Here is a 246,188-nt window from a genome sequence, read left to right on the forward strand (position 1 = left end):
TTCTTTTAATTTTACAAATGAGACACTGTCAGAGACTTATGGACAGGTTAGGTTGAAACGTTCGTAGCTTTGTTGAGGTTGTCATGTAATAATTATGTACGAAATAAAAAATAAATCTGTTTTTATAGAGAATGTTTATGCTTATTTCGATCATACCAATGATAACTGTACCAAAATCTATGAATACCTGTAGAAAAAATAATACAACTGTCTAGTCTCTGTGGTAAATATCTTCACAGATGTAAACTTAAAATCATTTAACACGCGCGCGCGCGCGCTCGCACGCACGCACACATATTGCACGATGTTGTGAAACTTATTTGTAACTATCACTATCACATATTCGTTCTGTATATTATAATAACAACTATACAATTACAAATGATGCGTTGAACAAATTTTAACTAATAGTCATAAACAATAAGGGGGAAACAAGACTAAGAATACTGAACAAGTTCATTTCTAGATAAGCAATGTCGTGTTTGATAATGGACGTGTCCACTCATGTGATTTTATTAAGTGTACTTGAAGCCTATCTCTAAATCACTCTAGTGTCAGGTTTAATTAGGCTATGCCACTTGTGAAGAACAAACTAAAAAGAGAAATCTAAACAATCAAACAAAATAAAGGTTTTGAATAAACCATATGTGGTGACACAATACGGTTTTAAGAATTTCATCTAAAATTAACCATTAAAAAGTTCTACCCACATTTCTGATTTTCCGCTTTTGTGCACATCACTCCTTGTGACCAAGCCGTGACTCTCTGCGGTTATTTTACAATATATCAGGTTTTTATAAATGAAAAGTGAACAAATTTACAGTATATTAGTTGATTTTTAACTAAGGTTTACAGTGGGCTTTGATATTTTTTGAAAAATTGAGTGAAAAATGCCGAACTAAGTTGATCTTATACCTACCCCCGAAATTTTCAAGGATACGCTACTGAAAGTCAAAGTCAAGTCTTTTATTGCCGTTGATAATAATACAATTATGTGGCAAAGGTCATCATACCGAATAAATCTAAAATTTGTACATTCGTTCACAATACCACATTCAGACATACAATCGTTACATTCATCCATCCATACCACTTACTCGCCAATTCTCTCCACCGCCAACGCCAGTGTCAGTCTTCTAGATTGGAGGTCTCCCAACTATAATTCAAAAACTCGTCGACGCTATAGAATGCTTTAGATGCTAAAAAGCGCTTCAGACGAGTTTTTAACGCCTTGGGCGTTTGTACGTTTTTCATGGAATCAGGCAAACTGTTGATGAAACGGACACCTGCCTGCGAGGGCAGGTGTTCATAAACCACCGTTCTGTGTCGCCCAGTACGGTAGTTGTCTCTGCCTCTCGTTTCATATTCATGCACGTCACGGCCCCTAGTCAGGGCACATTTTGACTTACAGAATAAAACTGCCTCCAAGATATAGAGACATGGCAGAGTCAACAGCTGCAATTTTTTGAAAGCAGGTGTTTACTCAATTACTTGAGTACCGCAGGTGTACTCAGGACTAAGATGCTCTTGCTGAAGCGACTACAGTCTTTCACTGTAGACTCTACAATTAAGCGTTCTATTGAAAGTTAGACAATATTTCTCTGCTGTTAGTTTCTTTCATATTAGTATTTTATGTGAAATATCCGTTGTAATCATTATGTGTATGCTGTAGGTATAAGGAGTATTTTATAAGTTTCAGGTTCCAAGCGTATAGCAAGGGGCAGTGGGGCAGAACCCTGAAATCGGAAAACGGTTTCTAGGACATATTCTAATTTATTCCTACCTCACGTAACTTTATTCTATTAACACTGTTCATAACACAATGTCTTATTTTATTGTGTGTCTACTAAAGCATGGTTAGATTTAAGAACAGGTACCCTTTGTTACCCGTTTGTATTTTTCTATTGGTAAATAGATTATTCCGACTTTTTTACTTTCAGTCCACACTTTTAATCGCTTTAGAATTACTAATTTTTATCCATCTTGTCATCTTATATACTTATGTTTAAGTATTACGTTTTATTAATTTAAGGTGAAATTAAAAACTCGAGTGTTCTGTTGCATGCAACTAACTTTCATTTGAAGAAGAAATCAAAAATCTGTTTCTTTTTTTCAGGATTCACATGAAATAAAATTAGTTACTTTTAAAGTGTCAGATAATAAACTAAATCCTATTATGAAAACAACACCTATATGTGTATGTATGTTTTTGAATATAGCAACATTTATTGAAATGTATAATGCGTAAGATTTCCAAAAATAAGATTATACCCCTGTTAAGATTTTATATGCTTATCATACTTTGGAAATATGAGATTTTTATATATCGTTGAAGATTAATACATCTGTAAAAATCGTGAGATCGTTTCAGTTAGATATTTTTTCATCGTTTTAATTAAATCTTCTATTAGATCGGTCGTATTCTAGAACTAAGTGAAAAACTATTCTAAATACTTTAATATTTACAGCAATAAATGTAACCCTCAGGAAATATATTTTCTATATTTTCAAAAACATGTTCGCTTGAAAAACAATACTATAAGGCGATTTATGGAACTCTGTGAGTTAAAAAAACTCCATCTCGTCTGTACCGGAAAGTATTGAAAAAATATGCAAGCTATTTACTCGTATAAAATTATTTTATGATACAAAAGAGAGGAAAGTTTAGTATGTGTTATTATAGTGTTCCTTCCTAACTCGACGCGTTACTGAAATTTTCATTTTTAGAGGGAACAGTTTAGAGGGAAACCAGAGCGACTGAAGCCGACGGGCGACGCACGCTAATGAAGAAAATGATTTATGCATAAGCGAGAGCCCTAAATACATCACATTCACCAAGTTAATAATAAGACTGCTTTTGTGCGTAGATTGTACATTAGAACTTCATAAACACGTTTCTGTTCAGGTAATTGGGAAAGTAGCGAGTATTTAAGGAATAAATGTAATTCAATGTAAATGTTGTGAAACAATAATAAAGTAATAAATATTATAAAATATAAAGATCATTAAAAATGTAATATAAAAAAAGATTATAGCGTTTTCTTTCACTATAAAGAATTTTACTATGTATCGTACAAATCAATTCTACAGTCCTCGAAGAAATGTCTACTACATCTACTTATTTACTCAGCCTACAACACCCCAGTAGCAAATGTCTTGTAACAAAGACATTATCGAGAACCATTACCTGGTTGTTTATGGGATTCATCAATTTCCTCATACTTTACTACCACGGTAGCAAATGGCTTTGAACAAATACGTTATCGAAAACCAGTACCTGGTTGTATTATCAGATTCCTCATTTTCCTCATCCTTTACTACCACGGTAGCAAATGGCTTTCACCAAATACGTTATCGAAAACCAGTACCTGGTTGTATTATCGGATTCCTCATTTTCCTCATCTTTTACTACCTCGGTAGCAAATGGCTTTGAACAAATATGTTATCGAAAACCAGTACTTGGTTGTATTATCGGATTCCTCATTTTCCTCATCATTTACTACCTCGGTAGCAAATGGCTTTGAACAAATATGTTATCGAAAACCAGTACCTGGTTGTATTATCAGATTCCTCATTTTCCTCATCCTTTACTACCTCGGTAGCAAATGGCTTTGAACAAATATGTTATCGAAAACCAGCACCTGGTTGTATTATCAGATTCCTCATTTTCCTCATCCTTTACTACCTCGGTAGTAAATGGCTTCTAACAAAAACACTATCTAGAACCAATATCTGGTTGTATTATGAGATCTCTTACTTTGTCTCAGTGTACCCCTACCTCATTGCAGTATGTAGAATTAATAAAAGTACAATCACATTTCATATATTACGACTACTCACTTCTATTTCCATAAAAGCAGTTCTATATGGCCTTGTAAAAAGCCATATTGTATGAGAGTTGAATATAAATTATTTATGCAACATAAAATCTACCAACAGAAATCTAGCAATAACATTCCCAAAAACATTAAACACCCTTTAATTAAAACTGCTAACAGCTCTTTAATCATGTCCAGACCAAAAATACAACTTTCTTCACCAGTGCTTTTCAGGTAGAACACGAGGAAAGAAATGCTCGAGAGGAATTCTAGTGACGTCACCGTTATTGGAGGAATGTATTGGTATTTGGTGCCTCCAGCATACCTGGACTAAACAATGTACCCCGCATAGCTCATGTTACGTATATTGGTAACCTATAATGTATGTTGGACGCATGCAATATTACATCGCAAATATATCCCGTACATATTATATTGCTAAATAATTCTCAATGCATATTTGAACTTGTGAAATGTGAATATTAAAAACCATAAACAATTGTATCATAAATATATTATTCTCAAAAAATATATTATTTTAATTCAGATAACTAAATTAGAAATTAATAACATATTATTTTTCTAAATGTAACTAATACTATTTTTATGTACATAATATGGCCATGTGTGTAAATTACGAGAATATATTTTTTAAGGATAACATATTCATTCTACAATTGTTTACAGATAAAAAATTTTTTCTTATATATATATATATAAAATCTTCAAAAATACAAAACGGAATATTCATGGAAGCTTGTACACAAATGTAACTTACTTCTTAGGTGCTTCCTTAGAATCGGTTTTGAAAAACTCGCAGTCTTTATATAATTTACCTTCAATAAACATTGAACCACAAAAAAAGTACTTGCTCCGCCGAGACTCGAACCCGGATCTCTACTTGCCGGGCGAATGTGCTACCATTACACCACAGAGCCCTTACTTTTTACGATTGCATTATTTTGCATTCGGCTTTTTCTTTCACACACACACATATGACTTACTTACTTCTATAAAAAAGTAAGTCACCTAAGAATTAAGTCATATTTGTGTACAAGGTTCCATGAAAATTATGTTTAGTGTTTTTGAAGATTTCTTAATGAGTCATTTGAGAATCGCCTTTGATATATATATATATATATGAGCAAGATTATTATTTTAAAGAAAGAAACTGGTTACATTTTATTCAGCAGTATTTGGTTCAAAAGAAAGGTTAATTATTAAATTCATATTATCACTGAAATACAGAGAAGCAGAAGATAGACATTGGGTGAGAAAATTCCTTTTAAATTTAACAGTGATCCATTGGAAGAACATAAAACCCAGGAAAATTCGATTTGGCTAACAATTCAAAATTAATATAATTAAAATTTAACAAAATTATTTTTCAAAATTACAACATCTTTTATTAAAAACAATACCTAATATTTCTATTTCATTAAGCCTGCACGACCACCCTGCCCTAAAATTTAAGAACTGTATTAAAAAAAAATTACCATTATTGTATCCTCTATCTTGTTTCAAAATTCAAACCTGTATGTCAATTTATCATCATTAAAGTTCACATTTGTATCATACTGAGTTATTTATTATTTCTAGCTATAATCATCAGAATACAAATTAAGTTTAACCATTTATTTAAAGTGTATACACGGATTATTTAACGTTGAAGGTTAATTACTATGTTGAGAAGTTGCATTGGTAGCAGTAAAGGTTTAAAAGTATTACATTCAAATATTAAATTCTGAGTTCCTACGTTAATTGAAATAAAATATCAAAATATACTAAATACATACAATATGTATTTAAATACTCCTTATCTCCTTCGTTAAATAGTTTTCATGTAACAAGAAGAGCAACATTTAATACGATCAGGAATATACGAGAGTTTCCTTGTCGGATAGTTCGTTTGTTTCATTTTCCCTATGTTCATGATTTTTTAAGTTAGAGCACTGAAATTTTAATTAAATGTTTCTCTTATTATGAACTCGTTATGATAACAAACATATTTCCTTAAGAACCCGCTGTAGAGAAATACCTTGAGTTTTACTATATAAGAACAATACTACATTTTAAACAGTTTTACGCTTCACATAACGTAGCTATGGTGGGATTGGTGGATTCAATGACAATTTTAAATTCAGCTCCAGTTCACCTTCCTCTTAGTGCAGCGTTTGGAATCTGACTGTCAAAGACTCGACTCCTGGAATCTGGAGTCATGTACGTCTGAAGAGATCCAGAAAAGTCAGCGACGAATAAGCTCAAAACGAACTCTTTGCACCGTTTCAACATCAAAGACACTTAGACTACAAAATATAGTATAATCTATGTGAATAGGTCTTCTCGTTGTCTCATCATGTGTACGACTGAGTGGACTACGATGTTTTAGACACGATCTCTAAGTACAGTGGAGCAACCACGTTTCTACACATAACACAGCTATGGCGGGTTTAATTCTATGTGAATAGGTCTTCTCGTTGTCTCATCATGTGTACGACTGAGTGGACTACGATGTTTTAGACACGATCTCTAAGTACAGTGGAGCAACCACGTTTCTACACATAACACAGCTATAGCGGGGTTAATTCTATGTGAATAGGTCTTCTCGTTGTCTCATCATGTGTACGACTGAGTGGATTACGATGTTTTAGACACAATCTCTAAGTACAGTGGAGCAACCACGTTTCTACACATAACACAGCTATAGCGGGGTTAATTCTATGTGAATAGGTCTTCTCGTTGTCTCATCATGTGTACGACTGAGTGGATTACGATGTTTTAGACACAATCTCTAAGTACAGTGGAGCAACCACGTTTCTACACATAACACAGCTATGGCGGGTTTAATTCTATGTGAATAGGTCTTCTCGTTGTCTCATCATGTGTACGACTGAGTGGACTACGATGTTTTAGACACGATCTCTAAGTACAGTGGAGCAACCACGTTTCTACACATAACACAGCTATAGCGGGGTTAATTCTATGTGAATAGGTCTTCTCGTTGTCTCATCATGTGTACGACTGAGTGGACTACGATGTTTTAGACACGATCTCTAAGTACAGTGGAGCAACCACGTTTTCTACACATAACACAGCTATGGCGGGGTTAATTCTATGTGAATAGGTCTTCTCGTTGTCTCATCATGTGTACGACTGAGTGGACTACGATGTTTTAGACACGATCTCTAAGTACAGTGGAGCAACCACGTTTTCTACACATAACACAGCTATGGCGGGGTTAATTCTATGTGAATAGGTCTTCTCGTTGTCTCATCATGTGTACGACTGAGTGGACTACGATGTTTTAGACACGATCTCTAAGTACAGTGGAGCAACCACGTTTTCTACACATAACACAGCTATGGCGGGGTTAATTCTATGTGAATAGGTCTTCTCGTTGTCTCATCATGTGTACGACTGAGTGGACTACGATGTTTTAGACACGATCTCTAAGTACAGTGGAGCAACCACGTTTTCTACACATAACACAGCTATGGCGGGGTTAATTCTATGTGAATAGGTCTTCTCGTTGTCTCATCATGTGTACGACTGAGTGGACTATGATGTTTTAGACACGATCTCTAAGTACAGTGGAGCAACCACGTTTTCTACACATAACACAGCTATGGCGGGGTTAATTCTATGTGAATAGGTCTTCTCGTTGTCTCATCATGTGTACGACTGAGTGGACTACGATGTTTTAGACACGATATCTAAGTACTGTAGAGCAACCACGTTTCTACACATAACACAGCTATGGCGGGGTTAATTCTATGTGAATGTTGAATTTAGCTCCAGTTCACCTTCCGCTTAGCGCGGGACGGCGGCATCTTACATTTGACTTGCACCTCGGTTGTTCATACGCTAAAGAATCATCTTTAAAATTAGACATCTTCCATAATTCCCAGGTTTAAAATACGGCGGCAAATGTGAAGATTAACATTATTCATTAGTGGCTAAAATCAAAATGGCCGCTAGTACAACCGATTTTAATCAAATTTAGTGACTATTTTAAAGGTTTGTCTTCACATTACTCTTAAAATAATTACATTTATGCATTTATTTGCCACTGTTTTTAAAGAACTAAATTTTTTCTTATTTTGTGAATCATGATTGTTGTATTTTTAAAAGTTTTATAACTAAAAGAAATATAAATATATGGAAGATAATACGAGACAGACTCATGTTCGTAAGTCAAGGCTAAGGTTTTGTATTTTTTACTTGATAAACTACCGAAGTTTGTTAATATTATATAAAAATAAAACCTTTAACTCTGTTCGATCGAAAATATTTTGTACACACAAAATGTGTTCTTTCTTGGATTGCTAAGACTCGACAATAGATTAGTACGTCATCTTACTTCAGACTACGCACCGAGCATCTGGGGTGACAAGCTGAGATATCAATCATTCAGCTACAAAAATAAATGTACAGCTTCGCTATATTGAATACGCGACACTAAATCTTCATTTAAACTAGAAAATATGATATAAGCTTTTTATAGATGATTTCGTTTTTTGTCTATTATTATTTCTGATATTGTGACTTCTAATACGTTACTTTAAAAAAAAAAACTTTAGTTCTTGAAGGAACACTGCACTATTTGTCAAAGCCTGTTTTCATGCAGTATGCGTCAACTGGTTTAATTTCATTGGAACTCGTTCCAGTAAATCAGCCATTTAAATGCATTGCCTCTAATCAAACACTTGTACACCTTTACAAGTATAGAAGATTGTTTCCCAGCTTGCACAATAGAAACTGAGTAGAAATGTAATATTGTACCATTTAAATGCATTGCCTCTAATCAAACACTTGTACACCTTTACAAGTATAGAAGATTGTTTCCCAGCTTGCACAATAGAAACTGAGTAGAAATGTAATATTGTACCATTTAAATGCATTGCCTCTAATCAAACACTTGTACACCTTTACAAGTATAGAAGATTGTTTCCCAGCTTGCACAATAGAAACTGAGTAGAAATGTAATATTGTACCATTTAAATGCATTGCCTCTAATCAAACACTTGTACACCTTTACAAGTATAGAAGATTGTTTCCCAGCTTGCACAATAGAAACTGAGGAGAAATGTAATATTGTACCATTTAAATGCATTGCCTCTAATCAAACACTTGTACACCTTTACAAGTATAGAAGATTGTTTCCCAGCTTGCACAATAGAAACTGAGTAGAAATGTAATATTGTACCATTTAAATGCATTGCCTCTAATCAAACACTTGTACACCTTTACAAGTATAGAAGATTGTTTCCCAGCTTGCACAATAGAAACTGAGGAGAAATGTAATATTGTACCATTTAAATGCATTGCCTCTAATCAAACACTTGTACACCTTTACAAGTATAGAAGATTGTTTCCCAGCTTGCACAATAGAAACTGAGTAGAAATGTAATATTGTACCATTTAAATGCATTGCCTCTAATCAAACACTTGTACACCTTTACAAGTATAGAAGATTGTTTCCCAGCTTGCACAATAGAAACTGAGGAGAAATGTAATATTGTACCATTTAAATGCATTGCCTCTAATCAAACACTTGTACACCTTTACAAGTATAGAAGATTGTTTCCCAGCTTGCACAATAGAAACTGAGTAGAAATGTAATATTGTACCATTTTTTTTAAATTCTATATCAGATATTTAACTTATAAAATCAAAGTAAAAAGGTTGGATGGTATAGGCTACATAGTATCTATAAATACTTTTATAGAGAAACTTATATATTAAACTTATGAATTAGCTGCTCATATTCGGCAAGAAATTATTTATTGAGCTTTTGATAACAGAAGAAGTCTTAAATGTTATCTTTCAGATTATAATAGTCAAAATATTTATACATTTGATTGACTTGACGTGTTTAATTTTACTTCACTGTACTTGTTGTAATATCAAATATACGTTCCCCATTACATTTATGTGTATTTAAATGTTTATAAACGTTATACATGAAACAACAAAATTGGCTAGTATATAGCGCACAAAAATTAAAAATAAATAAACTGTCAAGTAAAAGTAAACTATATCTATCATATTTTTAATCACGGTGGATTAATCAATCAAAAAGTAATAATATTTATATTTTATATTAATAAGTAACCATTCCATAATTTTTAAACATTTCATAAATTTACTACATTACGTTCCACACTAAATCATGCTCTTATAGAATGCCTAAGTAAAAATGCTGTTGTCGTTAACTGTTTTTTTTTTTTTTTTTTTTTTTTTTTTTTTTTTTTTTTTTTTTTTTTTTTGTTCCATCTCAAATTATCTAGACTTTAAAAGTAGTTAATTAGCGTAATTCAATGAAAATAATTGAAATATGTGATCCAAATGGCAGAATCATAATTTTATTTTTAAAAGCCTATGAAAACGTTAGCAAATTTCCCTAAGGAAAATTTGTGTATCAATATAAGAATTTTATATTCCATCTTTGTTTTTCCAGTGGCTTTAATGTTAGTGTAAAAAGTGCATAGAGAGTCATAATTACTTAAGTGATTATAGAGAATTATATTTAAGAAAGTGTCTGGAAACGAATTTAAACTAAGAAACTATACCGTCGTTCTACATAAATCGACCTGAAATTATGAAACTAAGATATTTTCCACAATAGATATTGCAGCATATTTGACATTCCAGTTTTGCAATATTTCAATGTGATGAAATCCAACCGAGGTGTGATATGTCAGAGAGTGATGTCATGTAGATAGACAGAATAGTGATGAGGAACACGAGAGAATGGACGATCCGTAACGTGAAAGGCGATTACCATTAAATTAAATTAAATTAGAAATGTCTTTATTGGAAGAGAATGTAAGTTGTGCGTTAAAGGCAATTACTTTTTTGTTAGAGGGACTATTTTCGCCTTTAAAAAGGTTGATTCAGCTCAGCTATTTGATTTGCAGCCCGTCAACATAAATTCAGTGTGGTTAGGCATCTTAATAAGACATAGGCTCAGGAAACTTAAACGATTTATGACAGCGTTGTTTAACGATGTCCGCGTTTTGAAATATCGTAGTTCCTAGTGCATGTTCACTTGGAGCGGGCTTTTATCGTCAGAGGTTGATATACCAAAACAGAAATTTTCATTAAAAATCGACATTATTCTATTTTAATACGAAGACATCGCAATGCTCTACATTGTTTTATGGAGTTATGAGAGGAAGACTAAGTAAACATTCGGCGTGGGTACTAAATTAAAGCTTTTTGGTTTAATTGAAAAATAAAACTAAATTTAAATCCTACAATTTAAATCTACAACTACTGCTATAAATTAGTTTTATAAGGAACATATAAGTCCTAAGAATAACATTGCTACAACTTTACATAGTGTGGACAGAATAAAGGTTTCTTAGTATTTCAAATGTATCATGATACTGCACTTAAAGCATTTTAAATGAAAAATTTGGAACATTAGTTTTAGTTCTTTGTTTGAAATTTGTTTTTGACGATGGAAGGATTGTGAAGGAAACCAACGTCAGTTGTAAGTGGTTGTTCGGCGAACGTAAACCTATTGTGACATGTATTCTGTAGTTCAGTTTTAACAATAAGTATTGTGTTCAGTTTGTACCGAATGAAGATAACTAACGATACAAGTTTTTTATTAAGCACATGTTTTAGAGTTATTGAAGTTGACACACAACATGGTGGTTGTAATTCCTAATACTTCTGCGTGTCACAACGTTCTGGTATGATTTGTTTATTTTAACCTAGTTTGTAATTATGTGTTAGGTTAGTTATTTACCTGAAGAAGAGATCAGATTGCAGATCTCGAAACGTAGTGGTACTTATTTTTTTGTATCACTGAACGATTGCAAATGTCCGAAAAAAATCCTGTTTCTTTTATTAATTTTCTCAGTGTCAGATATCCAATGTAGTGTAAGGAAACAAGATGGAGTACACCACACCGCGTGTCGCGTAACAGGCTACGCTCAGGTTGCAAGTCTCAAAGTTTCAAATCTATACCTCATTTTATTCACGGGATGTCTTGCCAACAGGGAAACATTCAAAAAGTCATACAGAAAAAAATATTTTTACATCACCTGTTAGGCAAAGGAAACGTAGTGTCAGAATCCTGAATGATACGCTTCAACGACGTGGCGTTAAGCTGAATTCCATACCTGTATATGCACCATCATAGAACTCACTTCTGTCTATGTAGAAATTAAGTTTCATGCAAAATTACAGTTTTAGATTAAATATTTCTCGAGATATCTTGTCACATGACACATATTCATATTTTTTCGTTAAGTTAGGTTGTATAGCAGTTTTCAGATAATAAACTTTACTGTAGATATGGAGGGTACCACAAGGCAAGAGTGCGCTAAAATCAAATATTGTCATAAACTTTTAATATTTATTTTCCTTCTATTATTTTTCTCTTTTAACTCAATGAATAACAATGTTACATGATGAAATCTTCTATGGTTATATTCAGTTTGCTTGTTTATTCTGCTATTTTCTCGCTGCCATAATTACTACCCATAACACCAACGTAAAACTTTCCTCTATCGCTCAGCCAAATCACTTGGATTGATATTCACCATCATCTAACTTAGTTTTGCCCATATAATAATGAAGCTTCGTGCAAATTTTCAAGTCTAAAGGTGAATTCGTTTTTTAAAATATCGCTTGGAGGTAGACAGATATTAAATTTGTCCAGCCTTTCGAGTGACCTCCAGTTACAGTTTACAGAATACAGTTTTAAAGCTGCGTTTAGAAAAGATACCTATATATGTATATCTCTTTTTATCGCATATTTTGTGTAATCAATAAATTTATTACTTATTGTTACTTGAATGGATGTTTTGTCTAGAGTTGTCACCCAACACACATTTTGGACATCTTTCATAAATACCTGGCATATCACTCATCCATACAAACCGAAAACGCATACATATGAGCCCCCTAGTATAGTAAAATAGTATCCTATTGAACTTTCAACATTGGAACACGGTATGGTGTAGAAAGCCGGTGACAAAACACTGCAGCAGACTGTATATCAGTTAAGGCCGGATTCAGCCGGGGTATTTGCGAGCTGCTACAGACATATATTACACAACACCTTCAGGGACAACGGGTTTGTTACGTTTTCAACACAATACATGTACTTATACTAGGCTCAAAATTAATCCTCTGTCATCTTCCTGTTTTTGTAAAGTGTTATGAACACTTCGTACCAATCACTTTTAATTAAACAATGACACATTGATTATTTAGTATTATTTGAAAGGCCAGATTTCATTAATAGTATCAAATAATCAATCAATAAATAATTTTAACAATACGTTTTTCAAAGATTTGTAACCGGGATTTCAAATACATAAAACCATTTTGTTGACAAAATAAGTGAAGATTCCACATTATAATTACAAGGTATAATTACATTATAATCCTTCGCTGAGGATGCATGGAACATTTCAAATCTATAGCTCTTTTTATTCTCAAGATGTCTTGCGGCAGATAGATAGGGAGGCAATCGTTTAATAAAAGAAGTTGACAGGAAAATTACTCATCATAGATCTCATTCTTGTAGGAAGGAAGTAGGTATCATGCAAAATTTAATCTACATATGAAATCTTTCTCGCCATATATTTCCACATGATATATTAAGATTTTTGTTCATTAAATTTGTTTACTTCAATGTTTAAATAATAAAACTGTACAGTCAGTATAAAATTATGACGTATGTGTTAGGACATTTGGCTATATCTGTCAATATATCACATGTTTCAATATCTTATGGGTATATTGAGTTTTTTTCCAAATTTATTTATTCTACTATTTTCTCGTTGCCATCATGTTTATCCATAAGACCAATATAAAATATTTGATAACGCTCAGCCAAATCCCATGGAGTGACATGGTCCATCAAGTGTACCTCAAATTGATCATAAAGCTTCATTTTTGGCTTCGCTTAAGCTCAACTGATCAAATGAAATCCCAATTATAAAACATTGGAAACCGGTGAAACTTAAATGAAACGTGTTAATTTACTGATATTTTATATTACATTTTATTCTTATACGATATTAAAATTAAGGAATTTAAACTTCTAATTCAAGAATTCTTTGGGCACCCATGTTATAAAGCACAATGTCTTACTTGCACTTCTTTTAAACGCATTATATTTTAAAACTCACGTAACAGATTTTTAAGTGGAATCTTATTCCATTTTTCTTCTTTTTTTAACAGTAGTATTATGCGTAGAAAGACATTGTCGTTGTAATAATTTTCGAATTAATAAGAGTTATAAGTGGCCTACTCTGAGTTAGTTTACAAATTTATTTGTTCTGCTATTTTCTCGTCGCCATCATGACCCACATCGTTACCCATAAGATCAATGTACACATATTGCTTAACCAGATCCTATGATCCTATGGTGATGATGCACCGTGTTCAAAGTCAGTGTTTCTCATACCAAAATGAAGCGTCGTGCATAATACAAGTGGTCAGTTCCTTTTCGAGATATCGCGAAGATATATAAACAAATAGACAGACACACAGACAGCAGAATTTTTAAATTGCTCTGTTGAATAAATAGAAATTATGAAACACAGTTAAATAGATACTAAATTATAAGAAAATCTTATGTCAGTCCTTACATATATTGGATTTAAAAAAGCTAACATTTTTAGACAGCGAAGTCTAAAAAAATTATACAAAATGGAAGTTGGAAAAATTTAATAATTTGGTACTCGCAATAGCTTTCAAGTCAAGCAAAACTTCTTACTGAACCTAAATTATTTACGAGATCATAAAACACACTATGTAATCCATTTTCTGAAAAAGTGTAATGTTTTTAAGCTAAAGTTTTTAAGTGTTTTAATAAAAAGCGGGGGTTATTGCCAAGATTGGTTGAATAGTTCTTAGTTATATTAGAAATGTAATTCATATAAAATAATTGATTCCTACAAAATGACCCGTATAATTGCACATTAAAACTTCACAAACATAACAGGTCATTAATTTCTAATCATTTACTACTTCTACAAAGTATTCACCAGTAAAAGATAGTATGAGCGAAAAACTAAACTATTTAAAAATATACGAATTATTTTTGTGTCCTTTATTCGTAAAAGGTGAATTCACGGCACGCCCCATGAGTTCATAAGTTGAACAGTATTCGTAAATAATTATTTATCGACTGAAATTTACTCGCGAAATTAATACACTAAGAAAGAGTTAAACGATTATTATTTTCATATAGAAGAGACATCGAATAAGCGAATACTTTTAAATAGAAATATCCAATTTTGAGCCAACCTTACGATTACCACTCGGTACTACAGTAAACTGATTTGTACTACGTTTATCCGTTACAAAAACAAATCACTGTACGAAGAGGGAACACTTGAGCCAGGAAAGATCACCTGAAGGAAGGATGTGGCGGCTCTGGAGGGATGCCAAACTGCTAAGTATTCATGGACACCTCCAGGCTCTGTGCCTTGTAATATGAGTTATCGGTACATTAGACCCACCTCTTGTTGGCAGTGCTGAACGAGGTCGTTTTGTGGTGTAACATTTAAAATTGTTTTAAATAAATCATTCCATCTGGAAAATTTTCTACACTAGCGTTCTATACGACATTACGGTTAATAGACCACGAGTAACTATTGCCATGCAGCATGAGCCATTGAGATGGATGTTGATTACGATTTACTCATAAGTATAACGGATAAGGTAGAACTACGCTCAATTCACTCTTGAGATATGCTAAGTACATACAGACCAGTGGACATTGATACAGAAACAAACTTACCCCTTCCCTCCCCCGGCATACAAAAGAGGAATTGTGCCAACCTACTGAGTGGTAGGCTTCAGTAACGTTCTGCCAAATCTCATGGATGGACATGCATTATCACATTCCCCATTATTTTCTATGTAGAAATGAAGTTCCATGCCAAATGTTGAGTTTATAGACGATACATTTCTCAAGACATCTTGCAGATAATTAGGCTACACGTGTTACCATGTCACAATTTAAAATATCACATGGTTGTACTCAGATTGTTTATAGATTTATTAATTCTGCAATATTGGTTTATTGCTATAATTGATACAAATAGGATCAATTGTTACAAATGTTCGCTAACGCTCTATATAATTTGCATGGAATCACATGCACCATCATCGCTTTACATCTATTTTGGATTTTCCTCATTATTGATCGGCGCGGCAGCATACTTGTGGGAGCAGTTGGATGGCCCGAGCACAAAAACTTATTGATAACAGAATTCAATCCTCTTTTACAAGAATACACTTTAACTCTAGTACTATTACTCCAAATAAGGTAATGTTATTGCGCATAATAGTATACTGAGTGCAAATAACCCATGACTTTGCTCAATTTAAACATAGTACCAAAGAGTTTTCGATTCATATTTGTTAAAAGGCAGAGGAATAGTATCTAGCTGAAACTTGTATGTAGTGATGGGCAACCTGCTATTTTCCAGATAAAAATAATTAAATAAGAACTAGGGCTACACGTAGTTTTTTGTAAACTGTATTTGTGTTTGATTGTGATGCAAACTGATGAAAACGTGTTTAATGAACAGTAATTTGTATTACATTTAAAATGGTTAGCCTAGCAATACACAGCAAAAACTCAAAGCTGATTTTGTAGCTACTAAGTTAACTATATGGGTAATTTCATAAAATAACTACCACAGAACAGTTAATTCTACGCTTTCCTTACATTTTTCGACAAATGTTTGAATTATAGACTCAAAACTAATTCCATCACTCAGCTTGGATTCTGTTGATAAAATTCCGGTCAACCTTAGCGAGGGGTCCGTTTTTATCTCACCGTGGACTTTGTACAAAGAATAAAATCACTCATCAATGCCTTAATAGAAAACTTGAAATTTTAATTCTTCATTTTACATTATATATTTGTTTTATACTATAGATGAGTACCTTAGCTTTGACCGATAGAATAATTGTCTTGGTGTAAGTATAATCGTGGAATACCCCTAAAAATGACATACCCTCGTCAACAAAACAATACCAGTTGCTGTAATGAAGGCTATCAACCCAAGCCAATTTCGTATAAAGGCTTAGCTGATCTCAACTTAGTTATTTACATGTAATAATTGAAAATCAAAACAAATCATTCGATAACATGATTTGGGGTCAAGGTCCCTAAAACACTTTTGTAGAATTATCAACGTTACAAAGCCAAGTTGGACCCCGTATAATATGTTACACAAATGGTGTCTTTAGTAAAGTGGAGGTTTTGCAGAAGTTATGTGGCACGACTTGTGTCGTTGGACTGAAATCTCAAGGTTGTGCACGTCTATATTACACTGAGAAGCAGGTCCAAAACTCGAGAAATGTGCTATGCAGGCGAGACAAAATAAAAAGAGAAGACTTCTTGCAAATGAAGAAGTCTCTGATGACCCATATTATGGCCCTGGAGCACCTTAAATATGTTATAAATTATCAATGTATCATAAACAAAGTATTTTAATTTTAAATTCGTTTTTCCATTGATTTAATTTGACATGGGCGGTATAGGAAGGTCCCTGTCCTCTTAAATGCAAAGAAATAAATTTCCCACCACATTGTCCTTTGTAGTAATTACTAAATCAAAGTGTATCGTGTATTACACAAACTTGTATATGTTTTTGAACTGAGGCTTTCACTTTTGTAAGTTGAAATATTTGTACTAAACAGTCCAAAGTATTATATTTGTTTATTAAAGAGGAATGTGTAAATAATTAGACGTATATATTTCCTTATTTTTAAACAAAATGATAATTTATGCCAAGTTCCAGTACCCGATTTCGAACACTGGGTCCATTAGTATCATTTAATTGAATATACCGCTAATTCAAAATATGGACTATCTGAAAAGGCTTATTCCTATCCAGAGTAGATAATCACAACCCCAGCATACATCGTAATTTCGCTACCTACGTGTGTACTTCTCAACTGTTTCTGGATTTTCTCGCCATTTAAATCACTTATTCAGTGCAACGTCTTCTTTTGTAGTAAATACTCTGAAAATCTTATTACCAATACACACTAATGATTTATTGAGTATAAAACCCCATTGTGAAATTAAGTTTACGACACTTTCCTTTAATTGGTAAAACTAAATTAAGCCCATCCTAGATGTCACGTCACGTCCCCAATCTGGACGTGACCTCTTAACGACATTGGTCTCTCCTATCCCTTTATTGCACCCTTTTCCCTCTCTCTCTTTGCGTTAGAGACACTTTATAAATTAAAAACCCCTCTCAGTCCGGACATTTCTTCCCTGGCGTAGAATCTTAATTTAATAAGAAAACTTTGTATTGTAACCTTCAGGTTGGGCTTATAAATGTGCAGATACATTTGTTTTAATGCATTATAAGAAGAACAAATGTATAGGCATAATACTTAGTGGTATTTCTCAAGCCCAGAATTTAATTATATAGATATATAATTATGGTTTGTCTAGTTCAGGATATTCTCACCATTAGAGTAAACAGACTGAGAATTTTCAAAATCAAAAATATACAAAACTTTTTAACACACCAAGTCTAATTCAAATTTTGCATGCCCGTAAAAGATGTAACAAAGAAATTAATGTATCCGTGATCTTATGTTATGATTGTAATTTAAATATTTTAGATAATATTTTGCAAAATAGGGTTTTATAAATTTCTTTGAGTTTTAACTTGAGGAGTTATGTGTGTGAAATAAATTGTTCTAGTATATATGTTAATAATAATGGTACTGCATTAACAACACTGCCCTATCTGTGAACCCTAATCGAATTGATTCCGCTTTTATGGAACCAATGGTTATATCTGACCACTATGAGTGGTTTTCAAGGAACAGTTAAACGCTAATTCCAACGTTTTGAGTTTTTCTTTAGTAAATTTCTAGAATTAGTAGATATAGCCATTCACATTAGATCTAAGAGTTCTGTTAAAATAGGCCTAAAAAGCCAAAATGGCAGAGTGAACAACATTGGGGTTGATGAAACAATTACTTATGAATTGTTAAGAATAGGCTACTGAATCCTACAGAGTTCTGAGGTCCAGATATAAACATGAGGTAAGGCAAGCTAAACTAGCTTACAATGGTAAAAAGATTATGAACGCTATAGTAACAATGAAGTTAAATTTATGGGCGTGTTGTTACAATTAAATATTAAATGGGATTTCCATATTAGATTTTTTGTGGTGGGGATTTTTCATATCATAAGTAAAAAGATTTCAAAAAGCATCTTTATGATTAGAAGATTAAAATTAGGTATCTGTTGGTTTAGATGTATTAATGGCAGTTTATTATGAATAACGTATGTATTCATACAAGGCTATTTATAAAATGGTATAACTGTCTGAAGCTGTGATACTAATGTAAGAAAGTTTTTAATTGTACAAGAGTGATTTTTAAGAATTATTTCCAATGTTAGTTGTAGAACTCGTAAACCTTTATTTAAAAGTCTTTGTGTTCTGACTGTTCCTTCATTGTATGTAATGTAGCTGCTATTATACGAGGTCCAATCAAAAAGTATCCTACCTTTTGGTGCAACGTAAAACTGAAGTTACCTGAAAAAAGCTGGCGTTAATTTTCTTCAAAATAAGCATCCTGAGAAGCAACACAACGATTCCAGCGACGTTTCCACTTCTGGAAGCAGTCTTGAAAATCACTTTTCGGCATCGCCATGAGATCAGCCGTCGTTTTTTTTCATAATTGCTTCTCGAATTTCAAATCTGGTGCCTTTCAATGGTTTTTTGAGGTGGGGGAAGAGCCAAAAATCGCATGGAGCCATATCTGGAGAGTACGGAGGCTGAGGAACTTGCGGAGTGCCGTGTTTCGCCAAAAAAGTTTGAATGAGCTGGGAAGAATGAGCTGGCGCATTGTCGTGGTGTAGCCGCCAATTTTGAGACGCCCACAAGTCAGGTCTTTTGCGGCGAATCGCATCTCGGAGACGACGTTGGACACTTAAATAGTACTGTGCATTCACAGTTTGACCCTCAGGGGCATATTCATGGTACACAACTCCACGGTGGTCGAAAAAAAACAGTAAGCATCACTTTGACATTGCTTCGAACTTGCCTTGCTTTTTTTGGCCGAGGATCCTGGGGAGACTGCCATTGTGATGACTGAAATTTGGTCTGAGGGTCATATCCATAGACCCAACTTTCGTCTCCAGTTATTATCGATGTCAAAAAGTCCGCATCATCCTCACAACATTGCATGTCCTCGGCAACATCCAATCGCCGTTGCTTCTGCTCGTCTGTCAGCAATTTTGGCACAAATTTTGCGGCTACCCGGCGCAATCCCAAGTCATCCGTTAAAATTGCTTCAGCTAATCCGAAACTGACATCTAACTCAGTACTTCCTTCCTCCACAGTCATTCGACGATTTTCACAGATCAAAACTTTTGCTTTCTCGATGATTTCCGGAGTTCGGCTTGTTTTTGGTCGGCCCGAACGCGCGTCACTTTCTGCCGAGGTTCGACCACTTTTGAAACGGTTATACCACTCTTTAATCTGCGTAACACTCATTGCCTCATTTTCGAATGCTAGCTGAATTTTCCGAATGGTCTCACTTTGTTTTTCTCCGAGTTTCACGCAAAATTTAATGCAATAACGTTGTTCCACTTTTTCCGTCATCTTCACAGTTAGAGAAAACCGATACGCGCACTTGACTTATCAGTACATACTGACCCGTCTCCGGCGAACCAGTCGGGGGATCAAGATAAGACTTTGTACCTTTCCTTATCATAGTAGGAACTATTGTCGCAACAAATCTTATCTCATTATTGGCAGCAGAAGCCGCGATACACGACGAGGTCGGATACTTTTTGATTGGACCTCGTACATAAGGGAAAGATTAGATTTTGTAATAGCTCAGTTCATGACTATTTTACCAGACAGAGTAAATTTTGAAGAGTTAGGCAATTTATCAAACAACAATTAAATCAACTTGTGAATTGAGTAATAAGTGTATACCTTGTTACCTGAAGAAATAAAATGTCAGGATGACAAGAAATTTAAAAATAAGATAAATCAGTGCTGATAGATCTAGGTAAATATGATACTAAGAAATGTATAATATATTACAACCGCCATCAAACTCCAATGTTATAGCCTAGTTATGTAGCGTATATCAGATGATGTGTCTTAACCTGTGAATTTAACAATGCTTTGAATGTAAATATGTGTTAACAGTGATAAAGTTTGATTTTATTTGATTCATGACGGGTAGGGTACCCTATCGTATTCAAATTTTATTTTTTAAGGTACCACTTATCACTGTAAACTATAAATGACGACAACAGTGGTCGTTTTTTTGGTCCAGCCAGATTTGAAGAGTAACTACCCAGCTTCGGATGATAGTATACGATATCCATGAAGAAAATATATAGATCATAGTGCATGACATATATTGACAAGTTATACTCGTAGACGTGAAGTATTGTAGGCAGGTTTTACGTCAATGCAATGTTGAGTTGCACCATCTGGAAATTGCTTTCCAAGCCGCACTCTATCTCATTAAAATAAAAAAGTATTTGCCTCTTGATTACCCATTAACAAAAGGTATTTTAATTCTTCTGTTGTTTCAGTCGATACTACAAAATCGGTAATACACTGTTATACTCATCAAGAGGATCAATGCTTATAGATCATCTAGAATTAAGTAACGCACCTGGAATTGGTAAATAATAACCTGATTTGCAGCAAGAGAGCTGCTTGCAATAACACGAGAAAAGAAAAAAACCAAAAGACTATCAAAGCCCAAAAGTCTAGTAACTAGTTGTTTTTTTCCTTAGGACAAGAAGCTGAAAACTTTCACTTAGCCCTACAAGGACATTTGCACTGCTTCCAGAGTAACAAGATATTTTGGACGGGCAAGTTTTGGGTGTTGGTACCATCTCCTGTCAAGTACCATAAGCATGATTTTGGGCATTAATCTCAGGCATGTCACCTTGGAAGAAGGTGAAGCCAGTGCTCTACTCTGTACAAGCCACCCTGTCCCTTATGTATAGGATAGCAACAGTCCTTAACACTTAGGGAGCCCCACCAACTCCAAGTCATCTCCAACAGTACACTAGACCTATACATCTACTCTTGCACTCCAATATCTCAATATTTGCAGTTAGTGATGTGCTTCTGGACATTCATAAGGTTCCCAGATTTAAGTGACTCTTAAGTATTGCTGTACCTAGTGTAGGTTAAACTGGAAGGTATTAACCAGTCAGAAGAGAAACCTACTGGGAGGTTGCCTGAGAGTTAGTGTATCCTGTAACTGAGGGAGATATCTTGAAAACTAATTGAATTTATTGTAATATTGCTAGTACCTTAATAGGCAACATCGAGTTTTATTATAGTGCTTGTCCCTCCTTCAGATTTGTCTGAGAGTTAGTGTAGCCTAATTATCTGCAGGATATCTTGAGAACGATTAATTCATATGTATATGTTACATTTTGCATTTAAATTCGTTTCTACATAGAAAAGAGAGTTCAATAAGGGTGCATGTCCGTCAATAGTATTTAGCTATACGTCTATGAAGGCTACCACTCAGGGTGCTGACAAAACCCCTCTTCTGTCTGATCCTTTTCCAAAGGATATCTTGAGAACAATTTGAACTAGATATGCAATTTTGTAAGCAACTTAATTTCCACATAGGCACCATTGTGTTTGGTAATGACGTGTATCGTTCTAGATTTGGATAACCCTTAGCATGAACTAACCGCAAGATATCTTGAGAATGATTACATCTAAATTTGAGATGATTTCATCATGATTTGAGACTAAATTTCGCATGTAACCATTTCTACATAGAAACTATTGAGTTAGACGATTGTACAAATCCGTCCATGAGATGTCTTTGAAGGGTTTTAATTTCTGGCTGTCTGGGAAAATTTGATTTCTGGCTGTCTGAGAAAATTTGATTTCTGTCCCAAAATGTTAACAGACAATAATTATTGTTACCTGGAAGCCTGTTACTGTCTCAATTAATGACCAATATTTGCCACAAAAACAATATTTGTACTAACTAAAATAGATATTTGGTAAAATAAAAACTAAAACCATTGTTTATTAAGTATTTTGTATCTCGTATTAGTTAATACTCAGTGACCATTTCAGTTTAATGACAGGTTCAAAAGCTACTTTGGTAAAGACTAGAATGCAAGTAATTGACATTAAAATAATTCTGACAGGTTTAATCCCGATGTTCATGATGTGCTTAATTTAGGCTGATCAGCTAAAACAACTAAAACAGAAAGCATTTCTTTCAAGAACTAACAGTATGGAGGATGACTCAGAATTTATAACAAAACTGATTTACAGGTTCACTCAAACTGGATTTAAAATACATTTATAATGAATGTCCAAACTACCCCGTCTTAAGAGATTCTTCTATACTTTCTCACTCCTCCTATGTCATTTCCTTTAATGTCTATCTGTCCATATGCTTTTTAAAAAAAATTCATCTCAGAACTCATTGAAGCAAATAACATAAAACTTGGCTTTTACGTTAAGCTAATTAAAGGGACAATAACAAATTTAAATACCTATTATCACTTTTTATTTCAAAATGGTGGCATTTTCAAGTTTTCAAACGTATGTTCATATGAACGCTTTTGTGTCTTACGTCTTGTGTGCGTGCGTGCGTGCGTGCGTGCGTGCGTGCGTGCGTGCGTGCGTGCGTGCGTGCGTGCGTGCGTGCGTGCGTGTGTGTGTGTGTGTGTGTGTGTGTGTGTGTGTGTGTGTGTGTGTGTGTGTGTGTGTGTGTGTGTGTGTGTGTGTGTGTGTGTGTGTGACACATTGTCAAATCAAATCAAACCTGTGTATATATTATTATATGACAGGTATTTGGTCTTCCGATCATGTCATTTTTATTATTTAAACACATATGTGACAGATACGGCCAAATACAAAAAATTGAATTGTTAAACGTAAGGGCTCTGTGGTGTGGTAGTAGCACATTCACTCGGTACATAAGAGATCCGGGTTCGAGTCCCAGCGGAGCAAGTACTTTTTGTGATTCAATGTTTATTGAAATTAAATTCAGCTATTGACATTTTTACAATTTAATTAATGTGTGTGTTGAAAATAATTAAATGTCTGGAAACCTCAATATCTTATGTTAACTGGCAATACTATAAGGGCAGATGGTAGTTATTGAAAATTATAAAGTCCATTCTCCTTTCCAGCTGTCACTTAAAAGATCAAACAGACTTGGTCACAATCAGATATGTTCAGCTGTCAACAGAAGATAGCACCCTGTCAGACTTTTGTTGAAATAGTTTCTCCTGCCAGGTTCCTCATCCCCCCCCCTCACTATGCATCTACAATACTGAGAGCACACAACTCCTAAAGACAGAGAACAGTTTTATTGCACACATACAACATAAAAAACTAAGTGTCGTAGGCCTAATATTTATAATGATTAATGAAACAATCATTATTCTCCTTTCCTGTGTACATTCCTACCTTCATTGTTGTTATGTTCTAGTCTTTCATGGGTGAAATGCAGCTTATTATAAATAACCAAAGCTATTTATTTGACATACTGCCATATACAGGGTGCGGCAGCTTAACTTCCTTTTTTAAAATGTGCGCCATTCAGTTAGTTGATGTCATAGCGGAGCGCTAGTGGTCTCATTCAAGAGGGAGTACTGTAAAGTTTTGTCCCGACATGGTTCAGTCGCCATCATGCGTTGGAATAGTGAGGAGCGTGCCTTTGCCGTTGAGGCCTACTTTTCAAGCGGATGTTCGGTTATTGCAACACAGCATGCATTTCGGAATTGCTTTAATTTAGCCCCGTTGGCTCCCGTTCCACACCGCAAATCAATTGTTACATGGGTCACTACATTCAGACAAACTGCAAGTGCGACAAAACGAAGAACTGGAGTCCCTCGGCCCGTTAGATCACCTGAGAACATTGAAGCAGTGAGAGCGTCAATGTTGCGCCTTATCTCAATTAGAGGCGATTTGGAATGGTCGGCTCTTCCGATCTGTCACCTTGTGATTTTTTTCTATGGGGTTTTTTGAAATCCCGTGTTTATGTGAACCGTCCAAGAACCCTACAAGATTTGAAGACCAACATCCGAGAAGAAATTGCCAACATAACACCTGCTACGCTAACAACAGTCATGACAAACGCCAGAAATCGGCTTACGCAATGTATGGAGAATGGGGGACGTCACCTAACAGATTTGATCTTCAAAACAATGTAAATAAAAACTTTAGACATGTACCTACATTATAAAAAATAAATAAATATTTTCTGATGCATACAATAGTTTTTATTGAGTTTTGAAAAAAGGAAGTTATGCTGCCGCACCCTGTACAACTACCTAACCTCACTTTTTATTTATTTAAGCACTGGTTCACCTGCTGTATCCCACCATTCACCAGTGACTGTTAATTATTTCAACAATAAAATAGTTTGCCTTTTCTGAAATACCCAGTGAATAATTTTTTTTAACTTAAATTGTTTTGTTGTGTACTAATTATAACTTTAAATTGAGACACCTCTCACAATGTTAAAACTAAAAATTAGGTAAAAAAAACTTTAATATTTTTTTATGGAAGTATAATATCAAGAGCTACTTATACAGCCATTTTTAGTTACTATGTATTTAGGAGTTATGAGTAACTAACATACAATTTAGCTTAACCTTACTTATTGGCTAAAGAGTATGGATGGGAAAATAAAAATATTTATATAAATTGTTATATAACTTATATTACAAATATATTGGAATGTACTAATTACAAAAATAACACTACAAATTAATCACACAACCGCAATCAAAATCTACTTATTGTAACTATTTAAGAACCAAAAAACCAAAGCAAAAATTTAATGAATCCCATAATACAATGGATTTTCTGCGAAATGACATATTGCAGATCAAAGTAGAAAATAGATCTAGACAGAGCCTCTAACATTTTTCCAGCTAATTATATTAAAAACTTATTAATAAAAAATAAAATTGAATGAATGAAAATTTTTATTACCTTTTATAAAAGTCATTATTCACTGATCGGGTTAGTAACAAACATAATTTCCATTCACTACTTTAAACAAATACTATTATCATGATTTATCAATAAATAACTTATGCAAGTTGCATTCACTGCATTTTGACTTGTACATTTGAGATTTTCAAGATTTGAAAATAGAATACTGTTTTTGAAACTCCTAGCAACTTTAATAAGTTTAAAATGCATTTAAACAATTAATATTGTTAAAACAAATAACAAATAATTTTAACAAATGTTTTAGGAAAAACATATTTAAACCAACATTTAAACCTATTGACAGCAAGACATTTGAGGTGGGTGTTCAGAAACATCATGCGTATCTAATGAAATTAATATGTAACCTAATCAAAATATTCAGTGACTTGCCGTCAATAACATGGTATTCCTTTAAAGAATCATGTGAAAAATAACCACTATCATATTATTAAAAGTACCATGAGTTACATGACTATAAAACTATTGTAAAATAATTTTGGTTACCACAAAGCCAACAATGTACTATTCATATTTAACCCTAGTTAACCCTAGGATTGGCATGGACTAGCAACGTACTGAGTGTTTTAAGGTACCTATAAGTGTGTTTTTCTAATTTTTGTAACTACAATTGATTAACTCTAAATAAATCATATTACACATAATCTTTCTCAGTACAGAACAAAGAAACATGTTTTACTGAATTATTTTTGTTTACTTTTAATTTAATTTCTTAATGCTTCAATAACTATCTGATACTTGTTTTGTTATTCATCCCTGGAAGTTTGTTGAAAACTATGAGAAAAAAAATATATATATACATATATCCAACTCCAAATGTTGTCGTTTTCAGAAATGTATATTTTATATGATTTAACCTTACATTCTCATTTTACTTAACTAATAAAATAAATAAACAATGCTGGTCACCAGCTGTTGCTTTGTAAACAAGCTGTGTAATACAGCATGACATGCGTTCTAGTAGTAGTAAAAACATAATAGATGTCAAATTACGTAATACATGATTATGGGATAGAATTAGCTAGAATGACATAATACGCTAAAATAAAAAATGATTCCATAAAATTACAATAGCACATTCTCTGGAAGTTTCAGCAATCTGTACATCTACTGGATTTAAATAGTGTTAAACCTAATATTTTAAAAGTTTAGTTCTTCCTCTTCACAACCATATACATTTGATGGTGATCAGATAATATTTACTACTTCAACAGTTACATAATATCAAAACATGTTAATGTGCCTGCCGCATATGTGCGGTGTTGGCACTTAAGACGACGATCTAATACAGCACATATGTGGGACATGCCACTTCTAGAGTCCAAATATTTTGATGAGGCCAAGTCTGTTTTAATAAAAGTTACAAAAGATAACTTAATGTAGACCAATTAAAAGGTTTGTTTGACATTTTTTTCATTGATTAGATTTTTTCAATGATTTCAGTGTAACTTGTTCAATTACTACAGGATGTTTATTCCAGTTCCGGAGGGATGGGGATATTCCTCAATAGAGCAAACTTCTTCAGAGCTGAGTAACGAGCCTGCAGATCCTGTAGCTGGAGTCTCATGGTAGTGTTGTCATCCTCCATCATCTCCATATCTCTATACTCCTGGGACTTCTCTGATTCCAGTTCGTCTATCTGCTCAATTCTCTTGATGCGGCAGCTGTCAACATAAGGAATAATTAACCATTATATGGTGCTGAGTAGCAAGCATGTAGATCCTGTAGCTTGAGTCTCATTGTAGTTATGTCGTCCTCCATCATCTCCATATCTCTATACTCCTGGGACTTCTCTGATTCCAGTTAGTCTATCTGCTCAATTCTCTTGATGCGGTAGCTGTCAACATAAGGAATAATTAACCATTATATGGTGCTGAGTAGCAAGCATGTAGATCCTGTAGCTTGAGTCTCATGGTAGTTATGTCGTCCTCCATCATCTCCATATCTCTATACTCCTGGGACTTCTTTGATTCCAGCCCGTGTATATGCTCAATTCCCTTGATTAGGTAGCTGTCAATAGAAAGTATATTAATTATTGTTAGATTAAAAAGACCACTGCATTGTTTATTCAGCTTAAAACCCTCACTGATGAATCTCAACTTTGGGTCTCCTGAAATTTATAATTAAAAATGATTTATAATTTTTAAATGAATTCATCGAAATACTGACATTTGAATTTATTTCAGATAGGCACCAGGTTTGTTCTAGGCTTTCCAAAAAAAGTAGTGGGTGGTCTAATAAGGAGAGGTAATGATTACTACTATTGGGTCTGGGCATCAGATGGTACTGCTTGTACAGAGCTAGATTATTTGTGTAATAAATTATACCTAGAATACAATAGAATGCCATATTCTTGTTTCAGTTATTTACATTATTTTTTTCTAGTGCTGTTGGTAGTATTATGTTTAAGAAAATTATGAACAAGATGGACCTAACAATAGAGTTTTAGGAAAAATGATACAATCATATCATAATTATTTTGTTTATTATTTTATCATCTCTTTGTTTCTAACTCTCCTTATTGGTGTGCTTACTACCCTCCTTCCCCTCGCTTTTACTCAGTGCAGATGCAAGGAATGCAGGCAGTCTCAATTCTGTGGCCAGACATGCATGTAACTGGCTTTTTAACGTTGTCTTATTGGGCACAAGTATGATTATACTTTCAATAGTTCAAGATCAACTATGATCAACAATAGTTCAATAGCATACATGATCGGGCAATGGTAAACCTCTAATTATTTAGTAAGATCTTCAGTTTAGTTTAAAGTACACACGACATTGGACCTAACACCAAACTCTGAAATATGCAATAGTCATGTTACTATACCTCAATATGTTGTACAACATTTTACCTGTATTGGCAAGACTTTTACAGCACAAAATTTAGATAATTTAAGTGACAAGAATGGTTTTGTCCAACATTGAGATCAAGAAAGCTATGGTGACATGACTGGGCACTGTCCAACATGTGGATAGTCCAAGCCATAGTGGCAAGACTGGTACAGTACAACATGTAGATAGTTCAGGCTATACTAACACAAATGGTCTTTTTAACATGGGAGTAATTCAAATTGAAATGACAAAGACGGTTTGTTTGAACATGTGGACCATTTCAGCTATAAAGGAAAGACTGGTAGTCCAATCTGTTTACCACTTGAGCTTCAGTTGCAAAGCTGAAGTAGTCAAACATGTGAACCATTCAATCTGTGAGAACAACACATGTGGAAATTCAATCAGACTAATAGGCATTATTAAATTAAGACATAATATGAATTAAATTAAATTAAACCTCTCCCTTAGCAATACAGGTGGTTGAACCATAAGACATTGGGACATGCTAACACAGTCACATAACATTTCTTTGTAACCTATTACAATTTATTTCAATAATATACTAAACAACTTAACACTTTAAAATTTACTAAATGTTTTTATTAATAATTTAATGTTGAATTTCAATTTCTCCTTACACTGTGTAATGAATATTGTTGGAAGCTGACAATTATTTATAATTTAATAAATTTCTAACCTGTGATTAATGAAAGGCCCATTACATAGTAACCATCAGTTCGTGTGGCAATGGAATGTTCCTTGACAATGCAAATGCTTTGAATGCAGAGAACTGCGCTCGAAGTGCGTCAAGCTCATCTCGCATCACATCGTTCTCATGAGCCATCACCTCTAAATCTTGGTACTCCTGTGATTTCTCTATTTCTAGCTCATCTTTCTGTTCAATCCTTTTTTCACGGCAACTGAAAGCATAATAACAGAATAGTTTCAAAATCGATGTGTTAAAAGTTTTTGATTTAGGTCTATTTTATGTATAAATTATATTTTTCTTCTGATACGCTAAATGTTACATCTCAACATTTTTAATGAATACTAAACATAAATAATGAAAATGAAAATAAAAGAAAATGCTAATGTCACAGGAAGAAACTGTCTGTATACATTAATCTGCTCCCAGGTTTCCAACTTAGCTCTAGGTTTGCACTTATTCTATGGTAGGATTATAATGCTGCAATTTATCATTTCTAAACTCTTCCTAGTTATTATCCCTCCCTTTTTCTATCCTAACATTTTACACAATATTGCATAAAAGCAAAAGCTATCAATTAACTAAGAAAACTTGGAACCACAAACCTTAATTTGAAATTAAAAACTTCTGGATATTCCATATGAATCAGAGATTTAAATTTTGTATAAATCAAATTGGCTCGTATACTTTGAACAATGCACATTGAGTATTAAAAATTATATTATTTAATTTAATTTAATATTTTAAATTAAATTAAATTAAATAATTTAATTTAAAATATTTAATTTCAAAATTAAATTATTTTCTGAAATATTAGATTTATTCAGTTTCTAATTAGTACACAATTTAATTTACTATTAACAACATTGTATATCTAAAAATCATCTACTGGTTAGCTAACACAATGCAATAAATAAGGTTTGTTTTTTACATCAATATATTAATTGGCCAGGTAACTCGTAGTAATGACGGCCCCAACCATGATAATGGTTGTGGAAAGAAGGTTGTTAAGTTAAAAGTAAATATGAGTGGAGCCAAAATAAACTGTCACTTTGGATTCCAAAGAAGAAGAACAAGTGAAAACATTAACTGTTTATCCACTAATTATTGAGAGCTTTGATCATCTATAAACCATAATAAACTTAAGCTGATAGACTATTTTTGACAAGTCATATTATTTGACAACAATCCAATAGCTATTCAAAACTGAAGACTCCTACATGCCCCATTACAGCATACGGCTGATTGGGAAAAGTTATCAAATGCAACATGCAAGACGAATGCTGTCAAAGCTTCAGGAGGGCCCAATAGAAGACTATCCATTCTATTATTGAAATTAGTAATAATATTCACATTATTCATATTAAACCACTAATAACTATTGATATCTCTAATTAACTGAATACAGAACTGGGCTGAACTAGGTGGTTCACATGTTGTTCATTGTAGTTTGCAGTTAGCCTTAACTCTATAAATTACTCTTTTAACCCTCGAAGTGGCAGAGATAAAATGTGCCAGTGGCAAACAGATTTTGGCAAATCCACAGTATCAATCCAGGAAACCAACAAAAACAATAAAATATCATTCATTGATTGTTTATCATTTGTAAATTGAAAAAGAGGATAGTTCAGTCCTCAAAACGTAGTTTTCCATTTATATAAAATTTAATGATAGCAAATGTTTAAAATTCTGTTAACTATTCAAATCACCCACATCAAAAATAGATTTTAAACAAAGCATTGATACAGTATTCATATTTTAGGTAAACTACAATCTGACAATAAGTTACACCAAAAGGTCCTTACCACTCTGAGGGTTAAAAATAAAATAATGACTATACATAATTTCACTTTGCATTTTACTTTATAACGATGAAACTTAATTCTGATTTCAGTTTATCTAAATTACACAAAGTATTTGGGGATTATTTTACTCCAAATTACATATAGGCTATTCATATTGTATCTTTCTATCACTTCCAACAATATTCATTCTGGAAATGCACAGTTGAGTGAAATACTATCTTACTATCAGAAATATATGCTTTTAAGTTCTATAGAAAAATCTCATTCTATACAAGGACAGAATGAGATAAAACAATTTTGTTTGAAAATTAGTCTTAGAAGTGGAATTATTCATATTTAGATTTGAACCGTCTCAAGTACAAAATATTCACAGTTGATTTAAAAACACCTTCAAATTTCCTTTTACTAATTAGGGCAAGAAATAAATTAAAATGCTACCTCGCAGCATAACCCCTGTTCTTGAGTGTACGACGTCGCTGCTTCATACGAACGATCTCATCGCGAGTAAGGCCACGCAGTTTCAGCTGTCGGTTGAGGTCACGCACAGAGATTGTCACCAGCTCATCATCGCTGATGTCCACCACTGGCCCAGGAGATAGAGGGGCCTAAAATTTCATATATTTATCATTTATATATTTCCTTACTTAAAGGAAATAAAACGAAACAAGATGTAAAAACTGTCAGCCATATCGTAAAAGTAGGTATGTAACACATTTGACACCCTATGACCATTGTTTTGACAGTGGTACAACCCTTGCCTAAACTGTGTTGCACTGTCCATACAGTGAGGTTACCAAAGTTACAGTGCTCATTTGTTTGTTTCTAAGTGCTACATTCTTACATTAGATCACTGAAACTTCTAAACAGTGTTCTAACTTTGTGACACTTTAGTTTGGCCTGGAAATGTGGGGCAACTAAGAAAAGCCCAACTGCTGGGTTTCTGTCCACTTTATACTATTGAAGAGACAAAAGAATAATTAATAGCATAGATATTAATTGATTTTTGTTTTGTCAAGCCGAAATGGTTGCTGCATAGAAAGTTATTTTTATCACTGAAGGATAGCAGTCTTGTCATGGATATTCTTCCAAAAACTTTCGGGATGAGAGCGATTTGTCTGTAATTGCCAGTAACCCTCTTGTAAACTCAAACCTGTTTTATAGTTATTACCTACTGCAGGGCATCTTATCTTATAGTTTTATAGTTATCTTATAGTATCATGTTCAGTTTCTGGTTGGAATTAACAAAGTTAAAACATGTTTTTGTGATACTTTACGTTGAAATGGAGTAGTCTTTAAGTGAACAAGAGCATATTATAATCCTGATGATGAGAGGCTACGGAGACCAGGCAAGATCTTATGATGAAGTAAGGAATTTTTTTTTAATGACACTTATCCCAATCGCAACCCTGTATCGTAATCAGGAGTTCCAAAGACAATTCAACGATTCCATGAAACAGGTAGTGTTAAAGACCGCCCCAAACCTCGACGACAAAAACCAGCTACAAACGAAGCATTGTCACTTGACGTTTTACAGTCTGTTGTAGAAGATCCTCATGTCTCAACAAGAAATGTTTTTCAAATATTAGGTATATCTCAGACATCAATTTGTAAGATTTTACATGACAGTGGTTATAAAACGTACAAAATTCATTCAGTTCAAGAGCTAAGTGAGGAAGATTCTTATTGTCGAGTAGAATTTTGTGAAATAATAATGCGGAACTTTAATAAGGATTTTTTTTTGTTCATTGCAAAAAATTAAAAAATAATTCTTTGCTGTAAATAATTCTTTTAGACAAAGGTATAAACAAGCTAAATTTTAATCTAACTCCCGTAATTTTAGCTCTATTAATAAGTTTAACATTCAAACTCGGGCATCTGTATTTTTTGATCCGAGAATAAGCAGGTGTTTTGCAACAGGAGAGTTTGTTGACCAGCAGCACGATACGTTATCTAATATTTAATATATCGTACATGAAATTAAATATGATGACAAAGTAGGGCCTACATGATAAAGTATTATTAAAAAACATTTATGGAAAGGAATTTTTATGCTGTAAATTTCTTTTCAAAATACTTTTTGCGGCTTGTTGTTTTTTCTCACTTTTGTCACAATTTTGCGAGAGTTTTTCTCAATATCGTCATATTTTCTCAGCTTGTTTAACAAAATGTGACAAAAGCGATTGCAGCTTAAACCGTGCACTAGGTAGATTTTTATTAGATTTTTTGAAATATGTTACATTTAGTCTATGTTTTTACTTATTAGCGAATAAAACTGAACATTATTTAGATTGTTGAAAAATAGCTGTTTGAATTGAATGACTTTAATAAATACAAAAATAAGCACTGAACATTCAGGTGTTTTAATCCTGATCTGTAGCATCAATAGCAATACAATATTTGGATATAGTGTCAAGTTTTTGTTTTTCAGCTAAAGGTCAATGGACCTGAGAATGGTTAGGTGAGTTTATAATATTATTAGATAATGTTTGTGTTACCCACACTACTTAACACCAGTTCTAACAATTTCTTAAAATAGTATATACTTTCATTTCCATAAAGAATTTTCAGGTGGTCACAAAACATATATTGCACAAAGATCTAGGGGACTGAGAGGAATTGCTATTTCTGGATGGGGGAGGATAACAAACTGAGGCATAGGTTTCAGGGGAGAGGTTATCAAGTTTATCAACATTCATGTGAGAATTTGAGCTGGAAGAATAGGTATACCATCTGCATTTTAAGGTGATTTAAGAATTTTCCAGTATTTATTTCTGTTTAAGTCATGTTGGTCTCAGTTTCTACCATCATGGTACATGGTGTACATATTGAGCTCGTCTGTTAGAAACTAAGCTTAGTAATTTTCGTTACAAGAAACTTATCAAAGTATGCTGATACCAGAGTTACCTTGGCTGCTTACTATGGGCTCATCTACCCCTTTCTCAGAAACGCGCGGTAGTGGTTTGGGGATGTGAAAGTGTATGCACAAAATTCGTTTTCAAACTCCAGAAAAGGTCGTTGACAGTGGTTTTTGGGAATCCTTGTAGAGCTTCATTAGATCACTTTTTAAGAAGTGCAGTTCTCACATTCCCTTCGGTTTGTGATAGGAATCATCTTGAACTGCATAACATTTGTTCACCAAAATCTCCACCTTTTCAAATCACATAATACCCAACATCGCCACAATCTCCGTCACTCTAATACAATTACCATTCTTACCAATAGAACTAGTTTTTTTTTTTTTAAGACATTTATTAGTCGGTGGCATTAAACTCTATGATGCTCTCCCAAACTCTATGAAAATAAAAAGTCCATTTTTGAGAGGGAGGTCAAGCGGCATTTGGTACAGTGGACTTATTACAGTGTCAGGGTCATTCCACACCAATTCAACCAAAGAAAAATCACTTTCTCACCCACCATCTCAGATTTTGATGAAACTTGGCTTGTTTGTTCTACCCATGAAGATAAGTCACCATGCCAAAATTTAACACTCTACCTCTTACCGTTTCCTTTTTATAGCCTTTTAAAGTTTTGCATTTCTGCAAATTCTAAGCTATGGATATCGCAAAATGAAGGATGCTTACGTTTCGAAAATAATTTGTAACTTTTTTATTTACCATTAAATCTCCATGAAAATTTATAGGCTTATTCTTAAAACAATGAAGATTCTAGAAAAAAATACCTTAAACCTCTAAGTTAACCTACTAGGGCTGAAAAAAATATTTTGTTTGCATCTTTGTATTTTTTTTTTAACTAAGACATAGTTTAGCGTTACATTAAATATCATCAAAAGGGTATGTGATAATCACAAAAACTTTTTTTTCTAAATAATCCTTACTAAAAACAATAAAAACCCAATTAAATGTGTTATTATCAAATCTTTTACTGTTTTAAAGTTAAACCTTGGTTTAATAGAATGTCTGGTTATTTATCAAATTCCAGTAAAAAAAAAAAAAAAATACTTCTAGGACATGGTAAAATCGGTAAAACCGAAATGTTACAACTTATATTTAACATAATAAAACACAACAAAGGTGTCAAAACCCCATTAATATTTTTTCATCATTTGATAGCCCATTTAGTAATGATTATTTAGAAAAAAAGTTTTAGTGATTATCACATACCCTTTCGATGATATTTAATGTAACACTAAACTACGTCTTAGTTTTTAAAAAATACAAAGGTTGAGGTTGAATCATGGTCACAAAAGGTCACATGACGCCTGATGTGGATGTAGAACATGGAAATATTGCTCCGAGCTTGAACAGTTGTTCCATTTTTTATGTTCTAGAACTTCATTATTTCTCATTTCCACCCGTCAAACCTTTGTTTTGTTCTGTAGGACGATTCTAATAAGTTAATTACGCGAAACTCGTATTTTGCCGCTCCGGCCTTTAGTGACAATTACCTATAAAACCTAGTAGGTTGTTTGGTCCATATTTTGGGTTCAGTATTTTCAGATGGTCATAATATCAAGAATTGAATACTCTTGTGGTTGTAAACCCTTATTATACTGCAGCTATTGAATTAATCTTCAACAATATTATTATTCTGGTATGTAAAAACAGCTGACAATGATTAATTATGAATATTAATAGGTCAAATGTTTTTATATTCAATACTGTAGTTTAGATATGCTTTTTCTAATCCATTGTTGATTGTGTTGCTAGCAGCTTATTGTACTGCAGCCAAACTTTAATACTACAGTGAATGTGTCAAAACTGGACTATCTATGGTTAAATCATCAAATTAAAAGTAACGGGGACTATATCAGAAAATTAAAATTACATTTAAATAAATTTAGACCTAGATATTACTATTATAAGCTTAAATCTTTAAGCTTATAATTCAATATTGAATGCAATGGAAGAATCACTAGGCCCGTTATAGTAGCCTTGGTCTACCACAGATATTATACTGTTCTTACTATATTACGTGTAACAGCTTTATAACCTATGTATCTGAAGATGTAAGTACATACCAGTGAATGTTTTCTCTCCCCACGTTTGGATTCTGGGGCCATATGCGAAATCTACCGATGTAGTTTGTAATAAATAGACTTAAAAGAATCAGACAAAGGCGTCATCCGCCGACTAGTTGAAATATAAAATTGCAAGTCATCTTGCAACGTCATTTCAGGACAGTTTTCTATCAGGTTCGTCTGTTTGAGACTTCGCTTCAGCAGACGACAAGCGCGCAATCTTTGGAGGAAAATGTACAACTACTGAGTGCACTTTCGAGACACAGCTGTAAATAGAAGCTGGGTGTTTTTGTTTTGTGGCCTACTTCTTCCTCTCATCTCAAAGTCAAAGGCGACAAGCTCAGGGGTTCTAACTTACAAAGAGGATCTACTCATCTTCTTATAAATAAAAATGATTGGCGAAATGTGTTGGTAAGCGCTAATCTCGATAATGGCTGGACCAATTCGGTTAATTCTTTTTGTAAAATGTCCATTGAAATCCGAGGAAGGTTTTTCTGAATAAAATATTAAGAAAAGTTACCTGTAATATTTTGTAATTCAGAAAAAATTGTAGTTTTTACGTTTCATAATCCAAATTAAACTGGCACTAAACAGCTGTTGACAGCTATAGTTCGAAAAACTTACTGAAACATCTGTTTACATTTAAATTTTATCAATAATACGTAAACCGTGCTTGATCGGTAGTCATGCAGATAGTAAATAAAGCATTAAGGTATAAATTTTACTCCAGATTGCGCCAGGGACGAACTAAAATCATCTAATTCATTAAATGTTGTTATAAAACTAACCTTAATGAACAAAGTTATGAATGTTTTCACATAAGTTACTTTAAACTGGTGGGCTTCCTTGACATTGTGATATTACATTTTAACAATGGCTTCTGGAAAAACAGAGAAATGATTACTAACATGCCTCAACGATTTATTCTTTCCCTGGCTACAGTCCAAAAAACAAGTGTAACGCAAAAGTGTAATAACGATTATTTTTTAATGTTGCATAACTATTTCTTTTTTGTGTCTTCTCTTTTTGGCCTCAGCTTTAGCTAACTCTTCTTGTTTCTTCTTTGCTGTCTTCTCTTCAAAAATGTAATTCCATTTCTCCGAAGTCACAACAAAAAATACCCTTTCTATCACTCTGGTTCCTTTTCGTTTATGTGTCTGGCCATGTGAGGAAATCGACCAATACTGAGCATTCGTCTTTGTTTTGGTTCCAGACATAGTCGCTACTTAAACTGGGTTTTCATGTGTTGTTGGCTTTGTTTGTTTCCTGGAATTATGTTCCGTGTGAAGTTTTTGAATAATTGAAATTACATTGACGGGTTGGACATATTTCACTACCATGTTATGTTTGCGTTCCTTTTCTATAATCGTGGCCTCTGCAGAATGTAATTTTCTTTGAAATTTCTCCCACTATCTGTAAAAACTCGTAGGAATAGCGTTTACTTTCAATAACAGTTTATATGTTATTGAATTTAGTGACCATCTCATCTCTATTATAGATTCAAATGAACTCTTTCTAATTGTCCAATCAGGTTTATCATCAGAACTTTGGGGTTTTATGTGTATTGTATCTTTACCGATGTACTTGGAAAAATCAACACTATTAACATTCTACGGATAAATTCCACAAACTTTGAAGCCATTTTTCAGAGCACTACATTTCAGTTTCTCTACTACATATTTCAAGATTGAGGCTACATTTTCTTTAGTAATGGCTTCATTGGGATTAGTTATTCGCCATTCCATGATACCCTGCTTCCAATTGATGTTTGATTGACCTAAAGGCAGTATCATTTACAGGTTGCTGGGTTTTAGTAGCATTAGGATACAGGGCAATAAAAATAATTTGTAATTCTGAGCAAAGTATACTTGATTGGTAGGTCAGGTGTGTTTTATGACCACCCACAAATAAAATCACAGGAAGGGTCACTTCTTGTTGAATGAAATACTGGTTGAATACATTTCCTACATATTCATAAAATACTGTCACTATGACCTATTTCCCAGTAGTTAGGAACAAATATATTTATATCAGCAGGTATTCTTTTATAGGAAAGGTCCTATATTCATGGGAGGTACATGTTTGCCCACAGCAGAGAATGTAAACATTCGGTGACAGCAACTCTAGATTTGCCTTGTTCAACTTTATATACACACGGTACATTGACGAAGGTGAGGATTTTTTAAACAAAACAGGTGATGAAAGTTGGGTCTGTCATGTCACACCGGAATCCAAAAGCAGTCAATGGAGTTGTGACACACCCCCAAAGGAACAAAAATTCAAGACGACAATATCTGCACAAAAAATGATGTGCACTGTCATTTGAGATCGGAAAGATGTTTTGCTGATTGATTTTCTTCCAAGAGGTGAAACCATTAATTGCTGTATTGCGAAACCTTAATAAAACTAAGGCGGGCAATTCACAACAAAGTAACGGAATTGTGTTGCTCCATGACAATGCTCGACCCCATACCGCTGGTGACACTCAAACATTGGTTCGACAATTTCATTGGGAGCAGTTCGATCACTCGCCCTGAGCCCAGACTTGGCACCGTCTGACTGACTACCACTTGTTCCTGCACATGAAGCGCGAGAAGCGCGGCGGCCAACGCTTTAAAACCGACGATGAAGTAAAAACTGCCGTGGAATCGTAGCTACCTTCATTAGCGGGAACCTTCTGCGAAGACGGTATAAAGAAATTGATCACCCGGCAAGACAAGTGTTTGAACATCGGTGGAAACTATCTCGAAAAATAGTTTAAAGTTTGGGTTTTTATGTAGAAATAAAATTGTGTTGAAAAAAAATGTTTTACTTCTTTTTTAACTGTACTTACTTTATGAACACGCCTCTTATATGATTAAACTTTATTTCAGTTAACATTTTTATGCAATGTAAACTTTAAGCTTTAATTGTTTAATGAAGTTTTGTTTATGTGAGTATGTGTGTTGTCAGTCTAAGAATAACTATATTACCATAAAATAACAACACTATGACAATAAAGATTAATTTCTCAATTCAAATATTAGATTCACAGAATTAACATGCCGCAAAATAAAATTCTTGTTCTTATTTTTATTAAACAAGTATACGCTCGGGAGTTATTCCGACTAGGAATTACGCTGTACACTTAAAATTATACATGTTACAAACAGAATTGAACGCTTAATTTATACATACACATATTTGAGTTAAATGAGATGAATTTATACGATTTGGCTGAACGTAAGCGAAGCCTATTACTCAGGAGGATATCTTGAGAAGAAATGTAGCTATAGATTTAAAATTTTGTCTAAAACTTCATTTCTACATAACCAAAATCGAGTTGGGCCTTAGCGCCCTTAATGGGATTTTAATATGGACGTCCTAATTGTTTACAATAACTGAGAGACATATTTAATTGTATAATCTGTTTATGTACAACACACAGTGTACTGTTTTTTAGTTTTCTTATTACTTTTATTGTGGTCACTTGTCCTGTTACGGGAATAATGAGCAAATTCCAAGTAAACCATTTGCTTGCCTTACTATCATGTTTTCACATAAATATTACAGCATTGTTAAAAGTATATTCTATTATATGTAAGTAAATGACAGTTCCATCTGCACCGATCTGAAATCTTTTCGTTTTTATAAAAATACAGCGGTCATTCAAAGGCAGCGGAGATATGTCAAAACCACCTAGATTGTTAAGTAGTGACTCGATTATGTGTAAGTGGGGGAGATTGATTTTGCGTATCGCTATAATGTCATGTGGGACGATAAAAACATAAGATCTTGTTATAGCTATGAGCTGACTGTTCGATAACAACTTGTTAACTTCAATTTCATGACGGGATTTCCAACAATTACAAGAAAGGTGTTATGTAAAGTCGGTAAATTATTGTATATCATCATTACTTCTTCTATACGGCGGCCGGTACTTTTCCGTAGTTTTCACCAAAGACAATACAACCCAGACATGTCATTGCAGTTAATAACTAGCACCATTCAACATAATAATTAATGTTAATTCTGAGTTCTTGACATCGAATCACGCTGCAAACCGAGCTTCAGTCTTGTATTTTATCTGTTCGGTGGTGTCATTGTTAAAGTCTAGTTTGGTAATATCAATCGCTACATTGCATGCGGTACAGTACGTATTCGGTAATACGCAACTATTTTCAAGCATAACTGGCTAAATAAATTCCAATCCTAGACGTCTTACTGAAGCTAAAAGAGAATTAAGCTAGACGTGTCTGCCGGAGCATATTGATTCCAGTGCGAGTTCTGTGTTTCGGCGCTATTGACCTACCTATTTTCACACAAAGGAACAATATTATAATAAACTTTAACAACAATTTACTGAACAGTTTACATATCTTATTAATTCTACATATATTAATAGATTTTACAGCTACGGAAAGATTACTGCGAAATGATTTCAATGTTAGAAATATGGTAACGTTCCGGGCACTCGACAGTGTAACAGAAAATTGGTATAACGTATTGTCAAGTACAACACATACTGCAACAAATAAACTTTATAGAAACGTAACACGAGACTCACTCAATTGTAGAGTAAAAATGTTCAGAACGATTATTTATTATCTGTAGCCTATATTGTGTAAACTCGAGCGTTTTACAGCTACAGATACAAAGTATTGATATTGAAGAAGTTTAGTTTCTAATATATTAAAATCACCAGTGAAAATAATGAAAACAATATGATAAAACTGTAATTATTTGTTATCCCAAAGTGTTCTGTATGCATGTGTTATATTATACAAAATGTTTCAGCTATAGCATTGAATTTTGATACAGATATTTGGAGTATTATTAGATATAATAGAAACAGACACATATAATATAATAGAAGGTGTAATATGTACAACGAGGTTTTCAACAGGGTTTACAACCGTTAAATTGTTTTCCACGATTTTTGTTTTTGAAATTGGTTTTAACATACTTTAATGAATTTTGGTCTTCTAAATATTAACCTAGGTGGTTTTGAAAATTAAATGGTCTTTATATTCTGATGATGATTGTAGAATATGAAAAGCAGTTGTGATTGTAGGATTTATTTTTTTAAGTCCAGGGTAGAATATGGTAATAAATTTAGGTTCTAGAGGAAAAGACTTGTTATAATTGAAATTTCTCGACATATGAATTTGAATTATTACAAGTTTTTAAGGGTAATTTAACTTTTTGAATGTGTTGATGTATTTGTTGATTTTGAAAGTTAATTGTTTAATATAATTAGTGAAATCTGACTCTTTGCTACATAAACTTTTTGCTCAAGTAGCTAAACTTTTTGGAATATTCTTTTTTACACGTGTTGGGTGGCAGATTGTATAATTTAAGTATTAAATGAGCCCATAAGAATATTTTCAAAAGAGCATAAATATGTCCTCTTTCACTATATTGGGAAAACAATTTAACTTGTCTATACTATCTTTTCAATAATTTTTAAACTGTGTTTTTTTTTCATCACTGTGTAGAATAAAGATTTTTTTATCAGTTTTACGAGAATATTCTTTTGAAAATAATAAAATACATTATTTAGTAGATAGTAATATTGAATTTATAGAATACTTTTGGAGCCGACAGTAAATCAATGTAAATTACTGTAAAAAACCATAAATAATTCAAGAACAATGTGTGTGTGTGTGTGTGTGTGTGTGTGTGTGTGTGTGTGTGTGTGTGTGTGTGTGTGTGTGTGTGTGGTGTGTGTGTGTGTGTGGTGTGTGTGTGTGTGTGTGTGTGTGTGTGTGTGTGTGAGTGTGTGTGTGTTTTAAAATTGTTATGTTTGATTTGTTATGTATCCTAAAAGACAAATGATTGATTTTTCTTAAGATTGTTTATGACAATATTGGAGATTTGAAGATGATGATATTAAAGCTCATTGAAGGAGTATTTCGGAAAATTACTTTGTTTTGTTTAATGTTACATACTACGGGTTCAAAACCCACGAAAGACTATATTTTTATGCTGTTTATAAATTAAAATAGATATCATACATTTTTATTTGTCAAACATTTTCAGAGAGAATAGACTTTAAAATTAGGTATAGCGCAAAAATTGTTTTTCATTTTTAATATTTCATTTCAAAAGTAAAATCCTGGATATAACGTTTTTAGTGTAGTATTTATTAAAGTCCAATTGAATTATTCTTAGAAGGATTATCTGTTTTCTATTTTGTTAGGAATAAAATTAAAACAAGGTAATCTGTTCAACCTATTTTTCACTAGACGTACGCAGGCACACGAGTTTCTAGTACACCTTACATAGTGTTATTCAGAGTCAGTATGATGCAAAGGGTTATGCAAGACGTAGAAGAACCCAACAATAGTAAAAACTGCACCTTTCCAAGAGTACTGGGAGATGACTTTCTCTGAGTCCACACTCACTGGTCCGTAGAAGAGACCAGTATTCACTTGAGGATTACAGGAGCTCTGAATGTGACTATTTCCTTAAAATACTTGTTTCCTGATCTACCAATCCCTTCCTAAACTAGGATATGAATTATTTTTTTGAGTAATCATTTATCACCAACTATCAAAGATATAGATAAAAGAATCTAAAATGTCGACCTACAAAAATGTCGCCCAGTTAAACTTTGATCCCACCACAGTATGACTGGAAGAAGATAGAGATCTCTGCATAATCGTTCAACGATATAGCTTAGCCGACATAACACCTTTGAGAATTCTACTGATAATAAGAGTTAAAATACCATAAAATGTGTGATTTCTTCTTTTAGCTCAATAATATCAACCTTAAAATTGTTATAACTTTTCCAATACAACTATGGGTACGCTATCCAAAATGTCCTCTGGACTTTATTTTTAAAATCACATTATTCTTCCAGTCATATTTTATACATTCGGCAAAAACTAAATTGTTATCTTTACCAGTTTTTCTGTAAACCAGATTTCAAGATGGCTAACTGTACATTTTATTCTGAAATGCCTATAGTTTTTTTGTCGAACTAAAAAGAAAAGATTTATTTTTTTCTTTTCTTTAGAAAAGACATATTAAACTGTCATGACTGTAAAATATTTTTTTTATATCAGTCGATACGCAATTGAAAATAAATCGATTGCACAATCTACCTTAAGAGGCAGCAAGAGCTGGTCTGTGGTGATGCTAAAGGCTTAGTTATAGTTGGACATTAGGATAACTATGGAAAATTTAATTCTTTTACAAATTGGATTTTTATTTAAGCAGATATTATAAATGTAAGTACACTGTAGGTATTATATAGCATGGCCAGGAATAACTGTTCAGAAAATCAGTTGAATAATTGATATTTCATAAACTTATGTGGCCAAGTCTATGGCCACATTTTAAGTTTTACTCGTATTTCCTACCTACGGTTCAGATCAGCATTTCTTTACTGAGTAGGCCAACATCAAGGCCAATATATTTACTGTTTCAGCACTGTCTTCATTCTGGTGAGACGGAAAACTTTCAAGGAAGTTATATTGTTATACGACTCGCTGCACGGGCCTGTTTATGGCCTCTTAGTGGGAGGGCCTCTAATCTGAGATCTGCGAGGTCGTTTTTTGCAATTGCGAGGTCACCTCATCGTGTCGGCCATCAGGATAGAACCTGAATCTTTTCAACTCATCAAGGGTTTTTACAACATGAAGCCATCTTGTCAGAATATAATACGTAGTTTTTATATTCCGAAAGTTGAAGAAGTCACATTTTTTATCATTTTTGTCAGTGTTATCATATTGATTGCTCGTTTAAAACTGTTAAATTTCATGACTATGTTGCCTTAGAGAACCAGTTCGAATACAAGGAAGGTCGTTCACATCAGGTTATGTGACAGATTTAAAGACCTTGATAACAATTTCGTAACATTTAAATTTCTTTATAGTTCAGGGCCCGAGAGCCGAGATCTAATTTATAATATACATGCACACAAATTGTATAAGCACACAGCTTAGTTTTTCATTAAATCGATAGAACAATTTTACCAGAATGAAACATTGATCGTGAACCACGTTATTAAAGTTCAGGGCGAAATAGAAGACTATTTAAAGGATTTAAAATCCAGATATTCTCCACTAGTTATACAATGTTTAGCCTAACACACTTAAAACCAAACGTTAAACGTAGCCTCATAAGTTTAAATTAAATCCATATCGGTCAATGAGATAAAGACCTACGGTACTAGTTAAAAACTCGACTTTTAGCTTCTTTTATGTCGTCAATTGACGCTGATACGATTATTTAGGAATCTGACGACCTGTTAAGTGAGTAAAACTAAAAAATATTATATATGAACGAACTTATAATTTCATATATTATTTAATCCGTTTTATACTCTACCAGTGTCTGATTATCGCTGGAAATTCCTCTGCAAATTTCATAAAAACTATATTCTACGTAACTTATATTCTTATTACGCAAATTGCACCGTGCCACTCAGATTATTATTAAATCTCTTAATGTAACTCTCAATATCGGAGTTTGAAGTTTCAAAAATATGATTCATATATTATGCTTTAGGTGAACATATCTATAAGAAAAAGAAAGAACGGTCATCAATGATTATAAATAAGCACGTGAATGTGAAGGATTGGCTAAAGCAGGTTTATTTTGTAGTGGGCTATATGTTCAGTTTTTAACCGTCCTTAAAATTATCTGTGTTTATATGTTTTTGCTAAGCCAATTTAAACTTTTCAACAATATAAAATCTTCTTGTAGATTATGCATTTTTTAAGTGGACTAGTTGCATAGTGGGCGGAAACATATTGCATTTAAAATCATTATATTTTTAAATTCCCACTAAGATTGTAATAAAAGTGTATGGCAATGAATTTTAACAGATACAAAAATACTTGTAAAATTCTAACTAAAACATGGAGCGTAAGAAATGGATAATTGAAATATACGTAATCACTAACCATGCGTCCTAAAGTAGTCCTATTGGCTGCACCAATGCACTACGATTATTGGTGCATATGCGTGCACTAATAATAAATTGCTTTGTTACTAATTGTGAGCTATGATCAAATTTTCAAGTCTTTGCGACTTTAGTTTAAAATCTATTACAAATCTTTTACTTATCAGAGACACAAAAAAGTTACACACATTTTAAAATACACACGTTTATAGTACATTTAATCACAACAGGATCAAATCCAGGTCATGTGAAAATTTAACGTTTCGTAAGGTAATTAAGTTAAACTTAAAAAAAAAAACTGAAAACATTAAGTTTATTTTAATTTACAAAACGAAGTTCGAACTGTAAAATAATGTTTTTATTTATTGTGAACAAGCTCTCTTAATTTTTTTCTTTAGAATATTCATATTCTATCACATATACTGAATAATACAGGTTATTCTTGTAATATGTAGCAACAAACTATTGCCTTCAATCTTGTGTAATAATAAAAGCAAACTAATATATATATATATATATATATATATATATATATATATATATATATATATATATATATATATATATATATATATATATATATATATATATTATTACCAAGTGAGTCTAAACACTAATGATTTATATTATCCTACAGTTTTTATCCAAAAGTGATTATTAAAACAAATAGTTTTTAGTTGATTTTGTTTAAATTATTAACTGACAAGTGGCGATACGAAAATAAAGAAATTTCACATTATTGCAATTAAAAATAAAAATAAATTTGAAGGGCAATTTATTAAGTACGTAGGAAATACCGACAGAGAGAGTTTATTAAGCACTCGACGGTTCTATACACTCATTCAATATTTGTATAGACATTTACTTCTTAAATACAGCTTCAGATATGTTAAATATTGGTGACGCTCAAATACTGTATCGAACTATACTGTATAGTATTTGAATACTGTAGTACGTATGTAACAGTTACAGCCGCATTTACAGGCTGTAAACACAAAAGGGCTGCATATACTCTTAACTTTAATACTCAGCATTCCGATCAGTCCTATTCACTAACAATGTTGTACTCATTTCTCAACACATAAGGAAAACTATGCAACAGCTTCGTACTTGGTAAAGTGACGTTGGGAAAGACGAGATTGCTTGATCACACTTTACGTGCGTTGTATGCTGCAGCTGCCTGAAGAAGCTTAGGGGAGGTTCCATAGACATCAGCCGATGGTGAAGAAGGTTTCATCCTACCTTGGGTTCTCACCAGTTCCGCGTTACTTTTGAAGTTTCAAAGCGTGTACAAACAAGTCGCCATTTCCAGTCGTAACAATTACGTCTGAGTGGGACGACAAGTATTAGGATTTAAATACTGTTATTATTTTTATTCAATTAGGATGAGAAGCTGAGTAAACATCTTACTATCCTTGTTCATATAAGAACTTCTGCGCAGTTTTCGACGAGAAGATATTCAGGGCGGGTAAGACTGAGGTTTGGGCCGCCTCCTGCCGAGGTCTCATGATACCACCATAAGAAAGGATATAGGGCTATTTTCTATGTCACCTTGAAATTATTTTTTTCAGATTCTATTAGCCAAAATTGCCAGGGGACCCCTTTACGTTTATGCTTGAATAAACCTTTAACACCAAGGGAGTCTCCAATCGCTGTTAGTGATTTGCTGTTCCTCAGTATGAACATGTATTGAGTTTCGCAGGTAACACGTTGAGTCGTTGCATGTTGCTATAGTCAATGTAGGCTGTTCTACTGGCAGGTATAAACCTAGTACATTCCACTTGATGTGAAGTGGCTAGAACGATGAACGGTTTGGGGATTTTTTTTAACTGAGGGAAAATCTGGATCTAGATTTGAGTTCCACGCCACGGTTACTTCAAAGAATTCACAGAGTTTTTCAATGTAGCCATATCATTTTTATCTGGATGACACAGAAGACGACCACAGCTGTGGGGATGTATGGGGTCAGTCAGTCTGATCACCCGTCCCAAATGTTACAGCTGGGTAAATTTAAATGAGTCAGAGTTTTTGGTGCTAATATCCTTTCTATCACTCCTTTCCTCTTTTTGGTATTGCAAACCCTGCTCTTGTTTGTATCCGTTTATTTGGTTAATAGTATAAAAAGTCACACTCTATTTTCAGAGAGTTTTTTACCGTCAGTGGCATTAATTTATAAAAGGGCGTATCAAACTTATCGAACCAGTGACCTCTCTTCATTTACCGTAGGACTACTGAAATCTATTTTTAATACTAGGAAATTCGAGCTAACAGGTTATAGTAAGTGAGCCAGAAGGTCTTGTTCTAAATTATATTCATGAACCCACAATGTATTTTAACAAGTGGGATATCAAAGCATTTTCCAAACACTTTCTTTCCGTACACGCTCCCATATATCTAACGATGATTACGAGCAGTGTAAAATGCAGCGTAGTAGCACCAGGAAAAGTCGTCCACCGTGAAATAGTTATGGAATAGCGTGTTGTGAAGCAGCAGAGGAAGAGGAGATGGTGAAGAGAGGGGATCGCCACAACAATGGTCTAGTAGAGAAGAGAGGGGGAAGAGGAACGGAGGTAGTCTTCCAGTCTCCTTCACTCTTCCGACCGGACCTGGTATGTACAACTTTGCCCAAATACAAATCACACGTTATTCTTAATAACTATAAGTATTATAGATTTTGACATTGAACCCATAAGATAGCTAAATCAATTCTGTCTTAACCTTCACATATTTGCATCAAAAACATAAATATTTTCATTACTTATAGAACAGTTGGAATTGTTTTCAGACGATCCAAATATATATATTAACATTTTAATTATAATGACAATGATGTACGTACTATATTCGCACATTTATAAGCGAAGAATTAAAAGAACTACGAATGTCACTGTACAACTAAGAATATTTATTTAAATTTTCCCTTGTTGCGAGATTTTGGTTCTAAATGTACAAAAATTACAAAGTAATATTTATTACACCTTGTTACTTAAACACCAAAACATCTAATCTGGCGGACAACAGTTTTTTCAGTGTTTAAAATCAATGTCAAGTTTAGTTATTTTAAATATTGTCAACGATTATTTTGTGAATACAAATTAGAAACAGTTTTTTCTACAAATTAAAGCCAGTTACCATATTATCTTTGAATACATACTCCCCTTATTAATGTCTAATTTCATAATCAATTCTGGCACGAAATGCATGCAAAAACTTTGTATTGAAATAGCCTCTTATCCCTATACGTCAACAATACTCAATACCCTTTTAACTCATTATTGTATAGGTAGAATTTGAATAACGTTCTATTGGTACAACACATGGATGATGTTAAAATGTTAAACCTTATCTCTATAGTTCCAAACTTTGTATAATTGTCTTAATCCCGTTTAAGGTGGCGCAATCGTCATTCGGGTGGTTGATTTTTTTATTTCAATTTTGTACCCACGATAAAGTGTTGGTATTTAAGGTAAGGGGCATTTTGTATTCTGAGCTACAGAAAAATGTTAAAGACAAGGATGAGTGTTTTACAGTATTCTACATGAAAGATAGCTGAAAACAATAGCATGTTTCTTGTAGCTAAAACTTTCATTTTTTTGAGGACGATTGTATTTATTTAAGAGGTAAGGTAATGAAATATTTTATGTGTGTGTGTGTGTGTGTGTGTGTGTGTGTGTGTGTGTGTGTGTGTGTGTGTGTGTGTTTGTGTGTACAATAAATAAAATTATAATTTCCTGATGTCATGGCACTCATTGTACACTATTAAATACATACTGTACAAAATCCACATTCTTATCTTCAGCCAGTCTTCCTTGGGCCTGATTACACAATTTCTCTGAATGTCTTCTTTAAATGCTCATAAATCCTCAAGGTGTGTTTACTTTTTTATTTTTGTCGTCTTTAGAAAAGGTATTCCGAGCAATGTACAAATTCTATATCTAGGCGTAAATAGCCGTCGAATATTTACAAACAGTCAGTGTTTTAAGTATCGTGCTATACGAGCCGTATGTAAATATATCAGAGTTATAACTGACAAATGGAACCATCAAAATCCAAATAAACTTAACGAAACAAAATGGAATCTGTCAAGATGAATAAATAGGGAAATAAAGGAGAGCATGAAGAGGCTTCAAGATTTCTATCATGTATAGACTGGCGGACCCACAAAATTGAAGGATAAATATATAAAAAAATGAAAAAATAAAAACAATTAATATTGAAAACTAAGTCTAATCATGCCAGAAAATCGATAGCCACGGCAATCCTATGGTGGGAACCTGAAGGATTATCAATAGTTAGTAGTCCTTGTTATTTGATATGGAAGTGCGAGAGATAGGGTTCAGTGGCAAAACGATTTAATATAATTGCAAACACTTTAAATGATTCCATTCAATTTCAATCTAGCATCTAATAAAAGCTGAAAATTCCCGTCTTCCACCATTTTCACTTTATGAGCCTGTGGAAGACTGCTAAGTAGATGCATTTTTTAAACAATGAATGCAATTAAGTCACTAAAAATAGTAAGTTTACTTTTATATAACATTAGTAATCGTCATTTTTCAAAGATTTTGCACTTTAACTTTCTACACACAACGTAGCTATGGTAGGAAGAGCTGAATGTGGGAATTTAAGAAATGAAGCAATAAAAGGAAGGTGAACTGCAGCTAAATTCAACATTCAAACTCCAATTTTCTCCCATTTTAAAATTTCTTTTAAATTCTTTCATATACCAAGGTTTATTTCCGACTGATCTTAAAACATCTATAACTATTTCTATTTCGAAGACAAAAAGTCCCAATTTTTTAGATTTCAGACAAATTTTAATAACCCCTACATTCGCTAAGATGTTAGACAAAAATATCATGCACAACCGATTATACAGCTTTCTAGAACAAAAGAAAGTGATTTTTCCTTCGCAGTCTAGTTTCCTATTCAATTTCGCTACAATTATGGCCACTTCGTCTTTTCTTAGAAAAATTATAACTGTCGCTGAATTTGAAGACCTCAGTGAAGGCCTCTTCTACGATCTGACAAAAGCTTTCGACGTTGTCAACCACAAGATCTTATTGTACAAACTTCATAATTATGGTATCAATGGGATCATATTAGATTGGCTTCAATCTTATTTAATAAATCGAATCCAATGCGTCTAAATCATTAAAAATGGCCAACCCCACAGGTCGTAAATTTTCAACATTAAAACTCGGAGCACCGCAGGGTTCCATTTTAGGTCCCCTCCTCTTTACTCTTTACATCAATGACTTGTCTGCTCTTCTTCTGTCCTCAGGCGGCACATTCCAAAATTAGTTATCAATAACCCTTTACCCACATGATACTAACTTGTTATTTGGCTAAATCATATATAGCCATAAGGTTTGCGAAATGACTCATCAATTGCATCGAATAACTTTGATTCCACAGTTCAATTTTAACCAGACTGGATCGAAGAAAGTAAGCTTACATTGATTATGACTAAAACCGAAGCTTATATTTTATCAGAATCACAATACATTTGTCAATTTATTTTCCTCGCTATTACAATTTATCTCGCATACTAAATTTATAGTAATAAATCAGCCCCGAACGTTGTAGTTTTCGGCAAACACCTGAAATGCCGCCTGGCTGAAAAGCTTTATCATAGTATACAAGATGCTCTTGAGGAGACCACCAATCTAGTTCCCAGCATTTAGTAATGCCCAATTATAATGTATTATCTATGTACGGATCTGTTGATTTTATTATTGTAAAAATTATTGATGTCGGGTACAGAATATATTTTTAGTTGCCATTGTGTGAATAAGCGAATTTGAAGTTATATGAAAAGGCTGTGAGTAATTATTTCATTTCTCTAACTAAAGACTGATTGCACCTCCTTAATTCAAGTGATTACGTTCTTACTCATTACATCATTTCTGAAGTTTTGGGTAACATTCTGCATGGACCTGGATGAATACAAATCATTACAGTGCCCAATGAAAGTCTATTTTTATAACAAATCTTGTTTTAAATTACTTGATTTCTCGAGTCTAAATCCCGTGCGGATGTAGCTCGACAGTCGAAACAAACCGGTCTGCTATAGGATCACATCTGGAAGATACCATTCTACCCACCCACACCTACTACTAGACATGCATGTCCTTGAAATATTGACTGTAATGCCGACACTATATTTTCGACTTATCGCACACAAGATTTAAAGATATTAATCGTATATTCAGCTTGTTATATTTCGGAAGATATTTCAACGATAGAAAACAATATACATTTCAATATGGACGCATAGTAAAATGTAATATTTATTTTGTGAACATTTTTATTTATTTTTAATTGTTTTATTTTTGTTTTGGTTTGATTCATTATAAAATAAATTAACGAAATACATTACATTCCAATTGATATTTGTGGATAAACTAGGCTTACATATACGTTAGCTAATTATCATAATTGTGAAAGAAATTAAGGCTGTGTACTGGCGTCCACGTTGAGTTTTGTCCAGAGAATATTGTTAAACTATAAAACTTTTTTTAATCGTAAACTATTTTTTTTCCGTATTGTTTTGTATTGCAGCTTTTCCCCCAAATGCTTTCGGATTACTTGATTTTTTTATTAGTTATTCAACAAAAATCTCATAAGTTTTAAAATTAAACACTAGGTAGTGATAAAACTTCAAAAGGAATTTTATGGGGTACGTACAAAATCTTTACCATTATTTAACAAAAGAGATCTTGTGAAAGTCTGCGTTCAAAACAAAAGAAAAATAGTTCGTGATTTAAAATTCTTCTTATGATCCATAAATAATAGATAGTTTCAGTATAACCCGCTTCTCAATTTCACAGTGCTTCAGTTCTATTTTTGTCAATAATCTATTTATATTTACGTATATTAGAGCCAAATTCCCTCAGTAAATATATTTTATTATCAAAACACCTATCATCAATAACGTTCGTAAACAAACGAATCGTGCTTTGGTGACTTTGGAGAAAGAATGTCAAGAGAACGTGACTACAATTATTTAGACTAAACTAACAGATACCCGCCGCTTCGCACACGGATTCCTGTAGAATAGTGGAAACGTCATAGACATATCCTTTTTAAATGGCAATCCAAACATTTCTTAGATATGTAATGGGCACTGGAAGATATTCCAATTTCTTTATCCATTTTAGAGTTGTAATTCAAGAACAGGATTTCGGAGTGCTAAAATCGGAGAGTAAAACAGGTGTTACACACCCACAATATACGGGTAACTTGAATTATTGTGAAACATTCCATGATATTAGACAGAATAGCTTCACCGATCTCAGTAACACTTGAACTATTTTAGAGCAGTGTAGAGTAATCATAAAAATAGAGTCTGTAGCTTTCTTAATCAAAGCATATATAATGTATGGTGTACTAATATTATAGAGCTCTATGATAATTGTGAAACACCCTTTTTAGGGTACCCACATTGCATAAGCATAACACTTTGGAAGCCCTTTAGACAAAGCCTTATAATCGGATGTATTTCAAAACCACAAAAGGCACACCTAGAGTGTAGATATTAAACACGTATATAAAATAATAGTTTTAAATATCTGAAATCACTGTACAAAAGGCACTCTAAAAACAATGATTACGTAATACCCAGTAAAATTTAATTTTTTAACAGTCATTGCTATGCCCCTGTGGAAAGCTCGTTAGCCTAAATGATTAGTTTCCCAATTTGTTAATAAACATACATAGTACGATGTATGTAAACCGGATTATTACTGTTTTAATGAACTAAGATCCTTTAGTTAGTGTAAATTTCAAATGCGCACTAATGATATTTTGATTACACTAAAACAGCTTGGTTTGATCCCAACAGAATTCTTTCACGTCCACCGGAAGAAGAAAGTCTGTGTTGTAATGACCGTCTGAATAGAAGCAGGTCGACACGAAGTCTATTGTTCCGAAATCGACTTAGAAACGCTGTTCTCAGATCGTAACCAAGACTGATCTCTCAGTAAATAGCTACCTCAAGGAAACAATGAATAGCCATCCATTCATCATTCATACTTGAAGGCTCAACTCATCCGTGTGTTTGTACTCGTCTGCATATTTACCGATGTTAAACGTTTCAAGGTTTGAAAGACGATTAGGTTTGAAACCCTAAATTGACAAAACGAATTTTTTTTTTTTTTACATTGTAAATTATTAAAATTATCAAACCGAGTTGATTCTTTGAAACCTTTTGTATAGTTTCATGGAAATTGAATTGTAATTAGTTATTAAATAAGGTTCTCGGGCCTAAACAACAACAGCAATCAGTTTCCAAGGCACATTTTCTTTGTCTACTCTTAATCATCAATGGCACATCTCAAGATCGAATCACGACAATGATAAACCCCTTCCGCCTAACTTCATCTATTGCGGAGGACAAGTAACTCGAGAGTAGAAATATAATCACAGTAATGAATTAACTTTAAATAGGCTGAAGAAGGCTATAGTGAAACAGCTGTACATCTATTCAACCTGGTATATTTGTACTGGAAGGTTTCTTGAGAGCACGATACCACAGTGAGTGAAGAGTGAAAATATGAATCAGGTCGGAGTTGGAGAGATTGACGGAAGGAAGGTCGGAGTGCGTTCGAAAGCCGTGATGGGTCACCACTAGCGGTCTTGCACAGTGAATGTTGGTCCAGCCAAACTTTCACTCAGCCTTACATTGGCTGTGTGTACTGAATGTTTCGATGCGATATCGTAATACAGGCCCCGGAACATTGTATGTCTCTAGCAAGCTTTTTAGCAATTTCAAACATAAAATATAACAAAAATGCTCACTTTTTATACCCTACAGTAAACAATTGTTCTTAGCCGAACTTCTACAAAATTCTTCTGAAACCCCTACATTAACAGAGACTTATGGAAATTCCCAGATAGTCCGACCTTCATAATTCCAACTCACTTTTGGACTTTGCGCCACTGTTTAAACTATACAATTTTTTAATCTAACCTTAGGTGAGAGTGTTCTTTTATATAAATTGATGTTTTACCAAAAAGTTACCTCTTTATTCCAATTTTTTCATATTTAAGGCCACCAAATCACTGATTAAACTATGATAAGAAGGTTAATCCAGATTAAATTACATAAAGGTCAAATGATCTAAAGCGACCGTTCTGACTAAAGGTTCCAGTTGATGTCTGTGTTATTGTGTAATTTCCTACACACTTGGGGTTTGTTATCCGTAAATTTTAATTTTTTTTTAACCCGAGTGCAATTTTAGATCTAGAAATACTATTTTTAATTTAATACAGCCTTTAGTTACACAATAAAGTACATTAAAATCCGTTCGTATTCCAAAAACAAAACCTTGGGATAATTTAATTAATGCTAGCCTTATTTGCTTCCTCCTGGAAAAATATTGAAACTCTATGCTCTTTCTTCATCCCCATCCACAAAACTGCTATATATACAAATATGGGCAAGCTAAGGGTTTTTTCCAATTTTTAGAGTATAAGTTTATGTCATTTTTATGTAAGAAGTAAATTTCATGTTTATAGTGCCCACTACTTTGTTTCAGTGGATTAATTCATAAATCACTAATGTAGCACCTAATGTTGATATTCAATAAACTCAGTATTATAGTAATGAGAAAATGTGAATCCTCAATATTTACATTAAACATGGTGTAATAAATCTGTAATTATCAATTGTCAGAAATACCTGATAAATATTTTGCTTCGACATAATCATTGCTTTGATTACAATCCAGTGCACTTGTAACTATAATTGCGTAGACTCCTTGAGTAAGAAATAAATTTGATATAGGCTAATTAAGGTTAGTGATAGCAATTTGCCAGGTGGTTACAATTTGTGGTGGAGTCGGTTACAAACAGTAGTTGCCTCACTGCTCGCCAGAGTGTGCTGGGATCGTTGCGATACCGCGGACATGCCGGGTTATATACACTTTAGGTGATATAACGGACCCTGCTCTCCAGCTACGGGCGCTGACTCGCTTGCGCAACCATTGTTGATAAGATCAGCTGATACCTGACAACAATAGTGTAGAACTCAGATCTCTGTCAGGTCATGTATCAAGTGTGAAGTTATAACAATATATGACTTCTTATGTAGAGGGATTATGTTGATGTTACGAAAGGACAAAGCAATCAACTATGCTCTTATTCCTCCAAGATCAGTGGCTTATATTTTGTTTAATAAAATTACTTGGAGCCAAATTTTATTCTATTACTATTATTATTGAGATGAGACGCAAACGTATCTACAAAAATACGTTATGATAATTTTATAACTTTAATAAAGGAAGAGTGTAGGTAGCCAGCCTTGTTACCAGCTAAAAAAAGGCTGTTTTTAATCACGTATAACAATTTAATACACAATTCAAACCAAATAATCCGTTCCCAATAGAATTTTCATTTATTTGCACTTCAGTGTCATTTACATAGTTTCATATCGTCGAAGGGTTTAGATAAACTTCCGATGACATAATAATAGTTTTCATCACTAGGAGTAAAAGTGGTTGTTTGTGGTACGTAATCATTTGTTACAAATACGGTAAATAGCCGAAAGAAACTTTTGCTCCGTGGTCAAACTAAACTTATACATTATTTTAGTCATAATCATAACCTTGATTATTCATAATCAACGGTCATACTGGCAAATTAAAAAAGTTGTTTTGTACAGTAACTTCTACTGAAACTAAGACAAAACTTGAGGACAGGTCACTGAAAAAATTTAAACTGTGCCCCAGCTTATTTTTAAGATCCTTGTTAAAAGGTTACGAAAAACGTTCAGTTCATGAACTAAGTTGAGGTATCAAAAACAGCTGTTATTTACACAGTATTATTTAAAACAAATTGAAAATTCAAGAAGTCAGTTGAATTACAAGAATATCACCGATGACAGATACTATCTAGTTATATATTTTCTTTCCTCCTGAATCCTTTTATATTTTTAATGTGAACAAAAAATATTAAAAACTTGTCATATCAGGGCTAGCTATACCAGAACAACATTAACAGCCTTGACCAGATATTTAGCCTTGAATTCCCTTGGACTTGTTTCATAAGGAAAATACGCAAATATTCAGTTATAAACTTGATAACTAGTATTAGTATGCCATCATTTAAATGCTTATACTAATTATCAATGATTGTGGTGTTTATTATTATCGTGTGTTATTAATGTTGTTCTACATTATACGCTAAGTAATGGTGTAGATTGAAGAAGAAGGTATTTAAAAGTCTTCAGTTTCTCATCGCATCTTCAAGGTGCTGCAATCTGTTTTGGTTGAGTTAATTTTTATGTTGTCAAATTTTCAGAAGACAATAAATAGGCTATATGTTAGTTTGTCGAATACTCCCCGATAATCTATAGATATTTGACGTGTACAGTTTGTCAATGTTTCTAATCAAACACAAGGAAATTTGCATGATTTAATTAGAACATGATTTTACAGTAATAATTTACATTTACATTTTAATAAAATACGACTTCAGAAAGTTATATATTTCATAGATAAACACCTGTAACTCAATCATATTTGACATAGCCTAAATATTACTTCCAGCCCACATCGTTATCTTCAGCCATTGTGGTCAGCCTGATTATCACATAGTCATATAAACCAAGCGCTATTTTATATGCCTACAGTTTCTATGGGATTATCAAACAGTTTTTCCTTAATTTTTATCTTTAGAACGGGTATCCGATTCCGCTAAAAAAATTTTAGGTGGTAGGTTTTAGGTGATATTTAAACATCGTTTTGCCATATTTTCTTATGCCAGCAATAAATCACATCTACATCATTTCTAATGTTTTGTATAAAATCCTTTCAAACACGTAAGATCAGAAACATATTTTTATATCAATACCCTATATTGTAAAATATTACGTGTTTAATTACTGGATTATGAAATGTTTTCTAATATATTATTCAGTGGTGTAATTAACCAGTAGTGTATTAATTTGGCGGCTAATTCAATATAATCTTATTTTATTGACAACGTTTTTACGTGAAAGCTATGTAAGAATGGAAACATTTTCCACAATATGCAATTAAAGTTACACAAATTACGTTGAAGGTAAGATAATTATTACACTATTGTATAGATTGGGCTGTTGAATTTGATATGTCTATAATTTTGTAGGAATAACAAGTTTCAAGTATCTAGGAATTTCTATCTAGAATTATCGTACAGACGGACAGACAACGACACGATTTTAAGAAGGATACGTCGGATCCTTGATAATCACTATAAGACGAATATTGATTGAATAGATTAAAAGTAGGTTTATATAATATAAAATTCGTCAAAAGACAATAAATTACAGCCAAGCTACGCATCAGTGTTGGAAAGTATTGAAAATAGTTTTAGATACATTTACTTTAAAGATAGAATAACTTACATGTATTATTTCATTTTTAGTCTTGGATTATTAAATGGTGGTGCATTTATAAATGTAAATATATTATTTCATGTACATATAGTAGTATGAAAAATTAAACTCTAGTAGTGTATTTACGTTGTTGGTTGGTACGTAACATTGTAATTCCGCACTATGGTGATTACAACTCTGTGGTTAGCAATTGTCGTTTCTCGTTGCCGAGTCCATTTACCTGAATGATCTACTATTGTGATTATATGCCTGCAAACCGCATTAGTCTCAGAGGGCCCGCGGATCAAGAGGACGCACTACTACCAACCCTTCCCAGTACCAAAGAACTTCTGCAATAGTTAACACATACTCAATTGGCGTCAACAACCCATGTATTCCGTTAATGCTGAGGTGGGGGACGAGGCACTATCAAACCCCTTCTAGCTGTTACTCTTTCAAAACAATCCGACTGATTGTTAATGTTGTCAATTGCCCAATGAGATAAGTTAAAGGGTGACGACTATGACAGTGTATCTGGGGAAACAGTGTATCGACTGTATCTGAATCATTGGAAAGCGCCGTATCAAACCTTGCTGTAGGAAAATCTATGAACTCTAAATACACTCGACTGTGTTCTTCGATGTACTATTAAACGGTAAACGCCAAGCATTGAGTATTGTTATAAGATTTAAGCGAGAAAGTTACGCAGTAAGGCAGCATTTACGTCCAGTCATTCCACTATTATAAGCGAGCTTTCTCCCACCGCGGAGGGAGGGTTAAATGCAAGCCAATGGCCTTTTGTGTTTATGCGAAGTCAGTGTTTTGCAATGCTACAGGCTGACTGGCTTCTTGGTCTGGCGCTTATAAACAACGGACAAGCTTTGAAATCAGTTATCAAATTTTGAATAGTACTTGGAGATAGAATCTAGTTAAGATTTAACGTTCTTCAAGTACTATATAAATATATAATATCCATAACAGTTTTTTTTAATATGATCAGAAGCTTCAAGAGCATTAGTGTATTATACATCTCGAGTTTTTGTAAGAAAATTTATTTGCTCTATGCCCGAGATGAACAACTCAAAATTATCATATTGCAATCTTATCTTATGGTACTTGAAATCACATGTAACGAACCCATATCAACTAAGTCCAACGTATTTTACAAAAAATATATATCGGCATTATAAAACAACGGCGTGTTTTCTTATTTTAGGACTCATATTTTGTTTTTAATAATAGTCTAAACCATCTTCTTCCACGCATAACAACTAACATTACAGTCAGCCTAAATATATCTGGAAACTATCACCATAGGTCTTCCAAATATTAATAAATTTCCTTTTCAATTGAAGCTTTCTATTTGTTTTGACAAAACACAGGGTGAGTGGTTACCGTCTCAGCTTATTGCCCCAGGATCCGGATTCAAATCCTAATTCGGACATAGCATTTGTACAAGCTAACTATAATAATCTGAGCGTATGTTTAAAACTATTCCAGCTAGAGATTTGTGTATGTACTATGGGAAATTCAATGTACCAAATCTTTCTAGAACAGATGAAATAATAGGTTTCGAAATTTTTAAATAAAAACTCAGAGAATAAATTACACCTAATTTTTGATGAGATAAGGTATCTTGGGTACAAAATCAACAAAACTGGCATCTTTCCCAAAAACGAACGAGTATAAGCTATTCGAGATCAACCCATTCCAAAATTTTATAAAATTGCGCTCAAGGTTAAGCAGGTGGTGCATAGCTTTATTGCTTTTGATTACGATACTAAGTGTATTCCAGGAGCTGTAATTTAGGAGCAGACGCGCTGTCCGTTCCTGTAACTACATCTGAAAACATCAGCTTTGAACAAGAGGATGCCAACATGATATGTCAGATATTAAACTTGAATCTAGATGAACTGCTGGTAATAAGAAACATTCTAAAAAAACCTAACTAGACCTATACATGAATTAACGACAAAAAAAATATTGTCACTGGTTTAGAGAGGGGATGGCCTAAAAAAGATACATTTATCTGAAGATTGGATAAATTTCTATGACAAATTATTTGGATTATAATTTTAAAATGGAATTTTAATGTGACATAACCCAACCGTGTAATCGTTTCATCTAATTTGAGGAAACAAATACTACAAAGCACTCACGAAGGACATTACGGAGTAGTAGCAATAAAATCATATGCAAGACATTCCATATAGTGGTTAAACATAGATAGTGACATAGAGAAGAAAATGAAAACTTATATTGTATACCTTGTCAAACATAAAAAAATTAAAATCAGAAACACACCTAACTTATGGAATACCCAATAGTCCGTGGGATCGGGCCAGTTAGACTTTTTGGGTTCATTTGGAAATAAAATGTGGATTATCGTTATTGATGCATATTTAAGAGGGTTGAACGTGTTTCTAATGACAGAAAAAAATCATTCAGAATCCAGGATTACCTATCTCAAACTACTGAATATTGTAAATTGGTAATGGGCAATGGATAGTGATTTACTTCAAATGAATTTAAGAAGCTTATCAAAGATAACATCACGCACGTTCGAGATTCCCCTTATCAAGGCCACATTAATGGAATGACCGAAAGTGTTATACAAACTTTTCAAATATAATAGTTCTCAGCAAAACACGATGTTTACAATTCAACTCATAGATTGAAATCGTTTCTTTTTGTTTATTGTACAAGATTACACTCATAAACTATGCGTGCACCGGCCGCAATCAAATTAGGATCTGCTGAAACCGAGCTTTGAATCAAGAATAGAATGTATCAATTCAGATAATAGTCATACCATGATCTACATTCAAGGGAAAGAAGTTTTGGACAATTGGAGACTGTATGGATCAAAATACATCCAAAATCGAATTGGATACAAGGTACAATCACGAACAAAACTGGACCATTACGATATATAGTTATCATTAATGAACCGAACCACCGTCAACATGTGGTGATCCGGGGTATAAACTATGAAGACAAAACCACAAATTCTAATGGCTAAAAATCTGGTAACCCTGAACAGCATAACATGAATACAAGAACAAGAAGGAACTTACAACATCCAAGACACATAATGAGAGATCAATTTGTACAATAAAAATGAAATACATTTGGTGGGGGAGATGTAAGTTACTATTCAAATAATCATATTGACTAGTTCTTATTCAGTATAACATAAGTTGTACTTGAAATGTTGATATGTTGTGGTTAGAAAAACATTACTGTAGGTTTTATGTATATGAAATAAAACTAGTTTCATTTGATTTGTTACTCTTGAATATTTTATAACATATTACTAACCCACGTATACCCAGTTCATTGATCAAATCGAGCATTTAGTTAACATGTTGTTTAACTTTTACGTGGTAAATACTGACTTTTGGACATATGCGGGCTAAAGTGATAATGTACTAGCACACAGTGTCAAATTCAATCAATATCGGACAGTCCACGAAATACGTTTTGTTAGTGGTGGAGATTTAAATGGAAACACTCCATACCACCACCAACCTCCTACCTGGGTATCGAACCAGTGAGCTCTCAGAGAGCTACAAAGGAAGTTACGTTTAGGCTTAACTATGAAAATATCGTTATCGGATGTCTGGGTCGTTAACTTATAATTATGGGACGGACAGATAAAATGTTAAAAGTGATTTAAAAGTATATTTCGTTTTGCTAGGTAAATTAACCAACAAAACGTAGAAAATAACCGGACGTTTCTTGTAGTAACATCGACAAGATAGAAATTGATGCAGTATGCTACAAAACAATTCAGAGTACAAACAATCGAACTTCCACTATCAACGAGATCACGGTCAACATCATTAACGTGTTTGTTAGATCCCACAGTTGTTCAGACTATTGTATGTGTTCTCAGACGGATATCTGCGCTAGAGGGCTGCCATCAGACGCGACGGTGACGGCCAGGATGGTGTCTAAAGATGACGTCATAACTATAAGGAGCTGGCTCTCCAAGCAAACTCACTTGCCACAAACAATAGGTAACATTAACTTTTTAATTTTTTACTTTTTTTAATGTTGTTTCTGTGTTAGGATACTTATGAAAATCGCCATAGGGCAAATAATGCAAATATACCTTAATTATATCACTTCTTATCTTTCCGTTTTTATTTTTGATTTCAATTTTTATTGATTTTTATTAATAGTTGTTGGGATTGTATATGGGTAATATAACTCAAATAATTGTTTTTGCCACTGTTTTACTCAAACTATACGTTGCTGTGATCAAAATAGAATTAATATTATAGCATAAATAGTACATTAGAGTTTCATTGTATTATTTATTAAGATGTTTAAAACACATGAATTGAAGTAAAAATTTGTGGTGTACACTCGTATTTACAAGAAATAACATCTTCTAAATCTTTTCCGTTTTGGTGTTAAAAAAATGAACCTATTTAACTTTTAAAATGTCAAACCTAAAAAAATTAAACATAACATTATGTACTTTAAAATATATTAACAAAATATTATATTATTCGGCAAAATAAAATAAAAATATTATTTATTAGTATTTTATGGAATGTAAATCGTATATTAAACCTAACATATTCTAATTTCTTATTTTTGTATGTTTTTCATTATCCAATGTATTTGTGTAAACAATCATTAATAAAATTCTACTTCGTAACAAGTATGAGAATCAGACACGGCTCGGCCGGTCTATGAGCACTTCTAGCTTTACTAGTTCAAGAACCATGCAGAGGTTTATTGTATAACTCACTGATTATTGTATTGGGTCTGTATATATTGTTTTGTTTTATTATACAGGGTGTCCAAAAAGTCCCGGGTCAGTTAAATATTTTTCAAAATATTTAAAATAGAGCTACAAAACCTTACACAAAGTTACTGGACATAAAAATCTATTTTATCACATATTCAGTGTTCCGCTACTTCCTCAGCGGGGGGCCCGCTAGCAGTCAGAAGAAAATCTTAAATGTAAGCACAGGTTGATATGCATATCAAATAAAAGGTCTTTATTAGTAGAGTACAGAGCCGCAAACTCGATCTCAAACGGATAACCGAGTCAAAAATGACAGCCGTTCAAAGATGGCTTGAGTTTGCAACTTTGGTTAATGTAAAAAATAAACTGATGAGCTTTTTGATTTTGACTTAACTAACCCAAAACTGTTTACAATTAATTGTTGTTGTAGAATAATAAGTTTCGTTATTTCTGAGAGGGATCGGAGTTTTGGGTTAGTAAAGTTAAAATCAAAAAGCTCACCAGTTTATTTTTTACATTAACCTAAGTTGCAAACTCAAGCCATCTTTGAAGGGCTGTCATTTTTGATTCGGTTATCCGTTTGAGGTCGAGTTTGCGGCTCTGTACTCTACTAATAAAGACCTTTTATTTGATATGCATATCAACCTATGCTTACATTTAAGATTTTCTTCTGACTCCTGGCGGCCCGCCCCCCTGAGGAAGTAGCGGATCACTGAATATGTGATAAAATTAATTTTTATGTCCAGTAACTTTGTGTAAGGTTTTGTAGCTCTATTTTAAATATTTTGAAAAATATTTAACCGACCCGGGACTTTTTGGACACCCTGTATACATGTAAGCGTGTTATACTTTTCGACCACTACAAAACTTTCTCTTTCGATTTCTATTAACACCAAGTAATAAATTACCAATTAGAATAGTATATTTTCAGTTCATAATTCATTATGCTAAATTGTGTTTTTACAGTTCTCTTGGGATTGAACGAGTGTTTTTATTTACAGTAAAACTCCAAATAAAAAAGTGTAGAGCATAATTCACTCAAGAAATATCACACACCTTCGGGGACTATTATCACGATGCCATGGAAGATATTACGATATAAAAGAAAATATCTAGTCTGTCCCATCATATCATGTTCTTACTGGATTTATCATTCTCGGCCGGGAACTATCATGCTTACACGGAAAGTCGCCCGGAAGACACTGGCAAACTTCTCGGTTTTGTAGCTTCTTAGACTTATTATATGCAGTAATACATCACTTTCACTCTATTGCTAAGCAGTAGAACGATTATCAATCTCTTAAAGATTCTCATCCCAGAATATTGGAACTGTAAGAGATAAATCTCTCAAAAGTTAGGTTTACAAGTTTTAGTTTAAAATTCAATTTTGTAATATATAATAAGTCAGTTTAAATTGCAACAAACAGAATTCTAAATAATAATAATAATGAAACGTGTAACAGACGATGGGCTACTACGAAGGTTTGTGCACTGTTGTGACGGAAGTCTCGAACGCACCAAGACTGCTTTGGAGTTGTTCTTCTGTCTCAGAGCAGATGCGCCGGAGTTCTTCAAGGACAGGGATCCCGCAATGCCTAGGGTCCAGAACGTCTTCAACCTCATGTGAGTGTCCTGTAGTAAGAGGGAAAAGACATCTAAAAAGAAGTATATGATTTTGCCTTTAGTAACCTATGTGTAATGTTACCAATAAGCATAGAAACATTTAGAGGAGACTTTTTCATCTATCCTATACGAGAAGAGAATATGAGATCCTATCAACGAATGAATTGGATTAAACCATTTCTAATACTTAAAAGTTCAATTCTAATTTACCGCCATCTCTAAGTTAGCGACATATGTTTTCTATTAATTTATGGTTAAATGATGTTTTCATTATAGAAAATTTTTATAATATTCAGTTTCATTTTTTTATTTGATAAAATATGAGTATTGTAGTAAGAATCATGTTTTACACTCTTTTGTATTATCTCACTGGCTTGGCGCTTTCAAGACGATCAATAATGTTAAAATATAATAATTAGCTCTACTTATGGGTTTTGGTACATGAATTAAAAGAGACTTAGCTTCTTTCAAGTTAAATTATATAATTTATTACTATACTAAGAATGACAAATTATTTCAAAACTATTATAAAATACAAATACGACATCTTTTTTTTACGTAAAAAAGATGTATTTTGGTGTTTTTTTTTAGTCAGCACAAATGCAGCTGTTGTCTTCTGTGTTGTTTTTAAGTGTTTTTTCAAGTGATGGATATCCCACACGGGCCTTGCCTTTGGGATATACCTAATTTATTTCACTACAAAATTATGTTATTTTATTGTTAATTATTCTAGTTTTTTTTTAGGATATTGTACTTAATTGTTTAGAATAATTATACTGTGCTTAATTTTCTTTTAGTATTAGTACTTTACTGTTATTTGTATGTATTATGTAAAAAAAGTGAAATAAATTTCTTTTTGAATTGAATTGAAATACGATACCACAGCAAAATATTATTCACTATACAATACGGCATGATCATAAAATAACGGGATCATTAAACGTTGTTTGTATTGGTAATTGTGAGGATGCAGTGCCGAAATTCACCTCACAGAAATTTGTTTATATTTGGGGTTGATTAAAATCACAGAATTAATATTGATTTTATAGACAATTCGTTCAAAAATTAAATGTCTACACGTCAACAATTTTTTTTAAAATTGTATATTCATTATAAAGTAAAAGTATAACAGATATATGTAACTGTCATACTATACATACCGTATAAGCTTACGTAACATGTCAGGAACAACATTCAATGTTCTTTTCTATTTATATAAGTACCAAAAAAGAATGAAAAACTACCGCGTCTCTTTATCTCACTGTTAAAAAATTAATTAGATTACGCTAACTACTATGCATTTAGCTTTGTGTCTTCAACACAATCTTTCTGATGATTAAAAAATAAATCAGATTCTTTAAAACAAAAAACAAAAAAAATAATAGGAGAGAAGGAGTGCAGATTTTACATACACACATTTTCATTCCATTTTTTGCCCTTAGAGATCTCCTGCCGCTGCCTAAAGTGACCCCGGAGGGTTACCGCTGTTTTCTCTACCGTTTGGCTGATCCGGACCCTGACAAATTCCACTTCGTGGACTACGTCAAAACTTTTTTCATGGTAGGAGACACGCGCATACGCTCAGAGACTGAACTGGTGGCAGGAGAAGTTCCTATCTTCGATATGACGGGGTACACACTCAGACACCTCACCAGGTTACCGTTGCCTGCGCTGAGGAAGTACATGCAGTATACACAGGTCAGTTGGTAAACATACTTAAATGGTTAAGATTTGAATTTCCATTGTCTACGCCAGTTATGTAATATATACTGTTCTATGGTGTAGGAGGCTCACCCAGTGAAGTTGAGACAGATCCACATCATCAACGCCGTTCCCTTGCTGGACAAGGTCCTCACTTTCATCCGACCCTTCATGAAGAGTGAGGTGGCCGCCATGGTGCGTGATAAACATATATCCACCTCTACCTTCATTCCTTTATTTTTATCTTATATAGACTCGTCCTTATCTTATTCAGGAAAGTTGCAAATAAAAATTATTGATTGAGACGAACATGTTTTACTGACAGTTTTTTTGTTTTTACTTTTCCGACAGATTCACGTACATCCCGTGGGCTCTGATAGTTTGTACAAGTTCGTTCCGAGAGAGATACTGCCCGACGAGTACGGCGGAATAGCTGGTCCTGCCAAGGAAATAAAAGGTGATTATGATGATATTGCAAGTTAAGCTCTTATTTTGTGCAGATTGCATAAATTTAAGTGGTGAACATAATTATCAATAAGCCTTTAAATAATTAATGCAGCTTATTGTGTACATTTTTCAATCATAAAGGGACTCCGAAAACAACTTTGAACGCACACTGTCTATTAACATGTTTTTAAATCTTACAACATTCCAACTCGTCAGTTGTGAGTCGAGTCTGAGACTTTCAATAGGGGTGGCAAACACAAACGTGTTGACCAGTAAAGTTGAAGTGTTTGTAGTTAGACGTAGCGGTTCAACAATATGTTCATGTTCTTAATTCGTTTTCTTAAAATACACTACTTCTACTCTGTGCTGGATTGTGACCAAATAGATTCAAATATTATCAACAACATAGTTTATAATGCCTATGTGCCTATTCTCTGAGATGAGAGTCGGTGCTCAAGTATCAAAATCGACTTCGTGGCAGTTCAATGGACATTTTGTTAAGTTTTTACAGTTTTTACAGTTTTTTTTTTTTTTTTTTTTTTTTGAAAAGGGAAAGAACTGGTGTGATGAACAGATCACGTTAGTCATTTAATGTCAAAGCACATTTCATTATAAAATATTGGATTATATCAGATGTTTGGTTCGTTATGTACGTCGCATTTTATGCTCTAATAGTATTTAAAGAAAACAAATTAAGATCTTATACGTTTCTGTATATAAAACTCTTCTGAAGGAAATGTATATTGTACTTTGTAAACCAGTATAAAAGGATTTTTCGCTTTACACAGTGAAAGTTGTTTGCATTGGCCTTAGCTTGAAAATAAAACACAGCTTGGTTGTGGAGCACAGTAATTGATAACTTTAAGTTTAAATAACTGCTCCTATTCCTTAGTCCAATGAAAATTTCGAGAAAACAATACACCGTAAAATGTTTAAGAATTAGCTACAATTATACAAACGAATTTCAGTATGTTTAAATCATGCCTTGTCATAAACAGAAAAGAAAATTATTCCTTGTACGTTAATCAAATAAACTTAAATCAAACACATGTGGTCGAAAATCTTAGAGTAAACCTAACCATACATATACACTAACCTCAAAAGTCAACGCATGAAGGTAAATAGATACATTGCGAAGATTTACCTTTAAGCATTAGAGCACCATGAGAACCAAAATAAACTATATCAAGAATTTCTTTAACGTCAACTTTATCTTAATCTAAGGAAATTTATTATTTTTGCAGCCAATAGGTGGACGCGTTGTTAGGCTTTTACAAATTTAAATAATTTAACAAGGATTCTGAGTATTTCTCAATATACAAGTATATTAGTTATTAAAATCCTAGCCATCTCAAATGTTTTAAAAAAGCATTTTAAAATATTTTTGAAGACAGAGTATACTATATATCTTTTTATAACGTGATATATTCTTGTTTTGACATAGAGCGATGGAAGAAGAAAGTGGAAGCAGAAAGAGACTGGTTTGCATTGAACGAGTGGATGGCAGACGAAAGTAAAAGGGTTGGCAAGAGGAATGCAGATCTTCGCCCGCCAATGGAAGGTTCCTTTCGGTCTCTGTCCATCGATTGACTCTGTTAGAAGCCTTGTGTGAACTCTATGTCTGAGACTGATTAAAATTGGTCTCATTGTAAATAATATTTGCTGATATACTCGTTTGTTAGTGTTTTCTTTTATATTCTCTACAACGAGCTACATAGCTTCTATATTTTAAGAAAGGTTATTATGAAACACAGATCCTAAACCTTAATGGTTGCAAATTTATCATATGTTATAATAATAAAGGGATCATCATGCACGCCTACAAAATTAACATTTTTATAACATGAAACTGCAATTAAACTCTCGGAAAATTTAAACATTACGTATGCAAGTCTTTTCAATTTTTAAAATACTGTATATATATATATAATATATATATATATATATATATATATATATATATATATATATATATATATATAAGACTTTATATATATTATCATCAATATAAATTATTCATCAAACATATTATAATCTACGCCATCATACACATATTATAAACATTACGCACAGAACCAGTCAATATGAAAACATCTAATCTACATAAGGATGAATTAATTAATTAAACAATAACATTCCTGATACAATAGAAACAGAAAGCAAGTTGAGTAAATTGAAAACATTATTTATTAAAGCGAATAATATACAACACTGAACATTTTATATCAGAATCGACATTTTATATCTAGTATAGCTTTAGAATATAGTATTTATAAATTTAAAAATTAATAATATATTTAATATTTATAAGCCCATTTAATTGTACATTGTCGTAACGATAGATTTTATTGATTTATAGCCGGACAAGGTGACTGTTTCAACATGTAAACAATGGGTACAAACGTTTTATAATGTATAATTAAGAGTTATACTAACAATATATTAGTGCATACCATAATCTTGGTTCATAGGCTTACGGGCTTCATGGGCTTTTTACTAATTACAAATTACTTAAAGAGTTAATTTATTTAATCTTTCCTGAATGTATTTAAGATTTTAACAACATTTCAGGGAACTTTTATGAGATCAACTTAAACCTTCTGATTATTTTCAGACTTTTAAATACATTTTAGTCATAAATTTAACAAATTCCTACATTAAAACAATTCGAGGATTCTACTTACTTACTTGAAAATATACATAAAACCATAAACGATTGAATGATTGTATCTAGTTAACTGACGAGTCACGTTGTGTACAAGCTCTCCCTTCAGCTTCCTTCCTCTTGGCATATCTCTTGCTTAATATAAATTCTATCATTAAGTAAATTTATTGTACATCTTGTCACTGTCTTCTAAACTACTTACTTTGGTTTTCAAATATTTCAAACATGAAGAATCTATACCAGAGATGCCTGTTCCTATATTACTAGTAAAATTTTTTGGAATATCTCGTATGTAAAAGTCAAAACTTTGGATTTCCTAATATCGTTATAAGCGACTAGAAAAGGGGGAAATATGCCAAACCAAATTGTAGTTGTTGTGCGATACTTATATTTTTCTCCATCGCTAAATGTATTTGCTCCATACAAAATTATAATTCAGCTGTTTTAAGAGTTATCGGCGCTATCTTGAACTAGTCCTTCAATGATATTGTTATGGAATTATAATAGCTACAAATCAACAATTCAAAAATTTGTCTAACCATTTATACATTTTTGAACGTCTCAAAAATCGTTGAATATAATGTTGTATTTTCCTGAAGTAAAAGCATTGTATAAGAAATTACCATATAATCAATTTCATAATCACATTTACAGATTACAAAGATATTGATTGTTTATTTTATGTAATTCCTCTTGTCTTATAATTGCTTGGCATGAGTTACTAATTATCGTGTTTATCCACCACACTCTAATGAGAGTAGGTATTGTTTGTGATGAATTAGTGAATAGGTTTTCAAACATAGTTGGAACAGCATTTAAATTATCTTGTTTTATAGCCAACTAGTGAATCGTAAGATCCCTTACATAACAGTGCTTTTTGTATGGCAGTGAGAGATGCAAATAACATAGTGATATTAATTGTACTATATTATATATAATAAATATAAAATGGACATCATCAAATTCATGTTGCAACTTATTGTTATTTTGAGGGTGTGGTATTTCTACGCCATTGTGGCAGCAATAATTGTATGTCTATTAGTTGATTCATCAATGAAGTACAATCCATCGCACAATGCATGCACTCATCGTTTATCGGTCCTGGGTTGCAGAGGCGGCTTTAGATCCGGTTGTAGGGGGCGCCATTTAGGGAAGGGCGCCTATTTAAAATAAATATACAAAATATACGCTACGAAGAATTATGTTATCTTAAAATTACTTCTGTAAGGAAATTTGATATTGTTCCATAGTATCATTAACCTAACGAATTTCAGAAAGCTTCTGCATCATTACAGGCACTACTTTCCCCCGCGTTCTTCTAAGAATTGAAAACAACCGCCCCACTCTCTTTCTGCTTGCTTAGTGTCCGTGATTTCTAAGATGAGTGAATTTAAAAACCAACAAATAAAATCAAACTATCAATAGCTGTGTAATTTTAACGGTATTTTCAAGGGACCCGAGAAATCGTCCTATCCAAATTTTTTGAAAATAGATCGATCCAATTAATATCGAAGAACCCAACAGAACAGAAAGTAACCAACGAATTATAAATAGACGGACGATCTTTTCATCTGCTAACCACAAACTCTAAAGAGTTCTTCCATGGACCAAGGTGTACCACATTTCAAGTCCTTAGGACCCTCATATCAAGAGTTATTTACCCTCCTTTCTGTTTTCTATCACATATAGACGGACAGACTGCCCTTTCACCTTGTGACCCCAAAAATTAATAGGGTTTTTCGTTTGTACCAAAATTAAAATCTCTAGGACCTTTCTGTCAAGGTTTATCGTACAGATAGACGGTCAACATCACGATTTTTAGAAGGGGCTTTAACAATACCATCTTCTAACAAGGAGATAATTCTACGTAAGTGTATAACTTTTTCACAAAATAAAATTGAACATTTTCTGAATATTAAAATTTAAGATTTACAATGTATGTACACTGTCTTAGAAGTAATAAATTGTTATTAGTTACTTCCGTTCGACAACCCTAAGGTCTGACCAAACTCCACTCGCTTCAGCGGCGACACTGACATGGCGACCGAGCTCGTACTTGGACGCTCAACATGGTCAGTAATGTTATAGGGCTCTTAGATTTACTTATTTACTTAGAATCCAGTTTAATTTCTTCATAAACGTGTTTGCTAATTCTATAAAATTAGTTGTATGGTTGTGCCCCTATATAGGATTTGGCTTAGTGTCAGCAAAGCCTATCACTTATGGGGCTGGCAAAATACGCACTTGCTTTGTTTGCCTTTATGTCTGTCTGTCCACTGGTTATCTAGAGAATTAGCCTAATTATAAATTTGCCATTTTGCATGAGACTTTACTGAACCATTTTACGCGACTTGAGGGTTGGTATACTACTACTAGGGTTGGTATAATATTAGGAAAATAAATATCTTTCTTAGTTCTCATAATCCACCGCTACATAGTAGATAGGGATATACGAGATTTATAGTCATGTTGAGTATATACAGTTGTTGAAGAAGCTGTTTTGTTTCTGTAGTGATAATAACATTATACCGGTATACAGATACAGTACAGTATGTAATATGGTACTCGAATTCGTAGGGAATCGGTCCACGCTTTCCTGGCATCCTACATTTTAATTGATAATATAAAAAGTCAATAATCAACTCCTTCCTCATAAAATATGAATTAATGTTTTTGGCTTTATCGTCAATACTGCTGTCTGTCGGTGGCGTAACTAACGCCAATGCAACCAATGCGGTGCATTGGGGCGCAGGCCTTCAGGCCGGGGCGCCAGGCCCTAGAAGGGCGCAAAAGTGTTTTTTTTTTTTTAATTGAAGCTAAATTTGTGGGTAACAAAACATTTGACCACCGAGTTGTATTCGTTATTCTAACAGTACAATAGTATGAACTATTAATACACTATTTAAAAATATTCTCATGATGAGTATATTTTGAAATGAAATATGATAACTAGTCCACTCAAGTCTAGGTTTATCTGCGATGTTACTATGCCGGACTGATACGTTCAGTTTGAATGTTGGGACACTACTGAGCCGCGCGCTGATCCCCACAACTCAGTTTTTACTCCGTAACTGCTGCGCATCTCAAGGTTCATGCGGCATGTAGTAGGCCGCCGCCCCTCCCCTCTCGAGTGCCGGGTGCCTGGGCGAGTCCAAGTCTCGGCGGGGGAGGGGTGGCCGCTGCGCACTCACAGACTAGTCCCCACCCTGTCCTGTCAGTCGGTCCCTTGTTAGTACGATTGTGCGGTTCAGTAGTGTGAGTTTTTATTACAAAAACAATTTTGTCTGTGTATTTTGTTATACAATTTAAATCAGTGGACCGTTTTTTCCCGTATAAATTTGTGCGTTTTTAATGGATTTCGTTATGATTGTTTGTGATTGAACGAAATGGACGGAAACAAAAGACCTAGTGGTGCCGAGTTCCGAAAAAGGAAAAAACAAGAAGAAGAAAAAGTGAAGAAACTACCAAAGATTAACACGTTTTTTAAAAAAACGGGATTTTGCTGATACCTCTTCAAAGTCAATCAGGTGACGATGGTGTTGGTGAGAATGAATGTGGGCTTGGGGGTAAAATATCCACGTCAGAAGATATCGTCGAATTGAATGTTCTTGCCGATCACCAAACTTCAGAAGTCCACCAAAATGTGAGTAAGTCTGCTGAATTAAATATTACATATACTGCTCCTTCTACATCAGCAACTGGCGGAAGTATTTCAGTACAAGAAAATACTGATGTCTTTGGTATAATCTGCAATGATGGTGGAGTAGAGAGTACAGACATAGCTCTTTTCTCAGAAGATATTAACAATGATGAATTGAAATCTCGGATTTTGAACTCCGAACCGTGTAAGACCTCAAGGGCCATTCCCTAAAGACATTAAAACAAATAGATCCTTTTCGAAAGATTATTATTTTTCCGAAACGAAAACTGGTCAAAAAATTGAGCGCTTTTGGCTTTGTTACTCTCCGTCTTTAAATGGCGTGTATTGTGAACACCATGTTGGCTGTTTGCTAACAGACTTGATAAAAACTTTAACAATGCATGGTCTACTGGGAAAATTAATGATTGGAGAGAAATCTGTCAACAAAAATTAAAGACCAACGAATTGAGTAAGTGCCATATTAAATGCATGTAACGCATATGGAATAAGAAAAAATAATAGAGATATCAAAACTCTTTTCTATGACAAAGAAGATAAACTGGTTGAAGTAATAAAAGAGAATTTTGGATGTTATCATAACAATGTCAACCTGTAATCTTAGCTCTTAGAGGTCATCGATCTGAGAGCATAAAAAATGTTAAGAGTGAGTCAGGAAATTTTCTGAATATTAATTGATCTCCTTTCTAGATACGACCCTAATTTTAAAGAATCACCTGGAAAACGAAGATAGTAGGGTAAAATACTTAAGCCCTTCAATTCAAAACGAGCTTATTCATTTGACATCTCATCAGATTTTGAGTGAAATATTGACTGATGTTCAACAGTCTCCATTTTTTTTCTCGTCATTTTAGATACTACACAAGACATTTCGAAAATTGATCAGTTATCAATAATCTTAAGATATGTTTTATACAAACCAGGCCTAAATCAGCTTGAGATAATGGAATCCTTTTTTAGGCTTTGTGCAAGTACTAGACCAGCCAGCCGAAGGACTAGAGGATCTTGTAGTTAAATTTATAGAAGAACAAGAAAATATCTTTTGATAAGTGCCGAGGTCAAGGATATGATGGCGCTTCTGTCATGAATGGAATTTACACAGGACTGCAGACCAGAATAAAAATCAAAGTCTCCTAACGCTGAGTATGTCCATTGTGCTAGTCACAATTTAAATTTAGTTTTAAACGACAGTGGTGAAATCGATTTCAGAGATTTCATCATTCTATGATACAATAAACAGTATTTATGTAATTTTTCGGCCAAAGCCTACCAAGATGGCAATGTTTAAAAGAGTTGACAGACTCCTGTGTTATCAAGTTAACCTTGAAAAAAAACTCTGTCCTACTAGGTGGTCGTCAAGGTACGACGCTTTACTATCAATCAATGTAAATTTTGGTCGCTGTGCTGAAGTGTCTATCGAAAATAATTTTGACATTCAAGCAAGAACAATGAAGTCGCAGAAGCAACTGGTCTTATAAAGGAAATGTCTTCTTTTGAGTTTGTTTTGATGTTAGTGTTTCAAAGTCGAATTTTAGAAAGAATCCCCAGATCACGTCCGAAACCCTACAGAGGTCCGACGTTAATCTAGACGATGCAAAGAATCTCCTTCAGAAGTGTTTAAATACTGTGAGCCAACTGCGAGGAGAATTCGACGATGTCCTAGATCAAGCCAGGAGGTTAGCTGCTAAGTGGAATATTGATTCGTCAATGACCTCCAAACGTAAAAGAAAAGTAAAGACTTTTTTTTGACGAACTTTCTAGTGACTATGAGTTTTAGTGATCCTGTGCATTGCTTTAAAGTTAGGGTATTTGTGAGAGCTGTTGATATTTTAATTTCACAGTTAAACGAAAGGTTTAAATCTATGTTATGCATAACTGACACGTTCAGTTTTTTTAAACCCAGATAATTTGTTACGGTTTTTCTGACGAACAACTCGTACAGTCAGCCTCTGAACTTTTGTAAAAAATATGGAATCTGATGTGACTCATGCTTTAGTTAAACGAAGTCATTTGCTTTAGAAATATAGTCAAAGACGACATCAGAAGTAATAAAATAAGCAAAATCAGCCAGCTGGCTGATTATTTTAATTGATTGAAAATAAGTTTATTTCATCAAGTGTGCCAAACGTATGTACTGCATTCATAATGTTTCTTACATTACCCGTGACTGTGGCAAGTAGTGAAAGGTCTTTTTCCAAACTAAAAATAATTAAGAACTACTTAAGAAAATTCTATGTCCAATACTAGACTGTGTGACCTTAGTGTAATTAGTATTGAACATGAGAGAGCTCGGTCTTTAGATGTAAAAAGGTTAGCCTAGACGGTTCCTAGAAACAAAGAGCCGTAGGGGCTTTGTCAGGGAGTGGGAGTAGGAATTAAAACCCTCAATTAAAATGTCTAATGTTTTCATGTTTTAGCATAAAATTAACATTAAGATAATGTTGGAGCTTCTTACATCATTTATATGTCACTGAATAAATGTAAAATAAATGTAAATAGTAAAAGAAGTAGTCTTATTTTATCGTCCTAAAAAGTACAATAATTAATTGAAAGTATGTAATGTGATCCTAGTCTTGTAGTTAGCCCTAATTGAAATGTTTTGTACATAATCTTTGACAATCAAAACATGTAAATGTAAACAAAAGATTCATCATTGGTGTTAACATTTACCAGGTGTTTTGCCAAATTTAACATTAGTGTTTACGTTTACCAATTACCAGGTGATTGAATGATTGATTTAAATTTTACTAAGTTTGAAACTAATATGACCAAGAAATACAAACAGTAAAAAGTCATAACATCATAAGTTTTAATAATCCATTGATTATAAAACATTAAAAAATTAGAAATACCGTCATTTTTGACAGGATGATAAACCTAAATAACCTAGTATATCATATATCTTTCTCTAATTGGATAGAGATTGTACAATGCCGTATGTTAGCGAAGCAGTATCCGTCAGGAAGACTTGCATTGGGGCGCAATCAAACTAGTTACGCCACTGCTGTCTGTCTGCATTCCCTATAAAAATTCCCTCTCTACTTTTTACTCTTAATACCTAGAATTTCCCAAGCTATTTAAATAGAAATTATGTTATTCTGTAACACATTTTTTGTGCATAGATTGAGAAAAAAAAATCATAATTTCCCTCCAAAATGTCATGCGCAGGCATTTAAAATGAGGCCACCCTAGTATTTTACGACCTCCCATTCGTACACAATTCCATTGTCAAATTTGAGTTTGCAGAATTAGATATATAGATTAGTGATCTATAAGGACAGTTTTCAAGCAGAATATTCCGTCTCTAGAAGTATTTTATTAAAATGTTTATTTGATCATTGAACAAGTATAAACCATCAAAATAGGTTAAATGTATTATATATTATATTAGTATGTAACGTAAATGCTTAAAATATCACACCATTCACATCAATAAAATAAAATCTATATATATATATATATATATATATATATATATATATATATAGATTTTATTTTATTGATGTGAATGGTGTGATATTTTAAGCATTTACGTTACCTTCTTCGTGGAAAAATACATATACATACAAATTTTCGTAATGATCGGTCAAATAGTTTACGATTCCATAAAAGACAAACACACAAACATTCATATATATATAATATATATATATATATATATATATATATATATATATAAATGAATGTTTGTGTGTTTGTCCTTTATAGACTCAGAAACTATTTGACCGATCATTATGAAAATTTGTATGTATTTTTTCGATGAGAAGGTTTATATGCTATACCCGTTGATGTAACTCACCATCAAGCGGCGCTGCAAAAGAAAAAAAAGTTTTCAAATCGCCTGCACACTATAAACTGCAATTGCAAGGCAGTTCCGTATATTTAACTGCCAAATACTATTTTCGCTAAGTTATGATGTATATTTGTCTTTAAAATAAATTTCCGGTTGAACTTAAAAGTTGAGTGTTAGACCACTTTATAATAAAGTACATGTACGTGTACAATACACTTTTGATAGATTTTCATGATCGTGACATCAAGGCAAACTCTACATTGACGATGGAAATATAATTTACTTGAACCAGAAATGCTCTTACACGGGCACAGCTTACTAAAAGCGTGCGAAGCCGCGGGAAACAGCTAGTCTATATATATAAAAATGAATGTTTGTATGTTTGTCCTTTATGGAATCGTGAACTATTGGACCGATCATGATGAAAATTTGTACGTATATGTATTTTTCCACGGAGAAGGTTTATAAGCTATGCCCATCCCTTTCCCGATTCAGGATTCCGCCCCACTGGTTACAGAAATACCCATAAGAAATGCATTGCAGCAAACATATGTTAACGTTTTTTCAAATTTTTAATCAGCTGTTCTTTGTAAACATATATTACACTTATAGTTTTAAAGCATAGAGTAAGCTTAAGAGAAACGACAAATTTTGTTTAAACTGTTTTTGCAATCACTGTTAAACATAGACTTTACTATCCAGATAATACAATTCAAATTTGACGTAAAAATTCACCTTTAACTGCAATATTTATTTAATATAAACCATGCTCATGCTTGATCAGAAGAGTAATGCAGATATCATAATTACTATCTTACGTTGGCTACAAATATAAAGAATGTTATAAAATCAACCTTAGTTGTTTTTTTTGACAGAAGTATGGTTCTCAAAACTCCGTGTGTACATATTCTCTCGATCGAGACAACAAAGCAAGCTCAATCGTGGCATCGGAGATATAACTAATTTAATCTAAAATTTATTATAGTAAAAAAAAAATTTACTAAGTAATATAAGGACTTCGGTTCTTAAGATTTGCGTGCGAAGCCGTGGGTAACAGCTAGATAGAGGCAGGAATATGGTACATACCTTCATAATACGCCCAAGAGGCTCACGATGGAACGACTATCAATTATCTCAGCAATGTTTAGAATGTGATAGAAAAAGAATAAGTGAATATAGTGTACTGTTTTCAACGGGAAATTGCGTGCGAAGCCGCGGGCAACTTTTGCAAAAAATTATTGAAATGCGCAGCAAAGCGCGCCGGGCCCGCTAGTGTATATATATATATATATATATATATATATATATATATATATATATATATATACATATATATATATATATGAATGTTTGTGTGTTTGTCTTTTATGGAATCGTAAATTATTTGACCGATCATTACGAAAATTTGTATGTATATGTATTTTTCCACGAAGAAGGTTTCTATGGTATGTCTATTGATGTAACTCGCCTCCAGGTGGCGTTGCCAAAGATAATAGTTTTCAAAGCGCCTGCACATTATAAACTGCAATTACGTGACAATTACGAATATTAATATCGAAACACTATTTGAAGGCGCTAAGTTATGATGTATATTTGTCTTGAAGATAAATTTCTGGTTGAACTTAAAGCTTGAGTGTTAGACCACTTTATAATACAACACATGTACGTGTACAATGGCTATAAACATATACAGATTTTCTTGATCCTGGCAACAAAGCAAACTCTACATCGGCGTTGGAAATATAATTTACTTGAGCCAGAAGTACACATACACGGGTAACGCTTACGAAAAGCGTACGAAGCCGCGGGAAACAGCTAGTAATATATAAATAAGATAATAATATTTGTGCAGTAAATAAAATGATCTATTAAGCTATCTCATTCCCTCATTAAAGTTTAAACTTCTCAATTAAGGTTCCAGAGAGTTTGTAGAATAAGGACTACCCAACTAACGCATAGAAATACTTTGAACCTACTTAACCTTAAACATATAATAAATGGATATTATTCTTTGCTCTAGTATTATGTTCATGTACATGCTTATTTAATAACAAGTTAGGTAAATTTTACATCGGTTAGATTAAATATTCAAATACACATTTATAATGACAAAGGATACTTCTGTAAGAATGCGTCCTCTAATAAACAAAGGTACTCTCTCTATCTATATTTGAGAAATTTCCCAATAGTAACATATCATAAGAAAACAGACAATGGGAAAGACCATAATATAGGTTCTTTAAATACTCCCAAGGTAAGCAGTTTCAGAAAGGCACCTAAATTAACTGGACAGCGTTTTGTAAAGTTCAACATAATAATTGCGTGAGAGTTTCCTGTCTATAGCAAATCCCAACAACTTAGTATTATTTACAGAGCCTGCAATGTTATTAAATGCTAGATTCTTAACTGAAATAATAATATAGATATTGAGCTAAATGAACAGTCAAGCTGTGTCTTGTCCAAGTATGATTAAAACATAGTGGAGCTATATTATAATGCAGCTTGCTCTACAGTAACAATTGAAAGATGTTTTTCTACGGATGTATTAACAATAATGGTCAATAATATTAACAATACATATCTTAAAAACACTGTCAGAATTCTTTTAAAACTAAACCCAAATAGCTGTCCAAAGAGGTATTTTCGATTACTGACTTTACCCTGTTTTACATTCGAGATCGTTCTGTTCTGTCGATACAAATGTGAGTTGGTACAAGACTGGGATCAGCACAGAATAAGAAGAAGGGACAGCTTTCAAATCGAACATAAGAACGACAGCTTTTGAACGCTTGCCATCTGAAGTTGGTATCAGATTAATCAATAGTTCCCTGATGATATCAAACAACTTACAACCAAAAAATGCAAAGCTCGTATGAAGCACCTCGTGATACCATAGGCGTTTTACTCTGTTGGTGCGTTTATGAAGAACCGCTGCTGGTGTGAAAATTCTTGAGTAACATTAATGGTAGTTTAGACCCTTTGTCATAACAAGAAATAGAAAGAACCAAGCACTGATCATTGCGATACCCTGTATAGAACTTTAATCTCTTTTGGATACTCCTCATTAATAACAATTTGTCTGCCGATGTGTGAGATAAGATTTAAATAATTGGTTTTCGATGCTAACCACCACATTGTTTCATAGTGCTCTATATACAAAATAGAAATTTTCCTCGGAGAAAGAGAAAACATTAACACCATTACAAGGGTTACACTTAATTTCACAATTAAACACGCAACATTTTCAAGCGTTATTATTTCAAGAATATATAGTACGAATGTAAACTATGTTTCTATGTATTCTTTGTTTTATGAACAAAGCTAAATTACTTTGTAATGCTCTACTATACTCAAGCGATTATTTTCAACGCCTGTCACTGGCCCATTTAATAGTCTGAACTGATTTCATCAGTTTTAGAATAGACAATTCGTTGTCGATCAAACTAACTTGTGTAGCGATGTGACGAGTCGAATGCTCTTTCGACTCGAGTACTAGTATTCGAATACTTAACAGCTGACTAGTGACTAGTGATGCGCGATTGCGAGAGGTTAATACAATCGAAATGTTCCTTCTCGAGAGGTTCTGCTTAACGATTGTTTCGATTGCTTAGCGAGAGGTCTTTACAATCGAAAGGTTTCTCTCGATTGTTGCATTCGTTAAGCCAATTTGTTATTGCTTACTCTTCACGAGCCTGTCTCAACCTGTTTTTCATACTTCCGTTCCATACATTGGTTTGCACCACTCTCCTCTCCATTAATTCCAGTAGTTTACTTTATAGTGTCTAGTTAAAATGTAAATTATAATTCTTCAAGCATTAACATTGAGTATATTATCTTAGATTATAATAAATAGCTTTTCTTGGTTATTATTTTAAATTATTAAATGTTTTTATTTTGTACCATGTTAATTTTTTAAAGTTTTACTGTTCATACGTCATTATTGTAACGTGAATAAGCGTTTAATGTAGTATAATGTTAAATGTAGCTACTAAATATAGTAATTCATTAAAACAACTCAAAAGTCAAGTCAGTAAAAAAAGTAACTAAATTAATTTATATTTCAGTTAAATCCTTCTGTCGATCGGCAAACAAATCTCACTTAGAATTTCGATTCCCTAGTAAAAGAATAGAATAGATCGTACACGTAAACGAAACAATCTCTATAAACCTCTCGTCAAGCGTTTATGGTGTATCGCAAAAACAAAGTTGTGGATGATGGAATCAAACATTTCGTTTTCATCATTTCGTCAAACACTTCGATTGCCCGGTACGAGAAGAGATGTCGTGTTGCAATGAAACAATCGCTAGGAACATCTCGGCAAAAACCTCTCGGTAAGAACCTCTCGTTAAGGGAATCACAATCGAAATGTCTCGAGAGGTCCAAACAATCGAAACGTTTCGATTGTAACATCTCGTAATCGCGCATCACTACTAGTGACTGTCCTCCTCCGTAGACTAATGGACATCATGGACATAGTCTCGGCTCTCTATCTGAGAGATCACGGGTTCAAATCCCGGGAGATTCCATCATGTATAGACATGATAATTTGTGTACTATGCTGATAAAAACAGTGTACATCGAAGCCAGCATAGATAACGCTGAGGCTTAAAAGAGAGAGAAACAGCTGACTCGGATTCACTACCCGCAAATCGCATTTGAGGACCTACCTTACAGCAGACCAGTATCGTATTTATTCTACTCCTACAAATCGCTGAACTGCACGGTTGAATACGAGTAAAGTCGGAACTAAGTCGCAATATTGCTGTTTTTTTTTTTAATTATTATTATCATTCCGTTTGTTACAATTTATTCTAGTTTGTACTTTATTTGACACTGTAGGTGTTTGTAAACAATAAAAATTCTTCAGGTTGACCCTTGTATGTAATTGCTATAAAATAAATACTTCATACATACTACACCTTGTATTACATGTATACATACTATAAAATACAAGTGACTAAAGATCACTTTTTAAACACAACACTTATTAGTTAAGAACAGATTGACTAATTCTGACAAAAGATGTGTCGCGCAAATAGTTCGAATTTCAGAGCGAATCAGACGAGTAAAGTTGGTAACAAGTAGAATGAATTCGGATCGAGTCGTCAGAGCTCGGGTTCCCTTACATTATTATTATTATTAGTAAACAAATAGAATAAGATAATTATACAATATACATACAAGTCGACTTGACTCACGTAGAAACTTTTGTTACTCGAGTTGACCGAGTAAAAGTATTCGAGTCGTCTTGTCACATCACTACTTGTGTTGTCCTTTACTTTCTGACTGTTAATGTTTCTGTTGTGCTATAAACAAAAACTGTAGGAAGGAAGAGAAGGTTATAACCTCTCATTCGTCATAGCAATATCATGGTAAACCATAAATGTATAGGTTATGCATTCATCAATAAAATAATCATTTAATAGTAACTCAAATCATCATCCTAATGGTAACTTCTTAAATTATGTTATAATAATTTCTGTATGCCACGACTAAAATGATTGTAATTACCCCTCTACTGTATTGTAGTCGAGAAAAAATGGGCAGGTAGCGGTTATGAAATGAACTCAAGGAACTTATAAAATAATCTAATTAATTATAATAGTTACTTTACTTTTATAAGGCTTACTGTACAGTCTCATTCAGTGTAGAAATCTAAAGCACAAACATTTTAATCTTTGTCATGTATTTGGCATCTTGTCACACTAGAGTAATTTTGTGAAATGTTCATGTTAAGAGTTCATTAGTAGCCTATTCGAGATTGCAGTGTGTTGCTGTTGAGGGTGAGAGATATCTTGGCAAGATGCATTATGGTTGGTTTATCTACAGTTTATGCTTTTATTTGGTACTTGTATCTTAAATAGGTATATATTGGGGAGGAATCCGTTTCTTAGTGAAAGCTCTTATTATAATATGATGGAGCTTCATAGTTTTGAAACATAAGTAGGCATATTTTGTAACACGTTTTATATATGTATTCATGCAAAACTTAAACACAACAGTACATTTTAATGGCATTTGCCTAACAGAACCATAAACATTCAAACAATCACATCATCAGTTAAATCTGGAAGAAAATCCTAGCTTCGCAAGCCACGACAGCTCGCTGTCCTGTTTGTAATCTCAGTTTTCATTCTTGAAGTTAAGTATTATTTGTCTGTAAATCTGATACAATACACTCTAGCTGTTTGATCTCTTGCTAGCCTATATAATCCAAATTTCCTTGGTTTTCCCTAAGAATTATATAAATTTTAATATAGCCTATACTGTATCCCTGTATACTATTATATATTATACTATAATATAATCAGTATTGTATCCATTGCAAATAAGTACAACCCCTACTCGCTACCTCTCAATGGTTTCCCAGCACTAAAAAATTATACTTTGTGTCTGGTACCTAGCCTACATTGTTTTCTGATTTCATTTGCAATAGTCATACAGAACTGAATTGCTTCTTTGATTTATAGTCATGGGAATGGATCATTGATTCACATGAGTAACTTGTTCCCTCAGATTTTATTCCTTCAATTATTGTAAATATACCATGCCATAATGTCAAGGGAAGCCAATATTTGGTATCTTATGGGTATATATTTACAATCCATCAAATTGAATTTTATATCAGTTTTTAAAAAATGTACAGAAATTGTCAATAATGTATCTATTAAAAGTTAGATAATACTGCTGTCATAGCTGTTTGCAGTACACTGCCTGTACTACCTACAAAACCCATAGAATATCCGTCTCGACAGGAACTGTAAAATTATACATATTTCCAACTTTTTTAAATTTTTCTTTATAAATATTTTTTTTTATTATTACAAACAATATATCAAATATCGGTTCAGCCGTTCTCAAATGGTGCAATTACCAATGAACAGCATTTCATTTTTATTTATTAGATTATGCCTATACAGAGAATTCCTAAAACTAGCTCTTCGTAGATAGTAGTTTTGAGAATTTTACTCATGTCACTGGGCAACAGTTGGTTCATATATCAAGGCTTCAAAATAATTCTCTGTTGAACACTAGTAGAAAAGTCATTTATTAACAAGGTGATGCCATTTTTGTGGTAATTTTTAAGGATCCCAGCAAGAAGGTCCAGACAAGTAAAGCCCTATCTTGGTTGCTGAGGCATGGAGCTGTACAAGAACGCTTGCAAATAGGATCTGATGGGTTTGTATCCATTGAGCAGATTCTTCAACATCAACGCTTTAGAGGGAAGTGCACCTTGATGGACATAGAAGATATTGTGAGAACTGATAAAAAAATTAGATTTACTCTTCAAACTAATAAAGAAACTGGAAAACTCGAGATTAGAGCTAATCAAGGCCATTCTATTACTGTGAGTTTTATTAATAAGTTAAAGTTCTAAAATTTATTTAAACAAATTACTCATATTTTCATGTAAAATTGGCTGTTAAATGTTTAAAAATCTAAGTATTTTATGGTTAGACATATAACCAAATAGTTTCATTAGTTCAGGTTCTATTACACAAATGATAATAGTTTTGGTTTTGGTGGTAGCCAAAAACTTATTTGCACATGTATGTATTTATAAGCACTCAACCTGATTTTTCTTGAAATCAATAGAGGAATTTTTGCTAGGAAAGAAATCATCAACTGTGGTAATTTTGGTGGAGGCCGAAATGAGAGGGGATAAAAAAAAAAAAAATAAATGATAATCTCAGATAATATATTTCCTAGCTTGGTACACTTAAAACCAACCTTCAGACTCATAAATAATAGTTATTTCATCGTCAGACTACTAGATAGAGTCTGAGAGTTGCCATTTTAAGAGTCTGCATATGGTTAGTTGATGCTGATTAAAAATATGTTTGCATATCTTACGGTTGGTTGATCTTAAATGTATTTAACTGAAAAAAACTGTCTGAGAAAAAATTATATCACATTTTTAATCTTTTTGATACCTTCCAATTTCAACTTCCACTAAATTGTATGTGGTTGACAATCAATTTTATTTATATGAAAAATTCCTTTATAAATTTCAAGAAAAACTATATTGTGAGCTTATACAATGCAAATTGGCTCTGGACTATGACCTTGGCTGTGAGATAAGTATGTCATAAAATGTCTCTATGGAAAATAACTATCATGTCAGTCTTCCGGTTCATACCACATAGAAATTCTGCTAATACTAAGATTTTAAATCTTGATATATTTTGGTGTTGCTGCAGAGATATCTTTAGTCCATAGATGATAAACCAAGACATCTAAAAAGAGTGTCTCCAATGTGAAACTTAAAATGACAGTCATATACTGACCACCTGCCTCTGAACTAAGAATACTACTACCTATACTACAAAATTTAAACATGTTCATCGTTAGTAATATGTATTCATTACAAATAAAAAAAGTACATTAAAAATGCATTACCAAAAATTCAAAATTGTGTAGTATGCAGTAATTAAGGGCAAGGAGTTACATAATTGTGTAATAAATAATTTTTAAAGATACAAAAATCTATGGAGCCTGAATAATAGCAGACTTTTAAAATATTTTGACATACAGCTTTTGAACAAAATGTTAAACCTAGATTCAAATTGATTAGTTCATTCAGCTTGTATTTTTTTGAATGTACAGACAATAATTAATTAATATTTTGGTATATTCAGTTTTATTACAGTCAAATGAAAAAATAATTTCTAAATTAAGGCTATTGTTTATTTTACTGAATACTAAGATAAATTACATTCCAGTAAATAGTTTGAGATATATTATTCAAAACACTGTTTACAGAGGGTCAAAAAACTATTTCTGTTTCAAAAAACCAGGAATCAGAAATATTTCATGCTGTGATGAGGCAAGATTGATATTATTAATTGGACATTAAAAACATAATTGGTGATAGATAAAAAATGTAGGCTGTAATTAAAATTAGATGAAAGGTGAGGTTATACTGATATTTAAGTACTGTACATAACACATATTAAATATTAATAAATGCATATTAAAAAGTTGAAATAGAATAACTGGAAGTAATAACAGAGAAAATTTTAAAATTAAATTATTGATATAAATTAAACGTCCCACAATTCTGTGAAAGTCAAATAGTAATTAACACATCTCACAAAGTATATGAGGGAAAATGTATTGCTCTCTTCTCCACTAGTTTAAATGTAACAGTTCATTCTCTACAAAGTCACTGCACTTTATCCAAAATTCAAGTTAAATATCATTTAGTTAAGTACAGTATTATATTCATAATCCATAAATCAGTTTATATTAAGTATTATTAAAAACTGTAATTCAGATTGTTGTCTTAGTTAGTTAGATTAGTCGTAGTTAGTTCCCTTTGTTGCCTGAAGTGTGATCTAATATCTGAATGCTCAAGATATTATTTACATTTAAAGTTATTCAGATTTTTAGTCTTAATTAATGAATAAAAGTACTTAGTATAATGAAGAAAAAGTACTATACACAATCTAATTTTCTACAGTACGGTATAAGCTTTTCTGGCATGGATGCAAATTAGACATGATGTTTTGTGAACTAATCTGAAATATTTGTGATGGACTAATTTAAATATAACTTGGGTTCTCGTTTTTTTAGTCACCACCCACAATTTTGCACATTTTTTAATATATGTTAAGGCCATATGGTTTCCAGAAAAAATGTATGCCAGTACATTGTGTATAAGTTTGTTAGTATATATAGATTAATCATATATGAATGAATCATTTCTTTTTCCAGAACCTGGATGGGCTAGAACTAGAGCCTATCAGAAGCTCCGCTGAGCTGCCAAACGGTTGGGCGGTTCATGGAACCTACCACTCTGTTCTACCAAATATCAGGTTACAGGGCCTCAGTCGCATGTCTAGGGTCCACATCCACCTCTCCCCTCATGAGCCCGGAGATCACAGAATCATCAGTGGCCTTAGACCCAATGTCCAGGTCCTGGTCTACGTTGACGTAGACAAAGCTATTTTAGGTCACTAAACATTCCTATTCATTTATAATTTAAATAGATACAAGGGTTTTTAAAAATCCTAAATTCAGATCTCACCAAACTTTCAAAGAAGTATCAACCGAAATTTTCTTATAAAGTAAGATGATTAACCTGACACTTTTGTGGAGGTAATTTTTCACTTTAACTGCCAAACGTTTTCATACATACTTCCTTATTAGGCCATTGTGTTTTACATTAACTATTTCACCAGGCCATATGTATCATTTTGATACATTGCCAGGCTAACCCCTAGGCCGTGTGTATCATATTGATGCACACATCATTCCAGTGTTCCTTGCCTTGTGTATCAAACTGCTGCATATTTACCATAAGAAACCATGCATAATTGAATTCACTTGGCCTGGTAGAAGAGGCATACACAATTGGTTTGCAAAAATTCATGCATAAGTTGGCAGAACTGTTAAATCATATGACAACTAATTTTTCTCCCTGTCAACTGTTATAAATTATTGTTTGCATTTTGATTTAGAAGCAAGACATTCAGGTTAGGTTAGGTTAGTCCACATTGTCTTTACTTCCATAATGGCTAACTCGGACCAGATCAGGGAATTGTTTGATCAATTAGAGGAAAATTACAGTGAAAGTGATAAAAGTAGTGAACTTAGTTTCTTTCGGGATATGAGTGATCCAGATGATCCTGAATATGTCATTTCCAGTGAGATTAGTGATAGTGAATTGGATAGTCGTCCTGCGATGAGAAAATGTGTGAGTAGGCCTATAACAGATCATAACTACACAAGACATGATGATTTCGATCAACAACCTTCCACATGCCAACCTGTACCACCACGCGCTACCAAAGTGAACGAGCTTGATGCTATATGCGACTCAAATCCTACAACCCGTCATGTTGGAACTCGTACAAGACCACCTAATAAGATGAATGTTTTGTGGAATGATGTATCAGGTAATCTAAATGAATTTCCTTGTACTGTTTCTGGCGGCATATAAGATCACATTATCGAACAGCTGCAGGAAGTCCCAAGTGAGTTCGATTGCTACAATATCTTTGTAGATGATTCAGTTATTGAACTTATAGTTTTAGAAACAAACCGATATGCTGATCAATCAATTGTAAAGGTTATTTTAGAAGAATCTTTTAGTCGACATTCAAGACTACAAGTTTGGGAAAATACAAATAGGAGGAAATCCGTACATTTCTGGGTTTACTCTTATGGTTTGGACTGGACAAAAAACCGTCACTGCAAAAGTATTGGTCAAGAAACCCATTGTATGAGAATAAAATTAGTAAAATTATGTCCCGAAATCGTTTTGAGCTGCTGCTACGTAATTTTCACTTATCAGATAATGAATCTTCTGAAACTAATTTGCCTAAGTTGTACAAAATTCAAGTCCTTATTGATAAATTGAACAGTACATTTCAAAATCCATACACTCCCCATGAGAATGTTTGTATCGATGAAACAATGATTCCATACCGAGGCAGATTGGGGTTTAGACAATATATTCCTGGCAAAAGACATAAGTGCGGTTTTAAAATTGTTCAAACTTTGCTTACAAGGTGGGTATACGTGGAATGTAAAACTGTACGCTGGTAAGGAAAACTCCACTTCAGGGAAACTGTCTACTAATATTGTCATGGAATTAATGGCACCATTACTTAACTCGGGAAGAACTCTTGTGACTGATAACTTTTACACAAGTGTAAAATTGGCTCACCAGCTAAATAAAAAAGAAACCCACCTTATAGGCACCTTGAACTAAAAAAGGAAATACAACCCTCAACCGATTGTGTGTCTGCTAAGCTCTCAAGAGGAGAAATGGTTACACTGCAGAGTGATAAGAATTGTATTGTAGGCAAATGGAAAGATAAGAGAGATGTGCTATTTCTTACAACAAAGGCTGTCCCTATCTTGATTGAAGTGCCATCTCGACGGGGGTCCCATCAAGAAACCATCAACGATATTGGAGTATAACACTGTCAAGTCTTACATTGATGTTTCAGACCAATTAGCGTCCTATGCCACAACAGTTCGCAAAGGTGTGGAGTGGTATCGAAAAGTGGCAATAGAACTCCTTACTAATACTGCAGTAGTGAATGCCCATGCGTTGTACAAGATAATAACTAACAACTCTAAAGTTCAAATCACAGAATTTCGCGAGAAGTTAGCAACATCGATGATTTTTGGAGAGGCAGTACAAACTGGTCATAATACTCCGAGAAATCCCAATGTTCGTAAGCATGAGTTACTGAAACCTGAAGAACGTAAAAGCCGTCAGTGTACTTTGTGTTACACTAAACTGACGGAACGCTTTGGCAGAGCAACTGCGGCTAAACAAGCAAAACAAGTGTACACTATGTGTGGTGGTTGTCCTGGAATTACTTTATGTGTTTAGCATGTTTTTATGATAAACATAAATCGACTCTGAAAAGCTAAGATCCATCGAAAACACTTGACAAGTTTATAACATGATTATTATAAATATTTCAGAGTGACATTCTCAATATTACTTTTGGAAGCTTATTTTTTAATTCCTAAACAAGTATTTCCTAAAGAAACTTTTCGACAAAATGTTATTTTAACGTTCTTAATTATTACACATTATAATTTTACAATCTGATAATTGAAATATTTTGTCATCCTAACTAATAATTAGCATTTCTTTATGTTCCTTCCATTTCCTTACATATGTTTTTATGTACAGGGCCATGTGTATCACTTCGATAAACATTGTAGTACAAATACGAGGGTCTTCCAGAAAGTAAAGAACGATTGCGCATCACGGGCGGCGCAGTTCCCCCACCACCGCGGTAGATAGCTTGTTCGTTAGCCACACCTTCTGCCTCAGTGTGAGCTGAGTACCGTGAGGTCACGTTTGCGTCTCCTGTGAAAGTTTAAAATGGCGGCGTTAATTGAAAATCCCGCCAAGTGTGAACTGCGTAGTGTGATACGGTTTCTGAATGCACAGAATGTTCGACATATTGAAATTTATAGGCAAATTAAGGCAGTTTACGGTGACAATGCGATGAACGAGTCATCAGTGAGAAAATGGTGCATTCAATTTAAGGAAGGTCGAACTAATGTGCACGACGAGGAACGAAGTGGAAGGCCGTCACTCGTTACTGACGAGTTGGCAGCGAAAGTTGATGGAAAAATTCAACAAAACCGTCGTTTCACTTTGAGTGGTCTAGTGGAATTTTTTCCACAAATTTCAAGGTCGCTTTTGCACGAAATAGTGACTGAACGTCTTGGTTATCAGAAAATGTGTGCTCGTTGGGTGCCTAAGATTCTTACTGATGTCCACAAGACTAAACGGATGGGAGCAGCTCTTGAGTTTTTGACTCAGTATGACGAAGAAGGTGATGCGTTTCTAGACCGCATCGTAACGGGTGACGAAGCTTGGGTTTCCTATCGAACCCCGGAAACAAAGCTCCAGTCAATGGAATGGCATCACTCGAATTCACCAACAAAAAACAGGAAAGAAAAACCAAATTTGAACACCAGGAAATTGATGGCAACAGTTTTTTGGGACTGAAAAGGCCTAATCCATGTGGAGTTCATGCCGAGAGGCGAAACAATCAACTCAGAGGCCTACATCGAGACCTTGCATCGGCTTTGCCGCGCTATTCAGAACAAACGACGCGGAATGCTGTCGTCGAAAGTGGTGCTGATCCACGACAATGCTCGGCCTCATTGCAGTGCACGAACCAAAGCAGAACTCAATTCTTTCAAATGGCAAATCTTCGGACACCCTCCGTATAGTCCAGATCTGGCTCCGAGTGACTATCACTTGTTTCCAAAGTTGAAAGTGTTTTAAGGCGGAAAAAAACTTTTTGGGTGACGAAGACCTCAAAGAAGGAGTAAAAACGTGGCTTCATTCCTTGGCGGCAGAACAGTATAACGTCGGTATAGAAAAACTGGTGCCACGCTACAACAAGTGCCTTGACAGTTCCGGCGATTTTGTAGAAAAATAGAGTAAGTTTATAAGTATTTATAAATAAATTTTCATGCTCTTATCTTTTGTTTTTATTGACTTATAACAAAACGTTCTTTACTTTCTGGAAGACCCTCGTAACTTATTTATACAATTTGAGCCAGCTTTTCAGCTATCTACTAAATTAGAGGGGATGTTCTTATGTTTTATTCATAAAAACAGTAATGGCCTGGTGTGATGTTCATAGCAGTTTACCTTGGCCAGAGAGGGAAAATTTCTTTGTGTATCAGACTGATACACATGGCTTGAGAGGAAATCGTTGTGTGTATATATTAATACACATGGCAGCTAAAGTGTTAAAACCCACAGGATCACAGAGTTTTTTTTTAGTACATTTAAATACGACAGAAATCTTATTGTATTGAAATGTTTGAATTCATGTACCTGGTTTATTAAATTGAACAATATCCAAATAATATGTAATGTAAATTCCTCACAATTAATAGGATGAAAACTTAAAAATATAATTTGGAGTTTGCATGAATTTTGTCCATATTAGCTTTTATTCCAATTAACGTTAACAGGTGGAGATTTATATGACTGTATCAAAATGTTTCAAGCTGAAATAAAACAACATAATAATAATAAATGCACTATAAATTGAAAATGTAATTTAGTAGACAATCTATTCAAGGTGCATGTTTATGAAAAGTGTAAAAATTATTAAAATAACAGGCTATATTACGAGGGTTGTCCACAAAGATACCTCCATTTTGAAATAAAAAATAAACTAGTTGAGATACAAAAATTTGATTATATAAATGTTAAAACTGCAGCTTTTCTCTACTTTTCTACATATTCACCATACAAATTCAAGCACTTATCATATCTTTTAACAGTTTTTTAAATTCCGTCTTTAAAAAAATCTGCCGCCTGAGAACGTAGCCAACATGTTACAGCGTTTTGAAGCTCTTCATCACTCGCAAACCTCTGAGATGCAAGCCACCGCTTCATGTACGGGAAAAGATGGAAATCACTGGGAGCCAAATCCGGGCTGTAGGGGGGGGGGGGGGGTGGTCAAAAACGTCCCATTTGAACTTTTTCAAAAGTTCTGTCGTTCTTTGAGCTGTATGAGGGCAGGCGTTGTCATGGACAAACACAACACCAGATGTCAGAAGACCACAACGCTTGTTTTGATTCGCTCGTCGTAGCCGTTTTAAGGTTTCACAGTAAGCTGCAGCTGTAATGGTCGTACCACGCTCCATAAATTCAACGAGCAAGATGCCCTTAGCATCCCAAAAAACTGTAGCCATCAATTTTCTCGCTGAAAAAGATTGGCGAGCTTTCTTCGGCTTGCTTGGCAAAGCGGTATGACCCCATTGCATTGACGGACTACACCTTCGCTCATAATTTTTGGGCCATACACCGCACTCAATTCACGATGAATTTCAGCTGCTGTGTAACTTTTCGACCACAGAAATCTTATTACACCACGCACTTCACACGTGGCGGGATTTTCTATCACGGCGCTCATGTTTTTACGTTGTACCAAAAGAACGCGCGATCGCACGATACTCTCCCTTGCACAGCTAGAAGCGTACTGAACGGCTACGCACACCGATGTGAGAATGGCGGTGCTACCCCCACTACTTATCACGCCACGCCCAAACGGCGGTTACTTTATGGATGACCCTCGTATAATCTACCTGTACTACCATGTTAGGCATATTATATTCGTAGTAAGGCACTTGGTACAATTAAAAATGACGCTAGTGGCCTTTATAATAATTCAATATAATAATTTTAAGTTTTTTTACTTTTTGCTGTTAAATTAATAATAAAAATTATTTTTTTCCATTGATTATCAACAGATTTTATTTGTCAACAGACCATGACTAAATATGAGGATTATCTGCGGTACAAATCTCTTGCATGAAAGTAAGCAACTTTCCATCAAAGTTATTGTTCTACTTCAAAGTAAAATCTGTAAGCTCGTCTGTTTACTTTTTAAAATAACACTGTTGTGATTTGCTCTTATCCTTTGTTTTCTAATCCTTTTCTCAGGAATAATAACTGGTTAGAGTTAATACGGCAGAGCTATGATATCGGAACCAAGTTAAATAAAAATCTGCTGAGTTCCTTTACATTACATTTCACTAATAAGAGCCAAATAATTCAATTACTTTAGGTAGCAGACTCTCTGAAGTGACAGTTACTAGAGAGAGATGATTTTCCAACATGTGTGTAACTCTCTTTCTATTTTTGGCCTTAAAAGCTATAATTGTCTGACCGAGTCAGTTGAACTGAGTTTTTTCAGATGAACTCTTACACCTTTGGTAATGAAAAGTAACCATATTCATTATATAAGTCTATTTTGTTGATTATTTTATTGTATATTTTGATTTTAATCTGTACAAAATCTTTGAAAGTATATTTGCCTATTTTGATTAGGATATAAATAAGAGTTTGTTCCTCAGTTGTCTTACTAAATAACTATATTAATGTAACAAAAACAATAATTTGTTTTAGTCGTATATACATTTATTATAAAATATAAACTTCTGTAAAATATACATTTAAAAAAATAATTCTAGAAGTTTTTTAGTTCATGGTATTCTACAAAACACAGCACTATACACATGTACCAGATCATATCAAGGTGTTTCCCTTACCAAGTGAACTCATGTTGCCCTATCCCTCGACAAACTGGAAACTATGTGAGACAACTGAATGCCACAGCTAGATAGCCCAAGTGACTTTCACCAGAGTACCAATGGCGCAGTGTGAAAATACTTAACAGTAGCAGTAATGGCAATTAGTCTGCTTGCGAATATACTCAGCTACAACAGTTAAAGGCTTAACAAATTCATTCTCACGTATTTTAGATTTTATCAAATTTCTGCACCATTAAATTTGTTTATAAACTAGTTAGGCTAATTTATGTAATTATCTTATTTTTCAGGTGGCATCAGTTTCTTCAAATCTGCAAATGATGTAATATTAAGTGAAGGCAATTCTTCAGGATTAATTGAACCAAAATATTTCTTAAAAATAAAGGATATAAGAACAGGTAACAATACTTAACAAATTATTATGCATTGTAATGAGTTCTAGGATTATGTTGATATTAATTCATTTGACTTTTTGACAGTCTTTTCTATTCAGCGAAAGGCTATTATACTGTTCCCAAAACTAAATACATTTTAAGTGTTTGTTTTAAGTGTTTACATTAGACAATATATCTACGCCAGTAAATTGAGATTAAACATATTCATTACTAGAGGTAGAATAGGAACCCATAAGATTGTTCTCAAGAATAAAACTGCTCCATATAATAGCCAAAATGTTAATATGGGTTATTGTTGCTAGATTACGATTTGACATTTAGAAAGTTCTCAAACAGAGATTATAGAAGCTGTTGTGGAGAACAAAATCAAAATATTTTTAATGCACACTCTTCATGAACTACAATATGTCAACTTAAACATTTTTTATTTTTCCCTTTGTTGAAGTCTTCTGTCTTTTAAAAATTTGTATATGCTATTGCATGGTTGCCTTATTAACCATGTCCTCAACCCTCTCTAATAAATGCAGAATGCAGTTTGATTGTGTTAAAGCTTGTAGCCCCCACCAAAATAGTTGGATGACATTTCAGACTTTGTTGTCATATCACTGCTATCAGTTGCTCTGTAATGTTGAGACCAATCAGTTTTTTTTTTTTTTTTTTTTTTCATACAAATAAAACTAGCAACAGTGTTGGGTGCAATGTGTAGAGGGAAGATTAAATCACAATAGCCACCATGTGACTATTTTGGTGTGGGCTGCTTTAAGTTAGAATCACTTTTTAATTTGAAAAATAATCTGTAATTACTAAACACTCAAATCACCCATAATTTATTGATGTGTATTTATCATAATGTCATTACAATTATTGATTCATTCCATTTAATTTTAACTCTAGTAAATTCAAAACCAAGCCTATAGCATCACAATCAGCAGACTTATCACATGAAACAGTAGAACATTTTATTACTATAGAATTTAATGAGGTGTTTATAAAGAACACAAGTTTTCTCTGGTGCCAGGCACTTTTATTTCCAAATATAATACTAATTCACTAACCTGAGTCATGACACATAGTGTCTCGTACAAAATGTATCCAAATATTTAATAAATTACCTTACCCAAACTTAGAGATAATCTTATACACCAAACGAGAAAATAACAAACACAAAATATTCTTAGAGAAATTATATAACAAATAAATAAAATTATTTACATAATTGGATTAATTATGATACTTTTTTACATTTATAATTCAAAAACAGTGCTAGATTAATTATTGACAAATAATTCTTAATTTCCTTTAAACAATTTTGAGAGATATTGAATTTGTAATAAGATTCCTCTTTAAACATATTAATATAACATTTTGCAAAGTGATTTTGATAAAATAAGGCTGATGAGAATTAGTATAAAATACAATTATTTAGGGCAGCAAAGTAATATGAATACAGTGTTAATTATTATTAGGACGAGCAAGGAGAGGTGTTGGCAAGGTCTAGGGCTGACCGATTGATGATTTATTTCTAGGGTTGATTTATGATCAAACAGTAATATAATATTTTCTGGAAAGATCAGGAGTAGACAGGTCAAGTGTCGATTAGGATTGGACTAATTAATTTAATCGAACAATGGTAATTGTAATTTATAGTATTTAATTGTGGAAGTAACTGTGCCTGCGTCAAACTGAGTAATATTATTTAATTTGTATTTGTACAATTTAACTAAACATTAAAGCTGGCTGTATTAGGAACAAGGCCACTCAGATAGTTAGACAATCGTCACCTTAATAACCGCAGTTCCAAGACCTATTTTACGAACCTCAGGGGTTGACCACGTAGCTTGGACAAGTTTATCATCACATATTTCTTTTTTAGAATGCTAACCACATGCGTTATGGTTTTTTGAGACCTGAAAAGAATAGATTACAATCCTCTAAATGTAGTGTTTTATTTTTGTTACATGAACAAGTATCAACTCAACAATTGTTAGGCCTTTTTTTGTTTTAAAACTAGAGAACATACTGTGATTTACCCTAATGAGATTCCAAGATTTCAAAAGATAGAAAACCCTAGTAAGTATTTTTTGTACAGAAATTTATATTTATATGTTTTGCATAAAATGAAATGTCCATCTGATCTGTAGTATTATTGTACATGCATATGGAGGATTATGCAAGATCTTATTAACAGAACAAGAAGGAAAGTCAGTACAGCACAAGGTAAAAGGTGCTATGATCAATTACATTGCAAACAATTAATAGCGGTCAATTGTTCTAGGTTACATGATCATAGTATTCCTTTGTTTAGTGTTTTTAACAATAGAAGGATTGTGAACATAACTGGAATTTTTCAGTTATTTGCCATTGTTCAGTGATACAAGATATCAATAACACTAAATTTAGAGATGTTCACTCTGATCTGTTCCACAGGTGGATAACCAAGCCTAACGTGCAAACCTATTATGACCTATATTTTTTAGTTCAGTTTTTAATAGTTGGTTTTTGTTTTATTTTAGAGATAGTGTGCACACACAACACGGTTTGTGTGATTCTTGACTAATGTGTGTAAGAATGCTTTAGTATGATTTGTTTACATTACCCAAGATTCTACTTATATGTTAGGCTAGTTAACCACCAGAGAAGTAGATCAAAATGCAGATTTCTAAACACAGTTTTACTGATTTCTTGTATCTCTGAAGAATGACAAATGTTGTCCTATTGTATTCATATCATTCCTATAAGGAAAAGAAATATTAGTGCTGGCCTCGTGACAGTTGTTCCACCTAGACCAGAGTCACAGTTTGCTCTCTTCAATTACATAGTGCGCAAGGATGCCATCGCCTGTATCAACCGCTGCAGCTCGCCTCTGCTGACTATCAGCTTCTCATGGTTAGCAGCCCTCACATCTTCAGGCACCTTGTTCTCATAGTCTACCATTGCCATGGACTGTTCCAGTTTGGTTATTGTCTGCTGGAGAAACTCTTCTTTCTTACCTAACTTAATAAGCTCTTTTTCTGGGTCAATGAGGCCCTGCAATAATTCATTTTAGTTAATCTTCCGTTTAACAAATATATTAGTCACTTCTACTCACTAATATTCTTTCCTTTGAAGAAAGTTTGTATGGTACAAGACTGTTTAATTATTGTAAATGGCTTTTTGGTTGATAATAATGGAGAATGTGTTATTTTAATGTTGAGAGAAATATTAAACGAAACAGGATCGGTCAGTAGTTTCTTTTAACCCTTTGGATGCCAGCCCATTTTCCAAAAGTACTACCCAGAAACGCCAAGGGCATTTACAGCAGTTTTGCAAGCTTTCACTAAATGTATCATAACTTTTTTATTTTTTAACAGATATTGATGATTTTTTACCATTATTTTGCTTATGAAATGCCCTTGTTCTGTTGGTAAATTTTAGTTGCATAAATGTAATTTAAACTTATAAAAAAGTTAAAAATTAAGAAAAAAAAATTAAAATTTCCAAAAAACATTTTTTTAGCACAAATAAGTGGTTTAAAAGAAAATGTATGCTGATTTCCTGTTATATCCTAGTAAACTATATCTAACCCTTAACCTAATTACAAAATTTCAAAAGTCTACCTTATATAGAAGTCCAGTTATGATTTTTTTCACTAAATGTGACACGGGCACAGTTTTTGTAATTTGCATGGACGTTGTATGTAATGTTACACTATATTCACAAATCAATATTTGACACTATACAAATTGGTACTTTGGGATTATACCAACCACACCACTATGAAAAACACAAATGTATAAATTTATAGATATATTATAAACAAACATTGTAGAACGAAAAAACAACTTTTTAATTACAAAATTACAAACTTACAAAGATTATCAATTGTTAATGAGGTCAGATTCGCTTAAACTTTTTTCAATGAACTTAGAACATTATAAAACGATGTATTTGAGTAACAGAACTAACATTCCATCAATCAACAAGCATTTCCAGGTATTGTGGTCGCTGTTATCTTATCTTTCTCGAGAATCTCGATTACGGCAGGCCCGCGCGGCATCACATGATTATTTAAGTTTTTTGCACGGTACATAATTGCCTTTCCATTACAATTCAATTTATATTTCTGATCAGCCCCTCTAGAATTATATTTACTGATAGATACTATCTCGAGGGATGTTTTTCTTTCGTTGACATCAGCGCGAGCTTCGGAAGCACCTTCGGCCGGAGGCACTCGCATTTTGGGTGGCGGAGTTTGATCAAGAATAATGACAAGTTTTGTGTGTTTTTTTTTTTCAATCAAGAGTTTAGTTTTTGTTTGGTAATGTTTGTTTTTGTTGAATTTTTGTGTTTGGAGAAATGTAGGGGTAAAATACGAAAGTACAACAAAGCGAACGGGCGGCGAGACTCTGCAATCACGTTATCTACTACACCGCTCGACTTTGACCTCTGTCTGAGGATGGGGAGGGGTTTGCGATAAGACAATTACTGTTTTATACTGACGGAATATTGTTCTACGCTAATCTAGTAATCAGTAGAAGTTAAATGTCAACTGTCTGAGGATGGGAAGGGGTTTGCGATAAGACAATTCCTGTTTTATATCGACGAAATATTGTTCTACGCTAATCTATTAATCAGTTGAAGCTAAATGTCAAAAAACGATTCTGGGTGTGGTCTGTATAATCCCAAAGTACCAATGAATCTAATAAAAGGGGCATAGTAAAAATGCCCTAACAACAAAAGTAATGAGAGAATTACAAACGTAAACAACGCATAGCAACACGAACGTAACCTCAATCTCGACCAAACAATTCAACAGCTGCGAAGCTCAAATACGACCAAACAAACAGTCCATAAACGAATTAACTACTTTGTGGTTGCAAAGCAACTAATCGACTATCGATTAGTCAAAATTTCGCGGCAATAAGATGAACTATAAGAAAATTACAGGTGAAAAACGTGACGTACCTATATTACGGCCGTTGGCGATTTTCAGTTGAGTAGCCGACGGCCGTAATACCGGTACGTTGGCATCCAAAGGGTTAAGTTAAGGGTTGCACAGAAATTATTGTTTTTCCAGAATTTTCTCGAATATAAACAAGAAGGATTTTTACTTCACATTTATTAAAACTATTCTTCCTTAACACTTTTATAGTTTCGGAATTTCTGATTTCTCATGCCTCATGGACAATCTAGTTTAGCAAAAATTGTAATGGTTTATGGGAGGAACACAATGCTTGTACCTTCTGAACTAATAAAGATAATCAATATAATTTGTTTATGTTTTCTTAATATAAAGTTAGGGACTTAATAAATATATACTTTCCTTTGCACAGTGAAATAATAATGATAACAATAATTATGATTCAATAAAGAAAATGATGATCTTTTGTGTTCTTGGGAACCTAGTTATTCCCAGTTTTTAGTCAATATATGGGACTTGGAAAAATTAGATAGTTAATATCATTCAATAACAAAGTTTTTCTTCAATTTTCCATTTTTAATCTTGACTAATGGTCAGAGATGAGGTAAAATTTTCAACATCCTGGCTCAATTGAGTGGTAAGACCTTCAGACTTGATTGCAGGATTATTCTGGCACATTATCCAGTCGTTGCAAGAACTCTCTTGGAAAGAGATTAAATTCCTCATATAGAATGCATCCTACCATTATTTTAATAACAATTTTAATATGTTTAAATTATAACTATACTCTTTCTCCTCAGCTTTTCTGTCCCGCTCATGGCTTGCATTTCATGATAAAGTTTCTTTATATATTACTTTGTATAAAAAAACAAACAGAAACCTCTGATGCACATTCCATCAGAGAATATAAAAATTATGTAATGGTTTAAATTTCACTGCATAATTCCACAATAGTAATCCTGAAACACGTTTAAATATTTAGACAGTTATTTAACTCAGTTGGTTTTGAAACTTTCCCCCACTGTTGCTTAAGGTGAGAACTTACTTTGAAGTTGATGTGGACCTCGCACTTCTCGGATATTGTGAGTATAGCACAACCTGCTGGGGGAGTAGTAGCAGTGAGGTTGAGCTGGCTGCAGTACGCTAAGGTCGTGATCGCTAGTGAGAAGCGTACTAGTGTGTCCTTCACAATCTCATCATTGCACTTGACATATGCTATAACAACATTGTCATCATTATGATTTACAAAAATAATAAAATGTTTATGAACATGTTAATGTTTTTCCCCTAACCTCTCTGTATATCTTGTTTATTACCACTGTAATTGATAAATTAGTTCTGATTTTTTTAGTATTGAAAGTTATATGGACTGAGGAAGTTCCAAATCAACAAGTTTATTTTAGTGGCTTAAAATATTTTCTTCATAATAAGATAATCATATTGCCTTGTTTATAAAAGCAAACAACAAACAATTTGGTGTTTGTACTGCCTTTTTGGATGTGGAAAGGCAAACACCATATATTTTGAGAGAGGAACTGATTCTTAATAGCATTCTCAATATTTTGAGAAGAATTCCTTACACATACAAGACATTATCAACAAATTCACTGCTACAAGATTAACGTTCCAGTTCGAATACTGGCGGGAAACCACAGAGTATATAGTCCGAAGGTCTCCAATCTGAGACAGCAGTACCTAGTAGTGAGTTTGTGCGTCTCAGATCAGAGAAGTTTGTATAAAATATGTTAAGGGAATCCCACCACTCTATTTTGCAATTTTACATTTTTTGACAATTTTTTTTTTTTTTTTTATTTTTTTTCTTGCAGTTTAGGTTATTCTAAAAATGTGTACTAAGTTTCAAGTTAATCTGAGTACTATTTCATTAGGGGGAAAAATCGTAAGCGCTCACTGAACCAGTCATTTCGGAATAACCCTAGGGGTTTTGAGACATTCTAATTGTTCATTATTCCTGTATGCATAATGGGATAATTATTATACATACAGATATGTAGTACATATCTCTAAAATGTGCTTTATAAAAAAAATTATATGCACAGGCGTTTTTATGTAATACCAATACAATACGTAATATTGTTTTCTCCAGATTCTATGTAAAAGTAAATAATCTTTTAACTTTTAATTATACTTTTTGGTCATGGAGGAGTGCTATATTGTATTTGTAAGCAGCTGTCTCTTTGAAAATTTATGTTATTCTTACTCTGAACTCATTTCTTGTTGAGGTTATTTGTGGTGTTGACTGCTGGTTGTTTATGGTTGAGCCTTAGATTATGTTTGCTTTTCATTTTAGGTTAGTATGTACAAATAAAGTGATGTACTATAAACATTTTGTTTTGGTAATTATATTGTGTTTATTATTATAAATAACAGTATGGGAAGAGTAAAGAAACCTTACAAAAGAACTGTTAAACAAAATAAAATCTGGATTATGGAGAGAACTAATGAAAATGGTAGACCAGGTTGATGTATGAGGCACATCCAGAAAGTAAGTGTGCTGGTACTCTCCCAGCTGTAGGAAATACTTTTTCGACATGTTGGCAACACTACCGTGTAGCCTGACTCCTCCCCTTCAAAACGAGACCAATCCGAGGTTAGTGTGTTGAAAACTCTTGACGCAGTAGCATCTCTCGTGAAAAATGTTGATCTATCTCCTGCCAAGTGCAAAATTAGTGCTGTCATTTGCTACCTCGTGAAGGGAAAAGTAATTTAAAAACTAAAAAACAGAAAACATATATTATCTAATTAGTATCCTATTAACATATTATAATTATCAGAATCAAAATTGGCAAAAAATAAAAAAGTTAAAGATAAAAGTGGATTCCCTTAAGCAAGTGTCCTTTAAAAATTCGGCTGTTGAAGTCAGCATTTGTCATATGCTTAATGTGTAGTTACTAGTGCCAGTCAAATATCAAAAGAAAATGTTTTGTATTGATTTATGATTACTCCCTTGTTGAGGTTTTAAAGTAGTTAATAGGTTATATTAATTAAGATTATGTAATGTTATTAATTTTCAACAGCCAAACAAATATTTTTAGTACTTTTTTAATTTAATTTTTTACATAATATTTCATGTTTTTTACTTCATTTCAACAAGTTAAGTGTGTAAGAAGGAGCCTCATCGACCTGTCATTTAATTTCATAAGTTTTAATTCTTACGCTATAGGACTCACCATCAGTCTTTGTATTTTTTGGCAAGGTGTAGTCAGACCTGGCTGAGCGGATACTGTGGACCACCTTCTGTACAAACTCCATCTCTTGCTCCAGTTCCAGGTTCCTCCACCGATAAATACTCTGCCAAAAGTAAACATATATACATCTTTTTAGAAACAAATTTATAAATCAAAAGTATTAATTGAAATCTCACAGTGTGCAGAGTTGATCCACATACATTTTAGAAATTAACCCTCTTTTTGTTAATCAATGTTTAACCATCTATAGTGAAGACCGTTTCGTTTTGTTAATCAATGTTAGGAGATCCTAACTTTAGCTATATTTTTCTTCTCTGCTGGTTTCATACCCTGAGATCATTCATTAACTGTTGAAATACAACTTTTTTTTAAGGCCATTTTGACTAGTTTGTTTACTTGGCTAGCAAATGTAAAATGCATTGTTTATTTGGTAATTTATAGTGTAATATCTTAATTAAGTATTGTGATTTTAGTTAGTTCTACAGTGCCTATAATATAAATTTTAGTACAACAAAAAAATCTTTTTATTGAAAGTTGAGCTATAAATGTTTGGTTTTACTCTCTGTCTAAACTGTTCTTTTCATTCAAAATCTAATATCTGCCCTCTTCTTCAGAAGTCAAATTCTAACACATATTCAGATTCAGATTCCTTTATTTGTCATTACACATTACAGAATGCAGGACAAGTGTCAACAACAACAACAACAATAAATTAATAAGTTACAACAATTAATAACAGTCAATAATTAAGAAAGTTTATGTCATAATACTCTTGAACACTGTACAGACATTCATCCAATAAAATATGCTTAATACTATTCTTAAATTTATTTACAGGCAGCACCTTAAGATGTTGTGATAAACAATTGTACATTTTAATCCCTTATTTTGAGTGAGAGTATAACAACACCTCTTTGTCACCAAATGTTGCCTGTATCTTGTGTTGTGTTCATGTACTGAGGTGTAATCCTCAAGAGTAGACAAATTGTTTCTTATGTACATTAAAACAGACAATACATAAATAGATGGCAGGGAAAGAATTCTTGATTTTATGAAGAGAGGTTTACAATGTGTTCTAGCTGATACCCCACATATTAATCTGATAGACCTTTTTTGCAACACAAAAAGTCTCTGAGCTCCATGATATTGTGAGAGTAAACGATCAAAAATGTACAGTGATTGAAGTACCTGATTAAAATTGAAAAAAAATTTAACATCAAAGATACAAACTTATAATAGAGACCTAACACCAAAGTCTGAACAAAAACAGACGACAAAAATCAGAAATACTGCTGCAAGAACCACGGCAGGTAACTTCAGACTGAACAGGAAATTCATTCACAAGTCTCACATGATGACGGACCAGATTACAACCTCAAGCATTAACTTTGTGTTTGGAATTGACACTAGGAGATGATGATAGATCAAACATCAGGTGTCAGTTGTTGATAACATAACGATAGCTTATGTTATAGCTAGTTCATTATCGTGCTATACTTTAAATAGATATGTATTACGTTCAAAGGATAGAGCAAAAGACTTGTACAATCAGAATATAAATTCATATAGGTTGACCATGTTATGATCTGTGGGTGCTTTGCATCAGTGAAAAAGTGTCTTACACCATTACTTGAGAAATTTTACTTCTTATGAAATATACTTATATATTTTAAATAGTACTAAAACACTTGGATTCAAACAAATAACAAAAACACGCAGGTAACATGATTTCATACTTCCCATCCATCAACTGGCTCTCTTTAATAAACAACCCACATATGCTGGTGCAAAATTTTTTAACATCTTGCCACAAGAAATAAAGAACAACACCACAGGGTAGCAGAAACAACAAACAAAAATTAATCAACTGGCTTCCCGACCGCCCTTTCTACACTATAGAGGAATTTTTCAACTGGAGGGATAATGACTTGACCACATCTCTTGGACCACTGCGATTCATCTTAACTTCTTTAACTATATTTTGATTGTAATGACACCATTCTAATCGAGCAATGATTATGAATAAAGTATAGTGCCTATTGTCTATTGATAACAATGTGGACATCAATGTACTGTTGGATTCAAGCACAAAGTTAATCCACAAGAGTTGAAATTTGTCCAAACCTATATTTTTACTGGCTTGTCCTATTTATAAGAATTGTAGCAGACCTGCTCGGGGAAGGGAGCCACAGCTATGCTGACAGCCCGGGGCACAGAGGGAGGATGGGGCAGACGTTGATACAGCTCCTCCGTGATAAAGGGCATGAAAGGAGCCAACAGCCTTAGACCACAGTCCAACACACGGTACAGTGTGTGTCTAGCCGCAGCTACCGCCTTCGTCTCTCCACTAGCAAAGACTGGCTTCAGGCATTCCTGAAACATGAAATAACATTGAACTCAAACCAAATATTTGGATGTCCTACACATTAACAACAGTTTCACACTTTTCATCATTGTTGGTCTTCCCCTACAGTGAACCATAAAAATCTTAATTGTAAGCTTAAAATAATACCTGTTAGAAAGCATTGGTTGTAGAACACATCAAATGACGTGAACTTGGCTAATGAAAAATTACCCTATCTAAAATGGTAGCCCTTAAAAAACTAAAAACTTGAAAATTAAATGTAAAATGAAATTAATATTTAAATAAATCCTATCCGAAGTCTGGGTAAAGTAGTATTTAAATGATGTTTCCATTTTTAAATTAAAAGTTAGTGCAAGCCAACATATTTAGATAAATTGATGTTTTTTTTTTCATTTTCTATGTAGAATTAAGGCGTATAGTGACTTCCCTCTTATTCGACTACCTCAGGACTGAAGGCCCAACCAGATAATAATTTGATTAAATAAACCGGTATTTTCTAATTCTCATTATATTTCCTGAATGCTAAATTTATATATATATATGTGTGTGTGTGTGTGTGTGTGTGTGTGTGTGTGTGTGTGTGTGTGTGTGTGTATATATGAGCTAATATTTGTAAAAAAATTAGTTAATTCATTTTTTTATGTATATTAGATGTTTTATTTAATGAAAATTGTTTGTACCTACCCTACAATAAGTTCAATAGTACAACCTACTACAACTGTATTTGTAAAACTGTGAACATCAACACACCATGAAAACTAAAAAAATTACAGAATTTACAGGAATAAAATATAATATTCACATTGCAACAGGTCTGTATGAGTCATAGAGTTTAGTTGAAACATCGCTATCATTTATTTCTGGCTGATCAGAACCAGTCAAAACAATGTCATATTACAAAGTGGTCACACGACAGAGCATTGCCACAGCCAGGATGATATATCTAAATTGGTACACGCAAAATAAAGAATTAAAAGGATGTATGTTTTAAAACTAGAGATTGATTGAAGGGTGGCCAGTTATGAAGGAAGCTACTGTATACGCTTTGTAAACTACAGAGTGTGACTACTTATTGTCATTGTACATTGTCATTTAACATTTGCATCAAGACTAAATACCAAGTATAGGATACATTCTCTAGATTTGCCGCCTTCTAAACTGCGAAAAGACTTCCATTTCTAACCATAACATTTTTTAGCACAACCCTTTATAACTGACAACAAAAGATCTTCAAATGCAAGTATTTTCATGCTGTAGGTTTTTTTAATGTTTCCGAAACACATTTGCTACCAAAGATTACATTAGCAGTTTATGCTGTGTCACCCAACATCATTCTGTACTACTTCATTTGGAAATCAGTCAAAGTGTTAAATTCTTTAAAAGTGATTTTAGAAAATAAAATATTTTAACAAGTAGTACAATAAAATGTTATTACTTTTATGGACAAGCTAGAATATTTTAGGAGATAGCATCTTTACATTTGCTGGATAAGTTATAGTGCCAGATGGGTTGTTGCACTGTCCCTAGATTATAATTATAGGTTTGTATTTATCATACAGTGAGAGGGAGAGAGAGAGAGGAACTTAGGTGTTCAATAAGGAGCTTGGATCATCAATCCCCTTTTACTCATGATAACTTATTCATCTTAATACAAAAAAATATTGGTGTGGTATTGGTCGCACTGTATGCATGGTTGATCTGTATAAGTCTAAAAGTGAACTTACCAGGTAGATATCACAGAGATCGTACAGCCACAAGTTGTAACAGGCTGTGGTGGCAGACGACAGCTCATAGCGCTCAAACGCTTGGTTGCTAATATCCACTGCGGCTGACAGTCTGCTCAGAATCCACAGGTCCATACTACTCTCTGTACCTAATAGCTAAACAAGCAAAAAAGATTATGTTAAAAGCAAGTTCCTTTCCCACTCTATCCATCTCATTCCATTTCTGACATTTGAACATACCAACAATTATACAAATCTTTATAGTGTAGATAATTATTAACAAGTTCCTGAATTTAATATTAATCTTTCTGAGCTGCTCCAGTTAGTAATAATAGCCTCGTTTAACCAAGTTTTATTGAATTGAAGTAAATTGGTTATTACAGGGTAACACAAAAAATTTTATGCAGATCAATAGTACTACATACATTAAAAATACATAAACTGTGTTTATCGTACAGTTGTTATTTATTTATGTTAGTGATACATAACATAAAATTGTTTGATGCTTGGAAACAATTTGATTAACCTGAAAGAATTTGGTTTATGAATATACGAGTGTTCAAAATACCTGTTTTGAACTCAAAATGTATTATTCTAAATTCTCTTAAGAGTTATAAAAACAGTTTTCAACCAGTCAGTAATATTTACATCTTGCTTAAGCTATTGAAAGTAATGTTCTTTGAATAAGAAGAAAGTTTATAGCATTATGTATATGATTGTTTGTTGACCCTACTTTAATTATTTCAGTGTGGTAGCTGTTTGGTATTTTTATATATGTAGTCTTACTCTAGTAGCTGTTGTTTTACACTCACCAACTAAATTATATTCAGTTTGAATGTTTAATTTGGCTCTAGTTCATTCAGTTATGATAAATACAAAAAATGACATTAATTTCAATATTTTATAGTAATAATACTAATTATAATGATGATAACAATAATAATTATTAAATTATTTATTTAAAACAGATGAAACAATATACAGGACTATCTAGCTACTATCCCCTTTAGCTAGTAGCTATTTGAGGAGAAAACTCAGTCTATTTACTATTATCTTAAAAGCATACGTTCAAATATTAATATTTATAATAATGAATAACAGCATAAATATACAAGGTGGTGTCAGAAATTTCTCAGACAGTATTCACCACTTTTTTTTGGAGACAACTGTGCAAGCTGGTGCATGTTTTTGAGTGGTACTCGGTTCTAGGCTGGCAGAACTTCAATTGAAGATGATCATCGTTAAGGACAGCCTTCCACGAGCAAAACGGATGAAATTGTTGGAAAAATTCGGTACCTCATTCTTGAAGACCGTTATCAGACAATAAATTAATTTTGTAGCAGTGTCGGTATTAGTTACTGCAAAATTTGTGCCTTGGCTTTTGACTGTCGATCAGAAACAGCAACAGGTTGATGTCTGCAGTGAACTCAAAGAGACATCTGAAAGTGACCCTACATTCATATTCAGGATCATAACTGGTGATAAAAGTTGGTTTTATGGTTATGATCCAGACACAAAACAGCAGTAATCAGTGTGGAAAAGTCTACATCACCAAGACCGAAAAAAGCAAGATAAGGGAGAAGTGCAACAAAAACAATGCTCGTGGTTTTTTTTTTGACATTATAGGCATTGTCCATGTTCGTGCCACCTGGTGTTACAGTGAACTCTGATTTTTATTGTAGTGTTTTAAGGCGTGTGAGGGAAACTGTGCATTGAAAAAGGCCTGATCTGTGGAAAGACAAAAACTGGCTGTTGCATGACAACACTCCAGCTCACGCTTGCATGAAAACAACACAGTTTCTGGCCAAAAATAACATGGCTACTGTTCCACATTCTGCCTATACACCAGATTTAGCCTCTTCTGACTTTTCTCTCTTCCCAAAAATGAAAATGCACATGAAAGTTCACCATTTTGACAATATTGAAGACACAGGAGATTTACAACAGCTTTCTGGAAAAGCTGTTTTTTTTTACACTTTCCAGTTGTGGAAAAAAACGCTAGGTTCATTGTACAACTCAAATGGAGCTTATTTTGAAGGGGATAACAGCCAATAAATAATAGCCCAGGTATGAAAACAAAAATTAGCAGACCTAGTCAGGGAACTTTCTGATAACACCTTTTATTATATAATATAATATACATATACCGTATATAATACAAAAATATCGGAAACTAAACTCCACTTCTAATCAACAAATAATATTTATATATAATAATAATTTTGATGGTATTTAAATAAGATCCTTTATACCACATTATACCACTTAATGCAATATTCAGCATGCAAATAGATGATATACAACGCAAGGTATATCCATAAAGTAAGTGTACTGAGGCTCTCATGGTCAGAGGGATTTTATTTTGGGCATATTGGCTACTCTGCCATGTAGTCCTTCCTCTACAAGACCAGTTCAAGGTCAGTACATTGAGAACTGTCAATGCAATAATACGTTTAGTGAAAAATTTCAATCCAATCTCCCGCCATGTGCGAAATAACAGGAGTCATCTGTTATCTCGTTTTAAGGTAAAACTCCGGTTGAGGTTTAGAGTGAGTAAAAACTGCATAATTCCAAATGATGGAGTGGAGGAGTTGATCTCCATAGAGTTTGTAGCATTTCCAAAACTTGGCCATCCTCCATTTCTTGATTCAACTTGGGTTGGTCTGTGAGCTGTTTTTGGACCCACCTCACAGACAATTTCCGATATCCGAGGGTTTTTGTGATGGTTTCGTGTAGCAGAATCTGGAGATTTGCAGAAATATCGCAAAAAGTTCATCCACAGTCAATCGTTATGGTTATGGAGTGTAGTTTCAAGTTTTTCCTAAATTTCAGTCCTCTGATCATCATGCACAGACTTACAACTGTGTTTTTAAACTCATGACGCCACTTGAACACACTCGTACAATTCATAGCTTTATCACCATATATAGTTTTTACTTCATTATAAACCTAAACCAGAGTTTTCTCTTCCAAATGAGATAACGGATGACATCGCGTATTTCACACTTGGCGGGAGATTGGGTTGACATTTTTCATTCAACACATTGTCGACAGTTCTCAACATACTGACCTTGAACCGGTCTCGATGCAGAGGGGAGGAATCAGACTACACGCCAGTGTAGCCAACATGTTGAAAAAAAATTCCTCTGGCCTTGAGAGCCTCAGTACACTTACTTTCTGGATATGCTACATATTTATGAATACATTATTTATTTACATACAATGATTTACTTGTGAGGTATGGTATGTCAGTACCTACCTACCAATATATTGTATTAACTTATTCAGATAAATACATGATATTTATCATATTAAGTATATATTACCTTGTTTACATATTATATAAACCTTGTCTAAAAAACTCACTCTTAAACTGATGTTCTGTCTCGTGCAGCAAAAAATTAACATAAATATATTATTACATAGGTTGGTTGTAACTCCGAATATAGAGAAGGCACTTACATAATACTTCTAATAAGGTATATATATATATATATATATATACACATATTATATATACACACACACACACACATACATATATATATATATATTTTTTTTTCAACTGTAACATGATTTTAATGTAAAATAACAACTATGTTTTATAACTAAAAGTTTTTAAAATGAAAGATGACCAGGCTTAACTTTACCAAATCGGAAACTTAAAAACTTTGTCTATCAGAAAATGTATAATGATTATGCAGTGTTTACAAATTTTGGAAACAAAAAGATTGCCTTTTTACTGATTTTTACATACACATTATGTACAGTTCAGGTTTCCTATTCTTAAGCAAGCTTGCAAGGGAGTAATGAGATTGAAAAGGGCATAATCTGACATTAAGGTTAGGTGACTCTCTGGATTTGGTTACCTATTAGTAGATCTCATCTCATCGGTTAAGATTAATTGGTCAGTTTATATGTAGCTTTTACTATTTTTGTTGTAAAACAACATAACCCATCCTTTACACACATGGAAACAAAAAATTAATGATTTATGAAATGCATGAACCCCTAAACAGTTCAAGAGTTTTACCATTTAAACTGTATAACAGATAAAAAGCCACCATGTGCTTATCTTGGATGTCTCTTCCCTGACAGTTTTATAACAGATGATTATAAAGTATCCACTGTGAAATGTTTGAAACCGCGCAGATAGAAACTTTTTCTCAGTAAACATACATATAATCCAAAATAATAATCCTTTTTAGAGGATAAAAGTATTGTTTCACTATTCTCAAAATCAGAAGAGAGCAAAGGGCAATTCAGTTTTTAAATATAGATTTAAATTGATATAACTAGTTTAAAAAAAAGATTAAGAATAATGAAATCTATACAGGTATCTATATTTATTCTGTCCAAGGAGAGTACGCATATCTTTTCAGAGCATTCAAGACTAATTTCAATCAGATATCCAAAATTTCATCTTGTTTAACCCTTAATGCTACATCTTGAGCATAAGAAACTTTCACATTGCTATGAATATATATATATATATATATTTCTTGTGTGTGTATGTCACAAAACTCCTCTTAATGGTTGGACCGATTTTAATAAAACTTTTGTGTGAATTAAGGTGGATTCGAGAATGGTTTATATTTACGAATTTAAGCAGTTGCAAATTAAATTTAGAGGATACACATTAAATTTCAAAGCGCCTACACATTAAACTGCAATTGCGAGACAGTTAAGTATATTAAATAGAAAAACACTAAAGGTGCTAATTTATGATGTATACTTGTTTTTAAAATAAATTTCTAGTTGAACTTTATTTTGTGTTAGTATTATGTATATATACATTAATTAAATTTTGTATAATTGGTAATAGCCGAATTTAATTTTTTTAATAATCATCGAATCACAAAAAGTACTTACGGACTCAAACCCGGATCTTTCACTTGTCGGGTGAATGTGCTACCATTACACCACAGAGCCCTTACTTTTTACAATTCAATTATTTTGTATTTGGCCGTATCTGTCACATATTATTCAATAATTATTATATATATAATCAGAAAAGAGGCAAAATCAACAATGGAACAAACAATACTATCATCTAAGTAAATTACAATGACCATAAATATATATATACTTTTTAACATATTTTCTTAACCGTGGAAAAACTCAACATGATCATCAGAAATATAATTCACTCAAACCAGAAGTGCTCATACAGGTGCAAAACCTACGAAATTGTGTGTGAAGCCACTGGTAACTGCTAGTATATTATGTATACTAACTCATATATATTGTAACTCATCCTTTTTGGAATAACTGTTGAAATTATTGCTTTATCTTGAGCAACTCGAGTCTACGCTCAGGCCACATTGCCTATGTAGACCCATTTCCTTACAGCAACCTTTTCACAGGCAGATAAGATAATAATTTATTATAAGAAACCAGTTTAGTTACTTTTATTTGTTCCTTTAGCATAATAATCAATATTATGTGTATCTATTCTGTTCTCGTGTATATTGTAAAAGCTTGATGGAAATAAACTAATTCATTCGTTCATATACATATGTAACTGAAAGTTATTTTAGTACTTTCATGAGTTTAATTTGAAATATGGGAAAAAATAAATCTAAAGACCTTGAAGAGATAAGATTTTAAGTAACTTACCAAACAATTATAAGAAACTACTTATAAGGTAAACTATGATATCCTAACATTTTAAACAAACACAGATACTAGTTTTCCCCATACTTCTTATATTACATGCATCCTTTTAAAACAACCTTTATTAATACATTTTGAAATTCTCAAATTGAAGGTTTATATAACACTTTAAACTTTCTCAATTGTTTTGAAAGAGGTTTCCGACACTGTTACATAAGGTAAGATTTTAGTGCCTATTAGAGTGTAGGAAAACATTTTATGCACATCCTGTATTTTTTAGTAGAATTTTGAATATATGAATGAACATAAAAATTGTTGGAAGGTCCTCATGCTCATGCTTGATAGAAGATATTAGCTCACCGGAAAGCTGCCTCTACAGGAGCCACCTCCGCCTTGCCGACAAGCTTTGACGTGATTGGCCCATCGCGTGAGGTGAGGCAGGGTCTTTTGGTCCCACACACCGCGTGCCGTCACCTCCGCATACACTACCAGATCAGACTCGGACAACTCGTAGCCCTGGAGGTAGCTGTGGTCAGCCAAGTACACATCTAGCAGCGTCCTTACGTCTCCCCCCTTAACACCACCACCACCACAACACTCTTCTATCACCCGACTATACCCCGCACTTACATCACTGCTGGCGTCTATGTCACCCGAGAGGTACGTCAGTGCGAATTTTACCGCGTTCCACAGCTTGTTGCAGAAGAAACGGTAACCCTGCACCCGGAGAATGTCCAAGTTGATGTCTCGACCTGTGGAGCAAAATACATCAACTTAGTAATGTTACACTAATTAAATTATTATAACCTAGTTATACATTTTTAACACAATATTTCACAATTCCAGAAAACAAAACTAACAAGAAAAATCTAGCAAAACCAGATAACATCTCTTTACCTTTTGCTTGACTTCAACATTAATTACATTAATTGACTTGAGATCAGACTTACCCTGTGTGAGATAGGCGCACAAAGCAAAGCGCAGAGCGTCAGTGCCACACTCCGGAATGCCATTGGGGTAGTCCTGCTTCTGACCTGCCATCGCTTTCTCCACCTCCCGGGGGTCCAGGTTGCTTTCCAGCAACTGGGCATGGAGCTGCTCCAAAGAAGCTCCCAGGATCACATCCATGGGGTCAATGACGTTGCCCAGAGATTTGCTCATCTTCCGGCCATGGGCATCCCTCACGATAGGGTGTAAAAACACCTCCCTGCACAACACCCTTACAAGAACTACTGTGTAACAAATGGTCAGGATAACCTGATTATAGACAAAATGTCTGTCAGAACATAAATTTACAATATAACAATTAATGAAACCAAATTGATAGAATAATAGTTTAAACTAATTATTTTTCAAGAATAGTACTCTTAAAAGATGTGGTAGGATTGGGCAAATCCTCTTTCTATCAAAGCTCAGAGAAGTTAGCATAGTTATTATTTTTGGTTTTAGTTTAAAATTCATACGAAATAAACCGCATGTCATGTTCATGTATTCAAATTGTACCTGCTATTATAAGATCGACGCCTCAATGTAACAGTTGATCAGTGAGAAAAAAATTACATACTCGAATTGGGATGGATTAATTTTCCAAAATCTCTAAGCCGAATATAGTAATACAAATTTTGAGGATTTACAAGCTACCTAATTCACCTATTTTCATTCTACCTCTAAAGGTAAAAATATTACAAACTTCAAAAAATATTACAAAAATTAAACATATATACTTGTAAAAGTAAATAATGAACCAATTAATACATTCTTGTTTTCCTTTCTTTTTAACCTTATTCTGCATGTCCTCATGGGCCCATTGAAGGTGCGAGGATCTTATCAAACAGATTAAGGGGGAGAGTCGATAAAGTACAAGGTCAACAGTAGTGATAAAAAGTACAATGGTCACAGACAGGATCTGAACCTGCACTTTCTCAAATTCTGATTCAATGTCTGATGCCTTAAACAACAAGTGCACCAGCTGTTTGTATTATAGCTCTCTATTACCAAAAATCAACAAAGTAATCTGTCATCCACAAAAAGAATTGTTTCTTCAGATAACATATTTGAATTAATGATGTATACAGAAAGTGGAATGGGGATCAATTGATATGTGTGTCATTATGAATGATAGAAGCTGCACACTCAGGTCTAAAATCTTACATACCTGAAGGGCAGTTTGTTGAGCAGCCTCTGACCGAAGAAGACCATTCTGGCAACCCAGAAAAAGATGATATCATGACCTGTCTCCAGAAGAGAACCGGGGTAGAATGCTCGTAACTCATCTGTCTGTAGGCCATATTTAAAATTACTTAAGTATTACGTAAACTTAACCTCAAAACTATGTTAAGTCAAAGAGAGAGTTATAACTGTATTTTTCAAAAGAATCACTTTTGAATTGAATTGAAAATTTACAATATCAAGTACAAAATACTTCAACAGTTCCAACTATAGATCTGGAGTCATTTTTGAAGTTAAGTGGTAACTCACATTTTCAGTACTCTACAAATCGCAAAACATCTCCATAAATAAAAGTACCAACTAAACAAATTACACAAAGTTGTCAATAAATAAGAAGAAGAATGTAAGTAATATTATATTTTACTAACAACAATTTTTTGTCGGAATATGAATATATTTAGGAACATTTTAATGACGTAATGTGATTATGTAATTTAACTAGTTTTATGGAAACGTAAAAGGCAGGATTTTATGAATGAAGGTGGACACAAAATTACCCTATCGGTGAACTAGTACAACCAATAACACTTAACACAGGTGTAAGCTTTTTTTTAAAAACCAACTGTCAGACACAAATGTGATGCATCAGCACCAAGCAACATGATGTCACTACTCTTAGACAAGTTTTATCTAAATATCCAAAACAGGTTTGGCACCTTTGTATAAGCATATACTGACCTGTCAGTATGCCCCTGGAGACTAGTACCTAAGACTATTTCCTCATCTCTGAGTGGTCTTGTTGAATAGATAGCCCAGCACTTTAGCAATGTAACACATTGCCGGGTAAAACTGTATTTAGAACTTACGGAACTTCTTCATTGTTGAGAAAAATTCTGACGGTTGATGGTTATATATTAGAATTAAAAATAATAAATAAATGTCATGTACTTTTGTAGAAACATATGCTTACTTATTATTGTTTGTTTTGAGTAAATCATGTTTTGCACAATCGAGAACGTGATAAACACAATAATTTCATAGAATGTTCATCCCATTTCTACTCACATCATCGGGCCAGCCGAAGATAGAGAAGGGGAAGAGACCTGAGGAGAACCATGTGTCCAGCACATCAGCGTCCTGTCGCAGTTTGACTTTGTCTGTCGGTACTTGGAACTTAGAAGCAGCCTTGCGCAAGGCCTCCTCCTCGTCCCTCCCTGTCACCCAGTAGGCATTGTCTGTGTCCTGTAACGTTGATACTTGTTATACACTGCACCACTGAGCTCAGAACGATCATACATTAATGTTGTATATTATAAATGCTGTGAGTGAATGTGATAAGTATCCTAATTATGCATTTTGTACAAAATTGCTAAACTCTTGTGTTTGTACATATGCATACACTTGAAAATATCTAACATTTAGATTTATTTTATTTCAAATGTTATGTTTAAACAAATTATAAGATATTTGCGATATATAAATAAATTTACTTGACAATATATATGAACCGAATTAAAGGCTCTTTATTCCTTTTTATTTTCTTTCTGATTATGAAATGGAATGGAATATTTGAATGGTAATATTATCTAATTTGCCATCTTTAACACAGAAGATATCGTGAACTTAATGCATTGAGTTAAGAATCTGCCTTTATTCAGACTAGAATGTCTTAGAATTCATAGATCACTGAAAAGAAACTACTTGAGCTTAAACTTCAGCTTGGATGTTTTCTAATAGCTATTTTTAATATTTCTGTAAAGGTTAGTACTTTTTTACACTTTCAATAATGACTTGTTGATCATTTTTAACCCATACTTTTCTTCTTCCTCTTTCAGCAGTTGTGAATATTTTCTTTTTGTCATCTTCCTTTGTTTTTGGTATTGACTGTAAAACAAGGCTACTTGACATACAAATTTACCAGGTAAGTGCCATCAGTTGTGATTTAGCTTGTTTTATCCATGGATATAATTTTAGACTTCTACTTTGAGCAAAGCAGCATTCAGCAATCTTTTGCATCCTTAAAGGGTAAACCTTATCTAGACTTGTTATACTAAAGTTTGTTGTTGATTATTACTACACCACTTTATGAATCTTGAACATCCACTTGATGGTCTCATCGTCTTCCTGATCTGCAGAATAAAAACTCCATACCAAAAGGAATTGCACACAATAAAGAAGTTTCACTTCCTTAAAGTTACAATGAATTTTTGCTTAATTCCATCAGCATTTTTTCACATTTTACTTCCTTTCAAGATCTAGTAATGGTGCCTATAAAATTATAATTACCTTACTTCAACTTAAGTTCTCACTGTCCTCAACCACAAGACTTGCTGTACATCTTCAACATGAGATTACTTTGATTTTGACATTTATTCTACACTCCACTTCATGATCAGATAATATACAAAATTATAAATTATGTAGAAAATTTATTCTATACAAATCGGATAAAAAAAAAAATACAATGTTTTAAACGTTTGTGAATTTTAAATTTCTAATTATAATACGTGATGAAATTTTAGTTTCCCAATAAAAAATACAGAATTTTATTTTTTAATAGATCCTTTGGCTCAGTAAAATACAAAAGTAAACTTCAAGATTAGATGACAAAATCTGAGAAAAGGAATGAAACTTACATTGCCTGGAGGAACGGAAGGGTCATCGATGGTGACAAAGTACGCAGGGATACGATGTCCCCACCACAACTGTCTCGAGACACACCAGTCCCTGCATGAACAGAAATTTGATAATTTTATTTATAATTTAGAAAAAACTATGGGCTAGTTGGATCCACCTCTTGGTTGCACCAGTCTTACTACAACAGTATGAATATACCAGACCAAGTGTCACATAACAATCAGGCTTCCCTGAAGCTTCATTCCAAATTTCAAGTCTATAATTAATTTGTTCTTCAGATATTCTTTGGAAAGTTAGGCTTCACTGAACGAACATTTAGCCAATTCCATTAGGGAAACATCTGCAATCCTGACAATCTTTCCTATAGAGAAATTAAAGTCTTAGTTTCTTTGAACTAAAAATATTAGACATCCAAATTTTTAAAATATTACTGTTTGGTACATCACATAAATATTATGAAATACTCTTTTATTTTTAATACCATAAAAACATTTGTAGTTGTGGTACAAGATCTAATTGTTATTTGTCTAGATAAATTAATACAAAACTAAATTTTACTTCAGCTGTAGTTATTGCAGCTCCTTAAGTTATTTTGTAATTAATTATTTTAAAATTTGGGAATCCATAACTTTATTTATCCCTATAAGTGGCGGTCATTTGTGGTCTCAGTGGCAGACCGTTGTTGGGCAAATTGCCGTGATCGTTAAACTTATTTTTAGAAAATATTATCTAAGTGATAACCTAGCAACATTATATATTTTTGTTTTCCTTATGAACTATAGAATAAGAATAAATATAATATTTGGTGCCTTACCATTATTTTCAGATTAATATCATTGTAGATGTGTAAAAAATTTTTTTTAGAAAAAATTATTTTTAAGTTCTACTGTCCGTTACGTTGAAACTACTGGAGCTACAAAATAATGTTAAATTCACAGAATAAACACAATTTTATTCTAAACAAATGACTTCTTATACATTTTTTTCTATTTACAAGAACAAAAAAGTTAGATGGGAAAAACTAAATCTATGTATAAACTGGTTTTTTTAATCCCGAGTCATTAGAAGGGGCTTGTCTTTTCCTCCCAGTAGTGTAGAGCCTATAATAGTATAATAGTGGCTTAGTTTGTCATAGCACAGTATATTTCGTAAATATAAAACAGGAATTGTCTTATCGCAAACCCCTCCCCATCCTCAGACAGAGGTCAAAGTCGAGCGATCTAGTAGATAATGTGACTACAGATTCTCGCTGCCCGTTCAGCTGGTGCGCCGCATTCTTGTACTTTTCATGCCGAAGTGTCTGTCGAGTGCGTCGCTTTGTTGTACTTCCGTGTTTTACTGTGTGTGTAATAGATTAGTGATGGGTGACACAATGAGAATTTGGGAATTACTCATGAGCGAAGAGGGGGCCATTCGTTTTTTACAAGATCATGACTAGTTGCCTACATCTAAAATATGCGTTGCGGTCGGCAGTTGCTGCTGAAGGCGGAAATCCACTAGACTCACTCATCCTTGATATTGCTGCTTTCTGGGCGTCACAGGAAACCCATTAACAATTAATAATCATTGTAAGTTTGTAATTGAAGAGTTGCTTTTTCGTTCTATAATGTTTTTTTTTCTATAAATTTATTTCTTTGTGTTCCTCATACTGGTGTAGTCGGTATAATCCCAAAGTACCCCAACATTTTCCATGACGAACGAATAACCTAAACATTTACCGGTAACACAAATGCGATAAACAATAATATACTGACAATAACAGTACGCAAAGTCGCCAAACAAAACAGTGACGAGACGAGTAGACAGCTCTTCTCTCGTCTGCCACCAGATCAAACGAAAACCGTCGGAATCATTTAAGCCAGCAAACATTAGTGACATGAATACACACTGTACTATATGATATGTATAGGAAATTGCATGGAGAATACGATAGTTCAAACTAGGCCTAAAAATAATGGACGGTTGCGGAGCAACGGCCTTAAATGTGAAGCGATGGCTGTGACGGCGCTTGCCACTTCGCGGCGGCGTGAATCATAGGTCTCAGACGGCGCTTGCCACTTAGAGGGTTATACAGTACAAATTGACTAACCTATAATTTTGATACTTAAAACCAAATTGAAAATAAAGTAAATGCATTGACAACAGAACAAAAAACAAGTTAACCACCTTATAATTAATTACTGAAAATTTGTGTTAGTATTGATAAATCTGTAGTACTGTACCTTATGTTGTCCATCCAGTGGTACCATGTCTTAGTGTGATACTCAGGTATGATCTTCAGCTCTCCTGACACCACAGCTTCCTTAGCTCGCCTGGCCATTTCATCACACTTTATATACCTGTAGAGAGCAATGAAAACATTGGTCATTACTCCATCTGGCTATTGGATACACCATAAGCTATTGTGCTATTGGTTGGATGTACTGAATATAGAGTTAATACAAATGGAGATAATTTTAAGTTCAATACATTTTCACAATTTATTCTGAGGGTTAGTTTTCATTGAGAAATTGTGCGGAACAGAAACAATGTGTCATGCCACCTGTTGCCCAATAGTTAATACTCAAATTACAGATGCAATAGCTTTTATTAAACTAAAACAAAATGTAATGCTACTTATATCATGTATATTAATGAGAAATATCAGTATAGGCTATATATTCAACTCTGTATTGTTTACTACAGAGTTTCTTAAAAAATTTATCAATACAATATTTGTTTAGACAAGTTTTAATTTAAATAAAGAAATACTTATGACACCCAGCTTATAGTATTATTACGTTAACTGACTGCTAGTACAACTCGAATAAACTAATGCAATCTGTTGGATATTTATGTATATTTTAAATAGTAAAACTACATGTAGAAAACAGGTATCTGAAATAATTTGCTCTTTGTAACCAAAAATATCAGCGGCTGATATGAGGTATCCCCTTTTCTCCTGAAAAAGTGTTCACATCTCATTATCAGGCCTTTGGTACACCTCATTAACATCTCTGTTCAAAGTGAAATATTTCCAGATCTCTTGAAGTTTTCAGTTGTGAAGGCAATCCCAAAAAAGAAAAAAAAACACACACACACAAATACTCAGTGGGCAATCTGAGACCCATTTTATCTCCTTTCCTGCTTTTCAAAGATTTTTGGAAGGCTATGTTCAGAAGACTACATAGATAAATTGTAGAAATCTCTATTTTGTCTCCTTTTCAATTTGGCCTCTGATAAGGGAAAAGCACAACTGATTCAGTTTTGATTTTTATTTTATGAAGTTTCAACAGAAGTGAATAGCTTGCAGTTTGAATCGAATTATATTGAAATATTCTTTATTCATATTAGAGTACATTTACAATAAAATAACAATTATATATTCTGATTAAGGATCCTACAATAATTGTGTATTGAATAATATGTTCTTCCCCAAAAGAATGCAGCAAAATCAAATTCAATAAACCCTATTTTACAATAATTAAAATCTCAGAATCTCAAATATACTTAAAATCTCATAAACAATGCACAGCTATGCTTCAAACATAACTTACAAACTTATCTTCAAAATTATATAAAATTTTGTTAATAAAGTAATCTTTTAGATAAAATTTGAATTTTTAAACACTTCATTTTTTATACAAGTAGGAAAATTGTTTAAATATTTTGCACCAAATTTAATTTTCTTTTTTAAAAGTTCCAGTTTATGCGATTCAGCTACTATATTGCCTTTTTGTCTAATATTATAACAGTGATTTATTCCTAATAAAGGTAGTTTGTTAGCTTTCATTAACTGATTATGTTAGAGAACAGCTTAGTACATATAATGATTATAAACCCAAACTATAAAATTTATTTTTGACAGTATCATTCTAATCAAGGTCCAAAATAATACAAATACACCTTTTTAGTATCCTATTTAAATTTAATTTGATGTAGCTCCATAAATGCATATGCCAAACACAATTTCAGAGTCTACATAAGCAAAATAATGAGTCTTAAAGTATCAATTGAACAAATTTTTGACATTCTCTAAATTACATATAAACTGGAGGTCATTTTTTTTAACAACTTGATCAACATGCAAATTCCAAGTTATGTGTTGATCAAGAATTGTACCCAAACATTTTGTTGACTCTACTTGATTTGTTGTGGGTGCTTTCTGTGATCTAGGCTGCTCAGCGTGTTCGACTGTGTAAATTATGAAGTAATGTTGGAAAAACTTAGGTTTTATAGTATTGATGGAGTTGCCCTGAAATGTCTGGAGTCCTTTTTGAAGAACTGTTACCAAAGAGTTGTCGTGGACAATAATGCTTGGAGTAACTATGGAAGGGTCAACTCCGGAGTTCCAAAGTATCTGTTCTGGGTCCTCTTCTTTTCTAATTTACTGTAATGATCTCCCAGAACTCACACCTACAGTCAAAATCCTTATGTACACCTACGATACTTCCATAGAGGCTTTTGCAAAAACACAAAATAAATCCTTCGCAAACATTATTTCTAGGTACGCAAGAACTAAATTCTGGTTTGAAAAAAAAACAGTTTAAAGCTTAACCCTTGTAAGACTTAATTCATAATTCTTTATCTAAACCATTGCAAGACTCCTAAGGTAGATATTATTATTCCATCTCATTTTAAATCTGTAACTTGTTCGAATTTTTTTTGATTGATTATAAATTATACTCTTTCATGGTGCCAACAAATTGTTTCCTTACTCATTAAATTAAGCAAATCCTTCCACTTAATCATGAATTTTCCTCATGTAATTGACCGTCAGGTTCTAAGACAAGTGTATTTTGCTTATTTCAATTCTCTAACATCATACGGTCCAATATTCTTGGGCAACTCCAAGGAGTATTTGTACTGCAGAAAAGCGTAGTCAGGATTCTAGCTGGTGCAGGTTTTAGAGAACCTTGCAGACAAATCTTTCAATCTTTACAAATTTTACCACTCCCATGTGTAATTTTTGTAAGAAGTAACTTTTGACTTGTTTCACAGCAGGAACCATGAACATTTCCATTTTATTAGAAACTCTTCTCTACTACAATACCCAATTCACAAAACTCCTTATTCCCATTCTTTGAAATATCTTCTTATTACAATTACAGTAACATCTATTCTCAGCCAGAATAAAAAATGAAATATTACTTAAGAAGTTTAAAAAGAGAAACTCTAGAAGTTTCTTTTTGCTCATCAATATTATAGTTTTATAGTATTGGTGAAAATGTTCATTATAATTATTACAAGGACATGAGGCAGACAAATTTTTTTCTTTTTGTACTTCATAACTTTTTAGATCTTTAAACATTTTAAATTTGTAACTTTAGATTTTTAAATTTATAATTTCAATCCCTTTCTTAACTAGGAAACCATTTTTAAATTATAAATTGTATATCATTTATTCATATTATGGTATTACTTAAATTCAGGATAGGTATACATGTATTTTAATTAATGTCTATGATAGTCCTATACATGATTTATCTATTTATTTATTTATCATATTAAATGTTATTTTATTGTTAGCCTAATTCCTATTTATATTAACAAAGCACCTGTTCATTTGTGAATGTATAGTGTGCAATAAAGATGGATTTTAATTGTTGCATTAAATAAACTCACACAATCTACAAGGCATTCAAACTATAGTGAGACAAATTTTTTTTTAAATCATAGGTTATTATGATAACATCTGAATTGTTGGAACCTTCAGATTTTATATCACATTACTAATCTTTCAAGAAAGGCAAAAAATTCATTTTTGGTGATTCCAAGGATTGAATAAATTTTGTAAAAAAGTCAATGGAAATCAAATATATGATCTTATGATTTTTCTAAACATAACTTTTATTAGCAGTCACAATGTTTCAAATAATAATACAATGTATTTCTGTTAAAGAATTCACAATGAATTGAGTAACATACAAATTCAACACATAATCCAGAAAAATATCAAGGGTTTAGTTAATATTTATTTTTTAATGATCCTCAATAAAGTATTCAATACATACACAGATTATATTGTTTGAAATTCATATAACATGCACTGTAAGAAAATAATTTAGTTCTATCTTTAAGTCAAGTGTTGAATTACATCAATTAAATCACCAAAAGAGATATTTTAGAACACTGTTCTGTTCTTTTTTCTAATTGTGTTATTTTACTGAATATTGGCTTTATTCAACAACAATTACATGGTGGTGTCACGAATAAAAAAAATTGTCATCAAGATTTCGTGTTTTGTGTTAGTGAAACTAACTGTTCCAAAGAAAATTGTTTTCGATTTGTGTGATTACAATGTTGTGATTAGCCGTAAAATCTCAGCTTGAAATAGTGAATTGAACACTAGATGGATAGTGAGATGTTTGTTGTCTGACAAGTAATAATAGTTTTCAGCTGTTCAAAAATGGTATTATATAAATAATATAGATTTCTTTAAGTTTAATAATGTGTATTTCAGTGAAATGACAAGATCTGACAAAAATTAACAATAATGTTGAGTTTTAACTTGTGTTTTTAGAACAGTTTTTTTCTTTACAAAAAGTCCTGCCTTGGGACTTTCAAGGTCACTGTGGACAGTAAAGAACTGCATCAAGAGATTACAAATATAATAAACATTCCAAAATTTGAGTATGGGTTTAAATCAAACACGCAAAAATAACCGCCTACAATGCAAAAGAAATCTTAAAATGCCTAATGCATCAAAAATATCTTCATTAAATTTCATAATTTTTATTTACTCTATCGTTGTCTGGAAGTAGTGAAAATTATATCAAAACAAATAAATGCTCTTAGCAACAGTATCGTCCCTAAAGACGATAAACCTATTATTTTATTTTTCTTCTGTTACGCAATCACTGACTCAGCTAGTAGAGAAGAACCACACATTGTATGATTGCCTTGTTGATTTCTCGGTTAACATTACATAATTGTCAGTGCTTAGTGGGTAATCATTGACCAACTGTGACAAACCCTTTAAATAAATCAAATACAAAGAAGTTCTAATAGTAGGGATGAATTGTATGTTATTGTATTGTTGCATTGTCTCCTGTTTGTCAAATAATACCGAAACCAGGCTACACAATTTTTTCAATATATAGAGTTTAGTTTATCTAATAGCGAATTATGGCATATGCTATTAAAAGCTCTACTAAGATCTATAAAGATCCCTAAAATCTTCTCTCCTCTATCCACAGAATTAATTATAGGTTCTATAAAATCAATTCCTACTGTAACAACTGATCTACCTTTTCTGAAACCATGTTCATCAGAGTCATGCAAGGAATTTCCCTCCAAATAAGTAATTAACTGATTGTACATTGCTCTCTCAAAAATGTTTGAGAAGGAGCTAAGTAATGACAATGGGCAATAATAATTTAGTTCTTTACGCTCCCCTTTTTTTATATTATGGTAGCAATCCATAATCTACTAGGAACAAAAGAAGAATTGACTAGAAGAGTTAAAGTGATAGCCAAGCTGATTGAGGCATATTTAATTACAAGCATCAGAACCTCTTCAAATCCTGTTGACCACTTATTGTTAAATGAAGAAATTATTTTCAATGTGTCCAGTTGACAATGAGGCACATTTAAATTTAGACATTATTGAATGTGGCTCCATAAAGTAAAAATACTTTCCAGTCTTTTAAGTTAGTTTGGGTATTATAGACAAACCCGTAAATTCAATGAAAAAAAGTATTGAAAATGCTGCTTATTTTTTGGGGATCAGAATGTAACGTATTATTAGACTTAATTTAAACATTTCTAATATTATTTTGTTTATTTTTAGTTTGCTGATTTACAATATTCCATGTAGTTTTATAAATAATATTAGAAAGCTTTATAGACTTATAAAAATGTTCCTTTTAGCTGTAATTATTTTGTTCTTGTAATTATTTTTACAGAACTTTAAATGTTTAGTCAAATTTTTATTCTTATAAACTCTAGCTAACTGACTCAATTTAAAAAAATGTTCTTTTCTTAATCAGTACAACAGATATATAGTATTATTCTAACATCAATAAACAAAAATATATGATCTGATAATAAAACTTACTGTTTAACCCATCCAATAAGAATGTATTGTGATACTGTATGAGACAAACGTTTGTAGAAGTGTTGCTCACTATGTAACAACAGATACTCACTCACCACTGAGATTTTATAAGAGGTTCCACCACGTCTTTAGAACGACTACAGATGGGCACCACCATGGGGTTTTCTTTGGCACATCGATATAGTCCGAGTTGCTTCAGGGCTTCTGCCACAGCCTTCCGGGCCTCAAACCTTTTCATGCCCTACATAAAAGACACATAGGATGCTGTTTTTATTATATTTATTGGATTATATTACTGGATCTGTCAAATAAAGGCCAATTAATAGGTGACTCTTATTTATAAATATGTACGTTAAGTACTACACAATGATTACTTTCATGACATCCTTGAATTTGTTATGTTACTTCAATAACTATTGTTACTTTAGATATGTATGCAACTGTTGTGACAATCTTGCACTGTTATCCAAAATTAAATATTGCTAAGAGATATCTTTCATACCTCTCTAGTGAGAGCCATAGTAATTATTTCTGTTAACTGTAGCTGTGCCATAACTGGAATCTATAGCAATTTACAAACTAGAACTATATTTTTGGCCAGTCTTTGTTGTTCTACAAGATAAAATCACTGCATTCCACACATTTAATTGGACTTTAGAAATTCCATTGATTTGTTGTGTAGCTCAGTGTAGATTGAGCATAATGCTCATGTCTCTAAAAATAACAGGAAGAAACTAATTAATACATAAAATAATACTTTTAAAAGTTTTAACAAGACCTACAGGATAACTAATAGTCCAGGAGAAATAGCAGTTAAAAATGGTCAAATAAATAAATGTTTTCTTACAGCAAACTAATGGCACAATTTAGTCAAATACATCATAAATAAATAAAAAAAAAACATTCCGAACCAAAATCGTCTATTAGGGGGTATAGGAGGGGTGGTTTTTAGGGGTGAAAATGGTTTTTTGCAATTTGTGACTAAACAATGCATCCTAATGAAAAAAGTTAAATGAAAAAGTTGTTGGAAATAAAAAAATCTACAACTTATGTGGTAATCATTTTTGCCCTAACCACAAACGTTTCCAAGAAAAATCCAAAAAAACTGTTTTTTTGGTTTATAATTTTTTTCTTTTACAAAAATGGATCGATTGAGCTGAAAGTTTGATCAAATATACTTTATGCTATTCTAAAAATACTGTATTTTTTCATTAAGAAATATTTAGCCGTTATAATAAAATTGCACTTGGAAAAAAAATTTTATAATTTTCAATCACCATTTTGAAACTTTTTTTATCATAAAAGGTTCTCTGACGGCTCATTTTTTTCGTTTTTTTTTTGTCTATTTTGAAGAAATGAAATAAATAATATGTAGTTTAATTGAAAAAAACTGCAGAAAAATTGAAAATAAACAAATTACTGACATTTTTCATTATATATTGTATTATTTATGTGGAAAAATTGTTATTATTTATTTAAATTATAATTTTTTTAATGTTGAAGAATTTTCGAATATTTTGAAAAGTTTAGAAACATTGTTGAATGTGAAAGTTGGATTACAGGTATATATAGTACAGGTATATAATAGTGTCCTTAAACCAAAAGAGCGGGGTCAATCCTATTCTTCTATTATACAGGTTTCAGTATGTTTCTAAGCATTCAATAAGCAGCTGCTTTGTCGTCAGTCAAGTTATATTGGAGTAGTGTTGTTAAACAAGCCTCGTGATTAGCAATTTAAAAGATTTTTGTCCATATAAAATACAAATCGTAAGTAAAACTTTAAAATTTTGCGAAACTAAATTTTATACAAATTATTCAATAAAAAATTATTAAAAATAATACAGATCATAAAAATTTGTCTCTGTACATACAATTTCACGCATTCTATTAATTTAGTAATTTTTACGTTTCTTCAGTATACTAATTTTATCGTGCTTTCTGCATTTTATAGATTCATGTAAATGATGGAAAAGGTACCTTCTTGTATCATTTGTAAAAGCCGCGATGGAGATTTGGTGAAAATAAAAAGTCGAGGGATAGATACTCTTATTTCGTCAAGTAAACAAAGGAATGATCAGCGGTACAAAACATTTCAGAAAATGACTGAAGCACACATTCATGATGGTTGTCGATCGGCATACAATAGACCTCGATCAATTGTTACAGCTTCCAAAGAACAAACAAGAAAAAAATCTATTGGGAAGAAGCACGTGATTTTGATTTTGAGCATCATTGTGTTTTTGTGAAGAACCTTGTAACTAAAATAGAGCATTTCGCGGCATGCAGAAGGTTGAGACTAAAGAAAAGATTTTATCAACTTTAAAGGAAAGAGATGTTTCAGAATCATTTAATAAAAGTCTGTTAGTTAAACTGAATTTTCTCAAAGAATCAGATGAAGTTCAAGCTTATTATCATAATAGGTGCATGTCATCTTTTTATGATGGGACAAGCTCAACATCTTGTAGACAGACATACATCGAGTGTAGATTCTAAAGATTTCATAAATTATTGCGTGTATTACAAACCCTTTAACAGTCTCGGTTGAAAAATCAACCCCCTAATTTGCCTTTGTATGGGCAAGGAAATTTTATTACTTTTGCGGGAACAGTTTCCGGTTTAAAAATTCAACCATTTACAATATGGTTCATATTCGGTGAGAGAGAGCATGCAGTTGTCGTTCTTGTTGTTTCCTGTAGCTTGGTAGGTTGTATGGAAGCTTACTAATTTTGTTCAGCTTGCCTGTTGCTTCCTGTTGTCAGTTTTAATCTGAAGAGTGGCAAATGGTTGATTTATCAACCAGTGACCTTTCCAGCTCAGTGAACCAAGCAGCAGTTGGTGTGATAGTGAGTTATATAAAATTTATCTCCTGACAGGTAAATATGAAGTTCTTTGTAATAACTTAATTTTATTTATAATGTTTTAGGCATTTGATGATTTATCAGTCATTTATCGTTGTCACCGTCACTTGAAATTATTTAACTACCAATTTTGTCTTTGCTTCTACACTTAACCTAAAAATCCTGACATTGGAAAATATTTATAAAAAAATATATATAGTCCTCAGAGTTTTACATACATAGTATAACACTTTTAAAATTATGACAAAAGATAAATTAGGGCGTTTAAGATATAAATAATCAGTTCAGGCAAGATATTAGGCCAAAAAGTACAATAATATGGTATTTACATGATAGCAAAATTGTACAAACTGTTATAATTTTCCACCATTACATAATTTTTCTGTTTGGAAACGTATTTTATGCTAATAGCTACCAAAACAAATAGACCTATGAAACAGTAGATATTTCTGTAACAAATAAAATTATTTTGTCTAAAAAATGAATAATTTATAGAATACTTCACTGTTGGCTGACTTTATAAAATGTTTGAAATACATACCGGAATAAATTGCTATATAGCTATATACAATTTTTGTCTTTATTGCAGAATGGATTCTGAATCGGATGGGGAAACTAAAAACCAAGAAAAGGAAAATGGAGAACTACACTGCCAAAGACTTTGAATCACTCCGACACAGCGAACAGGACAGGTTCTTGTTCTTTGGTTTGATGTCTATGAAGGCAAAAGTGAATTGAAGGATAAGGATGCAACTTTAGGGGAATATGTTGTTCTTGGACTTACAAAACTGTTTGAATACCTTGGTTATTGTATTTTTTTCGATAGGTATTTTTCAAGATTGCCTTTGTTCAAGAGAATGACAAGCAAATCAATATTTGGCTGTGCAAACTATTCAAAGTGACCGAAAAGAATTTCCTAATGAAACTACTAAAAAAGGATAAAGAACTCAATATGGGAGATAGCGATTTTGCGGCTGATGGTGAGATATCTGTGGTGAAATCAAATCAAATCAAATCAAATCTGTTTTATTGCTGACACAATAATACATCGTATGGCAAACGTCAATTAATAATAATATCCTAAATTTCGGTCATTCATACTATATATATACACATACAGACATACAATGTTTAAAGTCACACCTCTTTCATTCATCGCCAATGCAACCCACTTCGAACAGCGGTGTCATTCTTCAAATTGGGCGGCCTCCCAGTTGAAAGCCAAAAACTCACCTGCATTATAAAACGCTTGAGACACCAAGAAGCGTTTTAGGGCGAGTCTTAAACGCCTTTGGCGTTTGGAGGCATCTTTGATTGGATTGGGCAGTCTGTTGAGGAATTGAACACCCGCTTGTGAAGGCAGGCGTTCATAAACCACCGTTCTGTGTCTACCAGTTCGGTAGTTTTGCTCTGCCACGTGTCTCATACATGTGTATGTCTTATCCTCTGGTTAAGGTATATTTATTCTCACAAAACATAGTTGTTTCCAATATGTAGAGACATGGCAGAGTCAACAGCTGCAATTTCTTGAAAAACTTGCCTGCACGACTCTCTGAATTTTGATTTTAGCGATGATTCGAATTGCTTTTTTTTGGAGTCTGAAAACTCTTTGGAATTGAGTGTTAGCGCAAGCTCCCCAAAGGATCACTCCATAGGCCAGGTGGGGGTATATCAAGCCATTAATACGCCGTAATCAGTACCTGACTCGGGCAGTATTTTGCTAAAGACCTCAGAACAAAGATGCCTGAGCAGATTTTGGCGCAAACATGATCAATGTGCACAATCCATGTCAGTCCTCGATCAAGGTACATTCCAAGGAATTTTGAAGAGTACACTTCGTCCAGTGCGGAGTCAGCCATCAAGATGGCAGGTCCGCACTGGTTGCCCGCAGTGCGCAAAGAAAAATGTTAAAACGTTGGTTTTTGAAGAGTTTATTGTGAGGTTGAGGCTGTTGAAGTATTGGACACAGTTGTTGATATCAACAAAAGCTGTTGTTCCAAAACTTCGCTTGATCTTGCATTGAAAAAAAAGAGTCGTATCATCTGCAAACTGCACTGTTCTTCCATGCAGAAGCGATGATTCTATGTCGTTGACATAAAGCAGGAAAAGCACAGGGACTGAGGATAGACCCCTGGGGGACTCCATATGTAAGGTCTATTGGTTTGGATGATTTATTTGATATCTGGACAACTTGGGATCTGTGGCTTAGAAATGAGCTAAAGCCATTTAAAAAGGCCACGCCTCGAATGCCGTGGGACTCAAGTTTGTCGAGCAGTATATTGTGGTCAACGCAGTCGAATGCTTTGGACAGATCCAGGAACACACCCATTGTGTGGTTCCGACATTCAATCCCCTCTACAATCATATCGACAAGGACCAACGACTGCGGTCGGTTGTCGATTTACCCTTTCTGAACCCAAACTGTTCATTTGAGAGCTGATTGTATTTGTCCAAAAAGTGAAGCATTCTTATAAGAAAAAGCTTTTCAAAAATTTTGCTGAATACTGGCAAAATTGAGACAGGCCGGTAGTTATTTATAGAGGCTGGATCGTCTTTCTTTAAAATTGGAACCACTTTTGCAATTTTGAGGAGAGAGGGGAACACTCCTGTTTGGAAATGAATAATTTACTAATTCAGTTAAGGGTCTCACTAAATGCTTGCAGCATTTTTTAATGAGCCATGGGGACATCAGATTAAGGTCGTTTGACTTTTTGGCTGGGAGCTGCTGGATAATTAGGTGAAGCTCATCCTCAACAACAGGCGCCAACACCATTGATGCTCGCTGGGCTTTGCCTTCGCGAGGGGCGTACTTTAGGGTCAGATGGCCGAGGACCTTGCCCGTCAGCAACGGATGCGAAGAACTCGTTAAACCGACTGGCAATCTCAGTCTCATCCTCCACAAGCCTATCCCCAACTTTAATTTTGATTTGTTTGTATGCATTTGTTTTATTGTTTATGATGCCCCAAGTTGTTTTAGAAACGTTTTTTTTGAAGAGAGAATTGATTTGGAGACATCGAGTGCTTTCGCAGCTTGGATCACTTTCTTATATACTTTTTTATAATTCCTGACAAAAAATTATTTTGAACTGTTCATTAGAAGTGTTTTTATAAATTTCGGACATAAAATTTCAGTTTCTCTCTAGATAACTAAAATTCCTGGTGTGATCCAATTGTTTTTTGAATTTTTGTCACAGACATTAATTGTTTTTGTAGGGGCAGCAGGTGTTAACGTGGAAATTAAAAGTGTCGGTAAACAATTTAAACTGTTGCTCAACGGGTTGAGATGAATTAGAAAATTCCATCTTTCTTTAGAAAGGGAAGCGTTAAGGTGAGCGATGTTTTCTGGCCTTATGTCTCTTATTGTTTGTTTAATTTTGGGCTCCCTTGTAAGTTGTATCCCACTAATGACGGCCTCTTGGCCGTAGTGGTCAGATATAGCTGTATATTCACCACAGACACTGCGACACTTGGGTGATTGGTGATTATGTAGTCGATTACAGTTTTGGTTGTAGCCGTCACTCTCGTTGGAGATTTGACTAGCAAATCAAGCCGAAATGACCTAAGTAAATCGACCAAACGAATTGTTGCATGGTGAGTGTTGTCCAGCGCGTTGATGTTGAAATCCCCCATAATGACAAAATGCTGACGTTGGTTAGTCAGACATGTCAGTATTTTTCGAATTTTGAAAAGAAGGTGTCTTCGTTTCCACTTGGGAGACCTGTAAAATTCCGACCACGAAGAATTTTGATGTTTTTGTTTGTAGTTTGATCCCGACTGCTTCGAAATCTTTTTCGATTGAATCCTGGATCGGAAAGGGGGCAGACGCAAAATTTTGTTTCAGAAAAATGGCAACTCCTCCTCCTCCTCTGGAGTGGGATCGGCAATAAAGGATAGAGGGAAAAAGTCTGTAAAAATAATCTCAAATATGCACGACCCAGAAGATTTTACTGAGAGTTGAGAGAAGAAATAAAAAGGGGTTGAAAAAGTTAAAGTTAAATGCCTTCGAGCTGTGGCCGATTATAATCTGTACATGGGTGGTGTGGATCATTTTGATCATTTACTGTCCAAAAGTGTAGGAAATGGGTGGATTAAAATATTCTACTTTCTGTTGGATATAAAGGGTTAAAAAAATTAATCCGAGTGCCAATTTTCCCTTAACTAAATCAAAGAAGATTTTGATGGTGATATCCCAACATTAAATACATTTAAAAAAATTGAGTGATAACGATCTTGTGTTTACTTCAATAAAAGGAGATACAATCATTACATTAAAAAAAAAGCAGGGAAAAAATTGAGTAGAATACAGTATGAATCACGATCAGATGACGTAGAATATGAAAAAAAGATATTTATATTTTTAAGTTAACTGAAAAAAATGTACATAAAACATTTTTTTTAAACTTTTGGAAAGAAATAATGGTTTCTTGATTCAATTTCAATAAGAATTGTAAAAAATATTGTAAAGAAATAAAAAAATATATGATGAAAAATACAAATTAAGAAAAGTTTTACTAGGACTCGAATCCTGTTTTTTGATTTATTTAAAAATTTCCACGTAATTGTTAAATATGCATGATTCATTATTATTTTACTTAATGCTTACAAATAGCACTGGTATAAAAAAATTATAATTTAAATAAATAATAACAATTTTTCCACGTAAATAATACAATGTATAATGAAAAATGTCAGTAATTTGTTTATTTTCAATTTTTCTGCAGTTTTTTTCAATTAAACTACATATTTTTTATTTCATTTCTTCAAAATAGACAAAAAAAACGAAAAAAAATGAGCCATCAGAGAACCTTTTTTAATAAAAAAAAATGTTTCAAAATGGTGATTGAAAATTATACAACATTTTTTTTTCAAGTGAAAATTTTATTATAACGGCTGAATATTTCTTAATGAAAAAAATACAGTATTTTTAGAATAGCACAAAGTATATTTGATCAAACTTTCAGCTCAATCGATCCTTTTTTGTAAAAGAAAAAAATTAAAAAAAAAAAAAAACGGTTTTTTTGGATTTTTTTTTAACTGTTGAGGTTAGGGCAAAAATGATTACTACATAAGTTGTAGATTTTTTTATTTCCAACAACTTTTTCGTTTGACTTTTTTCAATAGAATGCATTGTTTAGTCACAAATTGCAAAAAAAAAACCATTTTCACCCCTAAAAACCACCCCTCCTATATAGACGTCTATTCCCCCTAATAGACGATTTTGGTTCGGAATGTTTTTTTTTATTTATTTATGATGTATTTGACTAAATTGTGCCATTAGTTTACTGTAAGAAGACATTTATTTTTTCAATCAGGTAACACGACTGGACTATAAAGTTTGATAGTAAAATAAAGTTATGTGAGATGGACTGCTTACGTTAAACTGAGTGCAGTCCCCAACAATGATGCCATCCTCATTAATGATGGTGAGGAAAGGCAAGTCATGTTTCTTCCCCACCTCGTAATCATTGTGGTCATGCGCAGGGGTGATTTTAACAGCACCTAGGCCAAACATGCACAACCAATTGTGAAAAATATTGTATAATTATTTATAAAATGTATATAGTAAAACACTGATTACGAATACGTAACAAGATTTTCAAATATCAGGAATTGTATTCACATTTAGTCAACAATACTTTCACAATTTTTAACGATTTTTACTTATAGGACATAAACTACCACTAAAACAACTAAAACCTTGTCATTTCATAACAATTTCTAATAATACATTAAACAATTTTATATTTAAAAATAAACTCAAGCTTTTTATACATAATTTGTTATGTTTGTTAAATTATAGACCAGCTTAAATGACCCAATTTCTGAGCTTAATATTTATGTCAGAAATAATAGCAAGGAAAATATTGAAAAAATTAGTCTGAGGAAGCTCTAAATGTACTTTATTAAAAATTATTTGTAGTCAATTTACAGAGTGTTAAATGACATGCTACTCACCATCTCACCATTGCCATGATACGATAACAGGCCAGTTAACATGTGGTTAGCAACCAAAACATGGCTTAAGTCTTTACATTAATTCTTCATCATAATGCACATCAGTTTGGCCATTTTAAAATCTAATGCACCACTGACACACTCCACCTTCATAATCATGTTGTTCCCATAAACTTTACAGAGTTGGCGATAAATCTCAATTGGTTTCAACAAAAACCGTATAACCAACCACACTTAAAAACTTACGAATTTTCAATTGCATCACACATTTTAAACTGCTATTGTAAAAAAACAAAGAGTGTCACTCTACCCTCTCACTACTCAGCAGGGATTACTTACAGCTGGTTTATAGCTTCCAGTTGAACCTACCAAGGGGCTGTTGAACCACAGCAACAACCGATGTGTCACTTAAATGTGGGCAACTCTATGGATGTCCAGGAGCGGCACAACTAACCGCAAATGTCAAGGATTCTAGGGTGCAAGGGCAATTCGATAGGTCTAGTCTACTGCGGGAGATGACTGTTGGAGTTTGGTAGGGTTTGTTCCCTAACTATCAGAGGTTCTTGCTAGCCTCAACAAGGGTGTGCCACCCCCTGCCGGCTTTGACTGGAGAGGCTCGTTCAGAGCTGGCCTCCCCTTCTTCCGGGGGGACATGAATTTGAGATTAGTGCCCTAATTCTTCCTCATGGATCTCGATAGGAGGCAGCCCCTACCCCCTAACCTTACCCATCCTGAATATCCTGTCACTCCGGAAGCAGCGCTAAGGTTCTTACAGGACTAAGTGCAGTTTATAAACCTTCTTGTCCTAAGAGAAATAAATAAATAAATAAAACCTCTCACTAGCATCTACTTTCTGGATAGCCTTGTATTTGATCCATATTAGTTTAGAATAGCAACAGACAAACAGTATTCTATAATACTAATAGAACATTTTATATATTAAAAATATAACATAAAAAACCAAACCAACATAATACTTCTTGAAAATTTTCATATTAAAACTAACCAGTTCCGTAGCTGATGTCCACAAAGTCATCAGAGATGATAGGAAGGCTGCGATCACAGAAGGGATGCTTGACGTACTTGCCGTGGAGATGTGTGTATCTCTGGTCTGTAGGGTGAACAGCCACTGCAACATCTCCCAGCATGGTCTCAACCCGTGTCGTGGCCACTATCACCTCATCTTCTGAACCCTCCACTTTGTATGCGAACATTGTCAACATTCCGAACTCCACCGGTTTATCATAGCCAGGAATAGTCAGGAGTTTGCGACCAGGTATCTCTACCTTGTCCACCTGCGTCAAATCCCATTCCTCATTCATTCATGTGCAATATGAAAGTATTAGCTGCAATAGCTATTAAATTGTAGTAATAGATATAGTGTAATATATTTTATACTATTTTAGGTTATAAAGTTTATAAAAACTATATTATATCAAACAAAAGTATCTTAAATTGAATATTCAAACTTGTTGACTTTACGAGTTTCTTTCTGCCCTCAACCAACAAAGAAACAAAATACAAAATGCATTATTATTTGGTGAATAATGCATTAATTTTACAAACATTATAAAATTAGATGTGTAGAAATATATTTAAATGCTGGATAGGAATTTATTGAAAATTACACTTCACCATTAATCGAGTTTCTCCTCCAAAAGATAACAATGTCTAACATAACAATGATAACAATTCACTATGGGAAAACACTAAACAGGTATTTTTAGAAATCTATTAAAATTTTGGTTTAGTTTAATGTAAATGAGTAGACAGCCAAGGTTTGTTAGCCAACACAACTAAACAGTAAACTGAGTTCCACAGATCTGCCAATGAGCTAGAATATTTCGGAGTATTAATGATGACCCACCTCTATGTCTGAGATGGCAGACTTTAGACTGCAGGACCAGTTGACAAGCCTGTTGCTTCGGTAAATGTCTCCCTCCTCGTGCAGTCTAACAAAGGCCTCGACAACTGCCCGGCTTAACTTAGGGTCCATGGTAAAGGCCGTTCTACTCCAGTCCAGGGAACTGCCCAGACGCCTCAATTGCTGGTATATTCTGTCTCCCTTCCTGCCATTGCCACAACAGATTACAGAATGTACGTTTTTTTTATTTTATTTTAAGAAGAGCCTATTCTCCTTACAATCTTGATTTGTCACTAAAAATAGAGACCGTGTATAGTTAGTAATTAAAAATGGAATTAGAAATACAGTCCAATTGACATATTAGACATGAACCAGAAACTAATGTTCCAAGCAGTCTACGTCACTTCAGAGTATCTATAATATAAGTGCGTCTTCCTAAAATACTTGATTTCTTAGTGTCTTTAATGTACTTTTCCACACACTTAACTAAAAATGTGTATAAGAAGTGACAGCCCAGGCTTTTCTTTGTATGATATGCCACATGACCATTATTGACAGACTCTTGTTATAGGGTTTAAAGTAGAATGACACTAAAAAGGAAGCTAATTACCTATTACTGATAACTGATATTTATGTGAGGGCTGTCCAAAAGGTAACAGATATTTTGAAATAAAAATTAACAAACTTAAATAAAAAAACATGCATTATAATATATTTGAGAGCTGCACTCCAGACTATTTTCAATGTTTTTACAACTAAAGCACTTGTAGCGTGACAAAAGTCTTTCAATTCCAAGTTTGAAGAAATCTGCCACCTCAGACATTAACTGCCCGTTAACACTGATGTGAAATCCGGCGTCACTATCAAAGCATTGATTGTTGAGCCTCGGTCAATTAAATCAACCAGAATCACACCCTAATTATCACAGAAAACAGTTTCCATAATCTTTTTGGCTGATAAGAGTTTTGACACATTGTCTTCTGGGCAACAACCCATTTTTAACCATTCAACTTACTATATTATTTATAGTATAATATAATGTATTAACTTAAATATCTAACAACTTTTAAAGTATGTGAAATGTAACATGTTATATAAATTTATTGGGACAATAAATCCTTTTCTGAGTGTAAACTGTTTAGAGAGAGTGGATGTCAGTATACTAACTGCAATATAGTAAACCAATTTAACCGGAAATTGACTTACTCCATTCTCCAAGCCCACACCTTCTCAATGAACTTGTCTCGTCCAATGTCATGTCTAGTTTTCTTCTCCTCCCTCCATAGTTTCTTCTCCACAACCACCTGGGTTGCGATGCCAGCATGGTCACAGCCAGGGTTCCAGAGTGTAGTGCGCCCCTTCATTCTGTGCCTACACAAACATTAGTGCAGCCTATCAGTAGTCACTTCTCATATTGTGCCTTTAATTAATTTGTCTAGCTAAACATGTTCATTGCATTATGGGTAATTTACTATCATTATTTGGATTTGTAATAAATGTAGTTATGCAGAAATGTAATGTATGTAGCATGAGCAATTGTATACTGATTGTGATATCAACTTTCTGTGCAGCATATCTCAGCAGCTGACAAATGTGGAGTACTCTAGGTTAAATTCAAGAAACTTTAGGTTTGTTACTGATATAGTATATCAAAAGGTGAATTAGCCACCATAAAATACATAACCATTCCAAGGTTACTTGTTGCACAAAATAAAGTTTATTATTATTTATAATAAGTATACAAGGGTCATTCAATAAGTAACGATACAAATTACTAATGCTCAAAAATGGCTGAATGGCGATGACATCTGATTAGCTGTTCTATAATATTTTGTAAAAATAGCCTCAAATTTACTGGTTTAATAATAGAGAGCCCGCTCGAGAATTGCACTGAGAAAGAGCAATGTTCCGTGATCAGATTTTTAGATGCAGAACGTGAGAAAGGTTGTAAAATCCATGAAAGAATATTAAAATGACCAATCAAAGTTAGGACTTCCTCTTTGGATTCAAATCTCGGATTGATGCATTAATTGGGGGAAATAAGCATATAACTGTTGAACTAAAAAGTGCAAAAATAAGAGTTGGAATTATCCATAAAATTATTCACAAAACTGCAGTACAAGAGAACTTGTGCCCAAACAACTCACGGACACTTACAAAGAAACCTGGATTCATATTAGTCAACAACTGAAAAATCTATATTTTACTGAAGGAGAAGGTTTTTTGAAAAGTATTGTAATTTGTAATGAAACATGGATCCGCCACTATAAGCCATCCAGTCAAATTTAAAAAGCCTTGATACTAAATATACGACTTCACCTACTGGCAAAAAATTCAAGACCCAGCTATCTGCCGGAAACATCATGTTTACAGTCTTCTAGGATTTTCAGGAGCCAATTTATTGTGATTTTCTTGAATGCCAAAGAACAATCAACAGTCAATACTATAGTGACATGCTAAAAAACGAGATAAGACCTGTCATTCAAACAAAACGCTATGGGCTCTTGACTGGTCACTTGATTTTGCTTCATGACAATGCCCATCCACATTCGGCAAAACTGACAAAAGAAAAACTTTAGAAACTAGGATGGGAGATCCTCCCACATCCCTCCTACAACCCTAACTTCGCTCCATCAGACTTCCATCTGCTTGGACCCATAAAAGAGGGTCTACGAGATTACCCAGCAGGGATCACTTCTGGCTGGTTTATACCTTCCAGTTGAACCTACCACTGGGCACAGCAAAAGCCGATGTGTCACTTAAATCTGGGCAACCTTATGGATGTCCACAAGTGGTACATCACTAACTGCAAATGTCGAGATTCTGGGGTGCAAAGGCAAGAGTGGTTGATAGGTCTAGTCTACTGCAGGAGATGACTGTTGGAGTTTGGTGGGGTTTGTTCCCTAACTATCAGAGGTTCCTGCTAGTCTCAACAAGGGTGTAACACCCCCTGCCTGCTTTTACTGGAGAGGCTGGTTCAGAGCTGGACTTCCCTTCTTCCGGGGGGACATGACTTTGACTAATTCTTCCTCATGGATCTCGATAGGGAGGCGGTCCCTACCCCCTAACCTTACCCATCCTGATTATCCTATCACTACAGAAGCAGCACTAAGGTTCTTATAGGACTAAGTGCAATTTATAAGCTTCTTGTCCCAAGAAAACAAACAAAAGAGGAACATCTTCAATCCAATGAAGAGGTCAAAAATCAGGTGCAAAAGTGACTTTGACATCAACCCAAAGAATGTTATGCCAAGGGCATTTACAAATTAGCAGAAAGATGGACAAGTGTATAAGTGTAGCTAAGGACTACGTTGAAAAGTAACCAAGTTTTGTACTGATTGAGCAATAGAGATGAACAGAACTGGATTGGAGGCCACTTGATTGGAATCTCTTTCTGACTGGCCCAAGTAAATGAGTAATTTTTGTTATTACTTATGTTACAAAGACCAAAGTTGTATAGGCCCAATATGTATTTTTGCCAAAGAGTACCTGATTTAAAACAAAAACCACAACATGAATATTTGAATCACCTTTTTCGTTAACAATTCTATAATATGTTGTAGCATTTAACTTGTGAATTTTGAGCTGTATCTCAGTTTAATCTTTTCTTCAGGTTCTGAAGTCTTAATACGAGGGCTATTCGGAAAGTAGATTACGTTTTGGAATTAAAAATTAACAAAGTATAGGAAACAATTTTTATCATATACATATGAAAGCCACACTTAAATACTACTTTTCAACATAGTCGCCATTCAAATTTAGGCACTTATCATATCGATGGATGAGCTTGACAATGCCTTCCTCATAAAATTCTGCCGCCTGTGTCTTCAACCAGTTTGTCACTTCTTGCTGCAGCTCTGTGTCGTCGTCAAAGCGCTGCGTTGCCAGCCACTTCTTCATTGTTGGGAACAAGTGGTAGTCACTTGGTGCAAGATCCGGGCTGTATGGTGGATGAGGAAACAACTCCCACTGGAATGATTCGAGAACTTCACGTGTACGATTTGCCGTGTGAGGTCGAGCGTTATCGTGAATCAACAGAATTTTCGAGCTCAACTTTCCCCTACGCTTGTTTTGGATCGCTCTTCTGAGGTTGTTTAACGTTTGGCAATACCTTTCTGAGTTGATTGTAGTGCCTCGTTCCAGGAAATCAACAAGAATTACACCTTTCTTGTCCCAAAAAACCGTCGCCATAACCTTTCTTGCCGACATCGTTTGCAAACATTTTCTTGGTTTGTGAGGTGAACTTGTGTGTCCCCACTCCATTGACTGCAATTTGGTCTCGCAGTTAACATGTTTCACCCATGTTTCATCGCCAGTTACGATGCGATCGAGTAGTGATTCACCCTCTTTGTCGTAAGCATCCAAAATTGTTAACGCTGCAGCCATGCGCTGGTTTTTGTGGACGTCGGTCAGGATTTTCGGTACCCATCTTGCACAAAACTTGTGGAAGCCAAGCTTATCAGTGACGATTTCGTATAACAAAGTTCGTGAAATTTGAGGGAAACTAAGCGAGAGTTCCGTTATGGTTAACCGTCGATTTTCTCGGACCTTTGCGTCAACTTTCTCAACAAGTTCGTCAGTCACTATGCTGGGTCTTCCACTTCGCTCTTCGTCATGAACATTTGTTCGGCCATTTTTAAACTTAATGACCCATTGTCGCACTCCACCTTCAGTGATAATGTTGTTCCCATAAACTTCACACAACTGCCGATAGATTTCTATAGGCTTACAGTTTTTGGCAGTCAAAAACCTAATTACTGCGCGCGCACCTCACAGTTGGCGGGATTTTCAATTGCGGCAGACATTTCAAACAGGCACTGTGACTAGACGCGTTACAACACGAACTTCCCGCTAGCACGGCTGGATAGCCACTGAGCGGTGGGACGTCCTGACACCAAGATGGCCGCGCTAGTCCCGCCCCTGGCGGCCACAGCGCAAAACGTAATCAACTTTCTGAACAGCCCTCGTACATGTTTTAAGGTGCTTACAAGTTGTAAATACATCAACACAGGGACTGCTAAATTCAATACTGAATTCCTTAGTAAATATCTTACAAAACATGGTGATATTTAATATTAAGTTTTAATTTACACTGTCATTGTACATCTTCCACAGGTTACAAATACTTTGCATCTCAGAAGGCAGGTATAATCAATCAGACACTTTTATTACACCCTAGTGACTTTATCTTGTTCGCAATTTAAAATTTGTCTCGTTACTTCTGATGTTTATAATAATTTTTGTCCTTAACACAATCACCATCTCGAGTTTCTCTTGAAAGTAAACCATTTGCAACATAACGACTGATTATGACACATGTTACCCTGGTAGGTCCAATTGGATTGAATGCAGCTTGAAAAGTTTTGTGGTAAACTTTAATGTAATCATTATTAATATTTATTTTCATGAAGAACTCGAAAACAATATCTAATTTCCTTTTACGATCCTCAGCTGGAGTTCTTATTCGGGAAGCTATTCATGGACTAAAGTGCAGTAAAAGAAAGTGGTCCTGGTCAATTTTACTAGAGTTTTCAAATAGTTTTTTGCTAACATCATTTTTAATGACCCACATTTGAAAGTACAACTATTTTGTCTTTCAAATTGATCGTTTACTTGGCATATATGGTTACAAACTAAACTCTAGTCATGGAAAGTTCCATGAGGAAGCACATATGGATCAACGTAACATACCTTCTTTTTTATTTCTCTTATCATTTGTCTTTGATGGCATCTCCTACAGCCCCTGTTAGTTTCACCAACACTTACAAAACCATCAACTTCCATTTAACAAAGTAAAAATTGAAACATATTAATGTAAGTAACATTGTACAGCACCAGACACATTCACTTTTTGCATTCACAATCTTCCTATCAATAACCTATGCTCTTCCAACCTTTTCTTGTTGTTTAACACAGGAAAACGTGATGGTTCTCACCCATTTGCAGAATAGGGCATCGAAATTTGTTTACGGTTTGAGGAAGTTTGATCACATTAACGAGTGCTGATTAAGTGCTGGAGTGCTATCAGTGCAGAGTTGCTCCCACCTTCAAACCGTTAAGCTGATTCATAAAATTCTTCAGACGGGAAGCCCAGAATATCTTAGAAGAAAGCTGGTTTTTAGGTATGAGTTGAGTCAAGAGCTGTATTCGAAAGGACGGTTTGTTACACCTGCCAGGGACAAGTTTAGTGACAAATAAAAAGGTATTTAGACACTTTGGACCACAAGAATATAATGTTTTGCCCTCTGCAATAAAATCCCTCGGCCACTTAAAATTTAAGAAAAGTGTTGTAGGAATGTTTAACTGATTAATGTTACTCGTTTTGTTATCTTCGTGTGATCTCTGTTAAATAAGTTTGGTATACTTTGACAGGAGTTGCCATGTAAAGCAGAGTACTTTGATGAACACAACCAATAAAACATTTTTATTTATTTATATAAAAGTAAGTTAAGATAAGATTATCCTATATATGTTACTAGTAGTACCAAATTTCATGATAACCTTTATGAGCAATCACGTGATCTGAGCTTGAATTTGGGTACTATCTCAAGGGATGTTTTTCTTTTTTGCCAGAAGTGTGGGAAGGTGCCACTGAAGCTCGCACTAATGGCCAGGGACATTTCCCAACATCAGACCACGTCTCAGATCGTCCAACTTTTCAAAAGTCCGATCAATTTTTTATATTTATAATAAGTAGTACAAATGTATTTACCTATTTATATAGGCTAATAACAAATAGTAGATATAGACAGAGTGGTCTTCTCACCGACATTGCTTTCTTTTGGGATGCAGAAAACAAGAAACGATCTTCATAATGACGTAATTTTCACAGTAAGTCAAATAAGTCTGCTCTTTCTAATAATGTAGGTTTTTTAAATCCTCAGTAAGAAAACCTCTTCCTAACCTTCAGATAATACCAATTATATTTACCAATTACCAGAATATATCAATTAACTAGCCAATGGTACAAGTTGATGACAAGTTGTACATAAAAAACCAAGCATGTACACCTGAAAGTCTAGAGCAGTCAGGAGAAGCACAAACCAATGTTAATGCACAACATGTACTGCAAACACCATAAAAGGATAATGCAGGGAATGCTGCAGGCATATCCTGTATCCTCTGGACATCCGGTTCTCATCCTGGTGTATGCAGAATATGTTGCGCATTGATTGTTTTTGTGCGTACTGAACCTCATGTCTTTAAGTATTTTTGATACGGTACTTGAAGTAGAGAATAGATTCCAATTCTTTTTATTGTATCTTTTTGAGGATTTGCACTTCATTCTTTTGGTTTTTTTTACACTTGTGTTGTGTGTCCTATTAGAAGTGTTTTTGTTCATGACTCACCATCTAGTAATACAGTCCTCTACAGCATTGGTGAGTGCATGACCGAGGTGAAGAGAGCCAGTCACGTTGGGTGGAGGGATGACCATTACAAATGTTCCTTTTGGATTTGGCTCCAGGATATTGTTACGCTGAAACAAGCACAGTTATTTTAGCTCGAATTAGTTCAAGCATTTTGGAATTGTCTATTATTTCTTTTTTTTGTCATATTTAAGGGGCTAAATGGAAATTTTTTGGGTAGCTATTAATGATATAACTAACAACTGATGATAATGGAACATTAGGTCCTGTTACCAATGCATGAGTGTTAGCATTTGATATTTCCACACATCTTCACATGACTTTCTTACAGAAACACATCGCTAGAGACCCTGTCTACAGGATTTTAAGTGAGACACGTCCTTTTGTTTACTCTAAAATATGCATTGACTATGGATCAGTAATCTTGTTATAAATGTTAAGTAATTGTTACATAAAATAAACAAAAACTGTTTCTCCTACATATTGTTTATCATAGTATTTCATGTTCCTATTTACTATATATCAGTAAATATCCAACCAGAACAATATCTTGTTTATTTTTCCTACTCTTACCTAGATAAACTTGTGTCAGTCCTCTTTTGGAAACATTCAAATTTTATTCCTGCTGGTCTAATAGAGTACTAGTATTAACACATTCAGTGCTGACGACGCGTAAACGCGTCTGCAGGTAACCGAGTCATGTGCGGGAGACGTGTAAACGCGTTCTTGCCGCGCGCACCTGCTTCCTCCTAATTGGTAGCTTAGCTGATTGGTTTATTGTAAAATCAGACGTTTACGGACAGTGAAGATTATAGGTTACCTTACTCGAAAGTTAGTTTCGTTTTTGATTTATGTGATTTTGAAGTGTTTTAACATGAGTGACAAAAGATCCAACATATTTTTCGTAATCCTGATAATTTAACTGTCAGTGAAATCGACAGATATGCTCTTTACGACTCTCAATCTGATGAGTATAGTAGTGGCGATAGTTTTAGGCCGAGTGGAAATGAATCAAGTGATGAAGATGAGTTTGATAACACCACGCTCGAGAACAGTTCTGTCCTTGACATTACTTCAGCCGAGCCCAATAATGCATCACCTGCTTGCCAGTGATAACGATCTTGCTATACCTGGTCCTAGCCATATAAACAGTCTAACCCTCAGCTAAACCAACTTCTCGTCGAGGGAAAAAAGCTTCTCGTCCTGTTTTTGCAATGGAGTGAATTGCCCCAATTAAAAAACATTTTTATTTAATGAACCAACGGTTTAAGAGATTCCTCCACCAGGTAATAAACCAATAGATTGGTTTAGACTTATTATTGATGATGTGTTTCTTCAAAGTATTGTCAAAGAAACCAATAGTTACGCAGAAAAGGTGTTCTTATCTGAACAAACTAAAGAAAAGTCACGAATATGTCAATGGAAAGATCTGACTTTGCAGGAATTTAACATATTCCTTGGTCTTTTGTTTCATACTGGAATTGTCCCGTTTGCCACATTTACAACATTATTGGAGTACAGACAAGTTATTCAAAACATTTTTTGGTGAGTACATGTCACGAGGACCGATTTTTGTTAATTTTAAGATGTTTACATGTTGTTTACTGTGATGAAAATAATGATCGATTACATAAAATAAAACCTGCTGTTGACTATTTCAACAACAAAATGTTGTGTATATACTCACCCAGTAAAGAGTTGTCGTTAGATGAGTTCTATGGTTCTATTTAGAGGCAGACTTAAGTTTAAACAATACATTAAGAATAAAAGACATAAATATGGAGTAAAGCTATACATTCTTGCTGAACCAAATGGACTAGTAATGAAGTTTGCCGTGTACGCAGGTGCTATGGACATTTTGTCTGGAGAAGGACATGCCGAGAAAGTAGTGTTACACTTGATGGAACCATGGCTTGGAAAAGGGTATTCAATTTTTGCTGACAACTTCTACAACAGTATTTCTCTGACAAAATCTCTTATAGAGAAAAGAACCTACATTACAGGAACCCTACGATCAGACAGAGTAGGTGTATCAAAAGATTGTGATAACTAAAAAACTTAAGAAAGGCGAAACGGTGGCAAAATACCATGATGGTATAATGGTAGGGAAGTGGAAGGATGTAAGAGAGGTGGTTTATGTTAGTAACCAGTATGAAAATGACATGAATCTGTCCGTGAACCGATGGGGTAAGGAAAAAAATTAAGCCCTTACCTATAATAGAATATAATAATTATATGAGTGGAGTGGATAGGAAGGATCAGCTCATGAGCTACTATCCATGTGAGCGGAAGACCATGCGATGGCACAAAAAGCTGCTGATCCACATTTTACAAATGGGTATCCTCAATGCTTTTATTTTGTATAACAAGTTTGTTATTGGCAAGAAAATGACAGTGCTGGACTTTAGATTGGATATCGTGAAAAAACCTTCTAGGGCCTGACAGGGAACATCAACATGAAAAAGAGGAAGACAACGAGGGGGAAGTGAAGCACCTACCTACAAAGCTGCCTTTGAATGACAAAGGAAATCAGAGCAAGAAAAAAGTGTAAAGTGTGTACTCGTAACGGACGAAGAAAGGATACAACGTACCAGTGCAAAGCTTGTCCAGAAACACCAGCTTTGTGTCTTCAAGACTGTTTTGCTAGTTATCACGCCTAGAAGAAACATCTGTATATAGTGTAAATATTTGTAGTGATGAATTTATTATTGTGTTTCGATCCAGAGAATGTAAGTAAAAGAAATTCCATTCTATTATTATTATTGAAATCAAGTGCTATTTGTCACTTAAAGCTCCTGGACTCGTTAACGCGTCTTCAGCACATAGCGTCAAATATGTGATGCTATATGCTGCCGACGCGTTTAACGAGTCCATTATTAATTTTTTTCTAATAAGGTAAAATTCGTAATAAAGTTTATTTTTGTACCCAAGACAAATATTTTTGAGTGTCTACACATCGAAAAGTAAAATTTTTCTTTTCAGCACAGCCCAACTCCATAGGTAAAATTAGTCAGCAGTTAATGTGTTAAACATATTCAAGATATATTATATTAACACATAATGCAATTAAATATATTTAAGTTACCACTAAATTTATACAGATTTAAACGATACATATGTTTACATAATATAACAAGTAAACAAATTAATCAAATTGTACTGAACAAAATTGAAAATATTAAATGTTTAAATTAAAACTACTACAATAGAAACAACACAATCTGATGCACTGGCTCATCAATGAGTCAATCTTGTCCTGATTACACAGGTTTTTGTTCGAAACTTTATGTTCCAAAAACTTAACAAATAAAACTGAAAACACATGACATGTAAAGTAATATTTAATTTAGCAGTAAAGTATACATTAGTCAGATTACATTATTGTAATTCAACAATTCAGAAGAGGAGCTGCTCTTATAGTTGGAGTCCTTAGAATATGCCATTGCCAATAAGCTATTATGGTACAGGATAATAAACATATGTGTATTTAAAAGATAAGAGCGAATTCTAGCAGTTCGGAAGTTCTTAATTTGCAGTATTACATTGTATTGTAACAACTCTATCAGACTGATTTGGTGAGAAATATATGACAGACATTTACACAATGCAGCCTATATCTTACTCCATATTCTGGCTTGAAGAAACCCTCCTGTTCCCACCAGCTGTACCATGCTGCCTCCACATACTGAGGGCTGTACGCATCCGGCATGGGTCCTGATACATCCTTCTTGGTACCAGGTGGTGTCTCTATCTCATAGACTGCTGCGACTGCTTCCTTCTTCACTTCTTTTTTCTTTTCTTTTTTCTACAAAATAATATAACATTTCATTTGGACTACTCTCAATATTATGATGGGTTATTGCAGTCAAAGAATATTTTATAAAATCTTTAGACAAATATTTAATATAACTTTTATATTTGTAACTTATTACAATTATAAAACATATAAATAACTGTACAGTACAGATCATTGTAATAATCTTTTCAGATTAATTTATAAGGCTTAAAGCAAAGAATTTTCTTTTCTAAATATCACTGAGAAGCACAGATGTAGGTACCTTTTATAACTAATTCGAATATACCAATTGACAGAAGTCTATAATCCTATAAATATTAAGTGTGAAGCCTTTCTTATTCTCTTTCTCTTAAAGGGAAGCATATTTCTGAACAATTTCCTATGATTAGAAAAAAAACCCTGTTGTCCTGTTCATGGAGAGATCAGATTAACCAATGGTCTATGGGAAGAACATGTTCACTCATCCTCATATGTCCAAATCATGTCAAGTGCAACATATTCTTCCAGATGCATCTAATTCTAAACATTTAGTAACAGCTATCAATGTATTGTTGATCACTAATCTAAGTGGTTATGTTTATGGGTTAGTGGTTATGTTTATGGGTTAGATTGATTAACCTGATCTTCCCACTGTCGACATTTGTGGACACACAAATTAAATATTTTTGTGGGAAATTTTGATTGTGTAGGACAAATCATTTATCTGGCGACCTACTCAGAGCTGGTGGCGAGCTGATCAGAAGAAAATTAACTGAAGATGGATTAGTTACAATAAAAATTGGTGGAATATGCAGGTGTAAGCATTATAGAGTTTACTCATGCAAATTTCTTGTAAAATGATTATTCTCCTGTGTAGGACTGTTTGAAATGTTCTTTGATGACGAGGTCATAGGGTATTGTTCATTGTACTAATCAATATTCCCTAGAAAAAGGAAACATTTTTTTCTACATCAAAAAATGAAATAGTTTGTTTTTTGCTATTATTTTTCTTTCAGGATATAACACTATGGCCCATTACTGAATGTACTGGGAAATGGCAGAGGATGCACATCATGAAGCAGTTTCACATGCAATGTCATGTAATCATTTTGAGGAAATTCTGAAAAACATTCCCTTCTGGGAAAATGACTGGTTTGATAAAAGTTAATAAAGTAGACAAAGATGACAATATTGCCAAAATTCACTCTATTATGTTTCAATATTTTCCACACTAAAATCGTTAAGCTAATGAGTGTTTAAGTTACATCTTCAGGAATATTGTAAAGATGGTAATAGATCATTATTTCCCAAAGCCTTATATCATATAGATGAAAAAAGAAAAATTGTTAAAACTAATATTTTGAAAATAAACAATACCTGAGTAGAGCCTAGACTGCAGTATAACGAATGGCCACCACCAAATTAAATCATCAATAGTCATGATTACCTAAACTACCAAAACCAGAAAGTCGGTTCTCGAACTGAATTATGTCATAGGTTAGGGCCTATTTCGGTATTTATTTACAATACCGTGACCATGAAAAATGGACTTTTTTTCATGGGTTGGGCATTTATAGCCCAGTATTATTATCACAGGTGCATATAAACTGGGGGGAAAGTATATCATTGTATTATATTGATGCCTTTCGGGCATTATTGCATTAAGGATGGAAAATAACCAACAAAATTTTGTCGAACAACACTTGGAGGGTTAAGGATCAGGGGCATCACGTGATCTGGGATTCGACTTTTGCAAGCTCGAGTTAATTTTTTTTCTAAAAGAGCAAGCAGTGCACAGCACTGCGCAGCGGGCAGGCATCGTTGACAGGATTAACGTCATCATTTCAGTAAAATTGCCAGAGGTACTGTCAAAAACAGAGTTTTCAGAGGATTTCAAAAAATCGTAACTCCTTTGATTTTCGTTGCCGACGAATTTTTTCTTCACTATTGTTTTCAGGAAAAAATTGTAGTTTTCAGGAAAAAAAAATGAACATACCTTTCCATGGTCACGTTATTGTAAATTGATACCCCTATTTCAAATTACAGTATAGTTCAGAAATGAAATAATTTAATGATGAATAAAAAACTTTTTTTCCTTTTTTGTATTAATAAAAAGTAACACACAAAGCAGTGTATAGTGTAACATTTACTAACTTTTTACTATTTGAACGATAAACGTATCTGGCAGCTTGTGACCCAAACAACACATGTACATCACCATTGTATTTGCAGCCACTACTCAAAAACGATACAAATAAATTGACTTTGTTTGAATTAATTTGAAAGATAATTGTTATTCATTACATTAAAAAAAGATATGACAATAATTAATTGTAAATAAGCATAGTTTAAATGTTTTAGTATTCGATAGTTAAGGTATTTCTAATCCATAGGTTGGTATTCTGATTTGATTGTAGTGGTGGTCGCTTACTATACTGCAGCCAATAACACATGTGCATTGTGTAGTTGCATCCACTATTTAAAAACCTTACAAATGATTTTACGGTACTTTGGGATTATACCGACCACACCAGTATGAAGAACACAAAAATAGAAATTTATAGAAACAAACATGATAGAACGAAAAAACAACTCTTCAATTACAAAATTACAAACTTACAAGCATTTCCAGGTATTGTGATCGGTATTGTTGTCGCTGTTATCTTATCTTTCTCGAGAATCCTGATTACGGCAGGCCGCGCGGCATCACGTGATTTGCACGGTACATCATTGCCTTTCCATTACAATTCAATTTATATTTCTGATTAGCCCCTCTAGAATTTGATATTTTACTGATAGGTACTATCTCGAGGGATGTTTTTCTTTCGTCGACATCAGCGCGGGGCAGCACCGAAGGTGCTGCCGAAGCCCGCGCTGATGGCCGGAGGCACTCGCATTTTGGGTGGCGGAATGTGATCAAGAATAAAAACAAGTTTTGAGTGTTTTTTTAATAAAAAGTTTAGTTTGGTAAATGTTTGTTTTTGTTGAATTTTTGTGTTTGGAGAAATGTAGAGGTAAAACACGGAAGTACAACAAAGCGATGCACCAGCTGAACGGGCGGCGAGACTCTGCAATCACGTTATCTACTAGACGCTCGACTTTGACCTCTGTCTGAGGATGGGGAGGTGTTTGCGATAAGACAATTCCTGTTTTATATTGACGAAATATTGTTCTACGCTAATCTAGTAATCAGTAGAAACGAAATGTGAAATAACGATTCATGTCTGGGTGTGGTCGGTATAATCCCAAAGTACCGATTTTACTTTGTTTCTTTATTTAAATTTACTTATAGCAATATTGAGCCAATAATATTGTTTATTTTTTTTACATTTTCTTTATTATTAAAATTAGGTTTTTCCTGTCACCTGTCTTGAATTTTATCATTTGGTTAGTGATTATGGTTCCTTTAGTTTACTTATGACATTAAGCAATTCTTTAAACTATTTTTATTAATTTGAAACATGTGACTTTAATTTATTATTTTAGATGCATTGATATCCATTGATAGTTCTGTTATTCAATATATAAAGTATCGATGATTGTAATAAGCGATATAAAAACCGGGTCTGCTTATTGAACTTTGCCCTATAAAACATTAAAAAGAGCTGGCAATAATTAATTGTAAATAACTATAATTATGTTTTTGTATTTGATAGTTAGGTAATTCTAATAGATAATTTAGTACTCTAATTTGATTGAAGTGACGATCACTACAGCAAAACCCTTGGAGACTCAAAAATAAGATATTTTATTCCAACTTTTTTACCTTTAAAGGTAAACATACCCAGCAAAAAATATATTACAATCTCAATGTATTCAATACTTGTTGATTTTTTAACTTTAGGGTATCCCAATAGTATCCAACACTGACAAATTCCATTGGTAGAAATTCTGTAATTGTGGAGTTACTTATATTATCACTTATAACAGTATGGGTTTCAAAGGTAACCTTATAGTCAGTATGAAGCATGGTGTTACTAAGTTACCTCGGGTTTTTCTTTGGCCTGTCCCTTCTGCTGTGAATCTTGTTTCTGCTTGAATTTTTCAAGTTTTGCTAACTTCTTGGCTTCCTTTTCCAATTGTTTTGGAGTTTTCTGAGGCAATTCATCTTGTTCAGTTGATTGCATCATTTTTCATTCGATCAATGAGGTTAGAAAATTAATAGAAGCAATGCTATTATGGAACAGTGACAGTCGACAAAACGTAACGTGTAACAGCACAGCGGCCGAACAGCCTACGCTAGCACAAACCAACTGGTCAGTGTTTTTATCACAAGTTATACAATTATGAGTTAGATTATACTACAGGAAATCTTTTGATGCATCTTAGCCCTAACTTCGCCCACGAAAATAAAAACACGTTTACCACAAAAAAGTCACAATATTTCGAGATTTCGATTATATTAACGTGTTTTAATGCAATGTGAACTGGAAACATCAGATGATTACTATTAAAAAAGTGTAATTTGTGCAAACCGTTCCACATAATGTTAGAAATTTACTTAAAGAATCTTGCAATCAGTCAAATTCTAAAATGTACCAATAAATCAATCAATTTGTTGTTCCTACTAACTGTGGAAGAAGTCCTACATTTGTATTACAATTACTTATTCCATGAGTATAGCATATACCACAGAATCTCATTGATGTTATCCATACATTTGTTAAGCCTTAAGAAATAAGTATTGAGGGAGCAAGCAAGCGTGAACCGCGCGGTAAGTATTTCTGTCTGCAGCGCCTTTCTCCGCCACAAACAAACTCCTCTCGACCATACAGGCGCGACCATACAGTCAGTAAACAACTGACCCCGTCCCTTAGTATGTCTACCTCGCCTGTCACTGAGACTCGCTCGCATATCTCTATCTCTATAAAAATAATGGTCTGCCAAGATTTGATAAAAATTTAAGTATTTTGTAAATTCTTTTGTAAATTATAAGTGAATTTAGAGAAAAACAAAGTTATATTTTAAAGTGGTCATTTTAAGTATAACTGTTTTGTTATCAAACTTGTTAAATTCAACAGGTAGCCTTTGTTATATTTTAAAATTTAGTAAAATATTTCCATCATTAATTTGCACGACTTTCTATTGAAACTTATCCACATCTGACTCATACTCCTTCAACTTTAGCACTGCATACTGAATCATTTAAATAAACCTTTATCGTCACTGGATTTCGCTCCCAATGTATAACTAAAGGCTCTATAGAACTCCTGCTTGTGTTTCTTTGCATTTTCACACATTTTCGTTTCAATCATCGATAGAAATGTTCTCACATTTTTGCCTTGTTAGATTTTTAACATAAGCAATTTTAAAAGTCGCAGTTTTAAAATCCCAAGCTATGTCTGGAAAATTGTAAAAGTTACCCAATTTTTGACATCTTCCCAGACTAGCTCAATAGCATTAAGCTCTGGACGATAAGGAGGCAGTCTTAAAATGTCATGTCTATGTTTGTTTAATGTGTTGTATACTATATATCTTTATATACAGACTTGTGACGTTTAATAAGCCGAATAATTGAACTTTAAGCATGCTACAGAAGGTAAAGGGCATATTTTTGAACTACAATGAGGCTTGCATATGACCTTTATTATTATTAGAGGTAGAACTTTTATCCACTTGACTATTTTGATACGAAGCGTTGTCTATGACCATTACACTTTTTCTGGCAAATTTGGTATTACATTTTCTGTTAATCATTTAATGAACATTTTGTGATTCATTTTGTCGTGATAATCGCCAGTTTTGTGATGCGCTTGCCATTATAAGGCTGGTTCCTTTGTTGATGTGCGCAGCAACACCGGCGTTTGAATCATCGAGCAATCCCTTTTTTACACAAGAGAAATGTATGACTCATCGTTATATATATACCTTCTGCTCGAGACTTGGTAATTTAAATAACACAAATCTTTGCTAGGACGCGTTATATGATTCCATTGATATTTCTATCGGTTTTCGTTTTTCTCCATGTGTAGCCCATTCGTGTAAGAATTCGCCCTATGCTTGTTCTTGAACCTACAAAGTTCATATCAGCTTGCATTTTTGTCTGAATTTTTGACAGCCAGAATACATTTTTCTACCAAATAACAATGTTTACAATACGCCTAACCATAGTTATACAAAAGATCATCCACACCAGTTACACTTTTTGGGCGTTTTCTTTTTTTGTTTGGAGTGTCGAATGATGAAGGAACGCCACCTTGTACTACTGTCCTTTTTTTCACACTTATACTGGTCTGCGTATTTTTGACGCGCCAGTTGCAGCTTGAATTCGTTTACGCACATTCTTAACGTCTATTAAAAACCTTTCAGCTCCAGCTTTCGTAAAATATATAACTGACAAAATCACTTCTTGTGACTCGCTGTTGTACACTTTGCCGTCCAACTTTGCAAACCAAACTTGGAAGGGTAGCCATGCTGTTGGTTGAAGTGGTGAATAAAACTATGAGCAAACGAACAAGCACGAAAAGAAATAGGAACAATTCCACGCACATGGAGAAACAAGTGACAACAATCACAGCACTACGTTTGTTTGGCACTGACTGCACCACGTGCTCTAATGTGAAGTGGAGGGAAAACCATTACTTATGCTAGTCACGGTTCTCGCTGTCTAGCTCCTTCAGTATAGAGATAGGAAATACCGTTATTTGTATTGAAAAACCCTATTACCAAAATAACGTCATTACTTAGTATTACGTTCCAGTAATCTTTACCGTGGTAACTTTATAAGCCGACCCACGCTTGGTATTAGCATCAAGCTGTTACTGAACTGACGTTAAGTACGGCGCCCACTACGACCGGCCCGGCCCGACCTCGGTCGGCTCTTGGGGTGCCGTGTGGGCCAAGTCCGCCCGGGCCACTCGCAGTGGGCGGGTGTCCATTTGTATGCATTTTGACAGTATAAAAGACCGGTCCGGGCTGGGCTGGTCGCAGTTGGTGGGTATCCATTTGATTGCGTGTATTTCGACTTTGGACTACTTTGAAATATAATAAATTTTAAACTGGTTATTTAAAATGTTCACTGCACAATACAATGCAGTTTTTTTGTATAATAGTTTAGTACACAAAACTTAACTAACTCACTACAATATAATACTTAGATTAGTAGGTTACTTTAGAGTAGATTACTTATAATTGATTTGTTCTCATTTTACAAAAAATAAGTCTACGTTTCTATTTTGATAAATATATTGTATTTATTTATTATTATTGATTTAAATCTGATATTTTATTCTCTGTCCCTTCCGCACCATCAAACCCATTTCACAATGTTATTGGTTTCTCAGTAACATACCAGAAAAGTGTTACCACAACTGGTCCGTTCTTCATTACTTGCAATATGATAATATAATAGCCTCGGCCAGAAAGACGTTATGAGAACACCAAATCATTCAGGCCATCTGAAATAACAGAGTGTCACTGGTAACACGTTATCCTGGTTACCACTGTATAACGTTGTTACCGATACTAATACATTATATACTGCCCATCTCTACTTAAGTATCTAACTGTTAGGTAAAGATCAGAGAAATCTGCGTATCGCACGCGATTAAGGTAGACCTCATGGTTAAATATTCAGTTATCTTTTTGGATGTTATACGATTATGGGCCTCCAGAACCCAAAACCACCATAATCTGAAAAGTAAAACATACATATATAGAATAAAAGTAAAGTAAAGATGTCTTATTTTACCACGCGAAGTTAGGGCTAAGAAGCCCTCTCTAACACTTAACCTGGGGATCAACGGCTTAAAGGTGACTTCCGAACCACCACCAATGGCCGGGCACGGGCGGGCTGCTTGCAAGGACAGGATCGCTCAGCAGTCACCCACCCAAGCAGCAGCCACGCTCGATGTTGCTTGATCCGGTTATCGCTGTGATGTACCCGCTACATGGCGCCATTGGCAAAAAGCAGAATATTGGTTTGGCAGAATAGTATGTCATATATATATATATATATATATATATATATATATATATATATATAAAGATATATATGACACCCTGTATATGTAAAAAGATCAATTCCCAAAAGCTTGGTTACAAGAGCAACCAAATTATGCAGCGAGAGTGAAGATCTAAAAAATTACGTTAGTAACATATGATGCTTTTTTTAAACGAGGATATCCTGAGAACCTATTGAATGAAAAGCTACAGTTCAATGAAAGTAACCTTAATAATAATTATGTCAAAAAGAAATATTATGATGAGCCTAAATTAATAACACAATATCATCCTGGTCTCTACATAATTAACATTTTTAAAGTAGCTTACAAAATTCTTCAAAATTCTCCACTGACAGACTCATTTCTAAAAAGTGTTCCACATATTGTTTTTAAAAGACCTCCTATCTTAAAGGACATTATATCGAAACCTAAATTACCAGCTGATTCTGATGTGGAAACTAAATTTAAAGGAGCACATCCATGCAATAAATCAAGATGCATGGTGTGCAATCAAATACAAGAGTCATCAAAATTCGAAAGTAGTTCAACTAAAAAAGAATATAAAATTATTGGCATTTGACATGTGATACAAAAAATGTAGTATATCAAATTCAGTGTAAACAATGTCCTAAAGACTACATTGGCTCAACAACAAATAATTTAAGAATAAGAATGACAGGCCACCGTTACGATTTTAAGCATAGTGATGAATCAAAACCATTAGTCATTCATAGTAAAATACACAAAGAAAATTTATATACAGTAAAACCAATACGATCAATAAAAAATAATTCAAATACATCAAAATTAAGAAATTTAGAACAAGCATGTCAAATTGTCACAAAATCTAAATTTCCCTATGGATTAAATCTTCGATAAATTTAAATCATCTGAACACTCATCTTTACACCCACAGTTTGAACATATGTCATTTCAAGAATATTATGCTTATTAATTTATTTATCTGTTTACATGTATGTTTTTAATTATTTTATGTATTTCGTTATGTTGTTTTGATCTGAAGAAGCGTAATGCGAAATATAGTTAATTAATATTAATATGTTGGCCTTTTTCTACACATATATATATATATATATATATATATAGGGAAATGTTTTATTCATTTAACAGTGATAGTAAATTAAACCTTTTTTCCAATGCTCCAATATTCTTCATTCTGTGGAAAAACTGATAGAACAAATGTATTAGTTGTAATTTGAGAGTATTTTGAAGGGGATAAGGTTTTTATGTAAAAGTTTAAAAACATAGAGTTTTTAAAAAAATAATTTTATTTCTTTTGGGTACCCCCTCATAATAGGTTTCAAGTAGCTATATATATAGATAGATAGGTATTTGCAAATTTTTATCCTAGGTATTATACAACATAAATCATAATTGATCCTTTTCATAAACTTTTCAAGCAACATATATTCTTACATATATTTTTGACAACTCTTTAAGTTTTCAAAATGGCATTGTAGGGTAACCAATACTGTTTTTTTATGACATGTGACATTTTAATCCTTCTATTTCTTCAGATAAAATATACGGTAAATGTTCTTGTTTTGAGTAAATAAAGATTTGATTCTCCATTGTACATTCTGTAAACATTTAAAATACAATTTTTACTTTCCCAACCACCTAACAGAGGTTACTCCGACGTGATATGCATAGTAGGCAAAGAGACAAGTAAAAATACCTCTACAGAATTAAATCATGCTGAACACTGCCACTTCTATGGTGAACCGCATTGCAGTGAAGATTCCAGAACCAGTTTTTCCAGGCTGGCATCAGATAAGACCAAATTCAATTGTATTGTGGCAAATAGGATGCCAAATACCCAGCCGAGGTGAGGGACATCTTAATCAAACCACAAGCCATCAAACTTAAAGAATATAACAAAAATGAGTTTATGATAAAATTCCAAAATCTTTCATTAACATCCACACGAATGCATTTCATTTGAAGTGTAATAACAAATGTAGATTTCAAAGCCCTTCCTGAACATATGATATAACACGCTTTAAGGTATCATACACCCACAGATCTTGTGATTTAATTGTTATATTCAATTAGTTTTTTTCAAAGTTAATTTAGTATTAGAGGTGAATTAAAGTTTAGGGTTATAAATAAAACAATTAATATTATGAGTTAAAAATATATTTTATATCATTTAACAATAATATTATTAAAATAGTTCTATTTCTTTTTAAAGTTTGATTTGTTAGAATAACTTTTCCCTTTCTGTTTACCAAAAGCACTTTGTGGTTTCTGATGTTTCTTCCCAAACTTTTCTTGCTTGTTAATCTTGTTTGCTCTGAAACAAAAATGATAACTTAGTAAAAATAAAAAGATAACTGTAGATTGTAAACATTTCAAATAGACAATAATACATTATGCATAACACATTTTCAAACATAACTTTTTATACCTACAAATAAGCATGTACTCGTAGTAATGCACAAAATCTCCTTAATAAGTTTCAAATTTTACAGTTTTCAAATATAAAATGACATTTTGGAGGTGCTGATATTTTGTACAATTTCACCAAAGCCGGTTTCTAACAACTTTTGACATATTCCAAATTTGGATATGCTTCCTTACTATATAGTTGTAATAAGCTATATTCTATGAGATTCCTAATGTAAGAGAGAACCGAATGCCCCTAATTTCGCCTCTGTAGTGAAGTATTACTAATCTATCTTTATACAAGTTAACTGATCAACTTACTCATATCGTAAACGCTTCACTCCCTTCTTGCTGGTGTCTGTAAGTTCATGCTCAAAAGAAGACTGTTTTCGCTTTCTTCCACCTGAAACAGGATCGCAATTCTTATATATTTATAGTTAATTTTAGAATGTGTAAGGACGTGTGATATATGTAAAACCAAATTTGAAGCAGCTATAAATTTACTTAGAACACTCAAGCTGTTGCATTAATGAGTGCCAGCAGGAGAGTGCAAGAGGGTGCAACCACTCTCCTTGGCTCTGGAGAAATTATAATAAAGTCAGGGAAATCGGCAAATAAACAAATCATTGTGATACATAACTGTTTTTTGTTTAACACCTTCACAGCTAGAATAATAATAATGTGAATCTAGCTACAGAATACATTGATAACACCTTCATGTTCTGACTTTAGGACAGCCGGAATAGTAGTAACAAGCATCCACCACAGCTAATGTAATGATGAACATTATACATTATAACAGATGTGGTCAACTTATTTTTTTTTCGTCCACAAAATTCAATCTCCTTTTTGGTTCTTGTAAAAATATCTTGATAGATCAAAAAGTCTGCATTTTCCCTCATTCTTTTCCTACGAATACTAAGCATAAAAAATCCACACAAAGCATACAAGTCCACTGAGTAGTAAAAAAATGCAACATTTTAAGCACTAGAATAGCATAAAATGTCATTTTCAATTATCCATTTTCCAAAATTTTCCTGGGGAAATACTCCCGGACTCTACTTTTCTGGGGATTATTCTATTTTACAACTCCTTATAAAACTTTTCTGAGGGCACCCATGGTTACATTTTTTGTAGTCTCAAAAATTATTACTTCTTTAATTAATAAAATATTGTTTTATATTAACAAACTAGAGATTTATTTAATTAATAAAAAGTTTAATTGACACTTTTAATTCCAACAGCTTAGTCACAAATCTACAAATTATACTATTATTTTAATTTTAATTTCCTTTTTGATGTTTATGGCAATAAAAATACATTTTTTAATTATGTAACTAACTCTGCAATATTGAACACGAAGAAACAAGCTAACATAGTAACCAGGGATTTGTCATTGTTATCATTAATTATAAATTATTCTTTTAACGTTTTAATATTAATTTTTATCTATGAAAATTAAAACTTCAATTTTCATAGATAATATGATAATTTAATTAAAAATTAAATTATCATATACAAGAAACGATAATTTATAATAGTTGTAAGACATTACTTTAAGTAGTACATTATTATCTGGTAGTTTGATGAAATTAGTCGAATCTGTAATAAGAATCTTTAATATTTAGTTTTAGTATTTCTTGAACTAAGTTATGAATGTTTTTACAAAGTGACATTGTTATTATTTTGTGCATTTTACAAAACAGGCTAGGCTTCTATTAAAACAATAGATTCTAACAGTTTTATTTTGACCTAAACATGTTATAAAATAGCAACATTTTTTGTAGCAACTATAATGTCTAATATTATTTAAAGTCTTATTGATTTCAATACAGCTGTCTAATTAAATATCACATTTATTCTGTTTCTAATACTATTAAATTAGTACTCTATACAACGATTAATATCATAATTGCCACAGTTTGTTGTAATATTTACCTGTTGCTCCATCAAATGCACTGTCAACTACTGTTTTAATTTTCTTTGGTTTCCGCTTCTTCTTAGCCAATCTCGCTTGCAGCAACATGACCTTCTCCATTTCCTGCTGGACTCTTTCCTCAGGGCTCTCTTCATGCTTCTTCTTCTTTTTCTTGTTTTGGCGTGGCCTTTCTTGTACTTCATTTGGAGCTTTCTCTTCTTTCTCTTTGCCTTTCACTTCCTTCGACTTGCCTGGTTCATTCTTCATTTCAGTTAGTCTCAGTCTTTCTGTAAGAAGGCAGCAATTTAACTAGTTATCAAACTTCAATCACATCCAACCTAAGTGTACATAATTTCCAAAATCAAATTACTATATTACCTTTCTCCTCCTGGCGTTGTTTGTGGCTCTGGAACCATGACCGGGGCATTTCTTCTCCTCCCTCCTTGAGCAGTTTTTCTGCACGATTAGCTTGGTTCTCTGCTCTCTGCATTACTCTCTCCTCCCACTCTTCATGAAGGATCTTATTAATCTCATCCTCCAGTCTTGCCACCTTCTTGCGATACTTGTCCACAATTTCTGATCAAATCCACAATATATTTTATTAAAAAAAGTCATGTATAGTGCTTTTACTGTTTATAAAAATGTAAACATAACCTGAATTTTCGATTTCATAGTTTATAGCTAAGAAAAATTATTTAATCAACTGTTTTCATAACTTGTATATCACTGATGTATTTGGACTATACAGTATATAATTTTAAAGCCAATCACTAAAAGAAATGGTGTACAATATCTTTTTACACGCTTTCTTTCAATATAGAAGTACTGTTTCCATCTATTAGTGCAGTTTATTTTAGTGCTTATTCACTTATGTGTCAATTGATTTACAAAATCATATGCTGGCAGGAGCTAGCCGACTAGTGTCATAGGTCTTAAGAGTGCTGATTTAGAGCTAAATTAGACAGTAGACATGCTACAGACATTATTGCTACAGGAATCAGTCTGTCAGTGTTTCACATCAAAATAGTTAGGTTAGTTATGGTTGGCCAAAGCACGGAACGTTCAGTTTTTAATCTTTATGTCTGTGTATGTGTGTTTTATTTAAAAGTTACTTTAACATCAATGAAGACTATGCATAGGAAATAAATATTTACATCTTTCTACAACCTGACTGATGATATTGTCTTGACATCCAAACCAGTTTCAAATACGAAATAAGAAAAAAAAGAAAAAAACAAAAATTCTTAAGGTAAAAATACTTTTCTATCATTTCATTCTGTAATGCACAACTCTTCTGCAGGGATAATACCAATAGATAGCAAATGCCCATTACATTTTTTATATCGAGATTTGGTAGAATTTTCTGCTTATTTACGCCTATGTAATCCTGGTAATATTTCTAACCATCCAAAACTATTGAACAGGAAGAGACTATCCAGACCTGCAGGTATCACTCTGCTCTTGACCGGATTGCGTGCTCGCTTGACGATCTGTTTGACCAGTTTGCGTTCATTCTCACCCGCAAGACTGACTGACACTCCAGCTCGACCCGCTCGTGCAGTTCGTCCCACACGGTGAATGTAATGTTCCAGAGTGGGTGGTAACAGGAAGTTGATGACCTAAAACAGTCAATTGTTCCTTTTAGTTTCCTGTATAAGTAAAGAAAACAATCCCGTTAAACAAAACAAACATTTTTATTATTGGTAGAAACATTTTTTATAAAACCTATACAAGACTGATATATTTTGAACTAAAATTAGAATAAAAACCTCAATATTTTATAAATAATATTTGATTTGTAACACTTAACAAAACTACTCATAAAGAAAGTAACTCTAAAACTATTTTTTTTTTTTTTTGAGTTTTGATAGTAATAAATGGATTATAAACATAATTGCTTAGATCAAAAAAGGTGAAAAAGAGTATTTTTTTGTAATTCAACTCATAGACAATTAATGAAAATAAATTTGTAAATTAAGTTTTGTTGGCATTTTGCAATATCAAGTTAACCCACTGAGGTAGCCGCATTTAATTTAGGTGAAAATGTTAAGCGTTTAGTTATACAATAATCACTTTTTTTATAATAAAGCAGTGAAATTTGAAACATTGTTTAAAATAACTGTTCCTCTGCATTGTTATATAAATTTAAAGAAATAAAATGTTTTATTTAAACACTTACATTAAATATGTAAAAATGTTTGCAAAAGTTAACTCAAAAGTGAACTTAGGCCCAGTCATTTTTCTTGTTTCTCCCCCTAATGTAGACTGCTCACTATTTTTACTTTTACTTTTGTTTGGATAAATTGTCCAATTGTTTGCTAAATTCCATTGGAAGTGCTAGAAATGCTATGAACTATTGTAGGCCTACCAACAGAAGAATCTTCGGGACCAGAGTCAACTAGGCACGTCAACAGTATTTCTAGATCTAATACAGTACAAAAGTCAAATGTACTTTACTGTTGCTCATACTCATGAGGGGAGGGTATTATCATCCGAGTTGTCCTGTCCGGGAAATATTAGATAACCACCATCCTCAGTCTGAGTTGTTTTCAACTAAATTGAAATGGTTTCTAGATATGGGTATAATGCAATCTTCAAAGCTTTTATCACTATCTTGAATTATACTCACAACCACTGTACAATACTTCATAAACTTCTGAATCATGCTCCATCATTACACTTAATGTCAATAACAGTCAGAGAATACAGTGATCAGCAGTGAAAAATACACAAAATATTTTAAAAACAGGTAAGCCACAGTATGAAAACAAAATTAATTTTTTGTTTGTGGCATCTAAACACTTAGTAACAGAGATACCAACGATATCTAGCGGAAATACAGTGAACTACAAGAACCGTGTAATGTTAAATTCTATCCACGTAACCAGCACGTGTCAGCATTCATTTAATTTCTCAAGAATCACTACAATGAAAAAAACAATAAGTACAAACCTGAAAATTAAGAGTAACAATAGAATAGGTAAATAAGGCATATAGCTTACTCTAAAACAACTGCATCATAAAGAAACAAATTAATGTGAGTGGTCATCTGTATTCAGAGTAACCATGCAGCAAACTTTACGGCGGTTTAGAGCTATCAGCAGGTGTCAAAGACACAAGTTCTTTATTAAGGCACCAAGTCTACTTAAACACAATCACAGTGCATTCAAACATTGAAAACAGGACTAATCCTACATTGCAGCTTGAGCGCATTCTTTATCTATTGGAAGTTTTCTCATCAAGTAAGTAGACTGGATTAATACAGTTTCAGGAGGGTTCTGGACCAATCGGGTATTGTTACAACTTCAGTAATGGGGAACTACACAGAGGCACATAAATAGAAGAGAACTGGTAAAGTTACATAAAATGTCACAATAAATTTTTAATGTTTTGTATCATTGGGTACTACAAGAAATTGGGAAATATGTTACAGTAGACCTCTATAATCTGGCACTGCACCACTTCAGCACTGTAGTAATCCAGTGTATTTTGGTGGATGTGGAGTGGAAAATTCAAGTTGAGACACGTTACTGAAAACTGTGTTAACAAACAACCTATGATCGCTCAGTTGTCTTGTGGTTAACCCGCTGTTCACGTTAACAGTGCCAGTGTTATCCATGCTATTATTGCTCCTGTGCTTAGTGTTGTAGAGAAAGTATTAAAAGTGTCTTTTCAAGCCAAGAAACAAAAGATAATACAAAGAATGTTTAAAGAAAATGTTTTAATGCTTTTCATTTAAAATTAATATACAAGTCTGTAATAGTAATTTTGAATAGTGTTCAGTGTAATAAACACACATTTTCTACATTTTAAGCATTTTTATTAATGACCTTCCAATAATCCGACCTTTTCACTAATCCAGCAACACCGTGGTTATCTGCCAGATTAATGAGAGTCTACTGTATTAAGAAACGGCTTCAATCGTTGTGAAATTTCTCGTTTTAAAGGTATGGCTAATGTTTACAAAAACTATTGTATTACTATAGTTACTAGTACTGACAGTTTTGACACCAGAGATATCCAGACCCCGAGCTGCTACATCAGTGGCTACCAGAACATCCACCTGTTCCTCCTTAAACCTCTTCAGAGCCTCCAGTCTCTGCGGCTGAGACAGGTTTCCATGCAACTCTCCCACCTGTGCATCAAACAATTGCATTAAACAGAGGTCTCTAAACATTTTATTAAATCAAATAAATTCAAAATACTTGTTTGTCTGTCATACTCCATCTGCTTTTAGTGCTTGAAATCTGCAATGGAATAATGCACACTAAAAATATTTTTTCTTCCTTCCTTTCTTCCTTTTTAGCCTGTTGTGAGTCCTCTTGGACCACTGGCCTGTGCAAGGATACTATCAAATAGATTAATGGGGAGATTCAATGCACTACAAGGTCTATAGTACTGATAAAAAGTGTAGCGTTCACAGACAGAAAATGCAAATTACATATACATACTTAGTCATAAAAAATTTATAAAAGCATACATTTTTTTGTAAGACATCGAAATTACATGATCCAATGTATTTATAATACTGTCAAGTTTTGATTGTCTGGCTTAACTAATCATTATTTTCTATGTATTGAAAAAATATGATTAATCTTTGTTTCATATATCATGATGAAAAAATAGTTTGTATATTATGCATTGAACCTGAAACTGATCATCTTCAATACTACATCAAGATGTAGATACGTAATTCTTATTAAAGTTTGCATTGCTAAAGAAACAGATTTCCATTTAATTGGAAATATGAACAGCAAATAATACCAACTAAGGAATCAGAGCGAAAAGTGTTTTATCTCTCCAAGGAAGTGCTACACACATGGTTTTAAATTTGTGGTTTACTAAAATAACTAAATTAATTTTTTAAGTAGGTTATGTATCCACAGGTTTTTATGACGCAAAATAAAACAAAAACACATTTTCAGTCAGTTATTTACGTAAAGATGATCAGTTGTCATCCGGGAATGTGTGCAGCACTTACGGCGATGCACAAACCTAAAAATAAAAATATACTAACTGCAAGCAATATATAATTTTTAAAAATCAGATAATTCGTTAATAAGATTATCCATTTGTGATTCTTCAAACACAAAGTATGACAAAAACATTTTAGTGAATGGTAATTTGTGTACTGCCGATAATTGTTTATAACTTTCATATTTTTATGTGACATAACTTTGAATTTACTAAGAGACACTAACTACAACAATAGATATTTAAATAATTTGGAAGTAGTGGAACTTGGATCCTGTATAAACCTACCAGAGTAACTGACAACCAGGACCATATTTTTGTACGGCACTTTGACATGAATTATATAAGATCAGCTTTGGTCCACACTGACATTACTAACCATTACAGTACTGGCCTGACAATCACTGTCTCACAGGATATATATAGATTGTTCTCTACGACCAACTTCTTTTACGTATCAAATATATTATTCAGGAACATTTCTCGGTATTATGGATGGAACAACTCAGCTTTCGCACAGGCAGACTGTCCATGTAAGATTTTTCATGTTCTGTGTGTATAACAGTTAAAAGTTATAATAAAATACGTTATATTTTATTTTATTTATATACTTCAATTCGATTAATTACATAAATTCAACAAATATTCGGTGGATTCGAGATTTGGCCTCGACAAATCACTACTTATTATCAATATGCCGTAAAATCTGATATTTTAAATAGAAAATTTCAGTGACTTAAATCATAATCCATGAATATTTGAAACTTCTGTGACCGGTAGACACCCTTTTACTTCTTTTTATACATGATACCTGAGGCACAAAAGCCATTGACAGTTCTTGTATCTCCTTTGAGCTCAACATATTATCCCCTAGATGACTTATCACATCTACAAATTTAAATTAGTTTTATTTGGTTCTTAAAACTGTAGACCACAAAATTATTCTAACTTTACAAAATTCTTGAATCATATACATTACCAAATATTCATATATCTAGTACTACCTACAAACAACAGCTGATGGCTGCCTCATTCAAGGCTCCTAAGTTCAACACATTCACAAGACCAAATAGCAACATGAACAATATACTTTACCTTGACACCAAGCAGACCAAGTAGTATGTGGATGCGGTGGGCCTGTTTCTTTGTGGTGACAAAAACCATAGTGTGGTCATGGAATGTACGGCAGACCAGGGCCGCCAATAGAGCTTCCCTGTCAGCTTCTTTATCCTTCCGGATTCTGGCACAAATACAATTTTATTATACATCAATGACGGTTGTAGCTAACACAAACCTATATATATATATATATATATATATATATATATATATATATATGTAGTATATAACCTATATCATATTTCTTAAGGCGTATGTAGCCTGGTGTCATGACTACCATCTCAGTAAAAATGTCCAAACTATAACTGAATAAACTCACTATAACACAATTAAAAAGTAAGACCTTTCAACATTTGTAAATGCTATAAAATTTGTTATAGTGCTAAACTTAATTTAGGAATTGTTGGAAGTGTTTCTACACTGTTTTTACACAAGGTCTGCACACCTTTTATTTTGTTAACAACTTAAGATCATTTTATCACCTAATAAATAAGTTATTTTAGTCATTTAACTTGTTACTTTCATTAAATAAGCCAATGGACTTCAATTAAATTAACCAACCGAGAAGATGATTTGCCTAAGTCAGCCAGAATGGTGTAGCACAGGATTAGTAAGCACTTCTTCGACTTAAAAATAAACAAATCAACTTGACCAAACTACTAACTTCACAAACTCCTGACGAAGATTGAAGGCAACATCCTGGTTATTGTCGACAAACACACGGACAGGCTTGTCAAGTGACACTGCTGCCAGATCGCTGACTGCATCGGTCATGGTGGCAGAGAACAGCAACGTCTGACGTGTTCGTGCACACTGTTTGATTATCTCCGTCATCTGTTCTTGGAAATATTCGTCTAGCATCCTGGAATCATCAAATTTAATGTTACTCTATTTCTGTCAAATTGGAAATCTTCTACAGAGACCTGTTTTTGATCTTACACAGTGTTTTCAGGCCCAAGTTACAGTCTGTTGAGAGCTTCTACAACATTTCATATTTAGAAAACATTATGTCCAAATAAAATAAATGAAAATATTACTATATCACTTGAGAATTCAATTCAAGAGTAAAACCCACTCCTGTATGAACAGACAAAAACAGACAGCTGGTCTCATTCTGAATTCTTTATAAACAGATAGACATGATCTGTGACAAATATACAGCCTATCAATTCTTTGACAAGTTTGTGCTCTCTGCATTATAAACTATTTTGTTAATTTTTAACACATATTAATTACATTTAAGACAACACTAAAAATATCATTTTATGAAATAAAATCTAAATCTATGTTTTTAACTTGAGCAGCCCGATCAACAAATCTCGCAATAACTTCAGCTCTATTTAGCGTATAAGGGGGAGGATTAATTTAGAACAATTTACTATTAAAATATGTGTTTCAAATTAGCCTAGTTTGAATTAGTAACAATTTCAAATGTCTACCAGGAATCAATACAAATTTAGTATAATGGAATATTTCACCTGCATGGTAAAACAAATGACCTATAAACTCACAATAAACCTACATAATTATGTATCAAACAATAATCTTTTGTCCAAGGTTTATCAACATATACTCCATAAATAATAACTTATGCTATAAACAGGTATAAAATTAAAAATCTGAATTGATATAAACTACAAGTATCAATTGACCAAAAACTAAATTTAAAGACATTTTAAAAGAATATTTAATTGGAAGACCACCATACAGCCTTGATGAATATTTGGAATTTTAGCAATTTTAATTAACAATAATTTTTAGTAGATATAGTAAGTTCTGTTCCCGCTATTGTTTCAATCTTTTTGCTATAATTTGCATTCTTTCAATTTTAGTTTATACTTACCAGTTTAATATTTATGATCTAATTTTATTTATTTATATTAATATTTTTTCAACATAGAAATATTATTTGACTCCATTCTTGTACGTACTATATAAATTTATATACTATTTACACTGTATGAATAAAGAATATTTAAATTGAATTAAATTGACCTGTCCGCCTCGTCCAGTATAAGCACCTCAACACTGTCTAGGGAGAAGGTAGGGGTGTTCTTGAGGTGGTCTATCAGTCGGCCAGGTGTGGCAATCACTACATCCGGGCTCCTTCGCAGTACAGACTCCTTTTAGGGCAACACAAGAATAAACATTTTAATTGTGTTAGCAATGGTTCAATGCGGAGTGATCCAGAAAATTTAGATGTTAGGACAGTAGACCTCCCATCATATAGTTTAGTCCATCAACGTGTAATAATGTATATCTAATCTCCACATACCTGTATTACATTTTGTTCTGTACGGTACAGTGAAAGCATAGTCTGCATAAACTGACAATCACACCAAGCCTGCTGTACATCTGTGTTGTGTTATGTTTCATACCTTCCTCTGACTTGACACTGGGTTTTGGTTATGATTTAGACAAACATGTTGTTAACATACAGATTTGGTTTCTTCATCAATGTTATTAAATTGTTTTCATGACTAAACTCTTGTTTTATGATTTGATAGCCACAGAAAGAAGCAGATAGCAGTCCTTGAAACGTTGTGTTTCAGTTATTGTAATACAACTGCATATATTCATAATCCTAATATCTCTTCAAATCATCCATTGTCAATAACGAACCATGAACCAAGACTTACTATTATTATTCAATTGAATGATGGTAAAGATACTGCGTATAGTACACCAAACGTATCCTACATAATTATAAATAATATAAACTTGACTGATAAATTATAATAAATATGAATAAATTATATTTCTGACTTATACAACTAAACTATAAACATTACCTTGATATAATACATCGGGATTACTCCAGGCTATACTACAAAAATCACCAATTATATAATCAAACACTGGGATATCACTACTTTCTCTACAATCATCGTCATGATTCTGATGTCTTAAAGTCATGAAGCAAAAAATTTAACCAAACTATGTTTTTAAATTCACAAAAGCATATAAGAAATATGGAATGAATCATAAATGAGAAAAAATATACAATAATAGTCTCCTAATAGTAGATTATCCATTTACTTTAAGGTAGTAATACTACTACTACAAAGCAGCATTTTTCAGAGAAATTGGTAAAGTAGAATATGCGATCTAAGGCTCAAGACTGGGAGAGGTTGAACCCCTTTCAATAGTAACGATGCTACGAGCCACCCGCAGTAACAATTTCACTATTGTTGTTGATCCGCTAGGTATCAGAAGCGGTTGTGTGAGAAATATGTAGAGCTACTGGCTAGGACCAGCTAGCTCAAGCAAACCATTAGGATGTGTCCTGACTTCACCACGACCGCTGTCAATATGGCTGGTTCACGACTTATCTTTTTTATATAGTGTAGGCCTATACAATATGAATGAAAATAAACCAGGAACGTTCACTTGGCTGGTTTATACCTTCCAGTTAAACCTACACTGTGTATAGCAAAACTGATGTACTTAAATCTTGGCGCTTTAATACTAATGGCTTATAATTTATATTCAATATAGTTTCAAAATCGATACGGAATATAAAATAGAAACAATTAGTATTAATAGATAGTTGAATTTTTAACAACTCATTAGCATTGAAACATTAAAATCCAAGTTTGTGAAGTTAAACATTCATGGACATTCATTTAAGAGGAGATCCTATTTCTAACACAGATTTAAACTTTAGCTTCATGCTGTCTTAAATGAATGGCCATTATGCTATTAACTGATATTACCTCCCTAACACCAGATTACTTGGCTATACTTTGGTATATGCCTTCGGAAGAAGAAGAAATCAGAAAAAAGGAGGTGTCACGATCATATAAAAAAAGTATCCTAGAAAAGGAAACTGAAAATTTTAATGTTGAATATTAAAGTTTACCATTAATTTGTGAGGTGGCAGGAGTATCTAACAAATTGAGTGGTAAGGAGGTTCTGTATATACTAGGAGTATATCAATCTCCTATTAAACGCCAAGAAACAATATTGTTCAAGCACTTGAGTTGCTGTAGATATATTGGGCTCATTTCCATCATCAGAAAAGGGCAACATACTTTGACATTAATATGAAAAACTTAATAGTCTTGCTCGAATGAACCCTTTTCAATGACCTTATGGCTTCTCACAACCTAACAAGGCTACAACAATGCAGCTAGGATTACTGCAACTTCATAAACAACAATTGCTGCCGTATGTACAAACGTTAACACAAATCTGATTAAGGTTGAAATAACGCATACGGGAATCTCAGACCACATGTATCAGCTTTGTCACCTCACTTTCACAGCAAGACAAGTAGAAACAGAATCTTCTTTTCGTCGTCACCTGAATGCAGAAAATCTGAACAACCTAAAATCTAATCTTGCAGCTGAGAACTAGACTGGAGACTAGAACTAGAACTGAGATTTTGGTTCGGACAGTGCAGATGGTGCATATGAGTCTCTGATTCACACTCTAACGTTTAACCTAGACATATATTGCCCTCTGAAGAAGTCTAGACAAAACCGCCACTACCAGGTATCTGCATGCTATGACAAAGAAGTTGAAAGAAGAATTTTTGCAGGCTCAAAGAATATAATCAAGTTGAAACTACTCACACAATCCCTGTAGAACAAACTATACACATCTTGAAACCTGTGACAATCGAAGAGCTTGCAAATACAAGTAATACATTAAAACCTAAAACTTCAACGGGGCTTTGGAATCTCAGCCAAAATACTGAAAATGGCCAAATATGAACTTCTACCACCATTGCTTCATGTCCAACAGTCATTTGCTCAGGGAGTGTTTCCACAAAAACTAAAAACTTTTACAGCCTTGTTGGATATGTTTGATACATTGTGGATGGTATCAGAAAATGGAGACAGCGTTGTAGGCGTTTTTGTTGACATGAGCAAAGTCTTAAAGCCACGACATGATCATGACAAAATTACACAATCTTAGTATCCAAGATACGACACTGCATAGGTTTCGATCATATCTTTCTAACAGCCAGGAGGTTTAGCCCAGTCCATCAAAGGCATCAGGTGCACAACCAGATCAGACTCAGCCCATGGTGAGAGGGGTTCCTCAGGGCTCGGTCTTAGGCCCACTCTTGTTTGTGCTGTCCATCAATGACCTGCCTACAGTGGCAGAGCCTTATTGTAGAGCCATCATTTACACGGACGGCACCGTCCTACTCACGTCTCAGAAGTCTATTGAAAGCCTCGAGATAGACATGTACCTTGGCTTGAACTTGGTGGTGGACTACTGTGTGAGGCACGATCTTGTGTTCAATGGCTCTATGACTAAGCAAGTTACCTTTGGCAGGAAGAGGCATGAAGTATCAAAACTAGCTGATATCGATGCTGTCACTTCAATTAAACATCTAGGATTACACTTTGATGAAAATCTTAACTGAAATGAGGACATAGACATGCTCTGTCGTAAGCTGTCCGCAGCTGTCTTTACCATTAGAAGAACACTATCTGTCAGCACAGAGGAGGCAGCTTTAACAGCTTACCACACCCTTTTTGAGAGCCTCATATCCTATGGAATTTCGGTATGGAGTGGAACTTCTGCATGTAACTTACAACAAGTTCTAATCTTACAGAAGAGAGCTATTCAAAACATGAAAGGAATGAAAATATAAGATAGTTAGCGGCCAGTCTTAAAAAGTTTGAAAGTATTAATTGTAATACATATATAATATATCCTCCAGTCTATAACACTAGCAGGTCTTCTGGGAATCAATAAATGACACGAGGTAGTTCACACACACTGCACCAGATATAGAATAGACTTAAATTTGCCGCCCCATCGCTTAAAGCTTTTTGAAGCAAAACCGTCCTAGGTTTTTTCAATGTTTTGCCTGCATCCTTGAAGGTCTTGGAGCTGAAAGTGTTAAGGAAGAAATTAAAATCTTGGCTAGCAGATAGACCCTTTTATAATGTCAAAGAATTTTTAACCTGGAGGAGTGACCTAGGCAATTGGCAAATAAATAGACTCTGCGTTCCAAATTATGCATAGCATGAACTGGCTCTCTATTGTACATGACACTTGTTTCTATCTTGATGATAGCAAATAAAGATTTCTGTATCTATACATAATCAACACACAGAAGCAGGTGCATCCTACCTGTACTTTGAGATCCAATCCTCCCACAGCCAGTCCGATATCTATGTTGGTGAACTGGGCCAGCTGCCTGCTGACTTGGTACACCTGGACACCCAGCTCTCTTGTGGGTACCAGCACCAACACTCTGCAATACATCATAATTATTTACATAGAAAAGTGTGCACAATATTATCACTTAAGACTGGTTAGACCTAAAAACAAAATCATTGGTTAAGAAAGTTATGTTTTAGGAGATTATGGGAAAAATAAGTGTTATTTGTTTATTATTATAAAATATACCACTTTATAATAACATCTTACTTTAAATTAAACTAAACTAAGTTCATCAAAAAATTCACACAATGAAAAAATTGAACGAATTTGCATATTTCAAGAATAGGAAGAATTAAACATTGTTTTTTGTTATTTCAAACTTTGACTAACAAGTAGCAGTGTCTGATATTACAAGAGTTATCATACACCACTACTGTCCCATTAATTGTCTCACCTGTAATTTCACCATTTAAATTTTAATTATAATTCTATGTTATTAACATGAAAGTGGATTTCGATGACATTACTGGAAAGCAGCACTCATCAGTTAATAAGGTATTTTTTAATTTCAAGATTTAGTAACTTGAATACGGAAAGACTGACCGAGTGGTGGCAGTGGCGTCACGAGGCCTGTATAACAGACGCTCCAGGGTGGGTAGCATGTAGGCTGCAGTCTTACCAGTGCCTGTCGCTGCACATCCACAAACGTCTCGGCCAGCCAATGCCACTGGGATAGTGGCTGCCTGGATTGGGGTGGGCGTCACAAAGTTCATTGATCCTATTGCCTGTTAATACAGATCATTATAAGATTTACTCAATCTATGACTAATCTGCAGAAACATGATCATACAATAGATTACCTCAGTTGAACTTCAATATATTGTGATATATCTCAATATTTTTGTATAGTCACTATACCAACCACACTTAAGTTTTTTAAGTTTTCAATACGGAAATGAAAGAAAAATATATTAATAAGAACAATTATTTCCTTGTTATGTGGTTTATTTTATCTGAAAGTGCAAAAACCTGTTGGGAGACTTGACACTGTGGCAGTCCTGTCAGCGAAGCAAGCAGCTTTGCTCTCGGGAAAGATAGGTTGGAACACGTGTGTGACAATAAGATAGTTAAGTATATACATGTATATATGTATCACAAGTAAGGAATTTTTTCTATTTTTAAGTAATACGTTACAAAAAATATAAACAGAATTTGTGGTTGGTATAATTTATAAGTACATATTTTTCTCAACAAATTACTTTCTTAGATAAACATCATACATTATTTCCTGCTAAATTTCTTTTCATTGACCCATAATAATTTCAAATGTCAGCAATCTGAATATAACTATTATTATCTAATATTAATAAATGAATGACGCTTTCATTACAACAATAAAAAAGTTTCAGAGTAAATATTGAAAGTTAAAAACAGATTTAAATCTGTATTCATTAATTTGAAAATAATATTAATAATATAAAGACCACACTATATATATTCAAAAAGTACGATGAATATTTTATAATCACATCCATCTTCTTCTTTATAATAAATAAAAGTTATGTATCAATATTATGCCAAATTCACTTCATAGTTAAAATGAAACCCAATATAGTATTTGTTGAAAATATTTTAATATGTTGTAGCAATTGGTAACCTCAATGACAGAGGCATTAAGTTCCTTTTACTAAAAATAGGAGGTCAAGAGGAAGTATTAAATTAAGTTTCATTTAAAGAAAAAAATGTGTATGATTTTCTTTACAAATAATTGAACAGATCTTGTGAATTTAATACAGGCATACGGACAGATAGGCTGTGGACTTGATCTGCCGCACAGGCTCAAGGCAGATTAGGGATAGAACAGCTGACATTGATATCTACACAATGTTGACACATTATTTGTTACACTTACCTTTCTCCTGTCTCCTGGTTGTGTCGTACCCACCTCTCTCCCTCATCCTACATCCCGCTAAAGTAATTTCATGTCCAGATGAGTTCAGTTACTAAAGATACTTTATAGTCAGCAGCTCTCGTCTCTACAACCTAAGTTTATCATATTGCCTTTGATTTCCTATTTTGATAAAAGATATATATAGTTGATTTAGGTATTTCATAAAGTTGTTGAATTTTAAAATCAAAATTGGTAGGCCTAATAAAATTATTGTATGATTTTGGTTAAAAAGACGATAGTACAATATACTTAATTTATTTACAGTTATCAGGTGTCTCATTTATGAAAGTGAGATCTATTGAAAAACTAAAGTTACTACTATTTTTTAATTTTAATTAAACTGCATAAGTAAGAATACGGTAAAATGCCACTAAATATATCTTGTCTTTGCCTTTGCTCTAGTTAGTCTTTACTTCATTTTAAGTATTTATTTATTATTTTACCTTCCTCTCAACTAGACAAAAGGTTAATACACAACTATAGGAGACTGACATAAGACTGGCTTAAAAAAATTACTATAATATGTCAGAATCACACATCTTGCACAACTAAAAGTAGGTAAAAATTAACACTACCTTTAGCAAAGGTCTTGATAGATTCATCTGATAAAATGATGCATTCATATCAAATGGGGGAGCATCCTCAAAGAATTCTTCACTCTTCTCTTCTGCATTATTTTCTAAGAGTTTCATTTTCTTCTTTTTTTTCTTGCCAATATTCTTTTCCTTGTTTCTGATGTTATCTAAGAACAAAATATAAAAACATAAAATAAATGTATGAACAATTTTTTATTCTGGATTGAAATTCTTTCAGGAAGAGTGATCATGCTTGTAACTTGAATGTGCCATTATTGTATACCTCTGATACCATTTAATGTGCTTATAATTAAGGTATATTTCAAATTCAAATGATTTATTTGAACATAATACTCATATACAGATGCCACAAAAGCAACAATTTGGTGCATTGTTATAATTATATTATCAAAATTTAAAAAATAATTAATTATATATATATAATATTATATGATGTGTGTTAGATATTAAAATACAATTGTGTTTATATTCATACTATAAAAACAGAAAAGAATGGCATAAAAATGTACTATAATTTAAGTTGACATAATTACTTCAGGGTTTAATTAAAATTGTACAAATTGTACACAAATATTATATACAAAGAGGGTAGTGTAAAAGTTTTTAACTTTTGAATCAGTGGATGTCAGCTCACCCTGTAATCAGCTCCCAGCGTTACTCTAATTAAACACTTTTGAGCTATAAATACTACGTTTAAATTAGGGGAGGTTCCCAAAAAAGTAATGCCATATTTCAAAATGGATTGTATGTAAGCACAACTATTTGAGTATCAATTGATACTGTATTATTAAAACCTTGAATGAAAATCTGAAATTACTTTATTTATTAAATAATCTAAGTGTAACTTCCAATTGAAGTTTTTATCAATGTTTGGTACTAAGAATTTATGAGTGTTAACTACTTCACACTTCATCTGACTTAAATTAGTACCAGCATTTGTCCCAGCCTTGAAATGTATTATACTAGTTTTTGCTTTGTTCAGAACCAGGCCATTATTTTAGAACCAATTTGTAAGCTTTTCTATTGTGTTATTAAATGATAATCTCAGATTTGGTAATGAATTTTCTGGTATGAGAACGTTAGTGTCATCTGCAAAAACGATGAAGCCCCTCTCAATTTCATTTGAAAAATGATTTATATAAATAAGAAAAAGGGTGATTTAGAATTGAGTCTTGTGGAACACGATATAAAACATTTTGCCATTTTAATTTAAACTTAATAGAATTTTCATTTATGTCTTTTGAAATCTATTTGTTAGATAGGATTCAAATATATTCAAGGCTTTGTCTTTTATTCCAACAATTTTCAGCTTCTGTAACATGAGCTTGTGATCAATACAGTCAAGAACCTTGGGACAGATCACAGAAGACCCCGCTGTCAGCTACAATCTATCAAAGGTTGTCATGACCTTATTAACAAAAGAAATCAGAGCCAATGCTATAACTAAATTGTCCATTACAGATTAAGTTTTTTTTTCTAAAACGTTTGTTAATCTGTAACCTGGTAATCTGTATATTAAAGCTAACTTTTCTAAATAACAACTTTTAGAACATAGCCAAACAATTTTTACCACATTTAACTTTTAAGTACATTTTAATAAACACAGATCTAATGAATGGTGTTACAATGACTTCTCAAAGTAAGAAGGAAATCAGTCCTCCTAGTTTAAAACATGTTTGGTAATAAAAATATTAATTAGGTAAAGAAAGGTTGTATATAGTACAAATATTTCAGAGTTAAAAATCTAAAGGACAAAAATTGCATTATATTTTAAAGTTAAAGATCTAAAAGATATCTTTCCTCTCTTTTTTTATGGAGAATCTGAATGTATTATAGTTTCACTAGCTTGGTTCCAACTCTATCAGGATTAAAACCACCAATGTTATTATCAAATATTAATTTTTAAATTTCAAAGCACTCACACTTAAAAAATCTATCACAGCATCACGTTGCTGCACAAAACTGAAGTAAGCTTTGTTGCAGTATAAACATCAAAGTATCCAGATATAGTGTAAAAGCAACAGGTTACTCACAATTCGACATTTCTGATAAAGTCCATCAACAATTCAGGTTTTCATCCTAATGACAATGCCATGCTATCATTGAGCTAGAAAGATCCAACCCAAGGGCTTCGGCTTTGGTCATCTCTACTTAGAGGACAATGATACACTTATGCTTCTGCCACAACAAGATATTCTGGTGTACCAACATGGCTGCTTCAGATACTATGTAATACGCACTTGCACTGCTCCGCAAGCATCCGAGTCAATCAGGTATTTAAACCTCCTTGTCACATCCATTCAGATTTCTACCTAATCAGGAAAATCGACTGACCTGAGATCATCAGTCTCTTGCTTTACTTGAGACCATTGACATTGATCATTAGTTTATTGACACTATCACTTTACATGCACAATTTCAGAATATAAGTAAGTGACCTTATCTTCCAGTGTCAACTCCATGTACTTTACTGTTCTTTTGCTTTCTAACGCTTTAATCCAACTTTTATCAGGGTTACAATGAGAGTTATCTTATTGATGAATATTAAAGTCTAAATCTTTGAGATTGTCAGCTATTAACAATGTTCTAACACATTATGACCTATCTTGCCATCACAATGTTCAGTCTGATCTTTACCAGATGTTGAGCTGTGACATGAACATTGTCCATATATCCCAAAAGAACACCACACAGTATCTGTAAGTGGTAGATGCTTTCGTACAGTATTTTTACAAAGATCTATACCCAAAATCCCTTCTCTGTTGGGTCTGAATACCTCCTTCACACTTTGAGCTATTGAAACTTGTTTGATGCAACACTTATTGCAGAAAATTTTGTCAAATAATTGTTGTTGACAATGTAATGAAGTCCTTCCATTACAATTACTAAATACAAAGTTCACTCAAAATCCAGTACGCCTTTGATACCTTTTAATTCATTTGGCTAAAATACTTTTATACCAATCTTGCTAACACTATGGTTTCATTAGTATACAAATCTCTAAAATGAAAAAATACCCAAGTCTTTCCTCATTAAAAATGTAATTACAGTACAATGGTTTCCTTTGGATACTTCATATTGAAAATACTTAAATGTTTTTCAATTTTTTTATGCAATGTGAACTGTAAAACTTAAGATCTTTGGTTGTGAAACCGGCCACATAAGCCTAAGGACTAACAAAAAATCAAACAGAAATAATCTTTGAATATTGAATTTAGATCCAGTTCATTCCTTTTATTACAGCGTGGAATCTGACGCTGGCTAATACTTGACTCCTGGAATCTGGAGTCATGTTCGTCTGAAGAGATCCAAAGAAAATCGGCGAGTAAGAAGCTCTAAACGAACCTTTACATAGTTTCATCATCAGAGACACCTATAAATAGGTGAAGTAGCAGTATCATTGTCTTATCAGGTGCACAATTGAGTGTACTATGATGTTTCTGGCACAATCTCTAAACACAGTGGAGCAACAGTTTTCTACACATAATGTAGCTATGGCAGGAAGGGTTGATTCAATTTGAATGTTGAATTTAGCTGCAGTTCACCTTCCTTTTATTACAGCATCTGGAATCTGGAACAAGACTTCCAGATTCCAGGAGTCAAGTCTGAGCCAGCAACAGATTCCAGACAAAGGATGGTGAACTGGAGCTAAATTCAAAATTCAAATTGAATCAACCCTTCCTACAATAGCTACATTATGTGTAGAAAACTCAGGTGCTCCACTGTGCTTGGAGATTGTGCCAGAAACATCGTAGTGCACTCAATTGTGCACCTGATAACACAATGATACTGCTACTTCACCTATTTATAGGTGTCTCTGATGCAGAAACAATGTAAAGGTTTATTCTGAGCTTCTTACTTGCCAATTTTCTTTGAATCTCTTCAGACGAACATGACTTCAGATTCCAGGAGTCAAGTCTCAGCCAGCATCAGATTCCAGATGCTGTAATAAAAGGAAGGTGAACTGGAGCTAAATTCAACATTCAAATTGAATCAACCCTTCGTGCAATAGGCTACATTATGCGTATAAACAATCTAAACCAACGTACCTCGTTTTAACTCATCGTCAGATAGCGACAGTTCACCATCACTCACCACTTCTTGTTTCACTTCTAAGTCTTCATCACTGTCCTCATTCTAGAACAAAGATTCCAATTTACAAATATAAATTCAGTGCTCAAAATATAGAAAAATAGGAACATTATCTAACAGTAGTAAAAATCCCTAAAATGATAAATACAGACAGTAAGAATGGATCAGAATAAACTCCTACGATCATTAAAAAGTCCTGAATACAATTCTCCATTGATTAAATACTATTTTTAAACCCTTCAGAACTTAGTGCAGCACCATTCTGAAAACATTGGGTCCCTTCTTGTAATAATTCAATGTGCTTCTCTACAGTTTAAAGGCAAGGTGAGACATCACAAGTAGATTATGACTCTATAACAAATCTCAAAGATATTGTTAAGAATTGTATATTGTCTATTCCCAGGGAGATTAATACATTTTATTTTTCTAATCGGTTCAGACAGTTTTCCATCTGCATAATAAGCAAATATAAAATCAAATCAAATTGTTTACTGTCAAAATTCAAATGTATATAATAACATCAAGTATTATAATTCTACACTTTATAAGCTGTAGCCTAACCTATCCTGTCTATCAGATTTTATACCTGTACAGTGCAGGATTTGTTACCCAACCCATAAAAGTTTTAATGATTTGAGATTAACTATAATGTACTTACTTCTTCTTTCAGTTTCTTCCTTGCTTTGAGAATTTTATCATCCACCTTTGACTTAGCATTCCGCTTGACATATTTTGTTAAATCATTCCACACATCTTTGTTGTACTCTAATGTGCTCCCAACAAAATGAAAATCTGGATCAAAATCTTTTTTCTTCTTATTCTTACGCTTGCTAGGCTGAAACTGTGAAAACAACAGAAATAAGAAATACTAACAGTTACTGAGATCAAGCAAACAAAATTTTATCATTATGAGGAATTTGACTGCCTTTCATAAACAATTCACAGAGTTTCGTAACCATTACCATTAAAATAATACAAATTTTGCACGTACTTGAGTTTTGTTTTCTAAATTTATGAGATGGGTTTGGATTTGAAAGAAGCAATCACAGGAACACGCTGTGCACCACAAACATTATTTTAGAATTTTTTTGCCTGTATGGCAGGTGGCACTCAGTTTACTCCTCTTAGACAATACAGGATGTATGAATAGACAAACCACAAAAAACTTATGAGATGAATAGTGAGGACAATAGTGTGAACCGAAGGAGGAAAGTAACTGGTGAAAAATGAAGCCATCTTGCCTCCTATCACAAGAACCTTCACCTCACTAGATTCTATAATTAAAAACTTACAAATCAGATACCTTCAAATTAAAAACATTTTGTGACAGCTTCCAAGACATATTTTCTTTCTCTGTAAACTTTTTTATAATTATTTGTCAGCTCTGTAAGCAATAAAATTATCTATTTAGAGAGGATAACTGATACTTGAATAGTTAACAGCCAAGTTTTTGACAGAACAACGTTATTGGAGATTGTGTCTGTCTAGGGTGAAAAAATCTCATAGAATTTAATCTATAAATCATGGACATTCTGGTACTAAAATAGTAAACCCCATAACTTTTACTCACTTTCATAGTTACTCTATTAGTAATGATTCTACAACTAAGAAAAATCCAATCATATTTGATCTTCGTGATTTTGAGGATTTAACATAAGTATAATTGTCACAAGGTTATTTTATTACCATACACCTTACCTTCACAGTCAACAGAACTTGGCTAAAGGTACCTTACCATTACTGAACGTATGCATCGAATACAACTATTTGTTTTAAGTTTATTACAGATGAATAATTTGAAAGAATGACAGATTTTTTTTATATTATTTGTTTAAAGCTTGTTTTTGATGATTGAAGGATAGAGAAAGAAACAGAGTTTTTCTGAACATTTGCCATCATTCAGTGATACAAGAAATCAGTAACACTATATTTTGAATTTGCAAACTGATCTGTTCCTCAAGTGGATAACTAACCTAATACATAACTGCAATCTAGGTTAAGATAAACAAATCATATCAGCGCATTGTGACATACATGTCAGGAACCACAACAAAGAATTGGGAGTCAACTCCATGTATACTATTTCTAAGACATACACAAAAAAACAAAATGCTAATTCAGAATTAAAAAATGCAGGTTACAATAGGTTAGTATAATAAAATAAAATAACAAGAACTCACTATTTCCTAGACTGGTGGTTTCTGATTATATATTTTAGAGGACCCACTACCCACTAAATAGACTTATTTGGATTTTTTATTCAGTTTCTACACATCTCTAGTCACAATATAGATAAATTGTGACTTTTCAAGCAATACCAAACCATAATCTTACTTTTTAAATTTTACTTACATAACCTGTGACTAATTAAAACGTGTGTGAGGAGCAATTGTTCACAAACTGAAATCAGACAATAGGTCACCCGACTTATAATCGACTTTTAAATACACTATTCATGCACTATGTAAACAATTCGGCAACTTCATTATCCACACGTTTGATCTTATTCACAGTTTCGTGGATCATGTTACGTAAAATACAATGTTTGGGATTAATCAACTCTTAATTCAAAGAGCTATCAAATTATTCCTTCATTTCATTAAGTTGTTTTTGAGATTCTTCTGGCTCTACATGGAGGTTCCCAGCTTATTCCTGGAGTTAAAGTACCGGTTTTCAAGTCGGATGACCATCCTAATGAATAAGTCTAAATTTATTTTTACCTTATTTAAACCTATAAGCATAACGAGTTGTGATTGTGACACATTACTACTCACAGCCAAAAAGATAAGTGAGTGAGCGCTGTTGTGCAAAATCATAAATGAGCTACCTGCACACCCAAGACATCAAGTCAGGATGGCTATGTGATGAAAGGAAAAAATAGTAGATTTGTGTTATTTTATATTTTGCAAGAGATTTATTATTAAAACCATAACTATAATAGTAGCTTTTAGAGTTAAAACCATTTAAACCATTCCTAGCGTGATAGGAAAAATGACCATCAGTTAGTGTTGATTAATCAATGCAATACCATAGAGATTGGAGTGCAAACATGATCTGAGCTTCAATTTAGGTTCTATCTAGAGAGATGCTTATCTTTCTCTGCTAAGCGCCAAAGCTCACACTGATAGCCAAGGGCACAAGTGATAAATACTTTCTCATGCCAAATCATTCAACTTGATTTGATCACAGGAAACTACCAATCACAATCTCTGATCATCAATGCAGGCTTATGGCACCACCCCACACTGCTGGTAGAAATAGATATAAACATTCCTAATAATCAAGCTCAGATCAAGTGAGCAACTCAACCTCTGTGCAGGTTTCACAAACTAAAAAACAGTAATGCTACAATGAACATCTTATTGCTTGGTAACATCGATGATGACATTCGGACACTTAATTTTCATGTTTCATACTTCCAAAGGACTATCTAATATCATACTGACATATGAAATATATTAAAGTGAATCTATAATTGCTCAAAATTAATGACCATCTTTGAGAACAACTGTCGGTCGTAAAGCTAAGATTTGAGAGAAAATTCATTTGCACATTTTACTAAAACACGCTAAAAATACTTCCTAGAATTTAAAACAGTTAAATGTTTTGTATTAGTCATATTAATTTTGGGTACTTTGGCATTATACCGACCACACCCAGACATGAATTGTTAATTGACATTTTGCTTCTACTGATTACTAGATTAGCGTAGAACAATATTTCGTCAATATAAAACAGGAATTGTCTTATCGCAAACCCCTCCCATCCTCAGACAGAGGTCAAAGTCGAGCGTTCTAGTATATAACGTGATTGCAGAGTCTCGCCGCCCGTTCAGCTGGTGCGTCGGTTTGTTGTACTTTCGTGTTTTACCCCTACATTTCTCCAAACACAAAAATCCAACAAAAACAAACATTACCAAACAAAAACTAAACTCTTTATTGAAAAAAAGGTATTTATTTACAATACCGTGACCATGAAAAATGAACTTTTTTTTCATGGGTTGGGCATTTATAGCCCAGTATTATTATCACAGGTGCATATAAACTGGGGGGAAAGTATATCATTGTATTATATTGATGCCTTTCGGGCATTATTGCATTAAGGATGGAAAATAACCGACAAAATTTTGTCGAACAACACTTGGAGGGTTAAGGATCAGGGGCATCACGTGATCTGGGATTCGACTTTTGCAAGCTCGAGTTAATTTTTTTTCTAAAAGAGCAAGCAGTGCGCAGCACTGCGCAGCGGGCAGGCATCGTTGACAGGATTAACGTCATCATTTCAGTAAAATTGCCAGAGGTACTGTCAAAAACAGAGTTTTCAGAGGATTTCAAAAAATCGTAACTCCTTTGATTTTTGTTGCCGACGAATTTTTTCTTCACTATTGTTTTCAGGAAAAATTGTAGTTTTCAGGAAAAAAAAATGAACATACCTTTCCATGGTCACGATTTTGTAAATTGATACCGAAAAAAAACACTGAAAACTTGTTTTTATTCTTGATCACACTCCGCCACCCAAAATGCGAGTGCCTCCGGCCATCAGCGCAGGCTTCGGCAGAGGTCGCCCATGCTGATGTCAAAGAAAGAAAAACATCCCTCGAGATAGTACCTATAAGTAAAATATCAAATTCTAGAGGGGCTGATCAGAAATATAAATTGAGCTGTAATGGAAAGGCAATTATGTACCGTGCAAAAACTTAAATAATCATGTGATGCCGCGCGGCCTGCCGTAATCGGGATCCTTGAGAAAGATAAGATAACAGCGACAACAATACCGATCACAATACCTGGAAATGCTTGTAAGTTTGTAATTTTGTAATTAAAGAGTTGTTTTTTCGCTCTATCATGTTTGTTTCCACAAATTTATATTTTTGTGTTCTTCATACTGGTGTGGTCGGTATAATCCCAAAGTACCTAACTTTGTTTTATGCTAAATGTTTTATCTTACATTTTAAATTGAAATTGAAATTCTAACTAGGGCTACTAATAGTTATTTACTAAATACAAATTCTGTGACTAGGCATTGATCTTGATAAAATAGGCTATTTTGGTTCACCCTCCAAGAAACAACATTCTAGTCTTTGATAGTTAAAATCAATTACTTATCCCATGCCAAAATCTATTTTATACGATTCTTTCAAATAAATATATACTAGTCCTAATTATTCCCCACTGAATTTCAAGTTACCCTAATCCATGTTAAAAGGTAAGAAATATCCTAATAGCGGAAAATTAATTAAAATTAAATAAAGTATAATTTCAAACTTCTAATAACTATAATGCAGTAATATACTTATAAAATAACCTCTTCCTCCTCATCAGAGTCTTCAGAATAATTTGGAACTTCTTCAAAGTCCTTAATAGTTGGTATTAAATCGATTGGTGCACTTCTTTTCTCTTCTTTAATCATGTTTATCTGTTAATACAACTCCTCACGTTAAATTAGGGAATTCGTACACAATTTTAAAACAATAACAATACACTACACCGCCATAACCTATAAAATACCATGTGTTTAGTGTTCGTACAAAAACACAATATGTATATGACCAATATGACGTAGTTACACGACAGAGGACTACAGGAGAAGAGAGAGGAAGATTTCGAGAAAGTTAGAGAGCAGAGGCTAAGAAAAAATCTATCTTACATGAATAAAATTACTGGACAACAAAACAGAAAACTTGTAAAAACGACGGAACAATACTAATTATCAATCAATGGAATTCAAATAGAAAATTGAACCAAAAATAAAAATACGACAATATTTTGAGCATAATAGCATAATACCACTATCTACGAATCGCACATAACATCAGTTAAGTATTTAAAATTTGGGTACTTTGGGATTATACCGACCACACCAGTATGAAGAACACAAAAATAGAAATTTATAGAAACAAACATGATAGAACGAAAAAACAACTCTTCAATTACAAAATTACAAACTTACAAGCATTTCCAGGTATTGTGATCGGTATTGTTGTCGCTGTTATCTTATCTTTCTCGAGAATCCTGATTACGGCAGGCCGCGCGGCATCACGTGATTTGCACGGTACATCATTGCCTTTCCATTACAATTCAATTTATATTTCTGATTAGCCCCTCTAGAATTTGATATTTTACTGATAGGTACTATCTCGAGGGATGTTTTTCTTTCGTCGACATCAGCGCGGGGCAGCACCGAAGGTGCTGTCGAAGCCCGCGCTGATGGCCGGAGGCACTCGCATTTTGGGTGGCGGAATGTGATCAAGAATAAAAACAAGTTTTGAGTGTTTTTTTAATAAAAAGTTTAGTTTGGTAAATGTTTGTTTTTGTTGAATTTTTGTGTTTGGAGAAATGTAGAGGTAAAACACGGAAGTACAACAAAGCGATGCACCAGCTGAACGGGCGGCGAGACTCTGCAATCACGTTATCTACTAGACGCTCGACTTTGACCTCTGTCTGAGGATGGGGAGGTGTTTGCGATAAGACAATTCCTGTTTTATATTGACGAAATATTGTTCTACGCTAATCTAGTAATCAGTAGAAACGAAATGTGAAAAATAACGATTCATGTCTGGGTGTGGTCGGTATAATCCCAAAGTACCAAAATTTGTACAGGCTTCTTTTGCTTTTCACAAATAAAAAATTGTAATTGCTCAAATTTAATTATGGTTTTATATGATGTATTACAATCTAATATATTAAATACTTACATTAATGTCACACAGATAAGCTAACTCAAACTCTAGAGATATAATTATGTACTCAACAAAAATCTCTCTGAGCACGTATTGTCAATTGTTATACTACACTCCCTACTAAAATTAATACGCTCAATGTGGATATGATAAACAGGCCGTAAAATTTACCTCAGACTGGGACGTTCTGTGTCATGGCAGAGACACAGTGTATGCGATATGACTAAATACTATCCATGCTATCTCAGTTCTAAGAGGGTTTATAGACAAAAAGTTGATGCGGCAAAAAGCTGACAGTATGGCCGCAATAGCCTCTCAACAATGTTAGCAGAGCAGTTCTGTCAAAAATGTATACACAAAAGCATAATTTGTAATTTATAATGTAAAGGTAGTCTTGACGATTTAAGTCACTTTCTTTTACATTAAGTCGACAAGATAGTTTACTTGAGAAATGGAAATTGAGGATCAAGTAACCACTCCCCTAAGAATTACGCCGAATGGAACTGCTAATATTATGGGAGTTCTCCGCAACTATTGCTAAATATATGGAAATCAAGCGCTTCCTTATTTGGTTTTCTCCCGATCTTAAACAGACGATAATCAAAAAGAAGACTTTACATAGGCGCTTCAAACAGAGTCTTGATGATAGGATTTATCTTCAGTTCTGTGGTGCTCGTGCTACTTGCAAAAGACTGGCGAGGGAATGCTACTCGACATACATCCACACTGTTGACTCGTCTATTCGAGGAAACATTCGTGCCTTCTGGAATCATATCTAACCTTCTAAGAAGGTACCGTCTCTTCCTTCAAAAATGCAGCTTGATGATGAATCTGTGGACAACCCGCAGGGTATCTGTGATTTGTTCGCCAAGTTCTTTTCCTCAGTCTACAGGCCCTCGTCACTAAATCCACCAGTGTACAACCTTGAAGCAACAACTTCTATATTTACAAGGGTGCTGGCCCCGATGATATCTCTCCCATGATCCTGAGGCATTGCAGCGGTGTAATATCGCCTCATATCACAATTTATTTCAACGCTCTTATGGCTGCCGGCATCTTCCCTGCTAATTTAAAGATTGAATATATAACACCTATTTTAAAGTCTGGATTTCCTTCTGATATAAAGAACTATCGCCCTATAATTATCCAGTCAACCCTGGCTAAGGTCTTTGAATCGCTCGTCCTTCAAAGATTGATGTTCAACTTCAAGAGTATTATCAACATGGAACAACATGGTTTTGTCAAAGGACGTTCGACCACTTCGAACCTCTTATCATTTCAAAATAGTATGCTCAAAGCGGTTTCTAACTCCCACCAAGTTGTTGCCATCTACACAGATTTCTCGAAAGCATTTGATCGAGTCAGTCACAACCACCTTGTTGCTAAGCTCAGAGCTGTTGGTGTCGGTGGGGCGCTCTTGAGTTGGCTGGGATGTTATCTACAGGATCGTTTTTTTCAGGTGCGAGTTGTGGCTCGCTATCCCAACCTTTCCCAGCTGTGTCTTGTGTACCTCAGAGTTCCTTACTGGAACCAGTGTTGTTCACAATCTTCATTAATGATCTGGTTCAATGTGTGGGTTCTATTTTTTGCTGATGACGCTAAAATTATCAAAGAAATTACATCTGTGGAAGATTGTGTGTCCTACAGGAGAGAATTGATTTGTTGGCTGAATAGTGCTTTGTTAATGATATGCTTCTGAACATTTCCAAGTGCTCTATTGTGACATTCTCTAGGTCAGATGCCCCTATTCTTTATCATTATAACCTTATTAACCAACCCCTGGCACGTTGTTCTAAAATAAAGGATCTGGGTGTCATACTTGCTTCCGACCTTGGTTCTCATGAGCATATCAATTACATTTCTAAAAAGGCTAATGCAGCACTATATTTCGTTATTAGGACCAGACGTGACATGTTTTCTGTCCGAGCTCTGAACACCCTCTACGTCCACCTTGTTCGACCCATACTTGAATATTCTTCTACTGTCTGGAACCCTTACCTTGTTGGTCACATTGATAGGCTTGAGAGCATACAGAACCGCTTCATTCGTTTGATTGGGCTGCAGCTGGGCTTTGAGTATCGTAATGTTCTGATTGATGACCTTCGAGTTCAGTTTAACTTAGAACATCTCCATTCAAGACGTATAGTTCATGATCTGATTTTCTGAAGAAGTTGATCTGCTCTGTAATTGATGCACCTGATTTGCTCGAATTGCTGGACTTCCGGGTATCACGTCATCTTCATCCCCAGCTGTTTGCAAGGCGGCACTACACTACATGTTTCACAATGCTTTTCCACGTCTCCAACGCCTGGTTAACAACCTCCACAGACATCTGGACTTCTTTGATATGAGCTGTGATAACTTCAAGAGAGCATTACGACTAGCCTTCCATGACTTACATATTGTCTGATAACTTTTCCCCCCATTATTCTTGTTGTGTTATTAGCTGTTGTTGTTGCTCTGTTATTGGTTTTGCTTGTCTTTCGTTATATACTTATAATTACGACAATTATATAAAAGGCATCTGAATATAAAAGGTAGCCATCAGCTAGGAACTCTGTTTTCAGAAGTGTTTTCTGTTGCCTTCGGTCTTAAAAAGGGATATGACACTGTTAGTGTAATTCCTGGCTTGGAGGAAAATGCCTCAAAAGAGCCAATTTCTGCCCGAGGAGGTTCCTTGCAGTCCATCTGATATCACCCAAGGAGAAAATTTTTTAGAGGATCTGTCTCAAATGACCCTACCACTGTAGCTGAGCACAGTTCACCTTGCAAAACTAAAGATAGTTCACACCATAATGTTCAGGGTCTTTCAAGTAAGTTTGACCATTTTCAAATGTTCATTGAATCTGAAGATCCAGACATAATTTGCCTTTCGGAACACCATTTAAGAGACTTTGAATTTTGAAGTTGCATCTTTCTACGGATATAATGGCATCACAGCCTACTGTCGAAAAACTCTTCATAAGGGAGGTGTATGTATTTATGGTAAGTCTTCAATCAAATCTGAGGTAATAGATGTCTCACGTTTTTGTCTGGAAGGCAGGTGCGAGCTTGCTGCTGCCAGGTTTCACCTTAGTAACACCTCATTTTTGATAATCACTGCTTATAAGCCACAGCCTTTTTCCTCCTCAATACAGGAGCACGAGACATTTTACAGGTGTTTAATCAGAATGTCTGGAAAAAATTATAAGTCCAGATATCAGAACCATTGTTGTGGGCGACTTCAATGTCGACTTGTCTGTGTCTGATGGTAAAGTTGATGACTTGATTTACACCATGGCTTCTCATGACCTTGAAAAATAAGGTAAAATCTATACCAGGGAATTTAAAAAACTCCAAGTCCCTGATTGACCATGTTTACACCGATCTCCCTGATGACGTTTGTAGTTGTTTCCGTTTTAATTACTGCATTGTCCGATCACCATGCACTGGTGATCAGTGTCAAACTACCCACTTCAAGTGACTCAAGTCATCCTAAGTATTATCTCAAGCGATCGTTTTCTGATGATAATATCCGTATTTTCAAATATCTAATTGGCAAAGAAACGTGGTCTAATGTTTACGAGGCTGGAAACTATAAATGATAAAATGCGTCTATTCCAATCTTCAATCTCCTTTTATTTTGAACAGGCTTTTCCTGAAAAGAAAAGAAGAGTTTGCAAAGGTGCCTCACGCAGCAAAGTGTCCTTGAGTGATCACCAATTGAAACTTAGAGATATGGTTCTCCAGTGGTATTGCTTCACTAAAGATTTGGATTCTTCTGATCTGAAGAGAAAGCATTATTTATCATTGAAGAGAGAATACAGGTCTTGTGTTAGGCTTGCTAAGTCATCTAAGGTGCTTGATGTTATACAAAAATCTTCTAATAAAGTCAAAACTATGTGGGAGATCGTTAATGAAAGTAGAGGAAGAATCAGTCTCCATGTAATGTCCCCCGCACCGTCAAAGATGACAAGGGAGTTTGATATCAGTGATCCAAAACTGGTCTCAAACATGTTTAACAAATTCTTTATTGATGTGTCTAATAGTGCATCAAACCTCATCCAGTATTCCTCATTCTTATGTGCAGCCTGGATTGTGTACATCTTAATTTTTCTTATCACCAGTTACTAGGAGAGAGATAACAGATATCATCAGGTCTTTGAAACCAAAGACGTCTTCTTCTGGCTGCGACAGGATATCATCTAAATTGCTTATGTCATGTAGTGAATGTTTTGTTGACCCACTCGTTCAACCTTATTAACTGTTCATTCGAAGGTGGAGTTTTCCCAGATTTGTTGAAGCTTTCTGTTGTGAAGCCCTTGCTTAAAAAAGGAAGAGAGGATGAACTCGATAATTTTAGACCAATATCTATCACATCAACGTTTTCAAAGATATTTGAAAGGGCATTCTTAAATAGATTATGGTCTTTTATTAATCACAACAGTATTTTGTTTGAAAATCAGTTTGGGTTTGTTAAAGGACGGTCAACTGTCAATGCAATGTTTACGCTCATCAACAAAATAGTAAATGCCTTGGATAGAGGTAGGTCTGCTTCCGGTGTCTTTTTCGATCTTCGGAAGGCTTTCGATATGGTTTCCCATGACATCATGTTGGAAAAGCTCGAAGGCAATGGAGTTCGAGGAGTGGCGACCCAATGGCTTTCATCTTATTTGAGGGATCGTCGACAGGCCGTAGAAGTGTCCCTTTCATCGATGCTGCAGGCACTGTGAGGCGATGCTACTCGGATGTGCTGAGCGTTAAGGCGGGGGTGCCACAGGGCTCCATACTCGGCCCTCTTCTGTTTATTATATATGTAAACGACCTCAGGAGTTGTATTGCGGAGGCCCAATTGTGTTTGTTTGCAGACGGACACGTCCATCGTAATGGAAAACCAATGTCGTGAGGCCATGGAGGTTAGCACTTTTTGTGGAGTCTAATAAGATTGTTCAATGGTTTAGGGGAAAAATGGTCTAGTGGTAAATGCTGCTAAAACCGCAATTGTTGAATTCGCAATCTCATCTAATAGCATTAATAATCTCAGCGTTGGGTCGATGATATGGAAATCCTTTCTGAACAGCATGTGAGGTTTTTGGGATTGTCTATAGACAGAAACCTGAATTTTTTCATCCCACATCGATTATGTAGCCACGTAAGCTTTGTTCTGGAATCATTGTGCTTCGTAGACTGCTTGGCACTTTTACAAACGCTGCGATCCTCTTAACAACCTACTACGCTCTAATTTTCCCTTATCTTTCCTATGCGGTGACAATCTGGGGATCGGAAAAGTTGTCGCACAAAACTGCTTTTTGTCTTGCAGAAGAAGGCAGTGAGAATAGTAGCTGGCATCCGTCGAATGGAGACTTGCAAGCCTGTTTTTAAGGAACTTAAATTACTTACCTTCCCAAGCATTTATGTTTTTCACACCTTGATTTTCTTACAGCAGAACCATGGTGTTTTTCCGGTCCCCTTGTTTCCTCAGTCGGGATACAGTCTTCGACAAAAACATAAACTGAATATTCCTTACCATTCCACTACTTTTTTTAAATATCACACCTTTTACAACGCCACGTCCCTTTTTAACGCTCTTCCTGATGCTCTTAGAGCTGAAAAGGATTTATTTTGTTTTAAAAAAGAATGCTTAAAGCTTATCTTATTGAACACTGTTTCTATTCTGTAGATGACTACATTAATAGCAATACGTAATTTATTTAGTCCTTCCTATGTATTTTGTTCCTATGTAAATTGTTCTATACACATGATTGTACTAAGTTGACGCAAACCAATGCATTGTAATATGTTATATGGAATAAAGGATGATTTGATTTGATTTGACGACTGTGCCTCTTGTTATATATTTACATTTATTGCTTGTACTTGTTGTTTTTATAGTTTTTTCTCTGTTGGTATCTATGTATATTTTAATCTTGTTATTCATTTACAGTCTTTTTCCCACTGTTGTTTACTTTGTATAGTTTGTTTGCACTATTATTATTTATCATTTTATTTATTCACATGTCACGTCTTATACAGTAATGTACATGCATTTAAGTTAAATATTTTTCTCAGTTTCTATTTACCACTAACACTAATTAGTATTTTTTTTACTTTTGTTATTCATTTGTAGTTTAGTTTTAACTGTTATTAATAATTTTACTTGCACAGTTATTATTTATCTTTTTTATTTATTCATATAATGTCACATTTTATACAGTAGGGTATTTAAGTTCAACACTTTTCCTATTTATTATATACTATCATTAATTTTTATTATAATTTATACATTTCTTATTTATTGTTAATTATGCCTAGATTTGATTTAAAGTCCAGTTGCATGTTTGGTTTGGCCCTTTTCTTTAAGTATTATTTAATCATCTTATCATAAGTTTGTAAATTAATGTAAATTGGTTTTTGACCGTTGAAAGGAAATAAATAAATATTTCAATTTGGATACTCATAACACCAATAGAAATTAACAACACGATTTCTCTAGCTTTTAAAACTCGAGTTTCCTAAATATTATTTATGGCATGTCTTTTGCAGTTATGAAACATGTGGTAGACGTCATAGCATACCCTTTGGCCGAAATAATTAACGCATGTTTAAAGGCTGGAATGTTTCCAGACATCTTAAAATTATCTAGGACAGTAACAATTGAAAAGTAATCTCGAAACGATAGCAAGCTATAGGACAATTCGACAATCCCGGGGTTTCAAAGGTAATAGAAACACACATGAAGCAACTCTGAGAAAAATACCATATTCTTTGAAGCTCAGTATGAATTTAGCAGTAATAAGTCCGCCTCTGCCATGGCTCTGTTGGTCTCGGAAGTTTTGAATAAGATTCGATGGCCTTAATGCCGGCTGATCCCAATATAAAGCCTTCCATTGTGTCCTGCATGACAATTTTATCGACAAACTAGTGAACTATGAAGTTCTTGGTGAAGCTTCATTCCGTTCCTACTTACAAAGCAAAAGGCAAGTGATGTCTGTAAATTTAACACATTTGCAGCCGCTTTCTATGAAACATCGTATCCCACAGGGCTTTTTTGATAGCAGTTCATTTCCTTGCCATGATAAATTAATTAGGACTGCTCGGTAATTTATGACTTTTTTTAAAACGATATCACTATTAATTCCGAAGGAAACGCACGATCATCTGCTCAGAATTTGTTTAAAAAAATCATAGAAATGTTCATGGTAAATAGACTGAGCTTTAACGAAGAAAAACGCAAGGAATAATTTGAAATCCGAAATCCAGGGAACCCCATGCTCTGAGGCTGTCAAATCGCGAGGTTTCACCTGGGATGGGAAGCTAACCTGGAAGCAGGATTTCGTGACCATTGTAGGCTTTTTTTACGGAGCTTCTTTGCAATCTTCGGTCAGTACATTTTTGGACAGTATGTTTTATGTTAAGGCAAATTTGAGACAATTTGTCAAAAGAGAAGAAACACACACACTCAGATAAAAACAATACTATAGATATTTCGTACTGTAGGCTAAGCAAGAGGAAATACTGCTTCCCAGCCCCCGCGTTTACGGTATGCTATACGATGCTTCTCCGTATAGACTCAAGGATTTAGAGTATTACCAATTCAAGTGGAGACTAGAATCTTGACTTAGGTAAAATAAATTTTACTCCATCAACGAGTTCTTTTAGATTGACCGGGCCACAATTGTTTTGTCCGCCGACATCTTGACAGAAATTAAAGTTACAAAGTGAATGTTTTAAAAGTGAACAGTTAGTCAAGTTAGGTTAGATGCAGCTAATCTAGCAGTGCCGGTCAAAAGCATAGAAGAAGTTATTCAAGGTAGGTAGGAATATTTGTGGTATGTGTATTACATTTTTTTAAATGAAAGACTAACCAAGTTATTTATAAGTTGTTAAATGTAAGATTGTGTTTAGTTTTAAGATTTGTTCTCAGTTATTTCTAATTTCATAGGTTAATTTTAAGTTTAATTCAGATTTTCATGTTACATAATATAGGCCTAAGACCACTATAGTTAAGACACAACATAATATCATCATTTCATGCAAACGCATTCAAAACAATATTAATTATAAGAAAACATGTACCTAAATAAGAAGATTCAAAAATAATTATAATATTAACTAGTCTATCCAATTTCAACATTGGCCTAACCATAATTGAATTTTAACCCTAGACCTGACACAATGACAAATCGATTCGATTTATTTAGTTTCTTATAATATTATGTAATATAGCTCTGAACATCACCAAAAATATGTTAAAAAATCATTTATTAGACATTAAATACCATTATCCTGTAGTTAATTATAAAACAAACATAATTTAGAGCCTAGTTTAACAATATTTGTCAATACCAGAATAATAGTATATTTAATAGCGAAAAAAGGACCCAGTATATAGATAATTACCACCCAGGATCATAAAAATCATCAACAAAAGGATTTTTGAATATAATTTCTTTCAATGCTCGGGATAACCTAAAAGGGAGCAATCGACAGTGGAGGTTTGGTGTAATAATAGCAGCCATCTTGGACAGTGACCACTGACCTATCTCAAGTAAACATCCTACCGACAAAATCGATGTTCTTTCAAATCAAACACTTGCCCATGCATTAAAATAAGACTTCTCATATAATATATTTAATAATCTCTGGATTTAAGAACAAAACAAATTATACTACTTTCCTATAGTAGATTTTTGTAAGGAATACGAATTTAATAATGCCCACACCCACAATATAATAATTTAGAACCTTAGCATAAGTATATTTAAGCACTTGTACAACAGGAGAAGCCATTAACTATTACCAAACAATGCTTATATATTAAAAAAAAAAAAAAACTTGTCCGAATACCTAAAGATCGTTTCTTTTAATATAATCCGATATATTTCTAAATCATTATTTTTAATTATAAGAGCAATAAAGGAAACATTTAAATCAAATTCTCAAACCCAAAACCCTTCTTCCTCACTCTGACCAATAAGAAAAAATTCCTCGCCATTGTTAACTGACCACTCTGATTGGCCAGCAGTGATCTAAACAGCTTCACACGGACCCCAAAGCCATCTTGTTAGCATCTTTAACCAGTCTCCTCGAGGTCTTGAGACAAGACAGACCTCCGTGTACTGAATACTACATTTTTTTAAAATTTATCATAAAAACCTTCAATTTAACCAGTAAAAATATCAAATTACACAGTACACTTACCTGATCTTCGAGAATATTCCTTTTATACTTGACAAAGGGAATTAGTTGAGAGAGAACATTGAACTTATCATAATTGACACCAAGCAGTGTATTATACTTGGTATTTTTCACTCTCATATTCGTCGCTTCATCTGCCAGAACTGACATCCAGCATCAGAGAAGTTATTTCAAATAGAACTTCAAGAACTTCAGCACAATAGAACATCCAGATCTTCACTCTCATCATTTCAACCAAAACTACCACCAGGATGGAGCCCGTCTTCTAGACATTCGTCAAGGATACCCTTTCATCACAACCCAGCTATCCAATCGCTCAATAAAGGAGAAAACTGGTCAGAGATTTAATTTATATTCCAATATAAACCTTTCTTTCAAAGATCATTGTCCAAACCCAATTAAATGAACTTAAAATTGTACTAAATTTCCTTTAAGCTCATAAAATACTTTAATATCAATTTTCTGTCATAATATTTTTTTTTTTTACTTACAACTAATATCAATTTCTTTATTTCAATATTTCAATCTTCCAAACAAAAATTGTCATGATATAAATAATTTAATATATGGCTGTCTTTGCTTTTAAATTGTCTTTGTCAGGTGAAAGAAACCTACCCCTAGATAAGAGCAAGAACAATTGTATTTAATAGAGCATTCATTATATTTTTTAAAAAGAACCCTGAGAATTGTTAATAAAAAGAATTGTAAAAGAAATTAATAATTATAGTTCATTAAAAGTTTGTAATACAGATTGTAAACAAGAATTTATTTATTTTCTCAACCACCTTTTCTCTTTATTTATCTTAAGATATAATAATAAATTGACACCACAACGTGAGAGAGTATTTTTAATAATAATTTGGCGCCACAACCTGAGGGCATCCTTTAAGACAAAGAAATTTAAAATTAAAACAGCCATCGGGAATCAAACAAAATATATAAGCATAACCTAGCCTATCAGAAATATTTAGTATTAGCCTAAGTTAAGAAATTTGATTAATTTTAAGAATTTGTACTAGCATAAGAACACTTAATTTTAAGAGAACATTATTTACAACTTAGCCTAATTAAGACAATTTAATTGTAAACACACCTAACAACATGGCACACAACCGTAAGATCAAACCCAAAACGCAATCCTAGGTACACATATGACAACCTTGAACTTTCACTCACTCAACACAGAAGAAGCCGACACACAACCTAAGGACAAGATATCCAACCAACTAGGGACAGAGAAGACAACACACACTAAACCATCACAAGAACACCAAAATGAAGAGGAATTACTCACCACAGAAGAACATCAGACCAAACAACCTGAAGGAGAAGAACTTCACCCTAGGCCTATCCAAATGGACACTACTCCAACTACAATCCCCACTACATCTACACCACCTATGGACCATAACTACACTAATGACAATTTCTGAATTCAAAATTTGACAACATAGGCCATAAGATTGAAACCACTAACCAAAAAATTGAAGATAACAGTCAAAAAATGGAACAACAATTTACTGAACATAGGCTCCTAATCACTAATACTAAAACAAGAAATAACCCAGTCACTCAAGACATACATCGATGAACAGTGTAACAAAATTACCACCGATGTTAACCAAAGATTCACTGTACTATGACACTAAAATGGAATCAGGACAAAAGGCCTTAAAAGAGGAACTAATAAATAAATTTGAAATCTCAACTAACCTCTTTCACAAAAACACCGATTTAAAAATCGAAAATTTAGCCAATGAAACTACCATTAACAATCAAACACCAAAACAGATCAGACTATCAAACATAATAATGAGGAACTCGAAGATTTATTTAATAGCAAATACAAAGCCTATGACAAACAACTAATCAGACACAAGACCGGATGGATAAAAATCCACAAAATTACAGAACAACATTCCCTAAGTTTAAAAGAAAATTACCACTCAATTAGCCAATATACATGAGAGCCTAACCCAACTAAAGAATACACATAGCCTAGAGAACCAAAACAAAGCTAATGTTAACACAACAGGGACACCTGAGGTAATTATTCATTATGAGGGCAACTACCAAAACGAGCTTAATTCATCCTTACCTAAATTCAACGGAAAACACAAGAATCCTTTAGTTTTCCTCGAATAATTTGAAAAGTACTATGAGACCTATTTAAAACGAAGGGGCAATAAAAAATCCACTATCATACTTAGAAATGATCGAAATCAGCTTAGAAAATTCGGTACTTTGGGATTATACCGACCACACCAGTATGAAGAACACAAAAATAGAAATTTATAGAAACAAACATGATAGAACGAAAAAACAACTCTTCAATTACAAAATTAACAAACTTACAAGCATTTCCAGGTATTGTGATCGGTATTGTTGTCGCTGTTATCTTATCTTTCTCGAGAATCCTGATTACGGCAGGCCGCGCGGCATCACGTGATTTGCACGGTACATCATTGCCTTTCCATTACAATTCAATTTATATTTTCTGATTAGCCCCTCTAGAATTTGATATTTTACTGATAGGTACTATCTCGAGGGATGTTTTTCTTTCGTCGACATCAGCGCGGGGCAGCACCGAAGGTGCTGTCGAAGCCCGCGCTGATGGCCGGAGGCACTCGCATTTTGGTGGCGGAATGTGATCAAGAATAAAAACAAGTTTTGAGTGTTTTTTTTTAATAAAAAGTTTTAGTTTGGTAAATGTTTGTTTTTGTTGAATTTTTGTGTTTGGAGAAATGTAGAGGTAAAACACGGAAGTACAACAAAGCGATTGCACCAGCTGAACGGGCGGCGAGACTCTGCAATCACGTTTATCTACTAGACGCTCGACTTTGACCTCTGTCTGAGGATGGGGAGGTGTTTGCGATAAGACAATTCCTGTTTTATATTGACGAAATATTGTTCTACGCTAATCTAGTAATCAGTAGAAACGAAATGTGAAATAACGATTCATGTCTGGGTGTGGTCGGTATAATCCCAAAGTACCGAAAATTCTAGTGCTAGTTGGTACCAAATAATTAAAGATGACATTTTAGATTGGGAAGACTTTAAAAGAAAATTTATCAACCTAATTACTGGTCACAATCGATACAGAGAGCTTGGCGCAAAAAGATAGAATCCGAAAACATACAACGAGAAAAGTAGGCTATCACGAAGTGAATATCTAATTGACCGCCTCACTAATCCTAAAATCAATCACACCAGCATTCACGGAGACCGACATCGTAAATATTTTTGTCTGACAATTTTAACAACAGAATTAGAGACTCAATCAAAGTACAGAATGTCACGACTCTCCAACATTTTATTGATATTTTAAATAAAGAAGACTTGGAAGACAAAACAGACCGGACCAAGAAAAATAATGATGATAGGCCTAATCAAATTCACCAAACCGTCGGAATCAACAAAGTTACCAAGACACTAGAAACCAACATCGAAATTTTAACCCTAATATTCAAGACACCTATGACAAATACAACAATTATATACCACGAACCACACTACAATAATTATAATAACCAGAGGACAGACAATCATATAACCATAATCAGAATCACCCTCAGTACCAACGAAACCCACCACAATATCGACCAAACGACAATAGCCAACGGTACGACCGAAATAATCGACAGATGCAGAACACCCCAAGACACCACTCTAGGGAGAGATACAACGAAAACCCGTCAAACTACAGGGGAAACAGAAAAAATTCGCCAGAAAAACAACAATAGCCCACGATTCGACATTCGCCATCTACAACTACAGAGTCAAACGACCAGATCCAGAAGTGAGGTCATCGAACCCAACTACCAGTTACAGCCGACTCACCAGGGAGCAACAGGATCTCATCAATAGTTTACAACTTGAGCTAGCAGTACAACTAGACCACGGAGCGACTCACTACCATCTACACGACACCTAGCGACTGGACACAGAACGACGAGCTACGAACTTCTTTACCGACCTCAGTACTGTCAACAGCAGTCTAGAACCCACGGCTCCAAATAACAACAATCATCCAAGTAACACTACGCATCCCGGAAAACTCCGACGCGTAAGTAAATTAACACAGGGCCTGATAGAAGATTCCACTTATACATCTGACACTTTACTTACGCCCATTATACAGAAGGTCCCTATAAATAATAAACATCATACTTCAAATAATATACATACTACATTCATAGATCCTGATTTCATTCTAAAGGAAGACACAGCTGATTTAACCAACAAATTAAACAAGTTTGATTGTCCTGAATTACCTATAAACATTGGTAAGATATCTACATTAGGCCTAATTGATTCTGGAGCTACTATAAGCTGCATACAGTTAGAATTTTACGAAATTGAACAAGCACAACTTTACAATTTTGGAATCTTTACCATTGAGCAAAGTCAACATTACCACAGCTACAAATAAAAAAAGTCGCCAATTAAAGCTCATCATATTTACAGAACTAAAAATTAGGTCAAATTTCAACTACCCAATACAACTCATTGTAGTGCCTCAGTTAACTAAAAACATCATTTTAGGTGTCGATTTCTTGACCTACGCTAAGGCCTTAATCAATTTCAACTCTTGTGACATCCTCCTATATAATCCCCATGTTTAACGCAAGCAGCGAACATTGTCCCTTTTATGAAAGCATCTCGTATCGCAGAACGACCCTACATGCAAATCCAAATAATATTCATGTTCAGTTTGATAATACAAACAATGTGAATTGTCCCCATGTACCCTCTTGTCACCAGAATCTTGAAGTTTAAGTCTGCTAGCCCAGAAAGTGAAAATACTTGACATGACACCCACCTAACACTGTACACCATGAGGAAAATGTAAATAATATAGTTGAAAAACCCAGATGAGATAGAAACCAAATGAAACTAAGCTCATGAAGATCCAAGAAATTGCAGCTCAAACTAGCCCTAACCACAGAACAACAAACAAAACTCTGTAACACCTTGAGTACATTTTTAACCAGTATTCTCAAATCAACCTAGATTCTGGGAATCTATTCTGCCACCATTGCCTAATGAAAACCTAGAACATCCACAAAATAATCTACCAGGCTCGCCTTCGAATCCAAAACCAAAAGAGAAAAATGTACAACTACTAAACAGAAACATTCGTCCCACAACATTTGAAGTCGGTGACTTAGTTTTATTAGCCAACCACGCCATATCCAATGCTATTGACCATACTACTAAAAGATTATTTGAACTATTCATTGGACCCTATGTAATCCACGAAAAAAATAGGAGTTAATGTGTACCATTTAAGGAATCCAAGAACAAACATCATATCAGGACCCTATCATGTTAATAAAATGAGGAAATATAATCATGCTATGGACACTTTTCCTAATCCTAGTGAACTTAATACCCCAGTGATAATAATCCCCAGTGACTCACAAACAGTGATAAACTATACTGTATTTAAAAAAAAAAAAAAAAAAATGTGTGTGATTAAAATATTCAGTTCGCCCAAGACTCCTTTATATATTTTAATCAGGGGCAATTATTACATTTTTTTAAATGAAAGACTAACCAAGTTTATTTATAAGTTGTTAAATGTAAGATTGTGTTTAGTTTTAAGATTTGTTCTCAGTTATTTCTAATTTCATAGGTTAATTTTAAGTTTAATTCAGATTTTCATGTTACATAATATAGGCCTAAGACCACTATTAGTTAAGACACAACATAATATCATCATTTCATGCAAACGCATTCCAAAAACAATATTAATTTATAAGAAAAACATGTACCTAAATAAGAAGATTCAAAAATAATTATAATATTAACTAGTCTATCCAATTTCAACATGGCCTAACCATAATTGAATTTTAACCCTAGACCTGACACAATGACAAATAGATTCGATTTATTTAGTTTCTTATAATATTATGTAATATAGCTCTGAACATCACCAAAATATGTTAAAAAATCACTTATTAGACATTAAATACCATTAATCCTGTAGTTTAATTATAAACAAACATAATTTAGAGCCTAGTTTAACAATATTTGTCAATACCAGAATAATAGTATATTTAATAGCGAAAAGGACCCAGTATATAGATAATTACCACCCAGGATCATAAAAATCATCTACAAAAGGATTTTTTGAATATAATTTCTTTCAATGCTCGGGATAACCTAAAAGGGAGCAATCGACAGTGGAGGTTTGGTGTAATAATAGCAGCCATCTTGGACAGTGACCACTGACCTATCTCAAGTAACATCCTACCGACAAAATCGATGTTCTTTCAAATCAAACACTTGCCCATGCATTAAAATAAGACTTCTCATATAATATACTAGCCTAAAACCCGCGGCTCCGCTCGCGTGGCAGTAGAGAGGGCTACATCAATCAAGCATCGAAAAGAAATACTAATTTTATTATACGTTTTTTCCAATTAATTTATTGCTCTACTAATACATCGTAGCATATCATAAAATCTATTATAACAGTTTTTTGTTTATTTTAAATGCGTTTTGGTAAACAACGTTATTAGTTGTTTCTCTTTCTTCTTGCGACAGCATCATTCTTGATGCTGATGTTCGTATTCGATTCAATTCGTTTACCCTTTGCGCGCTGGTCGTTGCTTTGATTATTACGAATTCGTTTTGTTGCTATCGCACGTGGCGCTGTGACGGCTTAAAGCACTTTTTTTTTCTTGGCGGCATTATGTTATTTTCCAATAAAATTCGTCAAAAAACTGCTCAAAGGAATTCTTTAAAAAAAAATGTTGAGAAAAACATTCTTCAAAGAATATTTACATGAGAAAACAAAAAATACTTGCCTATTTTTTTAAACCTTTTACTGATGGAAAATAACACTGTTCTTGGAAATTGTAAAAAAAAGATATCAAATCACGTTTATCAAAAAATTTGACATTTGTGACATGTTGTAAATGTCAAAAAAATGTTTGTTTACATAGAAACGTCAAAATATTTTATGTTTACTTAGTTACTGTCAAAAATAACAACAATTTTTTTGTCGCATTATATATGTTTACAAAGAACAGCTGATTAAAAATTTGAAAAGACTCTTTCACTTAATAACATATGTTTGTTGCAATGCATTTCTTACGGGTATTTCTGTAACCCAGTGGGGCGGAATCCTGAATCGGGAAAGGGATAAAAAGTATCCTATAACCTTCTACAGATCAAGACGAACAAATTAAAAAAAAAATTAGGCGAATCCGTCCAGCCGTTTGTGAGTGATGCTGTTACACACGAACAGTTTCATTTTTATATATATAGAATTTAATAATCCTGGGATTTAAGAACAAAACAAATTATACTTTCCTATAGTAGATTTTTGTAAGGAATACGAAAATTTAATAATGCCCACACCCACAATATAATAATTTAGAACCTTAGCATAAGTATATTTAAGCACTTGTACAACAGGAGAAGCCATTAAACTATTACCAAACAATGCTTATATATTAAAAAAAAAAAAACTTGTCCGAATACCTAAAGATCGTTTCTTTTAATATAATCCGATATATTTCTAAATCATTATTTTTAATTATAAGAGCAATAAAGGAACATTTAAATCAAATTCTCAAACCCAAAACCCTTCTTCCTCACTCTGACCAATAAGAAAAAATTCCTCGCCATTGTTAACTGACCACTCTGATTGGCCAGCAGTGATCTAAACAGCTTCACACGGACCCAAGCCATCTTGTTAGCATCTTTAACCAGTCCTCCTCGAGGTCTTGAGACAAGACAGACCTCCGTGTACTGAATACTACATTTTTTTTAAATTTATCATAAAAACCTTCAATTTAACCAGTAAAATATCAAAATTACACAGTACAACTTACCTGATCTCGAGAATATTCCTTTTATACTTGACAAAGGGAATTAGTTTGAGAGAGAACATTGAACTTATCATAATTGACACCAAGCAGTGTATTATACTTGGTATTTTTTCACTCTCATATTCGTCGCTTCATCTGCCAGAACTGACATCCAGCATCAAGAGAAGTATTTCAAATAGAACTTCAAGAACTTCAGCACATAGAACATCCAGATCTTCACTCTCATCATTTCACCAAACTACCCACACAGGATGGAGCCCGTCTTCTAGACATTCGTCAAGGATACCCTTCATCACAACCCAGCTATCCAATCGCTCAATAAAGGAGAAAACTGGTCAGAGAGATTTAATTTATTATTCCAATATAAACCTTTCTTTCAAAGATCATTGTCCAAACCCAATTAAATGAACTTAAAATTGTACTAAAATTTCCTTAAAGCTCATAAAATACTTTAATATCAATTTTCTGTCATAATTATTTTTTTTTTTTTACTTACAACTAATATCAATTTCTTTATTTCAATATTTCAATCTTCCAAACAAAAATTGTCATGATAAATAATTTAATATATGGCTGTCTTTGCTTTTAAATTGTCTTTGTCAGGTGAAAGAACCTACCCCTAGATAAGAGCAGAACAATTGTATTTAATAGAGCATTCATTATATTTTTTAAAAGAACCCTGAGAATTGTTAATAAAAGAATTGTAAAAGAAATTAATAATTATAGTTCATTAAAAGTTTGTAATACAGATTGTAAACAAGAATTTATTTATTTTCTCAACCACCTTTTCTCTTTATTTATCTTAAGATCCTTATTATATAAAAATGAAACTGTTCGTGTGTAACAGCATCACTCACAAACGGCTGGACGGATTCGCCTAATTTTTTTTTTAATTTGTTCGTCTTGATCTGTAGAAGGTTATAGGATACTTTTTAATCCCTTTCCCGATTCAGGATTCCGCCCCAATGGTTACAGAAATACCCGTAGAAATGCATTGCAGCAAACATATGTTATTAAGTGAAAGAGTCTTTTCAAATTTTTATCAAGCTGTTCTTTGTAAACATATATAATGCGACAAAAAATAATATTTATATATAATTTAATTACTACACTTATAGTTTTAAAGCATAGAGTAAAGCTTAAGAGAAACGACAAATTTTGTTTAAACTGTTTCTGCTATCACTGTTAAACATAGACTTTAACTATCCAGATAATACAATTCAAATTTGACGTAAAAATTCACCTTTAAACTGCAATATTTTATTTAATATAAACCATGCTCATGCTTGATCAGAAGAGCAATGCAAATATCATAATTACTATCTTACCGTTGGCTACAAAATTATAAAGAATGTTATAAAATCAACCTTAGTTGTTTTTTTTTTTGACAGAAGTATCAGGAATGTGGTACATACCTTCATAATGCGCCAAGAAGCTCACGAAGGAACGACTATCAATTATCTCAGCAATGTTTAGAATGTGATAGAAAATGAATAAGTGAATATAGTGTACTGTTTTCAACGGGAAATTGCGTGCGAAGCCGCGGGAAACTTATTGAAATGCGCAGCGAAGCGCGCCGGGTCCGCTAGTATAATAATAAATTGACACCACAACGTGAGAGAGTATTTTAATATGTGCAAAGTACATAAACATTATACATGAAAATGTCTTACAATGTTCTTAGTATATGTGAATGTTTAGTTCTGAAAATGCCCTTATATGAAATTGTTAATGTATATTTGTAGAAACTTCAAAGTTATACAATATCAATGATTCCATAAAAATACTCTGAAAGTTTTTATGTGTGTTACACAAACACTTTTTGATTTTTTCTCATTGTTCCAATAACACTCAGCTGCTACCGAAGAGTTTTTCTTAGAACCAACATTATTGCCCCAAGCACAAATCAGCACCAGTATCGATGTTTAAAGAGAAGTTCAAATTGAAAATTACAACCTCACTGAATTTAAAAGCTGTTAGTTGCCTGTGCAAATGCTCAAATAGCTATATAATGGACAAATTGGTGTTGTTGTGCAAGGAAAGAGACCTTGATACTTTCTCGAATTATGAGCAGGAACTTAACTGGGAGAATGTCAGCCCAGTTGCAAAATTACTAATTGGCTGAGTATTCCCTAGTTAAACCCACAAAGTCAGTTTTGAGGTGATAATTGTAAGATATTTCTTTTCTTTCTTGAGCATCAATGAAGATATTACTCTTAATTTTGAGTTAAAAGCAATATATTTTTAAAATTTTAACAAACTGTAGTTATAATTGGCTAGTATGGCTTATAAAAAACCTGCAGCAAGACTTTTTAAAGTTAAAAATTGTTCTTAATTTTCTAAAATTAAAATCCTCCATATTAGATTTTAATATTGACATACTTGGCCACACTAACCCCCTTACTACAGAAGAGAAAAAAATATGTTAACACACAAACAAGTATTGATTTCATATTGATATAGAACTTCAACCTGAAGATTGGATTTTACTAAACAATGCGGTTAACGTGATGGAAGTTTTTGGGGTTTCAATGGATTACTAATGTTCCATCTTGATTTTTGTTGCTTGTTTATGAAAACAAAGATGAAGAGAAAAATATCTGGATTACTTGTGTCAAGAAAAATACTCAAATTTTATCAATACATTTCCAGAAACAAGTAATGTGAATGGTTCAACTTTTTTCAGAAATTACAAGCATATTTGTAAGAGATATATTGGAACAGCCAAAGAATATTAGATACTAAAATCTTGAAGAGAATTAAAAAAAAAAAAAAATGGAGCATTACCAATACAAAAAACTGGGGAGGTCAAAACATTCTTTAATTAATTCAACTAGAAAATTATGTAGATTATTTTTGAATTATCAATAAGTTAAATAGGTCCTTTTCATACGTGGTTGAGAAGAATATTTCCTCTAGAAGATCAAATTCCAAACAGAGCGAATGAGGGTGTTACCGTCGTCCATGGTGCTAAATCTTGTCAGTAAGTAGGGAGGTGGCAGGTGTTATACGCAGTCTACATCCAAAAACATTGTGTGATGTCAGTTGCATACCTGTTTGGTTGTTCAAATGCTGCTACAGGCATATTTTGGACCCACTCCCTTAATTAACTAGTCTTGTAATACAAGAGTTTCTCACCTCTTCTAAAATCTACGAAATTTAATTCAATTTTCAAGATAGATGATTCCAGCTTCACAGGGAACATCATACTATATTTATACTGCTAGTTCTGAGTAAAATCTATGAAAAATTTTGTTTTGATATACTCGAGTTATTTAGACAGATTTAACATTCTAAGCTCAGAGCAATACAGGTCCCAATAAAATACATCAACAATCAATGCAACAACTACCTTTATAGAGTCAGTTGTGGAAGGCCAAGAGAGACATAAGCATACACTTGCTGTTTCTCCATCTTTCTAAAGCTTTTGACTGTGGCCACCATGATATATAATTAGGATAGGGGTTTAAGCTTTAATGATCATGCAGACAGTTTATGTTGTAAGGTTGCATCAGGTATTTTTGTTACTTAATCTTTTTCAGTACTGCTTGTCATATGTACCGAAAATGGACTATTTTGGCCTAATACATACAAACCTGTCTTATTAAATAACGGACTATTTGAATTCTTTCATTCAGGAAGCTTGGTCAATTGACATACATACTCGAGGTAGCAGACTACTATTGCCTACTTTGGTGTGAGTTGACCCATGGCAGAGATATCCATGAGTAAAACGCGGGGGACGTAAACAACTTTAGTGTCCAGCAGCATAGAATATCCTCATTTAAGCGCCTTCCATCTCAAGTTGGTGTCAAGCTTATCAACCAGCTTCCTGAGACAATCCAGATTATCCTGTCACTTCGGAAGCAGGGTAAAGGTCCTTTTAGAACTAGGTGCAATTTCTAAGCTTCTTTGTATTAAAAGCAACATAATGATAAAATATGACTTTTTTAAGGCAATAACTAATAGTCAAGGAGTAAAAACTAATTATGATGTAACATGTACATATATGGTTTATTTACACTGGTTTACATAAATTGCACACATTTAGGTTCCTACATAGTAAGATTACAACTTTAAGACACTCTCGAACTTTTTAACGATGTTTAAATAAATAGTGAATCTGTATAATCCTGTGCAAAAACAAAATACTTAAAACTCATTATTGACAACAATCAATTTAATTAAAATACACAAAAATATTATGCAAAATTCTAACTTGTTATTTTAAAAAACTTAAATAGGCTGTAGCTCCTACACAAGCATCTTATTATCAAAGAAAACATGTTTCAAAATGATGTTTTATATCCAAAAATTTCGATAAATTATAGAGTGTTAAATACAACATTTTAAAATGTACATATGGCAGCCAAATTTGAGATTCTAAAATTGTATTTTTAATTGTCACCACAAAGTATATGAAGTCTCCCATTTTTCTTGTAAATCTTATCTTTTCTGGCACAGATAAAATAGACACCCTGTATAGTACCATGCATTTGATAAGCTTGTAAGTAAGATCAACTGATTATAAAAGTTTCAAACCAGAAGGTAGCAACAATTGTGAAAAATTATTACCTCAACTATTTTAACATACATTGATCATACATATTGTGCTTTATAGAAACATTGAATAATTTCAAACAACTTCCATACCTGTACTTTTTCAATATCGATATAGGCTGTTCAAAGTTCCTAAAACAAATGGTTGTTATATCTTTATTATTATTATACATGAGAAAAATAGGAAAGAGTTTTAGGACTTTCAAGACATTAACAACATTGTTTGTAGTTTAAGTTTTTTTACATTGAGTAAGGTTTTAAGATAGCAGCCCTCCAATGATTTGAAAAGTAGATGAATAGCAGCAATAGAATGAATGCAGTAACTGCAATAATTTCTGATTAGAATTTAGTGGCAGTCCATTGCTACACATTGTAGGTTTTAATTACATACTTACATATCAACTTTCTTGACACCTGCGAAGAGGACAGATATCAACCCCCGAAATGTAGTGTTATACATTTTGAAACATATAACTATGGCAAATGTCAGAAATCTTATTATCCTTTCAAACTTTCTATCGTAAATAAAAACTGTAAGCAAAGAATTCAAACTAAATTTGGTAGTAGGCCTACTTATTTACCTAGGATGTTCTTTAACCAGTATCAACCAATAGGTATATTCAAGATCTCAGCTATAAGCATTTGTGCGAAATTGTTATCTTAAATATTAGAATATAGATAAAAAATTAATGGTATCTTTTAGAAACATTGTTCAATTCCAAACAACATTTATACAAAAGTGTTTGATACCTCTTAAAGCTTACAAATTTTCTATTTCATGTTATGAAAAGGAAAGTGTATAGCTCAGTTATTGGCTTATGTAAAGCAAATCAAAAGTGTAAAAGGATTTTATAATTAACAATTCAAGAATTTAAAAACATTTGCTTTTAAAAGTTTAACGATATCTATTAAGCTTCAAGAGTATATCTTTTCACCAGGCACAAGATCTGATTCTTCCAGAGTTTAAATTTCTCATCTCAGTTAGGAGTAAATTATTTGATAGAATGAGGTTATATTGAACAAGACAATCACAAAAGCTGCAAGGGTTGCAATGAACCAAGTACACATATCTCATGACCGTTGGCTGAATTAAAAGGGAGAGCTCATCAACGCTCTCATTTAAATAATTAATGCGAGAACCGATGGTTGCATGTCCTAAGATGGTGGTCTCTGCATTCGAGTTAGAGATAACACAGGATCAAATCCTGTCTATGACCATACCACGTTGTACTGTATCGAAACTTCTGTTTGATAAGATCCTCGCACAAGCCATTGGTCCATAACGACGGGCAAAATAAGGCTTATGAGAGGGGTTTGGCCTCTCCTTGTTTTAAAGAGGTATGTTTTATGAATAAAAGCACCTTAATATTACTTCTTTCCTAATTTCACCATGTTTCTGTTTATGTTATTCATTTAAAAATAAAAAAATAATGTGATTTGTAAAATACTATTTAAGAAGCGACAATTTAAGTAAAAGGACAAAAGTTAAATACAGATTTGTTTTATGTGCTAAAAGTAATAAGAAATGATCCAATAGAAGGTTTAAAACTGAATGTTCTTATACTATACTTTATTTTATAATTTGTTCTCTCCTATATTTACATTTAACTGTCCTACATTTCCAGCTCAGTAAAATAACATTTGAAATTATTTTTACAATAATTTCAACTATTTTTATAAAATATCCTATGTGGATTTTGTACCATATTGTCTATTGTTTGTGCCTATAGTGAGAAAAGGAACAAAGTGCATAAAAAATGTTGCACCTCCTAGGCTCATCTAAAGAACTCATTTTAAATTAAGTTAATTCAATACACTAAAACTTAGTAAGTGTGTGAAATGTCTAATATTGTAGGACATAAGTAGTTGTACACTTTAGAATTCTTACTCAATAAATTTTACCCATCTCCAATATGAAGTACTAAAAATACAAATAAAATCAAACTTACACACAAAAGTGTCATACATTTCAAATTAACAGCATTTGTTATATGTTGAGTAGATTTGTATTTGCAAGATAATTTAAATCATTTCTTAATTGTCAGAGAATCAAAACCATTATACATCTTAAAATTACATAAAATACACTCAGAAACAAAAGTAAAAATAGTATAAAACATTCTAAAACTAAACTAAACCGATAAACAATATTTTCATCTATATAGTATACCCAATTTTAAATTGGATAGAAAAACTGAGGAACATTAATAAATAGTTTACTCAAAACAAATATATAATCTCCATGATTTGAGTTATATCAACTCATGACTCTGAAAATATTATAATTAATCAGCATCTTACATATCATAAACAACTTGGATCATTTTTTTATGAAAGTGAACTTTATTAGCTCATCAGTAGTGGTTCAATTTTTTTTTAATTTAATGAACTCTGGTCTGACAAGTACTTTCTTTGCTACGATGTAATTCAGCAATCATATTCTACACAAGATATAAGTATTATTTCTATAAAAAAAAAGTATTAGATATAGTCATCTTCATTGGTATATTAACCCTAGAAGTGGCGAGGGCTAGTTAACCATCGCAAAAGGTCATCACTTAAGTGACCATGTCAAATATCCAGCCCGTATTTAGGAGTTTACTTACACAGATTGTAAGAGAGTAAATATTCACTGATTACTTTTAAACTCATACAGCTGCAAAGAAGAAGAACTAATCTACATATCAATATTGTATTTGTGGTTTTATTTCATTTTCCCTTCTCTAGGTTTGTCGCAAAGCACACATAAAAAAAAATTATTTTTTACAGATTTTGAAAAAAAATTACATGTCACATATGTTAAAAATTTTCAGTTTTCACATTTTTCTTCAGCTTTTTCTGTAAAAAAATACGCATAACATGTTAAATTTAGAACATTTGTAAAGGTTCAAATAATTATTTAAAAATAAACTGTTAGTAAGCCAAAAATAATGCATGACTACAGAAAATTGGCATGGCACTCCTAGGGTTTTAAAAGCTTAAGAAATGAAACAACCAGTAATATACAAATAGTATTTCCAAAATCTTTTTTACGCTTTCACCTATCACGGCTATTAAAACCACAACCACCAAAATCAAAAAATTATACATACATACATATTGAGGCTTATGAATACAATAACTACTGTAATTTCAAACTTCAATAATCCAGTGTCAATCAACAACAAGTTTGAAAATAGTGGCCATTCTCAATTTGAAAAGTTTTATTTGACTATGTAAAAAATTTTGTTTGCATAAAAATTCTTCTAATTTGATTTATGTTTGTTGGCCAATTCAATGTTCCATTGTTACATCTAACTAACAGAAATTACTTTTTGCTGTTCCCCCATTTGAAAATACTGTATAAGAATCAGCTATATTGACAGCCATTTTGAAATTCCAACACGAATTTCCTACAAAAATAATACCAAACCTAAAACTATTTTACATACTTGTTAGTTTTATGAGATGTTTGTTTTAAAAATATGACTTATACGCATCCAATAGTCTTAGTTTTTTAATATATTGGTAATTATTCAATAAAATATTTGAAGTTATTTTACCTAAATGTTTACAAAATACAGTTTTATAAAGCAAAAAAAGGAAATGAACAAAAACTTGCACAAAGTTAAAAAAGTTTGACATAATTTTACATAAACATCAAAGACATTTGGATGCATATAAGTTTACATTTAAATATACCAGCAAACTCTTTGACCAAAAATAAAGGGAGAAAAATGGTTTAAGTTTGAACATGGTTCTAATAATAAATATTCGATGTCAAGTTATGAAGTCCAAATTAAACTATACAAAACATACTAGCTCAATTAAAGATAATTTTGAAAGAGGTCTTGCAAACTTGTTTCCAAAAGTAGCAAAAGCACTTAACTAAATATACTGTCACAATAAGAGCATTTTAATAGATTAGTTTAAACATGTTAATCAAAATAAGCTTTAACCAATTCAGATGACTTACTAGATTCAAAATTAATAATACAAATTCATTTTAAAATATTTAACGAAGGTATGTTTACTTTTAAACAAGCTTTGCTCAGATAAAGGTTCGACACTTTTGAACACACTTCATATCTTTCAGATATAGTGTCACTTTTATCATAATATTGCTTTTTAATATTGGTACAGAAAACTCTATTTTATCCTTATAACAAATAATTGTGTATCCTATTATGGATATTGTTTTACAAACTTTTTTATAAAGGTCAATACTAAATCTTCTATTTTAAAACAAATGCTTTAAAAGCAAAATAACTAAACTATAACATAAACAGTAATATAAATATATAATTTATTAAGCTTAATATTATACTTTAATATTTCTTAATTTTATAAATTATTTAGCTTTAATTAAGTACTAAAAATACAGAATCATAAATCAAAATAAAAAATGTTTTTTATTCTGCTGTATTGTTTTTAACACATTATAGGAAATATAAGAGCAAATATAACAGGAAGATGTTTTTAAACAATGGTTCTCAATCACAATAACTAGGTAATTATTTAGGCTAAAATGTATAGGCTATTATTATGTTCAAACTATTTAAAATTAAATAACCTCTGACAATTAAAAAAAAAATAGTTATCTGTCATAACATTCACCACACTTAGAGAATTGGTTGAACAGTACATAATAAACTTTAGTGAATAAAAAAAATCAAGTTTAGATTAAAACAAATAAGATTATTCTTCTTGAATAATATTTTCAATAAACCTATCTTACCACTATTATAGTACAATAAAATATATTTAAGAAGAATAAGAGAACAATTAATAGTAATTTGGGTATGATAAAAGCATACTAAAGGAATGTTTATCCATATTTTTAATGTGGTAAAATTGATCTTTAAAACTAATCAATTGAGAAATAGATTGCAATTATTTTTCTAAAGTTTTAATTTGACATTTTCTCTTTGTAAAGTTAACTGTTATTGGATACTTAAAAATGAGTCAAATAGTATTATGATAAATTTCTATGATGATTAAAGAAGAATCAATAAATATATAATCACAGTTTCAAGTTATATCTATCGTACACTTTACGTTTTAAATGAAAACAGTAAGAGTAAAATTTAAATTCAAATCATGCCCTTGAATTCTTTAAAGTTATTTTTTTAAATGAAATAAACTTTTTCAGATGCGAGAAATTTTATGTTGGCCTATTTGTAATCAAAATATTAGAATTGTGCAACTTCATGTGCTTTTTTAAAGAACTAGAGAGTCCAAAGCTCTTGCTGCAAACTTGACAGTTAAACTTCTTCTCTTTGGTGTGCACCAGTTGGTGTGTGGAAACGTGGCCACGCTGTCGGAATGACTTCCCACACAGTTTACACTTAAAAGGCTTTTCACCGGTGTGAGTTCTCATGTGTATCTTAATGTCCTTGTCGTTACTAAATGCTTTGTTACACACGTCACAACTGACAGGCTTGTCACTCGCGTGGATAACTATATGGTATTTCAGTTTGCACAGCTGGTTAAAAGATTTAGAACAGAACTCACATGTATAGGGCCGTGAGTCCGCGTGGATTAAACGGATGTGTTTCTGTAGTGCAGAGTTGCCACAGAAACTTCTGTTACAGATATCGCACACAACAGATCGCTCACTCAGAGGAATGTGCACCAAAACGTGCTTCCTCAGAGCTGCTTTGTCCTTGAAACATTTGTTGCAGAGTTCACAACTCACAGTGTCCTCACTGTAGGTATGCTCCAACCTATGTTCCGTAAAGGCCGATAACTGCTCAAAGCTCTTCCCGCACGTCCTGCAACGTAACTCCTTGACTGAGTTGTGTGTCTGCGCACGGTGTACCAGCAGTTCCCTGCGTAGCGTGAACGTGGCCTCACACAAGTTACACGTGTAGCTACGCGTGTGCGTCTTCTTATGACGTTTCATCGCACTCTCAGTGACAAAAGCCTCACCACAGGTACCACAAACGAACCTCTGGGCAGCCACATGCACCTCCATGATGTGCTCCTTCTTGCTGCTGCTGTTGTCGAAAACAATACAGCAGATCTCACAGTTAAATGATTCTTCTTTCACTTCCACTTTCTCATGTTTTCTTAGGTGCTCAATAAGCGCCCGTTTGAGCGTAAACGACTCTTCACACACACTACACTTGTAGAACTTTCGGTTGGTACAACTAACGCGATGGTTCTTTAGTGACTTATACTGTTTGAATGATTTATCACAGACATTACAGAAGAAGTTCTTGTCATCTACGTGTATAGACAGGTGTCTCCAGAGATGAGTGGGCAGCAGGAATGTCTTGCCGCACGTCTGACACGTATTGTTCTTAGACTCCCTGTGCTTCTTCATATGACTGTTGTAGAACAACAGTTTTATCAGCTTCCCACAAAATCTACACTTGAACTGTTCATTGGCACAGTTGCAATAGGCTCGTCTCACACTGTCTGGCAGTTCATAATTTGTAGCCACCTTCGAGCCATTCACGTTCTTCAAGAAACCACACTTCTGAAAAAGATTATATTACGTTGAGTTAAATATATTTCAAGAAATAACAAGTATCCGCTTACACATAATTATATAACTTCACAAAAAGTTCAGTTTAAAGTCACAAGTAACGAGAGAAAACTTTTTAACCCACAAGTTGATAAAATAGGATTTATCGCTAATTTTAAAATAGTTTCAATCGTCATAAGCGTTGCTAAAAATAAGAACGTATTTATCTAAATATTCTTTATATGCCAATATTTAGAATAGAACCAAGGTTTTTTTAATACTAATGTCTGTAATTATCATACAAATTATCAAGTTGATTGAATTGTGTAGTGAACATTACATTATTTACACAATCGCTACCAAAGGTTACAGTGGTAATGTGTGATTTGTCACACATCAATTACTGTACCACTCAGCTAAAATACTGTTAACATTTCATTATAATCATAAATGATAATTGTGTTGTAGAAACTCCATATTTTTAAGGTTAAACAGAAGTAAGAGGGGGCATAGAACCTTCAGATTTAAGTACAGGATCATTGGCCCATCCCTCAAAAGAAAATAAACCCTGAAGGATAACAACTAAATTAAGCCTAAGATTTTTGATTACTTTCAAATTAAAGACCAGTGCATTTATCTAATGTACGCACTTTATTTTGGGTAGCTCATCATTTCAGACATTTGCACTAGGTTCAATTCTGCCATATGAACAGAAGAGGAAATGAAATGTGTAACATACAAGATGTGGAGACCAAACAAAACAATTTCTATGAATCACAATAGATGGGGATTGGAACATGTTAACTCTCTTTGCAGCAAACTAAACATCAGTTTTATGCTAAAAAAAAATATATACACAGTTAAAATATCATGTGCTCTTAGAATCTAAACTCCATTATAGTTTGTATACATCCATTTTAATCACTGGATTAAGTCTACCAATAAATGAATACTTAAAAATAAAAACCAACATCAAAAATGTCTAATTGTTCTTTATTTCTTCTTAAATGTATTGACATCATTATGATCATCTATGTTTCTTTAAATAAATAATGTTTCGACTTTGATTAATTACATGAACTATGTTTGAAAAGTTTTTAATCTGTTTGCTGACATGCTATATTTGCTATAAACGTTATTTTAGATAGTTAAAATATCAGTTTTCCCATCAAACTGTAATCGAAAATGAAATTTGAAATATTCATATCATGTTGTTCTGCAGTTGAAATACTGTGACTAAGTTAAGTAATTAAGTTATAAGCTTATAATTTAATAGGAAACAAAATTCAGTGTGAATACAGTTTTTGTTATTTTTGTTTAATTTTCCTCTAAGTAAAAATATTTAATAACTAAAATGTTTCTAGATAAAAATAATGGATTCTCAAATTTTAAAAACCTTTTTGAACAAATAAAATGAGAGAATTTTGCAAGAATTTATTTTAATTTAATTTAATATAATATTATTTATTTTATTGACTCTAGGAGAGACGATCGTGAATAATGTGATCGTAAAGAGTTAAAATAATTATTAATAATTTGTTCCCTAAATAGTACAAAAATTCTTAATCTCTTTGGAGTAGTACCAAAAGTTCTTATTGTCAATAAAATTCAATTTTTTTATTACACAAAGGCTTTCCAGACAGAAACCTCAGTTAAGTAAAAAGGACAAAAAGATAAATCAAGTCTAACCAAATTATGCCATCATCATTATAATTTATCTTCTGATTCAAATCTTCAGCTTTAAAGATAATCAAATAGATATTTTTTAATCGGTGAGCAGAATACTTGTGATAAGCCAAGACTTTCAGTTACTAGATCTTCATATAAATGTACGAGTAAAAATTTGAAAGCTCTGATGGCTTTCTTGGTTCTTTATATTCAACCTTTTAACTACATCATGCAACCTCGTGTCGTCGCGACCGGAAGAGGGCACCTTCCAGAGGAATAATAACCGTGGATCCGCCACTAGATTCCCTCTATCCAAAACCTAACCAGCTTTGATGAATAAAGATTAACTAATAATTTGGATATAGTTCCGAAAGGTTCCCTAACAATAATTATATCAAGTCCCAGGCCACGTACACTCACTTTACCCGTCCGCTTCACCCGATCGCTGCACAACGACTGCTTGCACAACCTCCGGTCCCAGCTTGCTAATCTAGCAGGAAAGATCCTACTAGAACATGTCCAGAAGAATTCCGGATGGTAGGAGGTTCCTATTGTTTGAGCTAAGGGCTAGAGGTCAGCGCAGCTGGCTATCGCGTTCGCGGCTACTGAAGGATTATGCACGCCAAATTCAAATCTATAGCGGCACTCGCCGCATCCTCCCCTTCTTCTCCGAGGAGTACGAAGGCTTAGCCATTAAGAGTGGTAGAATGGGGAAGAGGAATGTTAACTGGAAGTGAATCAGTTATAGTTAAAATGAGCCAAATATCTTAAACTAGAACGCAGAGCTTACTAAAATTTTCAAAAAACATTACCATGCAAAAAGGCGGTGCAGAAACCGCGCCCATTCTCGCTGAACAGCTCCAGTCCTCAACCACAGACAAATTCAACCCATAAGTGGAAAGCAACTAAGATCTATCTATCACCAATATGTCACGTACCTGCTATATACTTCTAACTCTTCCAGGGTTAAGGTTGGGCTTCTTTAAAAAGTTTATTTAAATTATAGAAGATAATCTAGGTCAAAGGAATCAGGATTCTGGAAACCGTGTTTGACTGAGAATCACAACCTTCATTCAGCCCCATCATCAGACACAGATTTCCCTCCAAAAATAGGCCAAGTAGGAAAGGAGAGGTTAAGGATATATTATTCTTGAGTAACTCATTAGAATATTTCTTCCATCGTAGCTGGCCATTATCCTAGTCCTGTTCCCCTTACTTCCCTCCCCCCCTCCCGCAACGGGAGACAAGCCTGCTACCAACAAGCGAATCCACCGGACGCAGAAGGAGAGGGAGTGAAAGGTCCCCATGACCTCTCTGGAAGAATATATACAATTGTTTTGTTCATTTTCTTTCAATATTTAAAATACAGGAAAGGTGGTGAAAAGATGATATGGCCATTGGAAAAATAAATCCAAATCTAAATGATGAGGTCTCCTAGTGACTACAGTCGTAAGAGGCAAGGAAAGAGGAGAATTGGTCTGCTAACAAGTTCTTTAAACTTAGCTACCCTATTAGTTTCTCAAGATAGTTTGGTGACATATGGCGAGTAGTTTTCCCTAAATGGAGTGTTCAGATCGAGAAGGGATGGGCCAACAAACAATAACTCAAAAGAAAAAAAATCTTCTGTTGGCTCAGAGTTATGATAAGTTAGTAGGCCAGGATATGATTGGTAATAACCATTAATTTGTGGATAGGCTAACCACTCTATATAACAACACATACAAATAAATATACATATAACTGACCATTATAAGGTCGTAACACGCATGCTTGAAAATACAAAGTAATATTTATCACGAAAAACCATACACGAACACTAAATTACACAGAGATAAACATTTATAGCAATAAATAAAGTTTGACTAACTGGCGTAAGTGCTTCGCTATAGCTTTAGCCTAGTTGTATATAGGAGAATACTTTGTTGCATAGTCGACTATAAGGGAAATGTTAAGTAAAGTCGGTTCTAAAGCATTTATCAATACAAATTATTCTCTATCCCTAATTGCCTTCAGTTATAACTTAACAAAAAAATAAATGAATAGGATAGAGATAGTTAAAGATGTGTTAATGAAGTGTGTTTGGGGTTGCGTATAGGAGGCAATAAGACTGTCGCTGCTCCCAAAATTAATTACAGAAAAAATATATAAATAAATGCTAATTCATGGAAGCTGTAAATACTTCAAACAAAAAAATCTAAACGGCAGATCTCATAACCACCCATCCCCGTGTAAGTGTATAGTAGACAGTTTGGACCAAACATCAGAATTGCCAAACCCAACACCAGGTAGCAAGAGGAGAGCACATGCAGGTGAACTCCTTAGCCAAATCCACCTCAGTGTCAGGCAGAGCCACCAATGCAGGGTCCCAAAGAAGAGTAGAAGAAGAAAATTAAATGTTATTTTGTAAGGTGTAATAAGAAAGAAGAATGAAAATAAACTCAAATTAACCAATATTAACCAATATTAAATTAACCTAATATCACAATGGCTTTTTCGGAATAGAGGAAATATCTAGTGGCAGATCATTGTTGTGGAGTTGGGAGAATGCACTTTTTAATATGGGATACATGTGCTGACCTCACAAATTTCTTGGTTTTTGGGTCACGCAAGGCAACTGTTACAGGGGAAGTAAAGGTCTCAATTTCCAAAGGTTTAGACCACATAGGCTGCAACTTGGCTGAGATGTGTTTGGGTGCATTACTCAGGTTAAATAGTCGATACATTATAACCCCATCGGATAAATAGTCGATCACCCACTCTAAAGGGAACCTGTGGTCGACCTTTATTATACTGTTTGGATACTTTATCCTTAGCACGGATCAGATTGTCTAGAGCTTTACTCCATCTCTGTTCCATGTTCCTTGGTTCAGAATTAGGTTCTAGAAGTTGGTCAAGATTCCATTTATTTTCCAAAGGAGTGCGGATAGTGTATCCCAAAAATATTTCAGAGAGTGATGTGCCAGTGCTCTCGTGTTTAGAAGAATTAAAGGCGGTTTGAAAATAATGTAGGTTTTCATCCCACTGAGTATTGTCTTTGTGGTGGAAAATTCGCAAGGCAACTCCGATATTTTTGTTCACACGTTCAGCGTGCGAACTTTTCGGGTAATAAGGAGAAGTCCTAATGTGTTTAATCCCAAGCTCATCGCACATGTTTTTGAACTGATGAGATTTGAAACAACTGCCAGAATCGGAGATAATAGACTGGGGAAACCCAAAGTAGGAAAATAGGCCTCGTTTAAGGGCATTTACAGTAGTTAGAGCTGTTGAATTCTTAGTTGGGATCATGACTGAAAATTTGCTAAATGCGTCTACAATGGTTAGTAGCCACTGGTGACTACGTTTAGTTCTAGGGAGAGGACCAACATAGTCAATCATGATCTTTTCAAAAGGTCTTTGTGCTAGATCAGACGATAGATAACCATATTTTGTGTTTGGGGCTTGCTTACAGTGCTGGCACTGCAAGCATGATTTAACCATGTTAGTTATTGTTGTAGTAAGATCAGAACTGTAAAATGTTCTTTTTAACCGATTTAGTGTTTTAGAGATTCCCAAGTGTGCTCCAACAGGGGACGTGTGATACATGGCAAATAGCATGTGGTGTAGTTTTTTGGGAACAACAACACGCGGTCTGCTCTGGGAAGGGGTTTTATAAACTAAGACATTATCAATTATTTCATAGTTTGGAGGGTGTTGTCCAGACTCAATTGACTTAATTATATTTTTTAATTCTGGGTCTAGGGCTTGATGTTCTCTTATGTCTTGGAAGGCTTCTGGAAGAGAGAAAAGAACTAAACATTTTGAGGTAGATTTTGGGGTTTGCTTGTTGAAGGTGTTGAACTTGTGTCATGTTGGGGAGTTGTGGGGTCTTCCTCGTACAAACGAGAGAGGCAGTCTGCAACAACGTTCTCTTTGCCCTTAATGTGACTAACTTGAAATTTAAATGTGTTTATTAAGGCAATCCATCGTGCTATTTTCCCAATTTGCCTGGGGTGGTTCAGCAACCAGGAAAGAGCACTATTATCCACAAAAAGAGAAAATTCTCTATGCTCTAAGTAAGTTCTGAACTTTTCCAAGGTAAACACAACAGCGAGAGCCTCCAGTTCAAAGGTTGAGTAGTTCTTTTCATGGAGGTTCAGGGCATGACTGGCGTAAGCAACAGGTGCTAGGCTGCCATCCAAAGTTTCCTGGGACAAAACCGCACCCACAGCCGTGCCAAAGGCATTGGTCTGCAACGTGAAGGGTTTTTCGAAGTCGGGTAGCCTCAAAACAGGTGAAGATACTAAAATTGCTTTAAGTGTTTTGAATGCCTCCTCCTGAGAAGGTCCCCATATGTATGGAACGCTCTTCCTTTTTAAAGAATTTAAAGGTTCCGAAATCTGAGAAAAGCTTTTAATGAATCTCGAGTAATATGAGCACATTCCCAGAAACCTAGAAAGTTGTTTTAAATTCTTTGGTGTTGGGTAGGAGTCGATAGGTTTACTTCTGTCAGGATTTAGACTGAATTTACCATTATGAAATATGTGACCCAGGAATTCGATTCTAGAAGATGCCACAACCATTTTTTCAGGACTAACGGTCAGACCAGCATCTCTAAGCCTGTCTAAAACTATTTTAAGATGCTGTACATGCTCGTTGAAACTGTTACTGAAGACAACTAGGTCATCAAAATAAACAAAAAGGAATTTGAATTTTATATCTCCAAAGACTTTGTCAAGTAGATTTGCCAAAACCATGCCACCGGATGCTAAGCCGAAGGGCAGATAGTTGTACTCGTAACAACCTGTGCTTGTGACAAAAGCCGTGTATTTTTTGGAATTCTCATCAAGAGGAATTTGATTATAAGCGCTTACAAGGTCCAGGTGGGAAAAATGAGAAGCCTTCCCTAAATACTGGAATGCTGACTCCACTGTTGGCATGGGAGTGTTCTCCAGCTCAACCATCTTATTTATGAGATGGTAGTCTACCACCATGCGACTTTTACCATTCTTTTTCGGGACTAAAAAACGCCGGACTTGAATATGGAGAGTCACTAGGACGAATAATACCCTTACTCAACAGGTCTTTAATATGGCTGTTTAGCTCTTTCAGTTTGGGAGGAGCATAATGAAAAGGTTTTGAGCGGACAATCTTATTAGTTGTTATACGGATGGTATAAGATATTAAGTTGGTTTTGCCAAGGCATGGTGTTATGGTATCCGGGTACTGCTGCAATAGGTTTTTTAAAATGTGTTGTTTTGTGTTCAAGTTTTCTCCTAATGTTGGTGCTGTATGAGTTGATTCTATGTTAGGTTGAGCTGACTGATCCTGGAATTGATTAATAATTAAGATTGTGTCAAAGGAAAAAGTTATTTTACGCTGAGCCGCATTGATCACCATTTTACTGTGATCTACAAAGTCCAAACCCAAAACAACTGCCACCGGTAGGCTATCTGATACAAAGAAAGGAAAAGTCCAGGAAAGGTGTAAAATATTAAAATGCAATTTAATCTGTTTTTGGAAATTCATGTAAGTACCATTCGCTGTCATGGCTTGAGTTCTGGTGTTAAGTGAGTTGACGTAAAACCCTTTACCTTTCTGAAGGTCCTTAAAGACTGACCCAGATATTATTGAGTATATGGAGCCTGTATCAATTAGTGCTTCAAGTTTGATTTCTTTTATGGATAGCCAGATAGTAAGGGGATCTACCTTGGGTAAAGAAGGTGCCATAGAGCGGACAGGGCGATTCACCTTCGGTTTAGGGGAGACAATTTCCCTGTCTAACAATGCCTCCCTGGGAAGTTTAAATGTTTCGGCCTGGAATTAGACTGACCAGAATAATTAGATTGCCTATTCTGCTGACCGTTTTGGTAGTTACGCTGACTTGTGTTGTTTTTTGGTGTACTATATTGGCCTGAATGGTTATTTCCTGATTCCAAGTGTGAATGACCGCCATTACGACTATTTTGATGTTTATAACGATTAAAGTTACATGACCGGTAATTTTGGTAGTGGTGTTGACTGTTAGTATGATTAGAGTGGCCACTGCTTCGGTTGTAAAACAATCTGTTGTTCTGTTGAAAACTTTGATTATATGGTATGGAACTATGAAGTGATGTAGGTGGGGCTACGTTGGTTGTTTGTGGAGTGTCATAATATGTAAGACGTAGGTCATCCACCGTGGGGGCCAATTTTAAAAGATCATTAATGCAGTGTGGTGTTATAAGTCCTGATAAGCAGGCTCTAGTGGAGGGATTGAGACCTACCATAATAGTAGTAAAGACAACTGCATTATCTACTGTAGGGTTTAAAAATGTAAACATGGCACTAATGTTGTGTACATAGTCAGCTAAGGACTCTGAGTTAGTTTGCTGGCGGTACAAAAACTGATTCTGAGCTTCCCTCAGTGTTCTATCAGTTAAGAGTGAAGTACGTATTGTCTGGACCAGTGAGAGCCAACTAAGATTAGACGTGATAGCATTTAACCATATACCACGAAGTCTACCCTCAGTCCGCGGAATAGTATTCGTAATAAATAGTTTGTCACTTACAAGGTTCAAGTTGAATATTTCTGTAGCTTTAATTACAAATTGTACGAGGTCTGGGAGGGATGAACCTGATGTCATAGGCAGGGCTCTAATCATTTCGCGAACAACAGAAGGAAATGTCGCATCACTATCTCTATTATGGCTTGAGAATAACTCGGCAATCTGTGAAGACACTACTTCTGTAGTGCGTTCAACTGTTGTTTGTGTAAGTTGTTGCATAGCAACTATCAAATTTTATACATTCAGATCTATTATTGTTTGTGAAGGTGTGTACGTTATGTTGGACTGTACCTCAGATTGTTGTGTGACTGTTGGTGTAACATCAGTCGAGGCTGCTGTAGTTTCTAATTTAGATTCATTAACATTTTCGTCTGAGTCGATTTCAACTAATTTATATTTTTCTTTAATATAAGCACGAAGGTGAACTCTCATTCCCTCAAGTGTACTTGCTGGTGTGATGCCCAATAGAGAGCATTGATCACGGGCCTGAGTTATTTTTAACTCTTTAATCCACATTACAGTTTTGGGAATATTGTCTGGTTTATACATATTTGATTAGCGAAAATAAGAACACAATAAGTTAAACAAAGCAAACTGGTACCAAAATATGTTTACTTTTGTAATTATTAGACTGGGGGAGTCTGAAAACAATAATAGTAATAAAACAATTATTGCAAACAAATTGGGCTGACCTAGCTTTGAGGAAAATACGGCAAACCAACACCTACTGGGAGGAAAAAATCAGGTAGTTACTTTAAAATATTAATAAAGTAGTTTTATATTCATGTTAAAAAGTTTAAGTAGTTTAATATTTATAATATTTACTCTGTAAATTAGCTTGTATATCTCTTTTGAATAAATAAAAAGTTATTATATTCAATTGCATTGTTAGACTTATAATTATTGTAACAACTGTTTAAGTACCTGAAACAAATGCTCATATCCAACATCAAACATATTTCCAAGCGAAGTGAAATTTAGAACACAAAGGTTAAGATTCTACCGAAAGTAAAATATTGGCATAACAAAAATAACAAAATCACCAACTACCTTACCTGTATTCGTAACTCAAGGTTAGTTACAAATGATCGTCACACGCTGCAATTTACATTAAAACAAAAGGCACCAGTCATTAATATGTGTTTAACACTAACTAATATAACCAATATCTAAACGTATATAAGGCTATGACGTAAAATAATTTAAAGAAATCATTCAGTTTACAATTTATTTAAGTGAAAACGAAAACAAATCAGCGTTGACTTACAAAGATAACGTACGTATTACCTTAAAACATTGACCGGAAATAATAAAATATTCGTGCTTAACAGTAGTAGTAAAATCTATATTAATCTCTTCAAATCTACAATGTAGAGTAACATAATTAGACTTCGTTATCTACGGAGTGATGATACAAAAACCGGATCTGAGGAACTCTGCTTACGCAATTACGTGCTTGCACGGCAAACTGACTAAACTTGTGTCGAAAAATATTACTTTAGTTCCAAAATTGAGAAAATCTAATTCGGATAATAAATAAAGTAAAATAATTATAACAATTGCGAGCTTAGAACTATAAGTATAATTACGAGGAAAAATGACAAATTTAAATTTTAAAACTGTTTTAAGACGAAACGAGAAATTCTTGTTTGAAACAGACAGACAGACGGAAATTACGAACTCCGTGATAATAATTTTTAAAAGACTTAATCTTTATGAAAAACTTGAAAAAGGAATTGTGGCTGTAATAAATAAATGGGCAGTTATGTAAATAAAAGTTAACAAAGAAAAATACTGCATAACACCTATAATTTGTGAAAAAAATAGTGTTACAGTCTAATACAAAGTGTACTTCAGGTTACTAGTAATTAAAAAACTAATGAAATTGGTTATTAAAATCATAACTCTGCTTAGTTAAAGCTTAAAGGAGACTTTACTGTTAGTAGTTATTAAAAAATACTAAGTTATTTAAGAAATACTTTATAAAAGGGCAAAAAAAATATTGAATTATTAAGGTTGAACTATGAAATTTTATGATTAAAGTTAAACTGTGAACAATAAAATAAATGTTTAAATTAATTCATGTAATAACGGTTTATACTTTAAGCTTATTTTAAATGACTAGAACTAATTTAGTTATCTGATTCTGTTGGTGAAGGTCGCTGCTTCCCTCGTGGCGTTGGTCGCTGCCCTGGGGTGATTTACGCCATTGTTTGAGAAATTACCACTGTTATTCGAAAACTAAAAAATGGACAGAATGCGTGAATTTGAAATTAATGCTGGTTAGGAATGGTGTTGAGAATCCGGGGCGGACGGCCCGCGCTACCAATATTTGCAACCTCGTGTCGTCGCAACCGGAAGAGGGCACCTTCCAGAGGAATAATAACCGTGGATCCGCCACTAGATTCCCTCTATCCAAAACCTAACCAGCTTTGATGAATAAAGATTAACTAATAATTTGGATATAGTTCCGAAAGGTTCCCTAACAATAATTATATCAAGTCCCAGGCCACGTACACTCAATTTACCCGTCCACTTCACCCGATCGCTGCACAACGACTGCTCGCACAACCTCCGATCCCAGCTTGCTAATCTAGCAGGAAAGATCCTATTAGAACATGTCCAGAAGAATTCCGTATGGTAGGAGGCTCCTATTGTTTGAGCTAAGGGCTAGAGGTCAGCGCAGCTGGCTATCGCGTTCACGGCTACTGAAGGATTACGCGCGCCAAATTCAAATCTATAGCGGCACTCGCCACAATCATTACCAACAGAAGGCTATGCATCATTTTAACTATATCATTACCAACTAAAGGTTCTAAATCATTGATATTATTTTGATCACTCTCGTAAACAGCAATACTGTAATGGCACTAATAACATTCCCACTGCTCACAATTGAGTTAAAGTAATTTAACAATGAGACATATAACTTCTGAATGTACATTATACTGTGAGATCTTAATTACATTTGCTACATTAATAACTTGTACAATTGAAGAAAATAATCAACGGATAGGAACAACCTTCCGCATGAAACAACCAGACTCCAGGACTGAAGTGGATTATATGGTTTACTTGCATACATGAAGAGCTATTCAAATGCTGGATGAAAATAAGTGCCAATTTCTGATCAGATCTTCACACTGCTTTAATAATGATCTCCAAAATGGTAACAATTGACTTCTATGTTCGGAAAGTGAGTATAATGTTTAGACTGCTACTATCATCACTTCCTGCATGTGCAGTTTTGGTAGCTCATTACCATATACTGGTTTTATGACAAATTTACTTGTCTGTGTATTTGTCCCCAATAAATGTTGAAATTTTTTTTAACGAATGCAACTCCACCTGCCAACTCTTTTTTAATCGGTTTTTGAAACAAGGTGATTTAAGTAATCCAAAATTTACTGTAAGATACTAATGAAATAGTACGGAATTTCGGTGTGTAATTCAAAAGAAAAAAGAAGGAATGCTCTGTCAAGGAATGTTGCTCCATGGTACTAATAACACTCACAGCTTATTCAGTTCTAAACAGTCCAACCATTGTTTATTTCTCAAACATAACTTGTAATTGAATACAAAGTAAAACTAATCAAGAATCAAGAGGTTTATTGCAACAAAACATTCACAGATTTTACAACTTCAGATGTTGTGTGAACAGGTTGCTTGTCGATAATATATACTAAATCTGTGATACAACTACATCAGAATAAAACTTACATTACATTAAAATATTACAAAACATTAAAACATGTGATCGTAAAGACTGTCATGTAAAAAACTCAGTTATGCTATAGTAAGCTTTACTAATTAGTAGACTTTTAACTGAGTTTTAACTATAAGCCTAGTCTTAATGTCTACCAACTCCCTTAATGTAAACATTTGGTAGCAAGCTGAACTCAGTTTTTTGTTTAAGACATCTATGTATGGTCTCCAGGACAAATTTTTATCAATAAGGAGCCCCAAAAATTTACTAAAATCTACAGCAGTCAGAGTTGTATTCTTGAAATTTATCTGAAAATTTGACAGGGTCTTGCTTTGCAATGTTTGGAATTTTACAATTTGGGTTTTATCACTATTTAGTACAAGCCCAATTATATGTAAACCATTTTTCTAAATCTATGAGCGAATTAACAATTTCTGATTTAATATGTTGTCCTCGGTTACATTTGGACTAGGGATGTAGTATCATCTGCATACAATATCAAAATTATTTTTAACATTATATGGCAGATCATTTATAAAAAACAATAAACAATAAAGGACCCAAAATAGATCCTTGTGGTACACCACTACATATGTTTGCCCATGATGATGTATGTTTTATGCCATTATTGTTGAGTAATATTCTTTGCTTCCTATCAGTAAGGAATGATTGGAACCATTCCAAAGGCTTACCTAAGATTCCATAAAAATTTAAGTTTACTTACAAGTAATGAGTGATTTTACACAGTCAAAGGCCTTGGATAGGTCACAGAAAATACCAGCAGTATCCTGCGACCCATCCAAGGCCTCTAGAATTTGCTCAATCATTTCAGATGCTGCCTCAATAGTGCTGTGGCCAGAGCGAAAAGCCATACTGATTTTTACAGAGGAAACCATTGTTTTCTAAATATGTACATAATTGCTTGTGGGCTATCTTTTCAAAGACTTTTGATATGCTAGGTATATTTGACACTGGCCTGTAGTTGTTAGGGTCTTGCCTTTCCCCTTTTTTAAAAAACTGGTATTACATCTGCATATTTAAGTTGCGAGGGAAATTGACCGCACATGAAAGAGTGGTTAATAATTAAAGCCAGAGGTTGTGAGATGTAAAACGCAGAAGCCTTCAGCACTTGCACTGGGATCTCATCCCACGCAACGGATTTTGTGTTCCTCAGACTCATTATTACTCTATGGACTTCTTGTGCACTAACATTTTTAAAGACCAAATGAGGCTTGCTTATTACAATTAAAGTTACTTAAAAGTTGAATCGCAGAGTTGATCTGTGGGTTTGCACTAATTTTATAAGTAGTATTTACAAAACATAATATTGAGGTGATGAGCAATGTGCTTAGTGTCTACACAAATTTCATCTTTTATTTTGAGTCTTGTACAGTCTTGTTTTTTTAGTCGTACTAATACCTAACTTTGGACTTCACTACATGCCACACCAGCTTTACTTTTGTTTTGGAACACAGCTTTACTTTTGTTTTTGGAATCACTGATATATTTACAGTTATACATTCTTTTAGCAGCAGTACAAACTTTTTTTAAAAATGTGTTTGTAATCTTTTACATACTGAATAAAATTTTACATCATAGCTAGATTTTGCTATTTTATGTAGTTCCCTTTTTTTCTTACTTGACTCGATTATACCATTTGTAATCCATCTCTTGTTTTTTAAAATATTTTTAGATCCACATTTAGCTTTGACAGATTTATAAGGGAAAGAAGATTCAAAACATGTCTTAAAACTGCTAAGAAAAACTATTGAAATTATCCTGCACAGTGCTTAAATTGACAAACATTCCATGATGTATTACTAATACAGTCAACCATACCAGCAATATTCTGAGCTGTAAATATCCTTTTTGTAGTGGAACCTTTTTGTGCTGTAAAATCATTCTTACAATCAACTGATATTAATAAGGCTCTATGGTCAGATAAACCTAGCTCAATATTTAATAGTTTACTTTGCTTAACTCCATTATTGGTAATAATGTTGTCTATACATGACATAGTTTCTTTAGTTACTCTAGTTGGCATTTTAAAATTGTAAGTATACCCATATGAAATCAGTAAATTTAAAAAACCTATTTCGTAAATTGTAATCTCTGCATGACTCCAAAATATCAATATTAAAGTCTGATGTTATATAAACCTGGTTTCTTTTAGATTCTCTTTTTAGTGCCTTAAATAGTTTTTCAAGTTTAATCAAAAAGCCATCTACATTGGACTTATTTGTGTTATGATAAATTGAAATAACAAGTTGGCTCTCATTAGGGATTGCTATACAACAACTCTCAAAAACGAAATCTTCTTTGAGAGAATGGTTTAAAACATTCACTGCACAAAAAAAAATTCAATCACTACACATAAATTCACAGAATATTGTTGTTTATACTTTATGTAGTACCAGTTTAAAATGACACAATGCTAAGCTAACCACTCTGTGGAACAGCTGATGGTGTATGTACATAAATAGTGCAAGAAATATAAATACTAACCTTGCACATTGTGGCAACTGGAGGCTTCCCTGGGAGGCATTCCTACAACATTGATCCTCTTTTGTAATGCACATGACATGAAATTAAATTACACAAAATACGTTTTTACACATTGATGTCACACATTAGAGAAGCATACTTTGATAACACAAATATATTCTATTCATCACATACCAATATGTGAACTAAAAATAAACTGTGGGTAACTTTTAAATTTGAATATCTTACATACATAATGGACAGGATGCAAACAAACTACTCTACAATTCATTTATGAGATGCGGCCACCAATTTATTGAATAATATCAAATAACAAAAAAAATATTTGCCTCACTCTTACAGATCAATCAGTAGACATGTTTGTCTCATGTAAGCTACATGTTGTCATGTGAACGTAATTATTGTTTTGAATTTTATTTAAAATAGTCTTCATAAGAACTAATTTTCAGAGAAAAATACATTTTGATAATTAAAAATTTATAATAAAGTAGCAAAAACTCAAGTTTTAATTGTTTTTTTCACTCAAGTTAAATGCTAAAACCTACCAGAAATGAAAATGCTATGTTTGCTATTGCTTGTAAACTCACCTCTATCACATCATAAATAATGTCTTGTTTTATCATATCTTTTTCCATGCTATTTGTATTGAAGCTCTGTAACATATATGGAAAAGTATGAATTTATATCACAACAATACTGAGCAATATACAGATAAATGTATACTATATCATACGATTACACTGTACTTAATATAGTATATGACTAATGCAGAATTAGGTTGTTCTTGTGTATAACTTTTAATACTGAACAATGTTTCTTATAATATATAATTTATTTATGTAGTTATATTAATTTGTTTGATTCTTTATCAACAGTTATTAACTGGACAGAACATCGCAGATTTATGGGAATGATTAACTATTGGATGAAGTTGTAACGGTTAGCACAGAAGGATTATCTTCTGTGGATGATCTACTGAAGACGTTGTCTAGCGAATGGCTTTGGAGTTTTCAATAGAAGAATGTGTACAGGAAAATAACTCTAATGATTAAAAAGCAACTCCATCTGTTCCTGCCGCAAAACTTAACCAATTTACAACTGATACCAATTGATTGCTTTGGGACTAAAGGTTCATTTAAACATGCAAATTCTGTTTAGTCAATAATGACTATTCACTTTTAACACATAATTAGGAATTTGGGTTTTTAATCAATTACAGACAACTAATACTCAACATGGAATACCTGATGATTCTGTTGAGAACTGCCATCTGAATTGTGTATAAGTTTGGCCTGTTTATTTTCATCATTTAGGAGTTGCAGCTTGTCAGTCTGTTGAGTATTTTCATCAGAGAGGTGTACCACATTATCCTTGTGAGATCCATCATGTGAGAGCTGAGTATCTTCAACGATTGCTGCTTCTGAGGGCTCGTCACTCTCAATGCTTTCCGAGATTGAGTCCTTTGACAAAGAAAAAAAACATGACTGATAATGGTCACTTCAACTTTATAAACCATGAATATTATTATTATGTGGTAAATCATGTGAAATATGTATGTAGGTGTAGTGAAACATTCACTTACAATATCTTTAAACTTAAAGAACTATATATTCTAAATTACCTGGTCAACTTCCAAAAATTCCAAAGGATCTACGCATTCTTCTTCCAAATTGAGACTGCAAATAAAAAAATCACGTACTGAATATAATCAATTTTTAGATTCAGATTCAAATTACTTTATTCAACAAAAATATATACAAATCAAGACTTTAGATATAATTAAATTAACTATGTTTACTTTCCTCTAAATTATTAAAAGATTAATAGACTGTTTTGAAACAATAGTTCTAGTCCTTCTGTGAATATATCATAAAAGGAGAGTCTTCATCTAAAACCTTTTCAAATGCAATAATACTGTACAAATGTTAACATTTCCTCCCATTTACCATGTAATGCTACAAAAGCAGGCAGCTTACTAAATACAATTTTTGTCATTAGCTCTCTCACCTTCCCCTCTTTTAAACCCTTTCGCTATCTCTCTCTATTTTTGTAATTTTTTTAGCAATAAAGTGAAGAATATATAAATATCTTATTATTATACAAACAAAAATAAAAATATTTAAAAATGTGTGTTTTAGCAAACAAAGTTTTATACAGTTTTGTATAAAATCTAGTTTGAACCAATTTTTGTTGTATCTAATATTTATTGAGATTTTCCATAATCAACTAATACAACTAGCTACTAAATAATTTCATAAGCTGTGTCATACATTTTTCAAAATCACAATAAAACTGAGTAATGCTTCCTAAAGTAAAATTGTATTCCAAGATGCAAGGGTTTGCAAAAACTTGTACTGCTAAATATTAACTAACTGATTTTTATACCTTACTCATTATTTATGGTTTATAATATATCAAATGTATGGTGTAATAAATTTTGTAAACAAATACAAGAATTGTGTGGAAAAATATCCATTTTATTTTATAAAATTCTATGTATGAAGATTTTGTTTATTAAATTAAAATCTTATAAATAAAAATGTATTGCTAAGCACTAATCTCAAGAACGACTGGACCAATTCGGTTTTCTTTTTGTAAAATATTTGTTGAAATCCGAGAAAGATTTATATGGAGAGAAATATTGAAAAAGTTACCTCTAATATTTTATAATCCAAATTTAACTGACACTCAACAGCTGTTGACCCTTTAAATTGAAGGTCTTCAAATTTTTATAATATATTAAATATACAGTGCTTGAACAGTAGTGTAATGCAGATAGCAAAGACAATGTTTAATATCTAACTTTTACTCCAGATTACGCCAGTGACGAACAAAAACATGTAATGCATTGTAAATACTATTTAAACACTTTTATAAAAGCAACCTTAATAAAAAAGGCTGTGAGTATTTTCACATAAGGTAATCAAAACTGGCCAGTTAAAATAACGTGTCCCAACTATCCTACCAAGATAACAGTCCAAAAAACCCAAGACTTCTATAACAAAAAACCTTAAAAATGATTATTTTTAAATGTTGCATAAACTTAAAAAAGATTTCCCCCTTATACTGGAAATAGATAGTAGTTAGGTAGAATTTCCCTCTAGGCCATAATAGGCTTTTCAGTCCTACATATGTATGTATATTTTTTTCATCGGGATAACAAAGCAAACATAACAATGACATTGGAAATATCATAGACCGAAAGTAGATTGCAAGAGTAGACGCTTTTTGGCCAAAGTAGATTTCCGAGAGCTACACACCTATATAGTATTGATATTGGTGTAATAAGGCACCGATCAAAAGAACTGTGGTACCAGTAGCCTACGTATATATCTTTTATTCATCAAGACAACGAGGCAAACTACTTAAACCAGAAGTATATGACAAGGCCTAAAAGTAAACACTTTTTTACCAAAGTAGGTCTCCAAGCCCTTATATTTGTATTTTCTTGATCCGAGCAACAAGGCAGATTCAGCTATAGCGACAGAAATATAATAGATTTGAACCAGAAATGCTCCTATACGAACAAAACATGGATATAAATCAGGTTGAACACTGACCCTCTTTAACATGAATACTAAAATAAGATACATCTGATATATGCCTACTTAGATTTGAAAAATGTCATAGCACCATCATATTACATTATAAGCGCTTTTACTAAGTATTAAAAGAAGTTTGATTCTGAAAATTGTGTGCGAAGCGGGTACCAATTAGAATATAATATATTACAGCTATATTTCATAAGAGACTATACAAATCTAAAAATCTCCAAACCTTATCAACTGGCAATGACCATGGACTACAAACAGATCTGTGCTTCAATGTAACTCATCCAAAAGTGTTATGCAACAAAAAAGTATTTCAGTGGGAAGTAAGCTAGTATAATTTTAATGCTTGTTTACACCTAAACGTACAATGATCTGCACAAATAAACCTTGCTACATTCTACTACTACCTATGTCAGTTGACAGAAAAAGATTTTCTTGCAACTCATAGACCATAGAAAAAGAAACACAATACAAATCTCCTACATATCAATAATTTGAATCTAGTTTATATGGTGAAATGGTTAAATAACAATAATAAAGTAATCCAATATTAAATATTATTGAAATTGAAATCCTCTACACTGGCATTTAACACGTTCGCTGCGGGCGGTAAGTCTGGTTATCGCTGCTACGCTGCACTAGGAGCGGGCGGTAACTGTGGTTACCACAGAGCCTTTGTTCTGAAATGAGGTCAGTGTGCGGTGATAAAGTACAAATAATTGTTAACAGCCAAAAATATTTTGGTTACAATGAGATGCCAGTCTTATCGATACAATCTGTGGCAAAAATAATAATAAGCCTCTACAAGTAATACATTTTCTTTCAGTATCAAGTATTTTCCAGATCAACTGAATATTTAAAAAGTTTTTTAAGAAAGGATAAATTAATATATTAGTTTTCAAATTCAAACACAGCAAAAAATTAGAAATTCCAAAATTAGACTTTATTAAAATTCTTTTTCTTAGAAACAATGAACTAAATCTTTGTGGACAAAACTGAAGGAGCTAGGAGTGGTGAAATCTGATAGTGACCAACAAACCCATTTAAATCCAAATGTAATCAATAACTTTATTGTTAATAACCCTATCGATCTGTCCCATCACACAGCTGCTCCGCTTGACAGACCTGCTCATCGGTTTTCATTCACATCAGTGACTGAGGCTGAGGTGGTTAGGGCGGTCATGAGGATGTCTATCAATGCAGTCGGGACTGACAAAATTCCAATCAAATTCATAAAGAGCACCCTGCTAGTCACCCTTTCAGTTAGAATTTCAATATTTAATAAATCTTTAATGTCCTCCCCATTTCCAGATATATGGAAGCATGCTCAAATCTGTCCCTTAATAAGTGTTCTTTCTCTACATCTCCATCTGATTTAAAACCCATCAGTATCAGTTTACTCAGTGTACTATCCAAGTGTTTAGAAAGAATAAATAATCCACTAAACATTCTTCCATGTTATTGTCATTGGCAACATTTTGTCAATATTTCAACCTGGGTTTCCCTTACCACAGTACTGCCACTGCCCTTCTAAAAATTACAGAAGATATAAGAATTGCTACGGACAAGGAACAAGCTGCAATTTTGACTTTATTTGATCTTTCAAGGACCTTCAACTGTATGTTTTACCCTCTTTCGCTGATCAAATTGAAGAAGTATAGTTTTTCTGATGGTTGTATCAAGTGAGTAGAGTCATATCTCTCTAAAAGACATGAAAGGCAGATCTGCTACGAGTGGAGATCTGTCACCCAACGGGTGCCCCAGGGTTCTGCACTTGGACCACTTATTTTTTTCACTATACATTGATGACATAGCTACTAACATCCAACACTCAAAGTTCCATCTGTATGATGATGATTTACAAATTTACCACCACATTTCACCTAATGAGATAGATACTTGTGTATAAGTAATGAAACCTGATATTGATTCAATAGCTAACTGAACTTTCACACATAAACTAGGCTAAAATTAAATGAAACCAAAACTAACTGTATTCTAATAGGCTATTCAAATTCAAAATATTCTTTATTCATTTGTATACATATGTTGTACAGAATAGTGTCAAATTATCATGTAAATATTATAAATACTTACATTATTGTGCCACATAACAAAATATTGATATAAACGTACGCCAATCACCCTTGATAACTAACTTAGACCTAATCAAGATTAACTAACATACACTTTTTCAGTAGATATTTTATAAATTTGTTGAACCAAATACTAACTATTTCTATAATTATAAAACTCTTCTAAAGAGTAGCAAGATATGGTGGTAAGAAATGTCTTTAGTTTTCTGATAAATATTGTCATATTCTGTTCATTGATAATGTTTTGAGGTAAGTACTGCATAAATTTTAGTCCTGCAAAAGTTGTTTTTTTTATAGAGTTCCAAATTATGTCTATCACTAATAAAATGATGCCTTGTATTATATGTGTGACTTTGTGATATAGTGGGAATATTAATTTGTTTACAATATTTAACTGTTTCTAAAATATACCTATCAAATACCGTTAGAATTCCTAGTTTTCGGAAATGCATTTTTACTGACTCTTTACCAGCCAAGCCTAACATTATTGTAATTGCTTTTTTCTGTAATATTAGTAAGTAATCCAAATTCTTTTTTGAAGTTCCGCTATAGATTGCTATTCCATAAGAGATATGGGAATCAAACAAAGAAAAATACATAGTTTTAAGTGAAGTGAGGTTACAGTATTGTTTCAATCTGCCTAATGCATAAATACTAGATGATAACTTTTTTGACACAAAGCTTACATGATCATCCCAACTTAAATTATTATCTATAACTAAACCAAGAAACTTTGTACTAGTTAATTGTTCTACTGAATAATCTTCTATTGTTATCAATGGATTTATTGTTTGTCTATTTTGTTTGGTGTGAAAAGAAATAAAGTTGGTTTTACTGGTATTTAATAATAAATGAGCTGAATTTAAAAATTGTTTTATTTTTGCCATTTCTGTTTCTCCTTTGTGTTCAATTTCCTGTTTATTTCTTCCTGAAAAGCTAATATTAGCATCATCTGCATAGAGAATCATACCAATGGCATTTTCCTCACATATAGAAGGGAGACCCGTCAAATAACACACAAACAGTAGAGGACTCAAAATGGAACCTTGTGGGATGCCACACATAATTTTGTTTAGCGATGACCTATAGCTTTCAATGTACAGTAGTTTGTGTGTTGATGTTTTATTTCAACATACTGATAGCGGTCTTGTAAGTATGACTGGAACCATTTTAACTCTTTACCTTTAATACCAAGTCTAGTTAGAATTTTGAATAATCGTTCATGTGAAATACTATCAAAGGCTTTAGATATATCCAGAAATACACCAATAACATTTTCTTTTTTGTCTATTGCATTGATAATTGTTTCTACGAAATTAACTCCTGCTGTCACTGTTGACCTACCTGTTCTGAAACCATGCTGCTGGTTGTCCAGCAGCATATTTTCCTCCAGATAATGAACTAACTGATTGTGCACCACTTTTTCGTATATTTTTGAGAAGACTGGTAATATAGATACTGGTCTGTAGCTTCCTATTTCCTCCATTTTACCCTTTTTAAAGATTGGAACCACTTTAGCAATTTTTAGTTGATTTAGGAAATATTCCGGAAATTAAAGATGAGTTGATGATATGTGTTAATGGTTTTAATAAATAATCTTTTGTCTCTTTTATCAGACTCACAGGTACTTCATCAAAGCCCGAAGAACTTTTATTTTTAAAGGATTTAATAATATTCAGAATATCTACATCGGTTACAGGAGTGAATCTAAAACGGGTTTGAGAAAACCCCAGCTCATTTGCTCTATCTATCAAAGCAATATTATCTGTACCAGACTCGTCTATGAGGTCACCTAATTTTTCTTTTAGCTTTTCTTGAACCGTATTAATAAAAAAATCGTTAAATGCTGTGCATATTTTTTTAGGATCACTTACAGTTTCCTTTTTCAAATGTATCTTAAAATTATGATTTTCTTTTTGTTGTTTACCGACTTCCATATTAATTATTTCCCAGGTAGCTTTCATGCAATTATCTGAATTTCCTATTTTTTTATCATAGTATTGTTTTTTTGCTTCAATGATTTCCCTTTTAATTCCTCCCTCCCTTGTCTCCCTAAACAATTTACTAAGCTGTAAGATCTCCTCCTTGCCTTCCAGAATACTTTGATTCACCCATTGATTGGACTTATTAGAATTTTTACTAACATACATTTTAGGGAAAATTACTATTAAAATAGAACATAAAAAAATTGAGAAATATCTCATATTTTAAATTGACTGCAGCCTGGTAAACTTCCATCCAAGACTCTACCGCAATTTCTCAGGAAAAATTTTGTTTATTTGTTTTATTGATTTTTTTAGTTAGCTGTTTGTAATTTTACATTGTTTTTTCGGTATTTTTTTTTATTTCGGTATTTTGTGGGTCATGGTCTGATAATTCTGTTATGATGCCGGTAGTAACTAAATTTGGAATGTTGCTAATGCAGTTATCTATGGCTGTTGAGGTTGTTGTGGTTATTCTTGTCTGGAAGTCAACCAGGTATTTCAGATTGAAAGCAGTTAAAACATTTACAAAGTTGGTATAAGATACATCCCTAACCAGTACATTTATGTTAAAATCACCTACAATTATTATATTACTATTGTTTTTTAATAAACAGTTTAATAACAATTCTAGTCTCTCCAGAAAATTTTGTTCATTACATCTTATTGGAGATCTATAAATGCAAACTAACGTAATGTAATTTTGTTCAATTTTAAATTTAGTCATACAGTATTCAAAGACTTTCTCCTGTAACAGTGATTCACATCTAGGTTGTATAGATGCCTGAGTTTTTACACTATTTTGTGCTAAGATCATTACTCACCCGCCCCCTGATTTTTCCCTCTCAAAACTAGCACAAATCTTGTAATTACTGACATTTACTCTTTCTATGTTGTGCCGCGAAACCTTATGCTGGCTTAAAGCTACAAAGTCAGGTTTCAACTCTTCCAAAGTCAAACTTAGCCCATCGATCCTAGACGTAAATGCTGTACATGTTTTGATGAAAAATTGAGATTGTGTTATTTTTAGATTGAAAAACTGTTTTTTTTGGAACTGAAGGAATGGTTTTAGTAGAACTAATGGATTGAACAGTCTTATCTGAACTATTATTTTGGTAAGAACTTGTTGGTAAGATGACCCTAGAAGAGTTATTTACATTGTATCTAACGGGTGATTGTTAGGCTTATCAAAGGCTATCAAAGGCTTATTACTAAAATTGACACAATACTGTACCAAGTCTGATAATGAACAACAAATAAATCGCTTACAATGAAAAAGTAAAAAAACCTGGGAATAACTATCAACAAAATCCTAGGATGGGGCGATAAAGTGTCACTAATGTGTAACAGGGTTTTTGCCTGTATAAATAGACTCAAGCGCTTTGCCCAATACTTGTCGTTGGATATCAGAGTGATGTGGTGAAGGCTCTAGTTTTACCTCAATTCAATTACTGTAACGTGGTGATCAACGACATGATCTTTCTATTTAAGTTCAGTGTGAACAGAACTATTGTATTCAGTTCATTTTCAACTTAAGATGTGATGTAAATATTTATCTCTTCATTTTGAGCAATTATCCCTATTAAAATCCAAAGAAATTAAAGATCTTCATTTACTTGGTCTGTTACATACAAAATCCAGAATGGATGTCCAAGTTATTTGGTCCAAATGTTGTTTTTATCTCCTACTATTAGTGTAACTAAAACTCGTAGGGGTACATCAATTCCAATTCATCGGACAGCCTTACATAATAAATTTTTCACTGTTTTCTCATATCAATTGTGAAACGCTCTCCTAGATAATATCAGAATTATTGACAAGCGCGATCGCGCTAGTTATATTAGGGTCTTTCTGCCTCAGACACAGCAGTAGTGACGGTTGGTGGTTCTTGTGGTCACACTTGGGGTAACTGCGTGAATGGAGAATGATAACTTATTAGTTGTCTATTGTATTAAAAAGATTTCTGTAAGAGTGCAATCAATATATTAAATTTTAATATATTGTAAATTGTATGTTGAATTGTAATTAATTATTAAACATAATTTGGTTTAACATACCAGTCATAATATTGTAATAAGAATTATTATATTCTATTTAAATTATATTTAGTGTTTAGAGGATAAGACAAGTGGAAGAGAGGACTTTTGTGTCCTAACTTTGCCGCTATAAAAAGGCATTTTACACAATTCAGTTGATGTTGAATTGCTCAGTTAAAATTAAAAAAAAAAAACATTTTCCCAAAACGAATAAACAGGTATGAAATTGTCTTTCAACTATTATAAAAACTTGCTCACCTTCGGTTGTCATCCGTCTCCTTCTCTTCTTCAAGCTCAACAAACATTGGTTCACAGTGGACAGTCAGGTCCAAGGGATCTTCCTTCTGTTCATCATCATCCGGGCTATCTGTAATACTCTCACTGTCATCATCCCCACAATCCCGTAATGACTCATTTCCATCAATGTGCAGTTCATTCTCCATTTATGTGAGTCAGCTAAAATCCAATATAAACCTAAGAAACTGAAGAGTAACATCAAAAAAATGAATATCAGATGTCTCTTAAATTAGTCTTTACTTTCCTCTTAATTTCTTAATAAGTGTAAAAACCTCAGAAACTGCTAATACAGACTAATATATTTCATGGTTGGGAGGATTCAATTTTCTCTTTGCAGAAAATGATTGAAATCCATGTTACCCTACAAATTGAAAGTGTAACCAACATGTTATACAATATGAGTTAAATCAAAACAGGTAATTTTACAAAATACCGCTATATTTTTATAATGTACTAAATATTTTTCAAAAAGTATTACAAGAAAAATACCTATTAACAAAACTTCATGATCACCAATCAGATATGTGCACTCAAAATATTATAACAAATGAAGGGTAGACATAAATATGGGAGTTTATACAAAACTAATTACCATTAATATATTGTGTGTTGCATTCAAAAGACACTATTATTATTAAAGTCAAGAATTTTTAAACCGGAATTTTTTACTGTATTTCAATTTAATTAATTGTTGTAACCTACTTCAAATTCCAATGGTTAATAAATATTGTTAGACTTTGTAGTTTATAATGCCTTGAATAATAAATTACTGATAACTATGAACAATAATGATTTTAACTATAGCCTATTGTACTGATAATAAAAAAAATTATATGGTGTAATCAAGGTGAACGGCTATTATTATATTTGGCAGTATAATAAGCGGCTACCAACACAATCGGATTATGATTATCGATACTAAAATTATTAAATATCGATACTATTAAATGCAATATTTGACCCTGTAGAAATGCCATTTCATATTGGCAAAAGTAATATTGTAAGTACTACGTTGCTCAAACGTCTTAAATATAGTTTAGTTATTTTATGCAATCTGAAACAAATAAATTTATTTTACATATAAAAGTATAGCTTCACCATAACACGATTTTAAACACATAAAACTTAATTCAGTTTGCTCAAAACTAATTCAAAGTAAAATCGTGTTTCATTAATGACTAATGGTGGTAAGAACAGTGACGTATGTGTCTTCTTTGTTTCACAAGCAGTCATGTCAGATAACAATCATGTTTTGTATTGTTGTCCACTGACCACATTACTTGTAGAAGTGGTCAGTTAATTCCAAGTCAGTCTTATGTTTTGTACAAGGTACTATTATAATGGAATAAATTCATTTATCCTTCAGAATACATAAGGTAATTAAATATTATTGTTTTGTTGTAATTATATATTATATTAATATTTATACGTTAATTTCTAAGATTGAAAACAAACAAAACTATATTTTTCTTTGAAATATCTATTATGTTATTTGGTCTAACATTTTGATTTTAGTCTTTGACAGTTTGCTTTCAGTTGTTTGGATAGTCATAAATATTGATAATCCGAACCATTCCATAATGGTAATCCGATTGTTGGTGGCCGCTTATTTTACTCCAGCCAGGTGAACTTCTTAATAAATGTTACTAACCTGTTATGATTTGAGTCAGTTACATCTTCTGACAGGAATTTTAGGAAAGTTGAGTTTTAGAATGTAGAGCTCCACAAAATAGTTTAAGCTACTATTCAATGTTTCATATAGGCTATGGTTGCTTAAGTGTAATCTTTTCCAAGTTACTTCTGAAAATTAGCTAGTCAGTTAAAACAACATTAAGCCTACATGGAATATAAGATAAAATGTTTTGTTCTGAGATCAGATTTATAAATGTTGTTTATAGAAATTATCGATTTCATGCACAAGTTATTAAAACGTATCATTGAATTTATTATGAGGTTAGGTTACTTTGATTTGAAATCCAGTTTCAAAATTTTGATAACGTACTATACATAATAGACTTTACACATTTATTAAATAACTGAACTAGGCCTACTTACCTAATATCTATTGGTAGAGCAAAATACAACATACAACTAATAATTCATAATTACATCTAAATAACTGGTTACCAAAATATGGATTTATTTCTTCCGAGACGGTTTATTGTGCAGTAAAACATTGACGACGTGTTCATATCTGAATCCAAAACAATATTAAGACACATTAAAACTATATTGAATGTATTTATAAACCAATAATTAAAATCTCTTATCAGAGTTGACATTTAATGACAATGACAACACATCTAGCAGACCATTTTGACTCCTGACCTGACAAATCGATTAGAACACAATCGATAGCGTCATTTTCAGGCAACCAACATAAACAAAAAGCTCCACAGGGCACAAAACAACTACACATCAGAGGTGACACAACACTTGTTAGCATTGAATATATTGTTGTGTTTAATTATGTACTTAATTTGACATTATTATATTAATCCAATGTCTAAACTATTTAAAACTTAAAAATAGGTATCTTTGAACAATATTATTAATTTTAAAATATTCTCTCTTTTAATTCCATGTCATATTATAACAATACCATTGTGTCGACTAAAAAAAAAAAAAAAACTTGTCGTAAACTAAAATGGCTATAACGTACTTGCTCCACTTATAATAATAAAATTACAAAAGTCCTTTTTTACATTATTTATTAGAGAAGTCTTTCTCTTTGTTGCACCTGTCTTAAAATGTTCTTATTAAATAGTCAACTTTTTGCTGTTTCTGAAAATAAACTATTTATCACTAGAATGCTTGGTTGGATAACTAAATAATGTACGACGGAGCTTATAATGTTTGGTCGTGAATGGTGACCGAAACGTCTGATCATCTGACCTGAGTTTGTTTTTACTTACAATTATGTCTGACATGCTTCTTTTCATAAGATTTAAATTTTATACAACTTCCAAATAAGATGCTAACTTTTGTATTTTTACTAGCCACTCATGGTCAACACTTTCCTACTTCTATCATAGGAAATTTTCCAGTGGTCTTCTTTCTTTCAATCTCTTATATATCTTCTTTTAATGAGGCGCGTTGCTACTACTTTTAAATAACTGCGACTTTTATCTGCTACTCCGTGATTTCGCTATTTGACTTAGATCTATTATGAGCTTCTGAAATATGATTGATCAAATTAAGTCATACTTATAAAATTCTTTAAATTAAAATAAATAGTACAACACACACACACAAAAATGGTAACCACATATGTATGTATGCATATGACTACCATTGTTGTGTATAAACTATTAATTTAATTTCAATAATTTTTTAAGTATCACTTCATGTTGTAAATAATATTTCAATTTTTTACCATATTTAGCAACGTGTTTCATAGTTACAATACTAGTTCCAACGTGTATTATTAACGATGAAGTTCATTCTTAAGCCTATAAATACGTTTTATGTATAATATACAGACTTACGAGCTCACTGTATTTACAGGCATTAATTTTACAATCCCGATTGGAAAATTTAAATAGCTGACATTAAATAACATAAAAAATACATTATAATTTATTAAAAAGTCCTATTGACTCTCATTGAACAGATTAAATAGTATGAATTACTGTGAATTCTCGCAGTGATTATCTTCCTCGCAGTCGCTACTGACCTATCAGCTACCGCGATTTCTTACCTCATATCGAAATTTATTTTTCATTTTAGTCATATGATATTAAGGTTCTACAGAATAAACACATATAATTGGCTTATAGCTTACTAAAACTCACACTATTCAATAATAAGTTTAATAATATATATTTTTCTTAAGTATAAAAAATGAAATAATTCTAATCATATTGAATAATATATAGTAAAAATTGTTTTGTATAATTTCAATTATATATTATAATTTAAAATATATTTTTTTTAGAAAAATACAAATATTTAATATATTTCTATTTTTTATATTTGTATTTAATACATATGATTTATGATAAGATTTCTACTATATCATCATTTTATTAATTATATTTAGAAACGAAACTAATACATATTTTAAATATAAAAGATGAAATTACTTATATAATGAAAATGTATTTTTCCATTACTTTGGATTTGAACTGTAGGATGTTCATTTCAAAGATGCGTCTTTAAATTAATTTTAGTTTTACAAGCTACCATAATCTGTGTTATTAAATGTTGCAAACAGCAAGATTTCTGTCATTTGTGCAGCGCTAAAATATATCCATATAGGACTGCTCTTTGAATTCAGAAGCAGAACGATAACAAGAGACTAAATTAATAATAGAGGCAATTGAAATATAGGACCTATTTGTCACATAATAAGCACCATGCAAAATATGAAAGAGTGGGAAATTCCTAGAATGTTACTCTGTCTAGTCGCTGCTGATACCTTTTGGTAGCGAGTGCAACTATTCCTTCTCTTTGGAATAGTAACTGAGTCGCGAATCGCTAACGCTGTCGGCAGTAACAGATAAAAACAGAGTCCAGCAGTTAGCGATTTAAAACTCGCGCGAAATAGTAGCAGGCACGCGAATTAAAAGTTCTTATTCTTCTTCCAAAAACTCCGTAGTAACAGTTTTCGACCTGTTCGGTGACACTGACTAGTAATACTGAGATATCTCAAAAAAATGGATTGAGGCAAACTGGCTAGATAAAAAAATATTAGCGTTAGATTGTTACACAGCAAACCTCATAATTTAATAAGCACCATGCAAAATATGTAGTGGGAAATTCCTAGAATGTTACTCTGTCTAGTCCCTGCTGGTACCTTTTGGTAGCGACTGCAACTATTCCTTCTCTTTGGAGTAGTAACTGAGTCACGAATCCCTAACGCCATAATTATGGTTGAAAACCTTCCATAGAATTTACTCAAAAGTGAATCAGAAATCCAATCCTAAATCTCTAATAATGATGTTTAAAGTTTTGTTGGGCCTCTCCACCTGTTTTGATAGCATACGTTTTTGTACCTGTAAAAGCGGCCCGCTTAGCGTCTGCGAAATGCGATACGCCAATTGCTGGGCTCATACGAGTAAGTGACGCTGACCCCTTTGCAAGAAGCGAAAATACTGCATGCCCCCAAACAAGAAGCAACTCTTTCTTTATTCCTGTCTGTGTGTGCCGAAATTTTCGAAAAGTTGGTTGTGACCAATTACAGTTTGGGATTAAACCATAATAATATCTGCATCTCAGCGTGGCTTTGTGTATAACAGACCATCTAGCACAAGCATAATTATATTTTAGTCACATTATAGAAACCTTTTCAGCCAAACACCAGCTTGAGATGGTTGGGTTTGATTTCTAAAAGACTTTTGGCAGTGTCTCAACATCCTCATATAGGTAAACGGGAGCCCTGTAGGTTTTCTGGTAAATCACTCAATTAGATACCAAGCTATCTGCATGGAACGAAACTAAAAGTAAGATTTCAATCCAGCCAATTTACAGCTATATCTAGAGTCCCACAAGGCTCACATCTGGAACACATCCTCCTTAATCTATAGATCAATAATGTGGTTGAGGAATTGTCTGCAAATACACACTATTCGTCGAAGACATAATTTTACTTCCAAACAAGATGTGATTAATCTCAGACTCCACAAATAATATAGAGGACTGGTATAGACATAACTCGATGTTACATTTAATCATGCCAAATGCGCCTATATAATGTTCTAACGCAATCCTCAACATATTATCTCTTAACTACAAATTTTATAATAATTTACTTATTAGACATTCTGTGGTGGAGAAGCGTAGTGGCCTAAACTTCCTCTCTGTTGGGAGATTTGTCAGAAATAAAGGTAATTCAGCTGTTAGGAAGTTGGCCTTATTTGTAGAATGCTTAAAACATTGAATGATGTTTGCTCCCTCAAGGTACTTTACTGTGCATTTATGTTATCTCACCCTAGACTAATATGGGGGGGGGGGGTACCCAAAAGAAACCGGAATAGCATTGCCGTGAGCAGAGCTTGTGTAGTATGCATTCCTGCCGTCAGGTTATCAGAGACAAACCAGTTAGAATTTGGCAGAAGACGAAACCAAGTTCCAACTCTTCCAGAAATTGAAGTGAAACCACATGTTAAATTTCTAGGAGTAACTATAGACGAAAATATGTCATGGACTAATCATGTTGACATCCTGTGTAAGAAATTGAACATAAGCCTTTACGTATTAAAACAAATTAAAGCCATCAGCAACACTGCAACAACAAAATCAGCATACTTTGCCCTATTTGAAATGCACATACAATATGGCATAGTTATCTGGGGAGGAACATCTCAAGGGAATATACAAAGAATTCCTCGTCTTCAGAAGCAAGCGATGAGGATCCTAAATTCCCTGGAACCAAGACACCTGCAGAGGATCTTTTATAGACCTAAGAATTATAACTGTGATATCCTCCTCTATATCCAGGAAGTTATATTACATGTTGATGGGAAAACTTATCTCGAGCAGCCGACCACCATGACTAACGCACTAAACATGCTGCAGACTACCATCTACCGACACACCATGTCACACTGTACCAAAGGAAACTGTCATATGCAGGCCAGAAGCTGTTAAATCGACTACCAGAAGAAATTAAGAATCTCACAGGACAGAAGCTACAGAAATCGCTGAATGAATGGCTGACTTCAAGACCCTTCTACAAACTGGAAGAATACCTGCACTGGGTAGATAAAAAAAAAGAAACCTTGCGTTTTAACATTGTAACAACCAAATGTACTCTTGAGCATACATTAGTATTGTAAATATTACAGACATGAAATTATTGTAAATTGACGCTATACATTTCTCAAAGATATTGTAATAGAGTGTCCGATAGGCATGTATAGAGCAACTCATAGCCAGTTCAGTGTTGCCTGTCTTGCCAACAAGGCTTGTTCCATTCATTTACAGTAATTGTTTTTGTTAGTGCTTTGTTTTTATTTCATTTTTTATGATGGCTAATTATGTGAATAACGTGCAGCTGTGAAATTTTGTTTTCTACTCGGTAAAAAAGCTGCTGAAACGGTTTTAATGTTGAAAACAGCTTACCAAGATGACGTTATGGGAAAAACTCAAGTGTATGAGTGGTTTGCTCGATTTAAAAATGGCGACACGTCGACTAATGACAAACTTCGTTCTGGACATCTATCAACTGCCCGAATCGACGAAAATATTCGACAGCTTGTGCTCACAGACCGTCGATCAACTTTCAGAGATTAGTGGGTTATCTTTGAGCTTGGTTCAGCGAATTTTAACGAAAGATTTGGGAATGAAAAGGGTTGCTGCCTAAGTTTTTTCCTTGGGTGAATGATAATCAAAAGGAACATCAAGTTGAAACATGCTGGTTTTGAAATAATATCTTGAAACTGATCCAGATGTTCTGTCAAAGATCATGATGTGGTATTATTATAACATTAAAACAGTCTCAGCAGTATTTTTACCAAATTAATAGAAAACAAAATTTCATAGTACTAGCAAAAACAATCACTGCAGATGAACGAAACAAGCCAGATTGATAATACAGGTGGCACTGAACTAGCTGAGTTGCACTTTGCACCTAGTGGCAAAAATACGTACTACACAAGCTCCGCCCATAGCAATGTTATTCCGGTTTCTTTCGGGTACCCCCTCATATGGTGAGGTTTGGTCACCCAACCAAAATATTTTAAAGTTAACGTTGAAAGGGTACAACGTTTTCACTGGCTGATTTTATACCTTTCGGGTTGGATACTCTTTATATCTCTAATAGCTGATCTGCTTATATTCCCTACACTAGGAACCGGCATTTCGCATAATATAGGGTCTTTTCTCTTCTGTCTAATCAATGGAGTACTTGACTGTCTTGAACTTCTGGAGCATGTAAACTTTTGTTTCATCAGTGTTACCAGCTCTAAAGCTTTGTTTGTAGGGCTGGCCAAATCTACAACATACGCAGATAATAGTATGTTTTAAGGATGGATAAAGCGACACAAATCTTTGGCCTGAACCTCTTTAAATCCTCTGTCACAGCTCTGAAGAGGAAACTTGATCTTCTCTGATAATATCACTTAAGTAGTGGCTTTAAAGGGAAACAAGAATTCACAGTGCTCAGATTGTGTAGTGCTCCTCCTACACACACGTTACAGAAAATTTACATTTACAGAAATTACTATTGTTACAGCTGCTATTGATATTAAAGGGTTTATTGTTGCTACGCTGTGGTTGTTGTTTATACCAATTTTTAGAGTCTATTATATTTCCACAGTTTCTAGTTGACATGCCTAATTTGATTTTTATGTAGTGTTACTCCATATTTATATTTGTTATTCTCCAAGCATGACATAAGGATATGTCCGTACCATCAGAATCATGGCATACTGTAATATCTGCATTGTTTTGTATTAGTTTATAGTGTACATTACAAAGCAATAAGTGCCGTGAAAGTATAGGAATGCATAAAAGTATTACCTTATGATAATCGGATAGCTATCTGGAATGTGTGATGCGCCAAAAATAAATCAATAACAATAATTTACAGTCTGTAGTTACTGTAAAAAATGAAGGGCTGAACACACATAAGAAAAATGAAAGAATAAACTATTGTTAATTAATAATTTCCTAGCTGTAGCAAATCTCGACTTTTTTTGTTCTCTTAGGACAAGAAGCTTGTAAATTGCACCTAGTCCTTTTAAGGACCTTTGCGCTGCTTCCGGAGTGACAGGATATTCTGGATGCGTAAGGTTGGGCTACAGATCACTTCCTATTGAAATCCATGAGAGAATTTAGGGCACTAATCTCAAGTCATATCTCCTTGAAAGAAGGGGAGGCCAGCTCTGAAGCAGCCTCTCCAGTCAAAGCAGGCAGAGGGTGGCATGCCCTTAGGTTGAGGCTAGCAAGAACCTCTGAGGTTAGGGAACAAACCCCACGAACTCTAAGAGTTTTTAGTCTAGAGATCCTCCCTACTAGCTACTTTTTCCACGTAGAATCCATCTTGAGGCATGTAATATTGTTTTGGGGGATGCTCAAGCGTCGGTAATTTAGAAGAAGATTTTATTCTACAGAAATGTGCGTTCATTCTCTCGTCGGGCATAAGCAGAGTCCTATAGACTGCTGTTTAGGGGGCTTGATATATTGACTCTTACAGGCCTTGTGGTGTATGAAGCCTAAATGTATGTTAAACGTAATGTGGCTGACTTTCCTATGAATGGATTTTTTCATCAATCCCCTACAAGAGAGCAAGACATGTCAGTTGCCATGCACTCCACTAGTGAGTTCCAGGGGTATCACATATGTGTGGCAATGTATAACAGTCGGTCACAACATATCTATGAGACATCAATGGTTAATAAATTTGAAATAAAATCTTATTTTTTAAGTAAGTGTACCCACTCAATTGGCGATTTATGATTCTTATTAATATTTAATTTTACAAACTGGCATGATATGTAAGTTTATCAAAGAGTAATATACACGTTTGTTGCATTATATTATGTTATATGTATTATGCTGATGTGTTCAAAGTTCTGTATATGATTAAACGAATAAAAATTGAATTGTACTTATATCGTCATTTTGTCTAACGATGCAAGGTGCGGCATGTGGAAATATGCGTAATACCTATACGGTACGCCTAAGTGTAGAACGTGGCCACCAGTTTTTGTTTATTATTTTTTCTTCCAAGATATAGAAAATAAACTAAACCTTTGACAAATTTTCCTGGAATTTAAATTTGGTTGGGTAATAATGTAGTTTTATTAGATTATATATATTACTAAAAATATTTCTGGGGGTGAGGAGGCTTGAAAACAAATTTTGTGTAAGTAGTGATGATTCTAAGCTCTTTTTAAAATATTGTTAGTTTTATATCAGCCAGGAAAGTTTAGACTCTTATGAAAAATACTTTATTGAAAGACTAAGTAAAAACAGACAATGTTTTATAAAAAAATATTTGTTGTGTTTAGCCATAATATTTCTAAACTTGCTTTTTAAAAGTTTGATTTTGTATATCATTCTTATAGTTCGGATTTATAAACTTTCCATAGAGCAATAAATTATATAATTTGTTTTAGTATATATTTTACAATATTTTACAACGTTTAGCTGACACTTAAATTTGTTGTGTTAATGTTTCATTAATGTTACAACACTACATGTTTCTACCTTTTTGATAAAGAAATTGTTGAAATATTAAAAGGATGTTTTTTACTTATGACATTTCTAATAAGAAATTATATACTTACTAGCAATTACCCGCTGCTTTACATGCAATTTCGTAGGGTTTGCACAAATAATGGGAGTCTCACTGTGAATACTAAGCACAGTTAGTAAGTTACAGTGCACCATAGTGCACATTGGACATGTCCACGTGCTGCGGACCAGACATTTTGGTTGTCCCTTCCTCAACAGGCCAAAAATACACACACTGACTCATACAACAGCTGCACACTGCACTGTAGTCTGCAGTGGTTGGCGGTGGAAGTGGGAAATACCTAT

The 246,188-nt window shown here is 33.4% G+C and overlaps 5 protein-coding genes across 12 annotated transcripts; 2 read left to right on the plus strand and 3 right to left on the minus strand.

Annotated features, from left to right (window-relative positions):
* Positions 1–25,516: 25,516 nt before the first annotated feature.
* LOC124369764 (transcription factor MafK) lies at positions 25,517–36,378 on the minus strand. 3 transcript variants are annotated; one of them, XM_046827855.1, is made up of 4 exons: positions 36,153–36,373; positions 31,613–31,779; positions 29,361–29,583; positions 27,360–27,495 (listed from the first exon to the last, which is right to left on the minus strand). In XM_046827855.1, the coding sequence occupies exons 1-3, from the start codon at positions 36,192–36,194 to the stop codon at positions 29,382–29,384; spliced, it is 411 nt and encodes a 136-aa protein (XP_046683811.1). In that variant the 5' UTR covers positions 36,195–36,373; the 3' UTR covers positions 27,360–27,495; positions 29,361–29,381. The 3 variants fall into 3 exon arrangements, with proteins under 3 accessions (XP_046683819.1, XP_046683811.1, XP_046683804.1); XM_046827848.1 differs by lacking the exon at positions 27,360–27,495 and adding an exon at positions 27,556–27,668 and having other exon boundaries at positions 36,153–36,376; XM_046827863.1 differs by lacking the exon at positions 29,361–29,583 and having other exon boundaries at positions 25,517–27,495; positions 36,153–36,378.
* An 11,174-nt stretch (positions 36,379–47,552) lies between these two features.
* On the plus strand, positions 47,553–67,621 carry LOC124369780 (alpha-tocopherol transfer protein-like). The gene is made up of 7 exons (XM_046827871.1): positions 47,553–47,657; positions 61,308–61,431; positions 63,638–63,797; positions 65,240–65,495; positions 65,583–65,693; positions 65,850–65,955; positions 67,390–67,621. Exons 1-7 carry the CDS (start codon positions 47,553–47,555, stop codon positions 67,533–67,535), a joined length of 1,008 nt encoding a protein of 335 aa, XP_046683827.1. The 3' UTR covers positions 67,536–67,621.
* Positions 67,622–81,147: 13,526 nt separating this feature from the next.
* On the plus strand, positions 81,148–99,197 carry LOC124369796 (tRNA 2'-phosphotransferase 1-like). Of its 3 annotated transcripts, none has more exons than XM_046827899.1 (5): positions 81,148–81,511; positions 83,150–83,410; positions 85,780–86,017; positions 92,916–93,023; positions 98,954–99,197. In XM_046827899.1, exons 1-5 carry the CDS (start codon positions 81,509–81,511, stop codon positions 98,968–98,970), a joined length of 627 nt encoding a protein of 208 aa, XP_046683855.1. In that variant the 5' UTR covers positions 81,148–81,508; the 3' UTR covers positions 98,971–99,197. The 3 variants fall into 3 exon arrangements, with proteins under 3 accessions (XP_046683855.1, XP_046683864.1, XP_046683870.1); XM_046827908.1 differs by having other exon boundaries at positions 81,148–81,434; XM_046827914.1 differs by lacking the exon at positions 81,148–81,511 and adding an exon at positions 81,600–81,875.
* Positions 94,023–149,749, minus strand: LOC124369786 (valine--tRNA ligase). 2 transcript variants are annotated; one of them, XM_046827886.1, is made up of 19 exons: positions 149,480–149,749; positions 145,341–145,523; positions 141,701–141,828; positions 135,558–135,722; positions 134,355–134,556; positions 133,494–133,782; positions 131,907–132,031; positions 123,770–123,915; positions 117,860–117,976; positions 115,637–115,727; positions 114,066–114,242; positions 112,987–113,108; positions 111,782–112,038; positions 111,192–111,583; positions 105,216–105,371; positions 103,296–103,499; positions 101,109–101,229; positions 98,966–99,135; positions 94,023–96,047 (listed from the first exon to the last, which is right to left on the minus strand). In XM_046827886.1, exons 1-19 carry the CDS (start codon positions 149,621–149,623, stop codon positions 95,832–95,834), a joined length of 3,405 nt encoding a protein of 1,134 aa, XP_046683842.1. In that variant the 5' UTR covers positions 149,624–149,749; the 3' UTR covers positions 94,023–95,831. The 2 variants fall into 2 exon arrangements, with proteins under 2 accessions (XP_046683842.1, XP_046683849.1); XM_046827893.1 differs by having other exon boundaries at positions 111,462–111,583; positions 149,480–149,748.
* A 5,831-nt stretch (positions 149,750–155,580) lies between these two features.
* LOC124369811 (probable ATP-dependent RNA helicase DDX27) lies at positions 155,581–238,025 on the minus strand. 3 transcript variants are annotated; one of them, XM_046827936.1, is made up of 20 exons: positions 237,828–238,025; positions 235,662–235,859; positions 227,360–227,414; positions 226,983–227,198; positions 226,326–226,391; positions 225,739–225,780; positions 177,283–177,465; positions 176,582–176,669; positions 172,512–172,678; positions 170,589–170,770; positions 169,953–170,076; positions 165,852–165,979; positions 164,521–164,718; positions 163,833–163,977; positions 161,764–161,898; positions 159,205–159,382; positions 158,142–158,339; positions 157,784–158,050; positions 156,167–156,248; positions 155,581–155,753 (listed from the first exon to the last, which is right to left on the minus strand). In XM_046827936.1, exons 2-20 carry the CDS (start codon positions 235,844–235,846, stop codon positions 155,636–155,638), a joined length of 2,757 nt encoding a protein of 918 aa, XP_046683892.1. In that variant the 5' UTR covers positions 235,847–235,859; positions 237,828–238,025; the 3' UTR covers positions 155,581–155,635. The 3 variants fall into 3 exon arrangements, with proteins under 3 accessions (XP_046683892.1, XP_046683884.1, XP_046683902.1); XM_046827928.1 differs by having other exon boundaries at positions 237,756–238,025; XM_046827946.1 differs by lacking the exons at positions 225,739–225,780; positions 226,326–226,391; positions 226,983–227,198; ... (1 more) ...; positions 235,662–235,859; positions 237,828–238,025 and adding an exon at positions 181,929–182,151.
* Between the last annotated feature and the right edge of the window lie 8,163 nt (positions 238,026–246,188).

Source organism: Homalodisca vitripennis, chromosome 1, assembly GCF_021130785.1.
Source record: "Homalodisca vitripennis isolate AUS2020 chromosome 1, UT_GWSS_2.1, whole genome shotgun sequence".
NCBI lineage: Eukaryota > Metazoa > Arthropoda > Insecta > Hemiptera > Cicadellidae > Homalodisca > Homalodisca vitripennis.

Excerpts from the sequence above, each read along its gene's own strand:
- LOC124369764 (XM_046827855.1), bottom strand. The coding sequence starts at position 36,194 with ATGGCCCCAGAATCCAAACGTGGGGAGAGAAAACATTCACTG. Across the intron at positions 31,780-36,152 it reads GGGAGAGAAAACATTCACTG|GCCCCTCTATCTCCTGGGCC; the intron begins GTATGTACTTAC and ends ATGAAATTTTAG. Across the intron at positions 29,584-31,612 it reads AACAGGGGTTATGCTGCGAG|TTGCCGTGAAAAAAGGATTG; the intron begins GTAGCATTTTAA and ends TTATGCTTTCAG.
- LOC124369780 (XM_046827871.1), top strand. The coding sequence starts at position 47,553 with ATGGTGAAGAGAGGGGATCGCCACAACAATGGTCTAGTAGAGAAGAGA. Across the intron at positions 61,432-63,637 it reads TCACTTGCCACAAACAATAG|ACGATGGGCTACTACGAAGG; the intron begins GTAACATTAACT and ends AACGTGTAACAG. Across the intron at positions 65,694-65,849 it reads AGAGTGAGGTGGCCGCCATG|ATTCACGTACATCCCGTGGG; the intron begins GTGCGTGATAAA and ends CTTTTCCGACAG.
- LOC124369796 (XM_046827899.1), top strand. Across the intron at positions 83,411-85,779 it reads ATCAAGGCCATTCTATTACT|AACCTGGATGGGCTAGAACT; the intron begins GTGAGTTTTATT and ends TTCTTTTTCCAG. Across the intron at positions 86,018-92,915 it reads CGTAGACAAAGCTATTTTAG|GTGGCATCAGTTTCTTCAAA; the intron begins GTCACTAAACAT and ends CTTATTTTTCAG.
- LOC124369786 (XM_046827886.1), bottom strand. The coding sequence starts at position 149,623 with ATGATGCAATCAACTGAACAAGATGAATTGCCTCAGAAAACTCCAAAA. Across the intron at positions 133,783-134,354 it reads CTGCCATCTCAGACATAGAG|GTGGACAAGGTAGAGATACC; the intron begins GTGGGTCATCAT and ends GATTTGACGCAG. Across the intron at positions 112,039-112,986 it reads CTCAACAAACTGCCCTTCAG|GGAGGTGTTTTTACACCCTA; the intron begins GTATGTAAGATT and ends GGTGTTGTGCAG.
- LOC124369811 (XM_046827936.1), bottom strand. The coding sequence starts at position 235,846 with ATGGAGAATGAACTGCACATTGATGGAAATGAGTCATTACGGGATTGT. Across the intron at positions 163,978-164,520 it reads CTTCGTCAGGAGTTTGTGAA|AATCCGGAAGGATAAAGAAG; the intron begins GTTAGTAGTTTG and ends TATTTGTGCCAG. Across the intron at positions 158,051-158,141 it reads ACAACGCCAGGAGGAGAAAG|AAAGACTGAGACTAACTGAA; the intron begins GTAATATAGTAA and ends GCCTTCTTACAG.